Source organism: Pleurodeles waltl, chromosome 1_2, assembly GCF_031143425.1.
Source record: "Pleurodeles waltl isolate 20211129_DDA chromosome 1_2, aPleWal1.hap1.20221129, whole genome shotgun sequence".
Lineage (NCBI taxonomy): Eukaryota > Metazoa > Chordata > Amphibia > Caudata > Salamandridae > Pleurodeles > Pleurodeles waltl.
The window spans coordinates 826760406-827048763 of NC_090437.1; the positions used below are offsets into that span (position 1 = coordinate 826760406).

Here is a 288358-nt window from a genome sequence, read left to right on the forward strand (position 1 = left end):
CTTTTCTAAACGACCTGGCCTCACACCCCATGGACACCACCCCCGGACACTTGGAATACGACCCACCACCTACCGGGAGCGCCTCCATCACCCCATCCCCACGGTCTCAGCCCCAACGCTCATCTTCACAAAAGAGAGGCAGAATGTCCGAACGTCCCCCAAAATCACAAGACACTTGTGAGCATGTCCTCCAAGCAGTAATTGATCACACTCAGGACACGGGCAGAGACAAATCCCGCTCTCCCCTGAAACCATTGCTTGATGATCATCCAGGACACTGATATCTCAGAGACCCTGAGGACTTCTGAACTCGAGCCTCCTACCAGAGCTCCCCCCATCTTCAGACAGCTAAGTGGCAAACTCAATTAACCTAAGTGATGACTTCCTTTTGACGGGAGGGGAATTGTAAGGGATATGGGCCCCAAACTCCTCTTATTGTATATGAAAGGCTTAAATCGCCGGCTGCCAATTTTCAACGCTGCAGCTACATCAGCAACAGGCGTTGCAAGATTGATTATACATCCCCTTACGACAAGGGTACACACACACACACACACACACCCCACGCCTCCCTCAATATATCTCACATCCTGATCAAAGGGAAGGCCGTCCCCCCATCAATAGACCCCCTCTCACCACATGAATGGCAGACTGGAAGGGTACTCAGTAATTCGTACCCAGGTGCACTAAACCCCCAGCGCCCGTACTAAGTCCCCAAGAACCCACCTATCCCCCCAGGACACCCCATAGACGAAGCCCCTCAGTCAACCCTCATACCTCTAACCCACAAGAGTAAATTAACGAGGGCACATCCTTCAACCACTAAGGCAGGCTTCTTGAGGACTAGATACTTCGGTTGGTGCAACAACGACTGCGCAGCCCCACACCCCATCTCCAACGGCTCCGGGACTGCGCCCTCACTGAACACCCACTCGGGCGACCATCTAAAACACAGCCCTGTTTATCATAATTCCTTACACCCTGCACCACTATGATACACATCATTTACTGGCTATATCCTACAATACATCCCACGACTCATCATCCTTGCTCCCTCAAACCATGGCCCTCATATCCATAACCTCCAGTGCCATACCCACTACCATACATAACTACCCAGCTACGAGGCTCCCAAGCGGACTTACAAGACTATAAGCGAACCACAAACTCCCCTACTACATTATTACACCATAATTACGCCTCTCCGGCACGCGGGCTCTGCAGGTCAAGACCCGCAGTTCAACAGGACTTCAATAGCGAGTGTTTCACGCTATGGTTTTTATCCCTCTCTCCTTGTTTGCATCTACCTCTTCCTGGTTCTTATTCTCAGATCTTTTATATTCCTCTCCCTACCCCTGTGCCCGCTAGAGCAGCAGTCACTTCCCGGTTACTCGGGTGCTACTTCCCAATTCCCTCTTCCTCTTGTCTTTCTATACCATTCTATCTACAATATCCTCTTTCCCTCTGATTAGCTCTTCCACCTATCTAACTCTTTCCCCTCCTGTGACCGAGGGTTCTATCTCCAACAGTCTCTCACCCTTTCTTATTCCCTCCCCATCCCACGCGTAGGCAAAGGTCCTCTTCGCTTACCCCTCTCTTCTCCCCCTCTACCCCCCTTTTTTCCCCCTTTTTTTCCCTTTTTACCCCCTCCTTCCTTATCACTGACCGCAGAACTCTGTACATTCCATAGACCAAGAACCCCTACGCGTATTCATGGGGTCGACGACTCCACTCAGTCCTGTCCTGGAATGTACACGGTATGACCCACTACATCAAACAACAAAAGGTTCTATCTTATCTCCGCTCCAAACATGCAACATTGCCTTATTACAAGAAACACACCTCTCATCGTCAGAATCAGAAACACTCCGTAGAGACCGGGTGGGCAAGGTACTTTTCAGCGGACTGCCATTTATACATGATGGAACACAGGGAACTGGAAGGAGATGCGGGTGGTGATACTTCTTCGTCGCTCACTACAGTTCCGGCTACTCAAAACATGGCACGACCCGGAAGGATGCTCCATCCTCGCCAAACTCATGGTAGGATCCTCCACAATTTTTATAGGCTCCATATATGCCCCCACAGGCTCTAAATGCTACTTCTTTCTCTCTCTTAGCCGCCTACTAACGCAGATTGGTGCCCCGCAATATATACTAGGAGGAGATTGGAACATTGTTCAAGACGCCATCCTGGACCGCTCAAGCGGTCTTGATACGGGCAACAATGCAGACCGAGCCCTACTACAAGATATCCTTTCAGACCATGGCCTACTAGACTGTTGGTGTCTTTCCCACCCCTCTGATAGAGAATGCACCTTTGTCTCCTCGGTCCATGGGATTCAATCACGGCTAGACTACTTCCTGATCAATCACCGGATGGTGCAATCGATTCGAATATCAGAAATTCTCGCGGCCGCACTGTCAGATCACTCCCCGGTCTTATTAACCCTTGAACTTGGGATGATCACACCCGGCCGCAAGTCTTGGCGCCTCTCCAACTCCAGATACCGAAAGGAAAGGAACAACTCAAGGTGCACGTAGCCACATACCTTAAGTACAATAAGGGCTTGGTGTCTTCACCCCAGCTACTCTGGGCGGCAGCGAAGGCAACTATTAGAGGGCAGCTAATGAGGGACGTGGCCATCTCCAATGCCCAAAGAGGGGATCAGCAGAATACACTAGAAGATAGAATAGCTTGTGACACAAGGGAATACACGAGAGCCTCCACCCCACTCAACCGCCGTCATCTAGAACAGGCCAAAATGGAGCTCAACTCCCTCTATACTTCACAGGCGGAATATGCATTACAAAGGTTGAAGGGCCGACCCTATGAGCACGGGGAGAAAGCGGGTCACCTGCTAGCAGCCCAACTCCATCAATGAGAAGCTGCACTAGCCATATCAGCAATACGTAACCGGGATAACACACTTATTACACACCCCCAGGCAATTGCAAATGAATTTGGCCGTTACTACCAAACCCTATATACCCCAGAAATGGTCAAAGACACTAATCGCCTAGGCGCCTTTCTACGGAGAGCAAATATACCCTGTCTCTCAGCAGAGGGCAGGGCACTCTATTAGAGGGCGAGATTAGTAAAGCAGAGATACAACAGGCAATAGCCATCCTATCATATCATAAAGCACCGGGAAAAAATGGGTTTACATCCGAATTCTATAAATGGATGGGAACTGATAATGTGGGTGCCCTATATGAGGCATTCCAAGGGGCTGACCAGAAGGGCTATTTACACCCCCTCTCTAATAAAGCCACCATCACAGTTTTACCTAAACCAAGAAAAGATCCACTTCTCAGTGGAAGCTACCGCCCCATCTCCCTTCTCAACAGGCGGGGATATTGGCTTTACACCTCAAAAAAGTCATTCCCTCCCTAATTCACCACACCCAAGTAGGCTTTGTACCAGGCCGCTCCTCAAGGAACCACCTCCGCACACTTTTTGATGCTATCTGGACAACATGGGATGTGCAAGAGGAAGCCCTAGCCCTCTCACTGGATGCTGAAAAGGCATTTGACCGAATAGAATGGTGGCACCTCTTTGAAATCCTAAAACATTTTGGATTAGGGGATAGTTTCATTAATAGAGTGCGTCTACTATATGACTCCCCGACAGCCCAGGTAAACTGCGGAGGATTCCTCTCGGACACCTTCTTGATTCATAGAGGGACACGAAAGGGCTGCCTGCTATCCCCCTGCTATTCCTACTAGCCGTAGAACCCTTAGCAGCGGTAATCCGTGGCTCCAGTCTTATATCGGGAATCTCGCTCCCAGGCGGTAACTCCGTCATTTACCTATATGCGGATGACATTCTACTCACCCTCACGGACTTACCCAAACTCCCTCCCAGCCCTCAGAGAGATCCTTATGGAATTCGAACATCTCTCGGGGTATCGGATCAACTGGGATAAAAGTGAAGCTCTACCACTATCCCCCGTCACAGTCAGCACTTCAGTACAAGGACTCCTGCTCAAATGGAAACAATCCTGTCTCCGTTACCTAGGCATTGACATAAACAAAGGTTTGGATAAAATAGTGACAGACAATTTGGACCCACTACTCGGTAATATGAAACGAGATTTTGAGAAGTGGAACCAATTGGGTCTCTCTATGTGGGGCAGAGTGCAAGAGGTATGAATGGTGACCTCCTGGGCATGCTCCCCCTGCATATACCCCTATCTATCCTCCGGGAAATAGACCGCTGTATCCGCGCTTTCGCCTGGGGATCCATACGCCCACGATTACCCAGATCTACATTGTTAGCCCGACGTGAGTTTGGAGGTCTAAACCTCCCTTCGGTTGAATATTATGCCTACGCATTACAACTTTCGCAACTGTTTTTTCTACTACTGAATGCAAGAGATCCACCACTCTGGGTGGAAGTAGGACGAACACTTAGAGGGGTCTCTTATGGCCTCCAGAAGCTCTATGATACAGGTCACGTGGGCCAGCGACCCACCAACCCCATGATTGGAGCCATGAGGAAAGCTTGGCGACAAGCGCACCTATCCCTAAATATAGACCCCCTTTTACATGACAGAGCCCCATTATGGGGCAATAAGGGGTTTCAGATGGGGGAAGACTATTGTCTTGAAGGACTGGCACCAAAGAGGTATCATGCGAGTAGACCAGCTTATATCGGGGGATACCTGAAAGACATTCAGAGAACTTAAGGAAGAATTTGATCTTCCGGAACAGTACTCATGGCGCTATCTTCAACTCCGACATTGTCTGACACAATGGCTAGGGCACTCTGCCCGACGACTCCCACTCCCCCCTGTACTCCACTATCTGGAAGCCTGGGGACAACTGAATGGGGCTGTATCTGGACTACAGGCACTATTGAACCGGCACCTTTTTTCACTACCCCTCCTGAACTCCCTCAAGAATAAATGGCAGACAAGCCTACAGATTGATTATGACCTAGAGGATTGGGTTGACTTGATCGAGGCCAGAGACCGAGGAGCATGTGAGGCCCGCTTGAAATTCTGCCTCTTTAAGACCTTACATGACTGGTATTGAACACCCCAGAAACTACGCGCAGCAGGATTATTATCCCATGCATCCTGCTGGAGATGTCCGCACACCCATTGCGATCTAATCCACATTCTACACAACTGTCCGGCCATACAACCCTTTTGGCGGTCAGTGGGAAACACCCTTAGAGAAGTACTGCCCCCACTGCTACTCCTCACCCCATCCATCCTGCTGCTGCACGACACTAGGGAGCTATACAATCTCTCTCGACCAAAAGGTTGGCTACTACACACCGATCTGGCCACGGCAAAATTATGTATCCTCAGACACTGGCGTGCAGCGGCTGTTCCCTCCCATGAAGAATGGATCACGGCAATGTATCAAGCGGCGTCCCATGAACGACTTATTTTTGACCTACAGGATAGAACAGAAGTGTTTCTACAGACCTGGTCACCCTTTCTCTCCGAATCATAGAACTAAGTCATCTCTAGAGAAATCATAACCACACTATACAGATGAAGCTTTACCCTTACCCCACCGAATCATACACTGCCACTCCCTATTGAATTTTATCCCCACGATCCCATATCGACAACCGACTGAATGCTGCCATACAGTCTATCATGGATATATTGCTCCCTCATTCTCTTCTTTAGCTATTAGTCACCATTCACTTTATCACTTTATCCCTCTTTTCATTACATCCCCATTAATTCTCCCCCTTCCCTACTTAGTATTATCACTCTGCCTGCCCTATAACCTTAGTTCTACCACCACCACCACAGTCTCCCTCTCCTCTCCATCTGTATGTGATCCTTCCTACCCCCCCTCGGTCACTACTGTTACCATTATAGCTACTATTATCGTCATTCCTATCACCATTGAAGAACCAGAACCTTATGGGCCTTGCGGCGCAGGGTACGCCTGAAATCTCCTTGGATTCACCTGCCTCAACTAACAGAGACACGGGACACTCTGTCAGGCGTAAAAGATCAGATTTTATTAGCTGCAGCTAGTACAGTTGTCCAAGAAGTACACAAGGTATGTTCTCAGGAGACTGCCACTTTACTTTGTGGCGCACAATCTTATATACCGTATAAAAACCATTTATTAACTACATACACTCCCAGAACACATAGAAAGGAGCCAGTAAGAATAACGTAAAGATAGAACAGAGCCAATAGAAATGTCGGAAAACAAGACAGAACAAAGTATCAAGTGACTTAAGGTTGCCTCCCCTCCAGCTGTGTTTGTCACCCCTCCCTTGAACTAATTCATTAACCGATCCACAACGAAGTTGCATGTGGTGCGATAAGTTTTGTGTGCGTTTGGAGGACAGTTGTGAAATGAGAGAATACTAGCAAAGGACAGCGAAGGCCAGACGATAAGATAAGATCGGCGGAGAATAGTGTGAGCCTACAGATAGTTGAAACAAGGATTAGAAAACCAGACAGGGATTAGTGTACTCGGTCAGACCTTAATACCAGCCTTGTAAAGATAGAGGCAGAAGGCTGTTTTGAACACCATGTTGCAGAATAAGCAGAAAAGGCAGAATGGACTTCGTTCGCTGTGCTGCCTGAGTGAAGGCAACATAAAATGGCGGCGGGCCACAAAATGGCGGGTCGATACGATCGTATTAAAAATCGAATTTCCTCAGACCCTCCTTTTGCCAGAACTCAGGCAAGATACACAAACTCATGTTAATCTGAGTCGATGTCTATGGCCATGAGGTCATCAAGCTGTTGCTGTACCATCATTTTGATATTCTCTGCTCTTTGTGACTTGGGTTTGGGAATACATGCAGTAGCACATAGGTTGCAGATGGCAGGACCGCAGTGCATACAAAGACAACAAGAGAATATAAAAGCTAAAATTATTCCAAAGAATGTCAATACCTTCCAACCCCATTTGGACAGTAATCCCCAAAACCACTCTGAAAAGGACCAATCTCCTTCGTCCTGATGAATCGACTCGGAGATTATGTGTAACTTAGAGATAGCTTGGTATACTGTCGGAGCGTCATTAGGTATGAAAATACAGCAACTTGATCCGATCAATTTGCATACTCCACCACGGTCCGCAAGGACAAAGTCTAAGGCAACACGGTTCTGCAAGGTCATAAGACGATCAGCCTGTAGTTCAGCTGTAATGTTACTTAAAGCTCCTACAGTGATGTCTATGGTGGTTTCTACGACACGAACCAATTGCCTTATATTTCTGCTGTTGGCCATTGGACCCCAGAAGGGAAGAAATCCTTTGAGGAAATCTCCTCCCTCTTGTCCTGCTGTGTCTTTCGAATCCACAATCCCTCTGCCATATCTATTTTTATGATGGTTCGCAGGAGCGGTGTATGTAGGGGGAAGAAGAAAGGCTATATAACAAGTACCAGAGAAATCAGCTGGCAACCATGTATAAGCCCTATCGTGGCAAACGAAGTATGTACCTTGAGATGGTACTAACGGCAGTGAATTCAGGGCTGAATAAACATATGTATGGGAACATAAACTTTCTCTTTGTCCGGTGTTTGGAGTTCTACCATTTATTTGCAGACAGAAATTTCCTTGTTGGGGTATGACCCGTATCGGAGGAGATTTTCCTTGCTTAACCTTATCATTGAGGCTGGAAATGTAATTAGTTATGTTCCAATTGGTATATGCTTTTCTTTCATCTATGGAAGCTTCACTTTTTTCCATGATTTTAGCCATAGCTACCATTCCCTTTATCAATAAACTATGACTGAAATTTGAACCAACACTATGTGAACTGACAGGTTGTTTAATTTTACTTTGATATGCATTATTGAAAATGACAAAATAAGCCCAAGCGGAACCTTCATAGGAGAATGGAAGAACTAAATATGGCATTCCTTTTTCTACCGTATGTGGTATGAGTCCACACACCCAACAGTCAGTTGTATTGATCACTAACTGATGTTGATGTAACAACTGGACGAAGGAATTGTTAAAGTATTCAGTTCTTCTGATGAGTTCATGCTGGGGAAGAGTGTGAAATAGGTGCAGAGAGATAGTAGAAGAAGATGTAGAGGTAGGAGAAGAGACAACTTTTTGCTGCAGAGTAATAATGATCCAGTTTACAGATGCCAAAAGAATACACGACAATATAATGACGCATAGAGCAATACTACAACGACTATATATTTCTTTACAATTATTCTTTACATTTTTACTTTCTCTTTTATCTAATGTAGCCTCCATCTTTCTAAGTGGATGCTCACGGCAATCTTCCTCAATCACTGTAGTCACGATTATCTACCGTCCTATGACACTGTGAGGTCCTGCAGGCCTATTGCCACTTACTCAGGTCGTAACTAAGACTCCTACCGTGACCCTGCAACCGGGATAGAGTACTACATAGGAGAGAAATTTACAAGTTCTTTGGTCTTGGTCTCAAATTATAGCGTTCCTGACCAGAGGCAGTCTGGTTTTGAAACAATGTTCCTGGATTTGTCGTGTTCAAGCGACGATGCGATGGTATTGCTTCTTGAAGGATGTCGTCGTCCTCTTTCTCAGAAAGTGTTCCAATTAGACGCGCATCACTGAATGGTACAAATTGCGGAACTTTCTCACTTTCAGAGTCACTGATGCCTCTACGGACCCACTGATCGAAAGGCAAGGGCAAAGGCACTTTCTTGCAGTGCACGGCATGCACCCAGTTTTTCTTTCCTTCGACTTTAACTGCTGTTCTTGTGGTCAAAAGAACCAGGCGTGGCTCTCTCCATCTGGGCTCCAAATTTCTCTGTCGTTGGAAATTTTTCGTGCAGACCCAGTCACCTGGTCGGATGGAATGACCTGGGTCTGTGGAAGCCTCTGGTAGAGCACTCTGAACCTGTTGATGAAGAACACGCAATTTAGTTGTAAGGTCATGCAAGTAGTCAATCAACATCGGGTATGGCAAGTCTGAGTATTTCTTAGGGCGAGGAACTCCCCATACATTAGCTGGGCGACCAAATATCACTTCGTAAGGGCTAAGCCCCAAACGAGAGTGTACTGCTGTTCTGGTGGACAGAAGAGCCAATGGTAAAGCATCAGGCCAATTAAGTCCTGTGCTAGCTTGCACCTTAGCAATTTTAAGCTTCAAGGTTCCATTGTAGCATTCTACTAAACCAGCCGACTGTGGGTGATTCGCCGCGTGGAACTTCTGTTTTATGCCAAGACCTGCACAAACTTTTTGCATGACTTGACCCACAAATTCGCTCCCATTGTCACTCCAGACAATGCGCGGCAAACCAAACCTAGGGAAGAATTCTTTCAAAAGTATTTTGGCAGTTGATAAAGCAGTATTGTCCTTCAGAGGGTAGGCTTCTACCCATCTAGAAAAAGCACATACTACCACCAGAACATATTTGAGGTTGTTGCATCGTTCCATGTGAATATAATCGATCTGCAACACCTCAAATGGATATGTTGGAGGAGCAAAATGACCTGCTGGAGTTGGGGTTCCCTTTCCCGGATTGTACATCAAGCAAACAATACAATGTTTTACTACATTATTTGCACACTTTGGGATCCCCTCATTTTGCCACACTGGAGCCAGAAGTTTACATATTCCTTTTGCACTTAGGTGAGCTGGACCATGTGCCATAGTAACTACAGGTAGTACATAAGCATCTGGTAACAGCCAACGTTGATGTTCTGATAATTCAACCCAACATCCCATCTCATCTAACATTCCTGTACTTTCCTTCCACTTTCTCAACTCATTCTCCGTAGCCTCTCCTTGAATTGATTTCACACTCTCTATTGTATCTTCACACATTCATCGTCAACAGAGCAGTGATATCTGGGACTACAGGAAACTGCGGTACGACAATCTTGTTTACCTCCCGAAGATCAATTACAAAACGATAAACAGGAGGCTGAGAAGGATCAGTGCGTTTAAGAACCGGAAGAACAGGACTGTTACATGTATTTCCTCTCGTTTCCTCAACCACACCCTTCTGTATCAAATCATGGACAATTTCCAGAAGTGCTTTCTCACCTTCAGTAGAGATTCTGTATTGCGGAATACGTGGCATTTCAGCATTGGGCTTAAGAGTAACAACATAAGGTGGGATCTCAAGACAACCAACGTCATTCGGACCCGTAGCCCAAAGCGTTTCGGGAAGAGAAAGCAATTCAGGTGGGAATTGATCTTTTGATAAGTACATTGGACTAGTCATTTTCTGTCCTAGAGTGAGGTATACACCAGAAGGTGAACAATATATCGTAGCATGCATTCTTTTTAATAGATCTAAACCCAACAGATTTTCACCACAACCATTCGTCAGAAGAAGCGGAGCTTCTAAATCATAAGGGCCTATTGAAACAGGCAAAGGGCAAGAAACTGGATTGCGAACAGGGGCGCCAGAAAATCCTACAGATACATTCGTTAAGCCAGACAAAGGTGCGCCAGGGAGTTTAGAATGAATGATAGAGCTTCTCATGGCACCAGTATCTAAAAGAAATGGCTCTGAAACACCCATTGTAGTGACATTAACATAAGGTCCATTCTGATCCACTGGAATTGACGTAACCCCCTTACTTTGTCCATGGCTGTCCTATTCAAAATGAAGACTTTCATTCCCTCCTTCAATATACTGATCCTCACTGTAATACTGTGTAGACCTAACATTTTGCTGGTCAAAGTAATTTCCGGAATTTGGAGGAACAAAAGAACGCTGCTCTTGGGTTAACACACCTCGACCTCTACCTCTATTTGCTGACTGAAGACCACCACGACCTCGTGAAGCAGATGTTGCTCCATTACGCTGCAACAATGCCGGACAACTGTTCTTAAAATGACCTTCCTCCCTACAATAAGCACATTGATTGGGACCTAGCAAAGGTCTTGGAATGAATGGTTCAGGCTTTTGATACAACCTCTGAAACTGCGGAGGCTGTTGAAACTGAGGCTGAACATAACGAGGAGGATAAGCCTGTTGCAAGAGAACTTTAGTTTTTAATTCTTTCGTCTTTTTCTCTTGTTTTTCCCTTTCTTCTTTGTCTCTATTTTCATAATATTGTGCAGTAGCCAATATCTGGGCGGAAGAAGAAACTGCCCATGAACTCTCGGAGTCTTTTAGCTTGTGTGATAGTTCAGGAAGCAAGTTATATACGAACTTATCCACAAATAATCGCTGTCCCCCTTCTGTAGCCATATCTTGACCACTGTGATCAATGAATGTCTCCTCGAATCGGGTAAAGAAATCGGAAACACTTTCATCTTTCTTTTGTTTACATGCTGCTAGCTTATCCCAATTAACTCTCAAAGCAGGCATCATTGTTTTCATTAATGTAATAATCCTACCAGGGAGTTCTGAGATCAAAGCATCGGGCTTTGCACCACCTACTTGACCTCTATCTGCGGCAATAATAGCGTTCCAATCGCCGCCTAATTCTTGAGCGTGATCCTCTCTACGAATTTTAGCCCATATTGTCTGTGGAACTACATTTCCCATCAACATGTCAATATCTGCTAGATTCATAGTACATGCATCAACTGTTTGCGACAACTCTTTATAGTAACCAGCAGGATTTTTGCGTGAATCTGGTAGTGACTGTTTAAGTGCTAAAACTTCAGACCTTTTCCAGGGGACATGTATCCATATGCGCTGAAAATGCGCAGGAATAGCTGGATTAGCACCTGCTGCTGCAACTTCTTCCTTCCATATTGGAGAAACCTCTCTCATGGGATAGTTTTTCAGTGCTGTCCTAACTGAAGGATCAGAATCAGGAAAAGTCTGTGAGAACAATAGGGATCTGAAAGAAATAAGTGTTCTGACAGCGTTTTCAACCTTAGGACCCACAATAAGTCCTTTGTCAAAGTCAGCCTGAACATCTAACAGATCCTGTGGGACCGAACCCAAATTCATATCCTCCCATTCTTTAGCGAGAGTATCGCACATAACTTTAAAAACATATCTCTGCGTAGGTGCATTCCATTGCAGAAAGGTGGACATAATATCAGACGTACTATATTGGGGACCCTTCTTGATCCATCTACAAGCAAGTGAGTCCAATTTTTCTCGCTCTTCGGAGTCTGGGAATTGACTACGAGACTGTCTTCGAGAAAAAGCTGGAGACACATTTAAAGCTTCAAAGAAAGGTGATAAGAGACCAGAGACAGTATCTGCAAATCGCTTACGCATAGATGGAGAATTTGACATAAGGATAGGGGACAAGGTATTAGGTGAATTAACTAAAGGAGCATTAGGAATTTCCAAAGGAGCAGAAGGCAAAGGAGTTAAAGGCAAAGCTGGCATAGGCAATACTTGAGGAGGCAAATGTGGAAAAACTGGAGCAGGCGGAAGCACAACTGGCGGCTGAACAGGCTGTAACATCGGGGGTGCATTAGCACCTTGCTTTTCTCTTATCAAGGGAAGAGATAGGCAACGTCGGATAGCATTTATCTATTGCCATTCGATGCTGTCTGTCTGAAATTTCCATTGCATTATCTATTTCATCATCTTTGAATTGCTGAGCAGCCTGTATAATCGTCATTCCCTGTGTTTTCCTATCTCGTTTCGCTTGTTTAATTTCTCTCTGTTTGGCTTCCTTACGCCAAAGGCGAAAAGAGTCAAACATTGCCGGCCGGGCTTTTCTTTTAAATAACGTTGCTTCTAAATTATCTAGCACATCAGTTTCGAAACTACCATTTTCTGGCCATTTTAAAACACCATCTTTCTTTGTATATCGGGTCCATGTCTTATTAAAGGCAATAGGACCAACACCATGTTTAGAATAGAGCTCATATGTGGGAGTTCCAACCGAAGGAATCGGACAGGAGTCCTCAAGCTGGGAGTCCCTATTACAACCAAAGCAACAAAGTTTTCCAAACTTAGTCAGACCAGACATCTCACGATTTTTACTGGCTGTTCACAAACATCAAGGGGGTAAAACTTTCAGTTTACACAGCACAAATGCACTTACCCCTCGGCTTTGGCCACTGCAATGGCCAAATCTAAGGACCTAAGGACAAAACAAAGACCAAAATTTGTGGGCGCGACCCACCAAATACTTAACTAAGGATGTCTTCTTACACCAACAGAGGCCCGTCTATCGTCTCGCTTTACCATACATCATCAAAGAAAGGGCCAAGGCAGGGCGGCAGTCAGGGCAGCAGTCGTCAGTAGCCGTCAGGAAGGAGTAACCGCGCTGAAAAAGACCTTCGGACCACTTCGACATACAGGGGTCGCTTGACGTGGCTCGCGATTCCTCCAGAATTTTCTTGCGGGGTTCCTCACGACCTTCAGGCAGAACCGGTACCGCTGAAGCCGCCCCACGTTGGGCGCCAGTTGAAGAACCAGAACCTTATGGGCCTGGCGGCGCAGGGTACGCCTGAAATCTCCTTGGATTCACCTGCCTCAACTAACAGAGACACGGGACACTCTGTCAGGCGTAAAAGATCCGATTTTATTAGCTGCAGCTAGTACAGTTGTCCAAGAAGTACACAAGGTATGTTCTCAGGAGACTGCCACTTTACTTTGTGGCGCACAATCTTATATACCGTATAAAAACCATTTATTAACTACATACACTCCCAGAACACATAGAAAGGAGCCAGTAAGAATAACGTAAAGATAGAACAGAGCCAATAGAAATGTCGGAAAACAAGACAGAACAAAGTATCAAGTGACTTAAGGTTGCCTCCCCTCCAGCTGTGTTTGTCACCCCTCCCTTGAACTAATTCATTAACCGATCCACAACGAAGTTGCATGTGGTGCGATAAGTTTTGTGTGCGTTTGGAGGACAGTTGTGAAATGAGAGAATACTAGCAAAGGACAGCGAAGGCCAGACGATAAGATAAGATCGGCGGAGAATAGTGTGAGCCTACAGATAGTTGAAACAAGGATTAGAAAACCAGACAGGGATTAGTGTACTCGGTCAGACCTTAATACCAGCCTTGTAAAGATAGAGGCAGAAGGCTGTTTTGAACACCATGTTGCAGAATAAGCAGAAAAGGCAGAATGGACTTCGTTCGCTGTGCTGCCTGAGTGAAGGCAACATAAAATGGCGGCGGGCCACAAAATGGCGGGTCGATACGATCGTATTAAAAATCGAATTTCCTCACCATCACCCTTACTTTTATATACATTCCTGCCTCTATCCAAGCTCCTCCCCGCCCCCCTTTCTTCATTCTCTTCCTTTCTTTCTTTCTCCCTTATCTCATCCTCTTCAGTATGTTTACAACCTTACCCTCCTCCTTCTCCTAGTCTGATCTGGCAATCCCTCCCCCCTTAGATATTATTCATTCCCCATCCTAGATCACCCTATATTTGTTCCCCACGGTACCTCGAGTTACACCCCCCCATTACTTGCACTAATATCCCTGAAGCGTTTTTACACCTCTGTGCATTATACCCATATCTCTATATCAAGTTTCTTCCTAAGGCCTACCCTCCCCATATCAAAAACAGGGAACTACTTCCCTCCACACTATGCTGGACCAACTCACTGCACCTTCACCTTATAATCCTTATCCGGAGGTCATTCAGAGCTACCTTCTTCTTATTACCAGCAATCGTTCTCCTACAACATTCTTTTATACCCACCCTCCCCTCATTTATTTCATTCATCAAGGGGAGGAATATCCCCTACTCCGGAAGAAAACCACTTACATGACTCCCTCCTGGAGATACGGGTCAGAACAGTGAGAGATTATTTGACTGTCATCAGACCCGGCTATTAGAATAACGATGTTGCACTGCAGTTACATCACAGAGCGAGTGTATTCTCCCCTCATAGGCCTGTTATAATGAGATATGGTTTGAGATCCCGCTTGTATTGCTTTACGATAACCATCTCTCTACTATTAAAACATACTGATGATAACAGTTGTAAGCCAGAAATGTAAATACCTGCTCAAGTTGTTTAGTAACTTAACATATGTGTATGTTATAGATCACAGAATTTATGTGTCAAACAAGCCAAGAGGAGCCAAGATTATGATTGGTGTAAAGGTTTCTTTGTATACTATATAAAGTTGTGAAAACAATAAAAAAGTACAACACAAAAAATAAACTACAACACAATAAAATAATTAAAAAACAATACTCTATACAACTATATTATTAATAACAAAATTTACAACAATATTCTTAACAAAGATATTACTTCCCTGAAAAAACAATTCTTGACAACAATATTTTTGCAACTCAATATTTTTTTCAATAGTTTTGTCTCCTAATATTTCCAACTCAATATTTTCTCCAAATACCATTTGCTCTGCATTCACAATTTCAGAAACTTATCTAAATGAACATAACGGCTCTGTTGTTCTCGTGGTAAGTTGGCAAACATTATGCATTATGCTGTCTTACAAAAATACAGTGAGAATATGAAAATGTCACACATGAGCAAACTGAAATCTTAGCAGTTATGTTCTTGGTGTCTTTAAATATGCCCCATACCTTTTGATTAGTTTAATCTACAAACTGTGGTTTATTATTGTGCTGTAATCTTAAAGGCATGTGGTTGTGAAACTTTCATTATGGAAGATCCTGAAGGATGGGTTGATGTATCTGTCTTTGGTGCTGAGTTTGAGGTTTGACTGTATCTCTGTCAGTAGTGGAACTCGTTGGTAGCTGGTGGTTTCACTGTTTGCGTACACATCACAAGTTGAACGGCTGCAGTTTGAAGCTGGGATGTCATCTAGAGGTCGTCTTTGTGACCCCTGGCTTGCCCGTTGTGACCCCTTGACACTGCCATTTGTGATCCTTGGCCTCAGAGGTGGCAATATTAGTGCCAGAAACACAGGGGCAGCTCATCCTTATGGACATGGGCTAGGGCTACATTCTCCTTGTTTGTTGTGAATTTGTATTCCACTAATAGTGAATCATAACATAATATTCACCATTAGTGGAATAGTAAATGGAGTACAACTATTTGAAATATGACGCTTCCTTGCAGAAGAGGTAAGTAAAAAATGCTCTTAAATGTATTTTGTGTGCCTGCATGCAGGTCAGAGTGTGTTTATGTGATGGAGAGTGTTTGTATGTGTGACTGTGTGTGTAAGAGTAAGCGTGTGTGTGTATGTGTGTGTGTCTCTTCCGCTACCCCTGGCCTTTTGGTGAATTGACGTTCATGGTTTTAGGTTTATATCAGGAAGCAACTCATAAGTGGAGAAGAATGTAGATTTTCCTAGTATTTTATGACGGAAAGTCTTAATTTTATTAAAGGCACGGAGGCAAGTATTATGCTTCTCTAACTTGCTTTATTTAAACAGCAGCAGTCAAGAAACTACAATTCCTATGAGGCTTAGGGGACAGAAAGCCAATGGGAATTAAAAATGTATCAGCACATGCACCAATAGGAATACCAGGAATAGTACAATCACTACGCTTGACTGCGACCAGCCCTCTTTCTTGATGCAAGAAGGTTAGTGCGAGAAAACAAAGGAAAAATAGCTAGAACAATGGAAACCGCTAACAACAAAGAACAAAGTTCTTGGATAAAGTTCAAGCAGAACTGGCAGTAAGGAGAAATCCAGTAGGCAGGAGGAGGACTCCGTTGTCAATGAGACTGATCACCTGGAGATGAACTTGGAGACGAAAAACCCATCCTACGTTCAGGAGGAAGGCTGAGGTTGAGTAGATGGTACTGTGAGGGAGGAAGAAAAAAGCGAAAACAACTGTTGGAGAAAAAAACCTTTTGTGGAGGGATAAGACTCGCCTCCGTGTCTTTAATAAAATTAAGAGTTTCTGTCATAAAATACTAGGAAAATCTACATTTTATGGCAAGACCGGAGGCTCATATTATGCTTTTTTAAAGCATATTAATAACCACAGAAGTTGCAGTATGAACTGTTTTACAATAAAAAGTTCTAAAAACATTATCGTTAGACCAGTCGGCCGATCACAGAATGTCTTCCAATCTGGAACCCACCCAGAAAGCCTTAGAGGCCATAGCTCTTCTGGAAGAATGAGCCCCAAAAACAGAGGTTTCGATACCAGCCAGGGACATGACCCAGCAAACCCATTTGGCCAGAGTAGCGGAAGTCACCGGTTTGTGAGGCTTACGGAAAGAAATAAGGAGTTGGGAAAGAGATGACGTTCTCAGATTGGCAGTGCGGTCTTCATAACACTTGTGACATTTTCCCCCACACAATTTGGGTTGATTAGGAAATTATGAATAAAAAACGATGTAAATTGTTCTTAGTACGTTTGTTAATAGAAAACAACACTCCTGTAGGGGTGAATTGGCGAGAAGAAATGTTTAAGGCTCTAACATCAGATGAACGTTTTATGGAAACTAGACAGTGTAAAATAGTAAGCTTGGCTGAAAGCATTTTCAATGACAGTTCCGATTATCTTGCCAAGATAAAAACAAATTTAACACAACATTGGCATCCCATAATTTTGAATATTTGGGTAAAGGAGGATTAGAAAATCTTACTCCCTTTAAAAGGTGACAAAGCAGAGGATGTTCCCCCACGGGCTTTCCATTGATGTAAGTGTGATGCATAGAAATGGCCGATCTGTATAAGTTGATTGTCCTGTAGTACTTACCTGCCCTAGCCTGGGCAGCTAGAAAATTAATTACATAAGTTATATCGGCTGAAATGGGATCAAGATCCCTTCCCATACACCAGCTTGACCAAAGAGACCAGGCGGAACTATAAGCTTTTCTGGTGCCTGGGCTCAGGCTTTGTTGATAAAGTCTGACGCCTCCGTTGAAATAAGGATGGAAGGTTGGGAAGACCCGACACTTTCCAAGCAGAAAGAGTGAGCGTATTGTTGAGTACCAGGGAGTGCAGATTCCTTAGAGGATCTAGAAGAAGGGAAGGGAAGAGAGGGAGGAGGATTGGAAAGTCGATTGCCAGCTCCAGGAGAGGGGGAAACCATACTTGTGACTTCCAAAAAATAACTACTATTACCACTGTGGCTTTCTGACGCCTGACTTGGGCAAGAACTCTGGTGATCATTAGAAAAGGAAGGAACGCATAATTGACTGAGGGGGACCAATCTTGCAGAAAAGCATCTGAGGCTAACGGCGAAGGATCTGGACGCCAGCTGAAAAACAGAGGAAGTTGCATATTGAGGCGAGAGGCAAAGAGGTCTATGCCGAATGGGCCCCATTTGCGGAGAAGAGATGGGAATACTGAGGTGTGGAGTTTCCAATCACTGCAATCCCTGAGAAAACGGGAATGCCAGTCTGCTGTTTTGTTGAGGGACCCTAGAAGGTACTCTGCTGAAAGTGAAATCTCATTGAGTAGGCAAAAATCCCATAGGCTTTTTACTAGGTCCGCTAAGGGTTTTGACCTGGTGCCCCCTAAATGGTTTATGTAACGGACAGCCGATACATTGCCCATATGGAGGAGTATGGTACACTGAACTTTGTCTTTTGCTGGACTCTTAATTGCAAAGGAGCCCGCAAGCATCTCTAAATAATTGATATGCAATTTGGACTCCTCTAACGACCAGTCGAGATTGGACCACAACTGGCGCCCCAGCCCGTCAGGCTTGCATCTGATTCTAACACAAGATCTGGGGCTGATGCAAAGATAGTCCTGCTGTTCCAGGCATCTAAATGATCTATCCACCACTGAAGCTCTGAGCGAGAATCTTGGTCTAAATTGATCATTTCCGAGTATGAGAGACTTTTTCTGAAATGACAAATCTTCAACCTTTGGAGAGCCCGGTAATGAAGTGTGCTGGGAAAGATGGCCTGAATCGAGGAAGAGAGAAAGCCCACTATCCTGGCTAAGGTTCTTAAAGAAATTTGAGAACTGTGGAGAATTTTAAAAATCTCTGACTTTATGGATTTTACTTTTTGCTGTGGGAGATGGAGGGTAGCGGAAGAGGAATCTTTCTCAAACCCCAAGAACTCTATTCTTTTTTAAGGGATTGTGACTGATTTTTCTCTGTTGATTAGGAAACCGAGTTGAGATAGAAGAGAACATGTTATTTGTAGATGAGATTGAAGAGTAAGGGAAGAAAACTGGTAAGTTTGTCCTTGCCACTGGGATTGGAGGTATTTTCTGTGATTTACATGAATAGGAACAGAAAGATACGCGTCCTAAAGGTCCAGACAGACCATGAAGTCGAAGGGAAGAAGAACGTCCCTTAAATGGAGAATGATTTCCATTTTGAAGTGTTGGTAGACGACAAACTGGTTGAAAGCTTTGAGATTGATGATTGGCCTCATCTTTTTGTTTTTCTTCTGAACCAGAAAGAGAGTACTGAGAACGCCCAAGGAGTCTGGAAGAGATGGTTGAATGGCCTGTTTTGACAGAAGAGATCGAACTTCTTCCAAGATAAGAGAGGACATTTCTGTCGAAAAACACAGAGGGGGAGGAAAAAATGATTGGTGAGGAATCAAATAAAATTCTATCAGATAACCTTGAATTGTATTCAGAACCCATGGATCTGCCGTTATAGAGCACCGTTTTGCAGCAAACAAATGAAGACGACCACCTACTGGAGGAAGGCCAGAAGTAAGGCTTACCTTGTGAACTGTTGGTCCTGAAGCCACTTTGTCCACGATCCCGGTAGCCTCTGCCTCGTTGAGGGTAGAACTGGGATTTGTAGGTTTGTGATCCTTAAGTGGAGTTGAAGGAGCCTCTGTATCCTTGCCGACGAAAGGAACAGCTGGTAGAACGGCCCCTGCCTGTACCGGCCCTTGCAAAAACCCACTGATTGAACACCTTTTTGATGGATTGCTGAGCTTTGGCTATGGACGCAAACGTAGAAATGAACTTGCCCAAGTCTTCAATAAAGGAATCTCCAAAAAGAGGACCGTCCGTGTTAATTCTGGGATCCATAGTGGCTAAATTAGCTAACTTGGGATCTAGCTTCAAAAGAAGACCCTTCCTTCTCTCATGGGTAATGGCGGCATTTGCGTTGCCTAAGAGGCAAAAGGATCTTTGAGTCCACAGGGAAAGATCCATTGGGTCAATGTCCGCATTCTCCATTCTGGCGGACTCTGCCATATCCAAGATGCGGGCCAAGGGACCCACCAAGTCTAAAAGTTTATCCTGACAGTTCGACCAGGCCTTGTCTACCGCTTTAAAGGGATCTTTGTCAAATTTTGAAAAGAAGGTGAGAAGGGGTTGATCGATAGCAGGAGTAGAGGTAATGCTGGAGAAAAGAGAAGGTCTGGGGCATTCTGATTTAAATTTGGCTCTAGTCTGTTTGTCCAGCGGGAGTCTTAATCTAGAGGCAATGTAATCCCCAACATGGGGCGAGGGACACCATTCTGTGGAACTGGGGTGATGAAGGAGAGAAGGGTCGAACATAGGATAGCCATCAGAAAGCAAAATTATTTTGGCTGCAAAGGGGTTAGAAGGAGAAGGATCTAGCTTAGGCTTCTTGGGAGGAGGGGAGGATTGAGATTGTGAGCCCCAAATGTCTGAACTGTCGTCCAAATCATCCAAGTCACCCATGTCATCATCGGTACCTGAAATGTGAGAAATTACAATCTTTTTAGGCGCAATCAGTATGTTTAATTTTGGATTTACATTTTTTGTGAGAGACCTTAGAATACCCCTCCTTAGAAGGAGGCCTGGGAGGAGAGTTGTCCTCAATCTGGGGTGAAGAAACTTCACCAGTGAAATGAGCGCCATCCGGTGAGACTTTGGGGAGGGCTTTTTGTGATGACAAATCCTTTAGTCTACGTTTTCTGCTATTCCCCGCAGAATGGACCATTAAGGATTTGAAAACCATGTTCTGGACAGAAGATTCAATATTATTCATTGTGGCTGAAACAGCCTTGGATACAGCCTCATTAAAACAGCCTCGCAACTCAAGGAAAGAGGGAACTGCAATGCTTATATAACATCAAACAGGAAGTGACAAACAGGAAGAACATGCAACACCATCTTGTATTGGGAAAAGCTACATAGAATTGAATGGAAAGAAAAGCCAAGTAGAAAAGGAAAAAAACAATGCATGCTGGGAAGAACCACAAACAGAAGAAGACTATATGGCCACACAAGAGGAAAGAAGACATGAAGAAAGAAGAAAGAAGAAAAAAGAAGAGGACCCAAGTGAAAGTAAGTGGGAAGGGAATCAAGGAGGCTGCCAGGGGGCGCGGCGCGACCAGGAGCCCGAAATGGGACTCCCGGGCCGCCTCGCAGCATAAAGAGCCATGCAAGGACCAAAAAACGGGCTGCGGCGGGACCGGCGCCCTGAAAAGCAGACTGCAGGCCCGACCACGGCTCACAAAAGGGACGCAGCGGTAGTCCGTGGCATCACACCCAGGGATGTGAGGCTTGGATAGTCAAGCTGTAGGTGGCTGGCCTGGTGTGTGGTCAACACCTACGGTATTGGTAGCTTATATCAGGTCCAGGCAACCCTTATTAGTTAGTGTTACAGTGTCTAGGATGCCAGGGCTCTCTAGTGGTAGCTGTGGAGAGCAGCCAAGACGTATCTAGGTGGAGTGTGAAGCACATGCAATACCACAGTATCTTATCACACATGAAAGGAAACACAGAGTGGTGCAAAAATAAAGGTATTTTAATACAGGCACACTGAACTGGATTACTATAGGCAATCCCCCCTTTCTGGAGGTAAGAACACACAAAACACACACAGGTAAGTACTAAGGATTAGTATAAAAACATTAGGAAACAGCAAGAAATAGCAAGGGCCCTATAGTGGGGCCACACAATATACTAAAACAGTGGAATGCAAGAATGGGTCCCCCACCAGAGGATATGGAGTAGTTAGCCAAGGGCTGAGAGAGTATGGAACCCCAAGAGATGAGTATCAAGAAGATCCCGGGCGACCAGGAGAGGAGAGGTAAGTTAGCTGGTCGTCCGATAGGCTAACATGGCGACTTGGAATTGGAATATTGTAATAACAGGACCAGGCCGGTGGAACCTAATGGTGGGTTCCAGATGAAGAGGACCTGTAAATGAAGTTAAATGCAGCAGTGTCCAGGTGGGGCAGGAACCAATGCCCACCCTTCTGTGGATGAAGATCCGGGTTGCCGATGGTAGATGAAGTCCATCTGCAGAGTCCAGGAGGTGCAGAGGACTCCCTTAAGTCTCTTAGGAGTTGTCCCTCGACGGTCACCGGATTGCAGATGGGTCAGTGGCCAGGAGGACCACCAACAAGCACAAGCAAATGTAAATTGAAGCTGAAGAAGATTTGCAGAGCTGAAGTGGACCAGCAAGGTCCTGGGGACTCAACCCTTTGAGGGGGTGTCTTGGCTGACCCTAAGAACACAGGAGTGCCAGCAGAAACAGTTGAAGCCTTCATCAGCAACTCACTAGCAGGAGGCACAGTAAGTTGCAGTGAGGCCCAGGCAGCACACCTGAAAAGGAGTGCCATGTTTCTGGAGCAGCAGAGAGGAAACTGTCCCTGAAGAGTGGAGTGCTGTTAGCTGGGGCTACTTGGAGCCTGAAGATCCCTCGGAGCAGGAGTCAACAAGGCTTGGTTGATGCAACAGTCACACTGTACAGGGATTCTGTCCTGGAGAAAAAAGCAAGGGCTCACCATCTCCCAAGTTGAACAGAAGGCAGAGAGGACACAGAGGACACCTAAGAACCACCATCCGTGTAGGAGAATCTTCACAGATCCAGAGGACAGAAGATCTCAGCAGCCGGACGTCGTTGCCTTAGGTGCCTGCAGATGCAGGGGAGTGACTCCTTCCCTCCAAGGGAGATTCCTTCTTGCTTCTTTGGTGCAGCTGAAGTCTTGAGACCCCAGAGGATGCACAGCCATGGAAGTGTTGCCGGTTGCTTCCAGGAGCCACAGAAACAATGTTGCATGGAGAGGTTGTCTTGGAGTTGCAATCTTGTTCAGTTCCTGTGAAGTCCAGCAGTGGTTCCAGTGGCCAGGAGCAGAAGAGGTAATTGCAGAGGAGTCTTGGAGGAGTCTTGCCCACCAAATCTGAGGACCCACCCACAAGGGAGTCCCTAGGTAGCCCAAAAAGGGGCTTGGTCACTTTGCAGGGTGACCACCTATCAGAGGGGTCACTGACATCATATGCCTAAACTGACCAGTAAGATGCTCCCAAGGGCCTCTGTCCATCTTGATTTCAAGATGACAGAATCCAGTGGCCACCTGGAGGAGCTCTGGGCACGACTCCAGGCGTGGTGATGGACAGGAGAGTGGTCACTCCCCTTTCCTTTGTGCAGTTTCACCCAAGAGCAGGGGCTGGGGTTCTCTGGACTAGTGCAAATGGGATTATACAAGGAGGGCACCAAATGTGCCTTTCACAGCCAGCCGGTGGCGTGGGGAGGCTACCCCTCCCCAGCAATGTAACAACTATTTCCAAGTGAGAGTAGGTTGCACCCCTCTCCCACAGGAAACCCTTTGTTCTACCTTCCCCTGCTTGAGCTGGTCAAGCAGAAGGAGGGCAGAACCCTGTCTGAAAATCTGCAGCAGTGTGGGCTGCTCACAGATCCTGGAAGACTGGGGAGTATTATAAGCCGCCCCCAGAGTGCATGGAATCATGCCACCAACACTTGCAACAGTTTTGGGCTATGAATTGATACCAAACATGCCTAGGTTTGGAGTTACCATTATGTAGCTGTACCATTGGTAGTGACCTATGGCCAATACATAGCTATGAAGTACAGGGAATTGGAACTGGAGTTTGTAGGGGTACCTCTGCTTCTGCAGGGGTGCCCATACACACAGGGACCTTCGCCCTGCCCTTTGGGATGGAAGAGCCTACCATAGGGGTGACTTACAGTGATCTGGTGTAATAACCAACAGTGATGCAGGCATGCACCTTTTCATGCAGGCTGCAAATGCCAGGCCTGCAGACACAGTTTCATGGGCTCCCATGGGTGGCATAATACATGCTGCAGCCCATGGGAGATCCTTGCTGAACCAATGCCCTGGGTACCTAAGTACCACATAGTAGGGACTTAGGGTCAGATGTAGCAACCAGTTTGCGACTTGCAAACGGCAAAAATTGCCGTTTGCGAGTCGCAAACCGGAGTTTGCTATGCAGAAATGCATTTTGCGAGTCGGGACCGACTCACAAAATGCATTTCCGACTCGCAAATAGGAAGGGGTGTTCCCTTCCTATTTGCGACTCGCAGTGGTATGCAATTCCATTTGCGACCGCATATGCGGTCGCAAATGGAGTCGCAGTTACCATCCACTTGAAGTGGATGGTAACCCACTCGCAAATTGGAACCTTTCCCTTTGTGAATGGACCCCAAAATATTTTTTCAGGGCAGGTAGTGGTCCAATGGACCACTACCTGCCCTGAAAAAATTCCGAAACAAAAGGTTTCGGATTTTTTTTTAAGTGCAGCTCGTTTTCCTTTAAGGAAAACGGGCTACACTTGAAAAAACTGCTTTATTAACAAGCAGTCACGGACATGGAGGTCTGCTGACTACAGCAGGCCTCCATGTCAGTGCGTGCCCATAGTCGCTATGGGGCCGCAATTTGCGACCCACCTCATTAATATTAATGAGGTGGGTCTTTGCGAACCTACATCTGGCACTTATAGGGGTACACCAGTGTGCCAATTGTAGGGTGTAAAGGGTAACAAGACAACCAAAGTTAGAAGAGAGAGCACAATCACTGGGGTCCTGGTTAGCAGGATCCCAGTGAAAATAGTCTAAGCATATTGACAACAGGGAAAAAGTTGGGGTAACCATTCCAAAAAGAGTGACTTTCCTACATAAGCTCTCAGGGGGTAGGGTGTTGCCTCTGGAACACTGGGTAATTTGGAGCTGGTCTATGGTGGCGGACAACTTTCCTGTTCACAGGAGCCCCTTTGCTGGTTTTGGACCAAGTCCCCAGCAGGACATCAGTGAGGGCTTCATTAAAGGGCAAAAGGGGTTCAGAAGAAGAAGCCCCAGGCTGAAACACCTTTTGTCAGGAAGTTAGTCCTGACTGCCACTGAACAGAGCTCGAGGCCCAACACCTCAGCCGCTCTCCTTACCACCATCGAGTAGGATGCACCTTCCTCTGTTGCCCCTGTAGGCGGAGTATGCATGCCAGTGTCAGGGGAAGTGCCCAGACCAATGGCCTCACCCAGGTCTGACTGCCAGTCCATGGACTCTTCAAGCTGGTATTCCAAAGGGTCCAGCGACCCCTCCCAATTCTCACCATAACTCAGCCGAAGGAAATAAGGGTCAGGATCTGACCGAGGGAGCAAGGTCCCTGCGGAAGTCGGAATCGGCATTGCATGACACTGGTCCAGCTCGTGTTGCAGTCAGCAATGAGGATGTGGTTGACGCTGATCAAGGGCATGGGCGGCGTCAGGAGCATCGACGTTAGAACAGTTGTCGGGAAAGGATTGAGGTGGTACGACTGATGCTGGTTTGGATCCAGGAACGGATCCATGGGTGTCTTCATGAGCTGAGGCTGAAGCTGCCGGCACGGAAAAGAGGGGGCCCCGCCCGACTCTGCAGGGCCCAACGGCGCTCCAGTGGAGTTGGACTGCCAAAATATGAGGCCAATGTCCTCAGAACTCACAGAGTTGGGCAGGGGTCACTCCAGCTCCTATAAATTCTGGGAGGCGCAAAGCTGACCCAGATGCAGGTTCCAAGGACAGAGGCCTGGAGCGACGATGCTCCTTTTCCCTCATCACATCAGTCAGTCGATGGGGTGAAGTAAAAAAACATTTGCTCTTCTTCAATTGGTTCATGTGCCTCGACTTACCTGATCGTCCCAAAGACTTGGAGTGGGGGCGATGAAGAATGAGGGCTCCGTGTCTGTTCTCTGCATCTTTCTCTCGACCAAGATCGGGAGCGATGCGAAGCTGAGCACTGAGCTGGGCTGCAAGTAGCTTTAGGGACCGCTCCCTCAAAGCTTTTGGATTCATGGCCTGACACTCGGAGCACAACTTCCAGTCGTGGTCATGCTCCAAAAACCTCAAGCACACGGGGTGCGGATGTGTCATGGACATCATCAGATGACAAGATCCGCAGGGTTTGAACCCGGCCTTGCATGATGAGATTTTAATGTAACAGGAGGAAAACACTCAAAAAGCTGACAAAACATAAAAAAAGATCCGTCAAAAAGTGACCGTGTGTAGCTCTTTTTTGGATCTTCACTTGGCTGGCACCGAAAGAACTGTTGTCAGCATGCCAGGTGGTGTCTATGTGGGTTCCACTACCCCATATTCAGCCCGCACAATGCTGATGGCGGGCTCAGAGTTGACCGACACCACCTAACAGCGCGCAGGGGTACTGCTCGAGAAAAATCTCCGGATCTAGACTGACGCCTTGGGGTAATTCTAAGGTAAGGTATCTGCAACTCGAAGACTCTGTCAGATCACAGTGTGCATGGAAGTGGCTATAGGGTTTTTGGGTGGCCTCTGATAGTAGACATTGAGCAGGGGGCTAAAAGGCTCATTTATATTTACTTTTATTCCTCTGCATGGTGTAGAACATGGTTTTAAGTCATTTAATTGATATTCGTGAATTATTATCAAGAAGTTAATGCTAGTTATTAAAATTACAAACAGCACTACATAAAATCAGGGTTTCTATTACCATTGACAGGGTATGTACGTTCATTACTGTTTGGTTATCATATATGATCTTTTAGATCAATCTTGTTTACAGTGTAGGAATAAATGGAACAAAATATAGTACATTATAATGTTCAATAAATTATTTGTGTCACTCTTGGAAATGAATCATGCTTCAGTCATTCAAGAACAACTAAACGAAATGTCAGTTATGCTTTCAGGGAGGGTTGGAATAATTAAGTTAACTATGAAAAATAAATTACTTTATGAATAGTTTGTTGCACCTAATAAGATAGTTTGATATATCGGGCTTCAGCCATGCAAGACCAACTAAACAAAACGTTTATTGTGCCTATTAGAATGGTTTAGAATGTTCCATTTATTGAATTATGAAAAATGAATGACTTTATGAATAATCTATTATGCCTAGTAGGATCTTTTCATATATCCAACTAAAACATGAGAAAAGGAATCACACCAGCTATGTGCACTTTTCTTAAATTAAAGACATCATTTAATGAGTTTCAATAGCATTTATTATCTTTCATTTCTGAGAGATATCGCAAACGTTTAATTTTTTTAATGTCCTTTTATGCATTGTTACCAAGTAATATTAACCCCTTGGGTGCCAAGGACGCAATGGTTACATCCGGTGGCGCGGCGCGGCGCTAAGGTGCCACGGTTGTAATCATTACGTCCTTGTACTGGCCCTCAGGTGGAATCGCTTCCCCTTCCACCCCCGGCCACCCCGACCCCACCCAGTGACATCTTATGACGTCAGCATGCAATCGCGAGCTGACCTCATTAGAGGTCACCTCCCTTCGCTCTGCCACTCGGGAGGAGGGGGCAGTCAGAGACATCAAAAGAAAGGAAAGGCTTTTCCTTTCTTTTAATGTCATTCTGAGCATTTCTGCAGCCCGATCGTAAAGCGATCGGGCTGCAGAAATGCCCACTAGACGCCAGGGATTTTTTGTGTTTTTTTGTGTTTATAATGGAGGGGAGCGACCCCTTGGGCACGGGTCGCCCCCCAGGGGTAATAATTTTATTAGGCCCTTTCTGCACCCCCTGGAGGCAGATCAGTCTATATTGATTAGGCCGATCTGCCCCCGGGGGCAGAAACCACTAGACACCAGGGATTTTTTAAAATGAAATTGGCATAAGGGAAGCAACCACTTTGGCAAGGGTCGCTCCCCAGGGTGCAATTTTTGTTATTAGGCCTTTTCTGCCCCCCCAGGGGCAGATTGGCCTATATTAATTAGGCTGATCTGCCCCCGGGGGGGGGGAGAGGGCAGAAGCCACTAGACACCAGCGATATTTTTTTGTTTGTTTACATTGATATTGGGAGCGACCCCTTATGCAAGGGTCGCTCCCCTGTGGGAGCAAATTGTTTTTAGGCTATCAGATCGCCCTATTTTTATTAGCTCAATCTGCCCCGAAGGGGGGAAGAAACCACTAGACACCAGTGATTTATTTTAGGTTAATTTTACACAAGGGGAGCGCCCCCTTAATCAAGGGTTGCTCCCTGGGGGGGGGGGGGATTTATTTTAGCCCATTTCTGCCCCCTTTGGGGGCAGATCGGCCTATTTTAATTAGGTTGATCTGCCCGAAAGGGGGGCAGATACCACTAGGCACCAGGGTTTTTTTTTTTTTTACAAGGCAAGGGTCTATCCTCTGGGGGGCAAATTTATCTTAGGCCATTTCTGCCCAACTTGGGGGCAGATCGGCGTATTTTGTTTAGGCCAATCATCCCCCAAGGGGGGCAGAAACAACTAACCACCAGGGATTTTTTGTGCCAATTTCACACAAGGGAAGCGACCCATTAGGCAAGGGTCGCTCCCCTGACGGGTACATTTATTTTAGGCCATTTCTGCCCCCCTTGGGGCAGATCAGCCTATTTTTGTAAGGCTCATCTGCCCACCCATGGGGGCAGAAACTCCATCAGACACCCAGGAAGAATTTTTTTCAGAAAAAGAGGGTGGGGGTATGGCGATACCCCCACCCAAAATCAATGAGGATAAGGTTGTTCTACCCACCGGTGGGCAGATGGGGCAATTACCCCTGATCCACCCCTCGTGGGGGCAGAAAGCCTACTAGATGCCAGGGAGTTAAAAAAAATAGTGGGCTGGTGGCTACCAACCAGTATGGTCATGGTTATGCCCCCACCCCAACTGAAGGGGGTAGCAGTCTTTCAGCTCTCCCCTGCACACTAAAACATGTTATTCCGCGGCAAGCAAGAGGACATTTGATTATTTTGGGTTTTGGTTTTTCATTTGGGCCATGAGAGCTGGTCTAACTCTGAAAATCGTCCCACTTGGAATGGTGAGGGCTGCACTTTTGGACTTTGGGATGCTGCCATGTACAAAAATCCACAAGACCTAGACACATCTGAAAACTAAACAACTGGGTGAGTCCAGGGTGGTGTGCTTCACATGCACCCCACACCATTTTCTTACCCACAATGCCCTACAAACCTCCAGTTTTGCAGGAATTTATGTGATGGAGCCTTCCAGAATATGCAGGAATCCACAAAATTCCTACCACCCAGCATTGTCACATCTATACCAATAAAAATTCTGGCCCACTTGTCAGCCTAAACATTTTTTTTTTTCTAATTGCCCTTTTGGATTCGCTTTGATTCCCCCTCAATTTTGACATGTTTTTGGCTCTTCCCTGTCACAGGCACTCCGCCCACCTACACAAGTGAGGTATTATCTTTACAGGGAGACTGAGGGGAACGTTCGGTGGTAGGAAATCTGTCCTGGTGCGGTGATCCCACACAGCAATGTGGGAAAAATTTGATTTTTTAGGTAAATTTGAGGTTTGTTGAAGATTCTGGGTAGGAAAACACTGGGGGATCCAAGCAAGTCACACCTCCCTGGACTCCCTGGGGTGTCTAGTTTTCAGAAATGTTTGGGTTTGGTAGGTTTCCCTATATGGGTGCTGAGCCCAGGACCAAAAACGCAGGTGCCCCCCGCAAAAACAGGTAGTTTTAGATTTGAGAATTTTGATTTGTCCAGATAGTGTTTTGGGGCATTTTCTTTCACGAGCGCAAGGCCTACCCACACAAGTGAGGTACCATTTTTAACAGGAGACTTGGAAGAACGCTGAGTGGAAGGAAATTTGTGGCTCCTCTCAGATTCCAGATCTTTCTGTCACCGAAATGTGAGGAAAAAGCTTTTTTGGGGCCAAATTTTAAGGTTTGCAAAGGATTCTGGGTAACAGAACCTGGTGAGAGCCCCACAAGTCACCCCATCTTGGATTTTCCTATGTGTCTAGTTTTCAAAAATGCATAGGAATGGTAGGTTTCCCTAGGTGCTGGCTGAGCTAAAGGCCAAAATCCATAGCTAGGTACTTTGCAAAAAACAGCTCACTTTTCTTTTGGGAAAATGTGATGTGTCCACATTGTGTTTTGGGGAATTTCCTGTCGTGGACACTAGGCCTACCCTCACAAGTGAGGTACCATTTTTATTGGGAGACTTGGGGGACCACAAGGTGGAAGGAAATTTGTTGCTTCTCTCAGATTACAGAACTTTCTGTCACCGAAATGTGAGGAAAAAGTGTTTTTTTGGCCGCATTTTTAGGTTTCCAAAGGATTCTGGATAACAGATGCTGGTGAGAGCCCCACAAGTCACCCCATCCTGGATTCCCCTAGGTGTCTAGTTTTTAAAAATGAACAGGTTTGGTAGGTTTTCCTAGGTGCTGGCTGAGCTAGAGATCAAAATCCACAGCTAGGCACTTTCCAAAAAACAAGTCAGTTTTCAATGTAAAAATGTGATGTGTCCATGTTGCGTTTCCTGTTGCGGGCATTAGGCCTACCCACACAAGCGAGGTACCATTTTTATCGGGAAACTTGGGGAAACACAGAGCAGCAAAACAAGTGTTATTGCCCCTTGTCTTCCTCTACATTGTTTCCTTCCAAATGTAAGACAGTATGTAAAAAAGACGTCTATTTGAGAAATACCCTGTAATTCACATACTAGTATGGGCACCCCGGAATTGCGAGATGTGCAAATAACTACTGCTTCTCAACATCTTATTTTATGCCCATTTTGGAAATACAAGGGTTTCCCTGATACCTATTTTTCACTCTTTATATTTCAGCAAATGAATTGCTGCATACCCGGTATACAATGAAAACCCACTGCAAGGTGCAGCTCATTTATTGGCTCTGGGTACCTTGGGTTCTTGATGAGCCTACAAGCCCTATAGATCCCTGCAACCAGAAGAGTCCTGCAGATGTAACGGTATATTGCTTTAAAAAATCTGACATCGCAGGAAAAAGTTACAGAGTAAAACATGGAGAAAAATGGCTGTTTTTTTCACCTCAATTTCAATATTGTCTCATTTCAGCTGTCATTTTCTGTAGGAAAACCTTGTAGGAACTACCCAAATGACCCCTTGCTGAATTCAGAAGTTTCTCTACTTTTCAGAAATGTTTTGCTTTCCGGGATCCAGCATTGGTTTCACACCCATTTCTGTCACTAACTGGAAGGAGGCTAAAGCACAAAATATAGTAAAAATGGGGTATGTCTCAGTAAAATGCCAAAGTTGTGTTGAAAAATATGGTTTCCTGATTCAAGTCTACCTGTTCCTGAAACGTGGGAAGATGGTGATTTTAGCACCGCAAACCCGCTTTTTTTCCAATTTTTTGAAAGTTTTTGATGTATTTTGGCTAATTTCTTGGTCTCCTCCAGGGGAACCCATAAAATCTGGGTACCTCTAGAATCCCTAGGATGTTGGGAAAAAAAAGGACTCAAATTTGGTGTGGGTAGCTTATATGGACAAAATGTTATGAGGGCCTAAGTGCGAACTGCTCCAAATAGCCAAAAAAAGGCCTGGCACCTGAGGGGGAAAAGGCCTGGGCGCGAAGGGGTTAAAGATAAGTAATTCAATGTATCTTTCTTGTCTGCATTTTGTTATTTATCTTGACAATATTTTGTGTGTCCTTCAATGTTTACTTATTTTTTGTAAACATTAGAATGCAAACAATTTTCCTGCCAGCTCTATAAATTTTTTAAATGGCCATGTATCTTCAGCAGCTGGGATTCAAGAATGCAAACTCACCACAGATGTTTCACCACCATCATCTTCCAGCAGGAAGAACTCTGCTTTGCTGGTTCAATTCTGTTACACGCTGCAAACATGTTATGTATGTATTCTTTATTGGAGAGTATCTAGTTTCTTTTCAATACCGCTGATACCAGTTTTTGATTCTAAGACGTGGCCTTTATGTCAGTGGATAAATACATCCACGGCTGACGCCCACCACTAGTACAAGGTGAATAATACTGGGAATGGAACACATACATTCAAACACTGAAATACATTGAGTTTAAACTGGGCAGTGAGAAAAGGACAAACAGATAGACTCTTACAATGCAACAGGAGGTACTGATGCACGAAGAGGTGGACTTAGAGACTGAGGGAATTACTGGGGCAGGGAAACAATGACCCTAAGACATGGAGGCTTTGGCATGGACACTGAAGCTGAGCGACATGGCAGAGAAGCATGAAATCTTCAATTCTGTTAGTGGGAGACATCAGTGAGAGAGGGACACTTATTGGGACAGAGAGACCTAGGCACTGAGACTCACAGTACCTACTTAGCTCCCAAATGATAAACCCAATCCTGTGCAGTCCCCTTTCCAATAATTGACCCTGAAATGGTAGGCACGTTTTTGCCAAAAGACCAAGGGCCTTATTATGAGTTTGGCGGTCGGACTGTCAGACCGCCATGCTGGCAGTTCTAAAAAGACCGCTGCACTGGTGGTCCCTACCCTGCTTGATTACGATGTAAATAGGCAGTACTGCCACCCGCCAAGCAAAAAGGCAGACCACCAATGGCACGGCTGCCTGCTCCGACGTCTAGCACGTCTCACTCAACCAGGCCTCCAAATGGTTCAAGGTATATGTTGCCTGTCCACTGTGTTGGCTTCACTGGTGGTAAGATGTCATTTTCATTCCATGATCCAAAGTGCAACTGATCTGCACATCTCAAGAGCTTCAGTCTAATAGTTTAGGCTAACTTCACACATCATGTCAAATACTCCAATACCATGGTAACATGGCACAGTAGGCTTACCAACAACTTAAGAATGTCCAGTGTCTCTGCTTACTGTAACACAAAACCCTTGGGGGTAGAGGCCACACTGTACTTCCTTCTTCAACAGGTTTAGCTGCCACTGGACACACTGAGGACACTGAACAGACACCCACTGCCCCCCTGGATGAAGCCTGCAGTGATGACAACACTTGTGGACTTGTAGACATGGAAGATGGTCCTGGCCCATGTGACAGCAACAGTGAGCCTCACTCTGGCCACAATGCCACCTCCCAGCCCTGTTGCATCAACATCTTAGGCAAGTATGTGCCCCTCCCAACCTTTGTACCTAGCACAGATTCCACTATCTTGTGCACCCCCAGTCCTGGAACCTGAGGTGCAACTCAACACTCCTGACACCGAGGGTCCAGGACCCAGTTGGAGAGGGCACCCTATGCCAAAGGCACAGGCTTGTGGGGGTAGGGTGCGTGGGAGGGATGATGTAGGGTCAGCAGAGTGAGACCACTGGGGCTGCTGTCAGCCAGCACACCATCAACCATGTCCTGGGGTCTATCAGGAGTCCCAAGGTGTAATCAGTCAGGTATTGACTGAAATCCAGGAAATGAAGCAGCTTCAGAGGGTCATGATAGAAAAATGGCTGCCCATAAAGACAAAATGGGCACCTTAACAGGGATGCTGAGGTAAAATCAACACCACCCTAAGCAGGGCTTTCACCCCACTATCTACCCCTACCTGTGTGGCAACTACATCATGCCCAAGTACACCTGTGGCAGCCACAAGAAGGGAGGCCCTGCCAGAGGCACAACCACCCACAGACTCCCTGCCTCTGCAGCAGCTTATCCCCCCTTGAAAGAGGGGAGACATCCACAAAGAATCCCAGAGGTGTGGATGGCAAGACACCCACCACTACCAGCAATAAACCTCTTCCTTAATGTCTTACTTTGTGTGTCACACATACACTCTGTGGACTGATCCTGAACCACATTCCATTTCCAATGGGAGGAATAGTCTGGACTTTGGACTTCTAATGGTGTGGCATCTACTCCAGTGATTTCATTCACCATGACTGACCCCTTCACTTTACATTTTTGTATCTTTCTGTCACAAATATTTTTGTATGGAGTAGCATGACAATAAATTCACCCGTCACAAACTCATTGTCTTCTGTCTTAAATTTCACATTTAACCATGTAGATATGTCAGTCCATGTGAACCATACAATGATGATCAAAGGTACTTGTGCATGCAGGGATATGTTACATGTACATAGTGCCCAACTCAGGATTACAACCATTCCACACAAACACATACATACAGGTGTCTTGTCAAAGAAGACATTGTATTACATTGTTTAGTGTATAGGCTGTCAATATGTCTTAAGCATAGCACATTATGCGTGATTGATTCATACTGGGTAAATGATCAAATTTACATGTACAGACCTCCAGACCATGGAATGAAGGGATTTATCAGGCATTGTCCTGTAAAATAGGCAAACATTAAAGTGGTTGATGTCATCAGCTGGGGCCATATCGCCTACCACACAAAAGGATTCCAACATCATATAATGCAGGACAGACAGATGGCAGTACAATGGTTTCTGATCACAGGGCCATTACAATCCAGTGCTTAAGCATCTGGTGGTATGCCACAAACAAATTTCAGTGATGTGCCACAGGCACTTTGGCCTACAATGATGAAACACATCAACTGCTACATACGTTTCCTACAAAAATAGTGCTTAGCCAATGCGAAGAGAAACTAAATTGACTTTAGCCTAGGTCTATGTACTTTCTGACTGCATAATGACACATATGATGATGATCAGGGCCACCACATGACAAGGAACAAATCCAGTGGAGTTTTCTGCACTTCCATCCTGTCACTGTGAAAGCTGTCTTGGCACAGGTCTTCTGCACCCAAAGTCTGTGACCTACATCCCTAGGAATAATCCATGTCCACTTCGTATGTCCAGACAGCATCACATACCTGCCATTGTCACAACTCTGAAATGCCTGCATGATGATGTCATGGGGAAGGTACCTGAACAAAGAATAAAACAAGGAGTGTAAGTATGAAACCATACATATGACACAAGTCACTTAGCAAGCATCCGAAGAACAAAGTACATTACTATAAATTTGACACAAACAAAACAACATCATCAAGATGTGGATTTGTCAAAAGCTACCACATCAAACACCCTTTGGCTGACTTTGCCTGAGCATCAGCTCCCTAACTATTTACAAAAATTAACTCCACACATGATCACAGCTACAGTTCACTGTACAGTCAAAGTCATGACATCTCATGACATACACTCATGAGAAGAAGCTCTCCATGAGATCTTGTTGCAAGTCAGCTCCTTCCTCTTCACCACTATTATCTTCATTTGGCATTTCAGGATTCTCACCTGGTGGTACATCAGGCTCCCCTTCCTCTGGGAAGTAAGGGATATTCCTCCGCAGGGCGATGTTATGGAACATGCAGCATGCCAGTGATCTGACACACTTTCCCAGGTGAGTAGAGGAGGGCTCCCCCAGTCCTGTCCATACAGCAAACTCTGGCCTTTAGGAGCACAAAAACCCGCTCCACTGCCAACTGCGTTCTTCCATGGGCCTCATTGAAGCAATCTTCCCCTGGCGTAGCTGAATTCCTCAGCGGCGTCAATAACCAAGGGCGCTTTGAATACGCGGAGTCTCCTGTTTAGGAATGAGACATAAGTGCAACAATGAGTCATTCACTTCATGATTGTAGCACCTGGCATTGCACTCACAAAATCAAGACATATGTGACTTACCAAATAGCCAGGCCCTCTGAGGTTGCAGTTGTGACATTAGCTGGGGTATGGTGCTGTTCCATGTTACAAAGGAATCATTGGCTGAACCTGGGAACCGGGAACAGACGTTTGAGATGTAGAGATCCGACAAGTAGACAACTTGCACATTGATAGAATGGAAATGTTTCCAGTTGCAATAGACTTGTTTACTGACCTGTGGTGGCACCAAGTCAACGTGTGTGCCATCAATAGCTCCCACCACATGTGGGAGGCAAGCAAAACCATAGAAGTCAGCCTTCACATTGGCTAAATCCTCACAGCTGGGGAACCTGATATAAATGTTTTTCATCATTGCTGATAGCACAGCTCTTAACGCAACACTGAACCTAGGTTGAGACACACCACCAGATATGGCCAGTATATTGGAAGGATCCGTGGCCAGGAAGTATATTACTGTCAGGAATTGAACAATGGGTGGTATACATGTTGGATTAGTGTTTTCAGGCATTAGATCTGGCTCCAACTGATGACATAAATCCACAATTGTTTGCCTATTCAGATGGTACATTTTGACGATGTGACGTTCTTCCATGGTTTGAAGGTCTGGCAATAGATGACACACTGGAGGTTGTTGCCTCCTCCCTTTCCCGGGGGACCAATTTGTGAAAATACATGAGTTGGCACATTAGTCACTGTGTCCACATCAACATATATGATGTATAGCAACAAAATAATGTGACCAAGCATTTCTGACTGGACATACAATACACCCAGTACACATCACAGCTGTCAACTACACAATGGTCAAATGTGACCCCATGGTTGTCAACATGTTTCCACAACATGGATTCGGCGCGACACCCAACTATCTGCTCCTCAAATTCCCCTTGAAATTTAACAGTCTGTTCCCACTGCCAAAAATACCGTTAGTGGCTGTGGACAATGCACTGCTGTAATATGCCATCTGTGCCCAGCAAAACACTACACTGGTGATTGTGTAGTAGAACCTACACAACAGTACTGCTTTAGAATCTTTGTGATGATCTGACATATATATTGGTGTTGTGACACATTTATCAGGGCCCAAAACTTTATTCTTAACCGCCAAAATGGCGGATGCCTGACCTACTTCAGTGGGCATTAAGAACCACCCACGGCCGGCGGCGGAAGTTGACCTCGTGGTAGGAGGTTGCAACAAGTGGCAGACACAGCCATAGGCTAACATTGTTGTCTGTGACTGTCCCGGGACAATGGCTGTGGCCGTCGGCGGTGATGACCGTATACGTGGTATACATGTACGCTACGTTTTGCAAATTCACTCACTTGACTGCTGACACTGCTGCCATCAACACCTCTACCACTACAGCTGCTGTGTTCTGCCTCTGGGAGCAAAAAATGCTAGGCTAAGCAGGTGAAGGGGGCCTGCCTCCTCTCCTGACGAGCTGGAGAGGCTTGTTGAGGGGGTCCTTTCCCTGTATGATCAGCTCTATAGCTCACCAGAGGACCTCATTGGCACAGTTGACTCTGCTCAACAACATCCTGTCCTTCCTCATAGGCTACAATGTACCTCTGTGTGCCAGTTAGACATTTTGAGTGTGTGTTGTCACATTTTGTGTGCCATACATTGGGTGCAGATTGTGGAGAAGAGTACTCTATGTATTTCAGATTAAAATTGTGTTGTGTGATAAGGCCTAGATCCTCCTTGTGTTGCATTCATATATCTAGGCAAGGAGACTTTACAGCCATACAATGACATATCTGTGGATATGATGGTTGTTAATGTCAAAAGACATATATGTGCATCCCAGCATTAGCTGTGTATGTATACTGTTTGAGTCTTTAAAGATCTTATGTGTATTATGCCACAGAACATTCAGCCCACATCTGGTCTCGGCAAACTGTTGTATGAGAACCATATAAAAATCACTGTGCCCTTCAGAGTGCACACAACCCACAACCCAGAAAGAGGACAGTCACACGATGTACTGTCATGCATGGAATGATGGAAATGTGAGTATGATGTAGGTTCTGTATGCTCAGCCTGCAGATACCAGGGCCTGTCATATGCCAGGCTGGGGTAGAGTTACTGTGGTTATGCTACTGTGGCACCAGGCCCACTCCCTCTAGACCTGCTGATTCTGGCATGTGGCTAAAATGAGTCTTCAGTGGCATGACTTGGCCCGAAGGCCTTTACTAGGCCACTATGGTGTGTTGTGTTTCATTGTGGCTCACATCACAGTGCATGTTGCTTGAGCCTGGGCTAACTGATGTCAGTAGGCTTGCTTAGTCAGTTCAGGCCATGAGCAGGGTAGTGGGTTAGTCTGCAGATGACTCCAAAAGTGTGATGTCATGTCCCTGTACTTATCAGCATGTGTGCTTTACATTTGTATTGTGTTTACAATTACAAAATTTGTGTGCCTGATGTTTCTGAAATGTGTGTGACACAACCAGTGGGCCACAAAAGTGGATTTATAACCTTTTGTCTCTTGCACCCAGAAAGGTCAATGCCTATCAGAAGAAAGGGATTTGGACAGCCATCGCGCGGAAGGTGCAGACCCTGGGGGTCCATAACTAGCAGAGCGCCCACTGTCAGAAGAGGTGGGATGATCTGAGACTCTGGACCTAGAAGATCGCAGAAGTCCAGCTGGGGCTGTCTTCCCAATGTGGGCAGGGTGCACATCAGAGCCTGACCCCCCTAATGGCCTATCCCAAGTTTGATGGACATTTGAGGGGATCACAGCAGCTACAAGCGGGTGAGTGCCTGTTAGATTACAAGTTGATGTGTTAGAGTCTGTCATCTCCTCCTGAAGATTGGAAATGGGCCATGCGTGACACACAAGATGAGTGGTTGTTTGTGTAGGTATGGTAGTTAGTGCATTCTGCTGTCCCTTGCCTATTGGCCCATTGACCTAGGACAAAACAGAGTAAAGTCCACAACCAATTAACTCTCCAGGGCCCAAACATGGCTGAGTACAGTGATCAATAAGTTCATGTTGTTTGTTGTTGTGGGTGTTTGTACCCAACAGTCCACTTTCCTTCAGTGTTTCAGTCCAAACAACATGGAGTGATAGATTACTGTACTCATCCATGTGTTTGCTTTATTGACATATGTCCCCCACAGGCCACTTGTCCAGTTGCCATCATACATGTGACAGAGCATACATGGCATTTGGGTGCAGAGCTCAAATCAATACTTTCTCACGGTAAGTAGTGTTAGTCCAGTGACATGGCTTTGGTGTCATCATTCCTTGTGTCTACATGTTAGCATGTGTACTTTTCACTTTTGCCATCTCATTTTCACTGCTGTTTCAGTTTCATGCATGGTCTACCTGTCTTTGTGGGATGATGTCTTATTCCCTCACATATGTGTGCATGCCAATATGTGTTTTGAATTGGACATATATGATGGGGCTACAGTTCATGTGGTGCCACAGACAAGAGTGTGTCACCGCTGATTGTGGCTCATACGTTCCCTCACCCATCACTCCATGTAATTTGGCATGTACAACTGTAGTAGCAATGAAGGACATGACAGGTATGGCTACCGTTTTTACCCACATTGGCATTTCCATACCATTGATGTAGAATCATTTAGCAAAGTGCTTAGCACTGTTAAATGATGAAGGTTTATTACTTAAGTGCTGACATGCTTTGGGGAGTGAATTGCAGCAATGTGGGAATCATATGTGCTTGTATACAACCATTCATTCAAGGAAATCTGTGTTTGTATAACAAAAAAAGACAGTGATATGTCCTCACATTGAGCAACATGTTATGGGCCTTCTACAGGTACTTGAGAATTTGTGGGCCTCTACAACAGTCAAAGGACTATTGGCTTCTACTGAAGCAATTAGAGTATGGTATTGTCAGGAGTACCAATCAAGAGAGGTGATTCCCCTGGGGCTAGCTAATTCATTGTGGTGTGGATTTTGTAGAAAAATATCCTTGACATTTTGCCCAACTTGTCTCCAGTGTACATTTCTGTGCAAGATGTGTTATCTATTTGAACAATGTTAGTACAACCTACATGAGTCCTTTTAGACAATGTACATATAGTGAAGTGACCATTGTTGATTTTTTTCAGTGTGACATGGGTGTTTCCATGTTACCTTCTTCTGGATACTGTACTTCTTTCAGCAACATGGCTGGATTATTTGGCCATCATTCCCTCATGATGTACTATTGGGTATATGAAGGTTAACTGTATGCATGACCTTGTGTGGGATCTCTGGATTTGAACTTGGAATTTCCCTTGTATTGTGTGACAGGTAACTGGTAACTCAGGGATGGTGCATGAAGCAAACCACTGAAGGTGATAAGGTATCATATTTGTTCATTGGGTGCTATGATTGCATAGCTTCACCCATGCAATTGGAGTTTTCCGTGAATCTGTATTTTCACTGGGCAACTGTTGACAGTTCATGTATCCTGCTCGCATATGGTGTTGCAAATGTTGGAGCCACTTTGCTGGAGCTTGTGGCTGGGGGTTACTGTACGTCATGATAATGTTTGCTAATTACAGCTGTTGTTCAAGTGTGATCAGGAACATTTAATGAGCCTATTTGTCTTTGTAATTTCAGCATCATCTCAAACAACCGGAGGATAGGAGGATACAGGGAGGCCAAGTGGGGATGCAGCTGACCATGATACCTTCTTTCATGAGACAACTGACATGGAGGGACCCAGTGGCCTGGGGGGTGAAGGGAGTGCCACTGGAGGACACAGGATCCACATCATCATCTTCAGATTCTTCCTCCAGTGGCCACTCCCTAGTGGTGGTGGAACCATCAGGACCTTCTCCTGTTCCATCCTTGTCCACCACCCCAGTTCCATCACCACCCTCCCTGTTTCTTCCCACCCAGTTGGCTGTGCCCACTCACCAAAAGGGTGAAAGTCTCCTTCGCCCCAGGCACCTCAGCCTCTGCCCCCGTTACTCCTGTTGCCCTGATTGAGGAGGCTACTGACCCCCTCATGAGTATCTCTGTAGGTCAGACTGCCATTCTGAATGCCATCCAAGTGCAGGACAGCCAGTTCCAGCAGATAGTTACGTACCTGGAAGACATTCATAGTGCCATGTCTGGCCTACAGAGATCTTTTCAGGCTCTGCCTCCTCAAACCATCCACCACCTACCTCTTCCCCATCCAATTTCCTTATTCCCCTACCTGTCCCAAGAACACAGACACATCTGCACGCACACACCTCAACACACACTAGCAGCACACATAAACACAAGCACCACAAGACACACTGGCACTCAACAGTCTTTCACATACACCACAACAACCACCCCACAGAGAACACCCCCACCGACCCACACCCAAACTGCCATACCCACAAACACCACCCCAACACCCACACATCCACCATACTCTCAGACACCACCTCAACACCCACAGACCTGCACACAGCAGACATCATGCCTCCATATACCACCCAACACCCACTGACACAGCCACCATTCACAACATACCCCTATATATCACCCCAACACCCACAGACACAGCCATCACATCCACCATACCCCCAGATACCATCCTGCTACCCACAAACACAGCCACCACATCCGCCATACACCTAGACACCACCTCAACATCCACAAACACAGCCACCACCTCCACATTACCCAGCATCTCCACCTCACAGCCCCCAAGAAATGCAAATGGCCACTCTCACACATGCAACAGACACCCACGCATTCCTCAGACACCTACATTCCAGAAGCAACAACACCCACAAGCAAAACAAGCACTCCCTCAAACTCCCATCCTCTAACACCTTCAGCAGACCCTACCTGTTTTCCCCAAGAAAGTTTCCCTTTTGACTTTGCCCTTACCCCTGTGCACCCCACCCACTCCCAAATCCTGAAATAACCTACGCATCTCAATCCATCCGTTCCACATCCAAGTCCTTGCCTATCACACCTGCCTCACCTGCAAGCAACATACCCTCCTACCCCAAAGATGAAGGCCACCCCTCCAAAGGAGAAGATCACCCCTACTAAGGAGAAGTTCACCTCTCTAAGGGTGTAGACCAGTGGTTCCCAACCTTTTGACTTCTGTGCTACCCCACTGTATCATTACTGGAACCCAGGGACCCCCACTGAATCATTAGTGGAATCCAGAGACCCCCCCCACTGAGTCATTACTGAAAGCTGGGGAGCTAATGTGTTTATTTTATTTAATTTGCTAAGCAGTCGTGGACCCCCTGAGGTGGCTTCGAGGACCCCCTGGGGTCACCGGACCACAGGTTGGGAACCACTGGTGTAGACCACCCACCCCAAACCGAAACCCACCCTTCTCAAATCTGACCCTACCCCACCCAAGAATGTTCCCTGAGGTGCCTGCTTGCCTATTTGTTGCCCCTTCCTGTGGAGGTTCCCTGGCAGTGATCAGAGTCAATTTGGTGCACAGTACTGCACCAGTGCATGGACTTTGGTATGGACTGGCCAATGGCCTTTGATCATCATCTTTTTTTTGCTTCTAATAAGCCCAAAGTGTTGTTTTGTGGGTACACATTTGTCCTGCCATTACTTTCCCACCTTTTTGTTGTTACTGAGTAACTTGTGTTGTATGCCTACAGTTGTGTGTGTTTCACCCTGACTGCTGGTCCATTTGCTGTGAATGGCAAGATCTGACTTTGTGGGCAGTGCTGGTGTCACGCAGGACAAGGTTAGGTATTCACTGTATGAATATGTTGGTGTTAATCCAATTGGGATGTCCTTGCATTGTGTTTTGTTTGATATGGTAAGTATTTCATCTTGGCTTGGCCAATGTCAATATGTATTGTGTTAAATGTGTCTCCCTGATGTCGATTGGACATTCGTCTCATGTGTGCAACCTAGAGTTTTGTTTGTCCACACATGGAGGCTGTTCAATTGTGCTACCTTCCTATATATTTGACTGACCATGTATCCATTTTCATGTGTGTACTTTGCAGCTAGTATTGGATGTCCCTGAGATACATGAATGGCTGGTTCCTATGCAAATGGTGTTTTAGGGGTATGTGCAAAGTTAAATGTGTTCCAGGGCAACATCCTTCCTGGAGTGCCCCTGATGCTGCCATCCTATTGTGCAGGTATTATTTACATTGTGAGGTTTGGATATTTGCCTCACAAAATATTGTGCATCCCATTGACCTTCAATTCTTTTGTAATGTAGGCGATATGTGTGGGTCCATCACAGGGATGTTTCATGGAAGGTGTATTTGGGTTAAATGACACACCCATACATATATGTATTTAATGACTTGACAGGCCATGGCATGAGAGCAATGTGAGGGTGTCTGTTTAATTATGTGTGATGTTGATGTGGTGTTGCTGTTGTGTGACACAATGTTCTGTACACTTCACTGTCCCTGAAACTGGGATGAGCTGACATGTGTTTTTATGGAGTGCGGGGTGCAGTGTCAGTGACCTGCCCAAAGGGGGTGTAATGTGGCTGTGTAGAGTCACTCATTGTCAGCGACTCTGTCCTGGGACACAAAAAAAGTGTACTTGGTCGACATAGCGTAACCCACATACCAGCTGGATTGGTTGTTGAATTTCAAAACACAGGAAGTGTGGTGGCTACCACAGCAGCATAGATTTGGTGCTCCATCTAGGAGCAGCAGCTGCAGGGCATGTATGATTGGCTCCATGGCAGCACAGAACATGTGACGCTGCCTACAGGTGATTAATTGTCATTTATGCCTCCGTTTGTGCCAGCTGGGACGTGGTGGTTGGACCACCACAGTCATGTTGGCAGAAGACAACATCATAATCTGTCCAGCGGAAACACTGGCTCGATGGCCTCATTGGCCTATCTCGACACCGCAGCGGTCTGCGCTGCCTGGCGGTACAGGCAGGACTGCAACGGTCTTTTGTCTATGAACCGCATGCACAGTAATACAGGGCCCTACCGCCAAGCTGATGCCCGTCTGACCGCCACCACCGCCATGGCAGTCCACAGACAGCCAAACTAGTAATCAGGCCCCCAGTCAGCCACCAGTGCATAAATGTGTTACTAAGGACATACGTGTTTTAAATACTGTGCTTCATAACTCAAAAGCCAGTGTCACTTCAGACATAACATATTGCAGTAGCCTTGTACTGCCATATTACTCTACTGTTTCTAGAAATAGGTGGTCAGTATGAATTTGATGGTCTTTACCGAAGATTGCCGCGCTGGCAGCCGCCAAAAGTCTGCCGCGGAGGTGGTAAATCTACTGCTGTATAATGAGCCACAAACACAAAACCGCCAGAAAGGAGCCACAAATCTGATACCACCAGACCGACTTATGGTGGGAGAGAGGCTGTCCCACCATCCTCACTGCCACGCCAAGAAGAAAAGAGGCCGCCCTCCAAATTACAATTACAACCCACAAATCAACACAGTGGTCATTCAACGATGGTAAGCCATTGGCGGTGTTGACTGCTGCGGTCCCAATACTGACTTCCCAACAAAACCACCCCACATTGGCCATTTCCACATTTCAACATTTCCAATACACCACACCTGATACACATACAAACACCATCCACACCCACACCCACAAGTATAAAACACATACCAGCGCATCCCACAATCCTTTGCAATGGAAAACATTTGCCACACAACTCGCGGCCACTCACAACAAGGAACTGCACATACATAACACATCCTCCTGAACACTCCAAACTCACATTACACACCACACAACAGCATTGCACACAAACACCACCGCACTATTGCACAACAAGCACTCAATCCCACATAACCACACACCCCCACCTCCCACAAAACACACCACCCTCTGCACAACCCATTCACCACACACACATCAACATCACCATGTCCCTGCAAAAGCACCCCTGTTTCACAGATGATGAGTTGTGTGCCATGGTGGATGAAATCATGAGGGTAGAGCCACAGCTTTTTGTTGCACAGGTGCAGCAGACATCCATTTCCAGGAAAATGGAGTTATGGTGGAGAATCGTCCACAAAGTGAACTCAGTGGGAAACTATCCATGCACGAGGGAAGACATAAGGAAGAGGTGGAACATACAATTGGTAAAGCATGTTCAGCATGAAGCACTACCAATCCCACAATGCATCACCCTTCACTGACCTAAAAATTTAACCACACCCATCCCACAGGCATATAGGAAAGGATGACATATACCACTAAATAAGCAGGTCCCAAGAGCAAACCAAGAAATGGCAATGTTTGTAATGCAAAAATACTAATATATCGTCACATATCAGATGTAAAAATAAATAAAACTCCATTTACCAAAAAACAATTAATAAACTGCCTACTGGCAATGCCATACCTGGGGAGCAAACATCCAGCACCATGTCCCAGGTTAGGGAATGTGAAAATGTGAGGCAGATGTGAATGTCTCTTGTTCCTGTCCACAGGTACCACTGCTAATGTCAGCAGCAGCAGGTGCCATGAACACCCAGTCCTCTACCAGAAGAAGGCTACAGTGATGGCAGCAACTCTGGATTGTTGGATCTGAAAGATCTCCCTGGCCCATCTGGCACCTCTGGTCAGTCACACTCCACACACCTCACCCAGGCCACTCTAGACCCCCCCCATTACTTAGGCAGAGACAACACCAGGCGCCCAACGCCCCAGACCTGTTTCCCCAGGACACGTCACTCAACAGTGTGTCCATCCGTACAGGGACCGGAGTCAACACCTACCAGGCAAGACGATGAAGGACCTGGTGCAAGTGGGCTCACAGTGCCGGGGACACATGCACAGGCATCGAGGGCCAGTGGGATGTCATCTGTGGGCCTAGGAGTGACGCAACCCAGGGTACCGACTGCCCAGGAGGCACTATCACAAGTCCTGGAGGCCTACCAAAATCCCAGGACAGGATGGGCCTGGTACTCACCACTTTGCTGGAGAACCAGAAGCTGCAGAGGGAACACCACCAGTAGGCCATGCAGTAGTGGCAGGCCCACAATGCCACCATGCCACCATGGCAATACAGGGGGGCTTAGGGATATAGCCACCAGTCTGCGTGCGTCCTCCACCCATCAGCAGGCACCTTCCACTAGCCAGAGTCATGGCCAGCCCTCTAACTCTGCTGCAGCCAGTGGACTGGAGGCCCTGCCAGAGGACTCACCGGCCACCACCACCTCTCCCTCTGTAGCTGAGAAACCCCCTACAAATGTTCCCTGTGACCTAGACATCCTACAGAGACTGTAGCTAAGACCAAACCACATCCAGTTACCCTCTCCTAACATGTCTCCGTTGTGTCCACTGACATACCTTGTTGACTTTGGACTGCCATTGCTCTCTTTGCCTATGGATACTGGACCTATGCAACCAACTGCTTGGGTCACTACACTGAAGACTATGTCCACCATCACCGTACTCTTTTGCTCTATCCCTTTCTTTTTGTAATGAGAATAAACACACTTAAACACAGCTGATGTATTTCTGCTTTCATTCAATCATTATGCAATGTAGGTACTACCATGTGACAGATTAATGTTACTGGACATCAGTTTCCATCCAAAGTATTGTCAGTTTTTTGTATTGTTTATCAGTGTAAGTGCTTTTTACCATTCACCATCCACCAATCTCCGTGATAGCAGTCAACAGCTATTCCATGGGCACACAGTAGTGACCACTGCAAGATCTGTAAAAAGGGTAAAACATCCATGGCATACACATTGGAAATAGATGATTGTCAAACAACATGATTCAGTGTCAAATACCATACTAGATTCACAGGCCTCATGACCTACAAATACAGCACTGTAATGAACTATCAACATTACTATACACATGAAGCAATCTCACTAATGGCCTTAGAACCCACACCAAAATAGAGCCATTACATGTTGTCTATATGGCACACTCTCCTGCACGGCATTCAATGCTGGGGAAGCTGTCATGGAGAGCCAATCACAGAGGTGAAATGTGAGGCCATCAGTACAACCATTACAATACCAACAGCACTTCCCAACTACTGAGTCAAAAATGTGAGTTGGCTAAACGAATCTGAGCACATACAGTCGAATCATAGGAAAGGCAGGAGTACAGTAACCCCATATATCCCTCCTGTACCACTAACCACACTGAGATGACTGAGACAGAGCAAGCCACATACTACTGAAATGAATATGAGAGCTGCCACACTGCACCTCATGAGGAGATTGTAAGAATCCCAACTACAAACCTACCTGACTGTCATTGGAAGTACTGCTGAATCAACTGAGTCCTGGTGTCCACATCCTCCTCCTCCCCATCTTCATCACTGTCTTCTGTTCGCTCTGCTGCCAGCAGTGCATTTGAACCCCCCTCCTCTTCCAGTAATGGCACTTGCCTTCTGAGGGCCACATTGTGCAGCATGCAGCACACCACAAATATCTGGCAGACCTTATCAGGGAAGTAGACCAGGGATCCACGGACATGTGCAGACACATTGAAATCTTAATTTCAGAAGGCCAAAGGTCCTTTCTGTCACTCTTTTGGTCCTTCTATCTGCTTCATTATAGCAATTGTCAGCCTCTGTCCTTGGATTCCTCACAGGTGTCAACAGCCAGAATAGGTTAGGGTAGCCTGAGTCACCTGGGAATAGTGGAATGACACATAACATATGTACAATAATATAGAGGAGAAGGGAAAGGATAGTTGCTGTGACAGAAAGTGAATGCAAACTTCATACCAACCTATGAGCCAGCCCCACCGTGCCATCAGGTGTGGAACAATGCTGTTCCTCATAATGTAGGCATTATGCACAGATCCAGGGAACACAGTACTCTCTTTTGAGATATACTGATCAGCGAGGCACACCATCTGCATTAATGGAATGATACATTTTTTCTGATTCTGAATACCTGCTCATTTTTCCTGGGAGGCACCAAAGCTATATGGGTACCATCAGGGCCCCAATCACATGTGGAATGTGTCCCATTGCATGAAAATCTGCCTTAACTGTGGCCAAATCTGCACCATGTGGGAATTGATGTAGCTGTCAATGTATTTTAGCAAGGCAGATAGAACATCCTTAAACAGTAAACTGAACACTGGTTGACACATACCTGCTGCCAAGGCCACTGTCACCTGAAATGAGCCAGTGGCCAAAACATGGAGCACTGAAAGCACCTGCACAGTAGTGGGAATAGCATTTGGATGACAATTAGCAGGCATGAGATCTGGCTCTAATTGTGCACACAGTTCTCTGATTGTCACACTATTCACACAATAGGTAAGCAGTACATGTCGTTCTTCTATTGTAGCCAGGTCAACTAGGGGCTGGTACACGGGTGCATTCCTCCACCTCCGCATTGGTCAGTATCTACACATAGCAAATACTACAAGTGGAACAAAGAGAATACATATTGAGCACCCATTTAATCAATCAATGCTGTAAATATCAACCTCACAGGAAACCTATTTGCCATCTGTGCAATGGTTGCTCCTACATACTGAAGGCCAGAAGATACAACCCCTTTCATTATATTGCATGTTTACAGCTCAAATGTACAATGAATGGAGACGTGATTACATGAGTCATAAAACCATATAGTACACCACAGTTCCCTAGGTCAGACAGTTTTGAGCAGAGCATGGATTACGATGCAAATGGTGTAAGACATTATCATTTCAGATGAGTAACTTCACAATACGTAGGGCCTGGTGTGTAGTGTGCCAGATCGCACTATAATGCACATGCTATTGGGTACAATGATAAATCACAGTGAAAAATGGCAGCCGCCTGTCCTGCATCCAGAGGACAGATTGAAGTCACCTCACTCCGCCGGTGTTATTCGTCATGGTGGTGGGCAGTCAGAACTGCTGTGCAACTCCTCATTGGATAACACTGATTTCAATGGGGAACAGGAGTCAATGAAGATCACCTTCGGCGATGACGGTGAACACCGTTGTGGCCGTGACCCCCAACTTCTAGATGCCATTTCACTTGACTCCTAACTGTCCAGCTATCAAGACCTCAACTGCGTGTGCTGCTGTTTCCTGTATCTGGAAGCCACAATGGCATGTTCTACAGGGGATAGGGCCCGAGCCTTCACACCGGCAGAACTTGGGAAGCTTGTGGATGGGGTCTTACCCCTGTATGGACAGTTGTATGGGGCGCCAGATAAGCAAGTAAGCCCCTTTTCTGTGTAGTAGTTGCAACATGTTTGCATGTAGATGCATGTGTGTGCATGCAGTATGTCCTTTTGAGAGTGTTGTTTCATGCAACCTTAATATGCACCTGAGTACGTGCAATGTGTAGGATGACTGTGCTATGTATACCAAATGTAGTCCAATGTAGGAACTGGTTCAGGAGTCTACATAAATGTATCCTTTTCTCCGTGTCTCCCATGCAGGTCAGCGCCCATAGAAGAAGGATTTGTGGCGAGCCATCACCAAGGAAGTGCGGACCATGGGGGTCCATAGCCAGCAGAACACCCACTGCAGAAAGTGGTGGGAGGACCTGAGATGCTGGGCATGGAAAACTGCAGCGGCCCAGCTGGGGACGTCCTCCCAACCAGGGAGGGCGTCCATCAGACCCTGACCCCCCTAATGGCCTGCATACTGCCAGTGACCTACCCAGAGTTTGATGGGCGCTTAAGGGCAGCCAGCAGCCACAAGGGGGTGAGCACTCATAGTGTTCTTCTTGTTGGTATTGAGTTGCATAGTGATTGTATGATTAGCTAATAGCTAGTGGATGCCCAAGTAACTTCTGGTTGGGTTTGTAGCTGAGGTCCTCATTGTAATGTTAATTGGTCTGTCTAATAGGTAGTTGTAAGTAACAGATATAACTACATATGTAGAGGGCTACATCCTGGGACTAATGTGAAGATTGGTGACTCTCATGTACTGCTGTTTGAAATAGCTATGTTGTATGGCCAGGCAAATACAGGTTGTGCACACACTGTCATGAGGTAAGTGTAGATGTCCCTCAGTTAACTCCCACACATAGTATGTTGAGTAGTCACAGTTTGCTGCTGTATCAGTGTAGTATTGTGGATGGAGGATTGTAGAGGCTTAAAATTCCAAGGTCTCTTGTTGTCAGTAGCCATTCATTTGGTTTGGTGTTTGGCACAGCATAATGAATATTGCTTGTTTATTGTGAAGTGTGGCTCACATGTGGCATAAGTGTGGTTATTGACCCTATGCTCCCTTTCTTTCTCCCTCACCCTCCCTTCTTGTCTTCTGCTGTCCTTGTGTGCATTAGCATTATCAGGCATGGGGGTAGGGATACCGGTGAGTGGGGACGCAGCATCCCACAGGACCCAGGAGACAGAGTTCACTGATGCCGAGGAGACCAGTGGGTTGGAGGGCAAGGGGAACACCCGGGGGAGACAGGAACTGCTATATCTAACTCTGATTCCTCCTTCGATGGAAGCTTCCTGGTGGTCACAGACCTCCCTGGGACTACCACAGCGACTACATCATCTGCCACCTCCATTACCAGCACCGCCCTCCCAGTAGCTCCCCACTTAGTTGCCCGTGCCCGCCCACCTAAGAGGGTGCGCATCTTCTTCGCCACAGGCACCTCTGCCCCTTTCCCCAGTCAGCCCTGCTGCACTCAATGAGGAGGCTAATGACCTCCTGAGATCCATCTCTGGGGGGCAGTCAACCATGGTGAATGCCATCCGGGGTCTGGCAACCCAGATGCAACAAAGCAATGCCTACCTGGAAGGCATTCACGTGCATTGGCCGTCCTACATAGATCGTTTCAGGGTCTGGCCTCCTCTTTGACACAACCTGTGTCCCTACTTCATCCGTCCACCTACCTCTGCCCAGTCCCAGAGCCCTCGCCCCCAACTCATCCAAAGCACTCCATCAGAACTGCTTGCACCCCAGACAACAGACAAGATGCGCAAAGACAAACACGAGCACCACAGGTCACATCACAAGCATGCACACACCCAACACACACCAGCAAACACAACAATAGCCACTGCCTCCACTGTCTCCCCCATTACCTCCTCCATCACAGTCACATCACTACTCACACCTGCCAGCACTGCATCCTCACTCCCAGATCCCACCACAAGTTCAGCCTTGCCAACAGTCACCAACACAGCAGACATGCAGACATGTACCCCATGCACCACATCCTCACTGACCACCACCACCATCACACCCACATGCAGTAAACAGACCTTACTTGCAGACACCACCTCAACATACATTCACACAACCTGACTTCTCCCAGCTTCTCTTCTCCCTCCTCCCATGACACATAGACACACCCACTCACCCACCCAACAGTCATCCATCTCACACATGCACACTTTGCGTGCACCTACATCCAAGTCCAGCACACCTACGCATCCTACAACCACTCCCTCTACCTCTACTCCCAAACCTGTTCCCACAATGCACCCCACTGTCCCTAAAAAACTTCTACTTGCCCGCTTTGACCTGTTCCCTACTCCAGCCCAACCCCATGTTGTCTCTAAGCGTCACGTTTCCCTCCCCCAGACAAGTCCCTCCAGCTCCCAGTCCTCCCGTGCCCCCCCTAGTGTTTCCCATGTCTGTCCCCCAGCCAAAAGGCCTCCCTCTAACGCAATGACTGTAGCCACTCCCCCCCATTCCAAGACCACTCCTCCACCATCTAAGACTAAGGCCAAACCCCCACCCCCTCCCAAACCAAAGACCAAGGAACCCCCTTCCAAACATAAACCCCCACCACCACCCCCATCCCCTAATCCCTGAGGTGCCTGCCTGCCCCATTGATGTCCCTGCCTAGTGGATGCCATGAGGCTGTCAGGAGTCACGTTGGACCGACATCATGCTCATGTGTGAATTTTGCACAAGTTGGACTGGTCAATGGTCCATTCTTATATATAGTTTTTCGTTGGAAAATTCCCAACAAATACATCTGCCCAACTGACGACGTTGGTGTTGATTTCAGTGATTTGTTCGGCATTTAATTTAGTTTGCTTATGTAATTTCTGTATATTTGAAGCAGTCCGAAAATGCTGCTAGGTAGTGTGTGTTGGTAGTGGTGTGTGAGTTTTGGTTGTGCTTGCCTGTGATTTGTGTGTGCTTTTGTGTTTGTGGCTGTGTGTGCGTATCGGGGCGGCTGTTTGTGTACGTGTATATATGTGCGTGGCAGAATGTGGTGGGTGCATGTGTTGCATGTGGGTGTGTAACTCTCCCCTTCTCTCCCTTGTGTGGTAGATAGCTGTACTCACGGTTGTCATCTTCATCATCATGGCTGTTCCTGTACTTGGATTGCATGGTAGAACATTAGGAGGACTTCCAGTTCTGGTTCCATGTTGGCCGCGGACTCGTCTGTGTCCCTGGAGGTGAGTGTCACCTCACACAATGGTCATTTCAGCTAGGCTTTTCATGGCGGTCGGTCTGCCCTGCAAATCATGGCGGTCTTCTGATTCGTAGTATGGTGGGCGAGGATATGCTTCCACCGGTCTAAGGATGGCAACCACCGTCGCCGCAGTCGGACCACACTGGCGGTGTTGTGGCTATGTTTGAGTTGGTTCACCACTGCAGTCGTAATGTGGCGGTCTTCACCGCCGGCCTGGCGGTGGACCGACCGCCACCACTGCTATGGTGGTCAGGTGTCTGCCAATATTATAATGACCACCATAGTAACAATCAAATTCCACATTTCAGGGATATGACACCCCAGGAGAAATTACAATGAAACAACACTTCCTATGCATTATGCTACATCATACTGCGCATAAATACACACTTCTCACCACCAGACACTAAAATACAGCACTGTTGTTCACACCATGATCAGAGAAAGGACACTGTTTTAAGTAACTTATAAATACCATATTGTCACTCAAACTTCTAACCACAGAGTTGTTGGGGGAGATCATAAGCACTGACTAGCATATGTGGGGTTTGCTGTAGGGAAACCCACTACTAGTTGACAACGCTCTGCTAATCTAAGCAGTCATTCTTATAAATAGAAGATGTTATGCGTTATAAACACCCAGAATCATAAATTATAAAGTGCAGTAATACATATAGGCTGCTTTTCTGCTAATTTTCATATTTCTGAACAAAATGTTTTTGGAAAAAAAGCCAGAATCACAATTCTACCAAAAACCTTTTTTAATTTGCCCCAGTCCATTTCTTATTTTTTCAGCCATACCTTAAACCTTGAAAACTGGGGTTGTGTCACAGTTTTTGGTTTGTTTTAAATTCATTGGGTTGTACCAGGTAAGTTTTGGCCCTATGGTTTTACTGGGTTAGTTTTTATTTTAATTTCTGATGTTCTGAGGATGGAGGTTTGTGACAGCAGTGCCTCATTGTTGGTCCTGTTGCCCTGTGTGACTCTCACCCATATTTGACACCATAAACTATAAAATCATAACAAGGCACCTTTATGCATTCAGGATTGAGGATTCTGCTCTTGCCTCGTTTCAGGAATTTTTACCTTTTGATTGATTTCCTCCACCTATTTCAAATTTACATTCCACATGTGTAGTTGTCCGGGATCCTCTTTTTCATTAGGATTATTCATGGTTTAAGCCACTTGCTAAGCCTATTTGGCTGCACTGCTGTAATTTTTACATGCGTGTCGATGATAATCAGATCCTCTTCACTTTTTGGAAACTGAAAGCTCATGACAAAAAAGTGATGGATGGAATGCATGTATTCATCTCAGCCACTGGCAATCATTTGGGTGCATTCCATTCCTTTGTTATTTTGCACACCATACCCTCCAGTTTGGACCCAGCCATTTGCATGCAAATCATTCTTGACCCTTCTCCAAAGGAAACAGTCCAGCCCGAATTGTCAGGCCAGGTCCTCCCAGAATACATGCAACCTGGGACCAGCTTTGCCCTAGTTAGTGCTCATCAGCCAGGTATAGCTAGGCTCCAGTGATAAAGTGTGCATGGGACCCATGGCTGGGCATGCTTGTTCCACTTATGGTGACATACTAACATATACAAAAAAGTGAAGGATGGAATGCTTGAATATGATCTAAGCCATTGGTAATTGTTCGTGTCGCATCCAATTTCAATATTATTTTGCACACCATGCTGCTTCAGATTGGACCTAGCCATATGCAGGTATATCCTAGCTCTGGTGACACAGTGTGCCAGGGAGCCCCCGTCTGGGCTAGACTGTTCCTATTGGAGCAGGGTCAAGACTGATTTGTATATGGCTGGGCCCAAACTGAGGTGGCATAATGTTCAAAATAATGTTGGACTGGGAAGCGGCCTCACTAAGTACCAGTGGCTGAGTGAGCAACAGGAACAGCAGGTGACATGGAGAAGTGAGTGTACACATCCAACATGTTTCGGCTCTGACAACAAGCCTTGATAACCGTGAGCACCATATTGGGTTCTCAATTACAAATATAGTGACGTAGGTAAACAGTGAAAACACACTCAAACATCTCTCTCTCTTGACACTCTTCATTGGCATAAGTCATCCAAGTATATAAATAACGTATTTAATGTGGATTGCAAATTTCGTAATATGCAGTCCAAAACCAGTCAAATAATTAATATGGTAGGTGATTGTACAAATGGCAATCTCATTCATCTGACCCAAATGGGTGATCTAAGACTAATCAATAAGTCCCTCCTCTATCCCTAGTTTATCCTATTCAATTAAACTAACAGACTCACATGTCCACCGCTCAAATTAGTAACTGACATTCCCCTATACTAATCCACTGCTAGTCCTTTGGTTTCTGGAGTAGCCTGCTACTCGCCGAAAAGCGCTTCAACACCCCGTCAGGAGTAGTAAACGCTATGTAAATAAATTAAAATTGCAATCTATTTAACAAAAAATCAGTAGATAAAACAGTCAATCAATTGCTCAAGATCTTTATAATAACTCAGTGGACTTATGATCACATAGTACATATTGTATATTTGTTAAAGTTAATTTGACCAAAGTTTCTTCTTATACTTTTACTACAAGGGAAAGTACAAAAGAAAAACAGAAGAAAAAAGGGGAAAAAAGTGGTTAACAATTAAAAATCCTAAACCCTGCAAACAAAGTCCAAAACAGAACAGCAGCATATAAACAAAGTACGGGCCCCTTCACAGCCTCCACCAACCGGCATCGCTTGATAGAAGACTGCGCCAACACCCTTGCACCGCTCAAAAAAAAAACAAACACCCTCCACAGAATCAAGGCCAGCTGGTTCACCCCAGACCTACAGGAATCCAAACGGCTATGTTGCAGAATGGAAAAAACCTGGCACCTTGAACCTACGAACTCCAACCACATCGCTTTCAAGGATGCCATACGCAAACATCACCAACTGATCCGCACCACCAAAAGGACCCACTTCAAAAACTGCATTGACATCATCAAATAGCTCTCCACTCCCAGGACCTGCTCCAACAAACACTCACCATCACAGGAGTTCTGCAACTCACTCGCAACCCACTTCCGTCGAGAGATAGAAGAAATCCACAACAGCTTCAACCCCCAGACCCACCAGCGGACTACAAACACCCACAAACCCAATGCCCCAAGCAACACCCACCTTCTCCACACCTGGACTCCCATCAGCAAAGAAGACACTGCCAACACCATGGCCTCCATCCACTCCGGATCACCATCGGACCCCTGCCCACACCATATCTTCAATAAAGCAAGCATCATCATCTCTCTCCACCTCTGCAACGCCATCAACAGCTCCTTTGAGGCAGCCACCTTCCCAGAAAGATGGAAGCACGCAGAAGTCAACGCCCTGCTGAAGAAGCCGAAGGCAGACCCAGATGACCAAGAACTACCAGCCGATCTCCCTCCTCCCCTTCCCAGCCAAGGTCATCAAAAAAAATTGTGAACAGCCAATTATCCCGGTGCCTGGAAGACAGCAAGGCACTCAACACCTCCCAATCCGGATTCCGCAAAAACCACAGGACCGAGACCGCACTCATTGCTGCCACAGAAGACATCAGGACCATGTTCGACGAAGGAGAAACAGCAGCACTCATTCTCCTGGACCTCTCCGCAGCCTTCGACATGGTATGTCATCACACTCTCCGCACATGCCTCCACAACGCTGGAATCCGCGACAAGGCGCTCAACTGGATCTCGTCATTTCTCTCAGGCAGAACCCAGAGAGTCCGCCTTCCATCGTTCCTGTCAGAAGCCTCCAGAATCATCTGTGGCGTCCCCCAAGGATCATCGCTCAGCCCCACGCTCTTCAACGTCTGCATGGCCCCACTCGCCAACATCGCACAAACACACCACATCAACATAGTTTACTACGCAGATGACACTCAGCTAATCCTCTCCCTCACGAAAGACCCTACAACTTCAAAGAACAACCTCCACAACGGACTTCACGCCATCGCAGCTGGATGGAATCAAGCAGCCTCAAGTTAATCACAGACAAGACAGAGATTCTCATCTTTGGCGCCAACCCCTCAGCATGGAACGACTCCTGGTGGCCCACCTCCCTAGGATCCGCACCCTCACCCACCACCCACGCATGCAACCTGGGATTCATCTTGGACTCCACACTCAGCATGACTCAGCAGGTCAACACCATCTCCTCTTCCTGCTACAACACTCTCCGCTTGCTCCGCAAAATCTTCAAGTGGATTCCTGTCGAAACCAGGAAAACTGTCCCCCACGCCCTGGTCAGCAGCCGATTGGACTACGGACATGCCCTATATGCAGGAACTACAACTAAACTCCAAACAAAGCTGCAAAGAATTCAGAACGCATCCGCCCGCCTCATTCTTGACGTCCCAAGCCGCAACCACATCTCCCCCCACCTCAGAGACCTACACTGGCTACCAGTATCAAAGAGGATCACCTTCAAACTCCTCATCCACGCACACAAAGCCCTCCAAAACACAGGTCCAGCCTACCTCAATGACAGACTCACGTTCCACACCCCCACCCGCAATCTTCGCTCCGCCAGTCTCGCCCTCGCCTCTGTCCCCCGCATCCGCCGCACCACCGCCGGAGGAAGATCCTTCTCTCACCTAGCCGCCAAGACCTGGAACTCCCTACCGCTCCACCTTCGCCAGACCCAAGACCTCTTGACATTCAGGAAACGCCTCAAGACATGGCTTTATGATCAGTATCTCCCCGCTCCCCCAGTGCCTTGAGACCCTAATGGGTGAGTAGTGCGCTTTATAAATCCTTTGATTGATTGATTGATGGATTGATTTTTAAGATCAACTAGTTGGGTAAATGGACAAATAATTCCTCTTGTTACTGAATCAATGGAGTTCACAGGTTTCTAAATCTACAATGTAGCGTGATTCTAGCTTCCATATATCTCCTTGTCTCTCACATTCTCTCAGATATTTAGGAATTCTATCAATGCCAAAATAGTAGCTTTCAATCTGTCTGTTTCATTATATATTTGCCCTGCTACTGAGTATTTGAAATAATTTTTATTAATTAATATTCAACATCATACAATTATTTAATCGCCTCCTCTATATGTAATATACATTAGTTCTTTTAAAATGCCTATTCGATCAATAGGCATGTTAGACATGGTCTTTGATCTTGGTTTAACAGTAGTGTTGCTGTGTGCTTTAGTAATGACACCAGTACTGTTAAGGATAGCAAGAACATGTTGATAATTTTTATACTCAGATCATAACTTTCCATACATTCATTATTCTGATTCAGTTCATATGCAGTGCTTAAACATTCAATGTAACCTATAATCTATGTGTTATATTCTAGAGAACAGATTAATCTTTTCTTGTATGTCAAAATGTGGGCTTTCAAATGTTTTTAATTTTTTTATGAATTGGAAAAGGTTGATTTGTTTCTGAACATAGTCAAAGATACTGTCTGGGCAAAGAGATAAGCCAAGACATGAGGCCTGATTTAGAGCTTGGCTGAGGAGGTTACTCCGTCACAAACGTGACGGATATCCTTTCCGTCGCGTTACAACTCCATTATAGCCTATGGTACTTGTAATATAGTAGACAGGACATCCGTAAAGTTTGTGACAAAGTAACCCCTCCGTCAAACTCTAAGTCAGGCTCCTAGTGTTTTTCCTTTTTCCATAGTATTTTATCAGGTAAGTTAATGATGGTTATAGTGTTATTCACAAGGGAATCCAAATCATTCCTTACGATATTATGTCGCATATGGGGGGCTCTTACAGTTTTTCCACTTCCTCTGGAGTCTATTCCATGCATTTCATCATGTCTCAATCATTTCCTTGGCCCTCTCCTACCCTATCCCTATAGGAGCTGTATGTAGAAGCATTAGCACTTTTTCAGTGGGAGCCATCTGCCCCTGTGCTGCCCTGGCTCTTATAGAGGAATTTGTTATTTTAGCAGGACTAGTTCGATCAAGTAGCATGAACAATCCCGAATGGGCTCGTAAGTAGTAATGCGCAAGATGTTGAGTCGGATTGAGTGGCATTTATATAGGCAACCCGCTGTTCAACAAATCAGTACTGCAGCTCCCTCCGACTAAGATTCTAGTAAAAGGAAGTCAGACAGGGTCCTCTGATCATAAACTTAGAAGGATGTGATAAACAACAAGCCTGGTTTGCATAGGCTGAGAAGCAGGTTTTCCGAGAAGCGTATGAGAAGCAAGGTCTGAGAAGCAAGGCTTCTATGCACCAAGTTTCAAAACTGGCAAAATTTAATTCAGGAATGCCTCTCCCCTTTTTCCAAAACAATTGGCATTACCAGCTGAGCTTTTCTCCATGATCCATTCTTGCATGGATAGTCAGACAGCCCTGCCTTTGGTCCGCGGTGCTTCCACTGGCTGGCAGCACCAGCTGCACAGTTTCGAAAATACTGAGGCTTCACCCTCGGTTAGGTGACCAGCTGGGTGAATGTCAGCTTATGCAGTAGCACCAGTAAACAGGAGAGGAACTCACACATGTTGATAGTAGGATAAGTACTTAAGGAAAGGTATCCCACAGTAGAACAAAGCAAGTGTTAGAAACACTGTGTAACAGTTTTGGCTGGAGTGAGCATAGCATGTACTCTGACACCTGATACTCAGATAATATGAAAAGTATCTACTTGGATATGCTTTATGCAGTACACATTGGTTATCTGCTGTAGAGCCAATTCTGAATTTGACTAGTCTTAAGAACATCTTTGGTTGAGCCTTTAAGGGTCCTGATTGCTGTCCTACCTAGGTGATTTGTTATTGCTTGGAATTCTTCCAAGGCACATGAAAGAAGTGGGGTTGTGGACACTTGAGTAAGAATCTATTACTCCTTATAGTAAAGTCTGTACTGTTGGTCAGCTAGAACTCCCTCTTCCAGATTACTCACCCACCATCCCCTCTGCTCGATCCCACAACATGTGCTAGGATGATATGCTACGAGGAGGAGAAAGCAGAGCTAACATGAGAGAAGGGCGGGGCCTGAGCAATGAGCCGCTCACCTGCCCCGAGTTTCTATTGGTGCTGTAGAAAAGGGGATGATGTGAACGTATCATATTGATAGATGGCTATGGGCTAGGAGTACTGTAGGTACCACAGAGAGTAAAGTACTCTATTTGATGGTTAATGATTGCTGAAAATAAAAAAGGCCAATTCAAGTTACCTTTCGAGGACCTAAAAGGGATCATTGCTCGAGATCGGGCCCGTGCTTGGAGCGCCAAGGACTACAGAAGAGCTAAACATTTGCCTCTTGTCTCTTTTTGAGTACGTGAATAAGCCACCTGTCGAAGGCAATGCAACCTTTTCACTGGGGAAAAAATTAAACGAATGCAGGCACTAAAACCAGACAAATTTGCTTCACAGATTTATTTGAACATGAATAATTATCATAATAATTTGAATATATAATGAACACAACAACCACATGTACTTGGATCATTAAAACATATAACTTTGATCACAGTCGTTCATAGCCATAGAAAACAAATTTGACAAATACATTCAAAGGTTTATTGCATAAGGTACTTTGTATGAAATGCTGCTTACAAAGAAACATCTTTTTTATATGCTGCTAAAAATTATCTGTTGCTAAAAATTATATATATATAAAAGTACTTCATTCATAAAGTGTAAAGGTAGGATAGAAAAGACAAGTGAATATAACAAATATGTGTTGCACTATTTTTCGTAACAGTGCCATCGCATGTAATTTACTTGACAGCGCCACATGTTTTTATTGTAAGTATCCGAATACTTGAGCATTATTCTTTTGTGAATTGGATCCTAACATACCACTCAGCCAAACCACACATCACAGGTCAAAACATTTTCAAATTTTTAGCACATTTTTGGGAAACGTTCAGGCCCTTAGTTATACTTTTTTAGCGCCGCGTTTGCGCCGCTTTTTGACGCAAAAACGGCGCAAACTTACAAAATACAATTGGGGCATATTTATACTCCGTTTGCGCCGGAATTGCGTTGTTTGTTTTGACGCAATTCCAACGCAAAACTAACTACATATTTATACTTTGGCGTTAGATGCGTCTAGCGCCAAAGTCCATGGAGTTAGTGTCATTTTTTTGCGTGGACACCTACTTTGCGTTAATTATATGCAAGGTATGCGTTCCCGTCTAAAAAATTGACTCCGCGGCATGTGCGCCGTATTTACACTCCCGGGCAAAATTCACGCCCGGGAGTGGGCGGGTCAAAAAAAATGACGTACGGCCGCTTTTGCGCCGTTTTTTAGCGCCTGTAAAAGGCAGGCGTTAAGGGACCTGTGGGCTCGGAAGGAGCCCAGAGGTGCCCTCCCATGCCCCCAGGGACACCCACTGTCACCCTTGCCCACCCCAGGAGGACACCCAAGGCTGGAGGGACCCATCCCAGGGACATTAAGGTAAGTTCAGGTAAGTGTTTTAAAAAAAAAAAAATTGTGGCATAGGGGGGCCTGATTTGTGGCCCCCCTACATGCCACTATGCCCAATGACCATGCCCGGGGGACAGAAGTCCCCTGGGCATGGCCATTGGGCAAGGGGGCATGACTCCTGTCTTTGCTAAGACAGGAGTAATTTCTATGGGGGTTGGGAGTCGAAAAAAATGGCGCAAATCGGGTTGAGGCGAAAAATTTGCCTCAGCCTGACTTGCCCCATTTTTTCACACCCAAGCTCCATATCCCCCTACGCCGGCGCTGCCTGGTGTACGTCGTTTTTTTCAACGCACACCAGGCAGCGCCGGCGGCTAACGCCGGCTAACGTCATTGATTAAATACGGCACCCGCATGGTGCTTCAGAATGGCGTTAGCCGGCGCTAATTTTTTTGACGCAAAACTGCGTTAGCGCAGTTTTGCATCAAAAAGTATAAATATGGGCCAATTGTATTTTGTAAGTTTGCGGCGTTTTTGTGTCAAAAAGTGGCGCAAATGCGGCGCTAAAAAAGTATAAGTGTCTACGTTCAGCCTTTGCTTCATCTTACTTTAGCAAGTTGAGAGTCCTTTTCACAGAATTCTCGCACACGTTAAAAGACAATTTCGTTTTTTTAACAATATAATTTGATAATCAAAAGTTTGATCATTAAATATTTATTTTTCTTGTTTTTCTCAAAGCACCGCTTGCCTGGAGACTACTTGATGGGAATATACATATACCATACATGTCAATAGATCAGATTCAGGCGGAAATTAACAATTTTTGAAGCCAAAATGGGTTCGTTTTGTTATCTACCGCCTGAAATTGCCTCTGTTCCAATGGAAGTCAACCGGAAAATACACTCCCTCTATTTATTTTCAAAAATCTCTCACTCTCCTGTTCCAAAATGTTGCCATACGTGCTATACATCAGGCTGTAGTTATACTCTCAATCGTGACCTCTTTTCTTGGTGTTTCCTAACTGTAAGGTACTTAAAAGGCTTCTATGGGCCCAGTCTCTAAGCTGTCAAAATTTAAGTCCGGAATGCCACACCCCTTTTCCAAAACAATCGGCAATAGCAGCTGAGTTATCAAAATGAAAAGTGCATTTTTAGAAGCGTTCCGTTCTTCAGATCTAGTTTAAACCATTACAATAAAAAATTGGCGAGACTACCAAGCCTGGGATAATACAAGAAAATTATGCAATTAACCAACGTTTATGAATATTACTTTTGTTTCAGTTGAAGGTGCCCTTATTTCAGGTTGAACACCGAATATGGACTAGCTGTAGAGTAAATTGGCACAGTTATGAGGTAAGGACCACCTTTCCACATTAAACTATAAAGTGGGGAGTAGAGTGCTGCGGAGTTCTCCTTTTGGTATGATCATTATAAGAGAAATACTCTACTTAGAACAATAATATTCTTTTTTTTAGTGATGTAGATTAGAACATGGTATCTGCTGGCACACCTCCGTTTGTTGCAGTGGGAAAGTTTCTTCTTGTAGCCGATGCCTACCACAATCATTGCTTGTTGCAAGGAATCACGAAAGAGATCTTCGGGCCAAAGAAAATGTCCCTAAAAAGAAATTAAGAGGAATTATTGGTAAGTGAAAAGGCAAAAAAGACATGTATGATGGGGGTTCTATTGGTAGACATGTACGAACTGTTTCTTCTAATAAAACGAATCATTTCTGCTTGGTGTTCTTGTGAAAGCATTACTAAGCCAGCTCACGAGTAGTCAGCTTATTGCATTGCATTGGTACTGGTATTTATATAGCGCTTTTCATAACACCTTGTCAGACTGAAAGCGCTTTTCAAGTGTTAAGTAAGTAGCTACTTCTTATGATGCATTTGAGTAAAATGTCTCTTCTTAATTTTCCCTATAGGTTTGGAAACAATTTTTAGCATCTTTTTCCTAACATAATATGTATTTGTAAAGCTTATGTTCACATATGGCTATCCTGGTGCTGAATAACCAATCTTTATTGTTACCGAACTCAATGGTACCAGTCTTATCAAGCTTGGGAGATTGAAAAGCTGAGTGGGCTCATAGGGATTTGAGAATGTGATCATGGGCTGGTGGTGTGGGACCTTAGCTGAGTGTTGGGAACAGACATCCCTCTTGATCCTAAATACGTTCCGCTGGATGTCCCAGGGGAAGTAGATGTTCATAGACTGCAACCTGGGGCTGTTGGTCGTGCGTCACTGGGGTCCACCGGCGGTCCCTTGCATGACCGAATGGAAGACGGGATGGATTTATATATGGCTGATGAGAAGATCACTTAGAAAAGTAGGAAGTGGCCTCGTAAATTCTTTCAAGGTATGGGGAGGTTGGCTTAGGGACTGCAATTTATACCTCTTGGGGAACGCACTGGGTCCTACCTATGATCCTGACTCTTGATATGCACTGTGATGTCATCCTATTTCATAATGTACTTTATTCATCTTGAGACTTCCTCTTGTTGCCTTGTGTTTGTACTATGTGAATAGTTACATGTGGATTGTCCCTCCTCTGTTGTTTTAATTTACTTTGGATGCAAGTTTGAACCCTACATTGTGGTTTACTGATCTACAAAACTTAAATAAAGATTTTTTTTAAAAAGAGAATGTGAACATGAGGTCAAACACAGATTTGATAATGCGGATGCTTTAATTCATTGAGCTATCACACTTGGCATCGTGTTGGCTTGTGAACTCATACAAGGTAATATCTAGTTGCCTATAATACACAATTAAAAATAATCAAGAAAGTGATGTATTCTTAAATGTAATATACAAGTAGTTTTTTTAGAGTATATTTTAGATATTACGAAAGCAATAAAGTAAACTCATTCAGCTCTACCGTCCAATTCCAAACAATTTATGTGGACAGGGATCTCAGTTATGACAGAAGTCAGACAACAAACATTTGTACTGAAACATCATTTTTTAAAATCAAAAACATCGGATCCATAAGGAATAGCTTCCTTTTACTCCAGATAACCCCTGAAGCCTGCAACAGACAACGCATGATAAATAGAGCAAATAAAGAGACTGCAAGTGAATAGGCATTGAGGATTACTAGTACAAAGTTTGACTGTCCACTCAGACACTTAAGAACGTTTAAGAAGTTTTATACCATAAGGCTAAGGTCAGTTTCAAGTTAAGTATACAGCTAGAGAGGGGCAAATTATTTTTTTTCAAGCTGTGGAACAATGAAAGCGAATATAGGGGGCGATTTGTATTTCCCACTGGATCGGCATCCACCTCTCGCCATTGGAATATTGAAATATAAAAAAGAGGGAGGGTGTGATCTTCTGTCCTGTAATTACCATTGTCCAATCCCTCCAAAATGGCCTAGCAGCAGTAATCAGAGGAATGGGGTCCCTACTGTGGTGCTTGCCTAGTGGCAGGCTTTTCAAATGAGGCCATTGGGAAAGCATATGTTAAAGTTTCTGTGTTTTTTCTCTTAGATTGTTCACCCAGCCCTAAAGAGATCACAGCTATCCAGGAGCTATGTTGTCACCATCTCAGTCCATCATCGTATATGCACTATAACAGAGCCTGGTGGAACCTCAGTGCACATATGTCCACTACTATCATGCTCACCACAGAACACTGACACATATCACACAGGAGTGTACACAGATGACAACTAGAAGACCTGCAATATAGCCACACTACACACTATATCTCATTTGTAGTATGTATGCATCTAAAAAGGTATTGCTTTTTCCAAAGCTGCCTGATCACTCAGTTCTCCCAGCCAAAGTTTATGTTTAGTTGTCAATTTCATTAAACTCCTGTCTTTCAAATACCTACTTTGACTATTGCTTCTTTCAGTATTAGGATCAATCGGATACATGACCAAAATTTGTGCACCAAATGTACATTTGGGCCTGCCACAATTCCAAAAATCATCCTTGTTGGAATTGGCCCTTCTGCAGGGTCATCCCCAGACTTTTTGCCTTCTGACCTTATGTTTTGCCGACTTTGTTTTTGCTGGCTTCAGGAATGGGGGCACTACACCACTGCTGACTAGTGCTAAAGTGCATTTGCTCTTTCGCTAAAACATGTTGACATTGGCCTACCCACAATTACCATTTTTAATTTACTTGTAAGTCCCTAGTAAAGGGCACTACATGTGCCCAGGGCCTGTAAATTAAGTGCTACTAGTGGGCCTGCAGGACTGATTGTGCAACCCACTACAGTAACTTTTCAAACATGTCTCAGGCCTGCCACTGCAGAGCTTGTGTTTGCAGTTTTATTTAAACTGCTATTTTGACCTGGGAAATATACCTGCGCCAGCGGATTCAAACCTTCCTTTTTAATACATGTAAGTCTCCCCTGCGGTAGTCCCTAGTTAACCCCAAGGGCAGGGTGCAGTGTATTTACAAATTTGGACATGTACTTTTAAGTTTAACATATCCAGATAGTGAAAAACTCTTACATTTGTTTTCACTATTGCAAGGCCTATCTCTCCCATAGGGTATTATTGGGATTATTTTAAAACATCTTTTAAGTGTAATTTCCAATTTGGAATAGATAGAAACATGGAGTTTGTTGTCTCTGGACTCACAATTTAAAATCATAATTTATGGTGGTCAGATTTTAAACTGTAACTCGGAAAATGGCACTTTTAGAAAGTTGTCATTTTCTTAACTTTAATCATATTGTGCCTCAGCCTGTCTTTGAATACAGATCTGGACTGGGCTGGGGGACAGCTAAACTTTGTGAATTCCCTTGTGAATTAACTGCAGGAGCCCTGAATTGGCTGAGCGATTGATCAGCAGTGGTGCTCGGGTCAGACAGTTGGAATGTAACATTAATCTTGTTCCCCATGGTTTTCACTTGGGCCACTGTTGGTGCTGGGTCTTCCATCCTGACCTCTATTAGATTTCATCCTCTTGCGGACCTGGATGGTTTAGATTGATGCCTGGCTCCTCCAACCAGACCTATTAACATCCGATCAGGCAAGTGACCCCTGAATTTATTTCTACTCCTGCTGTGGAGCAGCTGGCTTCAGGAGATGCCACTGTATCACCACCTGCCATACTAAACTTGTTTAATGGAACCTTGTTGGTCTGGTTTCTAAAAGTGTTTGTCCTAGCTGGGGTGCATTTATGAATTCATTTGATATAAGCCTTTTCCAAGAGACATGATTGGTAGCTATGCAGTATTGTGCAGGGTTTGTTAATTTTTCTTTACCGGCTTTAATGTGTGGGAGTTATAGACCCTTTGGAGGGCTGCTAATTTGGGTTTAGACCACTTTATGCTGTAAGTTTAAGGCGACTGACATAAGCAGCCCTGATGTACTATGTGTGTCTCATTCCCTTCCCTCTGGCAGGGTACATTACATTAATAATGTGTATTGTAGATCCACGGACAATGGTGCTGAGCAGCTTGATATTGATCAAATTAGCACCCATATGGCAGCCCTCCCTCTGGAGTCTTTTAAAATAGTGGCAGGTGATTTCAACTGCGAATTGAAGCCTCTGGTCACCTTCATTTTTAAAAATGTATATCTTGACTTCTACTTATTGATTTTTTGTTGTTTTAGTCTTGTTTTACTCAGATAAACATTATCTATTTCTCTAAACTGGGATGGAGTCTTTCACTGTGTTACTGTAATTAAGTATTGCACACACCACTACTTTACACATTGCCTTTTAAGTTAAGCCTGACTGCTCTGTGCCAAGCTACCAGGGTGTGAGCACAGGTTAATTTAGGGTGTGTATCTGACTTACTCTTACTAAGATTATGGTCCCTAATTGGACAGGGTGCATACCTCTGCCATCTAGAGACCCAATTTCTAACAATCCCTATCAAATAATCCCCATTTGTGTAATCAAACTGGGGTTCAGTATTTCTGAAATATCACCTTTTGTGGATTTAACTTCAGGCCAGGATCTAACATGGAGTTAAAATTAGCTCGATTTTAGAAACTCAAACACACACTTCTTCTGAGCAAATGTCCCTAAGGAAACTGAACAGTGGACAAAACAGATAAAGCCAGCTACTTGTGAAAGTCAGAAACATAGATCACTTTGTCCTGCCGAAGTAAAGGTGTATGGGAAAGAACATCCAAGCCAACCTTCTCACCCATCAGCTCAAAGGTTTGAAGTGCTTCAAATAGCAACTGGTAGCGCACCTTATCGTTGTGAGAATAGTACATTTCTTAGAGAGTAGTAAAAAAAGAGAGTTAAGCCGTTATGAGCCTAAGATGTCCATAAAAATAAAAAGTAATATTCAGATCCTTCCATAATGAACATTTAGTCAATATATCCATTCTCTTTCTTATGGCCACATTTACTGCACCACAGACAGAAAGAAATGGACTTAGCAAAAACCTACTCGTTAATGAAGAGGAAGAAAGAATCATTTAATAGCATCCAGCTTGACACCACTGCCCCACGTATAGCAAGCCACTTCATAAAATGATTAAGCATAAAGTATTTCTAATACATTTCCATGTCAGGGAGGCATTTGTTTACACCTAATTTTACCTGTGGCTAAGAGAATTCAGGTTTTTATTTGTATTCCTGAGAAAACCATTGAAAATCTTTAAAGTTCCCTATTTTGACAGGTTCCTTGATACGCAAGAAGGTCCTTTGGGTAATTTAGGGTACACATTTAATGTACATATGTTTTACACAATGATCCAAGCATTTACCAGGCCAGCAAGTACAATCTTCCTTTTAATTAACTAGGACTTCAGAAACATTGTTGTAAACCACCCCACTACCTTCATTTCAATGTTCAGGCCCAGGCAATGTATTGACTAACTTGACCTCGTGAGATAAAGTGAAAGTTTGGAAATCCCATAGTCTTGTTGAGCTGTTAACCAGCAAACTGCCAATTATTGCCCACTGAATCAGTACATGACCCACAGTCTCCTCTTGATGTATATATGTTAAATAAATACAAAATAGAATAATCGATCGTGATTCCCTTCTCTTATTCCCGTGAGATTAGCATTGCTCCTGATTTAAACTTCCAAAGGTGTAAAAGACTATCCTGAATTGTAGAAGGGAACGTGGAGAATCCTGACGAGTATCAACTTGCAGTTAGAGAACTTCACTAATGAAACTATTAGTACACTCACTCGTGTATTAGTATATGTTACTGAAATGCAAGTTACAGGAAACTCAATTCTGTTCAATGTCCTATCAAGAAAAAGAAAGTGAAACCTTTTGGAAGCTTTCTCTCATCCAAATAAATGGTCATCAATAAGTGGAATGAATGAGTTTATGCTAGTCCCATTCTTTTTTAACCTAACAGACTCTTCTGTTATGTATTCGTTGCATCCAATCAGTGGATGTAACCATAAGATATGGTTGTCACAGACATTTTCTCCTTATTTCGGGTATTTTGGGCGTATTTTCTAGAAATGGGCAAAATGTAAAACATCTTTGTTTTTCTACATGTTCATTTGTGGCAAAACGTTTCAAAAGTCCACACTTTTAACCTATTTATTTGTACTCTGTTACAGGCAGAGTAGATACACAAATAGTGGTTTGCTTCACACTGGCAAAGCGAGTGTGGAATCTCAATTTGGTTCTCATAGGATTACTGAACTCACCTTTTGAGCCTTTAGAAAACATAATGCACGAAGGAGGAATGCAGGTGAAAGGAAAGAGATATGAAGGCTGACGAGGAAGGGTTATGTTGATTATTACTGTGCTAATGCATACCTTTAAATCAGATTTAGGGACATCATTGGGGGCATGGCTGGCAAGATGGCTGACAACACATACTAGCTGCTGACTCCAGAGCCCCTCACAGTAATTCTGCACCATCCTGCTCCCTGGAAAATTGTAGGGTGCCCTGGTCGTGCACACTAGCACTGCAGACACCAGGTGGCTGTGGATGGGTCCAAATGATGAGCAGGTTTAGCCGGGCATGAACCTGTGGCAAGTCAAAATGGTGGCCCTGGAGGAGCATGGGGCTTGACTCACTGGGCTGGTGTGGCCGAGTCCCTTGATGGGATATTCCACTTGGGTTGGATGGGGAGTGCCAGGGAATGACTGTCTGGGCAAGCAACCTGAAAGGCTCCAGGGTGCAACATGATGAGCGAGCGCCGACTCCTGAGTCGGACTAACTTGAGGACCCCAGAAGCCACAGGAGGTGAGCATGGGATGGGCAGTGACCCTTCCTAACTTTCAGTGAGCATGAGAACTGAGGGAACACTGGATGAGCACGGCTATACTACCTGACATGGAGGCAGCCTGCACACAGGGGCAGCAGGAGTCGAGTGTTGTGGAGGACCACTTCTCTAGAACAACAAGCCAAACATGTGAGATGAGCAGAGCATGTGGGGAACCCTACAGTGAGCCCTAACGGACAGGCTGGGCAAGGAGTCCCCAGGCAGCTGGGTGGGTCAGCAATCCTCAGTGACCTGTGAGAGCTGCAGTGAGTGACTGCCAAGACGGCCCCTGGGGAGAAGGTCTTGCCCCACTGGTGGGAGTGGTGGCAGCCCACACACATAGACTGAGGAGGCAGAGGACCATGAAAGAGCTCACTGAGTGGTGGGAGTTGCCTCGAGTTGGGGAGATGCCACCCCCTTGGAGGACAGTTACAAGCAGGTGTGGAGAGGGGGGCAGGCAAGTTCTACCCAACAAAGTGTCGGGATAAGGGGACTGGGAACCCGGGTGTTGGCTCCCTCCCCTTACGCCCCTGTGCAGGTGAGGAAAGGCCTCCAGAATTGGCCTGGCAGAACAGCGGTGGCTGGCCTGGTGGAGAGAGTAGGCCTCAGCAGCCAAACCTTTGCAGTCCCAGTGAAGGGATGTGGAGAGGCACGTGGCTGTCAGAAAGACAGAGCAGAGAACTACCTGTTGCATGCTGCCTGCAAGAGGCAATAACCCTTAGGAAGCACCATGGTCCTTCAGCCTGCTGAGAAATATAGAGAAAGACAGACAGCTCAGAAGCACCGAACACTTCAAAATAGACTAATACACAGCCCCTGGCCTGTGCAGTGGAGCCCCCCTGCTATGACAAATTGTGGGGAAAAGTGGGCTGCGGCACCAGACCACTCAGGGGCCCAAATACTTGCAGCATCCAGCATTCCAAGTCTGCGCTTGAAAATAAGACTGACACCATCACCCTAGATGTTAATCTCCTGCGGGTGGACCCAGGCAAAGAGGCGGAGAGATCACAGGAAACGGAACAGACAGAGTCGCTCTTGCATGAAGAAATTAAAAATCTTAGGGCCATGATCTCAGTGCCGTTGAAGACCACTAGAAGCCTGGAAGACCACTCTGAAGAAGCGGAGGGATGGTGAAAGTGTGTGAATCTTAGATTTGTGGAGTTTACTGAGTAGGCTCAGGCCACCACCCCTGAGCTGTTTCTGGAAAAATGGATCCTGTCAACGGTTACCCTGAATGGCCTGTCGCCTGTGTTCATCATAGAGAAGGCTGATAGGGTGCTGGCCCCCAGAAGTGCTACTGAGATCAATGCCAGTAACACCAGATATCAGAAACACATCATCCGCATCTTTCCAGATTACACTCAGAAGGTGCGGAGCCTCCAGCAGTCCTTCACTGCAGTGAAACAAACTTTAAGGGTTATGTGGCTAGGCTATGCACTTCTGTTCCCAGCCTGCCTGAAGATAAGTACCCCAGATGAGGCATAGCAATGGGTGGAAGGAAACCTGGGGCAAAGGGCCTTGGCCACCACTGGGAGTTCACCCTCCGCCTGGAGGCAGAGAAAAAGCAAGCCCTGATCCCAGGGGCAATAAGCAGAGGGAGCAATCGTAATGCAGAAAGAGAGTAAACCAGGGCCCTCATGATGGCAGTGATGTCGGGAGCAATGGATGATTTGACTACCATGTCTCAGGAGGGAACTCCTGAACACACCTAGCAGAGACACTTGTTGGATGGTATGGGGCTGCAATGCCACGGACACCTGAGCCTGCTGGTGGGACGACTGGATGTCTGCTGGCTTTGCGGTGGTGGGGATGGTGCCACCGGGTGCCCTGCGGCCCTCACCTACTACAAGAACAGTGACACAGAATCAGTGGGGGCATAGACAGTTAGTGGGTGGCCTTTCTTCCACTTGCATCTGCCATGACCCCCTGTAACAGCGCTGTTTCCAAACTCATTACTTTTCTATTCAGTAGCCTACTTCTTGGGCCCACATTTGTTTCCTACTTTCTATACTGTTTAAAGTTCACTACACATTCTGCATGTTGCAGACATTAAAAGGTCGGTAAGAATGGTCTCCGGTGTGGATCTAAGCTGCTGCATGCTCTCAAGCTGTGGGTCTAGGACCTGAGCAGTGACTCCCCACATAGGAACACAATAGTTATTTGAAAACCACAACATTGTTCTTGGGACATTTAGGCAGATAGAAGGAGGGGAGGCTCAACCGCATAGATGATTGGGAACACACAGTTGGGTGTAACAAGTGTTTAACCAGGGGAGCAGGTGGGATGCGATGTCTGGTTGTTTAGCTGCAGCAAGACATGACTGGGGCAGATGGTGGTTATTGGTGGAGAGTGGAACAAGGGTGAGATCAGGGGAGCATGCGGGGAGGGTCTTACAACCAATCTAGAAGGGGGCCCGAGACTGGGGTACAATGCAGTATGGTGTGCACCATAAAAATAGTTAAGTGGAACGTGCCGGGCCTAAACACATTTAGATAGATATAGAACACAAACATTCCTCAAACGTCAGAATAGCTGCATTGCTTTCCAACAGGAAGGGCACCTGCTGGATGGGGAAGCACAGAAGTTGGGGAAGAAGTGGTGAGGTTAAATGTATTCATCTACCTTTTCATGCTGCTTGTGGGGAGTGGCCATTTGGATAACCCCTGGTATTCAGTTTAAGATGACCTATTATAATGCTGACATAGAGGGGAGGTATGTCCGTCTCCAGGGGACAATGGATGGCAATGAACTCTGTTGTTGAACGTCTATGCCCACAACAATGACAACAGAGAGTCCTAGGCCATTAACAGAACTCTAATACTACTTTATATAGGCACCCCATTCTCTGGGTGGGAGACTTAAACTGTATTTTAGATGGACAGAAGGACAGGCATCCTCCCAAAATGGAATGAAGCTGCAGACGACAGTTGAACGGAGAGAAACTATGGAAAACCTCAATGGCATAGCTATCTGGAGAGCCCAGTAACATGACCAGAGGGAGTTTTCATGTCACACGCTGGTCCAATACAATACAAAACACAATACAAAACATTTCTATAGTCTACTTATCAAACGAATGGGCCATCAGTAGTTTCCAAAAAACAGATTAAGATGTTTCCAAATGGAGGTAGACAGGCAGGGCTTTCCAACGTTTGGTGGAAAAATAAGAAAAGCAAGTTTTGTCCTTTTGACCTAAGACGGCAGGGCAATAGTATTTTCCTCAAATAACTAGGATCTTTCAGAGCACATGCTCTATATGCAAAGGTAAGAGCTTTAAATTTAATGCTGCTATTGATAGGCAGCCAATGCAGTCTGCACAGAGAGGATGTGACCAATGGATGAGCTGGAAGCTTCAGAACCAACTGGACTGCTGCTCTGTGGATAATCTGTAGCCCATGAAGCAAATAGGCTGGAAGACCCAGATACAGACTATTAGCATAGTCCAATTTTGAAGTTATCAAGGCTTGAGAGACAGATTTACGGCAATCCTTAGGGATCAAATGAATCAGTTTCCTGATCGATTTCAGCATCAGAAAACGCTGGTTGAGACAACTCTAACATGGAGTTATAAAGAAAGATTAGCATCACATTTTACCCCAAGTTATGTACAACTGAGGCTGGAGTTGGAGGCACCCCTAACTGAGGAGGCCACCAAAGGGAAGCATCCGGGTGAGAATTTGTGCCAAAGAAAACAATCTTGGTTTTATACAAGTTTAATTTGAGGCGGTTCACACTCATCTAAGCCCCATCCTCTCTCAAACAATCCATGAACGCAGGTGCACTACACCTATAGTAGACAAAATAGATTCCTGGTGATGGAGGAGATAGCGCATAATGTGGTATCTCCCTGGAGGCCCGCTTCTAATTGAGTGTAATGTTTGCCTGCTAGTCAGGGTACCTCAACCTGGTTCAAGAACTCTTCTATCCCTAAGGGGTTTACAGGTGTGGGCTCCTTGTATATGTGTCAAGTGCTCGTTAAGCAATATGTTTATGGTTGCTTGTATGCATGCCATCATGCCATCAGATTTATTGAGGCCCTGTACAGTGGAGTAGGGATGTTCCCTTTTTAGTAACCAGACCAGAAGCCGTCCTGGCATGCCTCCCTTCCTGGTCAGCTTCTTTCCAATGTCTTGTCTAAAGTTCTCTAGCCTGTCCCAAATGTCTTTTAGCACTTGTCTAGCTTCCAGTGTTCTCCCTTATCTCATCAGGGGCACTATGCTGTAGTGTTTTCAGTCCTTTCTCCCCCTTCCCAGGTCTATTTGTAGATGCCGTCGGGTGCCACAGAGAGGCTCTCTTGTTTGTATATGAAATTCAAGCAGTCAGCAATGTTTCATATTGTTTAATGTTTTTGTGATTTAAACAATCAACAATGTGTAATGGAAGTAGAAGTAGGTGTATGTTGATTGTTGTTTGTGGTAACACTCAACAAAAGACCTGTTCTTTTGAAAACAATCTGAAAAGAATATTTAAGATAAATACAAACAAGTGTTAGGGAGGGATATATCTTTACACCATTACTCTATCCAGTCACCTATCATTTTCAAACTTTATATGAAACCCTTGGGAGCTGTGTTTGCAGTCAGCAGCATCAAAATCCACTGGTATACTTTCAGCACAAAACTCTATCTCAAAATCTTAATCAACGAAGTAAAGAGACTCAAGCCTGTCTCAAATGCATCCAAACCTGGATGTCAGCATACTATCCAATGTCAAAACTCAAAATAACAAATTCCTCTTGTTTACTAATAACACCAAACATTCTTTGTCATGACTTTCCAACTTAAACCTAATAGGCTTCACACCCCAACTGAAAGAACATACAAAATCTCTCGGATTCACCCTTGACTCAAACCTCTTGCTTAAAGAACATATTGCCACGAAGACCAAAACAGCTTTGTTCCACTCTTTTCTGAAAAAAGTGAAACCCCTTCTCGCAGAAAAAGTCTTCAAAACAACAGTTTAAGCACGGGTCCATTCTCACCTAGATGGAGGCAAAGCCCTGCTGAACGCTATCCCAGAGACTGAACTCATCTTCTGAAAGGCATCCTTCATTCAACAGCACAGCTCATCAATGGCTGAAAACATTGGATCCTTGTGCTTGAATCATTTTCACGATCACCTACATCACTTACAAGGCTGCACCAAAACTCATTTATCTAGCTATCAAACTAACAATACATGGAGGTCATCATCAGATGAAGAACTCCTACATCACCAGATTAGCGACAAAAAACATAGCAGGGAGAAGAAAAAAAAACCAACAAGCATTCTCAGCATATACCCCTGCTCATCTCCCTATGATCTAGGACAACATCCTCTCCAGACAGCACCAAACCTGATACAATTCAGCAAGAAATTTTCAAGAAACATTAGCTCAGATAGGCAGACATCTTGGGCTTCTCCACAACCACCTCTCCATTGCTAGCCAACTAGGTTAGAATTTTAGCTATACCAAACATACATACATGCACACACCCTGTTCAGTGAAAAGACCACTTCTTCTTACATCATGAACTTCCAGGTGCACGCTAGCCAGTCCTAGTTAAGTGTATGTCTGCTTTTGTACCTGGTGTGTCTGGGAATAGCTAAAGTGCATCTAATCCTCGACTTCTGAATGCAAATCTCTACTCAAGTAAATTGTGTTAAGAACACTTGCCCAATCCTCGTGGCATCAAAAGCAAACACCACATTTCCCGGACACACTAGTCATTGGACTAGGCTCTTCAGAGGATGAAACAAGGGAGCAGGTGAGGGAATGTGACTGTCACCCAGGAGCCCAGAGAGAACTGCAGTGAAGCACTGGGCTGGGAGGACAGACCCACTGCATCTACAGGTGAGTATAGGCCCAGAGTCCCATTAGGTGAAGCATTGATATTCCTTCTTCTCCAGGTACGTGAAGGCCCATCATCTTTAGGAAATATTTTCGACCATGTACAAATTTATACTTTTAGTGTTCTCTCTGATTTTACATATGTGAAGATTGGCTCTGCACATACTGCTCATTAATGGAATTTGAATATTCACATAATGTGCATGATGTGGGCAATTTGAGCAAGAAATTGGGATAATGCTACTCTATCTCAATCTGGATGACAGGTAGGCAAATTCCAACAGTCTACAGTTGAAACTGGTAATCTGTAAACATTTTAGGGCTTAGCACCTACTGGAATTGCAGTGAACAAAGTGAGTGATCCTGACCTCCTCAGGGGATGACTGAGCAGTTGCTCCCCCTCCCCACCAAGACAATTTGGAGTCCAAATAGTGTTTTTACAACACAATTTTCACTTACATATGAGAAAAAGATGTAGGTTCTGCTGTGCCCATGAGGAGTATTGCAATGGTGGGAAAATGATGCATTTTTAGAGTACATTCTCTCTAAAATGTCTAAAAAGGCATAGCCATTAGAAGCAGTTCAGGCAATTCACATTTTTGATGGCTTATGTAGAGAAGGCAACAGACATGTCTTTTAAAAAAGAAAGCACAATTTAATATATCCTTTCAGTGTTCATAACATCTATTAATTTGTCTTCATGTCACTTCCTTTTATTTTTTCTTCCAGCCCTTTCCCCGTAGATTCTTTATTATGATTGGCAATCTCCTTGGAAGCACTGGGATTGAAAATGTGACAGCATTTTAAATTTTGCATGCTTACAATATGCCAGGAATTACCACAGCTATGCTAGGATCACCATGAAAGATGGAACCCATCACAAAATGGATGGCCATTATATGTCATTAATTACACCCATTGTGCCACAGTCAGCATCATGGGCACCATTAAAAGATGTATGTCCACAATTTTATTGAAATTACCACTTTTCTGCTAGGACAAGCATAAAAAGAGGGGTGGACACAATCATTTTACCGAGTTTTGAAATATAATTAATGAGGGCAGTCAGATGAGGTCCTAGATCTGAGCTAAATGTCTTATAAAATTGAGCAGTGCACCCATGTGGCCCTGGTGATTTATGGAGCTTAAGAGCGTTAATGATGGCCTGAACTTCATCTTTCCTGATGGGGCCTCCCCAGATCTCATTTTGGTCGGGCGTTACTTCAGGAAGAGTTAAGCCCGCTGTGCCCCCTTTTCCGCTGGCTCAGCTTTATAGTGATGTTTATAAAAATCCTGAAAAGCTCACACTTTAGCTTCCTCTGTAGTGTCTGTTTCTCCTGTCTCCACTTTAATCTGATCAATGTATTCCTTCTCATGTCGCTGCGCTACGTGAGACCCCACCTTATTCTCCTGTTCATATGTTGTACATTTAAGATGTATATTGTCTGAAGCCTCACATGTAGCGCTGTGACTTTCCTTTCCAGAGGCAGCGCTGGAGTCTCTTTATGTGCCCTTTCTGAAACCTGGAGTTCAGCTTCCAGTGTTACTGTGTTCAACGTTTTCTGTTTCATCAGGGTGGACATCAAGAAGACACACTTCCCCCTGAGAACTTCCTTGAAATCATCCCACATGATGGAGGGATACCTTCCCCGGGGGTCATTCATTTGAAAGAGCTCTTTTATTGCTTTGTGGAATTCATTGTAAAAGAGATGATGTCTATCTAGGGACCCGGAAATAACGACAGGAGGAAATTGGGTGGTGGAACTCCCATTCACATATGATCTGCACTGGAGCGTGGTCAGAAATAGTAATAGGGTGGAACCTGGTCTCCACAATAGAATGTTCTAAGGATTTACTAATAAAGGTGTAGTAAAGCCTAGAGTATGTGCGATGGGAGTGTGAAAAAGGTGTAATCCAGGTGGTGGGGTGGGTGGATGTCCCGGCATCTATTAGACACACCTGTAAGATTGCCTGTTTCCAGGCTTTAGGAAAGTTCCCAGACTGAGATCTATGGGGGTGGGAGCTATCCAACTCTGTTTCCCAGCTAAGATTGAAGTCTCCCATCAGGATAATCTCCACTTCTGCAAATCCTCCTAAACGGGATGTGAGCAAATGTATAAAGGTGGCTTGATTGGTATTCAGGACATTTATTGCACCTATCGTACATAGCCTGCCAGTAATTGTAACCTTGACCAAGATTATCCTCTCCTTCTTATTCGCCTTACAGCCCAGGGGTTGGAACTTCAAAGAGGAATTAAACAATAGTGCTACCCCATAGTGTTTGGTGAGGGTGGAAAATCTGTAGATCAAGTGATATGCCTTATGACGCAGTCTGTTCTTCACTGTACTTTTCCTGTAATGCCACTATATCATGCCTCCAGTCAGGGATGTATTTCCATAGTTTATGACATTTCGTCAGAGAGTTCAGAACCGTAATGTTCCATGCCAGGGTGGTCAAGACCATAGCATTCTTTCATGAACCTGTTTGCTAATGAGCCCCAGACTGAGCATAGGGCTGTATTTTGTCCCACCCCAGCGTTGGTGGTATTTGGTGGGCATTGGTATATAAAGGTGTCCCCCTATCACTAGGGAAACCCATCGGTTGCCCCCCCTGCAAGATGACAAAATATATCCACTCATGTAGCATGAACTAAAACAACAGTTTAGAACTGTTGTACCTACAGGATGCATCAGACTGGGCATTAGGATCATAACCCACTTGTGCATGCTAGCTTATGTTTCACAAGTGCAAAGCATACTGGTGCAAAATGGCCTGGGAATCCAAGTGAGACACCCAAAGGAGCACTTACCATCTTGCAGCATAGAAGTTCTTTTCAAGAAGTCCACATAGTCCCCCAAAGAAGTCTTTGGTAATTACCCCAGCTGCAGGTCTGTCAGCCTGCTAGCGCCGCTGAAAAACAGACACACTTGTGTGGCTGGATTGGCCTCCTTGAGTTTTGTAAAAGGCTATGCAGATTGTCGGTGTGACCGACTTTGCCCTGGCTTCATCATTTCCCTGGTTTCTTCATCCAGCATTGTGACTGCAATGCCTCTTGTCTGCCTCACTCATACGGCTCGAAATAAGCCATTCCACGTCTCTCTCTGCTCCGTGATGGGCAGGGGTTGATAGACTCAACAAAGCTGCCGCATCAGCTAGGTCTGTGAAGTGGTAAGTCTTGTTCTGAAACTCAAAAGTGAGGTCCTAGCGGTACCTAATGTGCTCTTTGAAGAGTTTATTTGTGCCAAGCTTAAATTGCATTTGGCGTTACAAAGTAGAAGTAGCAATGTCTTGAAAGAGTGTGCAGGTGGCACCCTAGAAAGAAACTGATTCCACATTATGAGCGGCTTGTAATATCAAGACCTTAAGCTTAAATGAAAGGAGCTTTGCCAACACATCTCGCGGTCACTTCCTCCCTCCCTGCACTGGTGGTCCCACTTTGTGGACTCTGTCCAATTTAACCTTGAAGTGCTGGTCCCCCAGAAGTTTGGAGAACAAGCCCACCAAAAAGGACTCAGGATCCGGCCCCTCTGCCCCATCCTCCGTGTCTCAGATGCTCTTGTTGTCCGACTGGGAGCAATTCTCCAGATCTCCACATTTTAAAAGGGCGGTTTGCAGTTGGGTCTTGAAGAGGCTTGAAGATTCCTCCACCTGGCCAGTTCGGTGTTCCAATTCTTGAAGCTTATTTTCGAGGTCCAGGGTGCGTGTCCCCACAGAATCAAGATCTTGTTGTAGTGCAGTTAATTTGGAGTTGAGATCAGACTTGAGGGCCTCATGTGACATGGAGAGGTTGGACTTCAATTCTTCGTGGAGTTCCTTTTTGAAGTTCTGGAGGGAGGAGAGAAGATCCTCCTTAGTGAGCACCATACTCCCACCTTGAATTTCTGTCAGTGTAAACTAGCTTGATAGCCTGTTGGAGTGGCCTTTTTTCAGAGGCATTAAGACAGTCAATGGGTGAAACCTAGAGAGTCCCCATGGTCAGAATGGCGCAGAACATTGTTTCAGAGACTGTGCCATGTATTGGTAATTGCGGTTCCCTCCATTGTCCCTAGAGTCTTACTAGGATAAAGGCTGTGTATGTAGGATTCCAGATACAGCTCAGAGACAGCCAATATTAGGAGTTTCTCCTCATCAATATTGCAAACATTCCCTTCTTTGGGGGATTCTAGGCTTTTGAAGTTTGGGGAAGCAGCACAAAGTGGTCTGGAAAGGTGCTCTTGGCGCTCTCCTCATTGCCCTTCATTAGCCCATCAGGCTCCAGGTCCTAACTCGCTGGTATGGCGCCTTACGTAGGGGGGATGGGCCTTTCATAATGCAACCTGTCTGTGGAGGAATAAACTCACGGAGCCTCATGTTCTGGCAGTAGCTGGCCCAGTGAGCATGGAATGGTTGTTAATCACCGTAGTGTTGGTGATGGTGTTTTAGTCGTCTGCTTTTTTGTTTTTATTTTTGGAGGTACAGTGATCAGGACCCGTCATTTCTCCACTGTATGGGGCCAAAAAGTTATTGGAGCAGCATGAACGGGAGCGCAAGCCACTCCTTCACTGGTCTGTTGTGGCATATGGGTGCCATATTGAGGTCAGACAGCTTCAAATGCTATGGCGCCCCAAGTCTCCTCCGCCACCACTCAACCTTCACACCAGTTCCAGCAGCATCCAGTGAATGGTTTGCAGCCCCCAGATGTGGTATAAGGTAAAGCGCCCTGGAGAGTCCATCACACCTGCTGCATCTTCTGGGCTGAGTTTGGCTGCTCCGTGTGATCGCTCGACACTCGGGCAGGAATAAAGCAGTCACTCCGATGCTCCCTCCCTGATGGGGTATCATGTTTCAGCCAGCTTTGCTGGTTAAAGGTGCCAGTTATCCTGATTTCAGTGGTGAATGCCGCGGAGCATTTATGGATCACATCCTCGCAGCCATGCTAGTTTTTTTTCATTTTATTGAAATCGTTGTTGATTGGTGACAGGGGAGATGTGAGGCATTAGTTCTGATTGCTGAATGGTTTTGTAGTGGATCCTATTTCGTTTTAATGAGAATCAGGAGTTTAGCTTAGCCGTTGACTTGCAGGCCTGTGCCCCTGTCACTCAATTACTTTAACCTACTTAGCTTGCTCTGTTTTAGCACATTTATTTAATTATTTCTTCCAAGATGGCTGCCAGGTTTATAGTTAGAAAGATGTTTCAGTTTTATGTTATCAGTGCCACTCTGTAAAGGCATCACTATCAGCGTCAAAGTTAAATGAGATACATAGGTATTCACATTGTGTACTTTCCCACTTTTGTGTGTCAGTAACAAAATGTACCTTTTCACCTCACACTAACAAGATCATCAGAGGGATTCCTACCAGATGCCGTTGATGCTTTCTATGCTACACATCACCCTGATGCTGACTCAGTCTTCGTGTGCCCACAGAGTCTGATCTAGAGACCTCATTCCAATGTAACCAGGCTTGGGGGGCTCTTCTCATGGACATGGCATTGGCAGATTAGGTTTAACACACGTAGCTCTCTTTCGATTAGAGATTAGGTTCATCATGCTAGGGTATTAGGGCCTATTTTGCATTAATTTCACATCTCATGTTATTGCAAGATGGTGGGGGTCATTGTATTCATGACTCTTGTTTTTACCATTCTGTTTCTTACATTGTTTATTGTCCTAATCATTTCAGCCCATGCAATTTATCGTAGATTGCAGTCTTGTTAATAAAACCTATTGAAACTCTACGGCATCTCTTTCATTGCCTGTGTTTGATTGAGACATGTTGTTCATGTGAGAAAGGAGTAATCGCCGTTTAACCACGACTTCCCCGAGATGTCGCACTCTTGAGTCCATGCGTAAAGGCTGCTACAAATCACTTTTTACTATTTGGGGTTTTGGTGAGGTACTGATTGTCAGCCAGGAAAGTAGGGAAGACAGTTGCGACTTGTAGAACTGGCCTAGTAACTTACAAACAAAAGTGCTGTCTTCCTTAAACCAGCAGTCTTGCCTACAGCTAGAGTCAAACTACAACATGGCGCCACCAATGATGGTGTTTAGGCACTAATTTACGGATACCCCTGAATATCACTGTCTCACACACTACAGATACCCTAAGTACCATTATACGCAGACGTCCGTGGTCTTGGGGAAGATCCTCCTCAGCTGAATAGGGAGCACCTAACTAGGCTGTAGGTTGTTCGAGGTCAAACTATTAAAAGGAATTCTACCCACTTGGTGTTCCATCTCTTTACCTGTTATACAATATGGCTAACACCATAGACACTCCTGAGAATGGTCGACAAGCATTAACACTGCACCTGGTAGCACATGGCTTAACGGATGAGGGCCGGGATGTCACATTTATTGTGGAAGCTAGTGAAGCTTACCAAACAGAAACATTCTACTCTTGGGTCACCTTTCCTGAGGAAGACCAAAGATCATACACTTTCCATACATACAGAACTCCAAACGTACCACAATAGTACCAAGCATACCAGTATCTTGAACTCACGATTACTTATCAAGAACATAAAAACTGGTTTAATGGTGTCTTACCACGCGTAATGCAACCCGTGAGATTAGGCCCTTTAGGTAATGAAGGGCCATTGTGACCTATGTTTGCCACATATCCACCTCAACCTGGTGTACAAAACATTCAGGCAGCTGATCTGCACAAACTATACGTTGAGTTAGTAACACTACATAGATGACTTGTTCAGTTCGTAATGCAAACTCTGAACACTACACCAGCGCGTCCCGCACCACCAGTGCCTACTGGATACCAATTGGCCACTACTGGGATTAATCCAGAAAGAGTACACTCTATCATGCGTAAAGTGCCCAGAGAATGAGAGAAAATTCCGTTCTGGATAGCTCAGAAAACAAATCAGCTGGAAGCTGTGTTTCCCCATAAAGGACCGCAGGAGAAACATAAAATTCTCACAATGTGCTTCCCCTTCGGGATGGTTCCCTTGGTAGGTGACTGCGCCACATGGGGTACAGTCTTTGCTGCAATTTATATTACCACACATGGTACCCTGACACTTGCCAATTTAACAGAAATGTTAAAACAAATTCAGAATGAGCACGGGGCTGCACCAGCACTAGATTTGGGAATTAAATTAATGCGTAACTACAATGCAGTCTCCGCAATAATACAGTAACATTAAAGAAGAAGCTGTAGCATTGGCTATACAACAGCAGCTCTGAGAGATTCCACATTTAGACCAGGAGAAACAGCTGCTGAAAAATATTTCTGACACCTATACTAGTATAGGACGGGACAGTTTGGGAGCCAAGACAAAAAAGCCTGAAATACAGAGTACCACCCCTAAGGAAGGCACTAAACAAGCACAGGAGGGTTCTAAAAAGTGCTGGGATAAACAAAAACAAAGACAGACAAAGCCAGAGAGCAGGTTATCCTCGCCTGGAAAACTCCAACAGGAGCTATAACCCCTCATTATGACATTGGCTGTAAATCCCGATTACTGCTGTGGTGACGGCTGCTAAAATGCCGCCGCGATAGCGAATATCCGTGCGTCATATTATGACACACACACACCAATCTGACAGAATACAGCCACATACACAAATCCGCCAGCCCAAAGGTCAGTGCTAAAGTGTCAGTCCCAACACCCATACCGTTACGCCAACAAAACAACGCCCATCACATTGTGACCCACAAATCACCACGGTGGACATTCAATGGCGGTAAATCATTGGCGGTACATACCACCGCGCTCAGAATGGACACCCACATACAAAACAACACCACATTGTCCAATACTAAAAGCACACACCTGACACTCATACACACACCACACCCACAGCACCATAAAACACACACCCACATTACCCATAACCCTTTACGAATACAAATTATTGCCACCAGACTGACACCAAGACCACTGCAACAACTAGACACTCACACCACTTATACCCATACATTCCTCACGCATCCCACATCACACACCCCACCACATTACTCAACACACTCTCACCAACACACGCCACACAACACCTGTGGGACAGCATTCTAGAACAAGGCACGACATCAGGAAGAGGTGGAACAACCTACGTGGAAGGTACGTTCCATAGCAGCAAGGCACCAGCTCGCCATACAGAGGACTGGCAGTGGACCCCCACCTCCTCTCCCACAGCTCACAGCATGGGAGGAGCAAGTCTTGGCATTACTGCATCCCGAGGAACTCGCTGGAGTAGCCAGAGAACTGTACACTGGTAAGTCAATATTTACTACCAATCACCCCCATACCTGCATGCCATCTCACCCCCTCACCCTCACTCCCATCACTCCACTACATCCCACATACTGCACCTACACATATAACTAACCCCAATGCCGAGCCCTGCATGCTCTACCAATGCATTGACAGCCATCCCAGCCCTCCATGGACACCCATCACAAAAGCATGCATAGCATAGGGAAACTCACAATCACACAATACATCACCATACACAAGCAAAAGGTGGCAGGGCAACATCAGCGATGGGGGTAAGATTGGGATGTACAGTATGTCACAGACATGCAGCATAATACATCACTTACATCCCCACAGGTGCCCCAGCCAATGTCAGTGGAGAGGAGGTGGCACGTCTATCCTGTCCCCCAGCAGAAGATGCCCCCAGTGGTGACAGTAACTCTGTACTTCAGGATCTGGACCAAATTCCTGGCCCATCAGGGACCACTGGACAGCTGGTCACCCCAGCCCACTCCCAGTCCACCACAGAGCCTCCCCCATCAGTATCCAACACCACAGCACCCACCCAGTGTAGCGACACCTCTGTCCCCAGGACATGTCAATCAGCAATGTGCCCACCTGTACAGGGACCCCAGTCCGCACCTCATACCCAAGACAATCAGGGATCTGGGGTCAGTGGCAGTGAGCACACCGTTCAGGGGACAGATGCACAGGCCATAAGGGACACTAGGAAGATTGCCGTGCACCAGGGGGAGGACAGGACCAGTGACCAACTCTCCAGGAGGCAATCTCTGAGATCCTGGGAGCCTACCAACATTCCCAGGACACGGTGATCCAGATCCTTGACATCGTGCAAGAGAACAGGCGGCTGCAGGAGGGACAGTATCAGCGGATCAGGGAGGACTTGCAGGCCATTAACACCACCCTGATCTCCATAGCAGGGGTGCTGGCAGACATGTCCAACATCATGAGGGAGGCAACAGCACAGCAGCGGGCCCCTACCACTAGCCAGTCCATTGACCAGCCCTCCACTTCCACTGCAGCTAGTGGGCAGGAGGCCCCGCCACAGTATCCACAGGCCACCAGCACCCCTCCCCCTGCAGAAGGTGAACCACCCCGTAAACGTTCCCTGCGAACCAGACAGAAGCCAGAGACACTTGCAAGACCACTGCCAGGAATTTAGACTCTCTTGATTGTCTCCCTGTGTCCCACACAGTCACCTTGTCCACTTTGAACTGCCTTTGCTCCCCTTCCTATGGCCACTTGGACACTGGACCTGTGCTACAAACAGACTGGAACAATACCCTGGACTTTCCTCCATCATCACCCCATTCCATTGCACTGTCCCCTCAATTTCTTAGCACTACAATAAACACCCTTGAACACAGCTTGACTACTAGTGTTTTATGTTTTGAAAATGTGCATTTATTGAAACAGTCACATCTAGTGCAAATGATCCGAACACTATGAGAGCATAGAAATAAGGACCTGTAGCTGTCTTTAGTAAGCACATCAGTACACAGTTGTTATATCACCAACATCTGTAAAATGACAAGCCATAGGTGACAGTAAGTTGAGATGCAAAGGAAGGGAGGCCATCATGCTACAGCCACACAAAATACACCAATAGTCATAGGAATGGCCAGTTGCTCTGTCTCACCTGTATGTCACTGGAAGTATTGACAGATAATTGATGTTTTGTTGTCCTCATCCTCAGCCTCTTCATCCTCACTGTCCTCAGGCTCTACTGCAATCCACAGGTGCATCTCTAGTCTCCTCCTCCTGCAGAAAGGGTACATGCCGTCTGAGGGCCAGGTTGTGCAACATGCAGCATGCCACTAGTATCTGGCAGACCTTCTCAGGTGAGTAGCACAGGGATCCACCTGTCAGATGGAGGCACCTGAACCTGGCCTTCAGGAGCCCGAAGGTCCTCCCAATGATTTGTTTGGTTCGCCCATGTGCATCATTATAACGTTCCTCAGCCCCTGTCCTGGCATTCCTCACAGGGGTCAGCAGCCACGATAAGTGTGAGTAGCCAGAGTCACCTGCAAGTATTGAGGGACAACATTTAGCCTTACACCATCCTATGGGGGTAACACCTGAAGGCATACACTAACACACAGTGGGTGGGGACCAAGGCTCACCTATTAGCCACACCCTGTGCCTCTGTAGTTAGGATGCTGCTATTCCTCAGAACAAAGGCATCATGCACCGACCCATGATACTTAGCATTGACGTGGGAGATGTACTCGTCTGCCAGGCACACCATCTGCACATTCAGTGAGTGGAAAGTCTTACGATTCCTGAACACCTGTTCATTCTGGCGGGGGGGGACAAATGCATCAATCGCCCCAATAATACTGGGGAGCTGTCCAACTGCATAGAATCCTGCCTTCACAGTGGCCCAATCTTCCACCTGGGGGAAAGAAGTGTAGCTGCACATGTGTTTTACCAGGGCAGACAAGACTCTTGTCAGCACGATTAAAAACATTGGCTGTGACATTCCTGCTGCCAAGCCCACTGTCACTTGGAAAGAACCAGTTGCCAAGAAATGGAGCACTGATAGCATTTTCACAAGAGGGGGGATCCCAGTCGGATGACGGATAGATGAGAAGAAGGTCTGGCTCCAATTGGGCACACAGCTCTGTGATTGTGGCCCTGTCCAGTCTATAGGTGAGGATATTGTGCCTGTCCTCCAGTGGTGCCAAGTCCACAAGGGGTCTGTACACTGGGGTATGTCTCCACCTCCTGTTCATCTGCAGCGGTAGGTATCTAAGGAACACAAGAGTGAGTAGGCTGTCACAATTTGTACAACAGAACCACATCTTCAGTGTACATGGTACATTTATGTTATGGGACAGTGTCAATGGCGAGGTATGTGCCAATCTAATCTGTGACGCAGTTAATGTCGATATGACTGTTGTCCCCCCCTGAAATACGATCCCCTGTCCTGTATGTAGGGACAGGTGGAGGTGAGGTAATTCCACCGACATTGGGCATCGTGGCAGAAGGCGGTCTTGCACCACCGTGCAATTGTTCATTGGATAATATGGGGCTCTATGGAGTACAGTGGCCAATGGGGATCTGCGCTGGCGGTGATGGTGTACACCGCCGCAGACGTGACCACCATTTTCTATCTGATTCCTCACTTGTTTCCTGACCTTCAACATGAGAACACCTACACTGCGTGTGCTGCTTTGACCTGTGTCTGGAACCCACCATGGCCTGTGTGACCAGGGAAAGAGCCCCTGCATTCACTTCGGAGGAGTTCAAGCGACTGGTGGATGGGGTCCTACCCCAGTACACACTGCCGTATGGGCCTCCAGACCAACAGGTGAGTACGCATTGGGCACAATGCATGTGGGAAGGAAGCATGGAGATGTGTGTCCAAGTATCATGTCAGCGGGAGGGCGGGGGAATGTCTTTTGGTGGTGTACATGGCATGCCATCGACAAGGACGTGCGGACCCAGGGGCTCTATGGCAGCACGAGCACCCACTGTCGGAAACAGTGGGAGGACCTGAGACGCTGGGTACGGAAGACCGTGGAGGCCCATCTGGGGATGGCCTCCCAATGAGGAAGGGGTGCCTGTCGGAACCTGACCCCCCTGATGGCCCACATACTGGTGGTGGCCTACCCAGAACTGGATGGACGCTTGAGGGAATCACAGCAGCCACAAGGTGGTGAGTACAGTAGGCATTATTCTAAAATTTGGCAGGTGGGGTGGGATCCAGGTGGTGGATGTGAGTTAGTGGGTGCCCCTAATGCCAGGCCAGACCAGACATTGCAGTGTGGGTCAACTCTAGGGTAATGGGTGTATGGCAAATGCATGTAACCTAGCTTGTTAGCATTTCATTTCAGGCAGGGCTTTGTGGCTACCAGGAGGGGTGCAGTTGGCGGCGTGTGGCCCTCATCTTGCCTTAGCATCTAGCCATATCACTGGCAGTGCACTGCATAGTGCTTAAGCCTGATCCCTGTGTGTGATGGGGCTGTGTATGCTAACTGTGGTGTTGATGCAGTAATTGACCCAGTGTTTCCTTTTTCTCTCTCCCCCCTTTTTTATTCTGTCATCCTGTCCTTGTGTGCATTAGCACCATCTGGCGGAGGAGCAGGGGTACCGGCGACAGGGGGAGCTGCCTCCCACATGACCCAGGAGGCAGAGTCCACCGACGCCGAGGGAACCAGTGGGATGGAGGGCGAGGGGAGCACCACGATGGAGACAGGAGGTGACAACACAGACTCAGATACACCCTCCAATGGGAGCTCCCTGGTACCAACACTGCCCTCCCAGTAGCCCCTCAGCGAGTTGCCTGTGCCTGCTCACCCAGGTGGGTGGGCATCTCCTTCGGCCCAGGCACCTCAGGCTCTGCCCCAGTGAGCCCTGCTGCCCTCAGTTAGGAGGCTACTGACCTCCTGAGATCCAACTCTGTAGGGCAATCAACCATTGTGAATGCCATCCAGGGGCTGGCATTCCAGATGCAGCAATGCAATGCATTCCTGGAGGGCATGCACGGTGGATTGGCGGCCCAACAGAGATTGATTCAGGCTCTGACCTCCTCTCTGATGGTAGCCATTGTCCCTGTTTCTACTGTCCTCCCTTCAACTATCACTTCCCAGTCCCAGTCTCCTCAACCCCAACCCATCCCATGCACACATACTACTGAGCATGCACACAAGACAACACCCAAGAGTGGCACAGGCAAACACAGGCACCACACTTCATCCCACAAGCACTCACGCAAATACTAGATAGTTGCAAACACAACAACATCCACTACCTCCACTGTCTCCCCCCTCCTCCTGCACCTCCCTCCCAGTCTCTCCACACTCACACCTGCATGCATTGCACCAACATCCACCACCAGCATCACCACACCAAGCAGCACACACACTTCACTAGTAGACACCTTCACAACATCCATGCATGCGTCCCCTGTGTTCTCTCCCACCCTTTCTGTCCCCCCGTCCTAAAGGACACAAATGCAAGCACTCACACACCCAACAGCCATCCACCTCACATCAGCATACTGCCCATGCACCTGCACCTAAATCCAGCAGACATACACCTCCTACAACCACTCCCTCCACTCCCATCCCTCCTCCCGCCCCACCATCCCTAAGAAGCTTTCCCTTGTCCAACTTCACCTCTTCACTCCCCCTTGTCCCCCCCTGCCCGTAAGAGAAGGGTCCCAATGACCCAGCCCAGCACCTCAGCCAAACAGTCCACACAGACAGTGGTGGCACCACCTAGTCGTGGTGGGAAGTCAGTGAAGGATCCCACTCTACCAGCCAAGACAGGGAAGGATCCAACACCTCCAACCAAGAAGGGGAAGGAGCCTGCACCTCCTGCTTTGAAGGGGAAGAAGCCCTTGACTCCTGCCAGGAAGGCTAAGGAACACGTACAACCTGCCATGAAGGGGAAGAAGCCATCAATCCCTGCCAGGAAGGGTAAGGATTCCACGCCCCATGTCATGGAGAGGACGAAACCCTCTGCTCCTGCGGAGGATGTCAGTGTGACACCTCCACCACCACCAGTGATCACGCGGCCCCCACATCCATCTTCCACAAATTCACCACCTGCAGAGGCTGCCCAGGAGGCACCTCCATCTGCCACAAACGTGCAGCCATCACCACCTGCAGAGGCTGCCCAGGAGGCACCTCCATCTGCCAAAATAGTGCAGCCATCACCACCTGCAGAGGCTGCCCAGGAGGCACCTCCATCTGCCACCACAGTGCAACCATTACCACCAGCGGAAGCAATGTATGCCACCTTCCAGGGGCTGCTGTATGAGGGCCCCCCTCCAGAACCAGTGGGAAAGTCGTCCACCTGAGAGACTGTGGCCTTGCACTCCCCAGGACAGAGAACTGGGCATGGAGCCCCCTCCAGAACCAGTGGGAAAGTCACACATTCCAGAGACTGTGACCCTGCACTCCCCAGGACAGATAAATGGACATGGAGCCCCCTCCAGAACCAGTGGGAAAGTCACCCACCTGAGAGACTGTGGCCCTGCTCTCCCCAGGACATAGTAATGGGCATGGAGCCTCCTCCAGAACCAGTGGGCTTGTTCCTGACTTCGGCTGAGGTGCCCCCCACCCCCAAACCCTTTGAGATGCCTGCCCACTTGCAAACTGATCCCCTTGCAGAGTTCTATCTGGATGAAGTCAGGATTCGAGTTGGGCCTTGTACTGTGCCCTGTGGCCATGTGGGCCCTTTGAACATTGGACTGGGCAGTGTCCCTTTGTGTACATTTGTACATATCTGTATCACGCACAATTGGATTATTTATTAGCTGTTGATATCAATACATTCACCTTGGTGCATTGCTGTTGTCCTTGCAGTATTCTGCCGTGTATTGGGTGCAAATTGTTTTCCATGTGCAGCTGGTTGTGTGTATGGTGTGTGTCATGTGTGTGTGTGTCACTCTCCTTTACCTCCCTCCCTCCCTTGTGTGCTAGACGGATGTAATGACTATCGTCGACTTCGCGTTGCTGTTCCAGGTGGAGCATAATGTAGAAGATCATCTGAAAAACTTGCAGTTCGGGTTCCATGGCGGCGTTGTTCTTCCCTGTGTCGCCAATGGTGAGTCTCTTCTCTTCTGTGATGTCTTTCCACCAGGCTTTTGATGGTGTTGGTACTGCCCTGGAAAATGTAGCGGATTGTAGTGTCTTAATATGGTGGGTGGTACTTTGTCTTCCGCCTGGCTGTTGACTGCTACCGCCGTGGTGAGTGTTGTTTCTGCCCTGGCGGTTTGTGTGGTACATTGGCTGTATATGGGAGTTATCACCACCATGGTCATAATTTGGCAGTAGTTACCGCCAGCCTGTTTGTCATATTACAGCCACTTTATCATTCACCGCCAGGGTCATAATGAGGGTCATAATCTCAGAAATAGAGAGAATATAAAAAGTCCTGACAGATATACTGATTCACATCCCTCTTGTTCCTTTCAGGGCACATCGGATAGACGCAGCAAGAGAGTGGGCCGGTCAGAGCGACGTCTTGACTATGTGAATCAGAAGAAAGACTCACCACAGTCCTCAGACAAAAAAGAAGATAAGTCAAAAAAGCCACAGTTTAAAAAGAAAAAGGTGGCAGCACTGTCAATTAAAAATGGCAGTATACTTGAGAACATTGCTGAAGAACAAGACGTGGGCAGTGACACTGCAAGACAGCCCGGCAGAGGTAATGGTATGTCGCCAAAATCTGAAAGATCATCTGGATGCGACAAAATTTACTAATCTGTGCCACAATATCCTGGGGGGTCTGGTTAACAGGCACACTTATTTCCTGAAATGAACCATGATAGCTGCTCATCGTGCACAGTGAAACGTCAATAATAAATAAATACTTCCAGCTTTATCAGTATTGCATTGTGCACGATGAACAGCTATCATGATTCATTTCAGGAAATAAGGGTGCCCGTTAACCAGACCCCCCAGGATATTGTGGCATGGATTAGTATATTTTGTGGCACAAATATGGAAATTCTGCGTCACAAATATGGAACTTTTGTGGCATTTTCGTGACACTTTTTTTTTGCCATTCTTATAGCAACAAACATTTATTTTTATCAAGCTTTGAGGAACTTGATAAAAATAAATGCCCCATGGGCCCACTGCTGTCCCATGGGCAGCGGGCCCTAATCATAAAAAAAAAAAAAAAAAACCTGGGGCCGCTGCTGCCCCATGGGCAGCAGGCCCTAATCATTAAAAAAATGTAATTCCCCCTATGCTCACTGCGTGCCCTGTGGGAGGCAGGCCTTAATCATTTTAAACAGTTCAGGCACCCTGGCCCGACACATGCCCTGTGGGTGTCAGGTCCAAAACTTGATGAAATTGAATGTCTGGCATTCATTGTTTTCAAGTTTTATCCCCACCGACCATGGGGCATGCAGCTGGCCCAGGGGGCCTTAATTTTGAAAAATATTTAGGACCCACCAATCATGGGGATTGCAGCAGACCCTAACCATTAAAAAAATATATATATCCTCTATGCCCTCTGTCCACCCTGTAGATGGCGGTCCTTAATGATTTTTAAAAAATCATGCCCCCTAGGCCAGTCACATGCCCCATGTGTGGGGGACCCAAAACTTGATAAAAAATGAATGCCCTCTGGGTGCCTTGTGGGAGGCGGACCCAGGGGGGAATTCATTTTTATCATGTTTTGGTCCCACCGCCCATGGGGCACACGGTGGGACCAAGGGGCATGTATTTTTTTAAATGATTAGGGCCCTCCGCCCATGGGGCACTCATTGGTCCCAGGGGGCATTTATTTTGATCAAATTTGCTTGACAAAAATAAATGCCCCTGGGGCCCACCTCGTGCCCTGTGTGGGGCGGGCACTAATCATTCAAAAACATTAATGCCCCTGGGCCTGCCGTGTGCCCCATGTGTGGTGGGCCCTAATCATTTTAAAAAGTGCAATGCTGCCTGGGCCCGCTGCCTGCCCTATGGGCAGCAGCCCCTAGGGGACATTCATTGTTAGCATGTTTTGTGCCTGCTGCCCACAGGGCACAATACAGTCCTAGAGGGCATTTTTTTTTTTTAAGTTCAGGGCCCGTTGCCCATGGGGCATGCGGTGGTCCCAAGAGGGATGCTTCTTCAAATTTCATGAGCACTTTTATAAAAAGCACATGCTTTTTACAAAACTACGGATTTTGCAACTTTTTTATAAATTGTGGAATCCTAGAGGGTCTGGTTAACAGATTAAAGTCCAAGGCTGTCTAATACAAATATAAAATGGTTGGGAATGTCAAAGCTAAACTACACCAACATTCCTTGGTAAAGCCACGCCTCCTCTGTGCCTCATATTTAAGAAACTAAATTACAACACTGACGATGGGTGACTATACTAACAAACGTCTAGTTGTAGTCTGAATCCCCTGGGATGCCCGCTTTCAAAGGCAATAGCTTGTTGCTGGAGCCTATTGCTGCGGTTTGTAGTAAGCTGGGCAGGGAGGAACTCAAGTACAGCTCACTCCAAGTGAATGAGCTTTAGTCCGCGTGGAGGGGGTGAGGAGGGTTCATCAGAAATTAGAGTATGACATCCATCAATTACTCCTACCATCCGTCCCAATCCTTTAGAGTCAAGTAAACAATGAAGTAGTAGACGATTAGGGATGCAGCACACTTTTCCGAGGTCTAATGGATGTTGGGATAGCTGAAACAAGCCTAATAAAATGCATGGTTTCTCTACAATCTTGAATAGCCTCAGTGTTCTTTATTAATGCTGTGGCTTATTTCTGTCAAACTCTCATTTGCTTTACAGATTGCTCAATCAACTTCTCCTGGTAACTCGCTGTTCCTGCCAGGAAATTCTGTGGTACTCCACTCCTCAACACTGTAAATGGCCACTTTTCCATACAGCGGGGGTAACTGGAAGCTGACTTTGAAAGCCCAAGGCACGCTCACTTCTGATCTCCCATAGAAAAAGAGGGAGGTGGAGAAAAAGAGATCTGAGAGGGAGGAGAGATGTTAGGCAGAGAGAGAACGGATGGATGGAAAAAGCCAAGGGAGAAAGGGAGCAGGACTGGTTTCAGCAATTTGCCAGGGCTGATGTTGGTTCCACACTCGAGCCTGGCTGCATTTGTGACATTTTATTTTCCTTTACACTCTATTCAAGTACATATATTCTAAGCTAACTTACATGACTAACAAAAGTACTTAGAGACAGCAGAATAGAAGAAAACTAAAGAAAGGGCAGTGAAATTGCATGTCATGCTCCTGCAGAAGCTTCTGCCCCGATGTAAACAAAAATACATATTTATTTTTACATGTAATTATACTCACTAATATGTTTTAACCGTCTACAGCACTTATTGTATGTTCCCTGCTATTGTTTATTTTCTGGGCACTTACAGACTAGATGGAAACCCGGGGCCTGCTTTGTCTCCTCCAAATAATCATTGGCCAGGCAAACCCAGGAATGCGAGTGGTTGCAGTACAAAAGAGAGAACAGACTATTTTGACCACCTTGCAAATTAGCAGCACACACAGCAAACAGTATTAACATGACATTGCAAAAAAAACAGATTTTGCAGTGGGTATTGGATTTATTCTGATGGTGCCATTTCTCCAAATGTACTTTTAAACGCATCATTTGCCACTCTTTTTAAATTTGTTTGTAGGGGGAGAACCCTCCCAACCACCCCTCAAATCTTCCGTATGTCAGTGTTTGCTTTGATTGTGATGTTACACTTGTCCCCATTTTTTGAGCCCCACCACTTTAAAATGTTACCAGCTGCAACTCAAATAATATGGAAATGCACCTAAATGAGGCGCTTTAAGTGTTGGCTACTCTTTAGGCAGTTAACACATAACAGTAACTGTGCATAAAGTAGGGATCTTACTTGAGTCTGTGTGGGCAGTAAAGGGCGTTTATCTCATATTTTGGACACAATTTTTTCAATTGTGATACGGAATTAGCAGATGTCAAGTCGAATACTTAGACTAACCACGCAACCGTATTTCTTACTTGGAAACTGAAACAGGACACTAAAGGTAGAACAATCACTCCTTCTGTACCTCTTCATGGGTGGGCTAAGACCACTATGGAGGAGATCACTTCTGTACGTAATATAAGTGTAACACCTCTGCGTGGAGCCATTGAGGCGGATGCACAGACAGATAATTCCTGGTTAAGCATATGACAGACACCATTGCGCCCATTTCGGCAGGGTTTGGCCTTCTAAAATGCTCCATGGCTCCTTGGTTTAATGAGGAGCTTAGAAAAATACCACAACAATACAAAAGACTCGAAAGGTTGTGGAGAAAGTTCTACCTACCCTCTGATAAGGAGCTTTACAAAAAAGCAGCTAAATGTCTACAATATACATAAATATTATTATATAATAACAGAGGGCCCAAGCCAATTTCTTTGTTGTCGTGACATCCAGCATTAACCCCTTCGCTGCCAGGCCTTTTCCCCCTCCTGTGCCAGGCCTTTTTTTGCCTATTTGGGGCAGTTCGCGCTTAGGCCCTCATAACTTTTTGTCCACATAAGCTAACCAAGCCAAATTTGCGTCCTTTTTTTCCAACATCCTAGGGATTCTAGAGGTACCCAGACTTTGTGGGTTCCCTTGAAGGAGGCCAAGAAATTGGCCAAAATACAGTGAAAATTTTGTTTTTTTCAAAGAAATTGGAAAAAGTGGCTGCAGAAGAAGGCTTGTGGTTTTTCCCCTGAAAATGGCATCAACAAAGGGTTTGCGGTGCTAAACTCAGCAGCTTCCCAGCTTTCAGGAACAGGCAGACTTGAATCAGAAAACCCAATTTTTCAACACAATTTTGGCATTTTACTGGGACATACCCCATTTTTGCAATTTTTTGTGCTTTCAGCCTCCTTCCAGTCAGTGACAGAAATGGGCATGAAACCAATGCTGGATCCCAGAAACCTAAACATTTCTGAAAAGTAGACAAAATTCTGAATTCAGCAAGGGGTCATTTGTGTAGATCCTACAAGGGTTTCCTACAGAAAATAACAACTGAAAAAGAAAAATATTGAAATTGAGGTGAAAAAAACATCAATGTTTCTCTACGTTTTACTCTGTAACTTTTCCCTGCAATGTCAGATTATCGAAAGCAATATACCGTTACGTCTGCTCGACTCCTCTGGTTGCGGGGATATATAGGGCTTGTAGGTTCATCAAGAACCCAAGGAACCCAGAGCCAATAAATGAGCTGCACCCAGACGTGCGTTTTCATTCTATACCGGGTATACAGCAATTCATTTGCTGAAATATAAAGAGTAAAAAATTGCTATCAACAAAACCTTTGTATTTCCAAAAAGGGCACAAGATAAGGTGTTGAGGAGCAGTGGTTCTTTGCACATATCTGAATTCCGGGGTGACCAAACTAGCATGTGAATTACAGGGCATTTCTCAAATAGATGTCTTTTTTCCACACTCTCCTATATTTGGAAGGAAAAAATGTAGAGAAAGACAAGGGGCAATAACACTTGTTTTGCTAATCTATGTTCCCCCAAGTCTCCCGATAAAAATGATACCTCACTTGTGTGGGTAGGTCTAGCGCCCGCGACAGGAAACACCCCAAAGCGCAACGTGGACACATACAAATTTTTGGAAGAAAACAGAGGTGTTTTTTGCGAAGTGCCTACCTGTAGATTTTGGCCTCTAGCTCAGCCGGCACCTAGGGAAACCTACCAAATCTGTGCATTTCTGAAAACTAGAGACCTAGGGGAATCCAAGGAGGGGTGACTTGCGGGGCTCGGACCAGGTTCTCTTACCCAGAATCCTTTGCAAACCTCAAAATTTGGCTAAAAAAACACATGTTCCTCACATTTCTGTGGCAGAAAGTTCTGAAATCTGAGAGGAGCCACAAATTTCCTTCCACCCAGCGTTCCCCCAAGTCTCCCGATAAAAATGATACCTCACTTGCGTGGGTAGGCCTAGCGCCCGCGACAGGAAACGCCCCAAAGCGCAACGTGGACACATCCAAAATTTTGGAAGAAAACAGAGGTGTTTTTTGCGAAGTGCCTACCTGTAGATTTTGGCCTCTAGCTCAGCCGGCACCTAGGGAAACCTACCAAACCTGTGCACTTCTGAAAACTAGAGACCTAGGGGAATCCAAGGAGGGGTGACTTGCAGGGCTCGGACCAGGTTCTGTTACCCAGAATCCTTTGCAAACCTCAAAATTTGGCTAAAAAAACACATGTTCCTCACATTTCTGTGGCAGAAAGTTGTGGAATCTGAGAGGAGCCACAAATTTCCTTCCACCCAGCGTTCCCCCAAGTCTCCCGATAAAAATGATACCTCACTTGCGTGGGTAGGCCTAGCGCCGGCGACAGGAAACACCCCAAAGCGCAACGTGGACACATCCAAAATTTTGGAAGAAAACAGAGGTGTTTTTTGCGAAGTGCCTACCTGTAGATTTTGGCCTCTAGCTCAGCCGGCACCTAGGGAAACCTACCAAACCTGTGCATTTCTGAAAACTAGAGACCTAGGGGAATCCAAGATGGGGTGACTTGCTGGGCTCGGACCAGGTTCTGTTACCCAGAATCCTTTGCAAACCTCAAAATTTGGCTAAAAAAACACATGTTCCTCACATTTCTGTGGCAGAAAGTTCTGGAATCTGAGAGGAGCCACAAATTTCCTTCCACCCAGCGTTCCCCCAAGTCTCCCGATAAAAATGATACCTCACTTGCGTGGGTAGGCCTAGCGCCGGCGACAGGAAACACCCCAAAGCGCAACGTGGACACGTCCAAAATTTTGGAGGAAAACAGGTGTTTTTTGCGAAGTGCCTACCTGTAGATTTTGGCCTCTAGCTCAGCCGGCACCTACGGAAACCTACCAAACCTGTGCATTTCTGAAAACTAGAGAGCTAGGGGAATCCAAGATGGGGTGACTTGCGGGGCTCGGACCAGATTCTGTTACCCAGAATCCTTTGCAAACCTCAAATTGTGGCTAAAAAAACACATGTTCCTCACATTTCTGTGGCAGAAAGTTCTGGAATCTGAGAGGAGCCACAAATTTCCTTCCACCCAGCGTTCCCCTAAGTCTCTCAATAAAAATGGTACCTCACTTGCGTGGGTAGGCCTAGCGCCGGCGAAAGGAAACACCCCAAAGCGCAACGTGGACAGAACATATTTTTTCACAGAAAACAGAGGTGTTTTTTGCAAAGTGCCTACCTGTGGAGTTTGGCCTCTAGCTCAGCCGGCCCCGGGAGGGGGGGGGCAGAAATGCCCTAAAATAAATTTGCCCTCCCCAGCCCCCACCCCCCCCGGGAGCGACCCTTGCCTACGGGGTCGCTCCCCCTGCGTGACATTGGCGCCAAAAAACAAATCCCAGGTGACCTAAAATCGGCCAATCTGCCCCCAGTGGGGCAGAAATGGCCTAAATACAATTTGCCCCCAAGGGGAGCGACCCTTGCCTGATGGGTCGCTCCCCATCTCAAAAAAAAAAAAAAAAAAAAAAAACACACCAAAAAAATTTGCCCTGGTGCCCTGAGGGTTCTGCCCCCCGGGGGGGCAGAAATGGGCTAAAATAAATTTGCCCCCCCCCCGGGAGCGACCCTTGCCTACGGGGTCGCTCCCCCTGCGTGACATTGGCGCCAAAAAACAAATCCCAGGTGCCTAGTGGTTTCTGCCCCCTTGGGGGCAGATTGACTTAAAATCGGCCAATCTGCCCCCAAGGGGGGGCAGAAATGGCCTAAATACAATTTGCCCCCCAGGGGAGCGACCCTTGCCTGATGGGTCGCTCCCCATCTCGAAAAAAACAAACAAACAAAATAAAAAACACAACAAAAAAATTTGCCCTGGTGCCCTGAGGGTTCTGCCCCCCCCTGGGGGCAGTTCGGCCTAATAATAGGCTGATCTGCCCCCAGGGGGGGCAGAAATGGCCTAAAATAAATTTGCCCCCCCCCAGCCCCCACCCCCCCCGGGAGCGACCCTTGCCTACGGGGTCGCTCCCCCTGCGTGACATTGGCGCCAAAAAACAAATCCCCGGTGCCTAGTGGTTTCTGCCCCCTTGGGGGCAGATTGACCTAAAATTGGCCAATCCGCCCCCAGGGGGGCAGAAATGGTCTAAATACAATTTGCCCCCCAGGGGAGCGACCCTTGCCTGATGGGTCGCTCCCCATCTCTAAAAAAAGAAACAACAAAAAAAAAATATATATTGCCCTGGCGCCTAGAGGGTTCTGCCCCCCCCCCTGGGGGCAGTTCGGCCTAATAATAGGCCGATCTGCCCCCCGGGGGGGCAGAAATGGCCTAAAATAAATTTGCCCCCCCCCAGCCCCCACCTCCCCCGGGAGCGACCCTTGCCTACGGGGTCGCTCCCCCTGCGTGACATTGGCGCCAAAAAACAAATCCCAGGTGCCTAGTGGTTTCTGCCCCCTTGGGGGCAGATTGACCTAAAATCAGCCAATCTGCCCCCAAGGGGGGCAGAAATGGCCTAAATACAATTTGCCCCCCAGGGGAGCGACCCTTGCCTGATGGGTCGCTCCTCATCTCGAAAAAAACAAACAAACAAAAAAAAAAACACAACAAAAAAATTTGCCCTGGTGCCTTGAGGGTTCTGCCCCCCCCGGGGGCAGTTCGGCCTAATAATAGGCCAATCTGCCCCCCGGGGGGGCCGAAATGGCCTAAAATAAATTTGCCCCCACCCCCCCTGGGAGCGACCCTTGCCTACGGGGTCGCTCCCCCTGCGTGACATTGGCGCCAAAAAACAAATCCCAGGTGCCTAGTGGTTTCTGCCCCCTTGGGGGCAGATTGACCTAAAATCGGCCAATCTGCCCCCAAGGGGGGCAGAAATGGCCTAAATACAATTTGCCCCCCAGGGGAGCGACCCTTGCCTGATGGGTCGCTCCCCATCTCGAAAAAAACAAACAAACAAAAAAAAAAAACACAACAAAAAAAATTGCCCTGGTGCCCTGGGGGTTCTGCCCCCCCCTGGGGGCAGTTCGGCCTAATAATAGGCCGATCTGCCCCCAGGGGGGGCAGAAATGGCCTAAAATAAATTCCCCCCCCCTAGATCCCACCCCCCCTGGGAGCGACCCTTGCCTACGGGGTCGCTCCCCCTGCGTGACATTGGCGCCACAAAACAAATCCCCGGTGCCTGGTGGTTTCTGCCCCCTTGGGGGCAGATTGACCTAAAATCGGCCAATCTGCCCCCAGGGGGGCAGAAATGGTCTAAATACAATTTGCCCCCCAGGGGAGTGACCCTTGCCTGATGGGTCAATCCCCATCTCTAAAAAAAGAAACAAAAAAAAAAAAGGGGGGGCAGAAATGGCCTAAAATAAATTGCCCTCCCCCCCAGGGAGCGACCCTTGCCTAAGGGGTCGCTCCGTTTGCGTGAAATTCACGCAAAGAAAAAACTCCCTGGTGTCTAGTGGTTTCTACCCCCCTTGGGGGCAGATTGGCCTCATCAAAATAGGGGGGCAGAAATGGCCAAAATATAATTATCCCCCAAGGGGAGCGACCCTTGCCTAAGGGGTCGCTCCCCACCAAAAAAAAAAAATTAAACATAAAAAAAAATTAAAAAAAATGGTCCCTGGTGCCTAGAGGTTTCTGCCCCCCCTGGGGGCAGATCGGTCTAATAATAGGCCGATCTGCCCCCAGTGGGGGCAGAAAAGGCCTTCCCGAAAATATGCCCCCCCTGGGAGCGACCCTTGCCCAAGGGGTCGCTCCCTTTTGTCAATAACAATAAAAATAAAAAAAATCCCTCGTGTCTAGTGGGGTTTCAAAAGCCGGATTGCAAGCAATCCGGCTTTTGAAACCCTCGGAGAGACTTCAAAGGGAAGGAAATACTTTTCCTTCCCTTTGAAGCCCCTCCGGGCCTCCCAAGTGATTGAAAGAGAAATGCTTTTGCATTTCTTTTTCAATCGCGCTGGAAGCTCTGCTTCCAGCGCGACGAGGGAGGCCCCTGTGACTAATCAGCGCGCGCGCGCGTGCTGACGTCACAGGGGGGGGTGGGGGAGGGGTCGGGGGTGGAAGGGGAATGTCTTCCCCTTCCATCCCCGACATGGGGGGGAGGGGGGGTGCACGGGGGGCGCGCTAGCGTGCCCCCAAGTTCCCCTGTGCCATGGACGAGATGATCTCGTCCAAGGCACAGGGGAACTGTAGCCTTGGACGAGATGATCTCGTCCAAGGCACAGAAGTGGTTAAACCTAGGGAGGGTTTCAAGATAGCTAAGAAGTTCTCAAATCCCAGTGCCTTAGCACAGCCCCTTGACACCACCCCCAAACTGTTTTTTTTCACATATCTTTAGTGGCATTTACAGGTTAGAGCATCAAAAGTATTGTAAATGCCGTGATTAATATGACTAGATGATGAAAACACTGGTACATCTCTCATTTTACCAGCATTAATGGCAAGTCAATAGCAGGGTATAGTTATTAGGCATGAAAGATAGATGTAATGAAGTAATAAATGGTTCATCGTGACCCAACCTGTCTTGTCAAAAGATGACAATAGCAGACAGTGATAAATAAAATAACGTGTAACAGTAACTCCAAACTGTCCTGGCTGGCTGTAACGCCTGTACCTGTGTGGTCTTACAATGATTAATTAATCAAATAGTGCTGTACTGTTGGTCCTAGAGCATTAATGACATGGATGGGGGTGAGGAGCACAAGTAGAGAGGAGGGGAAGCGGGCGGTCTAACACAGGTGGGTAATTTTCTGCAGTGCCAGAGCAGTTGGTGACGATTTATGGGCGGCGACGGGAGGACAGAGGTAGAAGCTCTGATCCATTCAGTAAGTAGGGGCACCTGAATGGTCATCTCATGTAAGGGGGAGGCAGATGGAGCATGTCCGATAACTTCAGGCGGTAAGTGTCAAATAACGTAACCACCCCACTCCCCCAGTGCAACCTACGGTCACATATGAGGGCATCTGTTTCTGCCGAGGCCCATCTTTAGATTACTCGGAGCCAACATCCAATCGTGGTTGGTTGAGAGGCTTTCCAGCGTATGGCAGTTAGGCATTTAAATAATACCAGTGGTAGGGCTAAGAATCTCAAATAAAGTCTGTTCTGTTTTGTGTGCTTCATTACCCACAGTAAACAAAAAAGCGGATCTGGGGAGAGTTGGACATCCACTACCAACGACATATGTTCCATTACTTGGGTCCAAATACGCTGCAGTGGTGGGCACTCCCAGACTACGTGAATAAATGTTGCATCTATGTGCTCTCATCTGGGGCACATTGCGGGTATTCCCGGACACATCTTGTGTAAGAGGTGTGGGGTGAGATAAATTTGATGTATGTAGTTGAAGTGTGTACATTTTAGGTGAGCATTACATGAGATTTGATTCACCCGGTCCAGAGCCATAATCCTTTGCTTGGCAGTGAGGGTGACGCCCAAGCAGTCGTCCTACCTGGACTTGCTTTGAGGTTGGGGAGAGCGGTCTTCCCCCTGCAGGGCAGTGTACAGGGCCGAGATGTTCAAAAACAATTTAGACCCTTGTGTATCAGCGGTTCAACGACGCCGGCTTCCCAGACTTCAACAACTACTGTCCTGAGTGCTGTGTGTGTGAATAAGAGGCCTGTACCAAGATCATATAGATCTTGTAGGCCCTCAAAGAATAATAAAGTGCCATCACTATATAAAGTACCCACATGAGTGAGCCCAGCCTCCCTCCATGGAGTATAGTTGTTTTCTCTTAGGAGATGCTTAATGACAGGGACGCTCTGTAGAGACAGCTGCGGTGTGTAAGGGGCTGGTGCCCATCTGGGATGTATATGTCGAGTCCAAACGAGCTTCGCAGTTTGCACAAGTTTGCCCAGAGTCTTGGAGGGCAATCCCAGCCGAGAAAAGCCACTCAAGTATATTCTTGCCTCCTTGATCAGGTCTTACCAGGCTGCCCTCCTTTGTTGCATCCCTGGTGAGCCAGATCGTGGGGCATTGCAGTTGGGCTGCTGCAAAATATCGCTCCAGGTCCAGGACTGCAAATCTCCCTTCAAGCATTGGACATTGTAATGTGAAAATTGATACCTGCTTCCGAGTACGGCCCCAGACGAGTTCAGCTTCCAGGCTTCGCAAGGACTTAAAAAAGGATCTAGCGGGTGCCAACGGTTTGGCTGCAAGAAAACATAAGACCCAAGGGAGGACTATCATTTTAGCTACAGATGCTTTCCCCATAGGTGAGAGGGGGAGTTGAGTCCAGAAGTGCATAGATTGACAGATTGAGGTCGGGGCTTTGCCATGATTATCATCAAGCAAATCAACATCTGAGTGATTAATATTCACCCCAAGATAACGAAAGGTCTCAAAGGACCACAGAAGGCATCCTTCTATAATTATCATCCGGTGTTCCAGTTCTGCTTTACGAAGAGGAAAAATACAGGATTTACGCCAGTTCACCTTGAGGCCAGCTATTTCCCCAAAGCGTTCAAGCAAGTCATATAAGACTAGTAGCATGGATGCATAGTCTTGGAGGTAAACCAGCACATCATCTGCATGTAGGAATCTGATGTGCCAGTCTTGCTCACACAAATACCCCAGTCAGGGCCCTTGATACGTAGCAGAGCCACCAGGGGCTCTGTGGCTAATGCGAAGCGCACTGGTGAAAGGGAGCACCCTTGTCAGGTTCCCCTTTGAATGGGGAAAGGGTCTGAGATATGGAGGCCAGTGTGGACCCGTGCTTGCGGTGCAGTCTATAGAATCTTAACCCAGCCTAAGAAGCTGGGTCCTACCCCCAACTTCTCTAAGACCTGCAACAGATAGGGCCAACCTAGGGTATAAAAAACGCCTTCTCCATTATGTGACAAAGACGTCAAATATTATAGTGCATCTCTCTCTTGGACACAAACCCACACTGGTCCGGGTGTACAAGGGAGCCAAGCATCAGCAGCAGTCTGTTTGCAAGGATCTTACCCAGTAGTTTATAGTCAATGTTCAACATTGACAATGGCCGGTGTGAGCTCACTTCAAGAGGATCCCTACCCAGTTTTAGGAGCACCACTATAAGTGCCTCCCACATTGAACACTGCAGGATGCCCTGTCGATGAGCTTCTATGTATACCTCCAGCAACCTGGGAGCAAGGTAGCCCTAAAGGCAGCATAGTATTCTATTGAAAACCTTTCTGTGCCCGGGGTCCTGCCATTGGCCATCTGACGGATTGCTAGATTAATCTCCTCAATCTGTATGGGTTGTTCCCGGACACGTATTGCACCCAAAAGGGTCCTGGGGAGTCTCAGAATGCAGTAGTCACATCAATGTACGAATATGATGTGGTACACTGTTCCGAAATTGAAAGAGAAGGAAAGAGAAAGGGTCCTGATAATCAGGAGCAATAGTCCTCACACACCATATTTGGTGTCATGCTTCATCATCGGACAGCTCCTCGTCAGACTGGCGCTGCAATGTCTGACGGGCACCCCCCGAGGGGGGGCTCTTTGCCGGAGATCTTTTTGAATATACTCGATGATGCCGCGGAGCCAAATATGGGTCCGAGAGAGGGAAAAATTGTACAGAGAAAGAATAGTAAAATTGGCTCAGATCCCTCACTTAATAGTTTATTATTCGCTTTTGGGAAATGGTCAAGATTAAAAAGAAATCAAGGGAGTGAAACTGGAGACAATGCCCGGACACTCACACAAGAACAATCAGAATAATTAGGGAGGATGGAAGTGATCCAACGCTCCTTAGTATGCGGTCGACATGTTTCGCGTCGTTGTTGGTCCAACAGGATCCCGTGACGCTTCTTCAGGACCTACTAAATCATGAGTTTTCTCAAAAAGAAAAACAAAATACCTACACTCCTGTTGACTAACACTCACAGTCTGGGTGTCATCAGTCGCTTGCTAGGACTAAACCGGACTGGTTTTCCTTTCCTATCAGTCGCCCTAAATATGGGAAAAAGAGGGGGGCTAAAATTAGCTCAGTATATCATCACTTCACCAGTATTCAGGAATGATGAGTATGATTAAATGTAGAAAAAAGGGGGTGACAAACTTGTGCAACACTCAGTGATCAGGTGGTTGTAGGCACGCCATGCTGGTAAAATATAGGGTGGCTTACCATATCCATTAGACAATAGGCTCCATGGGATATCGCTGGCCCATCGCCCGGTATACAGAAAATCTGATGGTAAGAGAACACATGCCAAAGAAGGGGGCACCATATTGTAGTTACATAATTATCATAAAAGACCAAGGTAAAATGACCATAGTTTGGATATGCGGGACTGACAGTGAAAGTGAAATATAAAAAAAATATTAAAAAAATAATATACATATATATATCTCACTCCAAATCTGAACAAATACATCAAAGAAGTAAAAAGATGTGTAAGTCATCAATTTATGCAGAAATACTCATGAACATCCTCAATGTCATGTGCAAGGTGGAGTGAGCAATGAAGGTAGCACATTCAGAAAGTTACAAATGAACGGAGAAATACTTTATTTCAAAATAAATCAAGAGTAGTGCCAAAGTTCAGAGGTACATGAAGGGGATAAAGATAGGGGGGTATAATGACCCACGAGTAGTTAAACCCCATGTATCACACCGCAGTCAGTAAAAATAAAAATGAAAAGTTGAGCTGAGGAAGTACATATAGCTAAACCACGGGCGTCTCGCTAAGGGCAGAGCAAAAGGTCCCTAAGACCTGGATGCATGAGTACTGCAGCGTTCGAAAGAAGCGTTGTGATGAAATTCGGCATCAAAAATGAGAAAATGGGCACTTACTTTCTTGGTTACCGGTGTTAGATGCAGCACCTACCCGGGGGTCGCGTTCCCGAACGGAAACGGGAAAGGAAAGCTGCCGGTATAAATAGTCCGCGCGTAGAGCGCGTGTTTACCAATTAGGTAATTAGTTGCTAGGTAACTCCCTCGGGAGTTGGGAACCTTTAAAGAGAATGGAAAAAGGACTGGAGAAACGGGACGTGGTGAATGTACTCCGCGTGCGGCGGCCATCTTAAGCTAATGTATTGGTCATAAGAAAACAAGAAATAACTCAATTTAAGCTGTAAAAAGTTATCAAAGACCTGTGTAAAACTAAATTAGCCTTACCAATATTATGAATACAGGGTGGTAAGGTCTAATCCCCTATAGTAAGGGAAAAAAATAAATTGGAAAGAAAAAGAAAAAACAAAAAAACAAAAAAACGATATAATGGATGGAATGACCATCGAGCAGAACCTTCTAAAATCATTGTTAGAAGGGCAGGAAATCAGCAGCTGCCTACTTTGAAAGATGGAACCAAGGGATATCATCGTTTAATCCCTGGTGGTGGGTATTGAGTCTATATACCCAGCGTTGTTCAAGTTCAAATAGTGAGCGGGTGCCTGGTAAGTCACAGGTCTGTAATACCACCCACCGCATATCATCTGGTGTGTGGTTAAGTTCAATAAAATGTATGCTAAGTTTGGTAGTAGTACGTCCACACCGGATGTTGCTACGGTGTTCATTTATCCTAATCTTTACAGGTCGTGTGGTCATCCCCACGTATCTGAGATTACAAGGACAGGTGATAAGGTAAACACAATTGCGGGTGTTGCAATTAGTATGTCTCAACAGATGCCAAGTTAAAAAGGGTTCTAGATGTAAAGTGTCTGTATGTTTAGTGAGTGAACAGACATTACAATTCCCACACGGAAAGTGACCTTTGACTGGGGGGAGATCCCATAGAGATCTCTGTCTGGACGGGGTGGTGGTGGGTCTAGGTCGGGTGTGTACCAGCATGTCTTTTATGTTTGACGTCCTCTTGAACGCAAAAACAGGCTTGGGAATATTTTCACCCCCACTACAGAGGACCGACCATCTCTTATTGATTATCTTCTTAACTGTGTTAGAAAGTGGTGTAAATGTCGAAACACAGGTAAGTTTGTTGTCCGTAGACTTCGGGGTTAGCTGTAATAGTGAGTCCCTATCACTATACTTGGCTCGTTTGTAAGCTGTTTTTATAACTCTGTCCGGGTAGTGGCGGTCGTGTAGTTTAACCTGTAAACTAGAGGCTTGGGTATTGAATAGTCGTAAATCACTACAGTTCCGTCGAAGACGTAGAAACTGTCCAAACGGTACATTTTCTCTTAGTGCTTTTGGGTGATGGCTCTCGTATAATAATAAGCTGTTCCGATCAGTCATTTTATGAAAGGTGCGGGTCTTCAGTCGACCTTCCTCTATGCTGATTAGCAGATCTAGGAAAGGGATCTCTGTGGTAGATACAGAGGAGGTAAAATTAAGGAAGGGGTCTAGACTATTTACCCATGTCGAAAATGCATCTACTACATCAATAGGGCCATGCCAGATGACAAGGATATCGTCTATATAGCGACGCCACAATTTGATATTAGCGGTAAAGGGATTAGACTCAGGTAAAATAAAACGTTTCTCAAAGTCGTACATGTATAGACAAGCTAGGCTCGGAGCAAAAGTGCTGCCCATCGAGGTCCCGCGGATCTGATGGAAGAGTTTATCCTCAAACTGAAAAAAAATTTGAGTCAAAGCTAGACTGGCACAGTGCATAATGAAATGGACAGGTGTCGTGAGTCCTGAACTGGTAGATAAAAGAGACGTCTCAACTACCTCCAGTGTGGCCACTTGCGGGATGTTGGTGTATAGAGCCTCAACATCAAGTGTGATCAAGGCATCGACATACACTGTGGAATTAATGGTTTCAATTAGGTTAAGAACGTCTGTAGTGTCTCTCAGGTAGGTGGTTGATTGTTGTACAAGGGGTCGTAGAAAGTGGTCACAGAATATCGAAAGTGGTTCAAGGACGGACCCAATCCCTGAGACTATGGGGCGTCCTGGTGGAGGGGAAATGCCCTTATGAATTTTAGGGAGGCAGTAAAAGTAAGGGATACGAGGATCATCTGTATCCAAAAATTCTGCTTCCTTTTGTGATATCCAAGTGTTATTGACAGCTTCCTCTATCATTCCACGTATCTCAGCTTGCAAATAACCCGTAGGATCCCTTTCAATATGGGCATAGTGGGTAGAATCGCCAAGAAGGCGAAGGCATTCCTGTCTGTAATCTTCAGTATTCATCACAACAATGGCGCCTCCTTTGTCTGCTGGTTTAATAGTAATATTGGAATCGGTTGCTAGAGTTCAGAGTGCCTCGTTCTCAATTCTGGACAAATTAGTAAATTTATGTTGTGGTCGTAGATTTGCGATGTCAGAAGTGACCACTTTTTCAAAAGCCTGAACCTCACAGGGCATAGAGATAAGTGGAGGAATGAATTGGGAAGGTTTTCTAAGACTCGAGTCCGATGGAGAGTCAACAGTAGGTCTATCTTTAAAGAAAAATTGCAGGCGTATTTTCCTAAAGAACCGAGTCAGTTCGCATTGCAAACGGAACGGATCGTCCTTTGGAGTGGGGACATACCCCAATCCTCTATTCAGTGTCTTGGTTTCATCAGGGAAAAGGAGCCTAGAGGACAAGTTAACCACTAGGTCTTTGTTGAGGGGGTCTTGCCCTGGCTCCTCGTGACCATCTGTGGTTCCTCCTGAGACCAATGGACTCGTCTTCCTCTCCCTCGTCTTCTGCCTCTTCCTCTGCCCCTGCCTTGGCCTAAAAAAGGCACATAAGGTGGCATCGGACGGGGTTGGTAAAAAGGGAAGGGTTGATGCCATGTCATCGGGTGACCCGGGTGGTATTGTGGAAAATTGAAATAAGGTTGGGGTCTATCGTCATCCGTGCTCCATCCGTCAGAGGATGAACTATGACTGTATTTGCGGGGTTTCCTACCAGAGGTGGAGGAGTCATCTGATGAAACGGATGGAGTCTCCATCGTATAGTCTTCTTTGATGTAAGGGTAGATTTTCTCTCTATTGAACCTATTAATATCTTTTTGTAGTTTGGTGATCTTCTGTTGAGTCAAGAAATCTTTAGTTTCGTTAAGGTCAGTGTTGATTTCTGCTAAACGGCTCTTGAATGCTGCTATAGAGATTGTGGTTTTGAGTGTATTCTCCATAAAAGTGATCTGTATCGCTATGGATTCTGCTAGTCGTCTTGATGTATTGATAATGAGGACCAGCCAATCCCGGGTGCATTTCCATGCAATCTGCGCCCAGTCCTTCCTAAAGGCAAGGTCTTGTAGGAAGATCCTGGGCATGTTGGATACCAATAGTCCATTAGGAGCTATATTAGCTCTCAGGTATTCGGTCATGATAGTCCCATGCAGGACTGTTTTAACCAGGTCACGTTTAAGTGAAGATAGTTTGTCCCATTCTTTTTTGGTGGGGCCAGAAGGTCCCGCACCGTCATTAACCAAAATGGAGGGGGTCTGCAAAATGGCAGACACGATATCATCATCAAAGCTGAGACCTTGAAAATTATCCATACTAGAGATCTCAGGGAAATTATCAATATAGCAACCCCACAGCGAACCCGCTGTACTGAATACTTCGAAAAAAGAGGGGGGTAAGAGAGGAGGATTGGGCGGTCCAGTGTACACCCTCCCAACAACGTACTAATATGATGTGGTACACTGTTCCGAAATTGAAAGAGAAGGAAAGAGAAAGGGTCCTGATAATCAGGAGCAATAGTCCTCACACACCATATTTGGTGTCATGCTTCATCATCGGACAGCTCCTCGTCAGACTGGCGCTGCAATGTCTGACGGGCACCCCCCGAGGGGGGGCTCTTTGCCGGAGATCTTTTTGAATATACTCGATGATGCCGCGGAGCCAAATATGGGTCCGAGAGAGGGAAAAATTGTACAGAGAAAGAATAGTAAAATTGGCTCAGATCCCTCACTTAATAGTTTATTATTCGCTGTTGGGAAATGGTCAAGATTAAAAAGAAATCAAGGGAGTGAAACTGGAGACAATGCCCGGACACTCACACAAGAACAATCAGAATAATTAGGGAGGATGGAAGTGATCCAACGCTCCTTAGTATGCGGTCGACATGTTTTGCGTCGTTGTTGGTCCAACAGGATCCCGTGACGCTTCTTCAGGACCTACTAAATCATGAGTTTTCTCAAAAAGAAAAACAAAATACCTACACTCCTGTTGACTAACACTCACAGTCTGGGTGTCATCAGTCGCTTGCTAGGACTAAACCGGACTGGTTTTCCTTTCCTATCAGTCGCCCTAAATATGGGAAAAAGAGGGGGGCTAAAATTAGCTCAGTATATCATCACTTCACCAGTATTCAGGAATGATGAGTATGATTAAATGTAGAAAAAAGGGGGTGACAAACTTGTGCAACACTCAGTGATCAGGTGGTTGTAGGCACGCCATGCTGGTAAAATATAGGGTGGCTTACCATATCCATTAGACAATAGGCTCCATGGGATATCGCTGGCCCATCGCCCGGTATACAGAAAATCTGATGGTAAGAGAACACATGCCAAAGAAGGGGGCACCATATTGTAGTTACATAATTATCATAAAAGACCAAGGTAAAATGACCATAGTTTGGATATGCGGGACTGACAGTGAAAGTGAAATATAAAAAAAATATAAAAAAAATAATATACATATATATATCTCACTCCAAATCTGAACAAATACATCAAAGAAGTAAAAAGATGTGTAAGTCATCAATTTATGCAGAAATACTCATGAACATCCTCAATGTCATGTGCAAGGTGGAGTGAGCAATGAAGGTAGCACATTCAGAAAGTTACAAATGAACGGAGAAATACTTTATTTCAAAATAAATCAAGAGTAGTGCCAAAGTTCAGAGGTACATGAAGGGGATAAAGATAGGGGGGTATAATGACCCACGAGTAGTTAAACCCCATGTATCACACCGCAGTCAGTAAAAATAAAAATGAAAAGTTGAGCTGAGGAAGTACATATAGCTAAACCACGGGCGTCTCGCTAAGGGCAGAGCAAAAGGTCCCTAAGACCTGGATGCATGAGTACTGCAGCATTCGAAAGAAGCGTCGTGATGAAATTCGGCATCAAAAATGAGAAAATGGGCACTTACTTTCTTGGTTACCGGTGTTAGATGCAGCACCTACCCGGGGGTCGCGTTCCCGAACGTAAACGGGAAAGGAAAGCTGCCGGTATAAATAGTCCGCGCGTAGAGCGCGTGTTTACCAATTAGGTAATTAGTTGCTAGGTAACTCCCTCGGGAGTTGGGAACCTTTAAAGAGAATGGAAAAAGGACTGGAGAAACGGGACGTGGTGAATGTACTCCGCGTGCGGCGGCCATCTTAAGCTAATGTATTGGTCATAAGAAAACAAGAAATAACTCAATTTAAGCTGTAAAAAGTTATCAAAGACCTGTGTAAAACTAAATTAGCCTTACCAATATTATGAATACAGGGTGGTAAGGTCTAATCCCCTATAGTAAGGGAAAAAATAAATTGGAAAGAAAAAGAAAAAACAAAAAAACAAAAAAACGATATAATGGATGGAATGACCATCGAGCAGAACCTTCTAAAATCATTGTTAGAAGGGCAGGAAATCAGCAGCTGCCTACTTTGAAAGATGGAACCAAGGGATATCATCGTTTAATCCCTGGTGGTGGGTATTGAGTCTATATACCCAGCGTTGTTCAAGTTCAAATAGTGAGCGGGTGCCTGGTAAGTCACAGGTCTGTAATACCACCCACCGCATATCATCTGGTGTGTGGTTAAGTTCAATAAAATGTATGCTAAGTTTGGTAGTAGTACGTCCACACCGGATGTTGCTACGGTGTTCATTTATCCTAATCTTTACAGGTCGTGTGGTCATCCCCACGTATCTGAGATTACAAGGACAGGTGATAAGGTAAACACAATTGCGGGTGTTGCAATTAGTATGTCTCAACAGATGCCAAGTTAAAAAGGGTTCTAGATGTAAAGTGTCTGTATGTTTAGTGAGTGAACAGACATTACAATTCCCACACGGAAAGTGACCTTTGACTGGGGGGAGATCCCATAGAGATCTCTGTCTGGACGGGGTGGTGGTGGGTCTAGGTCGGGTGTGTACCAGCATGTCTTTTATGTTTGACGTCCTCTTGAACGCAAAAACAGGCTTGGGAATATTTTCACCCCCACTACAGAGGACCGACCATCTCTTATTGATTATCTTCTTAACTGTGTTAGAAAGTGGTGTAAATGTACGGCCTGGTTTGTCCCCATCTGTGTGTTGTCGGAATAGGAAATAATTATAGTCCAGGTCGCAAACTTGTTTGATCTCCTCCTGATATTGGTGTCGCAGGTCTGCTGTGGGGGGGCGTGCCTCAGGATCCGGTACTCCCTCACGTTCCATTGTTAATAGTTGTGTCTTAGCTCGTGTGAGTGAAGATTTAGCTACCCATGTCGTGGCAATACAGTGTCCCCTCATAACCACTTTTGGTCCCAAAGGTTCTTACGGATCCTGCATTTTCCTTAAAATATGTGGAGATGTGCATAGCTAGTGTATCTTTGTAGGCTGTATCTTTTAGGGCTTTTGCCTCGAGCCAGCACGTTGGGCACCTGTGTGCCCCCCAGTGAAACGTGAACTTGAGTGGGTTGTGGTCTGCTAGAGTTCTGCCCAAATACTCAGAGTACGGTAAAGGGGCCAGCAAGCTGTGATAAAGAGGAAGTAATCTAGCGGTGTGTGAATTTGATGTCACAGTGCGTAATAGGAGTATTCCCGCTCCCCAGGATGCCCCAAGCAACAAATATCATGCAAGTCCAAAGATCAAGTCCACATTTGAAAGTGTTTAGTTTCCTGTAGGCCTGGTGTACCCAGGAGTGGAGGTACTGAACGATCTAAATTGGTGTTGTGTATGCAATTAAAATCGCCTCCCCACAATCCTGGAACATGGCCGGTGATAGTGTATCTAAAAACTTGCCTTGAGCAGTGTTGGGTGCATAAAGGGAAGCAATAGTTATGGGACATCCATCTAGGGTGCCCTCTAAAAGCACACATTGACTGTCTTTTTCAATCAGAGCTCTAGTTTTAACAAATGGGACTCCTGGGGCAACCCAAATAAGGACTCCCCTCGCAGAAGCTTAGTTTCCCATTCCGTATACCTGCCCATCCAAGCACCTGTTAATTTTGGCCAGTTCCCCCATTGTGAAATGAGTTTCTAGGAGACAAGCGATGTGCACATGTCTACGTCTTAGATAGGCATATATTTTGTGTCTCCTGGCAGGGGTCGTCATGCTGCATATGTTCCAAGTTAAGGCGGCAAAGTCGGTGACCATGAGTGTAAATTGTGGAACTCCAGATGTCTATGTCCCCAACTGCCTCCCCTCTTCCCTCCTCATCTCCCAGCAGAATGGATATTAGGGCAGCCAGCCAAACGAACAAGAATCAAAACATTCACATAAACATAAGAAAGAACTCCTTGATCCCTTGCCTGAGCACCTTCTGGTGTTGTTCCATAACCCCTCGAACAATGCAACTGGTAAGCAGTAATTGCTTGCAACTGAGAGATATCCATTCGGTTCAAATAGAGCATGAAGTGTAGGAAAGACTGTGTCAGAGCTCAGTGAGGTATGACCTGCTTAGGAGTGGGGGGATTGGCTATCCAGAGTTGATGTGATGATTGTGCAGGCCCACTAGGTGATCAGCCATGGTTATGGATAATCAATGTGAGGCAAGAGGGGAAGATGTCCCTATGACAGTGGACTGTGGTGGTCACAGATCATCCGCGGATCGTAGAGTGATTACTGGACCCTTGGAAATTGTGATTGTGAGGATTCTGAGGCCCCTGTGTTCGAGACGGATTTTGATGGATGGTCCATTTGCAGCGGGGTGAAGGAATTCACGGTGAGATGCACTGCCTCGAGTACTACCTTAGCTAGTTCGACAGCTAATTTGGGTTTGATCTTGGTGGTTCTGTGCTTACGCCGGTGTGTACGATCCGTGAGCCAGGGCCCATCAGTGGAATCTTCTGATAGGGATTGCATCAGCCCTTTTGAGTGCAGCCAAGTCCATACGTCCTCTGGTGTGGCAAACACATGGGTGACCTTGCCATAAATCACACATAGTTTTGCAGGGAATAAGAGCGCATATTTGTAGTTCAGTTTCTGGAGTTGCTGCTTAACCCTGCCAAAGGAGCCACTGAGCCTCTGAACTTCTACTGTAATTTTGGGATAGGTCGTAATCATTCCACCCTCGTACCACCATGGGCCTTTTGCACAAAATTACTAGGTCACAGTCCCAATAATTGAGGAATTGGGTGATAAGAGGACATGGTGGCATACCTGGGGCGGGGTCCCAGGTATCCTATGTGCTCTCTCCACAGAGAAGAACTTAGTCGGTTTACCTGACTTTAACCTGACAGTGGTTATCAACCAGTTTTCTATGAAGAGCACCGCACTGGGTCCTCAGCTCGTTCATGGAAGCCCGGGAACTGTATATTATTGCATCTGGAGCGCTCTTATGCATCTTCTGCTCTAAGTTGTAAAGATGCCACGTCTGCCTGTTGATGCGTCATTCGTGTTTGTAGATCTTGCACTGTAGGGCGCTGTGAGGTGAGTGAAGATTCTGTTGCAACCACTCAGTCTGATAAGTTGTGGTGATCTGTGTGCAGTAGCGTAACATCCATGGAGATTGTGTCAATCCGAATGTTTTGGTTTCAAGAATGGCTTGGAGGACCTTTTCAAATTGAGCGGAGTGCACTTGGAGAGTATTCTCCAGGTGAGCCAAGGCATCCGCAGTGGTATCCACAGAGGAGGAAGACATTGGGTTGTGCAAGCCAAAGAATATTCAACCAGAGGACAATGGGAGGAGGCCTAGTCTTTTTCCAATGTAGAGAAATATGTTTTTTTGCTTCCCGCCATATACTTAGTAAGGGCCTAGTCTACCGAGGTCATTCTATCTAGGGAGTCTAGTCTCAGTCCCAAGATTAGAGTTCCAGGGAGTGTCAGTCTAGGATACCACAGTGTCCCTTTTTTATGCCCTGGTATTTCCTTATAAAAGTCTGTATCACCATACAAGATCCCCAGATTTGTATGTGTGTTCTTCATGCCTGTCTACAATACCAGCATATGTCAGAGGGAAACATGTGCCTAAGTTGTATGGGCAGTAAATATCACTGAAAAAATGTATTTATAAACATATTCTCTGTGAGGGATACTGCAATGTGCTTTCAGAGTGTCCTGTCATAATCCATCCCATTGCTTATCAGATATAGTTGTCCCAGCATCATGTTCCCACTTTTGTTGAAATGGGAATTTGCTAGTCAGAGTGCTATTTTGGATAGTTTGATACGTTGTACATGTGTGTTGGAACCTACAAAAGAACAGACTAGCTTCTCGATGTATGTGAATGGCCTAATGGCAGCCATAGTATTGGGCGGGTAAAGCACCCAATGCTGTAGCTGGAAATATCGGAGGTGGGTCACTTTAGAGGCATGAATTTCCTGTTTACAATGATCAAACAGATCACTTAAGGTTTTACATTCTCCGATCACCCATTCACTGAAAGACTGGGGTGTCATTACTGCAGTGCACTCAGAATTAATGAGATGATGAGAGTGGTTGGAGAGAGGAAAAAGATAAGCCCTCTTGGATGATCCCAGATTTCAAGGACCATTATAGTTGGAGTAGCAAGGTATGCACCTCTAGGTTGATGCCTACGTGCAAGGCAGAGGAAGTCCCAGAGCGGATAGCATGCAACCGCTTGATCCATATGGATCCACTGCTTTTCACTTCCCCTCAACACTCATTCAGAGATGTACCATAGGTGCGCCACCCAGTAGTATGTTATCAGATTGGGACACCTGAGACCCCCCTCCCTCTCTAGACACCATCAAGATTGAGGCTGAGATGTGAAGCTTCTTGCCCCCCCACCATAGGCAAAGGGATTTTCTTATTCAATTGTGCAAATACCAACAGTAGGGCTGGGTGTTGAAACTGACTGAATCAGATACAGGAGCATTTGAAGAATGTCCATCCTCATTACATTGATTTATCACAGCCAAGATATATATAGGGGGCACCAGCACTGGAGGTTCTCTGGGACTTCCTTTCATAGCTCAAGCCAGTTGGCTTTGGTCCACTCATCCAGCTGTTTTGCTCACTGACCGTAAACCTGAGACTGTATTAAAGCAATCAAGTCAGTTTACAATGACAGGTAGTGACTCAAATGGGTTGGCTAGTGTGAGAAATAAATCATTGGCAAGGAGGCAAGCCTTATGTTATTTCCTTTCAAAGGGGATGCCGGATACTTTACGCGAGGTCCTAATGTGTATATTCATGGATTCAACAATAACAGTGAAAAGGAGTGGGGAGAGATGACATCCCTGTCCAGTTCCTCGGAGCAGCAGAAGGAGCAGGAGCACTGGTTGTTAATGCTAACTGAAGATGTGGAGGTTTTATAACCTGCCAAGATCATACGCTTTATCTTCAGGCCTAGTTAAAGTTTATCTACCATGGCACCCACGAAGGACCAACTGACTTGGTTGAAAGCCTTTTTGCCATTCAGTAAGAGGATGAGAGCAGATATCTCTCTATTGTGAACATTTTTGACTTACATTGTTCGCCTTCTGCTGGTTGCAGATAAACCCGACTTGGTTGTGATCAATTAGGCCAGAAAGCAAGGACTCCAGGTGTCTTGCTAAAATGTTTGCACACATTTTTGTGTAGAGTTTTGCATTAGTGTTGTGATTTTCTTAACATCACACTTTATTCATTTATATTTTAACTAACTATTTCAAATAATGTAATTAATTTAACATTATTTCCTAAGGAATTTTATTTTAAGCCCCTTCTGCCATTATTTTCTGTGACTTGACTACTGTTTTGGGTCCCTTTTTGGAAAACGTAACTTTTAAGTGCAATTTGTGAATAGCAATGGCCTTAGTCTTTTCTGGGTGAGTAAATGTCCCTTCCTAAGCCCCTCCCTAACCCTCTCTAAATATGTCCTTACTCCTTCCTAAACGCCTCTCATTTATTAGTAACTGCGTCCCTTTTTCCAGCCACTTCCTCAAGTCACTCCCACATATGCTACTAAGTAGTAAACTTACATCTGTGAGGACTCCCAGTAGAAAAGACAGGAGAGGTGGAGATTACACTCAGATGTTTGTGAATAGCTATTGTAGTACTACTAAATGCACTTCAAAATGCAGTTTGTGAATATGTCCTGATAGTCATTGAAAGGAGTCTCCAAACGCCTCTTTGGATTTTCCTTACTTCCACCTTATCACCTTTTTCATAAAAGCTTTACCTCATTTTAAGGTGATACCTCTCTGCCTGGTTTTCCCCTAAGGAGGGCTATCTGGCTTTGGATTTTCTTTCTTGAGTTTTATTTATCCTGCTGCTCAAGGGACATAGGGCCAGATGTTTGATTCTGGCCTATTGCGATTCGGTAATTGCGATTTTTAAGAAATCGCTATTACCGAATCGCAAAGGGCCATGTATCACATTTACGATTCGGTAATAGCGATTTCTTAAAAATCGCAAATGCAAATACCGAATCGCAAATTGCGATACTGGCCCCATTCGCAGCTATGGGCCTGTTGGCCCATAGCTGCAAATTTTTTGCATTTCCTAAATTGCGATTTCTGAACCAGAAATCGCAATTTGGGAAATGCAAAAGGCCAGGGTGCTGGGGGCCTAAGGCCCCCTCTCCTGCACCCCAATATTTTTTTTTTTACCATGTAAAGTACACACATGCCAAAAGGGCATGTGTGCTTTACATATTACATTTAAAAATGCAGTTTTACTGCATTTTTAAATTTTGCACCAGGTTACCACCTGGTTGCAGACAATGGTATTTTGCATGTGCAAAACACCATTCTGCGAAAAATCGCAATTTGCGATTTTTTGCAGAATTGCCTTGCGACCTGGTTTTTGCGAATCGCAAAATACGATTCGCAAAATCCGGGTCGCACCGCAAAAAATCGCAATTTTTGCGATTTCTATTTTGTGGTCTGCGAATGCCTTTGATGCATTGCAGACCACGATTTTGCACTCGCAAACGGCCGATTTCACCGTTTGCGAGTGCAAAATATTTTGATACATCTGGCCCTTAATCTTCGATTTCAAGTAGCCTAGCATCCCTGGCACGGTCCATTACAATAGATGTAATTGTACCCCATATTGTCATTTTGAACCTGTCCCAGATTGTGTGCAATGACAAATCTGGGAGAGAGTTCAAAGCAAAGCATTCATGAATGCTGCCTTAGTGGAGGTCTTTAGTCTCATGCATCACCTGTAACCTCCCATAGGGAGTTTCCTGCTTGCCCCCCAAGTGAGATCCATGTAAGCATGGTCTGTGATGGATATGTCCAATATGAGTGCGGAGTCTAGATAGCATAATTGGATGTGAGTTATAAATCAATAGTCTATATGGGAGTATGTAGTGTAGACATGAGAGAAAAAAATAGTCCTTAGTGCTTGGATTTAAACAATGCCAAGCATCTATAAGCCCAAGTGCTGTAATTTTCTTTTGAAGTGTGCCGACATTGCGCCCATTCTCGAGTATAAATGCTTGCTTCTACCACTAGCTGTTCATTAATTGTCTTGGGCAGGAAGGAGTCTTGTGCAGTAATCAGGGCATAGATGTTAAGGAGTGTTAAAGTGCTGTTTTGAAGTTTAATATAACACTCTCTTTGTATCTGTTGATCTTAGTAGAGCTCTTGCCTATGTGTGGTTTGCAAAAAGTGGATGTCTTTTGAGTAGGTGGCTTTCTTGTAAAAATATGGTGTTTGGTCCCTACTCTCAGGAATAGCTCCACATCTGTTGTCTTTTATTCTGTGAGTTCAGGCCCTTACATTTAAGGTCATAAGTTTAAGGGGATGTACCCTCACTGCCTTCAGGAATTGTTGGTTTGTGGTTAGGCTCTTGACCCACTCAGACAGCAATTTTCAGGGTTGCTCCTTTGACTGTCCTCCCCACGGATAAAGAAAAAGAAGTTAAACAGCCAACTGGGCCAACCAAGGTATCCCTATATGGTGCAATCACGTTTGGAATGTCTGCAATCCCTTTCAAGGAAGGTTCCCCGGTGGATGGGTACATTGTTTGGGGTTAGGCAGATGGGTAGTAGCAGCATAAAACAAACACCCGTACCATAGTGTCCTGTTTGGCACCATTTTGTTTCGCTCCGCCCATGTCCTCACAACAACTGCTACCGAACGCATTGTTTTATTTTTAACTGGCCTGTGAGCTAATGGATTGGCTTATGAAATATCGAATCGCAGTGGTTCGCAACTCGGCCTACCACATAAATATTAATGAGGTAGGTTGCAAATTGTGGCCTCTTCGGGACCGCTTCTCATTTGCAAATGGGCTGCCACTACCTTTGTAGTGTCAGTAAAATATTCATGTTTTGCAACGGATTTAGGTAACAAAACTTTATTACATACCATGAGCAGGGTCATCAGAATTATACAGCAGGACAGGGCCAAATTATGCAGCAGGGTTCTCTGAATTATGTGGCAGGAAAAGGCAAATTATGCGGCATAATGTGCAAATGTTTTGATAGTTTTACTTCATTATTTGGTAATGTATGGTAATACTGTCTAGGCAAAATAATTGACCTCATTAGTACCACTTTAACAATCAAATAAGCAACTGAAAGATGACCAGTTAACAATTGTGAAGGGACTTCCACTGCGCATGAACACATCACCACATTTTTACTAACTTTTGTTACATGTGATCTAGAAACATTTTTTTTTGTTTAAATCTACCAATTATGCAGCAGATGATGGATTATGTGGCAAATCTAAAAAATACATAATTATGCCAAAATGCCATGGTTGCAGAATTGCATAATTACAGTGGCCCTGACCATAAGGAATAGGTATTTTCAAAGCATGCTCTAAATACCAATTTGGTATGGTTTCCTAAACCCCTTTAATGTTTCAGAAAACCCTTTCTGAATCGTTAAATGGGCTCGGTACTTTTGAAAAAGGGTGTTAGCGTTCGCAAACCCTCCGATTTACTTAATCAGACGGTTTCCATACACTGGCTCTCTTTGCACACAAATCCTTATATTTTTAAGTAAATATTTTCTGCAACAATTTGACACCATATTAAACCCTGGCGTCACAAGATGTTTTTGTTTTCTAAATGGAATCAAATGAAAATTTGCTTTTTAATTGCTTTAGATAATACTTCTTCAAATGTAAATGATATGTGAGAATTTATAGATGCATGATAAATTATAATATAAATAAAATACACATCCTGTTTGGAGACTAAACCATCATACAACTTAGGATCACCCAACTGAAGTGGCTGATGTGTCTAGAATAAAGCCTTGTGTGTCGAACACTTGGAAACAGGCACATGGGGAGTACTGGTTTCCGGCTCAAGGGAGCAGGTTCACATCCTGCAGAGGTACTACCTTCTCTTGCCAAAGTGTACTCTATGCACACACCATAAACTATTAACCAAAACTCTCTATCCACTTAGGCACAGGTAGCAAATGTTACATTAGTCAAAGACCACTGTTATGCATACCTCACTAATGACCACTGAAAACTTAAAGGAAATTGCAATGCATGATCCATCCTGACAGCCTATTGTAATTAAATTCCACTGAGAAAAGCACTGTAAATCTGTCTCTATAGCCAGACCCACACATGTTCAAATTAAAGGGAAATATCCTACTTTGGACAGCAAAGCAATTCACTGAAGTTGCAGTAGCACACCATCTCGCAGCCCTTGCCCTCCCAGAAGTGGTCCTGCAGGTTACCACTCATGGGTCTCAGGTCTTCCACTCCCTCTGGAATGTTGTGGCAGTTGCGATCCTTTAGAATCTTCTTGTAGCAGGAGAGGCGGCTGGCGGGGGTAGCACCAGCCCCAAGCAGTACGCATAGCAGCAGGACAGCAAGGGGGAGTTTCATTTTCACAGGTGAGGAACTTGCTGTGGGCACTGTGGTGAAATAGAGGAGGATCAGTGACATGTTTGTATGGAAATGTCATGCTATTACGGCTGTACATGAACTTGTAGTTTGTTTCTAAGATTACAAATAACTATCCAGTAATTCAGGTGCCAAAATTAGATAATTTCTTGTGCATGCTGTTGAAGATGTACAACTATTAGAAACATCACGGGCAAACCTAAGAACACAATCTGGAGACTACTGAAATCAATCAATTCATATCAACCACAATACTCCCCATCTTTATCAATGAACTCCTTTAAGCACCAATGCATCATTCATTTGACGTGGTCTGTACATGTATGCTGAAAATCATTAGCCAATCAGAAGAAATACTTAGGATCCGGCTTGACTCTGCAGTGGCCTCTACCTTATATTCTGAAAAACACTTTTAATCTGTTTCTGAGGTGGTAAACCCAGTCATGCAGCCTGTAAGGAAATTGGAAGGAACCATGGCATCAATTCACCAAAGTGTCTGCACAGTGTAAGTGACATTTACATGCCACATGGCCTTTTATAACATTGCTCTATACGTGTTCCATCACTAGCTTATCAACAGCCTTTTGCTTTCTCCTGGGGGTGGTTATGAAGCTCAAGGAGTGAAAACTCCAGAATATAAACATGGATCTTTAGACCATAGTAGCAGCTGCTACTCGTGACTTGACCCAAAGGGCTTCCATGGCTGAGGACGCTAGGAGAGCGCAGGTTTTTTTTAAATAAAGTTAGATTTACAAACACAGTTTCCAGAAAATATGTACATTTATGCACGGGACCAATGCATATGATCCACTGTGACATTCATAATATTACTTAAATTAATGGACTACCCAGTGTGTCAGAATGTATTGATGACAAGTAAGTTGAACTGAACATTGCATCGATGGTTTTAACATTCTCTAAACTCTGAATAATCTATTTACAGCCATAATTTAAAGCAATTAGAAGCAAAACTGTCGGAATGAATTCAGCGAGTCTGGCGCATGAGGCAGAAAAGCGTGCCTTACAGTAAGTTAGGTCGAAACATGCTCACCTGGGACTATGGTCTGAAAACATCGAATGGAAAGTTATGCATGGTGTAATCCTGCTGGCTCTGTTTTTAAAATTAAATGTACTGGATGCGTTCCATTTTCTATGACCTGGCTCTTTCCTAAACTACACCACACTGCTCAGAACCTTTTCACATGCCAAGGCTCGCCCTATTTTATTTTATGTTGTGTGTAGTGAATGTATTTTGTAGTTGACTATTTCTCACCTACATTACTGAAGCAAAAGCTTTTGTGCTCAGGTCAGACAATTTCGAGAACAAAGTGTAATGTCTTCAGGTTCAGACCACAGATGTGACTGAAGCCACGGCATTGTCTGTACCATTTTTGTAAGATCTTATTCTTTCAAATGAATTATTAATTGGAAATCTCCTTCAGCTTGTACAGGAGGGAAGTCTCTTCAAGGTCTCTTTCTGTCCAAGTGAGCCTGACACAATGAACAGGTCTGATTGGAACAGAAGCTTTCCTTTTACTCGTGAATAATGACTGGCTGTGGTTGAGCCGGCTGGTGACCTGCCTACTGCTACAACGTCACGTCCACTACTAGCAAGGGGGCACCTAGGGAGCCTGAGTAGTCTGATGTAGAGAGTCACTTATTGCACGATATAGGAAAGTGCGTGGGGGCTATGGTCAGTGCAGGACATGTCTGATTTCTTAGTATTCATGACATATCAATGTCAACAATGACTGATCCACACCTATAGCAAGTTGAGTGTCTAAAAGATCTGGGCATTCCAGGTGGGGTACGTTCTCCAAAGCGAATAAAATCTGTGCATGATCAAACAACACATGAATGTGATTTCTGGTAAAGTGAAAAGGGAATTATGTATTCCATTATTTCATATCTTTTCACAAGATATAAGGAGTGGAAAAGCAGGTTCTCTAAATGGACATTAGGGACTCAAAACAATATTGCAATGTTAAACAGTTCCAAAGGTGTCATACAAACCTCACCCAAAAAACATCTGGCACAGTCAACTATGACAAGTTTGATTATGACATAATTGCATTTTGTATCAATTTGTTACAAGGTACAGAAACAGTCAGTCTGTTATACTTTCATTTATCAGGCAAAGGATTTGTTCGAAATTGGGTCTCTAGTTGGCTGAGGTATACACCCCTGTCCAAGTAGGGACCACAATTCTAGTCCGGGTAAGTCACAACACAGTCCTAATTATCCTGTGCTTACCCCCTGGTAGCTTGGCACAGAGCAGGCAGGCTTAACTTAGAAGGCAATGTGTAAAGTATTTGTGCAATAACTCATAAAGTAACTCAGTGACAACACCACAAAAAGTACTCAAGACCAGTTTAGGAAAATAGATAATATTTAACTAAATACAATAAGATCAAAACAACAGAAATCCCATAATGCACAAGTAGAGATATCACTTTTTAAAGGCTTAGATGAGTCTCAATCCTTAAGAATCAGTGGTTGTATCCTTATAACACACAGTACCTGAGATACGTAAAAGATAATGATGCAGGAGAGATACGTAAAAAAAAACGATGCAGGAGAGAGTTGAAAAATAAGGTGCTGCGTTGGATTTTCTGGCGCGGCACAGATGATACATCATTTCTTTCCATGCTGCAAGATGATTTATTGATTTCCAGGAGCACAGCCTTGGTTCCTCACTGCAATGCCAGAATGTTTTGATGCTCAGGGACGATGCGTTGAAAATCCTTGACGTGCTGGTAAGAAGGACCAAGAGCTGCATTGATCCAGTAGGCGATGCAGCAATTTTTCAGCCGTGAGGCAGGAACTGCGTTGATTTCTGCAGGCGTTACATCAATTTTTAGACACGCAGGAATTTTCTTCTTTTTTGTAAAGTCTTTGTGGCCTTGAGACTTTCGAACAGGAGGCAAGCTCAATAAAAGCCCTTGGAGAGCACTTGTGGGGAAGGCAGAGTCCTCAGCAAAGCAGTCCAGATGAGTCCTTTGGACAGCCAAGCTGTCTCTCTGACAGCGTCCAGGTGTAAATCCAGAGGTGTCTGATTTGGTGGGGTCTGAGACCCAGTATATATAACCAAAAGTGCCTTTGAAGTGAGGAAACTTCAAAGAGTGGTTTTAAAAAGCACAAGTTCCCCTTTCAGCCCAGTCCTGTCTGCCAGGATCCCTGTGGGGGGTTATCAGTCCTTAGTGTGAGGGCAGGCCACTGGCTTTTGAAGTGTGAGAGAGCCCCTCCACCCTCCCTACCCAATAAGACCCATTCAGTATGCAGATGAATGCTGATGTGACTGAGTGTATTGTGTTTATGGCTGTCTGGGTGGAATGCACAAGGGGAGCTGTCAACCAGCACAGATTGGTTGTGGATTGGAGACAGACTGTAAGGCAGAGATAGCAGTAAGTGCAGAGAAATGCCCACTTTCTAAAAGTGGCTTTTCTAAAATAGTAATATTAAATCCAACTTCACCAATAAGTATGAGTTTCTATTACCATTCTGCCCATACTACACATGACAGGGCTACTCCTTTCAGACCAAAATCTACCACTTAAAAGTATATAAGGGCAGTTCCAATGCTGGGCTTTGAGAGGAGAAGGCCTCACAGTAGTGGAAAACTAATTTGTGAGTGTTTCACTTCCAGGACATGTAAACACATAAGTACATGTCCTGCCTTTTACTCCCACAGCACCCTGCACTATGGGTTACCTAGGGCCCACCTTAGGGGTGACATATATGTAGAAAAAGGGAATTCTAAGGCTTGGCAAGTAGTTTTACATGAAAAGTCGAAGTGGCAGTGAAACTGCACATACAGGCCTTGCAATGGCTGGCTGGGATATGGTTAAGGGACTACTTATGTGGGTGGCACAATCAGTGCGCAGGCCCACTAGCTGCATTTATTTTACAGGCCCTGGGTACATGTAGGGCTTACACCTCCTGGCCTCAGGTAGGCCTGCAATCATGTACTTCAAGATCTTGTTGAATCTCTCAACTAGACCACTGGATTGAGGGTGAAAGGGTGTGGTGAACTTGTAAATTACACCACACGCATCCCACATGGACTTCATGTATGCAGACATGAAGTTAGTGCCTCTGTAAGACACTATCTCCTTGGGGAACCCCACACGGGTAAAGATTCCCATCAAAGTTCTGTTCACCACAGGTGCAGTCACTGTCCTCAGAGGGATTGTCTCTGGGTAGCATGTGGCATGGTCCACCAAGACCAGGATGAACCTGTTACCTAGGGATGCCTTGGGGTCCAATGGACCAATGACATCGATACCCAACCTTTCAAAGGGGGTGCCAATGACGGGAAGTGGGATCAGGGGCCCTTCAGCTTTTGCCCTGCTTCTCACTGGCCTGACAGGTGGGACAGGGCCTGCAGAATGTATCTAAGGCAGTCTTCATTCAGGGCCAATAGAAGTGGATGACAAGCCTGTCAAAGGTCTTGTCTTGTACTAAATGTCATGAGCCACACCCAGTAGGAAGGCCCGGTAACACTGGGGGACCACCAGCACATGTGCTGCCCCAGTACCCAGAGCCTTAGGCTCACTATATAGGAGATCTATCTCCCAGTAAATTAGGTGATCCCCAGAGGCTTCACCTGCTGCATGGGCTGAGGCCAGTCTCCTCAAGCCCTCAAGAGTGGGACACTCTCTCTGCGCTTTGCAGAATTTCTCCATGGTGGGCCCACCCTCTACTTGCCAACTAGCAAGCTCAGGTAGGTCACCTAGGATGGCAATGTCCTCCCCAGTTGGCTCAGGGACCTCCTCCTCAGGGACCCCATAAACCTCTACTGTGGAAACTTCTGGGATTAGTTTCCTTCACCGCTCCCCCCTCCTTGGCAGCTTCCTGGGCCATTCTTATAGGCACCAGGCGCCCTTGACTTCCCTCCCTGGCAACCATGGACCTTGTGGTCATGCAGACCCACTCAGGCAATCCCATCATCTCCTAGTGAGAACTGAACTCTACCGCCCTCCAGGTAGTGTGCTCCAGGTCATCACCTAACAGACAATCTACAGGCATGGCAGGGCTCACAACTACTTTCAGTGTACTAGAAACTCCCCCCACTCAAATGGAACTAGAGCCACTGGTAGATGGCTCTCAAGATTGTCAGAGACTATGACTTGGTGGAATGTGTTTGGTAGGACCTGCTCTGCTGACACAAGCTGACACTTGACAGTTGTCATGCTGGCTCCTGTGTCACACAGAGCCTCCACCTATTGCCCTTTAATGCTGATCCACTATCTATAGTTAGAAGTATTGGCAGGCATGTGGCCTTTTGGCACCATATCTGCATCCCCCAGGAACACTATGGTTACCTCTATCAGTTCAGAAAATTATCTGGAGCTACCTCCTCCCTGTGCGTTACACTGGCCAACCAAGGTATCTGTTCACTAGTGGGGGCTTTGTCCTCTTTGGACATTTGGCGTCACCCTTGAAGTGACCATACTTGGAGCACTCTGGCCCATATTTATACTTTCTTAGCCCTGCATTTGCGTCGTTTTTTGACGCAAAATCGGCGCAAACTTACAAAATACCATTGTATTTTGTAAGTTTGCGCGATTTTGTGTCAAAAAACGACGCAAATGCTGCGCTAAAAAAAGTATAAATATGGGCCCTGAGTGCATCTTCATTAGCAGAAAACCATTTTTCAATGTATTCTGCCACCACATAACTTGGCAGCAAGTCCTTGGGTATACAACCCTTTTGTCTCCAGCGGGTCCTAAGTGTATGCTGCCACCATCACTGCTGGATTTAGACTGCCTAGCTGTCAGCTCTTTCAGACTCAGTTCATGAGCCAATATACGTTTGTTCTCCGCTAATCCTCTTTCAGCCTCAGCCTGCCTTTCAGCTCTCCTCTCCCTCTATTTTTAATCTTGCAAACTGCAGCTGGAATTCTCTTTCCTCTCTCCTTTCCTCTGTGGTCAGGCCATGACTGGGGACATTGCAGGAGGAAAAAAACAGGGGTGTCAGCCCCTACTGCTCTTCGCAGCTCTCAGAAGAGCCCTTTTCAGGCTCCCCCAACTCATCATTCTCTTGGGTGCGGGTCTCTGACCAGGCCCTCAGCGCCTTTTGAAACTCTCCCTTCTTGGAAGTTTCATGGGCAGGTACCCCACAGCCTTGAAAATGCCCTTCAGCTGGGGGACTGTGTAATCCTCCAGTTTAGCCAGGTCAAGCACTCCAGCTTCACTTGTGGACCCAGCCAGAGACATGATGTAACAAATAAAATTGACCTTTAACTGTGGGTAGGTAGTGTACACATAGCTATTGTATGACACTATACAAACACAAGTCCTACCCTCAAATCTGATCACCATTGTTAGAAATTGGGTCTCTAGTTGGCAGAGGTATACACCCATGTCCAAGTAGGGACCATAATCCTAGTTAGGGTAAGTCACATCGCAATCCAAAATATCCTATGCTCACCCTCTGGTAGCTTGGCACAGAGCAGACAGGCTTAACTTAGAAGGCAATGTGTAACATATTTGTGCAATAACTCTTTTAGTAACAGTGAAAACACCACATAAAGTACTCCAAACCAGTTGAGGAAAATAGATAAAATTAATCTAAATAAAATAAGAAAATTCAGTGCTATGATAGATTTTCTGGTGCAGAACAGACGATGTGTTGTTTCTTTCCACGCTGCAAGGTGATGCGTCAATTTCCAGGAGCGTGACTTGGTTGCTCACTGCGATGCCAGGATGTTTTGATGCCCAGTGATGATGCATTAAATATCCTTAATACGCTGGTAAGAAGGAGCAGGCGCTGTTTCAATACGGTAGGCGATGTGGCAAATTTTCAGCTGCGAGGCCGTCGCTGCGTCGATTTCTGCAGCCGTTACGTCCATTTTTCGATGCATAAGGATTTTCTTCTTTTTTGGTGAAGTCTTTTTGGTCCTGAGACTTTCAAACAGGAGGCAAGCTCAATCCAAGACCTTGGAGAGCACTTGTGGGGAAGGCAGAGTCCTTCCAGCAGAGTCAGATTCAGAGGCCAGCAGGCAGCAGGGCAACAAGCCGAGCAGCAGTACTTCTGAGCAAAGCAGTCAAGATGAATCTTCTGGGCAGCCAGACAATCCCTCTGTCAGGTGCCAGGTGTAGATCCAGAAGTGCCTGGTTTGATGGGGTCTTAGACCCAGTATATATACCCAAAAGAAACTTCCAAGAGTGGTTTTGAAGTGCACAAGTTCCCCTTTCAGCCCAGTCCTGCCTTTTACTTCCATAGCATCCTGCCCTATGGGTTACCTAGGGCCTATTTTAGGAGTTACTTATATGTAGAAAAGGGGGAGTTTAAGTCTTGGCAAATACTTTTAAATGCCAAGTCGAAGTGGCAGTGAAACTGCACACACAGGCCTTACAATGGCATACCTGAGATATGCTTATGGGTCTACTTATGTGGGTGGCACAATCAGTGCTGTAGGCCCACTGGTGGCATTTAATTTACAGGCCCTGGGCACATGTAGTGCACTTTGCTAGGGTCTTACAGGTAAATTAAATACGCCAATTAGGGAGGAACCAATATTGCCATGTTTAGGGGAGAGAGCACATGCACTGGTCAGCAGTGGAAATTTTGCAGAGTCATAAAACCAGCTAAAACAGGGTCACAAAAATGGAGGGAGGCCAGCAAAAAGTTGGGGAATGGCCACTCTAAGGCTGTAAGGTCTAACAAGGTTCTTTACGTGACTCTACAAACTCTTTCTTAAACACTTTGAGCTCGACCTTTAACTGGATTGCCCACTCTTGGAATTTAGACCTTCTCACTATGCTCCTCTGCTTATTAACTTGCCTTTAACCCGAAAAGCTTAATTATGAGTTGTAAATGTGAAAGGTGAGCACTTTCTACTGCCCAATATTGTTGCCATTTTTGACTCTCCAAACTGTGGGGGTCATTCTGACCTCGGCGGTAAAAGGCACTTACCGCCGGTCAGAAGACCGCCATTCTACCGCCGCCGCCGCGGTAACCCGCCACGGTCATTCTGACCCACAACTGCCAAGCCGCCAAAAAGCCGACATCCACGGAAGGCCGCCTCATCAGCGGGCAGCGATAAACTGGAGATGACCAAACCTCCACCGCCACGCCAACACAAACACGCCCATGCCATTACGACCCACGAATCCACGCGGCGGTCATTCAACCGCGGTATTCCATTGGCGGTACACACCGCCGCGGTCAAAATACACACCCAGCTCCAAAACACAGCCACATTGGACAATTTGAAATACACACACCTGATACACATACAAACACCACCCCCACACATCCAAGCAACTATAAAACACACACCCACATCACCCACAAACCCCCACTAGTTGGAAATCGGAGAGAAGGCGAGAGAGAGAGAGAGAGAGAGAGAACAGCAACCGAAAAACTAACCACACACAGGAACCCAACATCATCAACCACACCACATCTATGCACACATCACCACACACCACCACTCACATCACCACAAACACCACCCCACACCTCATCCACACCACCCCATGGCACCCCAAAGACACCCAAGGTTTTCGGACCAAGAACTCCGGGTCATGGTGGAGGAAATCATAAGGGTAGAGCCCCAGCTCTTCGGCACACAGGTGCAACACACCACAATAGCCAGGAAGGCGGAGCTATGGCAGAGGATCGTCAACAGGGTCAACGCTGTGGGACAGCATCCCAGAAACCGGGAAGACATCAGAAAGCGCTGGAACGACCTACGGGGGAAGGTACGGTCGATGGTCTCCAGACACAACATCGCTGTGCAGAGGACTGGCGGCGGACCACCACCCACCCCTCTCGAATTCACAGCATGGGAGCAAGAGGTCCTTAACATCCTGCATCCTGCGGGCCTCGCTGGAGTAGGCGGAGGAATGGACTCTGGTAAGTCTAGTCTCATCTACTATTCCCCCCCCAACCACCAGCATGCCAACCCACACACCCACCCTCACCCACAACCCCCCAGCACACATCCTCCCTGCCAATGTCTCACCAGCGCAACCCACCCAACCCAAAACCAAACCCTGAATGCCAACACAAACCATGGACAACCATCACCTATGCATGACCACTGCACATACCCATACCCCCCACAAACCACCCTCACAACTCCTGCCACAAGGGAATGCCAGCACTGGGGGACAAGGGGACCCACAAATCGCACGCCATGGAACACACAGAAGCAATAACCATACTCTTTCACCCCTGCAGGGCCCGAACGCCAACACACCGGCCAGGAGGGTCCAGATATGTCCATCCCACCCCCAGAACAGGCCCGCAGTGAGGACAGCAGCTCTGTCGACCTGGAACCTGACGACCAGCCTGGACCATCGGGGACCTCTGGACAGTCGGTTTCCCACACACAGACACAGGCCACAGCAGACCTAACCCCCTCTGGGAATATCAGCACAGTTCCCACCCAGCGGGCCCATGCCTCTGTCTCCAGGACAGGTCAATCAGCGGTGTGTCCGCCACTACAGGGCACCCAGGCTGACCCAACACCCCAACAACAACAGGGACCTGGGGGCAGTGGTAGTGGGCACACCGTCCAGGGGACAGAGGCCCGGGGAAACAGGGCAACTGGGAGGGCTGCAGTGCGACAGGGGGGGAGGACAGGCCCAGGGAACCGACTCTCCAAGAGGCCCTCACCACCATCATGGGAGCATACCACCGCTCCCAGGAGACGATGGCGACGGTACTGGCCAGGTTCCAGGAGATCCAGGCACAGCAGGAGGAACGGTACATGGGGTACAGAGAGGAGCTCAGGAACATCGTCCAGGCCCTGAACTTAATATTCACCACATTGCGGGACCATGTGGCACCCCAAAGGGCCCCTGTCACCAGCCCGGACCAGGAACAGCCTACCACCTCTGCCGGCGCTAGTGGACAGGAGGCCCCCACACAACGACGGGCCACCAGAACCCCACCTCCTGCTGAAGATCAACCACCCCGCAAGAGGAGCCTGAGATCACAAAGGAAGACAGAGTAGGATGCCAAGACCCCCGCCAGCCTAAGATCCCCCCGGATGTCATTCCACTGTCCCACATCGTCACCCTGTCCAACCTTGAACTGCCCCTGCTCCATCCTTCCACAGGCATATGTACAATGCACCTGTGCGACCGAGAACTGGACTCTGCCATGGACATCACTCCACCCCCACCCATCACCGTTTTACTATCATGGACCTATATGTAGCACTTTAAATAAATCACTAATTGCACTTAAAACACTCAGGAGTCTGCTTGTATTCTTAACAAATGTATTACACATAACGGTTCAAAATTGTTCAGTTACATTGTGATGACAACATACCAATGTCAATGTGCTTTACTCCATGGCCGAACAAACCAGAAGTCACGCAGTGGGTCATACAGCTCTGAAAAGCCAAGGGAAAGTCACAATTCAGTTGAAAGGAACTGGGGGGAAACACAGAAAGTAGAGATGCAGGAGGCCAGAAGTAAATGTAAAATGGCGTGGGGGATTCTTACCTGGGTGCTACTGAAAATACTGTTGAATGACTGTGTCCCTGTTGTCCGTGTCGTCCCCGTCGTCTTCCTCCTCTTCACTCTCCACAGGCTCCACAGCTGCCACAACACCACCATCTGGACCATCCTCCTGCAGAAAAGGCACCTGGCGTCGCAATGCAAGATTGTGAAGCATACAGCAGGCTACGATGATCTGGCACACCTTCTTGGGTGAGTACATTAGGGATCCCCCTGTCATATGCAGGCACCTAAACCTGGCCTTCAGGAGGCCGAAGGTCCTTTCTATGATCCTCCTAGATCGCCCATGGGCCTCATTGTACCGTTCCTCTGCCCTGGTCCGGGGATTCCTCACTGGGGTCAGTAGCCAAGGCAGGTTGGGGTAACCAGAGTCACCTATTAGCCACACACAGTGTCTCTGTAGCTGTTCCATCACATAAGGGATGCTGCTATTTCGCATAACATACGCGTCATGCACTGACCCAGGGAACTTGGCATTTACATGGGAGATGTACTGGTCAGCCAAACAGACCACCTGGACATTCATCGAATGGTAACTTTTCCTGTTTCTGTACACCTGCTCGTCGTCTTTTGGGGGTACTAAGGCCACATGGGTCCCATCAATGGCACCAATGATGTTGGGGATATGTCCAAGGGCATAGAAGTCAGCCTTCACAGTGGCCAAATCACCCTCCTCAGGGAAAATAATGTAGCTCCGCATGTATTTCATCAGGGCAGACAACACTCTGGACAAAATCTTAGAAAACATAGGCTGAGACATCCCTGATGACATGGCCACTGTTGTCTGAAAAGACCCACTTGCCAAAAAATGGAGGACTGACAGAACCTGCACAAGAGGGAGAATTCCTGTGGGTTGGCGGATGGGAGACATCAGTGCTGGCTCCAGCTGGGCACACAGTTCATGTATAGTGGCTCGGTCAAGTCGGTAGCGAAGTATTATATGACGTTCCTCCATTGTCGACAGGTCCACCAGCGGTCGGTACACGGGAGGATTCATCCTTCTCCTCGCAAGTCCCAGCGGACGGTGCCTAGGAAGGACAACATGGAGCACAGAGTCAAGCAACCCACAGGTACGTAACTACAGCTTGCACAGTACACGATTCTCAATGCATTGAATGGCTTGTATGAGTGGCAATGCAAGGCCTAGGCCTGTGTGACGCAGTAGTAATTAAGCCCTGTGGTCCCTTGTAATGGCGGCTGCCTGACCTGAGAAGTGTGACAGTGGGATGTGAGGTCAATGCGCTGGCGTGACACACCGTGGCGGTAGGCGGTCGAAGACAGCGGCGCAAAGCTGCATTGGTTAACATCGAACCCTATGGGTTTCACGAGCCAATGACTAGCTGCGCCGGCGGCCATTTTCTTTCTGGTTAATCACTCGAGACCTGATCATCCACAGGAGAGGACCTATACTGCAAGTGCTGCTGTGACCTCGGTCTGGGAGATACAATGGCTGCTGCGACTGGGGAAAGGGCCCCTGCCTTCACTACAGAAGAGTTGGAGAAACTTGTGGATGGGGTCCTGCCCCAGTAGGCGCGACTCTACGGTCCTCCAGACCAACAGGTAAGTACACTGGGTGCACGTTGAATGGGCTATGCCTGGGTTGTGTATGGTGGATGTGAGATGGTGGGGTGGGGAGACAATGACGAGTGCAAGGCACGACAGATGAGAGCATGTGCCACAAGGCAAGGTTGGGGAGGGGGGGCCAATCGCATCTATCATGCGGAAAATTTATGAGATTTCAATTCCCACCCTGTACATGTCAAATAGGTCAGTGCCGATCAGAAAGTCGACATTTGGCGTGCCATCGCCAAGGAAGCCCGGGCCCTGGGGGTCCACAACAGACGGGGCACCCACTGCCGCAAGAGGTGGGAGGACATCCGCCACAGGACCAGGAAGACCGCCGAGTCACTGCTGGGGATGGCTTCCCAACCTAGGAGGGGTGCCAGTCGTACCCTGACCCCCCTGATGTCCCGGATCCTGGCGGTGGCCTACCCCGATTTGGATGGGCGCGTGAGGACATCACAGCAGACACAAGGGGGTGAGTACCAGCACATTCAGCTATCTTTACGCGCAGTGGAGGTGCCTGGGTGGGGGAAGAGGGCTGTGGGTGACATTAGGCCAGGGCGCTTTCTGTAGTGTAGTCCTCTGCTTTAGCCATGTCCCTGTGCCCCCGCCCCCCACCTCTGTAGGGTGACAAGTACAGCTATCCATGGACCTGCATCACCCATGTGCGCGTTTGTTGTCCCTAGACCTGTTGGCCTAGTCACAAGTACGGAGTAGTGTACCCCGATTGCGCGGCTTAGTGCATGAGGCTCTTGTGTCTGTCCTCTCCGCCAACGGTGTTGACAATGCATGCACTCAACCAGTTTTTATGTCTCCCCCCACCCTTTTTCTTTATCTTCTTGTGCATGTGTGCATTAGCATCATCAGGCGGAGGAGAATTGGCACCGGAGCACGAGGGAGCTGCAACTCACCAGGCCCCGGTGGGCCATGGCACAGACACCGAGGCCACCAGTGATACGGAGGGCGAGGGGAGCTTCACAACGGGGAGCCGTGGTGACACCAGCGACACCGACACGTCCTCGGATGGGAGCTCCCTAGCGGTGGCGGCAACATCCGTGCCCCCCGCCTCTACAGGTACAGACGCCACCCCGCGCACCAGCTCCGCCCTCCCAGCAGCCCCTCAGCCTTCGCTCCGTGCCCGCTCGCCCAAGAAGGCGGGCATCTCCTTCGCCCGAGGCACCTCAGGCCCTGCCCCTGTTACCCCTGCTGCCCTCAGTGAGGAGGTCATTGACCTCCTACAGACCATCATTGTTGGGCAGTCTATCCTTTTGAATGCCATCCAGGGGGTAGAGAGGGAGGTGCATCGTAGCAATGCATACCTGGAGGGCATTCATTCGGGTCAGGCTGCCCATCAACGATCGTTCAATGCTCTGGCCTCAGCACTGACGGCAGCCATTGTCCCTGTTTCCAGCCTCCCGCTTCTAACTGCCTCCAGCCTGTCTCTGTCTCCTGTTCCTCTGCCTATCCCATCCACACCATCAGACCAGCCTGCACACACCTCAACACCCAAGGGCAGCTCATCCAGACGTAAGCACCACAGATCACACAAACATTCACCCAAGCAACACCCAGATGCAGACATGCCAACAGCCACTACCACCTCTGTGTCCCCCACCTCCTCGTCTCCCTCCTCCCTCCCTGTGACGTCTCTACTCACACCTGCATGCACACCACCAACAGCCAGTACTTCCATCACCAGTACACCCTCCAGTACAGTCTGCACACGTGCAGTCACCACCCCCACTGCCATTTACACGTCCCCTGTGTCCTCTCCCACTGTGTCTGTCACCCCCTCTTCCAAGACACACAAACGCAGGCAGCCTCCCACCCAACAGCCAACCACCTCACGACAGCCTCCAGCCCATGCACCTTCACCCAAGGACAGCACACCTGACTCTCCTACAACCACCTCCTCTTCCTCCACTCCCATAACCACTACACCTACCCTTTACCCTGGTCCTCAAAAACTTTACCTCTCCACTCTTGACCTCTTTCCCTCCCCTGACCCCCCCCCCCCTCCATCTGCTAAGAGTCCCAGGAGCGCCTCAGCCACCACCAGCCCGGCTTCAAGGGTCACCGTAGTGCATGGCTCGCCGTCCAGAAAGGCACCGCTGAACAGGGCACCGCCGGGAGGAGCACTGCTCCGCTGGGCCCCGCCGTCTCAAGCACCGCTCCGCTGGGCCCTTCCTGTCAAGCACCGCTCCGCTGGGCCCCGCCGTCTCAAGCACCGCTCCGCTGGGCCCTTCCTGTCAAGCACCGCTCCGCTGGGCCCCGCCGTCTCAAGCACCGCTCCGCTGGGCCCTTTCTGTCAAGCACCGCTCCGCTGGGCCCCGCCGTCTCAAGCACCGCTCCGCTGGGCCCTTCATCTCAAGCACCGCTCCGCTGGGCCCTTCCTGTCAAGCACCGCTCCGCTGGGCCCTTCCTGTCAAGCACCGCTCCGCTGGGCCCCGCCGTCTCAAGCACCGCTCCGCTGGGCCCTTCCTGTCAAGCACCGCTCCGCTGGGCCCCGCCGTCTCAAGCACCGCTCCGCTGGGCCCTTCATCTCAAGCACCGCTCCGCTGGGCCCTTCCTGTCAAGCACCGCTCCGCTGGGCCCCGCCGTCTCAAGCACCGCTCCGCTGGGCCCTTCCTGTCAAGCACCGCTCCGCTGGGCCCCGCAGTCTCAAGCACCGCTCCGCTGGGCCCTTCATCTCAAGCACCGCTCCGCTGGGCCCTTCCTGTCAAGCACCGCTCCGCTGGGCCCCGCCATCTCAAGCACCGCTCCGCTGGGCCCTTCCTGTCAAGCACCGCTCCGCTGGGCCCCGCCGTCTCAAGCACCGCTCCGCTGGGCCCTTCCTCTCAAGCACCGCTCCGCTGGGCCCTTCCTGTCAAGCACCGCTCCGCTGGGCCCCGCAGTCTCAAGCACCGCTCCGCTGGGCCCTTCATTTCAAGCACCGCTCCGCTGGGCCCTTCCTGTCAAGCACCGCTCCGCTGGGCCCCGCCGTCTCAAGCACCGCTCCGCTGGGCCCTTCCTGTCAAGCACCGCTCCGCTGGGCCCCACCGTCTCAAGCACCGCTCCGCTGGGCCCTTCATCTCAAGCACCGCTCCGCTGGGCCCTTCCTGTCAAGCACCGCTCCGCTGGGCCCCGCAGTCTCAAGCACCACTCCGCTGGGCCCTTCATCTCAAGCACCGCTCCGCTGGGCCCTTCATCTCAAGCACCGCTCCGCTGGGCCCTTCCTGCCAAGCACCGCTCCGCTGGGCCCCGCCGTCTCAAGCACCGCTCCGCTGGGCCCTTCATCTCAAGCACCGCTCCGCTGGGCCCTTCCTGTCAAGCACCGCTCCGCTGGGCCCCGCCGTCTCAAGCACCGCTCCGCTGGGCCCTTCATCTCAAGCACCGCTCCGCTGGGCCCTTCCTGTCAAGCACCGCTCCGCTGGGCCCTTCATCTCAAGCACCGCTCCGCTGGGCCCCGCCGTCTCAAGCACCGCTCCGCCCTTCATCTCAAGCACCGCTCCGCTGGGCCCTTCATCTCAAGCACCGCTCCGCTGGGCCCTTCCTGTCAAGCACCGCTCCACTGGGCCCCGCCGTCTCAAGCACCCCTCCGCTGGGCCCTTCATCTCAAGCACCGCTCCGCTGGGCCCTTCATCTCAAGCACCGCTCCGCTGGGCCCTTCCTGTCAAGCACCGCTCCGCTGGGCCCCGCCGTCTCAAGCACCGCTGGCCCATTGACAGTGCCGGTTCTGTGTCGTGCTAATGTTCACGCTGCACTCGGGCCACCCTGCCTCCTCCATTGCCTGTGGAGACTGTTATCCACTTGATGGACTGTGGCTTTGCACTCCCCAGGATGTGACAGTGGGCAAGCCACCCACTTGTGAGACTTGAGAGACTGTGGCTTTGCACTCCCCAGGATATGACAGTGGGCAAGCCACCCACTGTAGAGACTTGAGAGACTGTGGCTTTGCACTCCCCAGGATTGAACAGTGGGCATGGTGGCCCCTTCTTGGATCTGGCGTCGTGGACTCATGTGGCTGTTGTGCCCCCCCTTCCCTTCCCCCTGAGGTGCCTGTAGTTTTATCATCTGATGCCCCTGCAGTGTTCTCTCCAATGGACTCAGGTCTCCTGTGTGGGCTTTGCCCATGTGATGATACACTTTGGCCCACGGATATTTGCTATTTCAGTGACTGTGCGGGACTTTTTGCCTCTATTTATCGGTTACGCAATGTTTACACTTGGATTTTTTTATTTCATTTTCCTATTTTACCATGACTTCAATGAACCTATTTTTTACATAAATGTTGTTTCTCTCTTTAATCTTATCTTTTCGTTATTCCGGGGGGTTTGGGTGGGGTCACTTTGACTTGGTGCTCTGCATTGGTATGTAGATAGTTGGGGGGTGGGTGTAATGCGTATGTGTGTGCCCGTAACCCTTCCTCCTCCCCCCCTCCCCTGTGTCGTAGGTGCGGTACTCACCGTTGTCGTCTGCGCCGGAGTTCGTACTCGTGGTAGATGAGCAGGTAGACGAGAGCAGGTAGGATGTTCAATTCGGGCTCCATGCTGTCCTCCGTCCTCGTGGAGTGTATAGAGGTGAGCGTTTTCCCGTTCGTAGTCTGTTTCCGCCGTGTTTTTATCAGCGGGGCTCCCGCCCCGGAAAAGGTGGCGAGTTGGTGAGTTGTGATTGGGTGGGCGGTACATTGTCTGCCGCCTGCCTGTTGGCGGTGACCGCCGCGCTGTTTGTCTGTCCCGCCTTGGCGGTCGGAGTGTTAAAGTGGCGGGCTGTGTTGGCGGTTCCCGCCAGGGTCAGAATCCCATTTTTTGGACCGCCAGCCTGTTGGCGGATTGGCCGCTGCTTTATCACCGACCGCCAGGGTCAGAATGACCCCCTGTGTGTGTGGCTGACTCATTCCACAGCTGATATGGGATGCATCTCTTTTAGTTCACTAGGCACACTCTAAAATGTTCTGTGTACCCATCCATGTCTCGAGAGAAAAACATTCTTCACTGTTGAGCTGCAGTAGAAGGGTTTTATATGTATAATATTTGACCTTTTTGTTACTCCAGGCACCGCTCAGCTACCCCTGGTTGTAGGCATTATGAAGGCAGTAGCAATGTCATGATCATGGCTCTAAATGCCACACTTTCTTTTTATAATTTCCACTCTTTGGGCTTACCTTCATGCCCAGAAGCGAATAGAAGGACATTCATGAGTTAAGGATAGGAGAATGGATCAATCCTGCAATGACATTTGAGGTCAAGTGTTATATGATGTCAATTCCTCTACCTCTGACATTTCGTGATTTAACTTTCATGATCACCAGATCTCTCCTCATGGTCGGTTGGGAGAAGTGTCAAGATAATCTAGGGTATAGCCTGCTTCAGACTGTTAACTGCAGAAGTAATTTCTATCTTGAATAGGGATATTTGGGAAGCTCTAAAAATAGGCACAAACGTTGCAGCACTTGTTCATACTTTGCACATTGTAGTAGAACTTTCACACTCTACTGCTCATTCAGGTACTGACCTTTCCATTATGCTATCAGCACCTCTAAGCCCCCTCTCTTGCCTTATCTCAGCCAAGTATTACTTGCTTACGTAAAACAGGGGCAAGGTCAGAGGGAGAGAAGTAGTCCCTGTTTATCCTAGTTATGTCACTTGCAGGGAACTTCCAGGTCTAGTTGTTGACTTTTTAACATGCTTTCTAATCAAATGCATCCCCAGCTACCTTTCTTGATGTCCTCGTTTACCTCATCCAGTAGAGTATGCAATGCAAAAATAAGTGACTTGGACACACTACCAACAAATATGCAAAATAAGTCATTTTAGTCAGCCTTTCACTGGCTTAAATGATTGCCAAACCAATTCAGTCAAGAGGCCTTAGCCTCAAACCCCTGCTGTTTTAATTAATATCAAGTACTTTGGTGGACACCGCACAGTAAAGCTTCCATGGGCTCTGGTATAAACAAGATGATAGGACCTGTCCCTCTTTTGGTAGTATAAAACTGCAATATTTGGAATCCTGTGGGCCTCTCATACACCTTTGTCACAGTGCCACTTTTACTGCTGTTTTGTTGATATCTACACCTCCATTTAGTGGTCACATAATGTCCACGACCTCTGCATCAAGCAAAAGCAGTTGGCAATCTAGTTTACTATCCTCCCATTCTGAAACTGGAGAAATATCAATCAAATTGCCCTCCCTCAAGCCCTCAAAATCATAGCCCGTAGGTAAAACCTGGCCTATTTGAAAAATAAAGCTACTGTCCTGTCAGCTGACTCCTCTCACTAGCTCCTCCCATGAAAGCAGGAAACAGGTTGCTCACTAATAATATGGACTTAATTAAATAAAGGAGCTGGGCTTTTGTGAGACAGTGAAACATATCACAATTGGCACCAGGGCTCCAAAGGCTCACACCTAAATCAATACCACAGAGAATTCATCAAAAACTGTTGTCCTTCTATAACAGAATATCCACCATTAGAGAAAACACAGCCTCAGTCCTAACAATAAAGTCTTGTAAACTTGTTAGGTCCTCATTCTGCCTCTCCATACTTTCTTAAATCAAAATTACCAGCTTTCTAAAATCAAAAGTCTCATCTTTGCCTAGGTTGTATTTGCAACTTCTACAATGTTAGAGTGAAGGAACAGCTTCCTTCAGCTGACGGAAGATCTCCTGACCCGCCTAGTATTATCTTCAGCCCCTTTATTTCAATGGATGGTATTGCCAAGAACATTGTGGCTGCCATTTTGCATTCGCTTTGTGAGACACTTTTTTCCTTAGCCTATGAGGTCAGTGTTTGGAGAATTTAATGCCACATTACCACTTTGTAACATTCAACACCAGGCACAGGAACATCTTCTCTGTATTTTACTGCCTTGGGGCATACTTGTATTTGCATGAGCTCTTTTGCAATGGAAGGTGTCATTGGAATTATCATGCCCGCCAGCTTGTTTTACATAAAGTTTGAGATGCTTTTTCTCCAGCGTGCCTTTAGCTGTTGAAGTACTCTTACATTTATTTGTTCTATGGAGCTGCTTTATTGACAATAGGAAGCTGCCTTCAAGCCCTAACATTTATTTCTCACAGGACCTCATTCTCTTGGTGTCTTTGTGCCACTCGTAACCCTGAAAAGCTCCTATGACTCTATAAAGTAAGTTTCACCGAGCAGTCACTTATTTCAGTGCCTTGGTCTGCTGAAGTGTTTAATGGGCAGGATTAAGAAACTATTATTCTCTAGTAAAAGCCATACTACTGCCTTGTCTGACTCTGATTTGCCTTCTAAAATCCTCCCAACGGATGGTTCATACTCTGCTCTTGATATGGCCTTATGGGGCAACTCTTGTGCAACAATGTCTATGATCTCACCAGTAAAAATGCACACCTGCTCTACTCCTAAGCGGCTTAAGCATGATCCACCAAAATCCACATCTCCTGTGTCGTTAGAGACTGTTCTAGAGGAGATTTGAGTCTTACGTCCATTTATTGAATAAACAAATAATTGCATTCAAACCCTCGATGATAAATGGTCAAATATGGAATCTAGACTGACAATGGTGGAGAAATGGGTCAGTGATATGAAGGATATTTCTACTAAGGCTGCAGATTCAGAGAAGGATGTGGTAGTGTTGAAGAAACACGCTGAAGACCCGAAGAATAGGAACAGGCAAAGCAGCATACGTTTGTACAGTTTTCATATGGTCTTCTTGAAGGTTTGGAGGGCAAAGATCCTGTTGCCTTCTTTACTTCTTTTCTGCTGAAGCTCCTTGACTTACCTTCTTCTACCAATTGAAACATCCAACGTGCTCACAGATTAGGTCCTCTTTTACCCTCTTCAAATGTTCCATTCAAACCTCCTGGTGTGAACATCTTATTCTTGCAATTTACAGACCTATTAAAAGTTCTGAACACAGCCAAATAAAAAAAAACAGCTTATATGGTTTGGTGCTAAGATTTTTCCTTCACAGGATGTCTCCATGGTTACAGCTAAATGAAGGAAATAATTCCTTGAGATTCATCCTGGTTTGTGTGCTTTAGGAGCACGTTATGGTTTATTTTACCCTTGTACTTTTAAGGTCATGTTGCAGAACAAAACAACCACCTTCGATGATCCTTTGAGTCTCAGGAGATGTATTAACTATTTCTCGGCTTCCCTCTATGGATACTGCTAGGCCATCATCCTCACGTTGACTGTTATGTAAATTGTATAGTGCCTCTAACTTATAACTTTTATTGTATCCCATTTAGGTTTCAGCAGCTGATTTTCTTGCTTATTTGACTTGATTATTTATATTTTCTCTTTTTATTTTCCTTTCAAGATAGCAATATTTCTACCATGTCCATTTCCTTTTTGTTCTTTGTGGTGTTCTGGTGTGGTCTGCTGTCCCTTGTCGGTTGTGCCGTCTTCATTTGTGTGTCACCACCCCATCTACCTTTGTGTTCCCTTAAGATACCTATCTCAGTTGTCATTTTTTGGCCTGTACTGTCTTCTATTATTATTATCATTTTTCTCCCTTCATCTCCTTTCATCTCTTTTCTCCCTTTTACTTTCTGCACATGTCATCTGGTTCTTACATGATCTTCCTTCTTCTTCCTCTCTCCCTACTTTTGTTACCTATAATTTTGTAGACCGTGTAATTTTATATTTTGTTATTGTTATTAACATTCAGTCATTACTTGGAATGTTAAAGGTTTTGTTAATCCCCAAAAAAGGCAGATCATTTTATCCTATCTTGCTTTCTACAACCCAGATGTAGTTTTCTTACAGGAAATTCATCTTAAGGGCTTGAGGCCTTAAAACTTAAAGAAGCTTGTGTGGGTTCGGTTATTGTTTAATCAACACCCAAAAAGAAGAATGGCATTATTATTTTGTGTCACAAAATTTTAATGTACACTTCCTACTTAGGAAAGAGATGATAGGTGGCTGATTGGTAAATGGTTGATTAATTATATTCCTCTCACCTTGTTTATTGTATATGGTCCAACCTTACCAGACTATTTATTTTGGCCTATCATTGCAAAGAAATGCATACAGTTTCAGGATTAATTTTTTATCGTAAGTGGTGACTGCAATCAGAATATAGACCCATTTGTTGATCACCAGTCTCAAGTGCGCTTTACTCCTCACAAATCTCCCAAAAAATGTCAGTCTGCTATCTCCCAGAACCATTTAATGGAAGCATGGGAGACTAACTGCAAAAGAGTTTTCTGTTTATTCCCTCCCCCATGGTTCCCTTTAGTGGCTGGATCATATTTTTCTACCTAATTGTCTACCTAATTCTTTAGCACAAAACCTGATTTCAGCCAATGTTGGCCCCATTGTCATCTCTGATGATGTCCCAGTTGTTGCTAATTTCGACCTGCGCTTCCCAAGTCAAATAGATGGAGGTTTAATAATTCTCTTTTACTTGATCCTATTTTTCCTTCATCATTAACCTCCTTTGCTGAAGATTTTTTTGGAATTAATTCAGGAGCAGACACCTCTTCTCAAATATTATGGAACACAAAAATATTGAACATCAGTTCTATACTTCTCCTTCTGATCCCATTGTACAAGATCTTGTTCGAGCTAAATTACATTTTAATAAAATCACTACTGACAATGCTTCACCCATTTTGCTTCACAGCAGTGCTCTATATTACAGAGGATGTAATGAAGCTGGGAAACTCTTAGCTAATTACCTCAAAATTCAGAAACAGCGCTCCCTTATTGATTTTATACAATCTTCTGATGGAAAATGGTTATTCAAGGACCAAGATATTTTAAAGGAATTTATGGAATTTTATAAGAATTTGTATGACTCCTGAATCTCCGGCACATCTATCTCTGATAGAGATTACCTTAAGGCTACTCCATCTCCTTCCCATGATAACCTTAACTTCTTATTTAAGGTGTTATCTACCCTTAAGAAAGGTACGACTGCAGGCCCAGATGGATTTATGGTGGAATGTTATCTTCATTTTTTGAGTTTACTACTTCCCAAACTGTTGCAGCTTTTTCAGTATTTCTACCATTCTGGTTCAGCAGGAATACTTTTCAGGAAGCATTGATTTGTTTGATTCACAAGGAAGGTCAAGATCAGTCTCAATGATAAGTTATCAATGATAATGATATCTCCCTCGTAAATGTTGACTATAAAACGTTTGCCAAACCACTCTGTCTTGAACCTTTTTTGTCTGAGCTAATAGGCAAAGAATAGTCTGGTTTTGTTAAAGGTCGATTGACATCGGATAACTTTAGATTATTTCTCAGTGTCTCCTACCCTTAGGCAGTCATAGCTATCAATACAGAGAAGGCATTTGACAGAGTTAATTGGACTTTTTTTAATTAGATCTCTTTCTTGACATGGTTTTGGCCACAACATTAACTCTCTCACTTCTTTTCTGCTTACAACTCCTATGGCTTTTGTGTTGATTAATGGTCGTACTTCTCAATTCTTCCCTTCACACCATGAAGTTCACCAAGGTTGCCCTTTATCCCCTCTTTTGTTTGTTTTAGCCCTTGAACATTCTTAACTCTAATCAGGAAAATGACCTTATTTCTGGTTTCAATATGGAGACCAAAATTTAAAACTTTCCACCTACCTGGATAATATTCTCCCCTTCCTTTCTAACCCAGGTATTACGATTTCTGTGCTGCTTCACAAAATATCTGAATTTTCCTCCATCTCATGTTATAAAATAATTTCAGACAAAACTGAAGTTTTACTAATTACTAAATATTGTACAAAACAATCTTTTGACTCTACCAGATTGCACTGGAATATTTTTAAGATTAAATATGTGGGAATATTGTTTATCAATTCTATAACAGATTTATTTAAGATTATTATGAAAGAATAGCTTAATAGAATTGAGACGCTTTTATCCTCTTAGAGTGTTATTCTTGTCTTGATGGGGTTGTATGGACTCCATCAAAATGATGATTATTCTGATCCTGATATACATTTTGTCTATGAACCTGGTTCATATACTACTTACATTCTTTAAAAAATAGATTCTCTTCTTTCCAAATTTCTTTGGAATAAGAAAAAGTTTATAATCTCCTTATCCCTTCTCAAGAAATCCAAGACATTAGGAGGTTTTAATTTTGTAGACGTTTAGGCATATCATAAAGCTTTCTGTTTGTGACAGGTGTCTTAATGGTTTTTATCAGCCTCCTTGACAATTATGCTTCTTTAGCTCAATATTGAACTTTCTAGGGTTGAACCATTTTCTCCTAAAGAAGTTCTCTCCTTCTCTTCTAAAAACACAATTTCTTCCTCACCTCTATTTAAACACACTTGTTCTCTTCTAAAACCTTATTATCAATCACAGGTCATTTCAAGGAATTCTTTCTTGCAGTCTCCTTTACGGCACAATTGTTTCATTACTTTAAATAACAGACCTATCTATTAGAAGTCATTGAGACTAAAAGGTATTATTTGGGTTTGGGATTTATTTGAAGGTTCAAGTTCTTGTACTTTTCCCCAGTTTCAGGGCTCATTTAAGTGTCCGCGCTCTTTTTGGCATATATTTTCTGTTCTTATAGGAGTCATTTTGGATGTTCTTGATTCACCCCCTTCTTTCTTCTTCTATTCCTTCATCAGATTCCTGCCCTCTTAAAATACCTAGACTTAATCCTAAGGCTTCCCTTATTTATAAATGTTTACTGTCCCTGATCCCTTACGTTCTAATCCCAAGCTTGAACTTAGTTGGGAAACAGATCTGGGGTGTACTTGGAGCATTACCTTATGGAATAAAATTTGGTCTAGAATATCAAAAATGTTCAGATCAGAATCAACTATTCAATCTATGTTTTTATTTATCATAGATTATACCACACACCCACCTCCATTGCTAAGTTCTCTAGCATGTATAACAAATCCTATTGGTCTTGTAACCATTCTCATGGTGATTTGATGCATCTTCTATTTTTGTGTCCACCCTATGGCCTCTTTTTGGAAAAAAAGTATGGTCTCAAATTACAAGAATTTTCAAACTTTGTCCTCCTCTGTCAACATTGTTACTGTTTCTAGTAAGCTTATCAGAAAAATGCATGTGAACATGTCTTATTTGACCATATGTTGTCATTAGCTTGTCAACATGTTACTGTGAACTGGAAATGTTCTGCTTTTTCATACTTAGATTCTTTACTCTTTTTTATTAACTATGCTCTATATTTGTTTACAGTATATTACTCACTGTTTTTTGATACTCGCATCCTCCCTTTCCATCTCTCTCTTATCCTCCTTTCCCTTTTTTATATAAAATTGTAAACACCTCTACTCTCTTATATAATATTATTTTCTATATCTCAATATTTACATATGATACCATTATTGTTGTTTACCTCAGTCTATTTTACTCTCAATAAAGTGATTAAACACAAAATGTCTCATCTTGTGAAAAAAAACCTTGCCAATTAATCATGACTTCAATGCCAGATTAATCAACCTAAGACTTTTTACACTTTCTCCAAAGATTACACACATTATGAGTGCCTCATTATCCTCAGATAATACCCTCAAAGTCTCACACAAGCAATAATCATGCCATTTCTAAATTAACCTAACTCTGATCCAGAAATTCTTCTAAACTGTCATTCCACTTTGAGCGTATAATGTATTACAGAGGCATTCCAACCAGATAGATTGAGATTTGATAAAATGCTCCTTGTGTCTGGAGACCAACAGCATGCTAAGCACCTAACAATTAGGTTTCCATTCAACCTTTGAGAAAAAAGGTCATTAATTAACACGAAGGAAGAACCTTTTACTGCCAGTGACCAGGGACTATCCTGTGCACTAATGCTTTTGGACCTCTTACCAGTCTTCAGTGCCATCCACTATTAAATATTGTTGAATCCCTTGTCCAGATATGCAGCAGTTAGTGGAACCAATCTCAGCTAGTTTTCTTTTTCTTGAAAGCTCACACTCACCAAGTTAGGTAGGCCCATAAATAAACAACATTAATTGCAGAGTCCCTCAGACTCTGCCCTGTCACTGAACAGCTTTAACATACACATGTCCTCTCTAACACATGTATTGAAATATCAAGACATCTGACACATTAAGACTAATCCTGATGTACCATCAGTTAGAAGAAGAATTTGGGCATTCAGAGTGGCACATTTCCTGAAAATTGTCCAGTACGAGGTAAAGTTCAGCTGTCTCTGCCACAATGAGCAGAAGTCTGCAATCATGCTACCAGTGGGGCCTTTACTATTAAATTTCAGCATGCCGGTCCATCCCAGGCCATAAACTGTGGCAGCCGCTCCCAGCCATCCCTCTGATCTGGAACTCCATGGCTTCTCTTTCTGACATTTCAAATATTCTCATGAACATTGGCCCTCACTACTGAGCTATATACCTGCAAATGCACAGTGGCCAAGTTCGATCAACAAGTCTGCTGTTCTTCAAAACCTAAACATCAATCTCTGTCAGGTTTGTTCCCAGCACGCATGTTTTCTTCACCTCACCTGCTTAAGAAGCCTACCACTGACCCAAATGTTTTGTCTAATGTAAGTCTTTTTTGTAACTTGATGTGCAGCCGCAGCCCTAGAACTTATCCATCTTACCTAGATGGTAATGTGCTACTCTACAAGCCTGCTTCTTGTATCTAACTTGTTAATATACACAGATGAAAATCCTCCTGGACATGCTTGACAAAGTCCACTGAATCAGTCTTATTAGCAGTCCTGGACAACCTTAGGATTTTGTAGGAAGGCAGTGTGGTCAGCACTCTGATTTAATAGATAAATACCGTTTGACATTTTTGAAAACATCATGTTGGTATGTCGCTTGGAAGATTTGGGCCTTGAGCACCCATTTTCAATGGTCCAGAACCTTTCCCAAAAAATATTTTAAAACTATGGGGGTCATTATAACATTGGCGGGCGGCGGTTGTAACCGCTGTGCGGCTGCCAATGCGCCTGCACTCCTGGGGTGCCCATTATGACATCCCGCTGGTCCGACGGGTGGAAACAGAGTTTCCGCTCGCCGGCCCAGCGTGGATATGGGCCGCAACATGGGAGCCGGCTCCAAATGGAGCCGTCGGTGTTGCGGCCGTGCGACGGGTGCAGTTGCTATGCAGACAGTGAAAAGCTGCACGGGGCCCTGTCAGGGGCCCCGCAACTCCCCGTACCGTGAGCCTTTTCCTGGTGGTTCAAACCGCCAGGAAAAGGCTGGCGGTCGGGGACTCGTAATCCCCTGGGCAGCGCTGCAAGCAGCGCTCCCCTCGCGGATTATCACCACCGGGGCAAATGTGGCGGGAATCCGCCGGCTCGGCGGTGCGTTGTAATCCCCTCTGAAGCACCGCTAGCCTGTTGGCGGTGCTTCAGCCACAACAGCCCTGGCGATCTTGGACCGCCAGGATTGTAATGAGGGCCTATGTCTCTGCTCCATATGCACCTGAATCTGTGACTGAGCAGTGGCATCACGCAGTCCCACATACATGGTTGGAGGATGAGTGGAGTATAAATGCAGTCAGTCAGTCACTCAGCTGCTATGCTGAGTCTTACTTTTCCCACACTTACTCATAGTTTCGACTTTTACATGTATGTCAGTGAAACCCAGGTTGATCCTATGGCTGGATGGAGACTATAATGTTATGGCCTCATATTTTCAGCTATAGTTATTTGAGTTCAGTAACTGGAGGTGTGAAAATTGTCTCAAACTGCACATAGACAACAACTGAGATCACAATGGTTAAGTCCCTCCTCATCTGGTTACTAAGGCCCATATTTATACTTTTTTAGCGCCGCATTTGCGTCCTTTTTTGACGCAAAAGCGGCGCAAACTTGCAAAATACAAATGTATTTTGTATGTTTGCGCCATTTTTGCGTCAAAAAGCGGCGCAAACGCGGCGCTAAAAAAGTATAAATATGGGCCTAAATGTGGGTCCTTTCCCTCTCCTGTTTAGTTGGTGATAAACTTACACACATGACCTTGAAACTTCAATGGGAGTTCAGATAGTAGGAATGTCATCAACTTATGCTTCCTGCTGTGCCTTGCAAGGCTTATTGTCTCTTACTTGGTGCAAGCTAATCATATTTCTGCAGTTACAGTATTTGTTGGATCCATACTGGACAGCTGCAGTGAGTTGTGTCAGTGGCACTCAATGTATCTCCTTTACGAACTGCAGGTGGTCCTTAGAACTTGACAACATCACCATGTATACCATCTTCAGTGTGCTTTCCACTCACTATCAGTCAAAGTAAGGACTCTAACACATTTTTCACCCTTTGCATTACGTTGGACAAAAATCTATATGGGAAATGACGATGTTACTCATATTAGAGAATGATCTGTTTTGGATTGCTTCCTTTTGAAACATGCAACTATTATATTGGAACAATTTTGATGGGCCTTCTACAATCAAGGATTTCAGGTTAATATTCTCTGATGTACTTTGTAAAATTAAATAATTTGTGTTAGATTGCATATTTTAAAATCAAAATTAAGTCCAAATAAAGTGTCAAATCATGTTTGAGTGGCTGCTCCTGAAAATTTTTTTGCAAATAAATGTATAATGTCAGTGGGTGACTAATATCTCAGTGCTGAAAATGTTCCCTGAACCTTATTACCAGAATGTAGCACACATGGATGTAGCAAATTGTCACTAGACCTTCAAGAGTCATCAACGTCTTTTGAATTCCTTGTTTAGTTTGTCAGTGGCAACAGGCTCTTCCTCTGTACTCCCTGCAGTGTTTGCTAATCTATGCAGGATTCTATACTGCCTTACTTTACTGTTGCACTTTGTGTGCATGGAAATTACTTACCACCACATAAGGTTCCAATAACCACTTATCCCTTAGATTATTTCCTGCTCTGTGACCCAGCTATCGAACAACTTTTAAGTCCTATTGTTTCACTTTCCTAACGACCATATCTTGCTTTATACGTACTCGCAATCTAGTCTGCAACACAAGTTGTAAATTAATAAGCTTGATCAAGCTGTTGTCTCAATTTTTGAACATATTTTTGATATTTTCGATATGAGCCTCCATATTTTAATTCAGACCCAGCAACGGAGGCTCTATATTGCTTCATATCCCAAATGAGGCTGGCTTAAAGTATCAGACTGCACCAACACCGGCCGAGACTGGGACTACAATGCAGAATTGGCAGCATTTACTGGACAATCAAACTCCATCTACAAGTGGCTCAACCTACAACATGCAAAGCAAGCATCCAACAAACCCATTCACTTTTTTACATGCCTTAGAGACATAGGCAGCACCTGTGAACCGGCAGACCAAGATAAAGAAGCACAAGCCCAAATAATCCAAGACTGCTGCTCATCACAGTTTCAGAGACAAATTTTGAGAGACGCAAAGATGACTCTACCTGCCATACTCATTATTGGGCATTCTCACAATCTCCCTGAGGCATGCACAGCACACATGAAAGCGTCACTGCGTATCATAAACCCCTGGAATCAATAAGTGAACTCAGCAACATCGTCCAAAGTCTGTCAAAATCTTCAGATATTTTAGCAGTCTCTTGCCACGGGATCTGATATGCCCAGCTGCAGAACATTTTGATGGAGTATGCAGATAACCAGTGATCCAATATACAGTCCGTCAAAAACATACGCCAGGCACATGTGGAGCTGTCAGCCAACTGGATACAAACCCTGAGGAGGGTCTAAAAAAAGACTTGAACATTGCTGAAGACACTAACAAGGAACCCATCATCTGATCTCTGCCTTAGGAAGCACAAAAGGGTTTCAATGTACGAGACAACAAAGTTCTTCGCTGATTGTCTATGAAACTCCATTTCTGAACTGGACAAAGGTAATATGTAGTAGGAAGTATACCAATTTTTATAGTATAGAAATAACACTCAGATATCTACAAGAACCCACCTGCATAAATCTCCTGTTGCCAACTGAATGTCTCTGTCACTAATTATTCCACCTGGAAGCCCACCATGAATACCAATGAGTCAATTCAGGAATAACAAAAAGTTACCAATGACAGGGTGAGCATAAGGATATAGAAATAAAGTATCACCAGGAGACTGTGTTCATCTAAGAGGGCATTTCCCAGGCAGCAAATTCAAGTCCATGTTCAAACCATTACCATAGACAGTCCTCTCAAAAACGTAGTTCTAATCTCTACCAAACAGGATAGTGCAACAGAAAGCATAAACGTATCTAACTTTGAGAAATTCAGGAGCCAAAATGCAAATCTAAATTACTTTAGAGATGAGGTAAGTGATGCTCATCAAGATGAGACAGATGAATTGCCAACCACTGTCAACACGGTCAAACCTAACATGCCTCACGATCCCTAACATGCCTCAAGATGAGAGTACCCCTGACCATTCAGGGTTAAACTAATGAACATTTCTGCTATATATACCACAAGGTACCCTTCAGTGCCTAATTTGCAATAGAATCAGTGCAGGTGCCCAAAGCTTTTCTCTAAAAGCCAAGGCTTAAATGTCAGCGCACTTAATGCCAAGCTCAGTAGTGTTGAATAAAAACTCACTATCAGACACTCCCGGTCCCTTTATGTCAGTTGTACAGGTTCCTACTTTATCCCTTTTCAATAGTTTTTCTGTCTTTCTCTTCCTACTTTTCCCCTTTCTCTCTCTAGCTTGGGGTCAATGTCTGATTGGTAAAAATAAGTGTCAGTCCCAAATATGAATGCTGGTGGCTAACACCGTCCACCACTGGCTCAAATTAGACACTGGTATCCTTATTTCTAATGATCAAATCCCACACCATTTCAGCAGTGAAATGTGTGGTTCCCTGACCTAGACTTTCAAGTGGAGAATATGATAGCTGTTTTCAATGGCAAGTAACTTGTCCACCAGAACCACCTGCCATGATCATTCTGAGGAAATACCATCAGAGCCATGATCACGCCTTGTTGCAGATTTTGCCAGCTTGTTGAATGGAAGTCATCTGCTCGTAGATGCTGACAATGACTTATTACTTTAATACCATGAAGTAGAAGTAGTTAGATTAGCATCAGCCAATGAAGTGATTCTTATGATAGGACACATTTTTGCAGTGTATAGAATCCCACATGAGATTCACACTGATAACAGTCTGCCACTTCAAAGCTGGAAATTTGCAACATGTCTCTTCTCGCTCAAAATCAACCACCAGAAGATAATGCCTTAATGGCACTAGGCTATTAGAAGGTGGAGAGATCATGGAAACCCTAAACAAAGTTTTTTGCATCTCTAGACTTAGAGGGGCAATATGGAGTGGGCTGTATCCTAATCTGTACAAGAGTTTGGAAATACCCTTCAAATGTCTACCAGGAACTCACCTTCACCTGTTTGAAACTTTATTTTAAAAAAGATTCAAAAGATCTCCAAGAAGACAATGTACATAGAATTGCAAAGTTCTTCTAAGTAGCCCTGCTGCACATATTTGCTTGAAAATCTTGATATGTGGTTGAATATGTTTGATGCTTTCTCTGTAGTGCATGGATTTATTTAAAAAACCTACCTTTCCACACATCCTTTGATGTACCTGTGAGCTACCTTATTTGTTTTGGTTCACGACGTCTGCCACTACTTTCTGTTAAAATATATTTAGAATTTGATCGCTAATGGTCAACCAAGGTACGATGTTGAATCAAAGGTAGCTAGTAGAGTTGCAGGAAAGTGTCACTCAGACACATTAGGGCTGCTTTAAATTGTAGAACCTTGATTTAGGCTTTTTATGATTTACACACACTTACAATTATGACAGTATGGAATCCATCATGGAATGGATCCGAAATATTTGATGGTCGGAACATCTGCAAAAGGTGGTGAACAACTGCATATGGTCACAAATTTAATCATGCAGGTGCAGGGCTAAAACAATGTTCAAAGTTAGAAAGAGAGAGATTCAACTTCAGGATTGGTAGGGGTATAGGAAAAATGATTTACCAATCTAAAAAAAATATTTCCCCATGAAGAAACCAGAAAGGTTATTCAATGTAACTGAACTGCAGCATTATATTTACTCTTGTGGAAATGTATATATGCTACATTTGTGACTGTGTAAACTCTTATGCATGTGGCTACTCATAGAAAAGTGTGATCAAGAAAGGTGACCCAGCGCCACAGTCAGAAGTGCATTTTTTCCTGTGCCACTCTATCCCCTGAACAAAAGGGCCAAGTTTTCATCTTCCATATGCAATATTTCACTCTTTGCTGCCTCTTGCTGATATCATCTTATGGCATATTATGGATGTGCTGGTTTTGGCTAAGGCAGTCACTTCCAAGAGGTACTCCTAGAATTCTTTGGACAGGCAGAAATGTGTTCCAAACGCACGCATAACTATATGGGAGAACAGTTAAGACTTTGTTTGTAAATTGGGCTGTAGATGCATGTACAGACATGCAAGGGAAGCAAGGTTTTCACTTAAAGTTTGTAAATCATTGCATCCCATTATGTTGTTTTCTAACTGAAAGACTTCTGTTGTACAATAAATGGTGTCAGTGGAACATAATACACATTTGAAGTTAGAATAATACATTTTATTTGCCCTTTCTGATGAAAATCTGCAATGCAAATAGAGAAAAACATGTATTTCACCCTGCCAACCCTTTAGATTGTGGCCTCAGGAGATACAGTGAAGAAAGTCTATCATTTTGAGCCAGAGCTCACTGCTATGCTTTTATAGAACTGTTTCCAGTTCCTTGGCATCTGTCAGGCTATTCAGCGCCACACAGATTTAGGAATGATTAATTCCAAGGAGGATTTAAAACAAGAAAAAAAATACATCTGACTAGTAGGCCAGAATATACAATGTTATGCTTGAGAAATTACATGAGTAATTCAAAGGGTGTGAGTCTGGTAAAAGTATTCAGTGAAGGAGGTCGAAGAGGGGGATTTAGATGAGCAACTAGTAAGACTTGAAAAGCAGTACATGTAGATATACAAACTTTAGTTAAAGTATGGTTACGGTTGGCAGGGGGATCAATACTAGCCACAACACAAAATCTAACAAGGTGGTAAAATCACAAGTTAAGGTACCATCTTTTTTTAATAATTATTTTTATTATGTTTTCCATTAGATATATCAGTGAAAAAGGCCACTTTACAGGATATCGGGCATTCACCCCCAATGTGATAAAGAAAACTTTGTACAATGGTAACCTAAACCAACTTAGAAACACCCCTATCCTCCCTCTTCCTTGACATTTGCCAGCCTATACCTTTACAAAATAGCAATGAAGCTATCCCAGACCAATGACATCTCTTATGGCACTTCTTGATTCTGACTCCCACCCTCTCCTTGTAACTACAGTGAGTAGAATTGCATCCAGTCTTCCCATACCTTCCAGAACTTTAGGGGCATACCTGCTGGCATATGTGACTTTTGTAGACACCATATACACATCCATGGCCCGTTTTTCTCTCCTGGGTTGTCGTGGTCTCAATCACCCCCCAGTACCAGGCTATGTCTCTCTAAACAACCACTAGCCCAAAGCCACAGAACAACAGCTTAGCCCCAGGTATATCAACATCATTGATGATCCCCAGAAGGATAAATTTGGAGTGTAGTGGGACTGATTCTGTGAGGACTGCACTGAGCTCCTGGACAACCTCCCCCAATAGGCATGGATCCGTGGGCAACTCCGGTGCATGTGAAAGAAGGAGCCCACCCCTCCGTGACATCTCAAACAGTGCGATTCTGTGACTTTCCCATTGCATGTAATTTCTGCCACGACCCCTCCTATAGGGATGTTTCCCTTAAAGGTTTACTGTACCAGTCGAAGCATGTCATTGCTCCCCTCCAGGCTGACAAGGCCACTTGTGTGGCTGGAAGAAGGCATTGCATCCCCTTTCCCCCACAGAGGTAGAGTGTAGGCAGGACCTTTTCTCCCACTGTGCTTTCTAAAGCCTAAAGTTGGAATTATCCCATGGGGTAAACAGCCAATCATTGACATTTATCAAATGGGTTGCACAGTAATAGGCCCTCAAGTCCAGGAAAGCCAACTCCGCATTGTGTGGATTACTCTGTAGCGTTTTCAGGGCAATCCTGGGGTGTTTCCCATCCCACAGGAACGTTCACAGGTCACCCTCCAGTCAATTAAATAGCTCATAGAGGATCTGATAGTATGTGGTCTTCAGAACATAGAGCAGTTTTGGAAGTAAGATCATCATTAACATTGCACACACCCCATGAGCATAAGGAGGAGCCCTCTCCATCTATTCCCGGCACGCTTTCGCCACCTGCCCCAAGTTCAGCTTGAAACATAAATCTCTCTGCACCATCAGGAATATGCCAAAGTATGTAAAGCCATCTTCTGCTTGGGTCCAGCAATGGGGGAGTAGGGATGTGTTGATTATACGCTGTGGAAGGTAGAGCACTGACTTGCTCCAATTATTATGATAACCAGAATAGCTGCCGTACTCCTCAAACAAGTGGAATATTAGAGGGAACGTGATGGATGGCTACTTGTTTCAAAGGGGGACCTTGTCTGCATATAGCAAGTTTTTCTCTTCATCTCCCGTCCCTCCCTTAAGTTGGAAACTCAGGACCCCAGGATGGTCTCACACAACACAAGCTGTAGTAAGAGTGAATAGGAAGGGGGCAGAGGACAGCCCTGTCTTGTGCCCCTGCATATAGGGAAGTGAGACAATAGTGTGCCATTGACTCGCACTGCTGCCACCAGTGACTGATAAAGTAGCCCCACCAATTTCTGATATTGAGGACGAAAGCTGAACTTCACCAAGGTTTGATCTAAGAAGAGCCAATGTACCACATCTAATGCCTTCTCTGCGCCCAGCGAGTGGAGGAGGTGGGCCTCCTGCCGATCTCAGCCTCATTCAGCCAATTAAGTGCTCACCGCAGTGGGTTGACCTGTCGGGCATGAAGCCACACTGGTCTCTATGGATCGGGGGGGATCACCTTTAAAAGTCGACTGGCCAATATTGGTTTCACCTCCATATTTAGTAGTGAAATTGGGTGATACTAATCACATTTTTCTTTGGACTTACCCTCTTTATGTATCACCACTATAACTGCCCTCCAGAGATCTGGTGGAAGAATACCCTGCTGGCCGGCCTCTAAGAACATATTTTATGTATGGGGCCCAAGTAGTCTTATACACTGCTTGAAAAATTCCACTTGGAGCCTGTTGGGGCCCAGTATCATGTTAGATTTTAACTTTACTGTGGTGGCCTGAACCTCATCCAATGTAATCTCTGTTTCTAACGCCTCACAGCCCTCTGCATCTAGCACAGGTGAAGTGACCGATTCCAGGTATTGCGCAATAAGTGGTACGTTGTGTAGGGGCTGAGCTTTATAAAACTCCTCATAATGATGGGCAAAGGCTTTTGCAATGTTGTCATCTGGCCCCACCACCCAATGTACCCACCTGGTTTCCACTTCCTTTCTGCCCAGCCACACTAGGAGTTTCCAAGCTTTGTCACCAGTGTCATATAGCCTATGGAGTGTGGCAAACATTTTTTCTCTCCCCCATCATAGGGCAAGTCATGATACTCCGCTCTCAGGATTTCCAACTGTCTAAGCCCAAAGGGCTCTATCTCTGGGCCCGGGCCCCCCACTAGTTCCAAAAGTCTGAGTTCCAGCAGTCCCGATCCTGAAGTCTCCAGCCTGTGCCTTTCCCAGGACCCATCTACCCAGCCTCACCAGCAGGCGAGAGTGGTCAGAAAGATGTAATCCAAGTGAGAAAACACCCTGTGGGTCCTGGAAAAGTATGAATAGTGCCTCTCTGTGGGTTGTGGCCTCCTCCACAGGTCCAAAAGACCAACAGTATTAATAAAGCATGAAAGCAAGGTTATTGGTTTTGGCATTCCTGGTATCCTGCTCCTATCCAGCTCTATGTCCATGACATCACTGAAGTCCCCTCCCAAGACTTGTGTGAGGGAGTTTGCCTCCAAGAGAATTTCAGAGAGTTTGCCAGTGTGGGGGCCTGTAGCTGGGGTGGTGCGTAGATGCTGAGTAGAGTGGCTTCCGTTCGCCCCAGCATCCCTGCATTCCTACATGTCTGCCTGATGGATCTATCTACCTTTTGATCACCTGGAAGGGAGAAATCTTCCTGGCTTATATGACCACCCCAGGATCCTGATGTATAGCCCACATGAGCCAGCCCAGTGTATGCACCCCTTCCCAGGAGTCTATTCTGCAATCTCCTAATATTGGGCCGTAATCCCCTCTTGACTTTATCTCCAAACTGGTTAACGTTCCACAAAAAGACCATGAAAGCTTTGGTGTTGAGAGCTGGGGAGCCTGTAGAGGTTCTGTCTACCAGCCCGTGGTGTGCTAGGAATCTGTGGCTGGAATGACTTTGTCAATTGGTTAATGTGGTGTGCTTGTTCCTAGTCTAGACCACTAATCTGATGGCTTATTGAAGTCTTCACCCCTTAAACGATAAACACTCTAAACCCCAAACCAAGTGTCCATCCCTCCCCCACCCCACAATAGCCCCTGCGAGTGTGCATCCCCATAACTCAACTAAAATGACTCGACAGAGAAAACTGAGAGGTCTGTAGCCCACCATCCCCACCCACATACCTGAGCCCCACCAACTCTATACACCAACTGAACCAAATGCCCCTGTACACAGTGGCTCTTTACGTGATAAACGGAGGTAAAGGTTTGCTCGTTCTCGCTGAGCCGTACAAATAGTAGCTTGGATTTCCCTTTTCCATCATTGTTCCGGCACAGGATATGATTGCAGGTCTATCTGCTATGGCACCCCTGCTAGTCCTGAAGCTGTATCATCTGTGGAGGGACCTCTGGATTGCATTCAAGACTACTGATGGCCACTGCTAGGGAATGGGGGGACTCCGTCCCACCTGATGGTCGTCTCCTGTATAGCTGTGAGTGGACTCCTCCTCCATCACTTCTTTTCTACTTTTTTTATGTCCACTACTCAGTCCCCATCTGAGTCTGAAGAGGCCTCTGAGGGTCCCTTGGGTCGTGTCCCATGCCAGGGGTGTAGCCTGACTGTTCCGTGACTGACGTTGGTCTCTCCAGCAGGGCCAATGTCAAACTTTTGGCCTGGCACCCTTCTCCATCTAGGGGCATATACGAAATTGGGCTGTTGGTTGATTGGGGTGTGAACCCTGTCCAAGCAACAGCCACAGTCCCTTTCAGCCGGAGCCACAAAAAGTTACTAATTAAACATGTGCTTAACCCTGGGTAGCTTGCCACAAAAAGCAGTCAGGCTAAACATATAGGCAATGAGTGAAGTATTTTTGCAGTACAAACAGCAATACATTGAAAACACAATACAATAAAAATCCCAAACCAAGTTAGGAAAAACGAGAACATTTTAATTAATTATTTGACACCAAAACATTGAAAATTCAATTAGTAGCACCACAGTTTTTAAGTTTTAAGTTCAAAATGGCAAGTCCTCAGTTATGGAAAATGGCCACCTGGGCACCTTTAGTACCTCAACTAAGGGTCTAGGAATGGATGCAGACCTCTTGGGGGTTCAAGACTCACTCAGGCTGGGCCAGGTGCAGGTTAAGGATGTTGGGAGCCTGTTATACCTCTGTGGCTCAGAACAGGAGACCAGCTACACTAGCTCTTGGAGTCGCTTCTGAAGTCCTGGGTGCAGGTGGTGATGCAGGATAGTACAGCAGGGATGGCCTCTGAAAGTTCCAGATAGGCTCCAGACAACAAAGCAGTCCTTACAGGTAAAGCAGCAGTCTGGCAGAGCATACAGAAGGACACAGCAGCAGGCAGTCCTTTGAGAGTCCTTCCGGCAGGTCAAGTAGCGAAGTGAGGAGTAAGCTCTGAGAGCCCTATTTTTATACCCCGGTGCCCTGCTCCTAGACGTTGGGTGAATTTCCCAGAAAGGTTCTCTGAAGTTTCAGGAATTTTCTGCCTCGCCTGCCCTGGCTGCTAGCTGGCTGCACTGATACTACAAGGTCTTTCAGCCTATTTTGTGGTGGCAGAGCCCAAGCTATTCAGTTGCAAGTGGGACTGTGCATAGCTCCACCCCCATCAAGCCTGTTAATGGCCCATTCAGGCTTTACTAATCCCCCTATTGTGTGTCTGTCTGTGGTGAATTCACAAAGTCCCAACTGTCAGTTACACCCAGTCAAATGACCTAAGGCAGGTTTCAGGCACCGAGGACTAAAGGCAGGAAAGTGCGAACTTTTTAAAGGTGGCATTTTTAAACTTGTTTTGATAAATCTGACTTTATCATTAAAGAGGGTTTAACATTACAAGTTCATTGGCACCAAACATGATATATCTACCACCTCTGGCTTAGGTATTACAATTTATTAATTTTAATATGGAATCCCCAAAGTTACCTTATGGTACATGTCCTACCTTTTAATTACCCTGCACCCTGCCCTATGGGCTACTTAGGGCCTACCTTAGGGATGAAATATATGTAATAAAAGGGAAGTCCAAGGCTTTACAATGGGTTTTAAATGCCAAATCGACATAGCAGTGGGCCACTGCTTTGAGGCTCCAGTGGCAGGCCTGGGACAAGTTTTAAGGTGTGACTTAAGATGGAGGCACAATAAGGCCTGCAGGCTCACTGGTAGCATTACATTTACAGGCCCTGAATATATGGTAAATACCTCTACAAGGGTCTTACGTGTAAATTAAATATGTCAATCAGGTATATGCCAATCAAACCATGTTTAGGAGAGTGAGCACATACACTTTGGCACAAGATGGAGGCAGACTGGCCAAACGTTCGTGGGACGGCCACCCTAGGGGTGACAGGACTAACAGGGCACAAGCCAGTTTCTCGTTCTCCATGCCCCAATTTCCTTGGACACTCCACCAACTAGATCCATGCCTCTTTCGGTGACTGAAAAAAGAAGGATTTCCCTGGAACATGACATTCTTTTTGGCTGGGAACAGAAGCAAGTACTGCAGCTGGAGACCCCTTATTCTAGGCTCTACCTCGTCAAATGTTAGCCTCTGTTTCTGGACCTCCCGTTGTAATCAGTGAAGATTAGGATTTTGAAGTTTTCATGATGCGCCTCTACCATTCTGTGCACTTCAGTGAGGATCATGTCTCAATCTTGCAAATTCAAGAAACGTGCTACTACAGTTCTCGGAGGGGTCCCGGCAGGTCTCTACCTTCCAGCGCTCAATGCACCCTCTCTATGATAAAAAAGAGGGAGAACTTGTCCTTAGGAAGAGTGTACTGCAGCCACTTGTCCAGGAATTGAATCATGCTGGGGCCCTCGCCCCCCTCCGGTAACCCTACAAACCTTGGGTTATTCCACCAGGCGTGGTTTTCAGCATCTTCCAGTCTCCACACTACATCCTTAGTGGTGGCCCGGGCTTCTGTCACTTCCCTGCAAAGGCCCCTGACCATGTCTTCCATTTCTGAGATTCTCGTTTCCACCAAGGAGACCTTTTCAACCAAATTCTGGAGATCCTGGCACAGAAGAGTGACCTCTGACTGCACCTCTACTCTTCTCTCCAAGGCCTCACAACAGGGCTGTATCGCCAAGAGAAGGGTAGCATTATCAGGCATAGGTTGTGGGGCGGTGTCGGGCGGAGGTATAACCGATTTTCTATATTGATCCATTCGTCCTTGACGAGGGGGTTTGGATACCTTACCCTTAGCCATTGCCTCACCACCAGCACTTTGCACAATGTGGCCTGGCTACCTGGGCTCGAAGGGGCCGAGGTGGCGCCACAGAGCAGTAAGCAGGACTGTCAATTAATCCCCACGCCTCTGGGTGAATGGTGCCACAAGGATGGCGCAGGGTAATGGGTGGGCCACCCAGTTATCCTTTCTGCGAGGCAAGAAGGCCCTCAGTTCTCAGCCTTCAGCCCAAGAGTTGGATCCTCACGCACAGTTCACCAGGAGTACGCAAAGCAACCAAGTCCAGCACATGGGAGAAACTGGGCAATGTCACCTCCACACCACTCTGCTTCCCCCCATAAACAGCCAGTCCATCCAGATGGGAGGGATGCGATATCCCTCCCACGTGAGGATCAAGGGGGAGGAGATGTACTTCCTGCAGTATCAGTCCTCTCAGCCCCATCGAGAGGTGAGGCACCAATTCCTCTCTGGCCCATGGCTCCAGGCAACACAGAGCACATCAGGTACCCACAGCAGCAAAACTGAGGGGCTCCCACTCGTTGTTGGGCCCAGGCCTGATACAATCTCCCTAGTGAACCCAGTTTCCCCTCCTCACTCAGTACTCCAGCAACCAGTGGCACCTGAGGCCCCTCAAAGTGTAGCTAGTGGGGAGGAGAATGCAACTCTGCTTCCTCAATCACTTCCTGGGCCCAGGTCCCAACTCTGCCGGACCACGTGGCTGCCCAGGCAGCCCCGTCCTGGCCAGCAGATTACGTGGTCTAGGCCTCACCACCTCCCTGCTCTGAGTGGCAGCCTTCACTACCCTGCGGTGCTGATCTCGTTCTCAGTCCAAGCTCAGGCTTTCCAGGACCTTCCTCCAGTCCCTGGAGAGCTGGGGGGTTGCACACCCAAGGCATCTCCTATGGCAAAGACATGCTCCCTCGAGAAAGGCCGCAGGCCCCAGCCAGCATCTCGGTAGCCAGACGCCCTCCTCTGACCTACTTTGCCTGTCACAGGGCTTCCTCCGGTCTCTCATCTCTTGCCAGGCTCTCCACTGGTATGCAAGTCAACTCGAGGAGAACTTTTTTCTAGGTTGCCACCATCTGGGCCTCAACAGCCTTCCAGTTGTAGTTCTAGAGATGGCCACGGGCCCTCAGAGCCGTCACCACGACTCGTCGTGGAAATCTGTCCCTTCAATGCATACAGGGTCTTTCTGGGCTTTTGTGGGAATCCATGGATAAAACTTTTATTCAGCAACAGCATTGATAGCAAGGATTCTACAGGGTCTATTGTGGACTGGAGCCAAGCTCGCTCAAGGAGCATCCGACTCTGTTGCCAACTTGGCCACGCCCATAAGTTAAGGTACCATCTTAACTTTAACCCCCAACCTTGCAGCTATGTCTGGAAGGGACAAAGCATATGTTCATAAGAGATTGAGTTAATAAGTTGGATACGTGTAAGAGCTTGAACGATTAATTCACTAAGCTCTACGAGTGAGACCTGAGTAGCACTTTAAATTTGTATTTTTGAGATTGTTAGTAGGTATTGTTTCCACATATAGGTGCATGACATTATCAAACCATAGGTTTGTTGGTATGGTAGCTCTGTGTAATGACATAGGTGTTATTTCACTGTATCATGGTAGTTGTGTACTGTTTGCTGGTTGTGTGTATTTTGTCATGGAAAAGTTGGATTCCGCCCACATGTAACAACCAACAATATAACACTCAGTGATATCACATGCGATCTTGTAGATGATGTAATGTTATATTGTATGTCTGCTATAATGTATGATGTTATAAAGAATGGATGGTGTGGTAAGAGTTTACATTGTTAGTCCCCTGATTCGTGATTTTACCATTATTTTTAGGATTTCTGCTGTAGCTAGTAGTGACCCAACTGTCAATGTTAACTACACCTTAACTAAAGTTGAGGTTTTTTTCAGCGAATTCTGCCATTTTATTCTTTTGAGATTCAAAACACAATTCCTTGCTGTGGTTAATCAAGGTTTTAACATAGATTAATGACCCACAGACAGAATTAGCCTATTATATTTGTCACTAATGTGTGTTTTCAGTTATTACTGTTTGTGTGCTGCATAAATACTTTACACATTGCCCCTGAGTTAAGCCTGACTGTTTTTGTGCCAAACTATCAGATGGTACAGCACAGGTTAATTTAGGGTTTGCTTGTGTTTCACCCTGACAAGAATTGTGGTTGTTGCTTCAGTAGGGTAAGTCAATTTCTTACACTTACTCATACTCATATACAAATGTACAAAATATAAGTGAAATACATGTACTTAAACACATACAAAAGTATACTTACACAAACATACTTCATTCTTATTTACCAATCCATACAGGAGATCAACACAGAAGTTCCAGTATAAGGATTAGGTTAAGTATGCTCAGACAGCACAAAAGTGATGGATGGAAATGCATTCAGAATAACAGGTAATTATCCTGTGTTCATTGCATTCCAATATTTTCTTGCTCATCTGTGCCACTTAGAGGTGGGTTGACTATTTGCAATTCAGCTTATGCCAGGACTCAAATGGTGTAAACTAGACTGAACTGCTAGGCTTGTGCCTTCTGAACTGCAAATAACGCAACTCCATACTTGGTTTGGCTATTGTTGGGCCTCATGATTTGGCATTTTGGGGCCTTATTGGAAGGCGCAGTTTGAGTTCCAGTGGCACAGTGAGGTTGGAAGCCATGCCTGGGCAGAAGATATGCCCTCTTGCCAACCCATGCACCCAGCCCCTATTCCTGCAGAAGCATTTGGCAATGTACTGTGACTGATTACAGCACATGGCCTTAAGCTATGCTCTGCATTAAACCCCTGTGCCTCAGAACTCGCCATGTGATCTGTGAGTAGCTCATGGCCTTTTGTCATGCCTTGCACCCAGTAACTGTATCCTCAAACCTTGCCAAGTGCTGTCACTTTTTTATGTGTTTTTCCATTTTATGTATTTGTTTGTAGTTATAGAATGCTTTTGTACCAGTTTCATTTTTGCACCTAGAATATATCATGCAAATAAAGGACACTTTCCACTCTCGTGAAATGCCTGCTGATTCCTCCTGTGTTTGATGAGTATGTAAAGCTATACAGGATGTAAGTAGTTATATATTTTAATATAGTGCAGAATAAATATTTTTAAATGCAGTTTGAAAGGATTTCCAATGAACTAGAGATAGATACACGGCCTGTATCAGCTTTTGAATGCTTCCTTATACATATTTGAATTACCTCAAGATGGGAGTGAAAATTGCAGGGAATTACCTTGTAAACCAGCATTGCTTGGTGGTAGGCTATAATTCACCCTAAAGGAAGTGAGCATAAGGGGAATGCAGAATTAACTTTCAGAGGAAGAACCTTCTGATTATGAGTCTTTTTTGTAATTCACTTTTACGTCTTGTCGCTCTTAATCATCTCTGTCTATCCAAGTGATGTCAGAGCGCTGGGAGTGTGTGATGTGCATGTTTTGCCAATGTTGTTTGTTCTACTTATGTCAATTGGGAGACCGCTCATTACAGTCTCTTTGACATATATGTGAGAGGTGTGCCCAGATATGGGCCATGTGCTCATTGTGCTACAGGACCCAGGCTCCACCTCTCTGATGAGGACCAAGAAGGTAAAAAATTATCCAGGGTTGCTTGTGTTCTCATCTGGGAGTGACCTGATCTGGCTGTTATGGCTGGACTATTCCTATATGAGCAGGACCAAGGCTAATTTACATATTGCTGTTCCCTGTCTAGAGTGGCATAATAGGCAAAAAACATGGATTAAGATATAGCCCGAGTAGGTGCTTGTGGCTGTGATTATAGATGCATTTCTTCCATCTATTTGTTGTATGTTGTGGTAGCCTACCTAAGTGTGACAGGAATGCCCAGATGCGGGTCTCATGCTCACTGTGCTATAGGACTCAAGCTGTATGAGGTTGCTTGTGTTTCCATCTGAAGTGGACGTGGTCTGGCTGTACATGCTGGAATGTTCCTATAGGTGCAAGATCAGGGCTGATTTACAAACAACTGCCCTCTGCCTAGAGTAGCGAAAACAGTAGATCGGAATGTTGTCATGTGTGACCACATTATGTTGAGATTAATTCAAGCATTCCTTCCTTCCCTTTGTTATTAGTTACACTAACAGTCTCTGTAACGTAAGAGAAGACTGAAGTCTGTGTTAATGTTTGTTGCTTGTGCTCTGGCATTGGAATTGCCACCCAAAATGTCATTTGGTCCTATTTCTTAGTTTTCTTCTGGCACTGCTTGGTAAAGACCCGGTGAGGTGTGCAGAAAATGAGGTGGGAGTGCTGCAGTTGACTAAAAGTTACTTTTAAAAGATATGACCAGTAGGTGTCACCTGTTCCTTCTGCATTACAGGTCAACTTAATTGTAAAAATTATGTAAATATTTATACTTAGTATGTCAAAACTTTGTCATATTTGGCTGTTGTCATTTCTTTTTCTTTAAAAAAAAGCCACACAATGCTGGTTTTTGTGGGATATTTTCACTGAACTGCAAAGACAGTGACAACTCAATACTACTGGGTAAATTAATTTCCCTATATCTTGTTTTTTCATGTCCCCAATACAAATACAATCAACTATTAATAATAAACTCAGTTAAGTTAAGTGCTAAAAGCCCGATGGGAACTCTACCAGAAAACCTCAGGATGAAGTAAGATCTTTCCTGGTATGTCTCTTAGTTGCTTACTGGGAGATTCCACAAAAAGGTACTGGGTTTCACTCACTTCAAACACCTTTTGGGCACCTAGTGTGTGGCCAACTCACCTTGAGCAGAGAAGGATAGGTAGCTGAGTCACCTTAGATGCATGTGTGGACTATGAGATTAACCTCAGGAAGGTGGTGTCACAATACATGGACCAATGAAAGGAAAACCTTAAGGCTTATGATCAGAAAGTCATGCTGACTGAGTACCAGGAGGCCCATGAGGTGTTGGTGCTGAAACCCATTCATCTTGGAGCTATAGAGGACAAGTGGTGTAGGCCATACAAGGTGATGCATTATGTTTTTGTTGTGAAGTACTTGGTGGACACAGGTGCCACAGGAAAACCCAGGAGCGTGTTCTATATAAACCAGCTTAAACCTTACATCTGGAAATATTACACTGTGAACATCATGGTTGTGGCAGATGAAGCTGAGGGAAACATTGAGACACTTCCTGGCTTACGGCATGCTGACATGAAGTGAAGTATCTTTATAAGTCCTGACACCATTTTAAGTAGGCCGGACTCCATTTCCTGTATTTTTGTAGAATCAGAAGGAGGTCAGCGTTTGACATGTATCTGGTCTGTCCATATCTTTCCATGAACCAGTGAATGTGTCACGTCATATAGATATAGACATCAAAAAGACATCTGATGCAATATCAGTTTGAAACAAGTGCTTTGTTACCTCAATTTCAAGGTCAAACAAGAATAAGAGCCAAAACAATGCAGTCTGAATTGTTGAATTTGTATCTTATTTGTTTAAAAGAATGCTTCTTAGATCAACATCTCATTGGTTATATCAAACACTCCTAAAGTGATGTTGAAAATACCATCTTGGATAAGATACAGTATAAAAGGACTGCCCCTTGACACTTGTCAGGAGAGATCCTTCATCCCAGATTATCACGAGCAGGATACGGCCAGAGAAGTTCCTGCCTGCCACAAATGCTACTGTATCACATTTTCTATGGAACGCTGATACCAAGCCAAGTCCGGGAAGAGGTGATGCAACACATTTTTGCCTTTAGCAGGGAACACAGCCTCCTTAACTCCTGATAATTACACCACTTTGCTGTAAACAGGTATGCAGTGCACTTAAGAAACTCTGGATGCAAATTATTGTACTCTGTGCTCTCTTAGTGTAGTGCATAGAAGTAGGTGTCAGGGTTTTAAGAAGACATTTTAACCATGGTAGAAATGTTAATTTTATTCTTTTAATTTTAGCAATAGGGTGGACCTGTTGAATAAACGTGCTTTTTAGTTAATGTGTCTTTTTCTTAGTGCAGTTTGTGTGTGTGGTATTGAAGAGAACAAAAAAGGTTTGTTTCTAATAACCACGGTGTCCCTGGATTCCAGTTTAGGGACTGTTAGTAACCCAAAAGCATTGCTGCTTCAACAATGTATTGGGTGAGGATGGGGGGCTAAATAGACATGTCCTTCACATTAAGGTATTGGTGCATTGAACTAAGTTCGCTCGTGTCACCCAGGGGTGTGTAAGCCCATCTTGTAGAGCTGAGCCAGAAACTCAGGGGCGTATTTACAAGCTCCATGACCTACTGGTGCATCACTTTTTGTGGCACACCAGCATGCATTATGCAGACCCGTATCTTCAAAGACATGAAAAGCCACTTTGTGTGGCTTTTCATGTAAGTTCAAGCTCAAGTTGCTGCGTTGCCTTACACTGTATCAGGGAGGCATTCCATGGGTGTTGCAGTGGGTTTTCCCATGCAACACACATGGGTTTTGGTGTTTTCCCAGATTTACAAGGTGTTATAAACCTGGGAATGCGTCAAAATCTTATGCCTTCCATGGAGAGGTGCAACAAGGAGAAATATCTTTATTTCTCCTAGTTTTTTCCTCTTTCTATGTGTGCTGTATTTTACATAGAAAGAGGAAAAAGCTCCCATGGACTATTTTTGTGCAGGAAAGTGTCCCTTCCTGCACAGAAACAATACTGTCTACAATGCAGGCATCCTTGCACTATGGTGCAAGGGTGCCTGTGTCTGCGCTAGGCAGAGCATTGTGTGCCAGCACAGGGGGAGAGGAAAGAAATTAACTGTATTTTGTAGATATGGTGCATTTCTGCCCTTTCCCTGTGGCACACGGGGCTTGTAAATAAGCCCTGAGTTTATGCAACATGGTGCACAAGTGAGACCTGGATGTTATGAGAACCCTTGAGCAGTTTTATTTCAATACACACACACACACACAATAACCATCATTACGTCATTACGGAGACATCCGTAGTAATCATGGTTACCTCCTACAGGGAGTAATGATGCAACTATTGCCATAGCTTTGTCAAGCATAAAAATTAAAAGGTTATTCCCCATTCTGTGAGTTTTCTAATTCTTTAAATCAATTCTATTTGAATCCATTCATATGATGGCCCCTATCGTGATAGAAGGCAATTACAGGGAAGCAGTTACTCAACATCTCAAGCTTCGAGGTGTCCCCGATGTAAAGTGGGGTTGTTAATTTTGAAATAGCAGTTCACGAAGTTCAAGCCTTTGAGACATTTTATACATGTGTGGAGTTTGAGGCTATTGATACTGCCTCCAGGCAGTTTCAGGCTTATAAGGCTGTACAACAGCCTGCAAATTACCAAGATTTGGTAATACCTTTTTACGTACCAGGAACACCAGAACTGTTTGCTGGTCAGTTACTACACACACAGGAGTGTCTGCCTGGGACCTTTCAGCAAAGAAACAATGAAGGGCCTACGTGGCCACTCATGGCTAGCTACACGCCTGTTCCACATCCTGATTTAGTAGGGGCTTTAAATTACAGTTGCTTTATGTAGGGGACTTGTACAGCTTATAATAGTTACCATGAGCTCCAGACCTGATTTCTCAGTAGGACCAGCAGCTCTGGTATAGGTACAGCCCAACAGCCTCCGACAAGCTATCTTTAAATAGAATTCCCAATATTGGCCCAATGTCTGTACTCCCTGTATAAACAAGCCCTTCTCAACTAGGCTATTCCTGACAGCAGGCGGGGGTCAAAGGTCAGGTTGGCGAGCTGTCGTTTTCCTCTCTCGCTAGAGTGATGTGTTGATTTACATACAGGGCACCTCTGATCCACGCAGATTCACAAGGACTTTCAGGCCCAGCAATGTGTGAGAAATCCAGTTGCACAGTGCTGGAAAACCGCGTTGCGTGGGGCTTGTATCATTATCGGCAGCCGCAAGCGGTTGTTTCATCGTTTCTCTAGCTGCGAGGCGTCGATCTCCCAGCCGCGATGCAGGTGGAGCATCGATTTTATGTATGAAGCAGGTATTCTTTTTCAGCCGCGTTGCAGATAGTGCATTGCAATTTTCCCCTCACAGAGTTCAGTGTGTGGATTTCCAACTTCACCTTTCAAGAGCTCAGAGACTGGACAGGGCACCACTTGGCAGGGCAGGAGTCCCAGCAGAGAGTCCAGGTGCTTGCAGAGGAAGTCTTTGATGGTCCTGAGACTTCAAAACAGGAGGCAAGCTCAATCCAAGCCCTTGGAGATTCTTCACAAGCTGGAATGTACCACAAAGTCCAGTCTGTGTCCTTTTTCAGGCAGAAGCGCCAACTGCAGGCCATCCCAGCAAAGCCCAGTCACAGACAAAGGGGCAGTACTCCTCTTTAATCTCCTCAGCTCTGGTACTTGGCAGAGGTTCCTCTTGATTCCAGAAGTAATCTGAAAATCCTGGATTTTTTGTCCACTACTTATACCCCTTTCTGCCTTTGAAGTTGGCAAACTTCATAGGAAAGTCTATGTTGTTCACAAGATCCTGCATTGCCCACGCCTTACTCCAGACTCACACCAGGGGGTTGGAGACTGCATTGTGTGAGGGTAGGCACAGCCCATTCAGGTATAAGTGACCACTCCTCCCTTCTCTCTAACTCAGATGACCCATCAGGATATGCAGGTTACACCCCAGCTCCCTTTGTGTCACTGTCTAGAGGGGATTCACAAACAGTCCAACTGTCAGTCTGGCCCATACAGGGAATACACCACCAGTGAGAGTCACAGAATGGTTTAAGCAAGAAAATGATCACTTTCTAAAAGTGGCATTTTCAAAATGACAATTTAAAAAACAACTTTACCAAAATATGTGTTTTTAATTGTGAGTTCAGAGACACCAAACTCCTTATCTCTATATGCTTCCAAAGTAAAACTGCACTTAAAAGATATCTAAAGGCAGCCCCCATGTTAACATATGAGTGAGATAGCTCTTGCAACAGTGAAGAATGAATTTGGCAGTATTTCACTATTAGGACATGTAAAACACATCAGTACATGTCCCACCTTTAATATACACTGCATCCTCCCCATGGACATGTAAAACACATCAGTACATGTCCCACCTTTAACATACACTGCACCCTACCTAACTAGGGCCTACAGTTGGGGTGCCGTACATTTGTAATAATGGAAGGTGTGGGCCTGGCAAGTGGGTACACTGGCCAGGTTGAATTGACAGTGCAAGACTGCACACACAGTGCAGGTCTGAGACATGTTTACAGGGCTCTTCATGTGGGTGGCACAATCAGTGCTGCAGGTCCACTAGTAGCATTTGATTTACAGGCCCTGGGCACCTCTAGTGCACTTTACTAGGGACTTACTAGTAAATCAGATATGCCAGATACACAGAAAGCATATGCACTTTAGCACTGGTTGGCAGTGGTAAAGTGTCCAGAGTCCTAAAGCCAACAAAAACAGGTCAGAAAAAAACAGGGGGAAGGAGGCAAAAAGTTTGGGAATGACCCTGCAAAAAGGACCAGGTCCAACACAAACCAAGTCTCTCCTCTCTTGAAAAACCAACCTCTCTCTCAAGAGAACATGAACAACTACTGTTGTGGTTGCGTAGCATCCCAACTCACTTCACATATTTGAACAACCAACCCCCAGACAGTCCCCAATCATGTTTCTGCCAGCGTCACAGTACAGGTACTGTGATCCTTCAAATAGGAGATGACTCCCTTAGAATCCTCTACTCTGGTAACTCCTGCCTGCTGGTCCTCCTGGATTTATCTTCTGCATTCAACACCATCAATGATATGGACATCCTTTGTACTCTAGAACAACACATGCAATGTGGAGGCACAGTCTTCAACTGTTTCTCCTCATAGCTAGCCAATCGTTAACAAATTGTGAAAATGGATAACTCGTTCTCTAGACCAGACAGCATACATCAAGGAGTAGCTCAAGGCTCGATCCTCTCCCCAACCCTCTCTAACCTCTACCTAGAATCCCTGTGTGTAATTCTCAGAAACTCTGAGATTCTCTTCCACCGCTATGCCTGTGACATTCAAATATACATGAAAACCTGATCCACAGAAGATGTTGCCCTGCTTTCAAACACACTCCGAAATATTCTAAACTGGCTGTATAACCACCATTTAAAACACAACCCAACTAAAAAAGAATTTCTTTTGATTTTGCCTCCAAAAGCAAAAACTCCAGTACCAGAATGGATGGCTAACCTTGCCACCCAAGTTGCTGCCCCACCATTGTCCAGTTCACTTGGCATCACATTTGACAATCATCGCAATTTCAGAGCCACATTGCAGCCAGGGTCGAAAGTGCACAACACCAATTTAGGCAGCTTTAGAGCATCAGACTATTGATCCTGGGAAAAGACCTCAAAACAGTGGTGAAATCTCTCGTTCTCCCCAGACTAGACCATGGAATTGCCCTTATCTCTGGCATTCCCAAAGTCCCCCATGCCAACTGAAAGCAACACTACACGCAGCAGTGCTCTTCAATTTAGGTCTCAAGAAGTTTGATCACATTTCCCCGCCCTGCTAACCCACCAGTGGCTTCCCATTGAAACCCGGACACAATTCAAAATCTCCTGCATTACCCACAGGGAGCTGCACTCCTCTTCACCCTCCTATCTAAACAAGAAACTGGAAATCTCTGGAGCAATTAGAGGTTCCAAAAATGGCAGTCTCTGCCCTGGAGCCTCCCACCTTCATTCGAGAATGACACATGAGTCAGTCATTCTCTGGTAGTGCCACAAGAACCTGGAACTCTCTGCCTCCCTCTCTTCACCTAACCATATGCCTAGTTACTTTCAAAAAAGGACCTCAAACTCCTCCTATTTGACAGACACCTTCTTAATCACCCTTGACCATATTTAAGTACTTTCTCCACCAGGATCTGAATGACCTTTGTTATGTGACCTACATCATCTAAATCAATGTTTTAACTGTATATGACCAACTGCTGTGATTGTCTCATGTGGTAACTCCTTCAACTTTAACCAGTTGTAACCGATGTATCCTGCTACAGCTGTAAAGAGTTCTAAGCTCCGAGCTATATAAAATTGCACACAAAAAAAAAATACAGCACAGATAGATTGTGATGATGTCGTCCACCATGTACACGTTGCTGAAAACGTCGTGACTTGAAATGCATCCCACTGTGGTTGCTCCTCTCACATTGCATTAGTTTACCCTTTATTTTGCCTGTACAGTTACCACACTGTACTCTGCGGAGCATTAACGCGTCTAACGTGGACAGACTCGATGAATTGAATCTTTGTACAAGTGCCCGACTTCCTCTTGCAAGAATCCCCGTTTCATTCAGAATATTTATTCTCTAAAAAAAAAAGCTGTGTGGCAAAAGAAGACCAGAATCGCCAAACCATCTGAACCGTTTATAGATACTTTTGACAGCTAAGGAGGTACAGATAGCTGTAGGGCAAAAAATAGGCAACTTCTTTGGGCTTCAGCAACAATAGACGGCATTTAAGGCACAAAGTTGCAATTTTTAGGGTTGTAATATGCTTGAAATATTCTCCGATACTCAGGCCAGTTTTAAAGATGTCTTCCAGTGTAGAGTGAGTGCTCTCTTTACCCAGCCCTGCACCCAGTCCTTTAAATGGAAAATAGAAGTGCAGATACTCGCTGTTTAGAGTATTTGTTTGCTCCAGAGAAGTGCCAGTACTCTCCTATTAAATGTATTGCAGCAGTGCTGAGAAGTGCATGCACTCTCCCTTACAAATTAAAGAAGTGCAGGTACTCAGTACCATTCAGGTCAGTACCATTCAGGACCTGTCCATTTAAAGCACCGCCTACATCTCTAACAGTTACCAAAAAGCGGCGTTCCAGGTCGTTGCTTTGTTTCAAGATGTCAGCTTAGTGCCGAAAGCTATGGAGATATCCGCCGCCATTCTTTAACAGGTTGCTGTCATGTCAACTGTCACAGATAGTGTTGTAGATCTGAAGAGCACGTCCACATACTCAAATCAGCCTCCTGCCTCCTATAAAATATGCCTCTGCCTCGGCTGTAGAATAGGCACACGAAATGGCCAGTCATTTACAATCTCCTATAATAACTTGATATAGGTGCAATTCTTGCATACTGCCCTTTTTATTTACACTATTTTGCCCAGCTAGTGTCCTTATTCCCTAATCTCTCTTCCGAGAATTCAGAGGTATGCACTCACGGGCAGAGCCTGCGCTCGGTAAATAATACTTTTATGCTAGAAGGCGCACGCTTCATTGGTTGAACTGCATTGTGCCGACGGCGCTGCATCTGCCACCCTTTGTCCTTCTAACAACACCCCAGCCCCCAGTGCTCAGCGATGACGTAAACAAGTTAAAAGAGCGAGGGGACCTACCTGTCTCTGTGCTTCTTTCCCTTTCAGCTCTCGAGATAAATGTGTCTCTCAGCCAGGCTCACTCCGAGAATTTGAGGGAAAGAGAAAAAAGAAAAGAGGCGCGGGGGGCAGAGGGGGCTGGCTTGGCAGGAGGGAGGTACAAATGTGCCTTTGTCTCCAGACTAGGACCAGCGGCATCTTCATCGCAGCCAAAACGTGGTCCAGGAGCGCCCAGGAATAACTACCTCTCTTCAGCCGCGTCCAGCCCCTAGAAATCAATGAAAAGCTCCTTTCCAGCAGCGGCAACAACCAGTCCATACAGACTCCGGGAGAGGGAGGGGGCCTCGCCCGGACGAACAGTATATGCCTTCTCAGCCACAAGGAACAAGGCATGAAGCGGGCAGTGGCTTCTTCTCTGTCTTGCCTGGGGAGCGTGGCGGGAGACAGGGGCCGAGAGCCAGAGCCTGCCTTTGGGGGATAGCTTCTACAATAGAGTACAGTGAGCAGAAATACATCCCGAAAACTGGCGGCATTTATTCCGCCTCTGGGGTTTTGCACAACGCGCTTTTTTGCTTTCCAACTTTGCCTATTTGTGCCCAGAGGCTTATTAAAGAACTACTGTACGCATTCTAGGCCCCTTCCGTGCCTCACGCATTCACGGGACCTGCCTGATAGATGTTTATATATGCAATGTGTCAGCTGATCTGTTAACTTGTTTCGTAATCCCTTTCCAGTGTCACAGGAAATTGTAATAGATATTTAATTATGTGGCTTAGTGGCGGTAAAGGAGAGGGGCGCTGAGTATATACGGGCCAGCCACATGTTCTGCAGATGTGCAGAGATTGAAATATGCTAGTGGGGGAGGGGTGGAGGTGTATGTACCGAGTGAACATCATAAAGCTAGGGTGACCACCTGACATGGAGGCAAATTCGTGACAGGAATGTAGAAAATTCAGGCCAAAGGATCAACATTGAGGACAAAAATTTAGGGCAAAAGGTGAATTTTACAGACACATCCCAGGTGCGGCTATTCTTCACTACTGTATCAATACATTTATTAACTATGTTTTATATTGCACTCATTTACTATTTATATGCACTGTGCTATGTAAGGTTGCCTTTAGGTATGCTACATTCAGATGGTGCATTATGTCTTTGTTCAACAGTAAATTGATGCCCCTGAGCATACCCAAATCTGCCTAATCTTTCTTGGACAGAATGCAACAGCAACATTTTGATTATGTTTCTAAACATTTCAGTTCAGGTGACAGTTTGGGAAACATTACGGTAAGCAACTTTTTCACCTTCCGCTAACCTCACCCTCCTCTAGACCCCAAACCTAATAAATTAATGAGGCAGAGCAGATGGTGTGGGTGACAGTTTCCCACCTAACTTCAGGATGTGACGGGGCGGGGCTGTGCGCTCAGAGATCCCATGGCGGAGGGGATCTGGAATCCTTCCTGGAGGTGAGCTGTTGATGTGCTGGAGCGTGGTCTATGTCTGACTGGGACGCGCGGTTTCTGTCTTCCTCTGCTGGAGACACAGAGTGGAGGGTTTCTCCCTTTGTGGAGCACCTGTGGGCTCCACCCGCTGGGCCACGCCCCGTCCACCCTCGAGGTAGGTGGGGGAGTTCCCGCCTTTTTACCAGGATGATGGATGGACGACTAAGTATTTTTTACCCATGATTCTAATTATGTATTGTATGTGCAGATGTGTGTGTATAGTCATGTGTGTGTGTGTATAAATATATATATATATGTGTATGTATGTGTATATGTTGTTTCTGTGCCTGGCATGTTTCTATGAATTTCTGCTCTCTTTTTATCACACTTATCTACTCATCGCTCTTATGTCATGTCTCTATCAAACTATCCTCCATTCTCACTCGGACTCATCCCAAATCCCTTCGACCACTTTCATCTCCTAAATATCTCTGCCTAAGCTCATCCCTCCACCCCCACATCTAACTCACCAAACCTCACTCTACCTCTGTGACCTCCCACACAACCCTACTAAATTCTCCTGCATTCATCTCACCCTGCTACTATGCTCTCCCTAACCCTTCCACATCCTCTTTCCCCTCCGCCCCCCTTTTATTCATCTCAAGCCTTTGGATTGAGTAAATGAAGGATAAACTCCCAATTAACACTTCTGGATTTCTTTCCTCCTCCACCCCTCCATTACTCCAGTCAATCTAACTAACAAACTCTCATATCCGCAACTCAAATTAACTCATAATAATACTAAAACTGTACTCCTTATTAAATTATACTAATCCATCACTAATTCTTGTTGGGTACCGGAGTAGCGTGCTACTCATCGAAAAGCGCTTCGACGCCTCGTCAGGGGTAGTAAGCGCTATATAAATACGATTACAATTACAATTACAATTACAAGTTAGAACCTGTCTGTAGTCTTATTCAAGTGTGCGTCAGGGACTCTACATTTATCTCAGAACTGGAAGCCCGATCACCACACAGAGATTTAAAGAGCAGGATGAAATCAAGATCATATGGGAGATCCATAGCAACTGATTCAAAGGGTCATTGCTAAGAACTGGACACAAAAGGGAGAGAAGAAAAAGGTGGGATAATTCCTAAAATCAGATTGGCCCTCCATGAGTACTGGAAAATATTGTGCATATGGAGAGTAGACTCGGTAGAGTAGCCAGAAACACAAGAAGCAAAGACAAGTAATAGAATAAGCAACACCCACCCACCCTGGCAAACTGTGCTGTGCAATGTTCCATTGGCCGTTTCTCTAGTATTCATGGCAGGAGTGACCATGAGCGGGATCCACATTCTAGCACTTACCAGGGAGGAAATTGTGCCTTTGGTGGGTCATCTACAGATAAGTGTCTTCCTTTCACATCGGTACTTAAAGTTGGCAATGATTCAAAACATTGCAACATTTTGCCCTGGAATGTTGTAGGTCTGACAAACAAACTGGGTGACCTGGACTGGGGCAAGTTCATAGACCAATCTGCTGTGTCTTTTACAGGAGACATGGTGTGTGGAGCCAGTATTTAGGGCGGACTATTCACATTTTTTCACTCCAGCGCAACACACAGGCAGTGGTTGCCTTATACTATGGGTTCACCTCTCATTGAGTGCAGATATAAGGTCACTTAAGGTAGGCTCCCCCAATATACAGTGCATCTCTCTATCAGGAAGAGGTGATTTCTTCTGTATATTTACAATATCTACAACAGAGGGGTCAGAGGGGTGGGGGAATCAGCAATACTCAGGCACTTTCTGGCACGATTACTTGATCATCACTGGGGAACTAAACTCTACCTTTGAGCCTCTAGACAAATCTTGGCAAAGCCTTCAGCAAGGTTGAGAATGAGGATTAGGGAATCCCATTTTTGGATATACCCACTATCAAGAAGTGCACAGATGTAGCCTATCAGATGCTTTTGCTGATGTTAATATGTGGCATGAGAGCCTGTAACAGAAGCACTAAAACGGACCTTCATGGTTATCATACTCACAATGGACCAGGACAAACCAGTAGGATCCATTACATTCTTGTATCTTTGCCCCTAAGGAGTATGTGGTAGATATGAATTTAGTTGCATGGCACAACAGCGACCTCTATTGTATGATGGCTGACATTACATTACACCAAAAGCCTGCCTATTTATCTTTTAGTAGGGTTATTGGCCCAGTTAACAATAGACGCACACTGAAATGGTCGCAAGTTGTTATTCAGCCCGATCCCAGGTAGCATAAATGAGTCCCTCTCAACCACCCCGAAAGACATAGAGAACTTGTCTGACCCAGTTACAAGAAACCAGGAGATGCTTGCAATACCTAAAGACTTATACTGTACCTTTAGTGACCACTTTCAGATTAACCATAAGAGGACCCTTCCTAACATCACTGTCAGCAATTCATGGTTTAGTAAGGACTATAGAGTAGGTAAAAGGGACCTCCTTTCAGCTATGAGAAGTGGAAGATGTGAGCTGATTAAGGTTAGGAAAACCCTGTATTAATAAGTGCAGCAAAAGACCCGTAAAATGTGGGGTTCCCACTTATGGGATCTCAACATGCAGACAAGTCAAATGACCCTAAAATATTCTGGAAGTTAGTAGTCAATGGGAGCCAACATGCTCAAGGTACCATGACCAATCACATTCAGCCCCAGATATTGTTGGAGCATTTATCAGCTCTCTATGATATGGCATTTAAGCCAAGAAGGTCTGGCCCGGATCTGGACCTTGTTATTGACCTAGAAACAAACAGAAGCGCAATTAAGAGTGTTTTCCCTGGTAAAGCTGCTTGGCTGGATGGGATCCCTGAAGATCTTTTTATTGCATACATTGATAAATGGGCGGTGCTAGAAATGGGGTTTCTAGTCTTTGTCCAAATAGTGATCACAATCCTAGTCAGGGTAAGTCACACACAGTCCATATTATCCTGTGCCCACCCTCCGGTAGCTTGGCACTGAGTAGTCAGGCTTAACTTAGAAGGCAATGTGTAAAGTATTTGTGCAATAAACCATGCAATAACACATTCAAAACAGCACAAAAATACACCACACAGGTTTAGAAAAATTTAAGATATTTATCTGATTAAATTTAGGTAAAAACAATCACGATTCAATAAACACAAGTTGAGATATCACTTTTGCAAGTTTAAAAAGAGTCTTAGATCTTAAAAATCAACATATGTCTCTTGTCTGCACAAAGTACCTGGTTTGCATCAAAATTAGCATGCACGGAGACTGCAGAGGAGGAGATGCGAGGAAAAATAAGGTGTGCGTCGGATTTTCTGATGCGGCACAGACGATGCATCGTTTCTTTCTATGCTGCAAGGGGCTTTGCGTCGATTTCCAGTGCGCAGTCTTGGATCCTCACTGCAATACGGGGTTCTTTTGATGTCCAGGGACGATGCAGGGAAAAATCCTGGGCGTGCGAGAAGAAGTCACAGGCGTTGCATCGATCTGGTAGGCGATTTGTAAAATTTTCTGTCACATGGCAGGCGCTGTATCGATTCTTCACTCAGGAAGTCAGGCTGCTTTGTTCCGACTCAGCTGTGCGTCGATCTGGTAGGGGCGTGCGTCGAATTTCCGGTCTTAACTCAGGCACTGCATCAATCTTCACTCGGTAAGTCGGGCTGCGTTGTTCCGGTTTGGCTGGGTGGCGATTTTCTCATCGCAGGGCAAGCTGTGCATCATTTCCGGCAGGCTGTGCATCGAGTTTTGGTGCACAAGGAGTTTCCTTGAAGAGATGAAGTCTTTTTAGCCCTTAGATTTCAGAAAACAGGAGGCAAGCTCAATCCAAGCCCTTGGAGAGCACTTCTCAGCAAGGTCAGAGGCCAGCAAGGCAGCAGGGCAACAGCAAGGCAGCAGTCCTTCAGAGCAAAGCAGTCCAGGTGAGTCCTTTGAGCAGCCAGGCAGTTCCTTTTGACAGGTTGCTGGATCTGGTCCAGAAGTGTCTGATCTAATGGGGTCAGGGCGCCCAGTTTATATACCCAAAATGCCTTTGAAGTGGGGGAGACTTCAAAGAGTGGTTTTGAAGTGCACAAGATCCCCTTTCAGTACAGGTCTGTCTGTCAGGGTCCCATTAGGGGTTTGGCAGTCCATTATGTGAGGGCAGGCCACTAGCCTTTGAAATGTAAGTGTCAGGTCCTCCACCCTCCCAGCAGATAAGTTCAGGTGTGACTGAGTAGCCTGTGTTTGTGGTTGTCTGGGTGAAATGCACAAGGGAGCTGTCAACCAGCCCAGCCAGACGTGGACAGGAGACAGGTTGTAAGGCTCAGATGGATTTTAAGTACAGAGAAATGCTCACTTTCTGAAAGTGGCATTTCTAAAATAGTTATATAAAATCCAACTTCACCAATAAGCAGGATTTTGTATTACCATTCTGGCCATACTAAATATGACCTGGTTACCCCTTTCCTATCAGAATCTACAGCTCAAAAGTATATGAGGGTAACCCTAATGCTAGTCTATGAAAGGAGCAGGACTCACAGTAGTGTAAAAAAAAAAAAGGAGTTTTTCACTACCAGGACATATAAAACACATTACATGTCCTACCTCTTACCTACATTGCACCCTGCCCTATGGGTTACCCAGGGATCACCTTAGGGGTGATTTATATGTAAAAAAGGAGAGTTTAAGGCTTGGCAAGTACTTTTAAATGCCAAGTTGAATGACAGTGAAACTGCACACACAGGCCTTGCAATGGCAGTCCTGAGACATGGTTAAGAGGCTACTTATGTGGGTGGCACAACCAGTGCTGCAGGCCCACTAGTAGCATTCAATTTAAAGTCCCTGGGCACATGTAGTGCACTTTACTAGGGACTTAAAAGTTTTTTTTTTTTTTTAAATCTGTTTATTAAACATAACATTCAGATACCAGTACATTGGCTGTTTACAATTTATCAAATTATTTACTTGTATAAACAATCTTGCATGGCCTTGTTGCATATTAACTGGTATGAAAGAGAGAGAAAAAAAAATCAAATTATAAACAAACATAAGATATTGCTAACAGAGCAGGAAGAAAGGAAACATACAGCTTAAATACTGTGCGACAACTACTTGCCGAATAACAATGCAGCTAAGCACGATCAGTGTCATTTATAATATGTGCTACCTCAAGCCGAGGTAGGGAGGGGTTAGAGGAAGGAATGCAGCTAATATATGTAAGTGTGTGGAGTGCGAAGGACAGAGGTGGAGGCAAGGATTATGTTTTGTGGGGTTCAGCGGGATGCTGAGCCTAATTGGCATTGATCGAACTGGGTTTGACCTGCGTGAAGTCTTGTACGCAGTGGAACCAGCCAGGTTTGTTAGGTTAATACTATGAGGATTAGGATGAGAGTGTCAGCAATGTCTATAATTGAGATTGAGGCAGTTCAAATATCCTGCTGATCGTATCCACCTTGCTGTAAGATTTATGTATGGTGCACTATTCACGGGGGGTGCAAGTCATCACGCGCTTCTATTGCCACCACAAAGGTATTCCAGGCTTCAGGGCGCTCTTCAATGAGACCCTTACGTTGCAATAGGTTGAGTGTCTGCGCCTCGGCCTGTGAGCGACTATGTAGGTCGCGCAGCCAAACCGAGTGGGATGGAACTTGTGGAGCCTTCCAATGTGTTGCGATCAGACGTTTGAAAGCAACAAACGCTAAGTCTATGAATCTGTGTGCCTGTTTATCTCCCTTGGTGCGGACTTAAACGTTAATCAAAGATGCCAATTGGGAATGAACCAATGTTGCCATGTTTAAGGGAGAGAGCATATGCACTTTAGCAAGGGTTAGCAGTGGTACAGTGCACAGAGTCCTGGAACCAGCAAAAAAAGTGTCCGGAAAGTGGAGGAAGGCAGGCAAAAAGTAGGGGGATGACCTCCCTAAGGCTGTCAGGTCTAACGTGTTCCCTCCAGCTGAAAGTGGGGAGAGCTACCCAACCCCTTGGGGGCTCTCTTCGCTAAGGCAGAAGTATCTGGAAGGTAGTGGGGACATTTTTCAATTAAAAGGGCATCACTCTGAACTGGTAATGTCCCTCAGGGGTAGAAAAAGTGGATCTCTCTTTTGCCCCCTCAGTCAAGGCGATCTGCCAGTATCCTGATGTAAGATCAAAAGTACTGAGGAATTTGGCAACACGCATGGCCTGTCTAGGAGCTCATCAGCTCGGGGATGGGGTGAGCGTCTGTCTTTGTGACAGAATTGAGACCCAGGTAGTCCACGCAGAACCTAAGTTCTGGCATAGCACCGGGTGTGGCAGCTTTGGGAACAAGCACCACAGGGCTGGACCAGGGACTGCTTGACTTCTCAATCACTCAAAGAGCCAGCATATTGGCAACTTCCTCCTAGATGCTGGCCTTCACCCTGTCTGACAACCTGTAAATGTTATTCTTTACAGGAGGACTGTCTGCCATGTCACTATCATGGACATACAAGTGTGTGAGTCAAGGGTTGAAGGAAACAGGGAGGAGTACTGCTCCAATAAATGGTAGCAGTCCCCTCGCTGGTTCAGGGTCAGGGAGTCAGAGAGATTGACACCCTCCACTGACCCATTACCTTCTTTGGCAGAGAGGAGGTAGGGGAGAAGTTCACTCTCATCCTCCACACCCTCATTTGTCACCAGAAGCATGTTGACCTCAGTCCTCTCAAAATGAGGCTTCAGTCAGTTTACATGGAGCACCCTTAGGGGGCTCCTAGGGGACTGGAGGCCCACTAAGTAAGTGGCCTCCCTTTTCGCTCCTTGATCTCAAATGGACCATTCCAGTGGTCCTTGAGAGCTCTAGGCTCTACTGGCTCCATTACCCAAACCTTGTCTCCAGGCTCAAACTCCACCAGGGTGGCCTTCTGGTCGTACCAGCGTTTCATCACCTCTTGACTGGCATCTGGTTGCGGAGGGCCAACATGTAGCTTACTACATCCTGAGGGGGTGCCTTGTGAGCTTTTTCCCACCCCTCTTTTACAATGCTTAAGTGTCCCCTGACAACCCTACCCTCCTTCTGTGGTAACGCTCTGTAAGCAAAGAGAAGGCATGGTAAGAGAGTATCCCACTTAAGCCTCATGGCCTCAGGAAGGTCTGTGATCATGTCTTTCAAGGTCTTGCTGAATCTCTCCAGAAGACCATTGGATTGAGGATGATATGGTGTGGTGAACTTATAGGTAACCCCACATGGACTTCATGTATGCAGACATGAAGTGTGTGCCTCTGTCAGACACAAATCTCCTTTGGGAATCCCACATGGGTAAATATCCCCATCAGAGTTCTGGTCACCACCTGGGCAGGCACTGTCCTCAGAGGGATTGCCTCTGGGTAGCGGGTGGCATGGTCCACCAACAAGAGGATAAACCTGTTGCCTAGTGCAGTTTGGGGTGCAATGGACCAATGATGTCGATGCCCACACTTTCAAAGGGGGTGCCAAGATGGGGAGTAGGATCAGGGGGGCCTTGAGCCTTTTCCCTGTCTTCCCACTCCCCTGGCAGGTGGGACAGGACCTACAGAATGCATCTGACGCCGTCCACATTCAGGGACAATAAAAGTGGGTGACAAGCCTGGCAAAGGTCTTGTCTTCACCTAAATGTTCTGCCAGGGGAATTTCATGAGCCAGGCCCAGTAGGAAGGCCCGGTGACACTGGGTGAACCACCAGCGCACGTGCTGCCCCAGCCTCCGGTACCTTAGGCTCACTGTTGATAAGATCATTCTCCCAATATATAGGGTAATCCCCAGAGGCTTTAACCTGCTTCTTGAGCTGAGGTCTGTTGCCTCAAACCCTCAAGAGTGGGGCACTCTTTCCACGCTTTGCAGAATTCTTACCTGGTGGCCCCACCCTCAACTTTCCAGCCAGCAACCTCAAGCAGGTCACCTAGGGCAGCAATGTCCACCCAGTTGGCTCATGGGCCTCCCCCTTAGGGAAGTGGTCAACCACAGCAGGAACTTGTGAGGCCTGTTTTCAGCACCCCTTGGCCCTCTCCTTGGCAGCTGTCTGGGCCATTCTTCCAGGCTCCAGATGCCCTTGACTCCCCTACCAGGAAGCCATGGACCTTGTGGTCATGCAGAGCCACTCAGGCAATCCCAACATTTTCAAGTAAGACTTTGGCTCTACCTCCTTCCAGGTAGTGTGCTCAAGGTTGTTGCCTAACAGGCAATCTACAGGCATGGCAGAGAACCAGAGCTACCGATAGGTGGCTCCTGTGATTGTCAGCAACTATGACTTGATGGAATGTGTTTGGGAGGACCTGCTCTGCTGACACCAGCTGACCCCTGACAGTGGTCATGCTGGATCCTGTGTCACGCAGATCATCCACCCGTTGCCCATTAATGGTGACCCACTGCCTGTACTTGGAAGTATTGGTAGACATTTGGGGTTTTGGCACCAACTCTGTGTCCCCCAGGGACACTAGGGTTACCTCTATCTGTTCCCCAAAGCTATCTGGGACTACCTCCTCCCCAAGTGCTACACTAGCCAACCCAGTGGGGGGCTGTGCCCTCTTGCTCTTGGGACACTGGGAGTCGCCCTTAGAGTGACCGTACTTGGAGCACTCCGAACAAAGGGGTACAAACCTTCCTGTTTTATGGTCATGAAACCCTTTCTTTTTTAGAATCAGACTGGGACTGGTTACCACTATTCCCTTGGGAATTATTTTGGGGACCTTCTCAGAACTCCTTATTTTTAATTTTTTCTCCCCCTTCTTTCTTCTAGTGGGAACCCTGACCACCTTTGTTGGCTCCCCCAGATACCTTTTTGGACCCTCTGGTGCTAGCTCTGAGGTCTGCCTCCTCAGCAAGCTTCCTGGGATCAGTCAGCTTACTGTTAATCAGGTGCTGGCACAACTCTGTAAAGCAAATATTGAGCATATGCTCTCTCAGGATAAAATCATATAAACCCTTATAATCATTTACTTTACTGCCCGCACCCATCTATTCAGTGCCTTGCTAGAAGAATCATTAAAGTCTACCCAAGTTTGGTGGGAAAGTTTGGTACTTTCCCATTAAATTCTGGCGATATTTTTCATGGGTCAGCCCAAACTTGGCAATTCAAATGGCTTTCATGAGTGGGTATGTGTTATGGTCCTCTGGTTCCAATGTGAGGAGTGTGTCCCTCCCAATTGCTGGCACATGTTTCCACAAGCCCGCCCCCCATTGCTCTTCAAGAACCCCATAAACCCTTAGTGCAACTTCATAGGCATCAAACCATTTGTCAATGTCATCTCCCACCACATAACTTAGCATAGCACCACATCTCTGGCTATACAAACCTTTTTGTCTCCAGCAGGTCCTGTGTGTATGCTGCTACATCACTGCTGGACTCAGACTGCATAGGCTTGAGGTCCCACTCTTTTAAACTCATTTCATGAGCCAGAAGTAGTTTATTTTCAGCCAAGGCCCTCTCAGCCTTCCTCTCCTCTGCCTCCATGTTTAACCTTCCAATTGCAGTTGAAACTCTCTCACCTCCCTCCTTTCCTCTGCGGTCAGGCTGTGACTTGAGACACTGCTCCTTGGTTTAGCAGGGTGCACAAATCCAGGGGTGTCACCCCTCCACTGATATTGGCAAATCCTCAGGAGAGCCATCCTCTGACTCCTCCACCTCAACATCCTCTTTGCCTAGGCCCTCAGCGCCTTTTGTTTCTCCTCTTTCCTGGAGGCACACCAGATAGGTACTCCCATCCCCTTGCAGAACCCTTTCAGCTGGCTGACAGTGTATGTGTAGGAAGCTGGCCTGGTGTGTGGTGGGTACCTATGGTACTTACACCTTATACTAGGTCCATGTATCCCCTATCATTGAAATGTAGGCAGTGTGTAGAAGCCAGGCTCTCTAGAGGTAGCTATGGATGAGCAGCCAAGGCTTATCTAGGAGACATGCAAAGCTCATGCAATACCACTACAGTCACACCGTACTTACACACAAGAAAGAAAACACTTGGTTGTACTAAAATAAAGGTACTTTATTGTTCGAACACAGTATTCAAAAATACTAGAGAGGCAATTCTCCAATAGGAGGTAAGTAAATACAGTATATATATATATATATTTATATATATATATATATATATATATATATATATATATATATATATATATATATATATATACACTAATAAACAGCAAGAGGCTCACAATCCTGCAGCTCGGCTGATTTTGAAGGTTCCAGCCCACACCTTGGCCACGTCCTCTGTGAGCATGCTGCATTGGCTTCCAATCAGTAGCTGCATTAGATTTAAAGTCCTCACCTTTGCATACAGAGCATGTGAACTGAAAGGACCTAGTTATCTGAGGAAAAGATGATTGCCTTATTGGCAGGAGAGTACACTTAGGTCCAGTGGACAGAACTTGCTTCTTTTGCTGAGTATCAGCAGGGTAAGGCGAGGCAGTTGACCGTTTTCTTACTTGCCTGTCAAGTTATGGAATTCCTTGCCTGCTTACCAACGTCTGGCACCCTCTGAATCAGTTTTCTAGAAACTTCTTAAGACCTGCTTGTTTGATCGGTAGGCAGCACCTATTAGTTGTGTCTTGCTGTTTGTGCATTCTGAGGCCGCTAGTGCCCGGATGCCTTTTTGGAGGCAGTTGTGCGCTGTATAAATGTATTGTATTATTATATTGTATAGTACCTTTATGAATACTCTGGTAGACATAGCCAGACCAAAAGGAAGAGCTTTAAAATGAAAATGATGATTTCCCACTGCAAACCTCAGAAAGCATTGACTGTCCGGATGGATTGGGAAATGGAAATAAGCATCTTGGAGATCCAATGTTGCAAGGAAATCTCCTTCCCCAATCAGAATAGTAATGGGCAGAATCAAAATCATTCTGAATGTGTGAAGTGAGACATAGGAGTTCAAGGTATTTAGATCCAATACAGGATGGTACCGTCCTTCTGCTATTTGGCACTACAAAGAGTATAGAATAAAAAAACATTTGACCTCCCTGACTAGCTGGAACTGGATAACAGCTCCTTTGTCCACCAGATCCTGTACTCACAGAATCATTGCTTGCTGTTTTGATGGTTGTCTTGATAATGGAGTAGGTTTGAATACGTTTCGAGGGAGAGACTGAAGAAAAGGCATTTGATAGCCATTGTTCACAATATCCAAGACCCATTGATCTATTATGCAGTCCTTCCATTGTTGATAGAACAGTTTCAGCCTTCCCCCAACTTTCAGATAGTCATTTGTGATCTTGGTCTCGATTTTTGATAGTGATGGGTCAGGATTTATTCCCAAACACAGCACCCTGACCTCAGCCTGGCCTGAAAAGGGACATTTTTCTTGAAGTTGCTGCACAGGGTGCTTCAACAGGAATGGCTTTTTCAATGAGTACAACCTAAAAGGTTTCAGGAACCTTCTTATCTTGCCTTATAGACCATGCCATCCAACTCTGGGCAGAAACGTTGAGGGCCAGTAAATAGAAGCTTTTGAATTAATAACCTTTGGCTAGAATCTAGCTTTCAGGTTTTCATCCATTATAAAATGTATCAAGTAGTGGCTTCGTCGACCAAAGATGTAGCTGCCCACAGGCATCCAAGAAGAACTTTGTATAATTTCAATTTTAGCTAAAACGGACACTAGGAGGGTCATTGGGCCACCGACCACGGCAGCACCGCCAACAGGCTGGCGGTGCTCCAACGAACATTCTGACCGCGGCGGTTCAGCCGCGGTCAGAAGCAGAAAGTCAGCGGTCTCCCGCTGACTTTCCGCTGCTCGTGTGAATCCTCCATGGCTGCGGAGCGCGCTCCGCAGCCATGAGGATTCCGACCCCCCCTTCCGCCATCCTGTTCATGGCGGGAAAGCCGCCATGAACAGGATGGTGGTAGGGGGGGTCGCGGGGCCCCTGGGGGCCACGCAAAGTATTTCAGTGTCTGCCTTGCAGACACTGAAATACGCGACGGGTGCCACTGCACCCGTCGCACCTTCCCACTCCGCCGGCTCGATTACGAGCCGGCATCCTCGTGGGAAGGTCGTTTTCCCCTGGGCTGGCGGGCGGTTTTTCAGCAACCGCCCGCCAGCCCAGGGGAAAACTTGTAATACCCGCCGCGGTCTTTTGACCGCGGCGCGGTATTTTGGAGGGCGGCATCCTGGTGGGCGGCCTCCGCCGCCCGCCAGGGTCGTAATGAGGCCCTAGATGTTTGGTTGCCTGGATAGCATCATACAAATCTTGAAAATCTTGAAAATCTTTAAGTAGGACCTGGGTGACATATGCTGCACTGGAGTTGCCCTGGCTGAAGAGTTTACAGCTCCATAAACTCCGTTAATTGTTGATTCAACTTCTTTATCCAGTACATCTGGCAAAGTGGCAACTTCAGATGCCAATGAAGAGGACAAAGTCATGGATGGCAAAATGGTATTCACCGTAGGTGTTTATGGAAAGATAGTCTCAAAGTCCTTTAATTGTTATCTTATTTTGAGAAATCGTGGGACAGACATCTTATCCAGGTCCTTCCATTCTTTGAGCAAGGTTGTTCTAATGACCTCATGCAAAGACTGCTCTTCCATAGTTATTGGGCTGTATTGAGAATAAAACCTGTCATGGGGTCTTGGGCTTGTTCCCCAAACCCCTGTACTTCTCCCTGTGTTTAAGCAGCTCAGGCAATTGTGACACTTGAATATATTTCCCTTTTTGCTCTGAGTCCTGATCATCAACCATATCTCTAAGCCTTCTCGCTCTAGGCTCAATAAGGGCTAAGTCCATATTGTCCTCTATTATTAGTTGTAGGTCTGTCCTTGAAATCTGAAGGATCTCCTCCTTCAGATCCTGTGGATCCTCTAGGCAATGGTGCTTTTCCGTCAATTTTCTGGCCTAGATGCAGCTAGATGCGCTAAATGCAACGTTCTTCCTACAGTTATGGTTGCTTAGGTAATGAGATCTCACTCTTGTGAGAGCTCGTTACCAAAGAAAACACGACTGTCTATCCTCCCTAAATACACACAACAGCACACCTAAGGAAGACTAGGACACCTAAAACGTTTCCCCGATGCCCCAAACTACTGGCACCAGCATGGCTACCTTCTCCAGACCAGCACATTAGCGGAAAGCATGTGAGCAGTTGGTGTGGTCTATTTCATGTTTCAGGTAAGGCCAAGTATATTCAAACAAGTACCAAAGGAGAAGTATAAAAATAAGTAAATAAAGTAGCGTGGCTTATCGCATTCTTCTGAAGAGGACACAGAAAATAACAGGAGGAGAAGGGGGCATTTTAGACATAGTGGAGTTATTTAGGGTCAGAGCTATGATCCTGTGGTGTGGTGAGATACTCTGTCAGAGGTGGGAATTACCTGTGCGGCCGTAACCACCGTGTCTACTCCCCTTGAAAGTGTGATATACTTGTATTTCTCCAATCCACGCCATCTTAGTACTTCCTTGGGGTATTCCATTGTTGCACAATTGCACCCCAACTTCTAGTAGGGTCAAAGTGTCACTGTTATATGAAGATTATTTGTAATTCTGGCTGGCATCAGAAGAGGTTATAGGCTGTGCATCCAGCACATGTGGGCACTGGTCAAAGGGAATTTCCAGGAACACCAAATGAATGAATAATCTTTATTCTTCTGTTAATTAAAACAGACCATTAAAAAACACCAGTAAAAGTAAAAAATACAGTAAAAAGACCAGCTGTACAATTGCTCTCTGTGTCTTATTCGCTCACTAGTTAAAATCGTTTAATAAACATTGCTCCCCATTTAACCCCTTCCCCACCACAGACATAGTGGTTACGTCCGGTGGCGCGGCGCTGAGGTGCCACGGACGTAACCACTACGTCTTGGTATAGACCCTCGGGGAAGTGTTGGTGCTCCCTCGAGGCCTCACCCCCATCCCCCCAGGGCAGGGCTGGAAGGGGAATTGCTTCCCCTTCCACCCCGACCTCCCCATCCCCAGTGATGTCTGATGATGTCAGCGTGCCAACGCGCGCTGACCTCATCAGAGGTCAACTCCCATCGGGCTGGAAGCAATGCTTCCAGCAAGAAACTCATTAGTTTCTCCTCGGTACGGGGGCAGGGGATGCAGAGAGGCATGAACAGGAAAGGAAAGGCTTTTCCTTCCCTCTTCATGTCTCTCTGTGCATTCCTCGTGCTACAGTAATTCCCACTAGACACCAGGGATTTTGTTTACTTTGTGTAAAGAAAGAAGGGGAGCGAACCCTTGGGCAAGGGTCGCTCCCCAAGGGGGGGCTTTTAATCTAAGACTATTTCTGCCCGTCTGGGGGCAGATCGGCATATATGAATTAGGCCGATCGGCCCCAGGGGGGGCAGAAGCCATTAGACACCAGGGATGTTTTTTATTTATTTATATTGTTAAGGGGAGGGTGACCCCTTAGGCAAGGGTCGCTCCCCGGGGGGGCAATTTGTTTATTAGGCCTTTTCTGCCCTCCTGGGGGCAGATCGGTCTATATTAATTAGGCTGATCTGCCCCCAGGGGGGTAGAAGCCATTAGTCAACAGGGATGTTTTAAAAAAAATGTATATTGATAAGGGGGGAGACCCCTTAGGCAAGGGCCATTCCCAGAGGGGCAATTTTTTTATTAGGCCTTTCAGATCGGCCTATATTATTAGGCCAATCTGCCCCCGGGGGGGGGGGGGCAGAAGCCACTAGACACCAGGGATTGTTTAAAAAAATATATTTATATTGATAAGGGGGGGGTGACCCCTTAGGCAAAGGTCACTATCCGGGGGACAATTCTTTTTATTAGGCCTAGGGATGTTTTTTTATATTTATTTATATTGATAAGGGGGGGCGATCCCATAGGCAAGGATCGCTCCCTGGGGGGCAATTTTTTTATTAGGCCTTTCCTGCCCCTCTGGGGGCAGAAGCCACTAGACACTAGGGATTTAAAAAAAAATGTATATTGATAAGGGGGGCGAGCCCTTAGGCAAGGGTCGCTCCCCTGAGGGCAATTTATTTTATTAGGGCTTTTCTGCCCCCCTGGGGGCAGATTGGCCTTTATTAATTAGGCCGATCTGCCCCCAGTGGGGGCAGGAGTCACTAGGCACCAGGGATTTTTTAATTTTTATGTATATTGATAAGGGGAGTGACCCCTTTGGCAAGGGTCGCTCCCCGGGGGGAAGCAAATTGTTTTTAGGTCATTTCTTCCCTCTTTGGGGGCAGATCGGCCTATTTCTATTAGGCCGATCTGCCCCCAAGGGAGCAGAAACATCTTAGACACCAGGGATTGGTGTCTGTGTATTTGTGTGTTTTGTTTGGGGAGGCAGCCCCGTTGGCAAGTGTCCCTCCCCATGGGGGCACATCACTGTTGGCCATATCTGCCCCACTGGGGGCATATCTGCCTATCTTTGGAAGGCCCATCTGCCCCCAAGGGAGGCAGAAAGCCCACCAGAGACCAGGGCAGATTTTTTTCAAAATAAGAGGGTGTGGGTACGGCCATACCCCCACCCCAAAATAAATGGGACCAAAGTTGTTCTGGCCACCACTGGGACAATTACCCCAGATCCACACCCGGGGTGGGGCAGAAAGTCTACTAGATGCCAGGGAATTAAAAAAAAAATAGTGTGGTGTTGGCTACCAACCAGTATGGGCATGGTAATGCCCCCCACCCCAACTGAAGGGGGTAACTGTCCTCCTGCACACTAGAACATCTTATCCCACGGCAAGCAAGAGGATATTTGATTATTTTGAGTTTTGGTTTTACATTTGGGCCATGAGAGCTTGGCTAACTCTGAGAATCTTCCCTCTTGGAATGGTGAGGGCTGCACTTTTTGGACGCTGCCATGTAGTAAAATCCACAAAACCTAGATACATCTGAAAACTAAACATCTGGGTGAGTCCAGGGTGGTGTGCTTCACATGCACCCGCATCATTTTCTTACCCACAATGCCCCGCAAACCTCCAACTTTTCTGGAAATCACACATTTTTTCCACATTTTTGTGATGGAACCTTTCAGAATCTGTAGGAATCCACAAAATTCCTACCACCCAGCATTGTCTCATCTATACCGATAACAATTCTGCCTGATTTGTCAGCCTAAAAATGTTTTTTTTTCAAACTGCCCTTCTGGACCCACTTTGGTTCCCCCTCAATATCATCATGATTTTGGCAATTCCTTTTACAGGCACTTGGCCCACCTACACAAGTGAGGTATCATTTTTACCTGGAGACTGAGGGGAGCATTGGGTGGTAAGACATTTTTCCTGGTGCAGTGATCTCACACAGAAATATGGGAAAAATGTGATTTTTTAGCTAAATTTGAGCTTTGCTGAGGATTCTTGGGGGATCCACCAAGTCACACCTCCCTGGATTACACCAGGTGTCTAGTTTTCAGAAATGTTTGGGTTTGGTAGGTTTCCCTATATGGTTGCTGAGCCCAGGACCAAAAACGCAGCCCCCCCGCAACAACAGGTAGTTTAGTATTTGATAATTTTGATGTGCCCACATAGTGTTTTGGGGCATTTCCTTTCACGGGCATTAGGCCTACCCTGACAAGTGAGGTACCATTTTTATTGGAAGACTTTGGGGAACGCTGGGTGGAAGGAAATTTGTGGCTCCTCTCAGATTCCAGAACTTTCTGTCACTGAAATGTGAGGAAAAAGTGTTTTTTTTGGACAAATTTTGAGGGTTGCAAAGGATTTTGGGTAATAGAACCTGGCGAGAGCCCAACAAGTCACACAATCTTGGATCCCCCTAGGTGTCTAGTTTTCAAAAATGTGCAGGTTTGGTAGGTTTCCCTAGGTGCTGGCTGAACTAGAGGCCAAAATCCACAGCTTGGCACTTTGCAAAAAACAGCTCTGTTTTCTTTGGGAAAATGTGATGTGTCACGTTGTGTTTAGGGGCATTTCCTGTCACGGGCGCTAGGCGTACCCACACAAGTGAGGTACCATTTTGATAGGGAGACTTGGGAGAACGCTGGGTGGAAGGAAATTTGTGGCTCCTCTCAGATTCCAGAACTTTCTGTCACTGAAATGTGAGGAAAACATTTTTTTGGGGGGGCCAAATTTTGAGGTGTGCAAAGGATTCTGGGTAACAGAACCTGGTGGGAGCCCAACAAGTCACCCCATCTTAGATTCCCCTAGGTGTCTACTTTTAAAAAATATGCAGGTTTGATAGGTTTCCCTAGGTGTCGGCTAAGCAAAAGGTCAAAATCCACAGCTAGGCACTTTGCAAAAAACAGCTCTGTTTTCTTTGGGGAAAATGTGATGTGTTCACGTTGTGTTTTGGGGCATTTCCTGTCACGGGCGCTAGGCCTACCCACACAAGTGAGGTACCATTTTTATTAGGAGGCTTAGGGGAATGCTGGGTGGAAGGAAACTTGTGGCTTCTCTCAGATTCCTGAACTTTCCGTCACCAAAATATGAGGAAAAAGTGTTTTTTAGCCATATTTTGAGGTTTGCAAAGCATTTTGGGTAACAGAACCTGGTGAGAGTCCCACAAGTCACCCCATCCTGGATTCCCCTAGGTGTCTAGTTCTCACAACTGCGCAGGTTTGGTAGGTTTCCCTTGGTGCCGGCTGCGCTAGAGGCTAAAATCCACAGCTTGGCGCTTTGCAAAAAAACAGCTCTCTTTTCTTTGGGAAAATGTGATGTGTGCATGTTGTGTTTTGGGGCATTACCTGTCACGGGTGCTAGGCCTACCCACACAATTGAGGTATCATTTTTATCAGGGACTTGGAGGAACGCTGGGTGGAAGGAAATTTGTGGCTCCTCTCAGATTCCAGAACTTTCTGTCACCGAAATGTGAGGAAAAAGGGTTTTTTTGGCCACATTTTGAGGTTTGCAAAGGATTCTGGGTTACAGAACCTGGTGAGAGCCCAACAAGTCACCCATTCTTGGATTCCCCTAGGTTTCTACTTCTCAAAAATGTGCAGGTTTGATAGGTTTCCCTAGGTGCCGGCTGAGCTAGAGGCCAAAATCCACAGCTAGGCACTTTCCCAAAAAACAACTCTGTGTTCTTTGGAAAAATGTGATGTGTTCACGTTGTGTTTTGGGGTATTTCCTATCACGGGCGCTAGGCCTACCCACACAAGTGAGGTACCATTTTTATTGGGAGGCTTGGGGGAATGCTGGGTGGAAGGAAATGTGTGGCTCCTCCCAGATTTGAGAACTTTCTGTCACCAAAATGTGAAGAAGAAGTGTTTTTTAGCCATATTTTGAGGTTTGCAAAGCATTCTGGGTAACAGAACCTGGTGAGAGTCCCACAAGTCACCCCATCCTGGATTCCTCTAGCTGTCTAGTTTTAAAAAAATGCACAGGTTTGGTTGGTTTCCCTAAGTGCCGGCTGAGCTAGAGTCCAAAATCTACAGGTAGGTACTTTGCAAAAAACACGTCAGATTTACATGTAAAGATGTGATGTGTCCATGTTGCGTTTCCTGTCGCAAGCATTAGGCCTACCCACGCAAGTGAGGTACCATATTTATTGGGAGACTTGGGGGAACGCTGGGTGGAAGGAAATGTGTGGCTCCTCCCAGATTCAAGAACTTTCTGTCACCAAAATGTGAAGAAAAAGTGTTTTTAGCCATATTTTGAGGTTTGCAAAGCATTTTGGGTAACAGAACCTGGTGAGAGTCCCACAAGTCACCCCATCCTGGATTCCCCTAGGTGTCTAGTTCTCACAACTGCGCAGGTTTGGTAGGTTTCCCTTGGTGCCGGCTGCGCTAGAGGCTAAAATCCACAGCTTGGCGCTTTGCAAAAAAACAGCTCTCTTTTCTTTGGGAAAATGTGATGTGTGCATGTTGTGTTTTGGGGCATTACCTGTCACGGGTGCTAGGCCTACCCACACAATTGAGGTATCATTTTTATCAGGGACTTGGAGGAACGCTGGGTGGAAGGAAATTTGTGGCTCCTCTCAGATTCCAGAACTTTCTGTCACCGAAATGTGAGGAAAAAGGGTTTTTTTGGCCACATTTTGAGGTTTGCAAAGGATTCTGGGTTACAGAACCTGGTGAGAGCCCAACAAGTCACCCATTCTTGGATTCCCCTAGGTTTCTACTTCTCAAAAATGTGCAGGTTTGATAGGTTTCCCTAGGTGCCGGCTGAGCTAGAGGCCAAAATCCACAGCTAGGCACTTTCCCAAAAAACAACTCTGTGTTCTTTGGAAAAATGTGATGTGTTCACGTTGTGTTTTGGGGTATTTCCTATCACGGGCGCTAGGCCTACCCACACAAGTGAGGTACCATTTTTATTGGGAGGCTTGGGGGAATGCTGGGTGGAAGGAAATGTGTGGCTCCTCCCAGATTTGAGAACTTTCTGTCACCAAAATGTGAAGAAGAAGTGTTTTTTAGCCATATTTTGAGGTTTGCAAAGCATTCTGGGTAACAGAACCTGGTGAGAGTCCCACAAGTCACCCCATCCTGGATTCCTCTAGCTGTCTAGTTTTAAAAAAATGCACAGGTTTGGTTGGTTTCCCTAAGTGCCGGCTGAGCTAGAGTCCAAAATCTACAGGTAGGTACTTTGCAAAAAACACGTCAGATTTACATGTAAAGATGTGATGTGTCCATGTTGCGTTTCCTGTCGCAAGCATTAGGCCTACCCACGCAAGTGAGGTACCATATTTATTGGGAGACTTGGGGGAACGCTGGGTGGAAGGAAATGTGTGGCTCCTCCCAGATTCAAGAACTTTCTGTCACCAAAATGTGAAGAAAAAGTGTTTTTAGCCATATTTTGATGTTTGCAAAGCATTCTGGGTAACAGAACCTGGTGAGAGTCCCACAAGTCACCCCATCCTGGATTCCTCTGGCTGTCTAGTTTTAAAAAAATGCACAGGTTTGGTTGGTTTCCCTAAGTGCCGGCTGAGCTAGAGTCCAAAATCTACAGCTAGGTACTTTGCAAAAAACACATCAGATTTCAATGTAAAAATGTTATGTGTCCATGTTGCGTTTCCTATCACAAGCATTAGGCCTACACATGCAAGTGAGGTACCATTTTTATCGAGAGACTTGGGGAAACACAGAATAGCAAAACAAGTGTTATTGCCCCTTGTCTTTCTCTACATGTTTCACTTCCAAATGTAAGACAGTGTGTAAAAAAGATTTTAGAAATTCCATGTAATTCACATGCTAGTATGGCCACCCCAGAATTCAGAGATGTGTAAATAACCACTGCTTCTCAACACCTTATCTTGGGCCCATTTTGGAAATACAAAGATTTTCTTGATACCTATTTTTCATTCTTTATATTTCAGCACATGAATTGCTAAATCCCCGGTATAGAATGAAAACCCATTGCAAGGTGCAGCTCATTTATTGGCTCTGGGTTCCTAGGGTTCTTGATGAACCTATAAGCCCTATATATCCCTGCAACCAGAAGAGTCCAGCAGACGTAATGGTATATTGCTTTCAAAAATCTGAAATCGCAGGAAAAAGTTACAGAGTAAAACGTTGAGAAAAATGGCTGTTTGTTTTACCTCAATTTCAATATTTGTTTTTATTTCAGCTGTTATTTTCCATAGGAAAACCTAGAAGGATCTACACAATTTACCCCTTGCTGATTTCAGAATTTTGTCTACTTTTCAGAAATGTTTAGCTTTATGGTATCCACGATTGGTTTTATACCCATTTCTGTCACTAACTGGAAGGAGGCTGAAAGCACAAAATTTTTAAAAATGAGGTATGTCCCAGTAAAATGCCAAAATTGTGTTGAAAAATTGGGTTTTCTGATTCAAGTCTGCCTGTTCCTAAAAGCTGTGAATCTGATGATTTTAGCACCGCAAACGCTTTGTTGGTTCCATTTTCAGGGGAAAAAACAGAAGCCTTCTTCTGCAGCCCTTTTTCTCATTTTTTTGGAAAAAAACCAAATTTTTGCCCTATTTTGCCAAATTTCTTGGTTTCCTTCAGGGGAACCCTCAAAGTCTGGGTACCTCTAAAATCCCTAGGATGTGGGAAAAAAGTATGCAAATTTGGTGAGGATATCTTATTTGAACAAAACGTTATGAGGGCCTAAACGTGAACTGCCCCAAATAGCCAAAAAAAGGCTTGGCACCTGAGGGGGAAAAGGCCTGGCAGCGAAGGGGTTAAGACTAGTATGATTTGTAAAGCTTTATTGCTAAGCGAGTGCTCAGTCATGAGGAAAGTACTGGGTGCATTAGCAGAGAAAAGAAGTCCAGCCCAGGAGTCATGGAATAGGGCGCTGAAAGAAAACACTCAGTGTATGCAATAAAACAGGGGAATGAATGCTGAACCATGAGTTGGTCAACCGGTCATGGAGTAGTGTTCTGAATGAAAGAAAGAGCTTAGTGCATGCATTGAAACAGAGGAGTGAGTACTAGCCAGTACAAGTGTTATTAGACCCTAGCTGCCAATAGTTAGAGCAGGTAGTAGAAATATTTGGTTGAGAGGGAGTGAATGGGAGAAAGAGCTGTAGACATATAGCAAGTGACCGCGATCTGGAGGGCACACCAAATATAGGGACTCATTTACAAGAATCTGACTCATGTCACTTTAAGTGCAGAGTCATATTAGCTTTTGGAATCTGCTCACATTCTGCACATTTTAATATATTTGCACATTATTTAACAAGTAAAAAGTAAAGATAGTTTCATCTAAATACTGAGAGCACTGTCGAGAAAAATGTGCTGGTCTTCGAGGGCATAAGTAAATCTCCTTCGGCACTGAGACAAAAAGGGGGAGATACAGCCTACCTTCAAAGGATCTTTAGAGAAAATTACATTTCACTTCCAGGGAAAGCTCATTTTTCAGTCCCACCTTTCACTGTGGAATCTTAGAGGAAAGGGCTCACATTTTAAAACTACAAAGCAATCACTAATGTAGAAACCTAAAAAAATTATATTCTTCAAGGGATTTTTCTATTTACTTAACATTAATTTTTATTTAATACAGCATTATGAAAAGATATTATGTAGAATGGAGGAATCAGTTATAACATTTGCTAATATGACATCTCCAAGTTCATTTTCAGCCATAGCCATTGTCAGATGGGGAGCATACCGCAGATAGAAATTCAGGAATTAAACATTTTCTATGTGTGGAAGATGAGGACTATTTCTTGTAAAGAAGAGAGAGATCTATGGCTGAATTTGTTGAACGAGGAAAACACATCAACTTAATGGTTGACTCTGGCTCATTATATACTATTATCTCTAAAAAAATGTTTGAGTCTCAATGGCCAAAAGTAAGCTTAGTTCCTAAGGATTTCAACCCAGGGGGATACCAAAGTGACCAGATAAACATCATAGGGTATATAATGACCGATATTGCATTTGGCGGGAGGAGTATAAGAGGCAAGGTATATGTAGCAGAGCTGGGTCCACCAATATTGGGGTGGGTTCATCAGTGTGATTTACACATCATACTTGATCCTCATGCTCCGAACCGAGTGATGATTGTTGAAGACAAAACTTTGGAAGATATTGTAAAGGATGCAGAGAGTGTATCCAGAGAAAGGATGGGACTATTTACAGATTGTACACATAAAATCAGATTGAAACAAGGGGTGATCCCAGTGCAACACAAAATTAGAAGAGTACCTGTAATGGTCAGAGATGAAGTCGAGAAATTGTTAGATGAAATGCTAATGTATGGGGTCATAGAGCCTGTAGAAGCATCTAATTGAGATTTTGTGTTGATCTGAGAAGTTTAAACCAAAATGTGGTGGCTGATAATTTCTCCTCCCCAATATCAATGAACTTATATCTATGTTCAAAGATGCAAAATATTTCTCTAAACTAGACTTCAGACATACTTATCATCAAATTAAATTGGATGAGGAGTCTAAAGCTTTGCCAGCTTTTATAAACATGAAGGGCACTTTTCAATTTACAAGAATGCCTTTTGGGCTGTATTCGACAGCAAGTGTCTTTCAGAGAGTTATAATGAATTTGTTCAAGGGAATGAGCAATTGTATCTATTTTCAAGATGACATATTGATCTTTGGAGATACAGTAGAGAATCGCAATTACATGCTGAAACAGGTTTTGGAAACATTTTTGAAATCTGGTCTAACTCTACAGAGGGATAAATGTATTTCTATGGCTAAGGAAATGGAATATCTTGGTCATATGTTGCTGGCTGATGGAATTAAACATAAGAAGGATCTGTTGGCTGCCATCGAGTTGGCACTCGCACCACACGACAGAGATCTGTTAAGATCTTTCTTGGGTTTAAATAAATATTACTAAACATTTGTGAGGAATTTTGCATCTAAAACAGAAAACTTGAAGATATTGTTAAGAAAAGGGATAATGTTTTTGTGGTCAGTGACTCAACAATGTTTTGAAAATATCAAGAAAGCAATTTGTCAGGCAAACATTCTTACACCATTTGACACCAGATGTAAATCTGTAGTCACTGTAGATGTGAGTGCCAGTGGTACAGGTGCAGTTATTTCCCAAACCCATGGCTCTGTGGAAAGAAAAGTAGCTTTTGCATCACGTTCATTGACGGACACAGAACGCCATTATTCTGTAATCGAGAAGGCAGCGTTGGCTGCAACATGGGGAATGAAGTATTTTAGAACATATATGTGGGAAACTCAAGTTAAGATAAGAAATGATCACAAACCCCTGATGAAAATTTTATCACCAGGAGGAGCTGGTAAAGGGTCTGCCAGACTTGCAAGATTGGCTGATAGGTTACAAGAGTACAACTACACCCTTGAGTATATACCAGGATGGAGTAATGTGCAGGCAGATTGTTTGTCACATCTGCCTTTGAGTTGGAAAGTGGTTGATGAAGAAGCTGTGAGGCAAAGTGAGAAAGAAAGGGCTGTAGCGAGTGTGAATGATGTAGTAAGATGGTGCAGTCAGTTTTGAAGATTGGAGACAGGTTATGTCAAATGATGATGTATTGAGGGGTGTGTTAAGGTTAGTATTGAAGGGTGGAAGGAGAGAAAGCACCTTACCAAGGTGTGTACCAGGTATACAACAATTCAGTTGGTAAAATATCAAGAGTGAAAATAGGTATCAAGAAGACCTATGTATTTCTGAAATGGGCACAATATATGGAGTTTAGAGCCATTAGTTATTTGCCCATCTCTGAATATGGGGTAACCATACTAGCATGTGAATTGGACGGCATTTCTCAAAATGACTTTTTTCTTACACAGTCTTACATTTGTAAGGAACAAATACAGAGAATGACAATTCATAATAATGCTTATTCTGCTTTTCGTGTGTTTCCCTAAGTCTCCAGATAAAAATAGTATCTCACTTGTGTGAGTAGGCCTAGTGCCCACACCAGGAAGCAGCCCAAAACACAACATGGACACATCACATTTTTCCACTGAAAACTGACTTGTTTCCTTGAAATCTGCATAGCTGTGTATTTTGGGCCCTAGCACAGCAGGCACATAAGGAAACCTAGCAAACCTGTACATTTATGAAAACTAGATACCTAAGGAAATCCAGGATGGGGTGACTTGTGGAGCTCTCACCAGGTTCTGTTACCCTGAATCCCTTGAAAATGTCAAAATGTGTCTAAAACACATTTTCCTCACATATATGTGATGGAAAGTTATGGAATCTGAGGGAAGCCAAAAAATGGCCTTCCACCAGGCATTCCCCCAAGATAAAAACAGTACCTTGATTGTCTTCGTAGGCTTAATGCCTGCAACAGGAAATGCCACAAAACACAACCTGGTCACCTCACATTTTTCCACTGAAAACTGACTCGTTTTCTGCAATGTGCCTAGCTGTGCATTTTGGGCCCTAACACAGCCGGCACCTAGGGAAACTTTGCAGACCTGTAAATTTTTTTAAAATAGACACCTAGGACAATCAAGGATGGGGTGACATATGTGGTTCTCACCAGGTTCTGTTACCCAGAATCCCTTACAAACCTCAAAATGTTGCAAAAAAACTATTTTCCACACATTTCTGTGATACAAAGTTCTGCAATCTGAGGGGAGCCACAAACATCCTTCTACCTAGTAATCCCCCAAGTCTCCCAATAAAAATGGTACTTCACTTGTGTGGGCAGGCCTATTGCCTGCAACAGGAAAATCACCAAAGCGCAACATGGACACCTCTCATTTTTTCACTGAAAAAAACTTGTTTTTTGCAATGTGCCTAGCTGTGGATTTTGGACTCAAGCTCAACGGGCACCTAGGGGAACCTGGCAAACTTGTACATTTTTGAAAAGGAGACATCTAGTGTAATCCAGAATGGGGTGACTTGTGTGGGGCTCACTAGCTTCTGTTACCCAGAATCCCTTGCAAACCTCAAACTCTGTCTAAAAAAACACATTTTACTCACATTTCTGTGATGCAAAGGTCTGGAATCTGAGGGAAGCCTCAAATGTCCTTCCACCCTTCATACCCTCACATCTCTTGACAAAAGTGAACCTCACTTGTGTGGGTAGGCCTAGTGCCCGGTAGAGGAAACGGCCCAAAACACAATATGGACACATCACATTTTTCCACTGAAAACAGACTCATTTTTTGCAAGCTAGCTGTGGATTTTGGGTTCTAGCTCAGCTACCTCCTTGGGAAACCTAGCAAACTAGTACATTTTTTAAAACTAGACACCTAGGTGAATCCAGGATCAGGTGAGTTGTGTGACTATAACCAGATTTTGTTTTACCCCAAATCCCTTGTAAACCTCAACATTTGTCTAAAAAAACTTGCCTTTCCCACATTTGTGTGAAGGAAAGTTCTGGAATCTGAGGGGAGCCACAAACACTCTACCACTCAGCGTTCCCCTCGGTTTCCCAATAAAAATGATACCTCACTTGTGTTGGGGGGCAAAGTACCTGTGGCAGGAAAGAGCCAAAAATGTGTAGAGATTAAAGAGACACCAAAATGTGTTCATACATGTTTCTTAAAATACATTTTTCGGCTGACTCTGCTTTAGACACCCACACAAGTGAGGTATTATTTTTATCGGGAGACTGAGGGGTACTCATGGTGGTAGGAAATCTGTGGTCTATTTCTGTTTCCTGAAGAATATGGTACAGAAATGCAAGGAAAATGTGTTATTTTGAGATTTGAGGGCATTGTGGGTAAGAAAACTTGTTGGGATAAATGAGAAGCACACCACCCTGTACTCCACTGGGTATCTAGTTTTCAAACATATCTAGAGTTGGTAGATTTTTCCTAGACAAGAAGCAAGCACGCTACCTAGTCTCTTGCTTCTGTGACGTCCCAAATACTCAAACTGTGAAAAAATACCTTTAGGTTTTGTTAAAAAGACCCCTCACCCACCAACCTAGTTGGTGGCATGCTTCTATTTTGAGGTACCACCCAAGACACCTAGGGCCGGATTTACAAGAAGGTGGCACATCAGCTTTGATGCGTCATTTTTCATGCCCCCTCCTGTGCCCCCCTAACAACACCATGTGTGTGCCATATTTACAATATGATGCACCATGGCACTTGTTAACACAATAGCATCCTAATTTATGACACTATTGTAGCTCTTTGAGTGATTAGCGCTAGTGTAGCAAAGCACTAGGGAGGCCCATAGGCTACTATGGGCCTGTCACTTTAAAGTCTGCCACGAGCAGCAGGGGTTAAAAAATGACAGAAAAAAATGTTGCAGTGAAATCTTGTAGATTTCACTGCACCATTTTATGCGACCTCCATGGGTGGGAACACCCCCCCTTGCATACATTATACCTGGCGCAGGTATAATGTGGCGCAAGTGGTTACAAAGTGGTGCACTGCTAGCATTGCGCCACTTTATAAAGATGGTGAAGGAGAATGGCCTCCTCAATGCCACATTAGTGTAAAACAATAAATCTAGTGAGGCGCTTAGAGGCGCTAGGGCCTTTTAAATCTGGCCCCCAGTGTGTTAGTGGTCTGCTTTGATGCCTGATTACTGTGGTGTGGGTTTTTTTCTTGAGCGAAATTCCCAACTGAGAGGAGAAGTGCAATAAACACATCTTGTGGCTAACCATCATTATTTTGCATCTATGTACTGGTTGAGTTTGGCACAAGGGTAAGTGATGGTTCAATATATAAAATTTTATTAACAGGAGATTTTACAGAAATGAAATGCACAGTTAATAATTGAAAAGTCAAAAAATTGAATCAATGGCTTACAGCTCATGAGCTGTAAAGCTGCATCAAGGCACCAACTGCTTTACAGTCCATTAACACTCCTTTCATATGTGACACACACAAGTCCATTCACGCCACCAGCCATGGGTCCAGCACATTACAACACTCTCATCAGCAGACAATGCCATTCAAAAGCCCATCACTTTCATACACCCACATGCCTGAATCACAACGGCTGATGGAGTGTGTGGACTGGCATTTAGCTAGCAGTGTGTATGGTGACCAGCAGCAAGTTACTACTCTAACACCACCAGCCAAGCTCCAGCTCACACACACTACCAACCAAGTGCCAGCTCACTCACACCACCAGCCAAGCACCAATCCACGTAAACGCCAGCCAAGCACCAGTCCACGCACACCGCCAGACAACCATCAGTCCACGCACACCACCAGCCCACACACACCGCCAGCCAAGCATCAGTCCATGCACACCGCCATCATATTTTTTTAACAAAAAACCACAAAACAATTGTAAGTAAAAACAAAACTACAAACACAACAGCTCTGACTAAATACATCACACAAATGCCAACCATGAAACTGAACAAAAAATCTAAAACAATGGAGACCAGGCAATGCTCCTGGGCGCTCCCAAAAACTCTTTTGTGTGTGGTACATTCTAAAACAAGTGAGCACACACAGCCCAGGTTTAGAAGGACAATCAAGGCAGTGCATACAATTCTCCTTCCGCATGCCTCTTCGCATACAGACACCATCTCTTACAGGGATTGTTTGTTTTGGGCGTGGGAGGAGTGTGATCAGCAAACTGGTGATCTTTCAATCTAGCTACATCCTCCACCACTCAAACTCTGGGAACACTTGCCTGTTCCACTACAACAAGGCTGCCTGTCACAGACTCCTGAAACTGAACAAAAGTCATCTTTGATTCTAGAGCTCAATCCTTCAACACAACAAAAGCATTAAAGGCTGCTAAATGGAAGAGATGGATAGTCAACTTCTTACACCAAATATAAGCCTTACGAACAGCAGTGTAAGGTTCCAACCTCTGATCTACACTCTCTACACCACTCATGTGCTTATTTTAGTCTTAGATGCACACAGGTTTCCACACTTCAGCAACCTGACCCCAAACAGTCACATGTGAAGTATGTTCATCATGAATGGTAGGCAGCAAAAAGACATCCCTCTTGTCTGCAAATTTCACAGCTAGCAATTCATTACTACACAAGACATTGCACTGTCCCCTCTCAAATGTTTTTACAAACAAGGTCCTTTGGATAGCCTTTGTGGTTAGAGCTGACTGTGCCACAAGCTACAGTGTCCACTTTGAACAATTCCCTGAACAACAGCACACCAGTGTAGAAGTTATATAGGTACAAATGGTCACCTTTGTTAAAAAGACGTCTACCAAGTTCCCACACAATTTCCTCACTAACTCCAAAAGTGGACAGACGACCAGGGAGGTCAATAGTGAAATCTCTACCAGTGTAGACCCAGAAATTATATACATATCCAGTCCTACTCTCAAACAGCATATACATCTTAATTCCATAATGTGCCCGCTTGCTAGGAATGTAGGGCCAGATGTAGAAAGTGTTTTGCATGGTGCAAACAGCGAATTTCGCTGTTTGCGCCATACAAAACGCACATCGCAATGCTCATTCCCGTTTTGCAAGTCGGTAACCTGGTTACCGACTCGCAAAATGGGAATGCGACTTGCAAATAGGAAGGGGTGTTCCCCTTCCTATTTGCGATTCGCATTGCGATGTAGAATTGCTTTGTGACCGCGAACGCGGTCGCAACCAATTCGCAGTTAGCACCCATTTCAAATGGGTGCTAACCCATTCGCAAAAGGGAAACTTCCCCTTTGTGAATGGCTCTGTAAACATTTTTTCAGAGCAGGCAGTGGTCCTATGGACCACTGCCTGCTCTGACAAAATTAAACAAAAACGTTAAATTTTTTCGTGTGTATTGTAACACGTTTAAGGAAAACGGCTGCAATACAAACAAACAAAAACTGCTTTATTAACAAGCAGTCACAGACATGGTGGTCTGCTGTCTCCAGCAGGCCACCATCCCTCTGAGTGCTGCAAAATTGCGACCCACCTCATTAATATTAATGAGGTGGGTCTATGCAACCCCCTTCCGATTTGCAAATGGTGTCAGGGACACCATCCAGCATCCGGGTTTGCGACTCACTAATTGCGAGTCGCCCAGCCTTGCAATTTGCGAGTCGCAAACCCATGTTTACGTACATCTAGCCCATACTGCCTAAAAGCCAAAGGGCACTTGAATAGGACCAAAGACTTGTTCATAACTAGTTCTTTCCCTGGAACATATATCTCTGAAAAACGATCTACAAAATGATCAAGGAAAAGCTGAATCTTAAAAAGACGGTCACAATCAGGGTGATCTTGTTACAATGCCAAAGCATTATCAACAAAATGCAGCATCCAAAGTGGAAACAAATACCAATCATGACTCATGTTTGTGGGAAATACCGCTGTTGCCGTAAAGGGACTGGTAGACCAATATGAAGACAGCAATGGCTTTCTTATCAAACCCATCAAAATATGTAAACCAAAGAATGTTGGCTTCAACATGTTGGGGACAGCCCAGAGTTCAGCTCTTCCAACGGGAAGCCTTTCAGCCCCAGGCTGCACTGCAGGTGCCTCTTGCGGCACATCAGTGTTGTCCTCTAAAAGAGGCACTTCATCCACACTGACAGTTGCTTCATCATCAGATGATTCCTCTCGGACAGGAAATTCACTACCTAAATCTTGCACTTCTTCCTCTACCTCAGATGCAGAGTCATTTTCATAACCAGGGTCAGAGGAAGATTTAGAAGCAGTCATCTTGTGGCTAGCCATACTCCTTACTAATAAAAGTGAGGGGAGTGACCACTCCCCTGCCCATCACCACCCCAGAGGTGGTGCTCTGAGAATTCCTCCAGGGGGTCCCTGGGTTTTGCCATCTTGGATTCCAAGTTGGCAGGGAACTCTGGGAGCATCTGAGTGGACAGTGCAGTGGGTGACTTTAGAACCCTCCCCTGAAATGTGCTTACCTGGTTAGGTGACTGTAGAGATGTGCGCGTAGAGAGAGAGGATGGAATGTGGTTGAATGGGCATTCTAGCATTCTAGGCAGAAAGAGAGAGAAGGTAGTGAGAAGAGGAACTGGAGAGGGAGTGGAAGCTGGGAGTTATTATGCTGTACACATTACTGGAATAAAAGAGCTACAACTTCTACTGGCCTGCGTATTCACTACATATTTTGGTGACGAGGATCTCTGCGCAGGGGGCAGACACAATTCCAATAACTCCCAACCCCTGGATTGGTGTGGACCCAATAATAAAGAAGGAAGGGAGAAGGAAAAAGAAAAAAAAAAAAGAGTTGATAAGTAAAAGAAGAAGTACGAAGTATCCGGTAACCGTGAGTCAGTGTATTGACTGGAATGTATATATGGCTGGACTGAATGAAGTTTCTTCATAAGTACTTCGGGAGTGCGTTTCACCGTGAATTACTGTGTCATTGCTTCTGAGACAATTTATTAATCTTATGGATTATCGGATTGCAGAGACTTTTAAAGACTTGTAAACCTATAAATATCTAAAAACAGTGTGCGCGCGATACTTTTTAAATATAAACACGGGAACAGCCGTCCTCGTGCTATACTCGGACGCAGACTAGTTGCTAAGCAACGCTTCAAGAAGATTCACGAGCATGGAAAACGGAATTAAAAATACAATGTTTCTTCCATTCAAGCGCCCCTTACTAAATACGATCGGAAACAAAATTAGAAGAAAAAAAAATTAATTACACGTACCTGTAAGCTGCACAGCTATCTCGGCCGGGAAATCCTTCCTGTTCTTTTTCGGCTCCTCTCACTCGAGCTCAGGCTCAAGCTAATCAAAATAGAAGAATGACCAAAGTCAACATTACAACAGAAGGCAGCATAGAAATAGGACTACTGCATAGTATATCTGGTACCAAGAAGAACTACAATTGACTATAAAGGATTGTTATTATTTTAGATAATTATTTTAGCTTCTTGTTTTAGCTAGTTATTTTAGATTGTTGTTTTCGTATTTTATGGTAGCTTGTTATTTTTTACTTTTATTGCAGATATGGCTGAGCAATACATGTCAGCGCCACCATCTTTCTTGCCTTTACCAGGTGAGCCAGCAATCACGTGGAAAAGGTGGAAAGATATCTTTGTTATGTATTTGTTGGCTATAGGTGGAGATAAATATAGTCCCGTCAGAAAACAGGCAATTTTGTTGCATCATTTAGGGGCAGAAGGAAGAAGAATATATGATGATCTGCCTGAAATATCCCTAGGCATGGGTGAAGGACAGCCTGTGAACGTGTATGAGATGTCATTACAAATGCTGGAGAAACATTTTACACCAAAAATAAGTATTGTATTCGAACAACATAATTTTTTTTCACGAGTTCAGAGTCACGATGAGAACATTATGACTTATGTTGCAGCAGTTTAACAGTAACATGTGATTTTCGTGACCTCAATGACTCTTTGATACGTGACCAAATTGTGCGTTGCACAAACAATTAGAAAGTGAAGGAGAGGTTGTTATCTATCGATCCTTTACTAGAGGAGTCTATACAAATAGCAAGAAGTATGGAAAATACTGAGGCATGGATGAAGGAAACTGAGACAAAAAATTAGATGAAGGATTTAAATAAAGAAAACACCGTCGAGGTGAAAGAATTCAAAGCGAAAGGACAAGAGAGGTTTGTGGAAAGTACGGGAGCAAAATCAATGGAGAAGAAAAATGCAAATATTATATGTTACAGATGTGGGTGTCCCGGACACATAGCTACGAGTCCTATATGTGCTGGACGAACCTTAACATGTAGGGTGTGTGGAAGAAGAGGTCACATGGCCAAAGTATGTAGATCAAAGGGAAAAATACTAAACAATAGAGTCAAATCTGTGGATGATGTACAAGATGAACATTGAGAAATTGAAATGACCATTAGTAATACTGTGGAAGTGGATCAGCAAAAAGTGGAGTCTGTAAATGGTAAAAGCCTCAAGAAAGAAAGCTCATATCATTGTGATATAATGCTAGAATCTGTGGCTGTCAGGGTATTGGTAGATTCCGGCAGTTTATTCATACTAATATCTAAAGAAGTATACGAAGAAGTTCTGAAAGGAAGGATCGAAGATTTGAAATGTGCAAATGTGAAAATATATTGGGAATTAAGTGGATGGATATTTCATTCAAGAGTAACGGGGTACACAGGAGGTGTACATAATTAGTGAAGGGTCAAACCTTTTGGGATGGCGGCATCAAAATGATTTGGATATTGTGCTTAATCCTAATGCAAATGAACCAGTGATGATCGTTGAACATATGGATGAGGGTTGTATGGAAAGTCAAGAAGCAGATGCGGGATGGAGTGAGAAGCTGATAAAGAAGTTTCCAAACGTTTTCACTGATAAACTGGGCAAATTGAGGAAATTTACTCATCGCATAATTTTAAAGAAAAATGCATTTCCACTGGTGCACAAAGTAAGGCCTGTACCAATTTTGATGAAGGAGCCACTTCAGCTGGAGCCCAACAAGTTGTTGGAAGAGAAGATAATAGAGCTTATCGAGTCTTCAGAATGGTTAGAACCTATAGTCGTAGCACTTAAGATGGAAACAAGATTCGTTTATGTATAGACTTAAGGGACCTTAACAAGAATGTTTGGGTGGATAGGCAGTCTTTGCCTTACATTACAGAAATGTTGAGCATGATGGGTGGTAGTAAGATATTTACTGTACTGGACATGTCTGCAGCCTACCATCAAGTTAACTTGCATCCTGAGACTCGTCAGCTAACTTCCTTTGTCACTCCTTTAGGAGCATACCGTTATTGTAGGATGCCCTTTGGGCTAGCGTCAGCATCCGCTGTATTCCAACGAATCATACAGAATATTTTTAGTGGCCTGGATGATGTATTGTGCTTCCAGGATGATATAATAATGGTAGGCAGATCTTTAAGGGAACATGACGAGCTAATAGAGAAAGTACTAAAGAGGATTGAAGATCAAGGATTGACTGTGAAGAAAGAGAAATATCAGCAGAGGAGATAAAGCCCAAGAAGAGCAATTAGTAAAGCTCCAAAACCATGTAACAAGGACCAATTAAGATCATTTTTGGGGTTGGCAGAGTACTGCTCAAAATGTGTGCACAATTTTACAGATGTTGTTGAGCCTATGAGAGTACTGTTAAAAAAAGGGGCAGTGTTTGAATGGGGAACTGATTGTGAGATGGCATTTGCAGAAATTAAAAAGTCTATTGCCAGTGCTCCCACATTGGGACATTTTGATGTTAAAAGGAAAACAATTGTAATGACTGATGCTAGTAGTGTTGGGCTAGGTGCAGTACTTGTGCAACTGGTGGATAATGAGGAGAGAATAATTGGATTTGCATCCCGTCGATTGCAAGGGTCGGAACGATCGTACTCCGCAATTGAGAAAGAAGCAATGGCTTGTTGTTGGGGTATCAACCATTATAGGTATTACTTGTGGGGTTTGCCTTTCGTACTTTGTACGGAACACAAACCATTACTGCAAGTGTGGTCGAGGGTTAGAGGGGAGTATGACACCTCGTATTTCCAGATGGTTAATTACTGTCATAGACTTCAATTTTACTGTAGAATTTGTAAGGGGCAAGAGAAATATAGTAGCTGATTGTCTGTTGCACATGCCCATTAATGAACACCCTGAAGAAGTCTTGCTGATGTGTGAAATGGAAGAGAAGATGTTCTCGATTGATGGGGAACTGGCTTTAGGACAAAAAGAATGGGTGGATGCAATGGTGGGAGATGAGGAGTACGATGAGTTGAAGAAATTTATAAGTAGATCGGATCAAGTAAAAGGTAACTTACATGAAAGCTTGAAACAGTACCTAGAGGTAAAGGATGAGTTGACTATTCAAGGGGAGAAGGTATTGAGACTTGAGAGGGTTGTTCCTCCTGAGAAGTTGAGAATGAGATTGATAAAAATTGTGCATGAAGGTCATCTAGGGAGAAGCCTGACTAAGAGAAGATTGCGACAGTTTTATAGGTGGCCTGGGATGGATAAGGATGTGGAGCGGATTGTGAGTGAGTGTGTGGCATATGGAAATAGTGATAAAGCTAAGATTGTCAGACAACCACCTTTGGAATGTGTGTACAATTTCCTACTGGACCATGGGAGAAGTTAGCTCTAGACTTTGTAGATCCGGTAGATAAACTTGGTAGAAGGAATCGTTTTCTTGCAGTCCTAGTGGATTATCATAGCAAATGGTTTGTAGTTAAGACTGTGGAGCAGATCACAACTAGCAATGTTATGGAATTTCTCATAGAAGTATTTTTGGAGGAGGGTGTGCGAAAAATTCTGGTCACGGATAATGGCGTGCAATTGGTGTCTGCGACTATGAGGGATTTTCTTACTGGATTGGGAATTAAACATGAAAGAGTAGCATTATTCCGCCCTCAGGCAAATGGTTTAGTGGAAAGGATAAATCTAATTATAATGGAGAACATTCAACTTTCTTTAGCCAATGGGTTGAATTGGAAGGAGCAGTTGAACAGGATGTTGTGGGCACATAGGGTAACGCCTCATTCTATGACAGGAGTGTCACCATTTATCGCACTTAAAGGAAGAGAACCCGCGACAAAAGAATCCCCTTGGTGGTTATGCGAAAAGAAACAGGTTTGGGTGGATCGTGGGAAAATGAAAGCAAGAGTGTTGGGTTTCCAGGAATGGAATAAGTTGAGTTATGACACTAGAAAGAGGGTAAAGAACGTTGATGTGGAAGTAGGTGATTGGGTGGCAGTGAAAAGATTTGGTTTAATAAAGAAAGGTGAGAGCAAGTTTTTCAAACCACAGAAGGTAGTAAAGGTGTCAAATTCGGTGGTCAAGTTGGATGATGGAAGAGAGTGGAGTGTTGGAAATTTGTATAAAGTTAAGGGAATGGAAGTGCTTGAGTAATGCGGTACTTCTGTCTTCACTGGGGAATGTGCATGTGGTATATAATTTGCATATTGTATATAGTTTATAGTTGTTAATTTAAGTACATTTTATTGTTTATTGAAATTGTAAAGGGGAAGATGTGAGTAGAGATGTGCTCGTAGAGAGAGAGGATGGAATGTGGTTGAATGGGCATTCTAGCATTCTGGGCAGAGAGAGATAAGGTAGTGAGAAGAGGAAATGGAGAGGGAGTGGAAGCTGGGAGTTATTATGCTGTACACATTACTGGAATAAAGGAGCTACAACTTCTACTGGCCTCTGTATTCACTACAGTGACCAATCCCCTTTTCAGGGCTATTAAGGATCTCTCCTTTGGGTGGTTCCTCAGATTCGGATTGCAAGACTCCTGCAGGAATCCTCTGCACCCTCCACTTTGACTTCTCAATGAAGAAACTGCATCTGGACCCTCCAGGAACTCTACAAGCTGTAACAAAGAAGCAAAACGTCTTCTGCAACATTGTACCTTCTGCTCCTGCCAGCAACTGCAACTGTTTCTCGGTCGTGCATCCTCTGAGAATAGCCTTTCTTTAGCCAGCACCAGAAGAGCAATGGAATCTCCCTTGGGGTGAAGGAGTCACTCCCCTGCTTTAGCAGGCACCTACTGCGATGATGACCGGCTGCGTGAATCCCCTCTCCTGCAGAGCTGCATGGATCCTGCATTATGGGTGGTGAACTGAAATAGTCCAGACAGTCCTCTCTTCCAGCTGTCTCACTTTGGTGAAGGTAAGAGCTTGCCTCCCCATGCAAGATAGTACCCCAGTGCACCAAGTGTTTTGCAGTTGCCAAAGCTTGTTGGCATCCTTCCTCCAAGTCCTTCATGTATTTTGTAGCTCCTGCCCCCTGTACTTCTTCCTGCGATGCACAGCTTCCTGAATGGTTCTCCAGCAGCATGGGAGCCTTTGTCGTAGTGCTGTGTGGGCCCCTTCTGCAACTTTCTTGTCCCCGTCCTGTGAGACTCCTGTGTGCACTGCCTGGCCTTCTGTGAGCTCTCTGAGTTGCTGAGGGCCCCCTCTGACTCACCCTCCTAGGTAGAGTCAACCTGCCCCTTCCTGGTCCCTGGCAGCGCCATTTTCTGCTAAACATGAGCTTTACGTGTGCCAAGGCTTGTTGGCAGACTCCAGCCACACAAACCAGACAGCAGTCCTCCCTCCAGCGTGGGACATCACTTGCATCCTCCAGGAACCCAACTTCGTTTTCTTGGGTGCCGTGCTGACTGTTCACCTTCACCTGTGGTTCTCCTTTTGCACCTTCATCCGGGTTAGCAGGTGCTCCTGTTCTCCCTGGACTCTTCTGTGCTTCTTGGACTTGGTAACATTCTTCCAAAGGTCCTCTGGTCCAGGAATCCACTGTTGGTGTCTTGCAGTCTCTTCTGGGTCTTGCATAATTCTTCTTTTCGTTTCTGTGTGTGTTCTAGGAATCTTATTGTGATTTACTCCTGCTTTCCTGGTCACTGGGGTGGGTTCTGGTACTTGGGCTTTCTAAGTACTCCCAGCTGCCCTCTACACACTATACTTGCCTAGGTGGGAGGCCGACTTTCGCATTCCACTTTCTTAGTATATGGTTTGGGCTCCCCCAGGCCCATTTCTAAGTATTGGGATTTTCACTAATTGCACTGTTTTCTAATTGTTTGTATGCCTATTTCTGCATACTAGTGTATATAATTTGTGTATTACTTACCTCCTAAGGGAGTATGGCCTCTGTGGTATTTTTGCTATTTGTGTCACCAAAATAAAGTACCTTTATTTTTGTAACACTGAATGTTTTCTTTCATGTGTGAGTACTGTGTGACTACGGTGGTATTGCATGAGCTTTGCATGTCTCCTAGATATGTCTTGGCTGCTCACCCACAGCCACCTTTAGAGAGCCTGGCTTCTAGACACTGCTTACATTACACTAATAAGGGATAACTGGACCTGGTATAAGGTGTAACTACCATAGGTACCCACCACACACCAGGCCAGACTCCTACAGTGTTTTAGAAATGAAATCAAAAAGCCACATAAAATCAGAAAGGCATGCTGTCCCCCTATATTGATAGAGGAAGTGCCTAGGGGTTAACTACTAGGATAAAAATACCTGTATATTGTTTTTAACTAATTGTTATGATCTTGCAGGACTCTTGCAGGATCGTGAATAGTAAACAGGAGTAGATGAGTTCTGAATACACTCCATTAATAGGAATGCATATTTTTATCATTCATTTTGAGAAGTGTGTAAGAGATAAGTACTTTGATGAGTAGATGGTTCATTCTTATTTTCAAAAAAAGGTATGATCTTGCGAGACTCTTGTGTGATTGTGAACAGTAGAAAGGAGTGGGTGATCTTTGAATACACTGTAATATGCACACTTGCTACTATAGGAAGGAATATTATTGGAGATGATGTTTGTCAGTGTACTATTTTTACCCATTGGCTTTGCAAGAGTTATGAGTAGAGTATAGTCGCTTCCCACAACCTACTATGCACACCCATTATCAGAGAGACGGGTGTTAGGAGGGAAGACAGTACCTGGACAGAGCATACTATGCACACCTGTTATCCAAGAGAGAGGTCTCAGCAGAGAAGTCAGTCTGGCCCACACTCTGTACTATGCACATCTGTCATCTGAGACAGAGTTATGACAGAAGAGGCCAGTCCATGTACACAGCCTAATACACACACCTGTCATCTAAGAGGGAGGTCCATCAGGGTAGGCTAAACCATGTACAAGCCCTACTATGCACAGCCATTATCTGAGGCAGAGGTTTTAAAGAAGAGGCCAGTCTATCCACACACCCTGCTATGCACACTTGTCATCTGAGAGAGAGGTCTGAAAGGAGAGGCAAGTTCATGAGCACACCCTACTACTCTCACCTGTCATCCTGTAGAGAGGCATTAAAGGAGAGGCCAGTACATCCACATACCCTACTATGCATACCAGTCACCTGAGAGAGAGGTCTGACAGGAGAGGGCAGTCCCTCCCTAAGCGCTACTATACACACCTGTTTTCAGAGAGAAAGCACTCAAAGGAGAGGCCAGTCACTCCCATACACCCCACTACACACACTCATCATCTGAGAGAGAGGTGTGAAAGGAGAGGTTAGTCCGTCTACACACCCTACTATGCACACTGTAGGAAAGTCCTTCTTTTTGCCCTGGTCACCCCCACACTTTTTGGACAGGTACTGGTGGTTATTGACTCTTGGCTGTGCCCTGGATACTGCTTACCAGTCCCAGGGCCTGTGCTCTGTGTAAAGTGGATATGCAAATTAGGCTAATTATAGTTGGCCAAGTCAACCTACCTATAAGTCCCTAATATATGGTAGGGCATGTAGGTTTAGGGACCCCAGCATAGGTAGTGCATCCATAGGTGCACTGCTGAGGTGCCCAGTGTCATTTTAAAGGCAGGCCTTCCTTGCTGGCTGCTTTTAAATTAAAGTTATATGCAAATTCGACTTTGGAAATAAAAGTAGTTCCAAAGTCTTAAACTACCTTATTTTTACATATAAGTCACCCCTAAGGTGTGCCCTATGTGCCCCTAGGGCTGGGTGCCATGTAACTATAAGCAGGGACCTTATGAAAAATAGTTTTATAAGCCCTGGTGAGGTAAAAACAGCCAAATTCGTTTTTCCCTCATTGTAGTGGATGGCCTTCATAGGCTAGAATGGGGAGACTTCATTTTAATTTTAAAAGTCCCTTTAAGTGACAGATACAAAGAGTTTGGTATCAAATTAATTGTTATAATAAATCCCACAACTTCCAGTTGTTGGATTTAATATAACCTGTGCAGGTAAAGAGTTTTAAACGTTACCTGAAAAGTTGCCAACTTCAGCCCTGCATTGTTTTTGCTGCTGTGCCCTGATTGGCCAGCCTCTGGCAGCCTGGCCAGGCTGCCTTGATGAGGTGTGAAGTGGCCTGACTTCACACAAAGAGATGTGCCTGAGGGAGGAGATCTTTCCTCAGCAGATGGTGAGGCAGGAAGGGGGAGGGCTGCCAAACTGGTCTTCAAAGGCAGAGAAGGACATTTGGAGCAACCCAGCAACACCTCCACACCCTCAAACCCAGACAACTAGATGCCCCCTTGATTAGATTAGGAGAGGGCAGGAGAGGGGTGTGTTTAGGACTTTTAGCCACACCAGTGGGTGGGCTCAGCCAGATGTAACCTCCAAAAATCACTTTCAGCCATGATGGATTTTTGAGGAATGTTGCCTCCTGGGATTGATTTTTTGTCACACTTCCCAGGAAGTTGTCATCACAGGGGGAAGGACCCTGCATCTGATTGGAGAAACAGAACCCCCCTGTTTTTCACCCAGGAGCAAGGATAAAACTGGCAGACCTGCACCCACACCTGAGATCCCCATCAGATTCCAACAAGGAAGAACCAGAGAAGAAGAAGGTCTGCCCTGCTGGACCCCAGGCCTGCATTTGGACCCTGCACTCTGAAGGACTGCACCAGCTGCACACATGGGCTTCACCACAAGAAGGACTTTGCCTGGCTTCAACTGGTTCAAGGAGGGACTCCCTGTTTGCTACAGGTGAAAAATTGCTAACCAGAGTCCCCTGTAGCAACTCCTGAAGAAATCAACCAGCTGACCACTGTCCAGTGACCAAAAAGGAGTTTGTGCCAGGTGCATTCTGGGAGTTGTAGTCCACACCCCCAAGGATCATCTCAGAGCTTCTGGAACCTTGGGATGAGCTGTGGACCCCAAAAGAACCTTAAAGGAACATCTGGAAGAAGATCCAGAAGTTTGGAGAACTTTTGAAAAAAAGCTCCATAGATGGACCGACCCGCCGCGGCAACTCTAGCCGGCTTGCCTCAACCACGACCCGGCCTGACTTGCAGGTTCGTCCCGGTGAAGAAAATCTCCCAAAAAGAGACTAAGGCCCTCATTACAACCCTGCCGGTCGGTGTTAAAGCGGCGGTAAATAAAATGGAATCACGACCAAGGGGGAAACCGCCAACATAGACAGCCACTTTAACACTCTGACCGCCACGGCGGTAGAAACAAACAGCATGGTGGTCACCGCCAACAAACAGGCGGAAGACAATGTACCGCCCACACTATTATGAGAGGACAATCCGCCACCTATTCCGGGGCGGAACCAACGCAAACAAAAACACGGCGGAAACAGGACTTGGAAGGGAAAACACTCACCTCTACACATTCCACAAGGAACCAGGACGCCATAAAGCCAGAACTCCAAATACTCCCTGTGATAGTATACCTGCTCCTCTACCAGGAGCACGAACGACGGCGGCGATGACCACGGTGAGTACTGCACCTACAACACAGGGTAGGGGGGAGGGAAAAGAGAGTGACACACACACGCAACACGCAAAACCCCCACCCTCACCCACAGCAACATACACACAAATACATGCTGCAACATTACATTTACACCCCCTACCCCCTTCCAAGAACACAAGAACAAAAGGAAATTATTGTAATCAATAAAAATCCATTAGTCAAAGCTTGAAATACAGTATAAACAATTTTGTACACCAACTATACAAGTCCGGATAGTGCACCATTCATAGTCCGTGGACCACTGGGCCCAAAATGCATGGGCGAGGCCCACACTCGATACCAGGCTACGAATGGAGAGAACACTGCTGGGGCATCAGATCGAAATGAAACAGGCACCTCAGGGGGAAGGGAAGGGGGGCACCTCAGCCGGATGAGTGCACGACACCAGCTCCACGAGGGGGCTCCATGCCCATTGATGTATCCTGGGGAGTGCAAAGCCACAGTCTCTCAAGTCTCTCCAGTGGGTGGTTTGCTCACTCCTTTATCCTGGGGAGTGCAAAGCCACAGTCTCTTAAGTCTCTCCAGTGAGTGGTTTGTCCACTGCTTTATCCTGGAGAGTGCAAAACCACAGTCTCTCAAGTCTCTCCAGTGGGTGGTTTGCCCACTGCTTTATCCTGGGGAGTGCAAAGCCACAGTCTCACAAGTCTCTCCAGTGGGTGGTTTGTCCACTGCTTTATCCTGGGGAGTGCAAAGCCACAGTCTCTCAAGTGGATAACAGTCTCCACTGGTTCTGGAGGGGGCTTTGTGCCCAGAGTGCTTCATCCTGCCAAGGACTGAGGTAGTGGATGTGACACTCCACTGACGGTGGTGCAACATGCAAGCTGCCCAGGCTCCTGGAACTGACCACCAGCCTCGGACGACTGACCACTGGGGATGGCAGCCATGCCTGCGGTGGTGCCACTGGCTCAGGATGTCGCGGGGCCGCTGGCGGCGGTGTCAGTAGCGGCGGTGCTTGCGGCTGCCTCACTGACATCGGTGCTGGTGGCGGTGTCAGTAGCGGCGGTGCTTGCGGCGGATTCTGTGGCATCGGTGCTGACGGCGGGCTCTGTGGCATCGGTGCTGGTGGCGGCCTCTGTGGAATCGGTGCTGGCGGCGGTCTTTGTGGCAGCAGTGCTGGTGGCGGGCTCAGTGACTGCAGTGCTGGTGGTGGGCTCAGTGACTGCGGCGCTGGTGGCGGGCTCAGTGACTGCAGTGCTGGTGGTGGGCTCAGTGACTGCGGTGCTGGTGGTGGTGCGTGTGGCGGTGCAGGCGGTGGTGCTGGTGGCGGTCTTGTCCACCGTGCATGTTGGCATCGACGTGGACCTGCCCTTGATCTTCTGGACATTCACCACCTTGGATGGTGGCGCAGCTGTCTTGCCACTATCCACTTTTGTTTTGCCTGAGCCCTTGGTGGCAGGTGTTTTTGCCTTCTCCCTCTGGGAAGTGGGCAACCTTTTGACTTTTGGAGGTGGCGGAATGTCCTTGCCCTCGCTCCATGGAACACTGGCAGCTCTGTTGCTTGGCACACTCCAAAAGCCCGCAATTGCTGGCACCACTGTGCCCAGTGATGTGGTGGCTGAGGTGTTTGGTTGGGACCTGGAAAGGCGGGCCCTAGGGGACGGACGGGGGCGGGGAAGGTGTAGGGAAGAGGTCAACATTAGAAAGGAAAAGCTTTTTAGACACACTGGGACGGGTAGATGGAGGGGGTTTGAGAGTGGAGGAAGAGGTAGTGGATGTAGGAGGTGTACGTTTGCCGACTTTGGGTGAAGGTGCATGGGCTGAAGGCTGTTGTGAGGTGGATGGCTGTTGGGTGGGTGTGTGGCTGCATTTGTGTACTTTGGGAGGAGGGCTCACAGACACACTGGTAGAGGACACTGGGGATGTGTGAATGGTAGTGGGGGTGGTGAGTGCACATGAGCGGTATGTGGTGATGGGCGTACTGGTGATGGAGGTAGTGGCTGAAGATGTAGTGCTTGCAGGTGTGAGTGGAGATGAGACCAGGGAGGGAGGAGGGAGACGTGGAGGAGGGGGACAAAGTGGAGGCAGTGGATGTTGGTATGTGTGTATGGGTATGATGCTTGTGTGAGTGCCTGTGGGATGTGTGGTGCTTATGTTTGCCAGAGCCACCCTTGTGTGTTTAGGTGTATGCATGCTTGTCTGATGGTGTGCTTGGGATAGGCTGGGGTACTGGGGATTGGGTCTGGGTGGAGGAAGTTGGATGTGGGAGGCTGGACACAGAGACAATGGCTGCCATCAGTGCAGAGGCCAGAGCCTGAAATGCTCTCTGTTGGGCTGCCTGGCCAGAATGAATGCCCTCCAGGTATGCATTTGTTTGTTGCAAATGCCTCTCGACACCCTGGATGGCATTCAGAAAAGGTAGACTGCCCAACAGTGAGGGATCTCAGGAGGTCAATAGCCTCCTCACGGAGGGCAGCAGGGCTGACTGGGGCAGGGCCTGAGGTGCCTGTGGCGAAGGAGATGCCCACCCTCCTGGGTGAGCGGCCACGGGACACACGCTGAGGGGCTGTTGGGAGGGCAGTGCTGGTAGGGGGGATGGCGGCCTTACCTGTTGATGCGGGGGGCACAGAGGGGCCCGCCACCGCAAGGGAGCTCCCATCAGAGGAGGAGTCACTGTTGCTGATGTCACCTCCTGTCCCCGCTGTGGAGCTCCCCTCGCCCTCCGTCCCACTGGTGGCTTCAGACTCAGTTGTCTCGCCCTCCAGGGCCATGTGGGATGCAGCTCCCTCCTGCTCCGGTGGCACTGCTCCTCCGCCTGATGATGCTAATGCACACAAGAACAGGGAGACCACAAAAAGGGGGGGGGAAGACAGAAGAAAGACGTTTAGTCCATGCAATACCGCTACCGTTGGCGGACATTACAGACACAGCAGCCCTCTGCACTACGTCATGCACTTAGAGTTCCTTAATTAATCCCAGGGACATGGGGTACAAGGCCTATGCCCGATTGCTGCACACATGGAAGTCACAGGAGGCTGATTAGGTGTAGTTGGCTCTTTCCACTGGTGGGATTGAGGTGCCACATAGCCTGCCTCACCAAGGGACCTTGCCTACAAAACTCGCTCTGGCCTAGGGGAACCTACAGCCCACCTCCTCCACCCAGACACCTCGTAATGCGCGCAGAGTCAGATGGATGTGACTGTACTCACCCCCTTGTGGCTGCTGTGATGCCCTCAAGCGCCCATCCAACTCCGGATACACCACCGCCAGGATCTGGAACATCAGGGGGGTCATAGTGCGACGGGCACCCCTCTCACGTTGGGAGGCCATCCCCAGCTGGGCCTCTGCCGTCTTCTTGCTCCAGTGGCGAATGTCCTCCCATCTTTTCCGGCAGTGGGTGCTCCGGATCCCCAAGGTCCGGACGTCCTTGGTGATGGCACGCCACATAGCCTTCTTCTGGTGGGCGCTGACCGAGAGGAATAGTACAGGGGAAAAGGATAATCTTTAACCGTCCGGACCGTCACAGTCATTGACCCACGTTCCCACCTTTGCCCTGACGCACATACACTCACCATCCGCTCATGCAGGCCTCAGACCCCCCCGTATCTTCCATCCACACCACTCCAAACAGGCATTGCCCATACAGCATGCTCACAGTGTACTCACCTGTTTGTCTGGAGGACCGTAGAGTAGCGTGTACTGGGGGAGGACCCCATCCACTAATTTCTCCAACTCCTCTGAAGTGAAGGCAGGGGCCCTTTCCCCAGACACATGAGCCATCGTCGCTTCCAGACTGAGGTCACAGCAGCACTTGCAGTGTAGGTCCTCTCCTGTCGACGGTCAGATATCAAGTGAGTGAACAGACAGCAAATGGCGGTCACGTCCTCGGCGGTGCGTACCATCACCGCCGGTGTACATCGTCATTGGCTCCTGGGACCCATAGGGTCCAATGTTGACCAATGCAGGATTGCGCTGCGGTCTTCGACCGCCTACCGCGATGGTGTACAACGCCAGTGCAGTTAATTCATATCCCCTTGTCCCCCATTACAGGTCAGGCAACCGCCTTTTCAGTTGGCCACATGGTATTAATTTTAAATGCGTCACACCTATCTAGGCCTTGCATACACACTGACAGGCACATTGAGGATTGACAAATGTGTGCAATAAATATTTTTTTTAATACCTCAGTGTTGGCTGACTCTGTGCTCGCTGTTCTCGTCCATAGGGCACGTCCGCTGGGGCAGGTGAGGAGATGGCAGCATCCTCCGGTGTACAGATCGCTGGTTGGACCTGTCGACAATGGAAGACAGACACATAATTATCACTTACAGACTTGATTGTGCCACAATCCAGGAACTGTGTGCTCAGTTGGAGCCAGACCTGATGTCAGCTATCTGCAATCCCACAAGAATCCCCCCTCTAGTGCAGGTCCTGTCAGTACTCCATTTTCTGGCAAGTGGGTCTTTTCAAACAACAGTGGCCATTGCATCAGGGATGTCCCAGCCTATGTTCTCAAACGTGTTGTCCAGAGTGTTGTCTGCCCTGCTGAAACACATGCACAGCTAAATCGTTTTCCCTCAGGTGAAGGATTTGCCCACAGTGAAAGGTGACTTCTATGCCCTGGGACATATCCCCAACATCATAGGTGCCATTGATGGGACACATGTGACCTTGGTACCCCCCGCAGGAGTGAACAGGTGTACAGAAACCGGAAGAGCTACCATTCAATGAATGTGAAGATGGTGTGTTTGGCCGACCAGTACATCTCCCATGTGAGTACCAAGTTTCCAGGCTCAGTGCATGATGCTTACATTGTGAGGAATAGCAGCATCCCTTATGTGATGGGGCAACTTCAGGGACACCGGGTGTGGCTAATAGGTGAGGACAAGGACCCTATACCGTGTGAATGATTGCATGGGTCTGAGGTTGTCCCTAATGGTTAGTGTGTGTCTAACAGTTGTTCCTCGACATTTGCAGGTGACTCTGGGTACCCCAACCTGTCATGGCTACTGACCCCAGTGAGAAATCCCAGGACAAGGCAGAGGAACGCTACAATGAGGCACATGGGCGAACTAGGAGAGTGATCGAAAGGACCTTGAAGGCCAGGTTCTGGTGCCTCCATATGACAGGTCGTTCTCTCTACTACTCACCAAAGAAGGTGTGCAAGATCATCGTGGCCTGCTGTATGCTGCACAACCTAGCATTGCGACGACAGGTGCCTTTTCTGCAGGAGGATGGTCCAGAAGGAGGTCCAGATTCTGGTGGGGCTTCCAATGAGCTCTCAGTAATACTGCTGTGTGGGACTTACTGGTGGTAACTAGATGGGTTTTTGGCCCCCAACAACCCTCAGCAGCCAAGGGGACTTCATATCCCAACCAGCAGTGAGCCAGGAGGCACGTTTGCTGATTGATAGAGAAAGGGGGTGGGCCTCTTACGAGCTCTCAGTTAGGCATGTCATTTATTCCTCTTTTGCCAATAATTAAATAAAAAATGCTTATTTGCTTTGGCAGGGTTACAAGGGGTTGCCCCAGGACCAAATCTAGGTAGTTAGGGTATTTTACCCTGCCTTCTTTTCTTTTTATTTCCATTTATTTTTGGGACTCAACGGAAGCAAGTCCCAAAATGGCTGCCAACACTTCCTGGTTGAAGTATTGGCAGCCAATCAGATCTCAGCCCGAGATTTCCGGGATCCACGGCCCTAGAGATCTATATTTCTTTTCCCTTTAATATCTCAAAAGTTACTGAACAGATTTACACCAAATAACCAACAGGGCACTTTGTGGACCAAGAGCTACCTTTCTGCCAATTTTCTTTTTAATTGTCTCTAGCGTTTCAGGCTGTAGTTGTGTCTAAAGTCTCTATGGGAATTAACATGGGAAACAAACTTTTTTTAACCCCTCCTTTTTCTCTGCCCTCGCTTGACGGATTGCCCCAAAACGTTCCATGCAAAATAAGACCTTAGAGGACACATTTTTAGAAATGTAAGTGAAGATTCGATAAACAGTACCAAAGATATAGTCAAGTCAAAAAAACATTTTCTATAGAAACCAGATCCTAACTATAGCTACCTACTTGTTATAAATTATGTGAATTTCTCAGTGACAACGATAAAGTTTGAACTAAAAAAAAAAACACAAAAATCCAGCAGTTATAGTTAATAGCACTAACTATAACTTGCGTCCCTGCCATGCACTGCTTATGACTTCACATGACATCACTCATTACATGTTCTATGACATAATGTATGACATCTCAAATTACATCATTGATTACATCACTGATTACATCATCCAATTAGTGTGCTAAATTGTTTTACAGTTTCCGTAGTGGCAGATGACTACAATGGAAGCTTTTATACCTAATTTTGTACAGCCTAGGTCCAGCTAAGTGGTTATAAGTGAGTATAAAGCGCATGTACACATAATGCAGATGTGTAGAGGTATTGAGCCCGTTATAAGTCGTTGCATTAAAGAGTAGCTCTGTGTGGAAGGAACAGTTAAGTTGTGTTCACTATGGTCTACACAACTTTTAGGTCCTGCAGAAAAAGTTTCCAACTGCAAAAATACTCAATGTAATAGATACTAACTTTTGTAGGCATCCTTGAATTATTGAAGAAAATTGTGTCAGGATAATAATTTATACTTAACATAGAAGTGTGTGTGTGTGCATTAGATACTAATCTATGTTCTATGTATGTTTGCTTGTTTTGCTTCAAAAGATGGTCTATCTGTAAAGTATACAGTATACAGTAATAATGGGCTGCCCTAGCCTTTCAGAGGAACTGACCTCTCTGCTAATATCCCTCTCTTGGATGACATGTGTGGATAGTCAGATATGGGGAGGGACAGGACTCACCTTTAAGACCTCTCTTTCAGATGACAGACATGCATAGTAGGTTGTGTGTATGGACTGGCCTCTCCTTTCAGACCGCTCTCTCAGATGACGAGTGTGCATAGTAGGGTGTGTGGATGGACTGGCCTCTTCTTTAAGACTTCTGTCTCAGATGATGGCTGTGCATAGTAATGTGTGTACATAGACTAGCCTCTCCTGTCAGACCTCTCTCTCAGATGGCAGGTGTGCGTATTAGGCTGTGCACATGGACTGGCCTCTTCTGTCATAACTGTCTCAGATGGCGGATGCACATTGTAGGATGTATGGAGAGAGACTGGCCTCTCCACTGAGACCTCTCTCTCAGATGAGGAGTATACATAATAGTGTGCGGATTAACTAACCTCTCCTTTGAGACCTCTCTCTTTGATAACGGGTGTGCGTAGTAGGAGGTATAGATGTACTAGCCTCTCCGTTGAGACTTCTATCTCAGAGAAAGGGTGAGTGTAGTAGTGTATAGGAAATGACAGGCCTCTCCTTTCAGATCTCTCTCTCAGATGACAGGTGTGCATAGTAGGGTGTGTGGATAGACTGGCCTCTTCTTGAAGACCTCCCTCTCAGATGACTGGTGTGCATAATATGGTGTGTGGATGAACTAGCCTCTCCTTTGAGGCCTCTCTCTGACATGATGGGTGTGTCTTGGAAAATGGATTATTGGTAAGGGCAGGTAAGTACCTACACTTAGCAATAGGCCACTAACCTCCACTTAGGTCCAGTTAGGTCTCAGTAAATTAAACCTAGCTCAACCCTTGGTAGCTTGGCCACAAGCGACAAGGCTTAACTTAGGAGACAGAGTGTAAAGCATTCAAATATCACAAAACAGTAATTAAATAAAACACAGGAAAGAGTTTAAAAATTCAAAACCAGTTTAAAAAAATAGATTTTATTTTTATCTTTAAAATGACACAAAATCTAATAAAATCGGATAAGGGGAACCGGAGATATGAATTTTCAAACAATTATTGTTTTCTAGCACCTAGAAACAAAAAGCGCCAATCTGGTCATCTGGTCGCACCTCGACCAGGGTAAAGTCAAAGTTTAAGGCGATGGAGCCCGGCTCGGCTACAGCCCGCGAGAGGCCTCGGTCAAAAGTTTACCTTTGCACTTAGTCATTTTTCTGAAGATTTTCTTCAGCGGGATGAACCTGCCAGTCCAATCCGATCTCCTGGAACTCTTCTCCGGATTCGCGTTGCGGGAGCCCTCGTGGAGACTTTTACCTTCGGACTTAGTCGTTTTGTTGAGGTGAAAACTCTTCGACCGGGGTAAACCTGGATCTTGATCCGACGTCCTTGTAGCCCTCCTTGGATACGCTGGCTGGGAGGTCCCGGTCAACTTTCTACGTTCGGAATTAGGCATTCATTACAACAGTGGCGGTAAATCCCGCTTACCGCCGTGCAGAAGACCGCCAACACACCGCTGCGGCCGCAGAATTCTGCTACAGCTATTACGACCCACAGGCCGGAATCCGCAAAAATCCAGACACCTACACAAGTCCGCCACACCAAAGGTCAGTGATAAACTGGCGATAACAAAACCTCCACAGTCACGCCAACAGGAAAACGCCCATACTATCACGACCCACAAATCCACGCAGTGGTCTTTCAACCGCGGTATTCCATTGGCGGTACACACCGCCATGCTCAAAATACACACACTCTTACAAAACACAACCACATTGGACAATTCCAAATACACACACCTGATACACATACACACACCACACCCACACACCCAACCCAATATAAAACACACACCCACATCACTCACAAACCCATACGACAAAAATTGAGAAAGAAGCCCAGAGAGACACCACCAGAAACAACACTAGCATCTACAGGCACACAACATCATCACTCACACAACATCCACACACCTCAGACAACACACACAAACACATCCCCTCACACATCACAACACACACCACCTCACAAATCACCCACACCACACCGTGGCACGGCAAGGACACCCCTGATTCTCTGAGGAGGACCTCAGGGTCAGGGTGGAGGAAATCGTCCTCTACTATTCTGCAAACGCTCCTCCTGGTGCACTACCGGTTGGAGGATGAAGTGCTCTTGAATGCTGAGGGTCGATGGGTGACAAGAACCCCTCCTGTTACCATCAGTATTTCCAACACTGCTGGATTGCTGAGAGCTCCTCCGAGGCCCATCCCCTTTCTCAACCAGTCTGGAATCGCATCTCCTGGTGCACTACTGGTTGGGGGATGAAGTTCCCTTGGCTACTGTGAGTCACTGGCGGCCAAGAACCCCTCATGTTACCACCAGTAATAGTGATATTGCTGAGAACTCGTCAGAGCTTGTAGGAGGCCCCATCCCATTTCTCCACCACTGTACAGACCCATACAGCCACTCATACACCGACTCAGATACCCTTACAGCCACTCACAAAGCTACTCACACGCCCCCATAGCTACTCATAATCACAGACCCATATAGCCACACCCACCCACTCACAAACCCATGCACCCACTCATAAACGCACTCACATACCCACACAGCTACTTACAAACCCACTCACACACCCAGTCACAGAACTATGCAGCTACTCTCACATCCACTCACCAACCTATACAGCCACTCACACACCCACACTGACAAATTACAAATTCACTGAAAAAAACAAAGGTTACAGGGATGTTATATTTAGGCTGAAATGTCATCCATACAGCCACTCACACATCAATAGAACTACTCACACACCCACTCACACCTATAGAACCACTCACACACTCACACATACACCCACAGCTACACAGACACCTTCTCATACACCCATACAACCTTTTATACACCCACTCACACACCCATGCAATCACTCATCACACACCCACTCACACACTGATACAACTACTCACACAGCCACTACCACACCCAGAAACCACTCACAAACCCATTCACAGACCCATACAGCCACTCACATACCCACTGAGAGATCTATACAGCCACTCACACACTGATACAGACAGTTACATAGCCACTCGGATGACTTGTTACAAATAGTATCACTCATTAGTGGTGCACAAAGAATAGTACTTTAACTTATGCAGTCACTTAATATCTATCTTTAAGTCTGCTTACGAAATACTTAAACCCACTGGATGGTGTCATCAGTGATGTCATTTGAGATGTCATCAGTGATGTCACTGACCAAGTCATAAGTAATGTAATATGTGAGGTCATGAGCAGTGCATTGCAGGGACGTAAGATATAGTTAGCTCAAGTAAGTATAGCTGCTGAGTTTTAATGTTTTTGTGCATGTGAAATCTCAGCCTAAATATACCACAACCTTTGTTTTTTTTCAGCGTACACACACACGGTTATATATAAATGTATATATAAATATAATTTACAGGACCTAATTACATGTAGCTCCATTTACTAGGCATGTACAAATAAAGGAAATATACTTATCAGGTATATGTCAATTGTACCATGTTTTAAGGAAAGGGTACAAGCACTTTAGCACTTTAGCACTTGTTAGCAGTGAAAAAGTGTACAGGGTCCTAATGCCAACTAAAATGGTTTTAGCAACAGTAGGCAAACATCTAATATTCCCCACCTGCAATTTAGTGCAGCCTGATCCCCTTCAAAGGGACCTTAGGAATATCATGTGACTCACCCTTAATTCACATCCCTGTCTGGCAGGCTCAGTTTTGACTTCTATCTTGTTGACCATTTACACTCATGCTTTCCAAAATGTATTCCAGTCTTCGTAAAGTCATGCACACTTATACACTCCATGTTCATCACACCACAGGTATGCATAGCAAACACATACTCGCTATTGATGTCCCACATGGAATGAGCGAAGAATCCAGGTGAAAAATTGGGAAACAAATTTAAACAGTAGAGGTCAGTAAGAAGTCTCCCTCTAATTGTAAAATAAACAAGACTTGTCCATTACATTTATCACCATTGCTACCCTTTCCTAACCTTGACTAAGCCAGTACTCACTCTCAAAAAGAAGTGGTGCAATTATGGTACCCCTTGAGACTATATAATGCCAGACTAGTTCTCAAGTTATTTATACATGATGACCTAATTGAACACGTTTGATGGTGGTACGTGGGGCGAGGAAAACCAAAACCCTACAGAGACTGTGAAGGAAACAGTGAGTAGGGTTTCCTGCTCCTCCAAGCCATGGTGGCTGGTGGAATGGCATCCCCCTCTCAAAGCTAGCTGTCTCCATCCAGGGACAAAAGATAACTCGGCTGCTGGGCGGTGGAAGCCAAGTCAGCATCACATACGAATCTTGCTACACTAAACACTTGAGCCACATACCCTTGGACACCCTTGAAGACTTTTTGGTGCATTGGAGTGGGAAACACCACATGTGACAAAATCAGCTACATTCTAGTTAAGATCTGTATTCTCAGTGTTGCCACGCAGATTGCACAGTGCACCTCACCATTGTGGCTACTACAATATACCATACTGTTCACCAATTTTGCCATGTTTGCTGCCCTGGCAAGAATATGAATGAAGATGGCTAAACAATAGTACATCACCTGTAATGCAGCCCCTGTGCCATCAGGCTTACTTGTAGGGGAGCAAAAAGAATCCCAATTCCTACAGGACAGGTGGCAAGTACCATATCCTCAGGCCACAAGCATGGAAAGCACCCCCAAGGACTCAGAGGATTGATTGGCTAAGAGTACTCCTGCCTGAACAATATCAGTCTTGGAAGCTAGTCATAGTACCACACAACCAAGATACATTGCATATGGGAATCATGTTACAGAGGACCTACTTACAGCCCACACAAAGAAAATGGTGGACTAATCAAGTCCTGATGACCATTGCCATGCAACACAAGATCATGCTGGACCACAGAATAAAAATTCCTGAATTTCATCGGATCTCCACCATGGCACAATACTCCATCCTATAAATACTGAAAACCAGGTTGGATTCTGCTGACATAAACTTTGGAAACTTCCTTCTCTCCAAAAATGATACAGACAAGCTGAGATTTCACCCAGTGATGCAAATTGATGTAATCTTCACTTGTAACATGGATGTCCAGCACAGGCATCCAGCACTGCACACCTTTTCCTATAATATGCTTTTCAGAGAGAAATCAGATGGCTGGCACATGGTACAGGGCACATAAGGGTCCCAATTCCCCGTTCAGGGACAAATGGAAAAGACTGTGTTAGATGTGAACCTACTTGAAGTGTTTATGTACCTATATGATATTGTCATGGGAAGAACAGTGGGAGAACACAATGCCAGACTGCTGGAGAATTAAGGCCCATATTTATACTTTTTTTTTTGCCACTTTTGCGTCACTTTTTGATGCAAAAGTGGCGTGAATTCACAAAATACAATTGTATTTTGTAAGTTTGTGCCACTTTTGCGTAACAAAAATGACACAAATGTGGCGCTAAAAAAGTATAAATATGGGCCTAAGTTTGAAGGGCTGAAACTCTCCCTGGAAAAGTTCCAGTTTTGTCACAACAGTGTGAAGTATGTGGGGTAAAATTCTACCAGAGGCACATCTGTTAACTTATCCAAAACAAAAGCCCTGTAGAGCTGGCTTGGTCTAAGCAATACGTTTTTGCTGCTACTATTGCATAATGATTCCTAGATTTGCTGAAATCTGTAACTCCCCATTGAATTAACTATGGGGTATTCACCAACTTGGAAAGACGTAAAACAGACATGAAGCATGATAAAATGTACTGCAAAAATACAGGTCCTCTTTACGTTCAGGTTGTCTGGTGAAAGTTAATAATCCTTCAACCTATTCTTCAAGAAACTCACAATTGCCCAAGGTTAGCCTATACTGATCCCCAGTTGCCACAATGAACTACACATTGTCATTAGCCAGGAAGGTCTGGGAACAGTCCTATATCAAGGTGAAGACACAGAAGTCTAGATTCTTGCCTTCACCAGCAGAGATCTGCCTGCCACTGAAAAAAATATTGGACTCCTAAATTTGTCTTCCTAGCCCATAATTAGCCAATAAGCAAAACAATTCCAGGACTATCTCTATAGCATACAAAGAGACAATATGCCCCTGACTTATGAGTTGAAGGAGGCCAAGTTCAACGCTAAAGGACCCAGTTCGCTCCATACCCTTGTCCTACATTTTTTTCTAATACAGTATCAACATGTTAAAAACAACATCGACAAAGACGACTGTCCGGGGGGACCTTATAATACTCTACCAAAGAGATCTGGAACACGATTAAAAAAAGTGGGAGAGAAAGCAGCATTTAAACTCCTTAATGCTCAACCTGCTGAAGAAATCAGAGACATAGATTGCCTTGTCTGAAGCTGTACCTGAAACTTATTGGAGTCCTGGGAAGCTCAAAGTAACTGAATTGCAAAGGCTAACAAATGTAAACCTAAAGCAGGCCCAGTTGTTTTACTTTTCTATAGGTGAAGCGCTGTGGGAGATGTTCTTCATCCATTATGGGAGCCTGGCAGATCTACTTTGATCAAGAAGATGGCTTTGAGTCAAACAGATGATGCAGGTAGTGGGGATCAAGAAACCATGTCCTACCCCTACCTTCCACAGAGAACACATATACTGAAAGATTGAAGAGGACACTTTTAGGTATGTTGGGTGCTGCAACCAGAACACAAGCAGCACTGGAGTCCAAGTGTAGCTACACTGGTACATCTTATAACAACACTAAGAAAAAGATCACTGGAAATGATTTGTATTTCTTAACTATTGGAACAAAGTCCCTTTTGACTGTTGTCCTTTGTTTTGTAACCATTCTAGATGGGGTGGCCCCGACACTCAACTGCAGCATGTCCAGATGTTAAAGCAGTAATTGATTTGGCCTATCAACTTACTCAGAGATCTGCTGGAAAGATGCTAATAAAACAAGACCAGTCACAGTCGGCTTCTCAAACAGCAAGACTTGCAACCAGGAACCAGAAGATAGGCTCCTGTATGGCTGCTTAGGCTGAAAGGAAATAACAATCAAGGAGAAAGATGAAACTCTACCACACAATGGAAAGCAAAATATCTTTAAATATCGGTGACTGTACCAGGAACAAATCCACAGGCAAGTCAAAGTGCTCCAGAGAATTCCATTTGGAAATGAATGCGGGCTGCAATGTCAGTCATCTGTTTCTCGGAAAAGTAAAGAACCTTTTACTGGTTAACAAAAGTGAGCTGCTGGGGACAACATAAACAGAAACTAATCCTAAAGAGAAGATCTGAAGAATCACAATTCTGACTTCTGTGGGTTGGAGATGTGCCTTGATATTCCACAGACATTTGCTGAGCCAGCAAGCTTTAAAAAGTCACAGAAGTTACATATACCAGAATGTACAGAAGCCTAGACTCAGAATGAGTCTGACAGTGAAGGCTTTACCTCCAAGTACAAAATTGCAACTTTTAGCTCATCCAAACAGGCTGGGGCAAACTCTTCTGCATCTAATAGTGACATGCTGCCAAGAAGAAATAGTTGGAGTGGCAAGCCTGTGGCCTGCCTTTCTTACAATGCCTCTGCAATCCAGCTTGGGTTCCCCTTAGATTGACATTGCAGACATTAGGTGTCAGCACACTGAGATGATCACAAACACAATGGCATAGCAAGCTGTGGGAACTAAAGATTTAAAGCTGAGGCCTATGTTCTCACTGTGTGATATTGATCTGTTTTACAGATTTATAAAATACTTGAGTGCCACTAGGTATAGGGGCCCTGTTCACAAGACAGGAACAGTGACACAGTCTTACATCAAATAATAAATAGTATAAATGAGAAATGCTATAGCATCTAGACGTGAGCAGACTAGAGAGGCCAGACTGGGAAATTAAGGGTGGAGAAAGGATAGAGAAGAGGAATCTAGCATGGAACAGTAAATGATGGCAAAAGAGCAGGAGTGTAGCTTTGTCACAACAGAAAAGCAGTAGGCTGCAGGGTGGAGGGTTGAGATGACAAAGGTTTGGGATGGGCTGTTTCCATAAAGAAGAGGGTCAGTACTAATATGTATTAGGTGGGCCTCTGTCTAGAGTGGCAAAGTGGGTGAAAAATGATTGGCTGGAATGCTACATTGCCAAAGGTTAAACTATTTGCAAGCATTCATCTCATTACTTTTTGGGTGTTTGAATTTTGAATTCCAAAAGTATACCTAGAAACTTGAGAATGGCACATTTTCCAAGCCTACTACTCCCAATGTTTATGAATTCCAAAAAGTAGTAAATTTGCACCCATTCAAGGAATTCTTCGATGGGTTCAAATTTACTACTTTTTTGGTAAACTGGTCACTATATATATATTTAAGAACGCCCTCCAAAAAACTAACAAGTTAATATCTCTGTGAAATGAGAACAATGAGAAAAACCAAAACAGATATAGAAGACCCTACTCAGGTCCCCTAGACCCAACAACTAAACCAATAATACATTTGTGGGGTGTCACACCCAAAACATCCCTGCTAAAGCTACATCACTGCCCATCCCACCTGGACCTGGTAGTTCTCTTTGGGACCTCATGAATATGACACAACAACCTGGTTATGTGGATACATTCTTCTTCATCTCTGCTACTAGTAGCCTCGGTGGCAGAGTTGTCAAATCAGTGCATATTGGCACGGCTCCAGGTTTCTAGTCATCGCCTTTTACAAATTATTTTATCAAGTGGCTGACGGCCCCATGTACTAATACGAAAAGCAAATAGAGGAGAGTGAGCAGGCAAATTATAGAAGGGTGGCAGAGCAGATCCAAAGTTCTGGCTTGGGTCTAAGAGTCTGTGCACAAGCCGAGCCTTGAAAGTGTTTGCCATATATATAGTGCAACAAAAATAATGTGAACATATGATAAGCTCTCTTCAAATTTTTTTATTTTTATTTCTTTAACATGCTAAAGCGTTTCACCTTAGTACATCAGATTATATCACTCCATGGGCAGACATTTAATGAAAGTGATAGTTTTTAGAAACCCTTATGGATCGCCCCCCAATGACAGTGCCATGAGTGAACTAAAGGGGAGGTTACTAGCCATGTAAATTGTAAACATGGCCTAGAGTCTTATTAGAGATGGAGCAAAATGACAGTTTATAAAATCAAATGTAAGAGATGCCTGTACAGCCCACATCCTGAACTCAAGTATTTAAATGTGTGCTCATATGTGATTATAGAGAAAAAGAGGCTCTGCCTAAGATCACACAATATTAGCAAGCAGGGAAGCTGGTATTGATTCCAGGTTATCTAGTTTAAAATTTTAAAAGATGCCACATGAGTACCCCTTTCGCTCCCTCTCTCTCTCTTTCCCTCTCTCTCTCTGTCCCTCTCTTCTTTCCCTTCTTTCCCTTCTCTATCTTCCATTTACATTAAGGTCACTCTTTTGTCTTTAATTCTAGGCTCACAATGAGAAAAACTCATACAGGGACAACAAATCTGAGTCAGGACCCTAAGACCCAACTATCAAGCTAGGAAATCCCATATTTTAGGGGTGTCGTACAAACGAAGATGGACAAAAACAGTATTTTGCATGTTACCAGTTTCCATTCGAAACAACTAATAGACAATTTGCCATGTAGTCAGCTATTAAGGCTGAAAAGGATAATCACTGAGCATAGTCAGTATGATATGTGACAGAAGGAAATGTGTGAAAAGTTTAAGTAAATAAATTATCCGTACACAGAGCACTATGAAAAGTTCAAACTATACAGAGAAGAGAAGCCCTACATAGGAAACCAATGTATAACAATATTAAAAGAACTAAAATAATCCTGCCATACGCAAGAATAATATGCTAATTAAAGCAGACGCATCTAAATAGATTGCAGAGAGCTTCTTGACAACTCCAGCCAAGGGTACTTTTGCTTCTCTACAATTCTCAATGATACAACATTTTAAGCAGTGACCATATATTACATCCAAATATAGACAAAAAATCTTCTTAAAACCTTTTGTGACACATGAAAGAAATCAAATCAGATTCAAAATTTTTGAAATTTTGATTGTACAAAATGACAAGGAGATATTGCAGAGAAAACTATGGCAGATGGAAATATTTGAAGCAAACCAATGAAAGGAAATGCAAGAAAGATCACCAATTGTCTGTTTTCTGTTAGTATTGGGATTTAAAAGAAACATCGGATCACAAGCTATTATGCCTTGCAATCATGATATGAGGCTGAAGACTTAAGTTTAAAACTGGTACTTGGATGGTTAATCTGTTTAGTGTGCCCTTGAATAAGGATGGACTTGTAGTTACGGAACCAGAAACGTATTTAGGTTCATGGGAGTTGCCTTTAATCAAAATCATAGAGATGGTTAGAATTTTACATCCTCTATTAGGATCAATTACAAGATTGTTTTAATTTATTTGCACATTACGAACAAACAATATTATATAAGAGATAAGGTATCCCCTGCTGTACCTTATACTAATATTACAAGTCACTGATGAGTTCCATAACCATATAGAGGAACAAGGCCAAAGGATGAATTCATTGATAAGGCTATGGAACTCCGAGGTGACTTTCAATACCCTTAGCCTGTACGGCAGGGGGTACTTTATCCCATATAGTGCATGATCACACCATCTTTCCCACAAAGCATTTAAAACCTTGGCGGACTATTTATCAAAATGTTACACAATGCAGCACACCAAAACACCTTACTACGTTGCCTTACTAGGAGAGGGCAGGAATGCACCATATTTAACATTATATTCCTGTCCTCTCCTTGTGCTGGCATTCTATGAGCTGCCTAGCTCCAATGCAAGTACTCTTGCACCATGGTTTTTGTGCAGGAAGAGACATATTCCTGCATAAAAAACAATCCCCTGAAACATTTTACTCTTTCTATGTGTGCTACAGAATACAGCACATGAAGAAAGAGAAAGAAACCAATGAGAAAAACACATATTTCTCCTCGTTAAGCCTCTCCTCGTTACGTCAGCATTATGACGCATTCCCACTCATGATAAATAAGGAATTGCTCCAAAATCTATGGGTGGAGGCATGGGAACACCCACAGTCCACACATGAAACGCCTCCTTAGGGCAGAGTAATTCAAGACAGAGACTTTTGCATTACAAGGTGTCTTTGCATGGCTTGGTAAATCTTATTCTAGGTTTTGTGTCACCCTGTGTCCCCTTGTGTGCTGCAAGGGTAACCCAAAACCTTTGAAAGATTTGGCCCTTGGTGTGTAGCTCCTTCATATGCAAGAGAGAACATTTTTGCAAACCTGAGGAATATAAGTAGAGCCTCTAGTGCACAATTAAACACATCAAAAACCTGTTACATATTTATTGCAAACAATATTAAAAACAGCCCAAACAAGTCTGATTTTTTTTTAAACTGCAATAGCTGGGAATATGTTTAAACATACAGAAAGAGTCAAACAGTTCTATTATTATAAGTGCAAAAAATAAATGTGTTCCTTCTGCTTGTCACTGTAAATTAGAAAAAAGACCAGAAGAAAGAAAGGCAATGTTTCATTTTTGTTGTTTTAAACAGCTGCTCTGTGATGTGACCAGCCTTTTACCTCAGATATTGGCCATGGCAGGAAGCATTGTGACATCAGAATTCAACTTTAATAACTTATTATAGTTGAGATCTGATGTATTTCATTATAATTGGTGACTGAGGGAGTTACAAGTCGCCGATTATATTATGGATAAAATACCTCAAGCCATACATTATAAGGAAATTGCTTGTCACCAAGGAGTTCCATAACGATATAAAGGAAATAGCTCAAAGGCAGAGTTTCTTTATGAGGCTATGGAACTCCGAGGTGACTTGCAATATTTCATACCATGTACAGCTGGGGATACTTTATCCCATGTAATGCAGTCACAGGATCACCTTTCACACAAGCTACTTAAAACATTGGTGTGTAGCTCTGTCATCTGAAAGTGCGAACATGTTTGCAAACATGAAGAATAAAACTAGAACCTCTACTGCAGAATTAAACACATCAAAACCTGTTAGATATTTGTTGCAAAGAGATATTAGAAACAGTTCAATACAAGTCATTTTTTTCCCTAAAAAACATAAAAGCTACAGTAGCTCGGAATAAGTAGAAACATGCAGAACGATTCCTGGGCCAGATGTACAAAGGATTTTTCTGCTCACAAACAGGCGGATTCGCAGAATCATTGTTTATGACCAGAAAAATGCTTTTTGGTGTCTATAGTTATTTCAAGTAACAATAACTCATGCCCTAAGGTAACTATAATAAAAAGTGCTTCTGCCATGCACAGTTTCTCCTTAATAATTGTATTGTAAACATTGTAGTGGTATTATCAATGATATCATAGAAGATGTGATGGGTGATGCAATATGAGTGGTAAGTAGCAGTTCTTGGCGAGGGTGCAAATTATAGTTACCTTAGGGCATGAGTTATAGTTACTTGAGATGACTGTAACTAACTGCTAAATTTCTAGGGTTTTGTGTGTGTAAACTCTGAGCATAACTTTAACTTCTCTTAACCTTTGTTTTTTTCCAGTGAATTTCTAAGGTTTTTTAATTCTATTTCTTAACTATAACATCCCTGTAATGTTTGTTTTTTTCAACAAATTTCTATGTTTTTTAATGCTATTTTCTAAGTATAATGCCCCTGTAACCTTTGTTTTGTTTAATTTCACCATTCTTTAATATAAATTGCACTACAATTTGACCCATAAGTTCAATTTACTAAAATACATTTTCACAAGTTTATGAATACATTCATACATGTCATGCATTCATTCTTTTTATACTTTTTTTTTTTTTAAATAAATGAAGGTAAGGTACATTATGTAGTATTTCTATAAATGCAATGCACCAAGTCCTTCTTTCTTCATTTTATGGATCTGCAAATTTTTTCCCGACTAAAAGTACTCATTCAGCACTAAAACAACAACACATCTATTACAAACATACCCTATTGCAATTTCTATATGTGTATCACTGCCTGTGTGTGGGTGTGTGAGTGGCTATGTGAATGACTGTGTGGGGGTTTGAGTGGGTATATGGGTTTGTGAATTGGTGTGTTAATGGATGTGTGGATGTGTAAGTGGGTGTGTGAGTGATTGTGTGGGTTTGTAAGTGGGCACTTGAGTGTGTGAATAGCTGTGTGGGTCTGTGAGTGGGTGTGTGAGTGGTTTTGTGGGTCTGCGAGTGAGTTTATGAGTGGCTGTATGGGTGGGTGAGTGTGTGTTGGAGTGGTTGTGTGGATGTGCAAGTGGGTGTTTGAATGTGTGAGAGGGCGTGTGAGTGTGTGAGTGGTTGTCTGGGAGTGTACATGGGCATGTGAGTAGGTATGTGAGTGGTTGTGTGGGTCTGTGAGTGGGTGGGTGTGTGAGTGGTTGTGTGGGTGTGTACATGGGCATGTGAGTGGGTGTGTGAGTGGGCATGAGAGCGGTTGTGTAGATCTGTGAGTGGGTGTGTGAGTGGTTTTGTAGGTCTGTGAGAGGGTGTGTGAGAGGGTGTGTGAGTGGTTTGTATGGGTGTGTGTGTGTGGTTCTGTGGGTGTGGAAGTGGGTGTTTGAGTGGTTCTACGGGTGTGTGAGTGTATGTGTGAGTGGTTCTATAGGTGTGCGAGTGTACTGTGAGTGGCTGTATGGGTTTGTGAGAGGGTGTGTGAGTGGTTTTTTGGGTGTGCAAGTGGGTGTGTGAGTGTGTGAGTAGGTGTGTCAGTCGGTGAGTGGGTGTATGTGTTTTTTTAATTGGGATTTGGATCCTCAGATCCACTGTGGAGCACACAGAGGTTTGCACTGAGCACCACGTTGGATCCGTGGATCCTCGTGTGTCAAAAAGAAATACTTTTGGACAATTTCTCAACATGAGTGGCCCCTCACAAACCCCTCCATCCGACCCATGGAATCAGGGTACCTATACCCTGATCTCCTTCTCTCACTTTTATATTTTATTTTTCCACAGGGATCTGAGTCCTGATGCACAAAATTGCAGCTGCAACTTTTCTCTTAGGATGCGGCCAGCATTGCTGTTGGTGCGTGGATCACCAGGTATTATGTCCCTAGGTATACATAAATCTTTTTACGCGTTACTTTAATAATTGCAAAACCATTGACCAGATTTACACCAAATAATTAAAAAAAGCAGTCTTTCTGGACCAAGATCTAGCTTTCTGCCAAATTTGGTGAAATTCCATTCAGCGGCATGGGCTGTAGTAGTGTGTAAAATCCCCATTGGAAATTGCATTGGGAAAATGCATTTTGGTACCCCCCTTTTCTCGCCCTTTCTTGACAGATCACCCCAACACTTTCCAAGCAGCAGAGGAAGGGGCTGGTAAAGTAGCTTTCAAAATGTTGTGAAGATTTGTCAAACAGCACCAAAGTTATTGGCAAAACAAAAAAAGGGCTCCTCCTAAGTTAACTAGGTCCTAATTATAGCTGCCTACTGGCAAACATCAATAGGTAATATATATATACATATTTATTCCTTGTCACTCTCTCACACACATGCACACAAAAACACACCTACACAAAAACACACACATATAAACTCACATATGCGATTACAATTGCAGACATATAATTTACTCTGAATGAAAAATATGAGCAACACCATAGCGTGAGCCTGTTACAGTCTATTATGCTGTGGCTTATTGCACTTGCCATAGGAAAATACGGCATGAGGAGCTATAATGGCAGCTGTTATGAAGCACACTTTGATGGTCTGAAGTGCCACATTAAAAAAATTTACTACTGTAATAGACTGTGTGTACTCTGTGTAATAGACTGTGTGTACTCTGTGTAAACAGCACAGTGACTCTGTATGGAAAAGTGTGGTGCATGATGGATTTTCTGCATAGTATGAGGTGTTATATCACCCATAAATTATTGGGGTCAAACACAGCAGACCTCCTAAGCCCCAAATGGAAACTTCAAGCTTTTCAGAGAAAAGCAAAACTGACAGGTGTCTCTAAGGACTGGTAGGAGTCAGAGAAAATGTGTCTCTGATTTGTAGACGTATGACAGACCCTTCACCCCGATCCCTGAATAAGTACACACAGAAACCTTTTGGTGTTTTACACTATATCGTTATTTCAGAGAGATTATTCATCTTCGCATAATATAAATGAGAATGATAGTAAACATTAGTAGTAGCTCAGCAAGTACACAAGATTAGATAAACCTCAATCATGATTCATCAGAGATCCTGTAAGCTTCTTAACAGTGTAGCACTATTAGTTCATTTGCCTAAGCCAAGTCAAGTAAAGCCCACTCCCAATGCACCTTAATGTGCCACCAGGCCTTTAGTCAAACACTGTATTTCAGAGCATTCCTCCAGGAACTGGCCCATGTGTCTAACCAGGCTCAAACATCTTGCATACCTTTTTTCTCATGCTTTGGGGTACAAGGAGTGGTCAACTTGTGTGTGCCTCCTAGTTGGTCACACAGGACAGTGAAAACTACTGCTGTTCAAATTATAGGAATTACACAGAAGCCCATTGCTGCAATATCTCCTGGTTTCTTCAAGAGGGAATCTGTCCGTGTACCCACATTTCAGCTGCTGTGTTTGTTACAGAGCTTCACAATATGGAGTTTTCACTTCCCCAGCCTGTTAAAGTGAGCCTCAGAAAACATAACAATCAAACATATATTTTATTTCTATGCACAAACTGAATGGCTTTTGTCATAAAAATAAGGAAGCTAATTTTCTAGGCTTTCTAGAATTTGAATGAATGAATTTGAAATTTATAGAGCGCTCTGCCACTCCTAATGGAGCATCCTGGTGCTAAAAGTTAATCTGGATCTACGGAACGGGGAAGAAGGACATGGGGTACTCAGTAACTAAATTAGAGAATAACAGAAAGCATCAGGAGCCAAAAAATACAGGTCTTCAGATGCTTTTTGAATATTGTTTCTGATTCAATGCACCACAGGAGACTAGGAAGTTGGTTACATGCCTTGGATTCTAGTAAAAAAAAGGCTTTACCACCTCGGGTTTTAAGTCTAACTAAAGGAGGCTTAAGAAGATTAACATGGGAGGATCTCAGGGTTCTTTTGTTTGTGTAATTGGTAAATCTGGCAGTCAGGGATTTGGGACCAATAGCATTGAATGCTCTAAAGGTCAGTATAAGAATCTTAAAGAAGATCATTTTATGCACTGGTAACCAATAGTCAACTTTCAGGGTATTAAGGGGAAAGCTACAGTTTTCTGTGCAGCTAATGGAAGGAAGTAAAAAAATGTCCTTGACGATTTGCTTAAATTGAAGCATGCACCTGCCACTGTTAGAGCTTGTGGGTGGAAAGAGCCTGAGCTACTGAATTTTTCCCCTAAGTTTTTTGCAAACATCAACTGTAGCAGGAGGCAGAGGCACAGAGTTTGCCCACTAATGGTTTGGGGAGAAGGAATTTGATTTACCAAATAACATGATCTCTGTTTTATCAGTGTTGCATTTTAGGTGGTTAGATTGCATCGCTATTCCAAGAGAAGCTATCAGAGAGATTAAGGGGATTATATATATGTTAATTAATGCAGGACTGAGTGATGAGACCTGCACAACTCCTGATGTTACTGGTTTTTCTGCTTCTGATGAAACAGGACGTGAGGTGATTGTCTACAACCAGTCAAAAAGGATTTGATCCAGGATAGGGCTTAATGGGAAATGCCACAGACCTTGAATGTTGGAGCAGTGTGGCATGTGAGATAGTACTGAACCAACAGAAACATCAAGTAAGATCAATACTGCATTGTTTCCTGCATCCAGGGTCAGTTTTAGGGTATCAGAGCTGATTTGTGGAGTGTGTAGGATGAAAGCCAGATTGCCGGGGGTGTAGTATATGTGAATTTTCTAGAAATTATGCTAATAGACCCTTGACCAATTTTCCCTGCATTTTGGATAATGCAGGGAGCAGTGAGATGGGACGGAGATTGGACAATATGATGTGATCAGCCAATTATTGCAGAGGTTTGACCACTGCCAATTTCCAATATGGTCGGACCTCAGATATTGATATTGTGGTATTGAGAATGATGTTAATAAAAAGGTTGACAATGTCAGCAACTTTGTAGAGAATGGCAGGGAGGCAAAGATCATTAGGGGAACCACATTTACATGAAAGTATGGCCTGCCGTAACTGAGCCAGCGTAATCTCTTGAAAAGCTGCAAAGATTCCATTCCTTCCTTTAAAAGAGGTGCATAATGAAACACCATCCCTAGGGGGAGTAGTATTTGAGAAACCCTGTTTAATGGCCTGTATTTGCTCTTCAAAAAAAGAGTGCATTTGATCATATAAAGTTTGAGAGGGAGGAATGCCCCTTGATATTGTCCTAGTTGTTGAAAGGATTTTGAAATATTAAAAAATGTTTTCTGATCGAACTGAGCATCTTCGCTTTTTTTGCAGCCTTACTCTGGGTGCGGTAGGGTTCCTGCACAATTTTAAAGTGAAGTAAATCTTCCATATTGTAAGACTGCTGCAATTTAAGTTCTAATTGTTTGCAGTGCAACCGTTGTTCTGCAACAGTATGAGAAAACCAAGGGGCTCAAGGATTAGATCTATGCTTCTCAGTAGATAGTACAGGAGCTAATTCATTCGCCTTATTAGGAAGCCAACTGTCAAATGCCAAAAGATCTTCAGTTAGATTCTGTATGAGAATAGGAGCAGAAGTGGATAAATGAGTGGTCACATTCGGATCTTTCAGCATCTTGCCCCATTTTTGCAAGATGGGGTCCCCAAGACTGTGATGGGTGGGGAACTATCTAGGTTGGACAAAATTCTGGAGGGGATCAATTTATGATCCAACCATGGCTGCTGAACAGGAGATTCAACTATCAGATTGGGGTTGTTAAAACAAACCCCATCCAGGGTTATCCTACTATGTGCGTGGGAGAAGTGACTAGCTGTTTACCGCCAATATTTCTTAAGGTATCAGTAAGATTAGCTGCATCAGAATCATTACTGATTTCAAGGTGGTAATTAAAGTATCCAAAACTATTTTGCATATCGAAATAAAGGAGATGCCAGTGCTTCTTCCAAAGGGGCTAGAAGTTAGGATCTGAGCCTGGAGGATGGTAGATTAGGCCCCCTGCAAAAGACTACTGTTTTAGGCCAATCTTTTTACTACATTCAGGTGGTTTAGATGAAAGGTATTGCATTGAAATATATTGCGGAAATGATGGCCAAACCACCTCCGTGAGTCCCTTCTCTGTCCTGTCTCAGAATACTGAATCCTGGAGAAAGGGCAATGTCTGGATTACACCGTTCTTTGAGCCAAGATTCTGTGATAAACACAAAGGCCCTCATTACAACATTGGCGGTAACAGCCGCTTACCGCAGTGCAGAAGACCGCCAACACACCGCCGCGGCCACGGAATTCCGCCACAGCTATTATGACCCACATCTCGGAATCCGCCAAAAGTCAGACACCCACACAAGTCCGCCACACCAAAGGTCAGTGATAAACTGGCGAAAACAAAACCTCCACTGTCACGTCAACAGAAATACGCCCACAGTATCATGACAAACGAATCCACGCGGCGGTCTTTCAACCGCGGTATTCTATTGGCGGTACACACTGCTGTGCTCAAAATACACACACATATACAAAACACAGCCACATTGGACGATTCAAAATACACACACCTGAGACACATACACACACCACTCCCACACACCCATTACAATATAAAACACACACCCACATCACCCACAAACCCCTACGACCAAAAATACAGAAAGAAGGCCAGAGAGAGACACCACCAGCAAATACAACAGCATCCACAGGCACATAACACCATCACCCACACAACTTCCACGCACCTCACACAACACACCACTACATATCACCACACTTATCACCACACACTCCACCCCACACATCACCTACACCACCCCATGGCACCGCAAAGACATCCCAGGTTCTCGGAGGAGGAGCTCAGGGTCATGGTGGAGGAAATCGTCCGGGTAGAGCCACAGCTACTCGGATCACAGGTGCAGCACACCTCAATTGCAAGGAAGATGGAGCTATGGCGAAGAATAGTGGACAGGGTCAACGCAGTGGGACAGCACCCAAGAAATCGGGAGGACATCAGGAAAAGGTAGAACGACCTACGGGGGAAGGTGCGTTCCGTGGTCTCAAGACACCACCTGGCGGTTCAGCGGACTGGCGGCGGACCCCCACCTCCTCCCCCACAACTAACAACATGGGAGGAGCAGGTCTTGGTGATTCTGCATCCTGAGGGCCTCGCAGGAGTAGGTGGAGGAATGGACTCTGGTAAGTCAAAGCTTTACTAATATATCCCCCACCCTACCTGCATGCTATCACATACCCCCACCCTCACCCCCATCACACCAACTCCTCACAAATGTCCCAATATCACAACCCACCCATCCCAACACCAAGTCCTGCATGCAACTACAAAGCATGGACACCCATCACTAAAGCATGCACACTGCACATAGCCCTACACCCCCCTAAACCATCATCACACAAGCTCCCATGCAGGAATGCCAGCACTAGGGTACACGGTCACCCACCCATTGCACACCATGCCACACACAGATGCAATAATGATGCCTTTCCACCCCTGCAGGACCCCTACCCAACATCACCAGACAGGAGGGTCCAGACATGTCCACTCCACCCCCAGAAGAGGCCCACAGTGATAACATCAGCTCTGTCCAACTGGATCTAGATGACTAGCCCGGACTATCGGGGACCTCTGGACAGTCGGTTCCCCTCACACAGGCACAGGCCACCACAGACCTTCCCCCCTCTGGAAACACCAGCACAGTACCCACCCAGCGGGCCCATACCTTTGTCCCCAGGACACGTCAAGCAGCAGTGTGTCCACCACTACAGGGAACCCAGGATAACCCTGCACCCCAACAACAACAGGGACCTGGGGGCAGTGGCAGTGGGCACACGGTCCAGGGGTCGGAGGCCCAGGAACACAGGGGAACTGGGAGGGCTGCCGTGCGACAGGGGACGGACAGGCCAAAGGAACCCACTCTCCACGAGGCCCTCTCCTCCATCATGGGAGCATACCACCACTCCCAGGAGACGATGGCAACGGTACTGGCCAAGTTTCAGCAGACCCAGCGCATGCAGGAGGAACAGTATTTGGGCTTCAGGGAGGAACTTGGAACCATCAGCTCCACCCTGGGCACCATCGTGGCGGTGCTGAAGGAAGTACTCAACACCAGGAGGGACACTGTGGCACAACAAGGGGCCCCTGACACTAGCATGGACGATGAACTGCCCACCACCTCTGCCGGCGCTAGTGGACAGGACGCCCTGCCACAGGACCACCACACCAGCACCCCACCCCCTGTAGAGGGAGAACCACCCCGCAAATGGTCCCTGAGATCCAGGAACAAGACAGAGAACGATGCCAAGACCCCTGCCAAGAAATTAGACCATCCTGATTGTCATCCTACTGTCCCACTTTGTCACCCTGTCCATAAATAAACTGCCCCAGCTCCACTTCCTATGCCCATATGGGCAATGCACCTGTGAGACTAATAGACTGTACTCTGCCATGGACACTCCTCCACCATCACCCCTCACCAATTAACTTCCCCCTCCAATATTTTGCATTGAAATAAACACACCTAAAGCACAAAATTATCTGGAGTCTGTCTGTGATTTCGAAATAGTGTATTAGCAATTACAGTGACAAAATGTGTTTGAAATAGCAATGTCAACATACCTATGTCACACAGCTCTAGTCCATGAGGAATGTAAGCAGATGACACACAGTGGGACCCACATCTGTGAAACCGTAAGGGAAAGTGACAACTCAGTGACCATACACTGGGTGAAAACGACAGACAGGATCGAGGTAGTAGTGTAAAAGTACATGTAGTAGGCAGGATTGTATTCTCACCTGTGTGTCACAGGAAATATTGCTGGATCACTGAGTCCCTGTTCTGCATGTCTTTTTCCTCTGCTTCATCCTCATAACTGTCCACAGGCTCCACAGCTGCCACAACACCGCCATCTGGACCATCCTCCTGCAGAAAAGGCACCTGTCGTCGCAAAGCCAAGTTGTGAAGCATACAGCAGGCCATGATGATCTGGCACACCTTCTTTGGTGAGTAGAATAGGGATCCACCTGTCATGTGGAGGCACCTGAACCTGGCCTTCAGGAGGCCGAAGGTCCGCTCGATCACCCTCCTAGTGCGCCCATGGGCCTCATTGTAGCGTTCCTCTGCCCTGGTCCTGGGATTCGTCACTGGGGTCAGTAGCCATGACAGGTTGGGGTACCCAGAGTCACCTGCAAATGGCGAGGGACAACTGCTAGACACACACTAACCTGTAGGGATAACCCCAGACAACCATTCCCACTGTCTTGCTTCCAGGGGCTCACCTAATAGCCACACACGGTGCCTCTGGAGTTGACCCATCATATAAGGGATGCTGCTATTCCGCAGGATGTAGGCATCATGCACTGAGCCCAGGAACATGGCATTCACATGGGAGATGTACTGGTCGGCCAAACATACCATCTGTACATTCATGGAATGATAACTCTTCCGGTTTCTGTACACCTGTTCACTCCTGTGGGGGGGGACCAAAACCACATGTGTCCCATCAATGGCACCTATGATGTTGGGGATATGTCCCAGGGCATAGAAATCACCTTTTACTGTAGGCAAATCCTCCACCTGAGGGAAAACGATGGAGCTCCGCATTTGTTTCAGAAGGGCAGACAACACTCTGGACAACACGTTGGAAAACATAGGCTGGGACATCCCTGATGCCATGGCCACTGTTGATTGAAATGACCCACTTGCAAGGAAATGGAGCACTGACAGCACCTGCACTTGAGGGGGTATTCCTGTGGGATGGCGGATTGCTGACATCAGGTCTGGCTCCAACTGGGTACACAGTTCCTGGATTGTGGCACGGTCAAACCTGTAGGTGATTATCAAATGTCGCTCCTCCATTGTCGACAGGTCCACCAACGGTCGGTACACCGGAGGATGCCGCTATCTCCTCACATGTCCCAGCGGACGGTGCCTATGAAGGACAACAGCGACCACAGAGTCAACCAACTCAGAGGTACGTACCCACAGTTTACCCAGAACACCAATCATACACACAAGGTGGCCTGTATGTGTGTTGAGGCTAGGCCTAGGTATGTGTGACGCAGTTGAAAATGAGGCCATGTGGGCTCCTGAAAGGGCGGCTGCCTGATCTCTAAAGTGGGACAATGGGATGTGAGGTAACTGCGCTGGCGTTGTACACCGTTGCGGTAGGCGGTCGGAAACCGCAGCGCAATTCTGCATTGGTTAACATTGGACCCTATGGATCACAGGAGCCAATGACGATGTACGCCAGCGGTGATGGTACGCACCGCCGCGGACGTGACCGCCATTTTCTATCACTTCAATCACTCGATACCTGATCTTTGACAGGAGAGAACCTACACTGCAAGTGCTGCTGTGACCTCAGTCTGGAAGAGACAATGGCTCGTGCGTCTGGGGAAAGGGCCCCTGCCTTCACATCGGACGAGTTGGAGAAGCTCGTTGATGGGGTCCTCCCCCAGTACACACTACTCTACGGTCCTCCAGACCAACAGGTAAGTACACAGGGAGCATGTTGTATGGGCTATGCCTGTGTGGAGAGGGCTGGATGTTAGAAGGAAGGGGGCAGAGTGCTGCGTGCATGTAAGACGGTGAGTGCATGTGCCACATGGCAAGGGTAGGGATGGGGGCCACTCACTTTGACGGTGCAGTTGGTAATGACTTCTCTTCTTCCCCTGTACATTTCATGTAGGTCAGCGCCCACCAGAAGAAAGATATTTGGCGTGCCATCACCAAGAATGTCCGGACCCTGGGGGCCTACCACAGACGGAGCACCCACTGCCGGAAAAGATGGGAGGACATTCGCCGCTGGAGCAAGAAGATGGCGGAGGCTCAGCTGGGGATGGCCTCCCAACGTGGGAGGGGTGCCCGTCGAACCAAGACCCCCTGATGTTCAGGATCCTGGCGGTGGCCTACCCGGAGTTGGATGGGCACTTGAGGACATCACAGCAGACACAAGGGGCTGAGTACACTCTCATTCAGCTGACTTTGAGCGCAGGGGAGTTGTCTAGGTGTGGGAGGAGGGCTGTGGGTTTCCCTAGGCCAGGGCGAGTTCCGTCGGCTAGGCCCCTCCGTAAGGCATGGCTCTGTGGCCCCCACCCCACCCCTGTAGAGTGCCAATTACAGCTATTCATGCCCCTGTGTCATCTATGTGTGCAGGTGTCGTCCATAGCCTTGTAGGCCATTTCCCAGGAATTACACTGTGGAGCCCAAGAGCGCGGCGTAGTGCAGGGGGCCTCTGTGTCTGTCTTGTCTGCCAACGGTAGCGGTAATCCATGCACTCAACATGTCTTTCTTCTGTCTCCCCCCCTTTTTTTGGTCTTCCTGTTCTTGTGTGCATTAGCATCATCAGGCGGAGGGGCAGTGGCACCAGAGCACGAGGGAGCTACATCCCACATGGCCATGGAGGGCGACGCTACGGAGTCTGAATTCACAAGTGGGACGGAGGGCGAGGGGGAGCTCCACGGCGGGGACAGGAGCTGACACCAGCGACACGGACTCGTCCTCCGATGGGAGCTCCCTTGTGGTGGCGGCAACATCTGTGCCCCCCGCATCTCCAGGTACAGCCGCCACCCCTCCACCAGCACCGCCCTCCCAGCAGCCCCTCAGCCTTTGCCCCATGCCTGCGCACCCAGGAGGGTGGGCATCACCTTCGCCCCAGGCACCTCAGGCCCTGCCCCAGTCACCCCTGCTGCCCTCAGTGAGGAGGCCATTGACCTCCTCAGGTCCCTCACTGTTGGGCAGTCTACCATTTTGAATGCCATCCAGGGTGTAGAAAGGCAGTTGCAACAAACTAATGCATTCCTGGAGGGCATTCATTCTGGTCAGGCGGCCCCTCGCCGAGCTTTTCAAACTCTGGCCTCAGCACTGATGGCAGCCATTGTCCCCGTCTCTAGCCTCCCCCCTCCAACTTCCTCCACCCAGACCCAATCCCCTGTACCTCTGCCTATCTCAAGCACACCATCAGACCAGCCTGCACACACCTCACCACACAAGGGAAGCTCAGGCAAACATAAGCACCACACATCCCACAGGCACTCACGCAAGCAACACACACATGCAGACACACCAACATCCACTGCCTCCACTATGTCCCCCTCCTCGTCGTCTCCCTCCTTCCTCCCAGTCTCGTCTACACTCACACCTGCATGCACTACCTCTACAGCCACTACGTCCCTTACCAGCACACCCACCAGCACACCCCGCTCACGTGCAGTCATCACCCCCACTACCATTCAAACGTCCCCTGTGTCCTCTCCCAGTGTGTCTGTGACGCCCCCTCCCAAGATACACATATGCAGGCACACACCCACCCAACAGCCATCCACCTCACGACAGCCTCCATCGCATGCACCTGCACCCAATGTCACCAAACGTACACCTCCTACTACCACCACCTCTTCCTCCACTCCCAAACCCCCTCCAGCTACCCGTCCCAGTGTGTCCCAAAAACTTTTCCTGTCCAGCCTTGACCTTTTTCCCACACCTCCCCCACCCCGTCCATCTCATAGGTCCCGAAGTAGCACCTCAGCCACAACATCTACGGGATCAGTGGTGCCTGGTGTCACAGGTATGTGGAGTGCACCGGCCACCAGGACAGCCAGTGTTGCACGGAGCCACAGCACAGCCAGTCCCCCCCTGTGAAGCATCAGAAGTTGGCCAGTGCCCGGGGGAGAGGGGGAAGACTCCAGCCACCAAAGCCGCTCCCAGGGGTCCAGGTGGGAGTGTGGACTCAGCTGTTACACCTCCCAAGGTGGGGAAGGGCCACAAGAAACCCGGCAAGTCTGGGAAGAGCTGCCCGGCGGAGAAGACCGCCATCATCCCCGCTGCCCAGGAGGGCCCCGCCAGCCCAAGCCCAGCTGGGCAGGAGGGCCCTGCCAGCCCCAGCCCCAGCCCCAGCCCAGCTGCCCAGGAGGGCCCCGCCAGCCCCAGCCCAGCTGCCCAGGAGGGCCCCGCCAGCCCCAGCCCAGCTGCCCAGGAGGGCCCCGCAAGCCCAGCTTCCCAGGAGGGCCCCACAAGCCCAGCTTCCCAGGAGGGCCCCGCCAGCCCCAGCCCAGCTGCCCAGGAGGGCCCCGCCAGCCCCAGCCCAGCTTCCCAGGAGGGCCCTGCCAGCCCCAGCCCAGATGCCCAGGAGGGCCCCGTCAGCCCCAGCCCAGCTGCCCAGGAGGCCACCACCAGCACAAGCCCTGCTGGGCCATGAAGGACCGCCGGCACAAGCACTGCTGGGCGATGAAGGACCGCCAGCACAAGCCCCGCTGGGCCATGAAGGACCGCCAGCACAAGCACCGCTGGGCCATGAAGGACCGCCAGCACAAGCCCCGCTGGGCCATGAAGGACCGCCAGCACAAGCCCCGCTGGGCCATGAAGGACCACCAGCACAAGCACCGCTGGGCCATGAAGGACCGCCAGCACAAGCACCGCTGAACAGGGCATCGCCAACTCAAGCACCGCTGAATAGGGCACTGCCAACTCAAGCACCGCTGAACAGGGCACCGCCAACTCAGGCACCGCTGAACAGGGCACCGCCAACTCAAGCACCGCTGAACAGGGCACCGCCAACTCAAGCACCGCTGAACAGGGCACCGCCAACTCAAGCACCGATGAACAGGGCACCGCCAACTCAAGCACCGCTGAGCAGAGCACCGCCAAATCAAGCACCGCTGAACAGGGCACTGCCAACTCAAGCACCGCTAGCCCATGAGCGGCAGGGGCACTGACGCAACTGGGTCCGTCACGGGGTACCAGCCCCCTCCAGAACCAGTGGAGACATGCATCCACTACCTCTGTCCTTCACAAGATAAAGCACTCTGGGCACCAGTCCCCCTCCAGAACCAATGGAGACATGCATCCACTACCTCTGTCCTTCACAGGATGAAGCACTCTGGGCACCAGTCCCCCTCCAGAACCAGTGGAGACATGCATCCACTACCTCTGTCCTTCACAGGATGAAGCACTCTGGGCACCATGCCTCCTCCAGAACCAGTGGAGACTGTTATCCACTTGAGAGACTGTGGCTTTGCACTCCCCAGGATTGCACAGTGGGCAACCCACCCACTGTAGAGACTTGAGAGACTGTGGCTTTGCACTCCCCAGGATGGACCAGTGGGCAACCCACCCACTGTAGAGACTTGAGAGACTGTGGCTTTGCACTCCCCAGGATGGACCAGTGGGCAACCCACCCACTGTAGAGACTTGTGAGATTGTGGCTTTGCACTCCCCAGGATATGGCAGTGGGCAACCCACCCACTGTAGAGACTTGAGAGACTGAGGCTTTGCACTCCCCAGGATGGACTAGTGGGCAACACACCCACTGTAGAGACTTGAGAGACTGTGGCTTTGCACTCCCCAGGATGGACCAGTGGGCAACCCACCCACTGTAGAGACTTGTGAGACTGTGGCTTTGAACTCCCCAAGATAAAGCAGTGGGAATGGAGCCCCCTCGTGGATCTGGCGTCGTGCACTCATCCGGCTGAGGTGCTCCCCTTCCCTTCCCCCTGAGGTGCCTGTTGAATTCCTATCTGATGCCCCTGCAGTGTTCTTTCTGTTTTGATTGTGTATCGAGTGTGGGCCTCGCCCATGCATTTTGGGCCCAGTGGTCTACGGGCTATAAATGGTGCAATACCTGGACTTGTATTATTGGTGTACATATTTGTTTATAGTGTATATATATGTTTGAGTACTGTATTTTAATATATTACAATGGTTGCACTCATTTCCTTTTGTCTTTGCATTCTTCCGGGGGGTTTGGGGGGGTGTAACTGTAATGTATCATGCTGTATTAGTGTGTGTGTTGTAGTGGGTGAGGGTGTGGGTGGGGGTGTTGCGTGTGTGTGTCCCTGTTTTTTGCCTCCCCCTCCCCTGTGTCGTAGGTGCAGTACTCACCATGGTCTTCGCCGCCGGCGTTCGTGCTCCTGGTAGAGGAGCAGGAAGACTATCGCAGGTAGGATTTGGAATTCCGGCTCCATGGTGTCCTCGTTCCTCGTGGGGTGTGTAGAGGTGAGCGTTTTCCCTTCGAAATTCCTGTTTCTGCCGTGTTTTTATCTGCGTTGAATCCGCCCTGGAAAAGGTGGCGGATTGGCCTGTCATAATAGTGTGGGCGGTACATTGTCTCCCGCCTGTCTGTTGGCGGTGACCGCCGCGCTGTTTGTTTGTACCGCCGTGGTGGTCGGAGTGTTAAAGTGGCTGTCTTTGTTGGCGGTTTCCGCCACGGTCGTAATTGCTATTTTTTTACCGCCGGCCTGTTGGCGGTCTTACCGCCGTTTTAACACCGTCCGCCAGGGTTGTAATGACCACCAAAGTCTAGATGGAGGTCTTCAATCAAGTTTTGGACTTCTAGTGTATGTTTGCTTAAAGAGCGAGCATTATTGAGACCGTCTTGTAATACCCTCATGTTGTGTGCCTGAATAGTAACAGAAAACAGCTCTTGAAGAGCCCCAAGTTTGCCTTTACACCCCATACAAGATAATGGGCCCTTAAAACGAGATGGGTCCCAGACATTACCACAGTGGGGAACAAAGGCCCATATTTATGCTTTTTTAGCACCGCATTTGCGTAGTTTTTTGACGCAAAATCGGCACAAACTTACAAAACACAATTGTATTTTGTAAGTTTGCGCTGCTTTTGCGTCAAAAAATTATGCAAATGCGGCACTAAAAAAGTATAAATATGGGCCAAAGTGCTTAAAGGACTTTCAAAAAGTCTGAAGACAGAAGATTACCTGAAGTGGTACGGACAGGGGTCTGATACTGGCTTCGGTATGTACACGGACAGACTCAGATGGGATTGCCTTTGGCGCACCTTTGGTGCATCGGCGGTGAGCCTCTGCGTGCGTCTGCTGCGCATCTGTGCTGTGATGCACATTTCAAGGCAAAGAGCTCTAAGAGGCTATGCCCAACTTTCTCCTGTTTGAATATCCCTTAGCCAATCAAAGCACACCTTTGCACATCAGTGGCGACAAGTAAAGTTTCCAGTTTAGAAGTTTTAAAAAGTTTTGTTTTAAAAAAAAGGATTTTTACAAAGTGACCTCAACAATAGGAGCAATTCCCATAAAAAAACATTTTAGGTTCTAAGTATGGCTTCAGCACAACTGTGATGAGTTCAGTGCATGGACAGTGTCCATTATGAGATACAGCCTGATCTGCTTGTAACATTATAAAAACACACAAGTGTAATGCCATAGTGTTGAAAAGAATGGTTCACTGTAGACTTATTTAACCCCTTCACTACCAAGCCTTTTCCCATCAGGTGCCAGGCCTTTTCTGGCTCTTTGGGGCAGTTTGCGCTTAGGCCATCATAACTTTTTGTCCACATAAGCTACCCACGTAAAATTTGCGTCCTTTTTTCCAACATCCCTGTGATTCTAGCGGTACCCAGAGTTTGTGGGTTCCCCTGAAGGAGACCAAGAAATTTGCCAAAATACAGCGAACATTTCGTGTTTTTAAAAAAAAAGGGAAAAAAGGGCTGCAGAAGAAGGCTTGTGGCTTATTCCCTGAAAATGGCATCAACAAAAGGTTTGTGGTGCTAAAATCACCATCTTCCCAGCTTTTAGGAACAGGCAGACTTGAATCAGACAGCCCAATTCTTCAACACAATTTTGGCATTTTATTGGGACATACCCCATTTAAAAAAAAATGGTGCTTTTAGCCTCCTTCCAGTTAGTGACAGAAATGGGTACGAAAACAATGCTGGATCCCAGTAAGCTAAACATTTCTGAAAAGTAGACAAAATTCTCAATTCAGCAAGGGGTCATTTGTGTAGATTCTATAAGTGTTTCCTACAGAAACTAACAGCTGAAATAAAAGAATATTGAAATTGAGGTGGAAAACCAGCCATTTTTCTCCACATTTTACTCTGGCACTTTTTTCTGCGATGTCAGATTTTTTAAAGCAGTATACCGTTACATCAGCTGGACTCTTCTGATTGTGGGGATTTATAGGGCTTGTAGGTTCATCAAGAACCCTAGGTACTCAGAGCTGCACCTTGCAATGGGTTTTCATTCTATACCGGGTATACAGCAACTCATTTGCTGAAATATAAAAAGTGAAAAATAGGTATCAAGAAAACCTTTGCATTTCCAAAATGGGCACAAGATAAGGTGTTGAGAAGCAGTGGTTATTTGCACATCTCTGAATTCTGTGGTGCCCATACTAGCATGTGAATTAAAGGGCATTTCTCAAATAGACATCTTTTTTACACACTGTCTTACATTTGGAAGGAAAAAATGTAGAGAAAGACAAAGGGCAATAACACTTGTTTTGCTATTCTGTGTTTCCCCAAGTCTCTCGATAAATATGGTACCTCAATTGCGTGGGTAGGCCTAATGCTCGTAACAGGAAACTAAACATGGACACATAACATTTTTACATTGAAATCTGACGTGTTTTTTGCAAAGTGCCTAGCTGTAGATTTTGGCCACCTAGGGAAACCTACCAAACCTGCAAATTTTTTAAAACTAAACACCTAGGGGAATCCAAGATGGGGTGACTTGTGGGGCTCTTAACAGGTTTTGTTACCCAGAAACACTTTTTCCTCACATTTCAGTGACAGAAAGTTCTGGAATCTGGGAGGAGCCACAAATTTCCTTCCACCCAGCGTTCCCCGAAGTCTCCCGATAAAAATGGTACCTCACTTGTGTGGGTAGGCCTAGTGCTCGGGACAGAAAAGGCCCCAAAACACTATCTGGGCACATCAAAATTATCAAATACAAAACTACCTGTTTTTACTGGGGGACACCTGCATTTTTGGTCCTGGGCTCAGCAGCCATCTAGGGAAACCTACCAAACCCAGATATTTCTGATAACTAGACACCCAAAGGAGTCCAGGGAGGTATGCCTTGCGTGGATCCCCCAATGTTTTCTTACCCAGAATCCTCAGCAAACCTCACATTTAGCTAAAAAATCAAATTTTTCCTACATTTCTGTGTGGGATCACTGCACCGGGACAAATTTCCTACCACCCAACTTTCCCCTCAGTCTCCCGGTAAAAATGATACCTCACTTGTGTGGGTGGGCCAAGTGCCTGTGACAGGGAAGAACCAAAAACATGTCGAAATTGAGGGGGAATCAAAGCGGGTCCAAAAGGGCAGTTTGAAAAAAACATTTTTAGGCTGACAAGGGCAGCAGAATGTTTATCGGTATAGATTAGACAATGTTGGGTGGTAGGAATTTTGTGGATTCCTGCAGATTCTGGAAGGTTCCATCACAAAAATGTGGAAAAAATGTGTGATTTCCACCAAAGTTGGAGGTTTGCAGTGCATTGTGGGTAAGAAAATGGTGCAGGTGCATGTGAAGCACACCGCCCTGGAACCAACCAGATGTTTAGTTTTAAGATGTGTCTAGGTCTTGTGGATTGTTCTACATGGCAGCGTTCCTAAGACGATTTTGAGAGTTACCAAGCTGTTATGGCCCAAATGTAAAACCAAAACCCAAAATAATCAAATGTCCTCTTGCTTGCCATGGGATAAGATGTTTTAGTGTGGGGGGGAGAGCTGAATGACTGTTACCTCCTTCAGTTGGGATAGGGGCATAACCAGGCCCATACTGGTTGGTAGCCACCACTCCACAATTTATTGTTTTTTTTTAAATTCCCTGGCATCTAATAGACTTTCTGCCCCACAGGGGTGTGGATCAGGGGTAATTGCCCAATCTGCCCACTGGTGGGCAGAACAACTTTGGCCCCATTTATTTGGGGTCGGGGTATGGCCATACCCCAACCCTCTTATTTTGAAAACAAATCTTCCCTGGTCTCTAGTGGGCTTTCTACCCCCCTTGGGGACAGATGGGCCTTCCAAAAATAGGCCAATCTGCCCCAAGAGTAGCAGATTTGGCCAACAGTAATGTGCCCCCATGGGGGGCGACCCTTGCACAAGGAGCTGCCCCCCAAACAAAACACACACACACCAATCCCTGGTGTCCAGTGGCTTCTGCCCCCCTTGGGAGCAGACTGGCCTAACAAAAATAGGCCAATCTGCAGAAATGGCCTAAATAGAATTTGCCTCCCAGAGGAGTGACCCTTGCCTAAACGGTGGCTCCCCATACCTAAAAACATAAAGTAAATTAAACAAAATATATATATCCCTGGTGTCTAGAGGTTTCTGTCCCCCTGGGGCAGATCAGCCGAATTATACTGCCCAAGGAGCAGCCTTTCTTATGTGTAAGAATAAAAAATAAAAAATTCCCTGGTGTCTAGTATTTTCTGCCCCCCCTGGGGGCAGATCAGCCTAATTATATTGGGCCGATCTGCCCCTGGGGGGGCAGAAATGGCCTAAAAATTATTTACCCCCCGGGGAGTGACCCTTGCCTAAGGGGTCACTCTCCACATGTAAAAAAAGAAAAAGAATAAAAAAAAAGAATTATCCCTGGTGTCTAGGGGTTTTCTACCCCACAGGGGGCAAAAATTGCCTAAAAATAATTTGGCCCCCTGGGGAGCGGCCCTTGCCCAAGAGGCCGCTCCCCTTATGCATCAGTATTGATACCAAAAAATTCCCTGTTGTCTAATGGTTTCTGCCCCCCTGGGGGATGATCGGCCTAATTATATTAGGCCGATCTTCCCCCAGGGGGGCAGAAATGGCCTAAAAATAATTTGGCCCCCCGGGAGCGACTCTTGCCTAAGGGGTCGCTCCCCACACATAAAAAAATAAACAAAAAAGAAAATATCCCTGGTGTCTAGGGGTTTTCCGCCCCCGGGGGCAGAAATGGACTAAAAATGACTTGGCCCCCTAAGGAGTGGCTCTTGCCCAAGGAGCCGCTCCCCTTAATAAAATATAAAAAAAAAAAAGAAATCCTCAGTGCCTAGTGGGCATTTCTGCTGCCCGATAACATCGCGAGACATGAAAGGGAAGGTCTTTCCTTTCCTTTCATGTCTCTCCTGCCCCACCTCCCGGTCAGAAGAGAAATGCTTTTGCATTTCTGTTCCAGGATCGCGCTAGAAGCATGCTTCCAGCACGATCCGAGGTGACCTCTGATGAGGTCAGCGTGCAAATCATGCGCTGACGTCATCAGACGTCACTGAGGGGCTGGGGGGAGTCCGGGGTGGAAGGGGAGGCAATTCCCCTTCCAGCCCTGCCCGGGGGGGTGGGAGGGTGGCCCTCATGGGGAGCGCCAGTGCTTCCCCCAAGGACCGGGTGCAGGACATAACGGTTACGTCCTGGGCACACGAGTGATGCTACCTAGGACGTAACCGTTACGTCCGAGGCATCCTAGGGGTTAAGAGGCAATGATACAAAACTTTGTGGATGCAGCTGCAACCGCTTCAGAAACATCAAATATGTTGTTAAACAATGACATTTGTACAAACAATTTAAATTCAAAGGAATGTTGACAACCAAATAAAAGTGATTGTTCTTGATACTATTAAGACAAGGATATATATCTACATATCTATATCTACAACTATGTGTATGTATATATACACATAAAGTGCTCAGATGGTAATCACAGCACAGTAGGCAAAGTGAATGAGAAAGTGACAAGTCCATATGTAAAGGGAAGTCACATGAATCTGCACTCCAAAATGTATTCACAGGAGAGGGGTCAAGTAGAGTCTATGTCACGTTTGTAGTTAACAGCGTTTTGACCTTGGGAGTCTGTGACATCTTCATCAAGACAAGAGTAGTTAGTCAAGCACAGTGTTTGAGGTGTTAAACCCCATAATAAAGGTATTTCTGATACATAGTTGGGTGCAGGGGCTTTCAGTCAGATATGGTGAGGTGTCTGTCGGATTTCAGCAAATCTTTACATACACACAGACAAAAACACACATGACTTCTCTTCCTCTCTCTGTGTAGAAAGTTTTAAGAAGTGTTAGTTATTTTAGAAAATATGTTTTGTCCCACTTAGTACTCCTACCAATCCACACTCCTCAGCTCCCACTTCCCTGTGGACCTCTCAGGACCCTCCTGTGCACCCTGTTTGTCTCATATTGTGTTATAACATATGCCAGTGAGATGCTGTAAAATCTGAAGCTCACACCTACCTCAATTTACTAACCAAGCTACGCCCCTAGCCAGACCTCCTCTATAAGTAGGAATGTGAATAGGAACACCAAAGATGCATCAATTTTAGAAGTGATACACACAAATCTATCATAGGAATAAAGATGTATGACCAAATACAGAAATGGTAGTATTAGGTTAATCATGCCTTCAATAGTCCAAGGAGGGTACGGAGCTACAGCAACGAAAATGGCCGAGCTGCATGGGAAATTACAAACCTTGCACTCCAAACTAGAATAATAGAGTGATGATACCCAGTGATGAACAGAGGTCCCTACATCAAGCAGAGGACTATATTAAACAGCTTTGTCTGCAGTGCTTCAGGCCTTTGATTTCAAGCACAATAATAACAGATCACTCAACTTGCGACTTCAGGGCACTGCTGCCATTAAATTGAACACCTGCTGATGAGCCTATTGACAAGGGCAGTTGTTGAATGTTGCATTTTCCATTTGAATCCAGACCTTTAGGCTGTTGTATCTTTTTTATAATCTGGTCAACCTACCAACATCCAGCAGCATTAGCCATCTTTTCTTGTCCTGTGAGACCTCTAAGTCTGAGATAAAAGGAACAGGTGGAATTGAAAAGCTTAACCTGCTGCTGGACTCACATGATCCGTGTGTCACCCCCACCCTGAGATAAATGGACCAGGCAGCCTCCTGCGTCCATCATCAAAGTACCCCTGTGCACCTTCATCCTCAGAATAAACGGACTAGGCAGTGTTGAAAAGAGCTGCCTGCTTCCTGCCATACATGGCTCCTGAGTGGCAATCACACCTGAGTTAAGAAAGAGTAAGTGGTATTGAAAAGAGCTATCTGCTCATCTCCTCACATGACACCTGTGTACCTCCTATCCTGAGATAGGTGGATCACCTGGTAATGCAAAGAACTCTCTGTGAGGCAACCCAAATGCCCTAAGAGTAAAATTCATTTTTGAACCACACATAAAGGCCCTCATTATGACCCTGGCGGTGAGTGATAAAGTGGCTGTAATACCGCCAACAGGCTGACGGTAAGTTCCGCCAAATTATGACCATGGCTTTGATAAATCCCATAGACAGCCAATGTACCACACCAACCGCCACAGCGGAAACAACATTCACCGCGGCGGCAGCCAACAACAGTCAGGTGGGAGACAAAGTACCGCCCCGTATTAAGACACACAAAACCGTCACTTTTCCGGGGCGGTACTGATGCCAACAAAAGCCTGGCGGAAACAGAGTTCAGTAGTTAAAAGACTCACCATTGGAGACACAGGGAAGAACCACACCGCCATGGAACACGAACTGCAAGTTTTCCTGATGATCTTCTACATCATGCTCCACCTGAAAAACCAACGCCAACGAAGACGAAGGCTGTGAGTACAGCTGTCTGGGACACAAGGGAGGGTGGGAGGAAAACAAGAGAGACACACACACTCATGACACACACCTGACACACACACAGCATACACCAACCAGCTGCACACGTAAGTCAATGGCACACGACACACAGCATAATAAAACATTGACCACAATGCTGGAGTACCGACAATGTATTAGCATAGCAAAACCCACCACACAAACCAAATATATTTACAGATGTACATAAAGGGCCAATGCCCAGTCCAAAGTCATAAGGGCACACAAGGCCACAGAGCACAGTCCAAGGCCCAACCTGTATCCTGACACATCCAGAGAGAACGCTGCAGGGGCATAATTTTGCAAGCAGGAAGGCACCTCAGTGGGATGGGGGACACCTCAGCCGAATACGGGAACGTCCCCACTGGTTCTGGATAGGACTCCATGCCCATTGCTTTGTCCTGGGGAGTGCAAGGCCACAGTCTCTGAAGTGGGTGACTTGCCCACTGGTTCTGGGGGGGGCAACATGTCCATTGCTTTGTACTGGGGAGTACAAAGCCACAGTTTCTGAAGTGGGTGACTTGCCCACTGATTCTGGAGGGGGCAACATGCCCATTGCTTTGTCTTGGGGAGTGCAAGGCCACAGTCTGTCAGGTGGGTGACTTGCTTACTGGTTCTGGATGGTGCTCCATGCCCATTACTTTGTCCTAGGGAGTGCAAGGCCAAAGTCTCTCAGGTGGGTGACTTACCCACTGGTTCTGGAGGGGGCAACTCACACAACAGCCCCTGGAGTGTGTCCTGCATGGCGTCCACTGGTGATGACAGCTGCACTGTGGTGATGGTTGGAGGAGCCTCCTGGGCAGCCTCTGCACTGTCCGATCGCTACACTGTGGTGGTGGATGGAGGAGCCTCCTGGGCACCTTTGCACTGTCTGATGGCTACACTGTGTTTGTGGATGGAGGAGCCTCCGGAGCAGCCTCTGCACTCACTGATAGCTGCACTTCCACAGCTGGCGGTGGGGGACCGGTGACAGCTGGTGGTGGTGGCGGTGTCAGCCTAAAACTTTCCGCTGGCATAGAGTGCCTCGTCTCCTCCTGTACATGAGTCGTGGATCCCTTACCCATCCTGGCAGGGGTGGATGGGCTCTTCCCCTCTCTGCCTGGTGGTGCAGGCTCCTTCCCCTTCTTCACAGGTGGTGCTGGCTCCTTCCCCTTCTTCACAGGTGCTGCAGGCCCCTTCCCCTTCTTCACAGGTGGTGCAGGCCCCTTCCAACTCTTTCCTGGTGGTGCAAGCCCCTTCCCCTTCTTTCCTGGTGGTGCTAGCTCCTTCCCCTTCTGTGATGGAGGTTTGATATCCTTACCACCACAAGTAGCTCCCTTCGCCTTCTTCCCTGGTGATTCTGGCTCCTCCCCCTTCTGTGATGGAGGTTTGGTATCCTTACCACCACAAGTAGGTGGTGCTACCACAGTCCCCGTGGACTGTTTGGCTGAGGCGCTGGGCTGCGTGCTTGGTACCCTGCTCATACGTGCAGGACGGGGGGAGGGGAAGGAAGAGGTCAAATTGAGCAAGGAAAAGCTTTTTAGGGGTGGTGGGGCAGGAGGAGTAATGGAGGATGAGGGAGTGGTTGTTGAAGGTGTATGTCTGCTGCACTTTGATGCAGGTGCCTGTGCAGTATGCTGATGTGAGGTGGGTGGCTGTTGGGTGTGTGAATGCTTGCATTTGTGTCCCTTAGGAGGGGGGCAGACAGGGTGGGAGAGGACAGAAGGGATGCATGCTTGGCTGTTGTGAAGGTGTCTGCCAATGAGGTGTGTGTTGTGCTTGGTGTGGTGATGCTGGTAGTGGATGTAGATTTACTTCATGCAGGTGTGAGTATGGACGTGACTGGGAGGGAGGTGGAGGAGGAGGAGGGGGGCAGTGGAGGCAGTGGATGTTTTCGTGTCTGCAACTGTATGTTGTTTGCGTGAGTGCCCGTGGGATGAAGTGTGATGCTTGTGTTTGCCTGTCCCACTCTTGTGTGTTGCCTTGTATGCATGCTCGTCTGTATGTGTGTCTGGGATGGGTTGAGGGTTGAGGGGAGTGGGACTGGGAAGTGGTAGTTGGAGGGGGGATGGTAGAAACAGGGACAATGGCTGCCATCAGAGAGGAGGCCAGAGCCTGAATAGATCTCTGTTGGGCCGCCAATCCACAGTGAATGCCCTCCAGGAATGTATTTCATTGCTGCATCTGGGATGCCAGCCCCTGGATGGCATTCACAATGGTTGACTCTCCTACAGAGATGGATCTCAGGAGGTCAATAGCCTCCTCATTCAGGGCAGCAGGGCTCACTGGGGCAGGGCCTGAGGTGCCTGTGGTGAAGGAGATGCCCACCCTCCTGGGTGAGCGGGCAGGGGCAACTCGCTGATGGGCTACTGAGAGGGCGGTGCTGGTGCGGGGGTGGCAGCTGTACCTGCAGCTGGGGTGGTCACAGAGGTGTCCTCCACCACCAGGGAGATCCCATCGGAGGAGGTATCTGAGTCTGTGTCGTCTCCTCCTGTCACTGTCGTGGTGCTCCCCTCGCCCTCCGTCCCACTGGTTCCCTCGGCGTCGGAGGACTCTGTCTCCAGGGTCCTGTGTGATGCAGCTCCCTCTGTCGCCGGTGCCCCTGTTCCTCCACCAGATGATGCTAATGCACACAAGGACAGGATGACAGAACAAAAAAGGGGGGGAGAGAAAAAGGAAACACTGGGTCAATTACTGCACCAACACCACCGTTGGTTTACACAGCACCCTCACACACAGGGAACAGGCCTAAGCAATATGCATTGCACTACTAGTGATATGGTTAGTCACCAAGGCATGATGAGGAGCACACACCGCCAACTGCAGCACACCTGGCACCCACAATGCCCTGCATGAAAGTGACTACTAACAAGCTAGGTTACCTGTATTTGACATGCAACCATTACCTCTAGAGATGATCCACGCTGCAATGTCTGGCCTGGCCTTAGGGGCACCCACTAACACACAACCACCACCCGGATACTACCCCACCAGCTAAAAGATGTAATGATACCCACTGTACTCACCCCCTTGTAGCTTCTGTTGTTCCCTCAAGTGCCCATTCACTGCCAATATGCGGGCCATTAGGGGGGTCAGGGTCTGACGGGCACCCCTTCCTCATTGGGAGGCCATCCCCAGCTGGGCCTCTGTGGTCTTTCGTGTCCAGCGTCTCAGGTCCTCCCACCGTTTCCGACAGTAGGTGCTCCACCTGCCATAGATACCCAGGGTTCGCACATCCTTGGCAATGGCACACCATAATCCCTTCTTTTGATGGACACTGACCTGCAGAGGTAATACAGACAGGAGAACTCCATTAAACTAACAGTCCAGCCTGTCACACACTTGGCCCACCATACCCATTTCCATCAATATTGGCACACAGATAGCCCAGTGCACAACATGAACACCGCCAACAGAGAATCCCCCCTCACACAATGCCTTCACACACATCTCCATGCATCCATGCTACATGCATCGTGCCCAAAGTGTACTCACATGTTGGTGTGGAGGCCCATACAGCAGTCCTTACTGGGGGAGGACCCCATCCACCAGTCACTCCAACTCCTCCGAAGTGAAGGTTGGGGCCCTTTCCCCGGTCACACGGGCCATGGTAGGTTCCAGACACAGGTCACAGCAGCACACGCAGTGTAGGTCTTCTCCTGTTGGAGAAGATCAATAGGATTGAGTTAGAAAATGGCAGTCACGTCCATGGCAGTGTACACCGTCACCGCCGGAGTACATCCCCATTGGCAACAGTACTCCATAGGGCCCAATATTTTCCAATGAGTAATTGCACAGCGGTGCACGACCTCCTACCGCCATGACGCCCAATGTCAGCGGATTTACGTCACTTCCACCTGTCCCTCCATTCAGGACAGACGGTCGCCATTTCGGGGAGGGGGGACAAACAGGCCTATTGAGAACTGCTGTGTCACAGGTTAAATAGGCACATACTTCAAAATGTTCACTGTCCCAATACGTAAGTGCACGATGTGGACTTCTGTTGTGGTTTAGTTGTTCAAATTGTGATGGCCTATTCACTCTTGTGTCCCTTAGATACCTACTGATGCAGATGAATAGGAGATGGAGACATACTCCAGTGTACAGACCACTGGTGGACTTAGCTACATTGGAGGACAGGCATGATATCTTCACCTATAGACTGGACAGGGCCACAATCACAGAGCTGTGTGCCCAGTTGGAGCCAGACCTGATCTCATCTATCCTTCATCCTTACTGGGATCCCCCCTCTTGTGCAAGTGCTATCAGTTCTACATTTCCTGGCAATTGGTTCTTTCCAAGTGACTGTGGGCTAGGCAGCAGGAATGTAATAGCCAATGCTATCAATCGTGCTGGCAAGAGTGTTGTCTGCCCTGGTAAAACACATGTGCAGGTACGTAGCTTTTCTCCAGGTGGAAGATTTGGTCACTGTGAATGCCGGATTCTATGCAATGGGACATTTCCCCAATATCATTGATGCGATTGACGGGACACATATTGCTTTTGTCCCCCCCCCACCAGAGTGAACAGGTGTACAGGAATCGTAAGAGTTTCCACTCCATGAATGTGCAGATGGTGTGCCTGGCGGACCAGTACATCTCCCACATCAATGCTAAGTATCTTGGTTCGGTCCATAATGCCTTTGTCCTGAGGAATAGCAGCATCCCAAATGTGATGGCCCAACTACAGAGGCACAGGGTGTGGCTTATAGGTGAGCCTTGTTCCCCACCCGGTGTATTTTAGTATATGCCATTGATGTTAACTTGATAGGATATAGTGTGTGGCTAAATGTTGTCCCTCAATACCTGCAGGTGACTGGCTACCCAAACCTATTGTGGCTGCTGACCCCTATGAGGAATGCCAGGACAAGGGCTGAAGAACGTTATAATGAGGCAAATGGGTAAACCAGAAGGATCATTGAGAGGACCTTCGGCCTCCTGAAGGCCAGTTTCAGGTGCCTTCATCTGACAGGTGGATCCCTGTGCTACTCACCCGAGAAGGTCTGACAGATAATAGTGGCATGCTGCATGTTGCACAGCCTGGCCCTCAGACGGCATGTACCTTTTCTGCAGGAGGAGACTGGAGATGCCCCTGTGGCAGCAGTAGACCCCTGATGACAGTGAGGATGAAGAGGCTGAGGAGAGAATGAGGACAACAGAACATCAGTTATCCGTCAGTACTTCCAATGACACAGAGGTGAGACAGTGCAACTTAACATTTCTATGATTATTGGTGTATTCTGTGTGGCTGTGCCATGATGGCATTACCACCTTTTTACCTCTACTTAATGTTGCATATGGATTCTCAGTTTACAGGTTTTAGTGCAATGACATCTGTGTATTGATGTGCTGACTACAGCCAGCTACGGATCATTACTTCTATGCTATCACACTGTACAGGTCATTTGCAACGGATATAACTGTTTCCATTAATACACTGTTTCAAAACATGAAATGCAAGTGTTTGAGTTATGTTCAAGGGTGTTTATTGTAGTGCTAAGAAATTGAGGGGAAAGTGCAATGGAATGGGGTGATGATGGAGGGAAGTCCAGGGTATTGTTCCAGTCTGTTTGTAGCACAGGTGCAGTGTCCAAGTGTCCATAGGAAGGGGAACAAAGACAGTTCAAGGTGGACAAGGTGACACTGTGGGACACAAGGGGGACAATCAGGAGAGTCTCATTTCCTGGCAGTGGTCTTGGCAATTGTCTCTGGCGTCTGCCTGGGACACAGAGAACGTTTGCAGGGTGATTCACCTTCTGCCGGGGAGGGATGCTGGTGACCTGTTGGTCTTGTGGCAGGGCATCCTGCCCACTAGAGGCAGCAGAAGTGGAGGGCTGTTCAGTTGATTGGCTAGTGGTAGGGGCCCGCTGGTGTGCTGTTGCCTCCCTCATGATGTTGGCCATGTATGCCAGAACCCCTGCAATGGAGATCAGGGTGGTGTTGATGGCCTGCAAGTCCTCCCTGATCCCCTGGTACTGTCCCTCCTGCAGCCGCCTGTTCTCCTGCACGTCGTATCCTGGGAATGTTGGTAGGCTCCCAGGATCTGGAGAGTCGGTTCCCTGGTCCTGTTCTCCCCCTGGCGCACAGCAGTCCTCACAGTTTCCCTGTTGGCCTGTGCCCCTGTCCCCTGAACGGTGTGCCCACTGCCACTGACCCCAGGTCCCTGATTGTCTTGGGGCGAGGTGTGGCCTGGGGTCCCTATACAGGTGGGTACACTGCTGATTGATGTGTCCTGGGTACAGAGGTGTAGGTACGCTGGGTGGGTGCTGTGGTGTTGGATCCTGATGGGGGAGGCTCTGTGGTGGACTGTGATTGTGCTTGGGTGACCGGCTGTCCATTGGTCCCTGATGGGCCAGGTAGGTCCTCCAGATCCTGAAGTCCAGAGTTACTGACATCACTGGGGGCATCTTCTGTTGGGGGACTGGATAGCGGTGGAACCTCCTCTCCACTGACATTGGCTGGGGTACCTGTGGGGATGTAAGTGATGTATTATGCTTCAAGTGAATGACATCTGTACATTCCTGGCTTCCCCTCTGTCATTGGTGTTGCCCTGCCACCTTTTGCTTGTGTATTGTGATGTATTGTGGGTATGTTAGTTTCCCTATGCTGCATGCTTTAATGATAGGTGTCCATGCAGGACTGTGAGGGGTATCCATGCATTGGTATGACATGCAGGGCTTGGCATTGGGGTTAGTCATATGTGTGGGTGCAGTGCGTGGGATGGAGTGGAGTGATGGGAGTGACGGTGTGGGTGTGAGATGGCATGCAGGTATTGGGGGGGTGATAGGTAGTAAATGTTGCTTACCGGTGTCCAGTCCTCCGGTAACTCCAGCGAGTCCCTCAGGATGCAGTATTGCCAGTACTTGCTCCTCCCATGCTGTGAGCTGTGGGGGAGGTGGTGGGGGTCCACGCCAGTCCTCTGTATGGCGAGCTGGTGCCTTGCTGCAATGGAATGTACCTTCCCCTGTAGGTCGTTCCACCTCTTCCTGATGTCATCCCTTGTTCTTGGGTGCTGTCCCATGGCGTTGACCCTGTCCACGATTCGCCGCTATAGCTCCATCTTCCTTGCAATAGAAATCTGTACCCTGACCATTTCCTCCACCATGACCCTTAACTCCTCCTCAGTGAAACCTTTGTGGTGCCATGGGAGTTGTGTGATGTGTGTTGGTGTGAGTGTGTTGGGTAATGTGGTGGGGTGTGTGATGTGGAGTGTGTGAGGGGTATATGAGTGTGAGTGGTGTGTGTGTTTAGTTGTCTCTGTGCTCCTCTTCTCAGTCTCCTGGTAGCAACTGGTGTTCGTAAGGGGTTGTGAGTATTGTGGATGTGTATTTTTTAGTGGTGTGTTGGTGCGGTGTGTGTATGGGTGTCAGGTGTGTGTTTTTGGTATTGTCCAATGTTGTGTTGTTTTATATGTGGGTGTCCATTCTGAGCGCGGTGGTATGTACCGCCAATGGTTTACTGCTGTTGAATGTCCGCCGTGGTGATTCGTGGGTCATAATGTGGTGGGCATTGTTCTGTTGGCGTAACGGTATGGGTGTTGGGACTGCCACTTTACCACTGACCTTTGTGCTGGAGGATTTGTGTATGTGGCTGTATTCTGTCGGATTGGTGTGTGTGTGTCATAATATGGTGAACTAATATTCGCCACTGTGGTGGTATGTTGCCGGCCGTCAGCGTGGCAGTAAGCGGGATCTACCTCCAGGGTCGTAATGAGGGCCAAAGTCTTTAATTTGGTGCATGTAGTGGTGTGAGCAATCTGACTAAGACAGGGCTTGAAAGTGTTGTGTGGGCTCTCATTATCCTAATGAGGCTGCTGGATTCGGCGCATCACCTGAATTGTGGGAATTTAGTTCAATCCTACACCATGTGACAATTGTCGGGCTATTCTTTTTCGGGGCAACTAGCAGCACCTCATCCCCGGCATGAATTGCAATAAATAAAATGATGAAACACACTAGAAGCAAAATAGTGACAAGTAAAGTGAAACAAAAGAAAAGTCCTACCATACTGTCACTATGCGTAATATATACAGTTCCTACCTAGACTATGTTAGAGCACAACATGATGAGCCCTAAACCACCCTTCAGGATTCCCCCCTGGGAAGGCATCATCCCCCATACCTGAGCATGGCAGCCTGTTGTCTATAGAGGCACCATCCCCATGTAGGCCAGGCAACCGGTAGTCTCAGCAAGTAGCTGTAGCAAAGTCAATCAGCATGCGATTGTGGTCATCTGGCTGGAATCTCCTTCTGACATGCATGGGACACAGAAGTGTCTTTATAATAAAACAGCTGATGTTCTGAGAAAATGTCCCCATGTAAGGATGTGTATGTTTCTGTGAATGCTGGAGATGCAGTGTACCACTTTGCTGGCAACACTATCGCGCTGCAGCCTTGAGGAAAGCACAAAGTGAAAAGAATGTTGCTAAGAAATGCAATGCTTTCCTAGGTGAAAAAACAACTAGATAAAGAAAATAAACAGCACTACAAATGTGGCCTATGCTGAAATAATAAAATTGAAGCAGAATAAAACGTAACTGGGCTAAAGGGCACAAGCGGCAAGCCCAGTTGCTGAAATAATGTGCCTAGAGACATCACTAAATTGGCTATACAACAAAAGAAGCTACAGTATGAGCGCACACACTCACAGAGAAATCACTTCCAACTCGATCTCAACTCCCATTTTCCCCACATTCATACTCCTCCTCTCCAACAGTCCATCACCACTAATCAAACCCACCACTCTTCCTCTGCCCAGCTGAACAGTCTCCTCAACAATGATGAAAGATGAATAAAGAAAAACTTTGTTTTTACCCCAGACCTGAACCTTCTCTTTATCACTGAAGCTTGGTTAGGAGACAATAAACAATGGTTCTCAATGAGGCAATCTTAAATGTATAGGGAATTCCCAATCAGAACCTGCATAGGAGGACTAGAAATTATTTTCTAGGACACCTTACAGACCACAAGCCGTCAAGAATTCGATATCATAATGCAAATTACTTTTCACCTGCTAACTCACCTACTCACATTCATTTGTGTAGTTATAAAGACTTCAGGGAGTAACGAAGCATTCACAGTCACCTTTGTAGAAGCCAGCTCAGATATAAAAGTAATCTGCAATCATTTCGGCATCACGGGAAACATGAACATCTGGTTTAATTATCCTAGCCTCACCCAACTGAAATCTCTCATGATGATTAGGCCTACAATTTATCCCAACTTGTCTTTGAACCAACCCTTTTAACTGGATACACAGAGAACAAAATTTTTGCTATGACTGGGCTCAATACAAATCTATCTAACATGACAACCAACTTGTGTTCTTCCTTGTGAAACTCTCTATGACAACACCTACCACAGGAACAGTGACAAAAGACAATCTATCAAGAGTGAAACAAACAAATGGGGCGGATTTATGGAAAGTGGCGCTGCACCGAGTGCAGTGCCACTTTCCCTGCGCCCCTTAGCACCACCCTACTGCCACCATGTTTGCGCCGTATTTAAAACATGATGCACCATAGCGCAGGGTAGGAGGCAATAGCGCCATTTCTCATGACGCTATTGATGTACTCTGCAGGCGTAGCGCCAAAATATTGGTGCTACTCCTGCAGAGTACATAGGGCCCCATTCTAAAGAATGGAAACCCCCTTTTAACGTCTGCTCTTGAGCAGGCATTTAAAGTGCTGTAAAAAATGGTGCAAGGAAATCTCATAGATTTCCTTACGCCATTTTTCCAGCTTCGCTAATGGGGGAACGCCCCCTTTGCATACATTATGCCTGGCACAAAGGGTTACAGAGGGGTGCAATGCATGCATATGGCTTGGGGATTTTGGCCTTGTTGGGCCACATTAACATAAAAAATGATGACGTTAATGTGGCGCAAGGTCGCGCGACAGCATTATAAATATGCCCCTAAACCTCTCTGCACACAAATTCCCCCAGCAAAAAGACTGCTTTGCAGCTGGCTTTCTGATGCCAAAAAAGGATCAACAAATAATCCATCAAGAATGCAAAACAGCCAAGCCAAATGCCATTCCAGCTTTATGGAAACTTTATGGGATTCTCTGAGAATTCTGCAACCTAGACCAAAATCCCACCCACATCGCATCACAAACTAACTTGTCTTAAAAGCACATATCCTTGAACAATATGCCAGGAGGACGATGCCAACCAGATTCCCTACAAGCAGCCTGCTGAGACAAGAATTAATGAGACATGGCATAGGCTCATTACAGCTCCTAGCTGTTTTCAGGCAACCCTGGAAGTACCAATTTAAGGAACTGATCAAGGTAAGCGGCTGATCTGTCGCTCCCTTAGAGCCGAGCATGACACATACTATCATAGATACCTTACTCTTACCAACTTTTGCCTCCTCTATAGCAAGAACTATCTTCATCAATTTTCCAACTCCAGGCACCTACATTTCCATTCTCAACATATCTTGCATCAGACCAACTGTCAAGGAAAGACTGACCCAGCAGATCGACCAGCTACTGACCCACCTTCAATGACCCATTCTTAGGAAAAATGATTGAAAAAGATGCACTCAGATTAGGAAAAAACTGACTGATCATTAAATGGCATCTGCCCAGTCAGAGGCACTTAACTTGTCCTGATCTTTATCTGGGATGACCATAAAACAACTGTGGGCAGAAATGGAGTCCTTACAGTGCATTATGCTGAACATTTATGCCACTTTAGACACTGCCCAGCCCTTCCCACCCCGCCACTGAAGGTAGAGAAATTCTAGACTGAATTACCTTGAATCTGATAGAAAGACCCAGCATCTTATCACTTCCTCTTTAACATAAATGCTGGTCATTATCAACTCTTGTGCTCAATCATCTCCTTTTCAACATGTACATTAGCTCGTTACTAGCTCATATACATTTTTGCAACCTGACCTGCTACAACTACCATAATGAAACACAGATCCTCCTGAATCTAGAGAACCTGTGGGCAAGAGACAACTCAGGACCACACCTTTGCCTCCGTGCTGTCCACCATTGATAATGAGGAACCACGTAAAACTGAACTCATCTAATACTGAGATCCTAACCAGTGGTTAATTGAAGAATAACCAGTTCACAACCTCTGGGCCACAAGAAATTAGCCTACAATCAGTGACATTGACAGAAGTAGTAAGAAATCCGGTTGTGCTCATCAAATCTGACCTAAGTAGAATACAGGGATACCTTTGGTCATCAAACTCAAAAGTGACAGATGCCCCACAGTCATCAATGACTGTGAGCCCACCCTGGAACTGACGTGGGTGTAGGTGGGTCCCATGGGTTATGACAACATCTGAACACATGTTAGTCATGTGGCAGGGTTCTCTTACCTATGCAGGGTTATGCGCCAACCCTCAACAAATCAGAGCCACCTGGAGAGCAGGTGTCCGTGGTGTACTGTAGAGGAGTATGCCCTTTTTGAACTGTAGAAAGCTTATAATGAGTCTTCTAAGCAGCCTATGCCAAACCAAGGAGCCCCATCCTGAAAGAGATCGCCCTGTCATTATGAAGAGATACAAACCGCTCATCAAAAAGAAGGCCTCTGATGGTGGATTGAACACTATTGATAGATATTATTATAGCCTAACACCATTGGTATTGGATGAGAGCGCACAGGGCTCCCTCAAGGTGGTGGTTTCAACATTACGGGTCCTCAAGAGGACCTCTGCCATCGGCTTGAAAAGCTCAGCCTCAAGGATTTACCTGAGCTAATATTCCCAATTAAGGTTGACAGCAGCAACAGCGATGCCTCGTGCAGTGAATTAAATGGTGGAAACAATTTATTCAACACGGAAGATGTTGGAGAATCTATAGCCCCTCCTAACTCACCATTCTATGAAGACATGGGGTTTCAGGAAGAAACTGCTCCGGAGGCTGGTGTCATGCCGTAGCCGCGTGTAAACTCGATGACGATTATGCACTGATGGATCTATGAGACTCTCAAGATTTCAGAGACACTGCAGAGTGCCACAAAAATGACGAGGTTAGTAAAAAAAAACTCAATAGACATAACGTATGTATAACAATACTTTACTTTTAACAAATAGTTTGTCTTTCTTTCTTTCTTTTGAACCGTGGAAAGCATCAGCAAAAAGAGCTGTGGTAGAGAGCCACCATCAAAGTTTAAAAATTGACATTTTTACTGCTTATGCCGTTCAAAACAGTCTGAAATTTTTGCAAGCCAAATCAAAGAGGCCCGTAAGAAATGTATTTGTACCTATAATCGCACTGATTTTAAAAAAGGAAACTCCAAGCATCCACTAAATTGCCACATGGCCCATTAAAGGTTTTGCTGTGACTTTTGTAAATACCTGTGTTAAACGTGAATTTTATAACCTTTGTTACGGTCATAAAATTTATTATCTACAGCATGAGGCTCACAAATGTCTATACGACTTATACACATCAAGAACAATCCGCCATTTAGGTAGCAGGCTAGACCCATACAAGGTATATAAGCTGCTAAGGGTGGTGTATGGGCTGTCCGAGGAAAATAAATATGTCCACCCTGATACGATTAAGGTCTTGTCAACAACGCTCAAAGAGATCCGACACTCGAGTGAGCCAGGCTCAAAACTTGAGCGTATGAAAGGATGTGTATGTATTTTGGTAGAAGGATGATAGAAAGGGTCATATAAAGACGTATGTGTGATATTTATTTTGAAAATAGAAGAATTGGCTCTTTAGTCCCACGAAGACTGTGTTAAAAAATGCAGCGTCCGAGGGCAGCGGAGTCATCAGTGTGTTATTTAACGTTACATACTTACTCACTTTTAGGACGAGCATCAGAATGCCGCTGCACAAGATGCCTATGAGTTACACCTAGGATACATATTTATTGCCAGACTGGTATATGTGCTGGTTAAAGAAAGAATAGCTGAAATGCACCATGTAACTCTGCTTTATCTGGAGCTTTGTGAGTCACCCGCGGTGATGCAGTGTGACAACCCTGAGTGTAACAACAAATGGTGTATCAATGTGTGGCTACCTACAGTGGATGAATACAGTAGCACATACAAATGTTGTACGCAGGAGTTAAGATTGTCGCCAACAACCAAAGATTATTTCAGAAATAAAGGTTTTGTATTGTCCGACCTAGAACTGTACAAACTTTTGAATGCCGTCAGTATCCTGAGTGTAAAGGAGGGGTGAGCGGGAAGTCATGTCTATAGCCATTGAGTGTATGTCTGTAAAAATCTGAAAACTTGTGATTAGCGGGCAGATTAGCGGTCTGGCCCCTAGCAATATATGTAGCATGTGTTATATATGCATACATAGTGAAAAGACAGTAAACTGCCCAACAACGATAAGACTTTCACCAGGAAACTGTAAAGTGTGCTATGTTTATATTTTGCTAATATTCTTTATTTTTAATAAAATGTCCAAAACAAAACAAGCACCATACATTTCATATGTTGTATTGGCTGATAATATGTGGGGGGGAAAGGTTAAGGAAGCTTTATTATGATACAAGACGGGTCGGTAGCTTCTGGAGCACCGAAGCGCTGTTTAGAAGGGCTCTAGTTGAAAATGAGCCAGCAAACAGAGCGCTGGTGAAGTCCTGGTTATCTCGGGAAGAGGTGTATTCACTCCACAAACCAGCCAGGAGACGTTTTCAGAGGAGACGTACCATCGTTAATGCGCAAAAAGATTATCAATGGCAGGCAGACATATTTAGTCTTCAAGATTTAGCAAAGCATAATAACGGTGCTCAATCTAGGTTAACAGTCAGAGATGTATTGTCCAAGTGTGCCTTTGCAGAAGCGCTGAGCGATAAAAGCGGAACTAGCGTCACCGAGACCTTTGACGCCATCTTCAGGAAAGGTCGAACCCCTTAAAAACTACGAACAGATACAGGAAAATAATTTTTAAACAAATTGTTTCAGAAATTATTAAAACAGCATGCTGTTCATCATTTTGTAACACACATGGAGGTAAAAGCAGCTGTTTTAGAGCGTATCAGAACTTTAAAGTCTAAGATGTGGAGATATTTCATGGCCTACAACACCAAATGATACATGGATGTTCTACAGGCTTTTATAAATGTTTATAATGCCAGTTACCACAGAACCATCAAAACATCTCCCAGAGAGGTAACACCAGAAAATTCATTAAAGGTGTGGAGAACGGTGTATAGGAGCCGGTTTGTTGCTGGTGTAAAGAAGCCTCCTTTAAAAGTAGGTGACCATGTTAGAATTTCAAAGTTGAAAGGGGTCTTTACAAAGGGTTACCAGCAGACTTTTAGCGATGAAATATTTATAGTGGAAAGTGTGGAGCTTTAAGAGGATGTATATATTTACAAGTTAAAGAACCATGACAGAGAATCGGTGTCAGATGTCTTTTACAAGGAGGGGTTACAAAAGGAACCTGACGTGCCGCACAGGGTGCACAGGGTTGAAAAGATTCGTAAAAGGAAAGTTGGCGGAGCTAAAAGGAAGGTCCTAGTCAAATGGAGGGGATGGCCCAAGAAATTTAACACTTGGGAGTTGGCCACTTCCCTGCAGGGTGTGTGAGTACGGGTAGGTCTCGCTGTAGGTGTCAAGATGAAGACAACGCCATTTAATATTACTCTGCCGTCCAATGCCTCAAAGGACATGTTCCCCAACAATCACATTTCTAATTATACCATTATATTTGCTAAACCTGTAGACCTGAAAGGGGATTAGGAGGTAGCCCTAACAGAAATCCAATACCCTTGAACATGGAATACATTTTCAATGCTCAAGGCTAACTTTACTATAAGCATGATCAGGACCCTTTCAGCATGCATGCCAAATTTCCTCACAGCTACGACCCATCTCTTGCTGTGGTGGTCGAAGCCATCAACAAATCCATAGCCAACACTGAAACATATACAAATATTCAACTAGTGTTAGATAACGTTAGAAGGAAGGTGTTTCTTAAAGCTCCAAATTGTGATACACTGCATAGCTGTATGGGTAAATCAAGAAGGGTTTTAGGAACAGTACAACATATAAAAAGCCACCCGTCGTGCCTAGATATTAATGGCAGATTCTATACATTGTACATGTATAGTGACATTGCAGAGCCGCAGAGAATCAGGGATAGTTATTCACCGCTGCTAAGAGGGGTCCAGGTGAAGGGTGATAATAACATGATGATTAAAATTCAATACAACAAACATGGCTATGTAGCAATTTCTAAAAAACATTTCAACACTATTTCGATCATGATCATCACTGACCAGTCTGAGACGGTGTCCTTTGACAATGGGAAAGTTATTGTTAAGCTTCATTTAAGGCTGCGACACAACAGCAACTATTAAGAAGTCATCATGGTGATTATAAAAACATACAGTGATCCCTCTATGTACAGGGATTATTACAGAAACCAGGCCAGATATGGAGGGCCACCACCATACTTTCAAGGGGCCCCTGTTATGTATGGGCCGTTTTGGGGGGTTTCTTCCGTAGTTTGTTTAGAAGAGCCATGCCGTTCTTGAAAAGAGGCTACAAAATTGCAAAACCCCACATTAAAGTGGTGGCTACGAACATTGCACAGGATTTTGTGGGTTCTGTGATGTCTGCAATTGTCGAACGCATGAATAAACATCACCAAGAAGGAGTGGGGCTGGTGTACAAGTCTTGCACATGTGTTAAAAGGAAGCGGGGGCTTCAAGGTGCAGGAGGCCACCGGCTCCCTATGACGAAATAATGGCGCTCTTCAAAACGCACTCACATAAGAATATCCATAAGTCAGAAGAGAGCTTCGAAGAAGAAAACGGGAGCTAGCATGAATATGTTTTAAAGCGCAACAACTTGAAGCATGGCCTTCGTACATTGCGCATCAGGTGAATGCGCCAAATCAGAATAAGACTTGTTTTCTCTATAACCCACCCAGACCAGCCTTGAAAACAGTTTTTTCATGGAGGTATCATTGCTAGCCGCTTTGACACCTTTGGCGCCAATAGAGTTTTTTGTGTCTGGGTCCATGGATCTGTATCTGAATCTCAACAATACGCTGCTGAGCCTTATCTGTCAAATTGTAAAAACAGACGATTCTAACATAGCGAATGCTGCTAAAGTGGCGAAGATCGCCTACCCTATCGAGCCATGTTTAATCAGGTGGACATCACCCTTGGCGACCAACTTAGCACGCACGTTGATTACATATATGTGTATAGGACCTACATAGAGAGTATTTTAAATTACGGTCGTGGCGTCCTGGACACTCAGAGGGTCTCTTCTACAAAGATACTTACGGAGATTTTGAAGACAAGGAGCTGGACAGGAACTATCAAGGTTTTGCAAAAAGAGCGAGCTTCGCCGCAGGCAGTAACCAGTTTGACCTCCTTGGACATATACATTTGGACCTTTTCTTCCAAGATAAACTGCTCATCAACGGTATCAATCTTAAGATCAAACCTACCTGCAATAAAGACTCATTCTGTCTCATCAGTGGGGATGCAGAACAGTATAAACTTATCTTACTTTCCGCTAGCTTGTTTGTAAAGAGAGTAAAAGGGTTACCAAGTGTAAGACTGGTTCACATCAAAGCTTTATAGCTATTGAATGCCAAGTAGGCCATTGAAACAATAGCTATGAAGATATACAGCATCCCAGCCAGTACCAGATAAACCCAACAGCAAAATGTATTTCTGGGGCACCTACCAAAACTTATTATCGTAGGTTTTGCAGACAATACCGCTTTTAGTGGCCTCTATACCTCAAACCCCTTCAATTTGAAACACTATGACATCAACTGCTTGGTACTGGTCCACGAGGGGTCTGAGGTTTGGAACAGCTAATTTTATCAGGGAATATCTCGGTCTGGTTTCAATAACGGGGAAACACCTGCGGAACTCGGGGTCGTCGTATCAAGAGAAGGATATGGGGCTGGCTACACAGTGTTAAATTTTTGATCTGGCATCTGACATGGAAGACGCCGATCACTATAATTTTATCAAAAAATTAAATCTAAAAGCTGAAATACATTTTAGCCAACACTTGGCTACCAATGTGAACATGGGTGTATTCTCTACATTCAACAGTGTCATTCAGATCAACCACACCTGACAGATTCTGTTTGACTAATTTTAAAATATTGTAAAAAATGGATACTCTTTAGATGCATGAGTTTCTAAACTGTCATAAATACGCTAAGAAATACTTTTTAGGTGTTTTTCCAAGTGATGGACTATCTGACGAAATAGGGGTTGAAAGACCCCACATGCTCGTCTTTAACACAGATCCACACTACAAGAGTGGAACACACTGGGTGTCCCTATGTTTAGACAGCAAAAAGGTTATAGTGTTTGACAGTTCAGTGGCATGCCCCAAACATAGCATCTATGCAAAATCTGTATTCAAGTATGTGAAAAAAGCTGCTGCTAGGGTAGAGTATAACAAGATGCGGCTACATGATTCTCTAGCCATCACATGTGGGGAACACTGTATCTATTTAATTAGTAAAATGTCTGAAAGCAAGACGTGCAGATTAAAAAAAAATCTATAGTGGAGCGATCTAATAAACAATGACAGTATGGTTGTGAAATATATAAAAGTAAATGCTAAGTCTACGTCAAGCTCTGTTAAAACAGAATACGTTTGTGAAAAGTGTAAAGTTGTGTAACACCTGCATATGTAATGATGAGTGTCTACAATAAAAGAATTTAAACTTGAATTCAGACTATACATTTTTATTCTGACACCAGGACACACACATTCTTAAAAGGCTTTTAAAAGATGGAAGAAGACTATTGAAAAGTTTAAAAAAGTGTTTATTACAAAGAGTTTGAGGTACACATATTACACTGCTACAGTAAACTTACTAAAGAAATTATTGAAGAAAAATCCTTCAATACATTATCCTTTGCAAAAGTATACATACAAACATTGGAACACATGTTCATCGGATTAAAAAGTCAGAAGAAATATCAGGTTTTTAGGTTCCAGAGAAGCGCAGGTGTGCTCTAGGAAGGGATAGCCGGGGAACAAAAGATGCTGCAGACGACTGGGTCATGGGTGCTTTCAAACTCTCAAGCATACGTTTGTGGTCTGCATTACCAACAATAGTTGAAGGAATGTTTAGTTCCATGGAGGCTCACAGAAATTGGTCCCAACCTCTAGGAGTGTTTTAGAGAGTTAGGGCCTGATTTCAACTTTGGAGGAGGTGTTAATCCGTCCCAAAAGTGACGGTAAAGTGACGGATATACCACCAGCTGTATTACGAGTCCATTATATCCTATGGAACTCGTAATATGGCTGGTGGTATATCCGTCACTTTACCGTCACTTTTGGGACGGATTAACACCTCCTCCAAAGTTGTAATCAGGCCCTTAGTGTTTTGGGGTGCGTGAGACCTTTGACTAAGTCATACATGAGGGACCTAAAAATCAGATGGCCTTTGCAGAGGAATTTTCTCTGCTCATTCCAAGAGGTCAGGTCATTAGAAGCCAACATTTCCAGATTTGCGCTGCTCCTCTGTATCTTTGACTTATATGCTTTAAAAGTTCTTCAACAAAGACGTCTGAAGATGGTGGTGGTGACAGCGTTGGTGGTTGTTGATCTTGAGGCGTTTCAGGGTTTGGTGGAGGCAGTTCAGAGTCAGGGCAATATAGGGTCAGTTTGTTCTTTTCACTAGACCATTGCTTGTAATATTGTAAAATGTTTTGTAGAGCTCTGCAGTAAAGACCTGCTTTGTCGTGAGGTTTTAAATCAGTACGGTTCAAAACATCTTTAATCTCGGCATTAAGACATAGCATTTAATTTTTCTGTATATCCCAAGCATCGTCCGTAGACGGGCCCAGCTGTTTCAGCTGCTGGCGTGGCACCAAGTACATCTTTTGGGGATAGTCCATCACTTCCCTGCTAGGAGGCTTGTATTTAACGGTATTGCTATGCCTTAATAACGAACATATAGAACCATACGACTGCTTTACCAGTTTCTGAATCTGAACAGAGTAATAAATAGGCTAGTTCGGTGACAATTGGAACACAAGTCTAAGGAAATGAATAGGGAAATAACAAAATTTAAGAGAAGAAGAGCGCGGCTGAAACTGGCAATCCGGAAAAAAGAAGAGGGCCATAAATGGATTACATTGAGGGAAGCGGCTGTAAAGAGAAACCCCAGAAAATGTAGGGTTATTATCTCAGAGGGGTGTGGAAACTGTAAAACCTTAGCCGCCCCACCTGACAGCAGCTGAAAACCAGGGCGTTGACCTGGGAAGAAAGGTGATAGCATCAAACAGAGGGGGGTGAAACAGATAATACTGGTGCTCCAACAGTGGCAGAATTAGAGGGGATTATAACATCAATGCGCACTTCAGGTGCTATGGGACCAATCAGGTTCTAAAGACCCTAATTAAATTGAGTCTTTGCTTTGAGCAAAACTATTCCAAGCAGTGTTCGGCTCCTGCTATGCCCAAGGCAACATCCTGGAATCATGGACGGGTAGTATAATTCTTCTTCTACATAAAAAGGGAGACAGAACAATACCATCAAATTACAGACAAATCGCCTTATTAGATGCAACTGGAAAGAGATTTGCTAAAAGCATTTTACTGCAATTGACTGATTGGGTGGAGGAAAATGGTATTCTAAAAGTGAAACAGGCAGGCTTCAGAAAGGCCCAAAATACCTTAGATAATATCCTGATTATGCAAATTATAATTGATAAGTATGTCCAGACTAGGGGAGGTGTACTGTACGTGGCATTTATCGATTACTCAACAGCTTTTGACAGAGTGGATAGGGGAATATTGTGGAAGAAACTCCATGACTTAGGGGTCCCACCTGGTCTCCTGCGATTGCCCTACACTCATCGACCTGGTGCAAAATCTTAATGGGTGGAGAACAGGGATTGTCTTCAAAGGTTTTAACCAAAAATGGCCTGAAACAAGGCGGTTTATTGGCCCCATTGCTTTTTTCCCTTTATATCCATGACCTTCCCATAAGTCTCAGGAACTCTTTTGCCGATGCTCCTGTGGTGGGGGGACAGCCAATCGTGTGCCTAATGTACGGGGATGACATAGTAGTATACGACCTTACCCCAAAAGGCCTAAATCGATGCTTGGCCACCTTAAAAACCTATTCAGAGAAGCACTACTTGAAAATCAATACAGCAAAGTATCAGCTAGTTTGCTTCTCCGGGAAGAAAAACAGAAGGAAATCCTTTTCCCCTTGGGTTCTGGGTCAACACAAGCTGGAACAGCAAGATTCATACCAGTTTTTGGGTAAGATCTTTTCGGCTTCAACAAAAGAACAAGACCACATTTGTCATACTACTATAAGGCTCTTTCACTTGCCCAAGGTCTGTCGGCTTTTTATAAGGCAAATGGTAAACAACACTTCTTACACTTATTAATTGCCTACCACGTCAAGATTCCAGCAACTCTCTTATACGCTATAGAATGTACTGATATAACCAAATGGGATTTTCTTGACAAGAGAGAAGGCCGCATTCGAAGAGGCATGGTTTCTTGTAATCATGCAGTCTTAGGGGCAGTGCTACGACTTGAATATGGCATTAAGAACATCTTTGTGCAAGGCCTTGCGGCAGTGATAAGAAGGGCGCATAACCTCCTGCATAGCGAGGTATTCACACTGAGAGCCCTGGCCTATAGTGAGATCTTTAACAATCTGAGAGAAAAATCCGGGTTTTTTAGAAACTACATCAAAGCTCTGAGAGCTAGATTTAGACCTCTGTCCTTCAATTTCCTATGTCTTTCTAAAAAAAGCTTTGAAGGAAGCGACATGGTCCAAAGGCTTTTTGTTGGACCGGGAGGCGTGTTGCCAAAGAAGAGGTCTAGAGGAGTTAATTAACTCTGTATTGATGAAAGTGGTGCAACCCTATTTGACCTGGAATCTACACCATGGGATGAGGCAATTGTATATCCTGCTTAGACTTAATGGAATACGCCTGAGAGATCTTATTTCTAGGTGGGATGACTCTACTAACACTTGTGATTTCCGTCAAGCTGGGGTACAGACTCTTACACACGTTTTGTTTGTCTGTCCTGCTTTAGCAGCACCAAGGACATTATGGTTGAATCCCCTTTTTTTGTGGCTTAATATTAGATCTCATAGTGAGGCACTTGATTTATGTTATCCCCCCCCAACGAAAGATTTTGTGACAGGATTTTTTATTTTTTTCAATCTTTTTTTGCAGATATTTTGAATCTTTGAGTTTTAAAACGTGTACTATTTTATTATGTATTTACATGTTTTGCCCCTTCTTAGAAATATGTCTCATTGTATGATGAATTAACACGATTTTGTATTATCATGTGGATCTCTTAGGAGTTCCAAAACATGATAATAAAATATATTGATTGATATTGATTGAACTCTACAAAACTGCAACAAAGAAGCAAAGACGACTTCTGCAACATTGTAACTTCAGCTGCTGCCAGCAACTACAACAGTTTCCGGGTCGTGCATCCTCCGAGGACTGCCTGTCTTCAGCCTGCACCATAAGAACTGAAGGAATCTCCAGTGGAGTGGCAGAGTCACTTCCCTGCTTCAGCAGGCACATCTCTGCAGTGATGACTTGTGGTGTGGGCTCCCTCTCCAGAAGACAAGCGTGGATCCAGCAACAAAGGTGGTGGACTAAAGTGATCCTGACAGTCCCAAGGTCCAGCTGTCCAACTTTGGTGGAGGTAAGAGCTTGCCTTCCCATGCAAAACAGTACCCCCGTGCACTGCGTTAGTTGCAATTGCCAAGGCCTGTGTGCGACCTTCCAAGAATTTCTTTTTGCACTGCACGGCTTACGCCCCAGCACTCCATCCTGTGATGCACAGCTTCGTGAGTGGCTCTCTGGCGGCGTGGGATCCCTTTGTGTCATGCTGTATGGGCCTTCATTTGCAACTTCTTTGTCTCCATGCTGTGGGACTCCTGTTTGCGTTGTCTGGACTTCTGAGGGCTCTCTGTGTTGCTGAGAGCCCCCTCTGTTTCCCCCTCATGGGTAGAGTCCACCAGGTCCCTCCTGGTCCCAGGCAACACCATTTTCCACTAACCGCAAACTTTGCGTGTGCCAAGGCTTGTTGGTGGAATCCAGCGACGTAAACCAGACTGCATTCATCCATCCACCGTGGGACATCTTCTGCACTAACCAGGAGCCCTCATCTGTCTTCTTTGGTGCAATACTGACTTTGTCTTCTCACCTGTGGTTCTTCTTTTGCACCTTCATACGGGTTATCAGGGGATCCTGTTCTCCCTGGGCTCTTCAGTGCTTCTTGGACTTGGTCCCCTTCTTCCACATGTTTTCAGGTCCAGGAATCCATCATTGGTGTCTTACAGTCTCTTCTGGTTCTTGCATAATCTGCTATCACAACTTCTTGTGTGTTTTAGGAAACTGACTGTGGTTTACTCCTGTTTTCCTGGGCTCTGGGGTGGGGTCTATTACTTACCTTTGGTGCTTTCGTACACTCCCAGTGGCCCTGTATACACTATGCTTGCTTAGGTGGGAAGCCGACTTTCGCATTCCTCTATTTTAGTATATGGTTTGTGTTCCCCCTACACCCATTGCAATCTATTGTGATTTTCACTATTTTCACTCTTTTCTGACTATGTACTCACCTGTTTTTGGTTACTAGTATATATATTGTGTATAATACTTACCTCCTAAGGGAGTATAGTCTCTAAGGTATTTTTTACATTGCGTCACTAAAATAAAGTAACTTTATTTTTGTAACGTTGAGTATTGGCTTTTATGTGTGTGAGTACTGTGTGACTACAGTGGTAATGCAAGAGCTTTTCATGTCTCCTAATTCAGCCTTGGCTGCTCTGCCTACAGCTACCGCTAGACAGCCTGGCTTCTAGAAACTGACTACATTTCACTAATAAGGGATAACTGGACCTGGTATAAGGTATAAATACCTTTGGTAACCACTACAAAGCAAGCCAGCCTCCTACAGGGGTTGGATGTTGGCAGGGTGAGGCTGGAAGTGGTGGACTGACCAGGTGCCTCTGATGGGTCAGGTAAGTCATCATTGTGCAGACATCCTGAGGCATAGTCATCACTATGGCCTTCATCCTGGGGAGTGCTGGCATTCTCTGGCACCGTCTCTATAGTGGCAGTGGCAAGGGTACCTGTGGATGGAGTGGAAGAGTGTTACCTGGTGGAGATGTGATTGGTTGTCTCTTTGTCTGATCCATACAGTGGATTGACTTGATTCCCAGTTATGGTAATGACAGATGCAGCAACGCAGGCATTGTTTGTGGATTGTGGATTGTGGGGTAGGTCCCTTGTTCTATTGGGGTTTGAGGAATGGGGATTGCATTTCTGTCATTGCCATGTGTTGGTCCTCAGTCGAAGCATCCAGTTGGCGTGGCAGGTGCAACAGTTACACATGCAGGAGTTGCACTGTGCAGTGGACTTAGCAGGTTTATTTGTAGATGGATTGATGCATTGTGGGATTTGTAGTGATTGTTGCTGGCAGTGTTATCTGTGCACTAGGGAGGGACTGTGTGGGCATTCTGGCTGGGTGGTGGTATGGCATGCAGGGGAGGGGCGTGAGGTGATTGGGTGCAAGGTGGAGTGGTAGATAGGGTGATGTGGGGAGTGCTAGGGTGGTGAGGAAGCATGCTGGGGAGAAGTACTTGGTGCCAGTCTTCTGTAGGGCAATTTTGTGTTGTGAAGCTATGGAATGCAGCTTCCCCGTAGGTCTTTCCACCTCTTCTGGATGTCCTCCCTTGTGTGTGGATGGTTGCCCACTGAGATCAACCTGTTGACAATTCTCTGCCATAACTCCATTTTCCTGGCTAGGGATGTTTGTTGTACCATGCTCCAAACAGTTGTGGCTCTACCCTGATGATTTCATCGACCATGACCTTCAGCTCATCATCTGTGAAGCGTGGGTGCTTTTGATGTGACATGGTGGTTTTGCTGTAGGTAGTGTTGTGTGTTATGTGCAATGGTGCAGTGAAGGGTGGTTGGTCGGTGGGGTGGGGGGTGTTTGGTTGTGTGTACTGGTGGTATTTGGTGTTTGTGTGCACTGGTAATGTGTGTATTGTGTTGCTGGTGCAGTTGTGTGGTGTGGGGGTGACATGGTGGTTGTGCTGTGGGTAGTGTTGTGTGTTATATGCAAGGGTGCAGTGAAGGGTGGTTGGTGGGTGGGGTGGTGGTGTTTGGTTGTGTGTACTGGTGGTATCTGGTGTTTGTGTGCAGTGGTGATGTGTGTATTGTGTTGCTGGTGCAGTTGTGTGGTGTGGGATGTGTGTGAAGTGTGATGGTGCCTATGGTATCGCCGTGCAGTGTCTTCCATTGGCGTGCTTTTGCCAACTTGCTAAATTTCATGGGCAGACAATTCAGGGTATCTATGAACGTTAATTGTAAAGGCACAGCATCAGTTTGGAGCACTGGGTGATAAGTTCCACAGGCATCTTTTCACAACTCATGTTTTGCAAAATAAAGAACGAGTCATACACTTTTGAGTTATGAGCCATCAGGGTGTACCCTTTGAATTCTGGCTGAATGAAAGTGTTGATGAAATCTTTCAGGAATTAACGGCATTAAAACTCCCAGTTGTCATCGAAAGTTAGATGATAAGACGCCTTACATCCTGGACATTTCATTTGTGATCTTCGGCTACGTAGCGCCCACACCCCCTACAGTCTGTTTTAAGGATGCACTGAACACACCTGTTGTGAATGCTCAAGCAGTTTTGCGAGCAATAAAACAGATTACAAGTGCGACATCTCACCTTCTGATCGGGGACTACGACACAGTCATCCCTTTGACACATTTTACAGTGCATTTCACAATGATGAGTTGACTGAGTGTTGTAGATGTGGTCGCAATGGGCGCACATGTACTTGGCTCCTAGAAAACCCTTCAGGTTTAGGATGCCATAAAAGTGATTTTCATGATGGAGAACACAAACGGTCTTATTTTTCGCACATTCCCAGGTTGTGAAGTACTTCCAAGAGCCATTGTGGTAAAGAACTTTTACTGTAACAGCAAAATAGTTCTCAAAAAGCTCTAAGTCCCCAAGCCCAACCAGTTTGTTGTGCAGTATTTCAAGCGCTGCATGGGCTTCAGCCACTCTAGACGTAACATCAGCATTGGGAGTGGTGCGATCCATCAGTAACCCAGCGATGCTAGCAGCCAGACAGTGTTGGACGTTCCAATGTTAAAGTTGAGCAATCAACGATGTTTGTTACCAATTAATTTACCGTACAAGATACTCTTTAAAGGTCTGGAAACACCCCTCTCATGGCCCCGAAGAACAAGGGCAATGACTCTGAAGGTCCCATATGCTACTATTTCTGCCTTACTCTGTAAAAGATTTGAGAGGGTTTCGAGAAATTTCACAGTGTCAAACACATTGCAGGCATCTGTCTGGTGAACAAGGGACCATCAATGCCCTGACCCTGGAATCGTAGTTGGAAGAAATCATTGGTCCCCACAGCGTGTGACAACCGTTCTATGAGCATTTGTATGTCCTGATGGATAGCTAAAATCCCTTGATCAGAAGAGTTTATGCGCTCCAGGTTAACAGACCTGAATTCTTCATAATGCTCAGTAGGGTTAAACCTTACTACAGTACAACTTTACCTTCTATCGCTCTCTAAAAACACAGGCTTTCGAAATGTCAGATTGGGGATCGGTGTTGGTTGATGAGCTTCCAGATTAATCATTTTGGGATGGTTGACTTTGGTTCGCAGCAAGCGTATTTTTAAGCCTCCTTGCAGCATATATTCTGGCTTCTTTGAATTTACTTATTAAAAGCCGACGCAGCTTAACTCTATTAGCCCACGTTTGTTTCTTACAGGCCCACCCGTTTTTAGACAAGCTCCCACAGCCTATTTGAATGGTTGCGGTTGTATTTGCAAGCGGTGTCCTAGCAGCTTTCACTACTACTGACCCAGCAGCGGGTCCTTCTGGGTGTTCACAGTACTTGATCCTCTCAACTTTACCCCATGAACGACTGAAACATCTAGAGCTCCTGATACTCTCTTTAAAATGTATGTTTTGAGGCCTAACAGGGGCTGTTTTATATAGTGCTGTCAATGTGTTTGGAACTTTTAAGCCTTGGTTGAGGTGTTCTAGCTGCTTTTTGTTCTTATGGACTCGTAAGAACCAAACGGCTTTAGCAAGTATATCTTAGACCTTCTTTTTATATTTTGACCTCTGGACAGCTTTATTAACAAATGTGGAACAGTCACTCTTTAGGGAGCGCTGTAGGCCTAGTCATGCTGGTATAACACCTATGTCTGCAATGGGCGCCTCACAAGCTTGTAACACCTCTCTTCTACACCTTTCAGCCCTCTGCATTATCTCCCTCTGGGCATCCCTCAAGGGCCTGTTTACGCTTCCCACCTTCCTCAGTTTTAAGGTCTTTAAGTTCACCCTGGATTTTATCTTCCGCCATCTACGGGTTGCGGTGCAGACAGAGACATCTGTTGACGACACTGGAGTCGATGGTGGTGGCGTCGGTGGACCGGGGCTGCGGTGCGGGGTGAGACGGTGCTTCGTGTACCTCAGAAACTGTGTCCACAGGCCACAGTGCAGGCAGGGGCACCGGTGTCCGCAGGAGCTGCATCGTTGGGGGTGCCCAGGCAGCGGTGTGATCAAGGCAATGTCGGAGTGCGGGGCCCACAGCAGCATCTTGGTGGCTCAGTGGCGGCGTCGGATGGTGGAGTCAGATGGCAGCGTCAGTGAGACCAAGGTTGCAGTGCGAAGCAGGGCATTGCGACTCTGTGTGGCGTCAGCAGGTCACGGTGCAGGCTAGCAGCATCGCTGGCGGTGTCACAGTAGTTTTTCTTCTTGAATAGCACAAAACACACAGTTCCCAGTGCTGTAGGCAGATTAAACAGAAGCCTTTGGTGTCCTTGAGACTTCCAACAGGAGGCAAGCTCTAGTCCAAGCCCTTGGAAAACTTCCTCAAGCAGGACACACCCTTTGCTCTCCTTTAAGTCAGAAACAGCAACTGCAGGGCAACCCAGCAAAGCAACACAGCAAAGGGGCAGCACTCCTCCTCCAACTCTTCAGCTCTTCTCCTTGGCAGATGTTCCTCTTTTGTCCTTTTTATCTTATTTCGGCTCTTCAGCCCTGAAAGAACATAAAAGAAATGCAATACATAAGACTGTGACGGTAAGACAATGCACTTCGATAAAAGTAATTCTGAGACAAAATTCATTCTAGGAGCTAAAATAATTTTTTGATATTTATAATTTTAAAATGAAAACAAGCAATTTAACACAAGACATTCCTAGAAATTCATAACTATAATCCCCTCATTCAGTACAATATACACCCTAGGCCCAGATCAATCCTATAAAAACTCTACTACTTAATAATAAGGAACAACTCTAAATAAAGTGACAGTGCTTCCCTTTAGAGCCTAGCATTGAGGATACACTGAGGAAACCTTCACCCTTCGAACTCCGATATATGACATCTTCAGCAAATAATAAGAGCGGGATTTAGTCTAGGTTACTCATTCCATCTCTACTCACAGTATCACATTCAAGATTAAATATTAATATATTTAAAAATATTTCCATAACCCGACCTACCAATTCATACGATGCTACATCGTATCATTCCTCTAGAATCCCTTGTATTTTGATGAAAAATCGGCCTAAGGGGCAAGTCACATTTAAAAATCTCATATCTACCAAAAAGTTAAGAGCTTGAACCTGATTAATAACATTATATTTCAGTAAAATTGCCTTTAAGAACTTCTTGCGTGCATCTAAGAACTACAGGCAGTCCAATAAGATATGTTGGGCACTACATTTTTGTTTTAAGTCACATGTTCAGAAGCCCAGTTCATCTCTAATTACCATTTTTACTTTTTGATCCATATAGCAAGTGGTTTAGCCCAACCCTAAATTTTAACAGTGCATTCCTTAATTTTGGGTTTGGTAGAGACTCTATGTAGGGGACATTTTCCTCATTTCTCCAGCTATGCAATATAAATTGGGTAGATCTTTTCCCTTCCAGATACTTTACATTTGTTTCTCTAGCCCTATTATTAACCACAGTACACAATTCATGTTTTGGAATATGTTCTCTTTGTCACTGTGTAGGCACTAAACCTAGAGAGGCACATATCTTTTCTAGACGTCCTCTCACTTGGGCTGCCCAGTTCAGCTCACTTGCCCGTATTTCCCTTTTACATAATCTTGCAATTTTGGGAATCCACATCAGACAGACTCATCCAATATTTCAATCCAACTTGCATTCCCTGATAGCTCCACCCCCTCATTTGGCATTCCACCTTTATTGCCTGAATCATACTTGTGGGGGGGAGCTAGAGCAATCGTTTTACACATCTGCTTTCTTCTGCATCCCATTTCAGCTTCCCAGCAAGTCATAGAATTTCCAACCCCTATTGAAATTGAGGGTGGACCCTAGCAATAAAGGCAGAAAGTACTGGGCGAACGGACGGACCACCATACTTTTGACTAAATTGTTTTAAACTCCCAGCCACTGTTACTGCCATGGTTTTTAATGTCTCAATATGCTCTTTCCATATTAGTTTAGAATCAAACCACATTCCTAGATATTTATATTTATCAACTAGTTCTGCTTTATCAGCTCCACGGAATCAGGAGAACTCCCTCTTTCTTTTCTCTAAAACCATTATTTTCATTTTGTCCAAATTTACTGTAAGATTTTTATTTTGACAATAAGTGTAAAAGGTATCTAATTTTCTTTGCGGCCCCAGTTCTGTCATATCAACTATCACCAAATCATCAGCGTATAATAAACAGGAGATATGAGTGCCATCCATTTTTGGGGAAAGGCCTTTTAACTGCCTTCAGAACTCCTGGCCAGGACACATCCTTGTTGCAACCCATTCTTTATAGGTATCTTCTTAGAAAGTGCTCCTTCAGTATCCAAGATCACCAGGGCACAGTTTTTTTAGTGTAGTCCTTGAAGGAGGAAAAGTACGTCGGCATTAACCCTGAGCCACTTCAACATATCCTATAACAAACTTTGGTCCACCAGATTAAAAGCGGCATGTAAGTCGACAAAACAACAGAACATGCATCCTTGTACCTCTATTGACTTTTTTGCTAGTGCCCACAGACTAAAGCAATGATCTATTGTCGAGTGGCCTTCTTTAAAGCTCCCTTGCTCTACAGGGATCAAATTATTTAACTCTACCCATGCTTTCATTTGCCCCAGTAATAACTTTTCAAAGATTATTTCACCCACGTCCAACAAGCTAATTAGGCGATAATTCTTTGGATGTGATAGGTCATCTTTTTTGTGGATTGGCCTTATTATTGCACCTTTCCAATTTTATGGGATGCAGCCAGAGTCGAGGATTTCGTGAAAGGTGACATAGAAAAGGTCTGCCCACCAATCGCTATTATTTTTTTATATTATTGCTGGCAGGTTGTCTAGACCTGCTGCTTTAGTTAACTTAAGAGCCATAATTATGTCTTTTATCTTTTCAGGGAGTAGGATGATCTTAGGGCCCCACCTACCTCAATTTTATTTTATTTCCTTGTTCTACTCCCTCATCCTTCCCTCCATATATTTTAAACAGATGCGTATTTCAATCTTCTCCTCCAACTGAACACCTCATATGCCCCATACCTTTCCCCTCCTTAACCAACTTCCAGAATCTCCTGATATTGCGGGTTTCTATCACATCTAACATTTCTTCCCAATTTGCGTTTATATATTCAAGTTTTCTCCTCCTCAGAATTTTCTTATGTTCTTGCTTAGCCAAGACTAATGTTTGTTCTGTTCCCTTGGTGAGCTTTTTCCTGAATTCTCTTTCCATTTTCCATACCTTCAGCTTCTGGATCCTACACTCTTAATTATACCAGGTATTCTTCTTGTCCCTTCTGATTTGGCCCTCAGCTTTATTTTTTCTTTTTATTTCTACCTTCAAACAATCTACTACTTTTTCAATTACCCTATTATATCCCTTAAATATATCGTTAGTATCCTCTGCTACTCTAAGATCTCTATAATTTATGATCAACTCATTAAGGGGCATATTTATACTCTGTTTGACCCGGAATTGCGTCGTTTTTTTTTTACGCAATTCCGACGCAAAACTAACTCCATATTTATACTTTGGCGTTAGACGCGTCTAGCGCCAAAGTCCATGGAGTTTGCGTAATTTTTTAGCGTGGACACCTACTTTGCGTTAATGATATGCAAGGTAGGCGTTCCCGTCTAAAAAAGTGACTCTGAGGCATGTGCGCTGTATTTATACTCCCGGGCAAAATTCACACCCGGGAGTGGGCGGGTCAAAAAAAATGACGTCCAGCCGCTTTTGCGCCGTTTTTTAGCGCCTGGACAAGGCAGTCGTTAAGGGACCTGTGGGCTCGGAAGGAGCCCAGAGGTGCCCTCCCATGCCCCCAGGGACACCCCCTGCCACCCTTGCCCGCCCCAGGAGGACACCCAAGGATGGAGGGACCCATCCCAGGGAACTTAAGGTAAGTTCAGGTAAGTATTTTTTTTTTTTTTGTGGCATAGGGGGGCCTGATTTGTGCCCCCCTACATGCCACTATGCCCAATGACCATGCCCAGGGGACAGAAGTCCCCTGGGCATGGCCATTGGGCAAGGGGGCATGACTCCTGTCTTTGCTAAGACAGGAGTCATTTCAATGGGGTTTGGGAGTCGAAAAAAATGGCGCAAATCGGGTTGAGGCGAAACATTTGCCTCAGCCTGACTTGCCCCATTTTTTGGCGCCCAAGCTTCATATTCCCCTACGCCGGCGCTGCCTGGTGTACGTCATTTTTTTTCACGCACACCAGGCAGCGCCGGCGGCTAACGCCGGCTAATGTCATTGAATAAATACGGCGCACGCATGGTGCTTCAGAATGGCGTTAGCCGGCGCTAATTTTTTTGACGCAAAACTGCGTTGGTGCAGTTTTGCGTCAAAAAGTATAAATATGGCCCTAAGTACTTTTAAGCTACTTCTGTAATTCGGTAGTTAAATGACATGGGTACCCCACCTGCAGTGCCACCACTCTTCCTTTTACTTTTATATCATTTTTCCCTTTCCTGAGTGTTAGCTGTAGGGGCCACTGATCACTACCCTCTAGGTGCACAACTTCAAAGCTTGTTAATTCACTGAAGTGCCAGGCGTTTACAAAGTCATAGTCAATAGGGCAACCCTGGGTGCCTATTCGACAAGTTTGCTTTGCTGAGAGGTCTGTTTCCAAGCAGCCATTAATACAGAAGAGACCTCGGGAGCCTAAGAATCTAACTAAGGCAATATCCTGAGCCGTACCCTCTGTTCTAGGGAAGATGGCTTGTGGTATTTGTGCCGCCATCATGAACTCTTTATACCATATACTATTACTTGTAGGGTCTAATGTATGATTAAAATCTCCCAAGATCAGTACTAACTGCTCTATATTCCCTATGCATATTGCTTCAAATCCTCCTCAAATAGACCCTGGTGGGTATGATAATCTGCTGTCATCCATGGCTGGATGTACACATTTATTATGATAAGCTGTCTAGTCCCTCCGTTGAGATCTACTCTGCCTGCTAGTAACCAGCAACTTTTTGTTTTTATTTCTGTAAATCTATTAGCTATTCTAGTTGAGGTCAACGTGATTAGGCCACCCGAAGGGTGGCCAGGGCCTTTCCTAATAGCTTTTTTAAAGAGCCTCAAAAGCCATTTATTGGCTCTGGTTCTTCACACAACCAGGTTTCCTGGAAACACGCTATATCATATTTTACTAACCTTTCTTTAAATGAATCTTGTTTTTCATGTTTCTTATAGCCTCCTAAATTCCAGGAAAAAACTAAATGGCTGTGTGAAGAAGCTGATTCCTAATCCACCTCCCTCAATTCCCCCTCACTATAGGCATCGGGGGGGTTTGGAAGGAGCTCAGGGTGATTCCTCCATGTTGGGCCTTCTGAGTCTGCCGCTATTGAGGTTCCCTTTGTTTCCAGAATGTTTCCAGAAAGATTCTAAAAGTCTGGGGTTTTGGGTCCAATACCTATACCCCTTTTCTGCTTTTGAAGTTGGCAAACTTCAAAGGACAGTCTCAGTTGTTTGCAAGATCCTTCCTTGTCCAGGCCAGGCCCCAGATATACACCAGGGGATTGGAGACTGCTTTGTGTGAGGCGAGGCACGGTCCTTTCGGGTGTAAGTGACCACTCCTCTCTCCACTGTAGCTCAGATGACTCATCAGGATATGCAGGCTACACCCCAGCTCCCTTTGTGTCACTATCTAGAGAAGAGGTGTAAACAGCTCTACTGTCAAGCTGACTCAGACAGGGAATCCATAAACAGGCAGAGTCACAGAATGGTTTAAGGAAGAAAATGCCTTCTTTCTAAAGGTGCCATTTTCAAACTAACAATTTAAAAACCAACTTCACTAAAAGACGTATTTTTTAATTGTGAGTTAAGAGACCCCAAACTCCAAATTTCTATCTGCTCTCAAAGGGAATCTTCACTTTAAAGTTTTTTAAAGGTAGCCTCCGTGTTAACCTAACCTTTAGCAGAATTTCACTGTTAGGACATGTAGCAAGCATCAGTACATGTCCCATCTTTAACATATACTGCACCCTGCCAATGGGGCTACCTAGGGCCTACACTAGAGGTGCCTTACATAAATTAAAAGGGAAGATTTAGGCCTGGCAAGTGGGTGCACTTGCCAGGTCGAATTGGCAGCTTTAAAACTACACACACAGACACTGCAGTGGCAGGTCTGAGATCTGTTTACATGGCTACTTATGTGGGTGGCAAAATCAGTGCTGCAGGCCCACTAGTAGCATTTGATTTACAGGCCCTGGGCACCTCCAGTGCACTTTACTAGGGACTTACCAGTAAATCAAATGTGCCAATCATGGAAGAACCAATCAACAGTACAATTTATATGGAGAGCACTTGCACGTTAGCACTGATTAGCAGTGGTAAAGTGCGCAGAGACAAAAAAAACAGCAAAAACACAGTCCAGTACACCATACATACAGGAGGTCAGAAGGCAAAAAGACAGAGGAGACACGCCAAAAAGCTGCTAGGTCTAACAGTGGAAAAGACCTAGCTCTTCCTCAACAGATGATTCAGGATCACACTAAGTAACACGAATAGTATTATATACATGTACGGTATAGATAACAAATATCTCATGAGGAGAAGATATCGGGTGACCTGAAATTTATTTTACAAGAGCATAATCTTGGATTAACCCAATTATTGGATGTTGCATGCTTCAGGATGGCTGTTCTCATGCTTATTGCATAATGTTTTGCATGCGGGAGACTGGTTTGTGTAGAAAAAGTTACCCAGATGACCACCCAATACTTGGAGCCGGTGTTTTATTTGATGTGTGTAGTCGTGGGTGTATCTTGAGTACAATTTTCATGCAGATAGCTACCAAATACTTTGACCAGCTTGTAACTTTTGTAAGTGACTTTTGACTTGTGTGCAACTTTGACGTAGACAACAGCCAATTAGCCAACTGTGATACAGATTTTTCTCTGAAAAATTATGGATATTACGTGTGGAAAAAAATCACAATTGTATCTGCCCCCAGTACTGTATCCATCCAAGAACTGGAACAAACAGTCTGTTCTAATGATTCTGGGCTCACTCTACTTCCTTACACAGTGTTTACAAGCTCATCCACATGATTGCAAGAACACCAGAGGAGCTTCTTGCTTTACAGGATAGGACATAAAATAGGCCCATGCATCAAAATAAAAATCGCCGCTTTGGGGTTTGGCCACCAAGGGTGGAGGCCGCAACTGTGATGGCGCAATGGCCACACAAATAACAGGGATATAGACAACTATTACTGGTGGTCGATAAGTGAGCGACGAGTGCTGACCCAGCATTTATTTACACCGTTGGGCTGCGCCAAAGTATGGTAGAGGCTGGGTGGCACTTAACATCCCTCCCAACTTTTAGCACAGTGAAACAATAACGTTTTCATCTCTTGATTGAAACACATCACACATAATCTTTCAGTCTCTGCCTGGGTGCGGGGTTGGGCCGGAATCCATACTTATGGCTGTGACAAATCTCTACCTGGTTGGTGGCTGGTTCATTACCCACAGCTCCTTTGTGGTCGGCTGTGTGCCTGTTGAGATCCTGTGAGGCCACCACCACTGGCTGAGGTATGACTACTGCCATGTCCATTTGGGTATTGAATGTGTCATGCCTCTGTTTATTGGCACTACCCGCTGCATTCTGGCTGTCATTTTATTTGTTCCCCACTGACATGGCTCACTTGAACCAGGAGATATTCCTTGATACTGTGTTCTGGCCTTGTCAAGCACTCAGCATAGCCCCTTGAATGCTGGTGATTTCCCACACTTCCTTTTCAAAGGGTGTGCAGAATTTCCATCCTGGGCATCAATCTTTCAGAATCACTTGGTCACCCACAGCAGGAGCTGAGACTGCAGCTCTTCGGAATTTGCTGGCTCTGTCATTTGTGGCTTTCTGCTTTTCTTGGGTGGCTTTGATGTCGATCACTGCTAGGTTCCAGCTAGACCTAGCTGGGGTACACATCTTGAATACACCTCATCATTATCAGATCACTTGGGGCAGACCCTGTAGTGCAGTGTGGCGTTTGCATGTAAGCCATCAAGAACCAGTGCAGGTGGCATTCTGCATCCTCACCTTGTTTTACCCATATCTGGAGTGCTCTGTTCAGGGTGCGCATGAAGAACTCTGCTTCCCCATTTGCTTGAGACCACTGTGGGATCACCTTTTTATGTCGTATGTTCAGACTGTGCAGACATGACTGGAACCCTTGCCCTCAAAAGGGAGGCCCGTTATCTGTTTTTATCTTGTCAGGAATCCCCATGATTGCAAACATCTTCTCTAACACTGGCTTAACATATCCAAATGCTGTGGATCTCACAACCTCTAACATGGAGTACTTTGTGTAGCTGTCTATAACTACAGCAGTGAGCCTGCTATCGGGGAAACTACCAATGTCCAGGCTAACATGTGACCAGGGCATGGGGCTGGCTTCTTTGGTGATCCCAGACGCCGCTGTCGGGTCCTTGCTCATGATGGTACAGGAATGTCAACCTCGGACTCTCTCATCTACCTACTTGTCCATACCTGGGAACCACACTTTGGGGGTCATTCCGACCCCGGCGGGCGGCGGGCGCTGCCCGCCGGGCAGAAACCGCCCAAACACCGCCCCGCGGTCAGATGACCGCGGGGGGCATTCCGACTTTCCCGCTGGGCCGGCGGGCGATCTGCAAAAGATCGCCCGCCGGCCCAGCGGGAAAGCCCCAGCAAAGATGAAGCCGGCTCCGAATGGTCAGAATTGGCCAGGAAGCACCGCCAGCCTGTTGGCGGTGCTTCCGTGGTCGTTGGCCCTGGCGGTCAATGACTGCCAGGGTCAGAATGACCCCCTTTGTCTCTGAGGTGGGCTTTAGTCTTTGCAATGCCCTGGTATGCCAACTCGAACACCCTCGCCCACAGGATTCTCAACATCAGAATTTGCCATCCTTGCAGCAGCAACCCATCGTCACTTGTGCTAAGTTCATTTTGCACTCTCCACAGCTGGCTCGTGGCTTCTTGCTTTTCAGCGGTGAGTGTCTTTTGCGCCATGAAGGAAGTTGCAGCACTGCCGTCTTCGCAATGCTTCTTTAGCTTTGGATATGCTTGTATCACTTCCAGTGGCTTCTTGGATCTCTTCTAGGGACAGAGCCCTCAGTCCAGCTTTGTGGACTACCATCTTTACTAACTCCTCAGTGCCATCATCTTCTCCTGAGGAGCTGCTGGGTTGCTGGGTGCCTGGAGAGGTAAACAGCGGATTGTTCACCCATGGTCTGTACACAACTTCAAATAGTATGGTTGGAGCTGTAAAGCCGAATGCTCGATGCGCGGTGGTCCATTTCTGGCAGTGCAAGCAAAGAGGGGAACCAAAGGATTATGGTCGGTCACCACTTGGAATTTCTGCCCACAAAGATATAAGCAGAAATGTCGACAGGCCCACTGAATTGCCAATGCCTCTCACTCAATTTGAGCATATCGTGTCTCTGTGTTGGTGAGCGCTCTGCTATCATATGCAACGGGAAGCCAGGACCCCTCTTGTTTCTCTTGTAGCAGGACAGCACACAGGCCCACAGGGCTTGCATCTACTACTAGCTCTGTCCTGCATCAGGGATTAAAATATGCCATTGTTTTGTCTTCCAGCAGTGCCTCCTTCACCCCCTTGAACGCTTGCTCAGTTCTGCTGCCCCACTCCCATGTGCAGTCATGCTTCATCAGGGCATGGAGAGGTCCTGACAATATGGCCAGGTTGGGGATAAACTGCTTGCAGTAGTTGGCCATCACCAGGAAACTTCTCACTTATGACGCGTTTCTTGGGACAGCTGCTGTCCTAATGGCATCTACCTGCTTCGGGTTGACCTGCAGTCCTTCAACTGAGAATCTGTATCCAAAGAACTTGACAGAGTTAGTGTAAAAGGAGTAGTTCTGTCTGTGGATGGTTAGCCCACATTCTGCTAGTCTCTGTAAGGTGGCCCTCAGTCTTGCATGGTGGCCTTCCAGAGTGTCAGAATAGATGAATATGTCATCACTTACACTAAGTACACTTATTATCCCAGA

General features: G+C 45.8%; 1 protein-coding gene across 1 annotated transcript; it reads right to left on the reverse strand.

The window, feature by feature from the left end:
- Positions 1-58846: 58846 nt before the first annotated feature.
- SCRG1 (stimulator of chondrogenesis 1) lies at positions 58847-169263 on the reverse strand. The gene is made up of 3 exons (XM_069244416.1): positions 169031-169263; positions 117942-118206; positions 58847-61471 (listed from the first exon to the last, which is right to left on the reverse strand). The coding sequence occupies exons 2-3, from the start codon at positions 118175-118177 to the stop codon at positions 61417-61419; spliced, it is 291 nt and encodes a 96-aa protein (XP_069100517.1). The 5' UTR covers positions 118178-118206; positions 169031-169263; the 3' UTR covers positions 58847-61416.
- Between the last annotated feature and the right edge of the window lie 119095 nt (positions 169264-288358).

Bases quoted from the DNA above. Each gene is read 5' to 3' on its own strand.
- SCRG1 (XM_069244416.1), bottom strand. From the start codon at position 118,177: ATGAAACTCCCCCTTGCTGTCCTGCTGCTATGCGTACTGCTTGGGGCT. The intron at 61,472-117,941 runs GTAGGATATTTC...ATTTCTTTTTAG, and splicing joins GAATTGCTTTGCTGTCCAAA to GGACATTTTCTTTGGCCCGA.